This window comes from Polypterus senegalus, chromosome 2, assembly GCF_016835505.1.
Source record: "Polypterus senegalus isolate Bchr_013 chromosome 2, ASM1683550v1, whole genome shotgun sequence".
Classification (NCBI taxonomy): domain Eukaryota; kingdom Metazoa; phylum Chordata; class Cladistia; order Polypteriformes; family Polypteridae; genus Polypterus; species Polypterus senegalus.
The window spans coordinates 13,194,145-13,482,502 of record NC_053155.1 but is presented as its reverse complement, the minus strand read 5'-3'; the positions used below and the strand labels follow the sequence as shown (position 1 = coordinate 13,482,502).

At 39.4% G+C, this 288,358-nt stretch overlaps 5 protein-coding genes across 5 annotated transcripts; all 5 read right to left on the bottom strand.

Moving 5' to 3' along the window:
* Positions 1-1,755: 1,755 nt before the first annotated feature.
* LOC120524173 (olfactory receptor 5F1-like) lies at positions 1,756-5,403 on the bottom strand. The gene is made up of 2 exons (XM_039746053.1): positions 5,399-5,403; positions 1,756-2,734 (listed from the first exon to the last, which is right to left on the bottom strand). The coding sequence occupies exons 1-2, from the start codon at positions 5,401-5,403 to the stop codon at positions 1,756-1,758; spliced, it is 984 nt and encodes a 327-aa protein (XP_039601987.1).
* A 30,001-nt stretch (positions 5,404-35,404) lies between these two features.
* Positions 35,405-46,004, bottom strand: LOC120524171 (olfactory receptor 13G1-like). Its single transcript, XM_039746052.1, has 2 exons — positions 45,973-46,004; positions 35,405-36,383 (listed from the first exon to the last, which is right to left on the bottom strand). Exons 1-2 carry the CDS (start codon positions 46,002-46,004, stop codon positions 35,405-35,407), a joined length of 1,011 nt encoding a protein of 336 aa, XP_039601986.1.
* A 9,711-nt stretch (positions 46,005-55,715) lies between these two features.
* Positions 55,716-56,672, bottom strand: LOC120524170 (olfactory receptor 13G1-like). The gene has a single exon (XM_039746051.1). It carries the CDS (start codon positions 56,670-56,672, stop codon positions 55,716-55,718), a length of 957 nt encoding a protein of 318 aa, XP_039601985.1.
* Positions 56,673-77,573: 20,901 nt separating this feature from the next.
* LOC120524169 (olfactory receptor 9Q2-like) lies at positions 77,574-78,518 on the bottom strand. The gene has a single exon (XM_039746050.1). The coding sequence runs from the start codon at positions 78,516-78,518 to the stop codon at positions 77,574-77,576; it is 945 nt and encodes a 314-aa protein (XP_039601984.1).
* A 14,946-nt stretch (positions 78,519-93,464) lies between these two features.
* Positions 93,465-263,429, bottom strand: LOC120524168 (olfactory receptor 13G1-like). Its single transcript, XM_039746049.1, has 5 exons — positions 263,233-263,429; positions 239,204-239,521; positions 94,307-94,443; positions 94,023-94,219; positions 93,465-93,767 (listed from the first exon to the last, which is right to left on the bottom strand). Exons 1-5 carry the CDS (start codon positions 263,427-263,429, stop codon positions 93,465-93,467), a joined length of 1,152 nt encoding a protein of 383 aa, XP_039601983.1.
* Positions 263,430-288,358: the final 24,929 nt, after the last annotated feature.

The window sequence follows — 288,358 nt, the reverse complement described above, 5'->3', positions numbered from 1 at the left end:
ATCACGACTACAAGTTTCAGAAATGAAGCTTCTTTGCAGGGTGGCTGGGCTAACACTCCATGATAGGGGGAGAAGTTCAGTGTTTCAGGAGAGCTTGAGAGTAGAGTCACTGCTTCTCCAGATGGAGAGGAGCCCGTTGAGGCAGTTTGTGCATGTCTTAAAGATGCTTCTCCCCTAGAACTACTTCAGGCACGTCTCACTGGACAAAGACCTGGTAGCAGAACCAGGAAATGTTGGAGAGATTATATTCCTAAGCTGGCGTAGAAACACCTGGGAACGGCTTCCATTCACACTCACTTCAGCCTTGAGGATGACGGCATTACAGGTAGAGTCTTTCTGAAATAGACGCCCAATCCTATTATGTTGTGTTTCATACCTCTTTCTGTTTTTGAGCTATCCTTTACCAATTTTTTTTTTTCCTTTGGTAATCCAGAGACATGCAAATGTGGACAAATTCGTTGGCACCCCTCCACAAAAAAAAAAAAAAGAAGAACCCACAATTATCTCTGAAATATCTTAAAACTGAGAAAAGTAATTAGCACCCATCATTGCTCATTCTGTATTTAACCAAAATCAGACTTTAGCATTTTGATCCAATAGAATATCTCAAATAATAACACAAACGAAATGTCATGGACAAAAAAGATGGGACCCTTAACCTAATATTTTGTTTCAGAGCCTTCAGAGCTTGTTATCCCTGCACACAAGTGATTCATGGAGATCTCCATGAGACGTCTGTGCCTGTCCACAGGTCGTTTGGCCCACTCATCCTGAGCAAATTGCTCCAGCTAGGTCAGGATTGAAGGTTGTCTTCTCCAGACTGCATGTTTCAGTTCTTTCCATAGATGTTTGATGGGATTCAAATAGGGGATCCTAGAAGGCCACTTCTGAATAGTCCAATGTTCTATTCTTAGCCATTCTCAGGAGCTTTTAGCTTTGTGTTTTGGCTCCTTATCCTGTTGGAGGACCCATGGCCTGCTAGTGAGACTGAGCTTTCTGGCACTGGGCAGTACGTTTTAAGTCCATAAAATGTCTTGATGTTCTTGAGGTTTCATTGTTCCCTGCACAGACTCAAGGCACCTCATGACAGAGACAGATAGTATGGCAAGTAGCCCCAAAACATCACCGAGCCTCTTCCATGTTTCACAGTAGGTTTGATGTTCTGTTCTTTGAAAAATGTATTTTTTTATCTGTGGACATGGAAGTGATGTGATTTGCCAAAAAACTCCAGTTTTGTCTCATCTGTCCAAAGGACATTCTCCCAGAAGTCCTGTGGCTTGTCAATAAGCATTTCAGCAAATTCCAGTCTGGCTTTTTTATATTTTTCGTTCAATAGTGGAGTCCACCTGGGTCTTCTTCTGCTGGGCCCGATGTCACTCCAAAAGTGACGAATGGTGCGACCAGGCACTGATGGACTTGACCTGGGAGTTCAGCTTATATGTTGTCCTTGTTTTTTTTGTCTACCATTCTCAATATCCTTCAGCTCATTCTCCCTATAAACCCACGTGATGAGACAAACATTTTATGTATAACAACTTTCACTTGTTTTGACAAATATTTTTTAATTCTAATACATTAATTGTGTATTCCTGTATCACATAATTCATTTATTATGTAAACAATAAAAGATTATACATTCCAATGAAGTGCAGCTAGATGATATTTATCATTATCATAATATTGTGAATAATTATTTTTACAATTTTTAACTGATTTAAGTATTAAGTCCGGTCAACTGTCACTTCCTCTCTAAGTTTATGTACAGTTGTTTATTTCCAGAGTTGTTCTCTTCCCAGTGAAAAGTTTCTTTATTGCATTTTTCATTTCCTTGTTCCTAAAGCTGTAGATGATAGGATTGATCATTGGCGGGAGGATAGTAGCGACTACAAGCAGAGTGTTGTAGGTTTCGGTTGACAGCTCTAATCCAAATCCAGGAAGAATGAAAGCGATAATCAGGGGCACATAAAAAAGCAACACCACAAGCAGGTGTGTGACGAGGACATCGAAGACTTTCTTCTTGCTTTCAGCTGAGGAAATCTTAAGTGCCGCATGGGCAATCTTGCCATAAGAAATGAGGATTATTGTCAAAGTACCACAACCATTTATACTTGCGATTGTTGAAAGAAAACTTAAGTATTTAGGATTGTCATTGCAAGAAATGTGAACCATGTTGGCATAATCACAGAAACAGAAAGGTAGGACATTAGTACGACAAAAAGAAAGTTCACTGACGAATATCAAATATACAGTCATTGTCATGCCAGAGATAATGTTGGACACTAACATGCCTATCCACACAGTTCTACCCGTCACAAGCTGAGGGTATCTCAACGGGTAAATGACTGCGACGTAGCGGTCATACGCCATAAGAGTGAAGAGATAGACTTCTACTATCTCAAGATGAAAGACCAGGAACATCTGAACCAAGCAGGCACCATACGGTACCGGAGATGTGTCAAACATAAGAAGAGCCATCATTTTAGGGATGAGGTTAGTGTTGTGTAGCACATCTATAAGAGCAAGGATAGCAATGAAAAAAAACATGGGAGTGTGGAGCTGGTGGTTCAGGATAATTACCAGGAGGACCAAAAGGTTTCCAAAAAGTGTCGCCAGATAAACGATGGCCAAGGCAGCAACTGTAAAGCTTCTAATTTCTGGTCTGATTTCACAGTGCAGCACAAACTCCGACACAAAGACAGTTGCATTGCTCATCTCTGTTGCTTCCTTCTTTAAGCTATAACAATACAAAAAAAATATGAGAAATGCATTTTAGTTGCAGTATCTTGCACGGTAGAGGAGTTGTGATTGAATAATGCAAAAAAGTACATTATTTCTTGCTTCTATGTATATCCATAGAAGTAGAGTGTTGTACTGTGTTACACCTTGCCTGATGAAGGGGCCTTAGCTGACTCGAAAACTTGCATTTGTAATCTATGTAGTTAGCCAATAAAAGATGTCATTTCACCCTACTTTCTATTGCTTCTATGTATTGCATCAGGCATGTCCAAAATCCAGTCCATGGGCCAATCATGGCCTGAAATCGAGTTTTATATGTCCCGCGCCTTTTATCTCAAAATGTGTTATTTTTGGCCCGCATCCATAAACAGAATAAATAAATCATACCAATTCAACATGCAGTTTCTCTTTTTAACTCATCGTGGCGACACTTTATAACAGAGTCTGCCAACTGCCATAAAACCTCAAACAGAAAAAGACTGAATGATGGACCAATCACTGGACGCGTGATGCTGTGGGGCATGGGCAAGATTGAAGTTACAATATGTTTTCACTGAAAATGAAAACAACCGTGTCTGCCTAATTTTCCACAAGAATGTTGTTTTGTGTAAGGAATATAATGTGAAGAGACACTACGAGATAAAACATGCTAGTACATATGACAAACTATGCTAGTACATATGACAAACTATCAGAGATTGACCGTGCTGAAAAAGTGAAGCAACTTGAGGAGAGCTTAGCTGCCCAGAAGTGGTTCTTTACGTGGGTCCATGAGTCAAATGAAAAAAATCACCAAAGCTAGTGTAACGTAAGGTGTTATATTACGCCCAACCCGGCACAGACTGACACGGAGACACATATAAAAACACAAAAAGGCTGTTGTTTTTCTTCACCTGTGGGGCACAACTTCGCCGTGAACCCCACAGACACAACACATTCCCAATAAGCACAAGTACCCGCAACACTTCCTTCTGGAACCACCTCTCCTCCCGACAAGCTTCGTCCTCCTCCTCCCGACTCTGGCCAATGAGTGGTGGTTGCCGGCCCCTTTCATAGCCTGTGCTGGAAGTGCTCCAGGTGCTTGATCACCTGTTTCCAGATGCACTTTTGGGTGGGGCTGAAGACTCCTCCAGCCGGGCTCAGGAATCCATGCAGCACCCCCTGACGGTCACCCCAGATCCCAACCAGGCTGTGGAGGACTTCATCTCCCATGGAGCCCTGTGGGAAGCTGAAACACCCCTGTCAGTCGGTGAGGCTGCCACCAAGCGTAGTGGGGGAGGTATTGAGCAGTCCATGGTTGCTCCCCTGGAAAATCAACAGATGGGCACAATGGGACTCAAACATAAAAAATGCTGGCAGTCACCTCCAGTGTGCCCTCTGGTGGTCGTTCTGAGTGTCAACTGAATGATAACATGCATACAAGACCTTAAGATCACGCCCCCACCCTACCCAGAAGGGGGTGGTTTAGGGCTGATTTTACCCTACAGTGTTTTTAGTCGACCAATGAGAAACGTGTACCAAGTTTCATGAAAATCGTGATGCTGGCTCATACATACATACACACATTGACTTTTATATATATAGATACTGCATTGAGGATTTGTTCTGTTCTGCGTATTGTATTGTATTTACCCCCTTCTTTTTGACATCCAACCTACCTGGAAAGGGGTCTCTTTGTGAACTGCCTTTCCCAAGGTTTCTTCCATTTTTTCCCCTATAAGAGGTTTTTTCCTTGTCTTCTTAGAGAGTCAAGGCTGGGGGGCCTGTTAAAGCCCACTGCGGCACTTCTTGTGTGATTTTGTGCTACTATACAAAAATAAATTGTATTGTATTGTATTTAGTAGCCATTTTTTCTTTATTTTTCTTGGTTGAATTAAACGGGGACAACTCGGATAGCACCCCAACATTTATTCTTCGTTCTTACAGTCCTTTTACTTGACCACACATTTAACAAATATTGGCATTTAGAAATCAAAGTGACACTTGTCACCATCGTGAGAAATTATTAAATGCAGAATGATAGTGCTCTGACAAGACGTGGAAAGAGGCAGGCCACAAGGGCAAAATAATTACAGGTCAGTGAAGCGTAAATAAAACCAAGAAAATCAAGCCAAACCGATGTCTAAACCCAAAATGTTATCAAACTTAAAATCAGAACACAGTGGTAAGTTCATTAACAAGAACTTTGTCTTCATTCTGGATGGGGTGGTGGCTTTGTGGCTGGGAGGTTGCTGGTTCAAATCGTGTTACTGCCAGAAGAGATTCTACTCTGTTGGGCATTTAAACAAATTTTCTCCAGGGTGCTTTACAAAGCCTGACTCTATGTTCTGACACCCAAAGGAGTCATGCGAAAAGATAATTTCTTCTCAGAAATTAACAAAGTATAGAAAAATAAATTCCATAACCTGAAACAAAATTTAAATTAAAAGAGTCGTGGAATGCATTAAGTTAATGGCTTAGAAACCGCTACTGTAATGACGTCAGTCGGGGTTTGTCACCTAGTGACCTACGGTCATGTCTGTACGCAAAGTGACAGTGTCAGGGTAAATTAAAAGTTTTTTATTCTATCAAATTATATAATGGAAATAATTACATTTTTAAATCTGTATATTCAAAAATGTGAGAAATCGTTTTCAAAACCATAATTTCATAATTTACTTACCCCATGTGGTTTGCAGTGATTGCTGGGAAAATTTGTAATCTGAAGTTTTCTTGGGGAACAGAGATAAGAAACCGACCGACTCAATGGTAGTCAAAGGTGATTAGTGCTGGATTGCAGAAAACAAACATCCATGAAAAAAATCTGAGGTTACTCAGGTATACAGTACATGTCAAGTAATCCAGTCGAATTCTCACAACAGGCAAAATGCATGCATTTTTACTAAAATATTACTTTATGAATACTTCTGGAAAATCAGACCAGTGTGTGCAGAGGCAACACATTCACAATGGATCAAACTTTTGAATTGAAGACCCATCCCTCCTCCTCATTCAATGGTCAACAGTCCTGACTTCAATTCATTTTGAGTAACGTAAGATTTTTTCACAGATGTTTTGAACAAAACCATATGCCATTGTGAACAATGCACCAGGTCTTCTCTTTGACACACTGACACTGAGGACGTTCAGCCAATGAATAGTTCAGCAGAAGTTTGTGAAGAAATACGATTGGGGGTCCTTTATAACAACAGCAATACGTCAGTTTAGCACCTCACTGGGACTGCCAAGTCAGAAGTTCTCTTTCTTTTTAGTCATTCTGGTGTGTGTTCAGACCATAGAGAGTGTGTATATATTTATGTATGAATTTATTTAAAGAGCTGTTGTAAAAAGCCAGTTTTCATCCTGGGAACAAATAAAGTTCTATCTATCTTACTATTCATCTATCTATTATGTAGTGCCTTTCACATCCATCTATCTATTATATAGTGAATTTCACATCTATCTATCTATCTATCTATCTATCTATCTATCTATCTATCTATCTATCTATCTATCTATCTATCTATCTATCTATCAGAAAAACTTAGTTTTATAGCCACTTGAAACTGGGAAACTTTGATATACTTTCAGGTATCTGTCCCTGAGACATATTGTCACTGTAGTAAATTATAGTGTCAGAGAAATAGTGGATCAATGTAAACTGCAAAAAAATGGGATGGTGGGGCTGGTTTAATTTAATCTTCTTCTATAATATGGTACTGTGGCTGTCCGTTTGTCTGTCCAGGATTTTAAATCACCTGTAGCTCATAAACCGTTTGACCGATTGACCTGAAGTTTCATACACATATACTACGTAACATCTACTATCTGATTTTGGGGTGATGATTGACCTCAAAGGTTATTCTTATTGTTAATATTATACAGTTCACACATACATTTGGTTTGCGTCTGTAACAGACCGTGTACATTTATAGTACTGTACTTGTAAAAGTTACCGTTTTTTTTTTCAATTTTATTCTCTCACAATATAATACATACTACCACCCAGGGATCTGACGCTGTTAGTTTTTATTTGAAACTGGGAATAACTGTAGATGTGAGTGGTGTTTTGAGGCAATGGAACTGGACATTCTCTGATCTGGAGGGATAAAAGCTGACGCACAAACGCTGGTGAATCTGCCTTCATTGTATCTCACCGTCACTTTATTTTTTTTATTCAGTTTTATTGAGTGTTCCTGCTCACGCAGAATTAGTATGCACTTTATGGTTTATGATGTCAAAAAAAAAAAAAACAAACAGAGACATAGGTATATATGATATTTGGAATTATTCATTTTATGACAATTTATGAGGTCAGTTCATCGCTATATGTAATCATCAAATTCAAATGTTAACAGTTCACACACATGCAAAGACAGTCCTTCCTACATTTACGATGTGTGTACCTGTTGCAATACGCACACTTCTCTCTATGCTGTGGTTTTTATTACACACCTGAAAGAAAGAGACAATATATGTGACAATTTGAAGAAATCATTGTATGACCTGAATAGTACCAATCAGAAAACATCATTACATTAATGCAATATTATTTGAAAACGAACAGCGTCAGATCGGGTGTGAATTTATGCTGACGCTGTTATTTGGAGTCAGATCAGGTTCGGGGTGGTGTTAGAGTGTGATCGTCATTGAGAGAATAAAACTGAAAAAAGCTAACTTTTACAAGTATCATAAATTGTGTGTCCCATATATTTGTCTCTTTCTTTTTTTTCTCCGTGCTGCATTGACATTGTGCACCAGAAGGCGTGGGCTTATTCGGTGCAGCAGGATCAACGCACACATACTGTGCAAGGCATGCTCGAGGCCACTGAGAAAGGAAGAGTGTTCATGGCTCATATTGCACAGGAACTTCGTATTTGCATCTTACTAGAAAAGGTGATGGAAAAAGAAAAGGAGGATGCAACATCGACATCATAAACCGTAAGGTGCATACTAATTCAGCGTGAGCAGGAACACTCGATAAAAGTGAGTAATAAAAAATCATACGAAGAAGGCAGATTCACCAGAGTTTGTGTGTCAGCTTTTATCCCTCCAGATCAGAGAATGTCCAGTTCCGTTGCCTCAAAACGCCATTCACATCTACAGTTATTCCCAGTTTCAAATAAAAACTAACAGTGTCAGATCCCTAGTATGTATTGTGATCGTGACTGAGAGAATAAAAGTGAAAAAAAAAAGGTAACTTTTACAAGTACAGTCCTATAAATGTACATGGTCTGTTACAGACGGAAACCAAATGTATGTGTGTACTGTATAATATTAACAATAACAGCAGCTCACTACTGAAAACAATAAATATAGGAGACAGTGGGTATCGAACCGGTGGCCTCTTGATTACAAGTCAGCAAATCTTAACACTATGCCACAGAAGCTGTTGCATCATCCTTGAACCTTTTGTGAATGTGTTTATTTGATCTTTGTCTTCAGGCTTCACACATTCTATAGTTTATGCCTAAATTTTGTAACATTTATTACTAAAATATGAAAAAGTTTCTGTTTTAACAATGTGTTTACACAGATTACTGCAGAAACAGAACACACATGAAATGCATGTGTTCCAAATAACGATCTATTATTTCCACTGTAAAACTCCAGCACTTCACTCCCAGATAATCAAACAAGGCACGAGCTGGGAGAAGTTTATGAACGTTCTAAGTCAGTGGGGGGATGGAATGGCCGGCTGCTTGCTGCTTGGGCTCATTGACATATTTAGAAGACAAAAGACGCTGACGGAGAGGTGCAAACACATTTAAGGTGGGCCGGATTTACGAGTGTTCTCGTAGGCTCTGGTAATTCTAGTGTTAAGTGCCAGCTTACGTGAAAAATTAAAGAAAACATACTAAATAATTGCAACACAAAACACTGACTTAATCAGTTTTAACGCAAAATGATGCCAATGAAAGAAGAGTAGTCCTGAAGTCCTGCAATAGTCACCATTGACTCACATTCTATCAGGAACAGAAATGAGAATGTGTGGATGTATGGAGATATAAAAAAGGACAGAACAAAAAATAAGACAATCAGAGGTATAACAAACATGGGAGAGATATCAAAGAAAGTACAGATTGGAGTGGTGTGTACATGTGATGAGGAGAGAGGATGAATATGTAATGCTAGCAATCCCAGAGTCTTATTCTCGATGATTGATCATCTGCTAAACCAGGTAACTCAAAGGAATGCCTCCTAAGTACTTCCAGTAAAACCTGTGAGGCTATTGCTGTATTTTTCAATCAAAAAATTAATGATATTAGAAATAACATAGTATATCTCCTCAACATTAAGGATCCTCCTAAACCCCGGTACTCCATTATAAACAAATTAAACTCTTTCTCTAGGATATATTTACCTGATTTACATAAAATAATTTCTCAATTGAAACCTGTGGAAGACGAATGTTCTCTTCGTTCCCTTGTACTAATTCATGTCTGAGAAGTAAGCTTTACGAAACCAAGTAACAGCATGCTTTGTTTTAGCAAACAGAAAAATGTTTGTGCAAAGGACTCAAGGTCTGAGCATTCCACACATGAGTCTGCCTTATCAAGTTTTCCCTTAGCTTACATCTGAACGCCATAACAAAAGGGGCCAAGAAATCAAGTTTTACAAGGGACGTTAAAGGGGCTCAAGGTTTGTGTATAATAAATGTGTTGACTGTTACATTTTATAATGATATTAAATTACGCATTCTAGGGGTATAAAACTGGACCCCACCTAACAGACGGGGTTCAGAAGAGCCCTGACGCTGTCATGTATATTTGATTGTCTGCTTTTCTGAAACTCTTTTCACCGTGACTCTAAAAATAAAGCTGCTTTATAACCACACCTGCTGTTTGGTCTGAAACCTTCGTCCACAAACCCTCCACCTGTGTCCTTGACCCAATACCAACAATTTTTTTCAAAGAAGTATTGGGCGTGCTAATTCATAATATTCTTGACATAGTAAATTCGTCATTATATACGGGAGTCTTCCCAGACTGTCTTAAGACTGCTGTAGTTAAACCCCTACTTAAAAAAAATAATCTTGACCCCTCTGCTTTTGAAAATTTTAGACCCATCTCTAACCTGCCTTTCTTAAGTAAAGTTCTGGAGAAGGCAGTCATTATGCAGTTAAATAAACATGCTATTCTTGATAAGTTCCAGTCAGGATTTACAACAAATCACAGCACAGAAACTGCACTCGTTAAAGTAGTAAATGATTTGCGGGTAAATGCAGACAGAGGCCATTTATCTGTTCTCATCCTCTTAGATCTGAGTGCTGCATTTGACATCATTGATCACAATATTCTTAGAAATCGCCTAGTCAATGGGTTGGCCTCTCAGGCAGTGTCTTAAATTGGTTTGAATCCTACCTGACAGGGAGAAAATTCTTTGTTAGTTGTGGTAATTACAACTCAAAGTCACATGATATCCAATATGGTGTTCCACAAGGCTCTATCCTGGGTCCGCTGCTCTTCTCAATCTATATGCATCCGTTAGGTCAGATTATCTCGGGGCATAAGGTGAGTTACCACAGCTATGCTGATGACACACAGCTGTATTTATCAATAGCACCTGATGACCCCGATTCTCTTGATTCACTAACACAATGTCTGACTTGTATCTCAGAATGGATGAATAGTAACTTTCCCAAGCTAAATAAAGACAAAACTGAAATCTTAGTGATTGGCAATAATGGATACAATGAGGCTATTAGAAATAAACTGGATACATTAGGATTAAAAGTCAAGACGGAGGTAAAAAGCTTAGGGGTAATTGTTGACTGTAATCTGAATTTTAAATTACATATTAATCAGATCACTAGGACAGCATTTTTTCACTTAAGAGACATAGTTAAAGTTAGACCTCTTATATCACTGGAAGATGCTGAGAAATTAATTCACGCTTTTGTTTTCAGTCGACTAGATTACTGTAACGCACTCCTCTAAGGACTACCCAAAAAAGAAATAAATCGTTTGCAACGAGTGCAGAATGCAGCTGCTAGAATCCTAACTAGGAAAAGAAAGTCCGAGCACATTTCTCCAGTTTTGATGTCACTACACTGGTTACCTGTGTCATTCAGGATTGACTTCAAAATTCTGCTTATGGTTTATAAAGCCTTAAATAATCTCGCTCCATCTTATATATCGGAATGTCTGACACCCTATATTCCAAATCGTAACCTAAGATCCTCAAATGAGTGTCTCCTTAGAATTCCAAGAACAAAACTTAAAAGAAGTGGTGAGGCGGCCTTCTGCTGTTATGCACCTAAAATCTGGAATAGCCTGCCAATAGGAATTCGCCAGGCTAATACAGTAGAGCACTTTAAAACACTGCTGAAAACACATTACTTTAACATGGCTTTCTCATAACATCAGTGTAATTTAATCCTGATATTATGAGTTGAATATACAGAGTAACTATCCATGGTGGCTCTAAAATCTGTACTAACCCCTACTCTCTCTTCTGTTTCTTTTTCCGGTGTCCATCTACTCAAAGCACCATGATGTTCTAACAGTGATGGATTAAAAGCCAGAAGTCTGCATGACCATAATCATCAAGATTGTCCGTGAGAACCCTAAATACAAAGAGGACTATTTCATTTATGTTAGGTAGAATGCCCAAAGGGGACTGGGCGGTCTTGTGGCCTGGAACCCCTGCAGATTTTATTTTTTTCTCCAGCCGTCTGGAGTTTTTTTTTTTTTTTGTTTTTTCTGTCCTCCCTGGCCATCGGACGTTACTCTTTTTCTATGTTAACTAATGTTGTCTTATTTTAATTTCTTATTTTGTCTTTTATTTTTCTTCATTATGTAAAGCACTTTGAGCTAATTTTTTGTATGAAAATGTGTTATATAAATAAATGTTGTTGTTGTTGTTGTATGTAAACAAAAAAGAGATGGGAATGGAAGTACAGGGGAAGAGAAAGTGAGAGAGCCCAAAGCAGAAACAGAAGGATCAAGTAAAAGAAGATGTAAAGGAAAAGGGTCTGACGGAGGAGGAGGTGCAGGACCAAGCTGTTTGGAGGTTGATCGAGCACATTCACCCCATATGTGTCAATTTACAACCTGCTCAATGCAGACCAGGGTTACAGTTGGTGGCTGGAGCCATTCAGCTAGCTTATGGTGCAAGGCAGGAAGAAACCCTGGGCAGTGCACCAGTCCATTGCAGGGCTCAACCCCACACAGAGAAGTGGAAAAAGATGAAGAAGAAGAAGAAGACATTATCCTTGTGCTGTTCTAAGAATGCTTATTTTAATTCAGGAGGGCATATCACTCATTCAGGAAAGCCAGATCATCCAAGAGAAAACCCACCCAGAGATAGAGAAAATGTGCCCATTCTTCAAGGGCAACAAATGGGGTGCAGGACTGAAACCCAGAACACTGGATCTGAGAAGCAGCCGCACTAACCATTGTGCTTCTATGCTATCCTAATTGCCATTATAGAGTATTTATTGATATGACTCAATGATATGTGACAACATGTAACTTAAGAACTTAGACATTTTATGAAGCTGCTCCCAATCCTGGCATCATCTCTTAATTTTTCATACCCACTTAATCCAATACAGGGCTGCAGTGGATTGGCATTAATTACGGCAGCATTATAGAACTTAATCCTTATTCACTCTGACCCAGTCCAGATTTAACAAGAAGTGTAATGTGCAAGTACTGTATTTGGAATTCTTGAGGACCCTAGAAGAACTTGCAAAGTCCACACAGACAGGGACTGAGATTTGAACTCACTCTCCTGGAGTTGTAAAGCAGCGCTATAAATCAGTCTTTTCTTTGAGCACACTCCCAGCAAGAATCTTACAAAATACAGAACTGGTGAAGAATGAACAGAGCAAAAATTATAAAAATAAACAATAAACAAGCAGAGTATTTTTCAAAAATAATAAATTATTAGCTCAACCTCAGTTTTTGGAATTCTACGAGTTAGTGTTTAGCTTGTGACGTACCTTCAGAATGAAATCCTTTCAAAACGGCCAGGGCACTCTTCCTTCCAACGCTCGTTTAATTCAGATATCAGCTAACTAGTTCAACATACAAATAAAGCTTTGTTCATTTATTTTCCACAAATGTATTTGATCTCATTTTAAAATACTTAAGTCAGCACTTTAGCTTTGGCACGCTTTTTGAATTCTTCTGTTTAATTTACAAGTATGTTGCATTTATTTAACAATGGTGCTGATGATAAAACTTTTCCTACTTCCTAAAATTACAAACCTCATGTCAGGTTTATTTATCATGGAACGCTTTCTGTCCTTCCCTTTGGAAATCTTTACACAAACAGCAGAGGCATGAAGTCCTCAGGGATTAAAGCTGAAGCTCTCTGCAGAAATGATGGTTTAATAAAAGGCACACAAATCAACCAGTGCTTCACCATGAGGTATAACGGCAGTTGTCAAAGTGGATTAATTAGAAGAAGGCTCCCCAGACTAAACCAGCTCAGACTTATTAAGGTAAATTGGACCACTGTATTCAAGGTGGCTCTCAAGATCAGAATACATTATACATACATATTTTTTTTCAGCTCAAGCATGGAGTCCTAAGGGATCACACTTGCTGTTCTCTGCAGATTTCCACATCTAAAGCTGTTGCCAGCCTATACTTCAAAAAAATGCACGCAAATCCACAAGTGCTTCATGCCAATTAGAACTGGGTAGCCTAATTAAAGCAGCTCAGTGTTATCAGTGTCCACTGGGCTATCAAATCCAAGGCTGTGTACAAGATCAGAATACATCGTGGTTGTTTTTATGCATTTCCTTTTCTTTTTTAATATAAATGTGGAAGAGAGGTGAAAAAGAGAGTGCAGGCAGAGTGGAGAAGAGTATCAGGAGTGATTTGAGACAGACGGGTATCAGCAAGAGTGAACGGGAAGGTCTACAGGATGGTAGTGAGACCAGCTATGTGATATGGGTTGGAGACGGTGGCACAGGAGACAGAGCTGGAGGTGGCCAAGTTAAAGATGTTAAGATTGGCATTGGATGTGACGAGGATGGACAGGATTAGAGATGAGGACATTAGAGGGTCAGCTCAGGTTCAACGATGTGGAGACAAAGTCAAAGAGGTGAGATTGCTTGGTTTGGACATGTGCAGAGGAGAGATGCTGGGTATACTGAGAGAAGGGTGCTAAGGATAGAGCTGACAGGGAATAGGACAAGAGGAAGGACTAAGCAGAGGTTTATGGATGTGGTGTGAGAGGACATGCAGGTGATGGGCATGACAGAGCAAGATGACGAGGACAGGAAGAGATGGAAAAAGATGATCTGCTGTGGTAACCCCTAACAGGAGCAGTTGAAAGAAGAAGAATGACTCCAAACAGACTTCCTGAAAATTACAGTGAATTGGAGGCTGGAATTTAATTGACAGCCACGGGTTTAACATGAGAACTGACACATAGTTTTTTTTGAGTGATATAACTGTTGTACGAATAAGAGCACAAAAAAATCTATGAAACAAGAGGAGACCATTCAGTCCCACAAGCCCACTTCTTTAGCTAATCTGTCCCAATATCTCATCAGATACATCTTAAAGGTTGTCAAGGTTTCTGCATCAACTCCATGTCTCACTAGTTCCTCAAAGATTCAAACGTCTCTGTACATAAAGAAGTTCTTTGTGGCTTCAGCCCTAAATGTACTTCCTCTTAATTTCCACTGATGTCCTCGAATATGTGATTGACCATTAAGTTGAAAGAATTCAGATGGATCTACTTGATCAATCCATCTTAGGACTTTGAAGACCTGGATAGATCTGGGTATCAGCACTGATGTCCCGATTCAATTTCATTTCACAATTTCCCGATTCAATTCAAAAATTATTTTTATCTTAAATGAGATGAATTAGTGTGCACTGATATATTTGAAATGGTGGCTTTTTCAGAAATTATTAGAGAATGTTAAAATATAATGTGACAAATTTCAGGAACACTTTACTTCAAGGGTGTCTACATAGTGACTTCATAACATATGCATGAGCATGAAATGACATTTGAGAAGAAATACTTGATTAGTAATGAAGAGTTAACATTAGTATTTGAAACATATGGAACAAAAAAAACTTTTTTCACAGCACTGCACTCATTCAAAATTCACTATCATTTAACTAAAATATGTATCCCCACATCACACATATCTACTTTATAAAACACCTGTATCATCTTGCGAATAATATTATTATAAAATATTCAAATATTGGTTTTTAAATATTATTCAATAACCTATTTGTTTGTTATGAATCTCCATGTAGACACCCTTCAACTAAACTGTTAGTGAAATTTCTTCCCTTATTAGACATTTAAATTAATCTTGAATTAATCGAAATTAAAGATACAGCAGGAAGACTTGTGTCTTTGTATAATTCTACAAGTTACACATATCTTCAGTTGCTCATTTATAGCAGTCACGTTAATCAGTCACAAAGATGTGTCCTAACAGACAAAAAGGATGCATTTTAAATCAAGGATCTAAAGCTGATGTTTGTTAACAGTGTCATTGAATTCATGAAACATAAAAGAGCTGGCCATTGTGATTGATAATGCGGCTATTATGGAGCTACTTCAAGTTGGCTGCTTTGCGCACAAGCTTACTTTAGTATTACAGGATGCTCTGAAAATTCCAAGAACTGTCTGCTAGCCTTGCCAAGTGAGGTACATTGTAGGGTCTCATCTTTAGGGTCTCTTATCTTTACAAATAAAAACTGTTTTGCTGTTAATTAACTTCTTTTGAATTAATTTTTATTGACTTGGTTTTTAAGAACTGTTTCCCTGAATTTCTTCATTGTTCCTCTGAATTGCTTCATTTCTTTCCTTAAACAGAAATGAAATGTGAAGTTAATGAGCCAACAGAAGACCAACTAATTCAGCGCCTCAAACTCCAACCAGTTGATTAATGAGGTGCTGAGTCTTGTCATTAATTAAACTCGATCTTTAATTCCATGGCTTGTTGTTGCTCTCATTGTACATATGCAGACATTTCCGAAATTGTGGATTTTCTCTTTTCTAAGAGCATATTAGCATTCCTGAGAGCTTGACCTTTCTTGATATTCAGATGTATTATGGTCACAGTTTGCTGGTCCTGTTTTGGCTCATTTTGTATCTCATTATTGTTTGGCTGCTAACTACGGAAAATGAAACAATTGAGTCTTCAAGACCAAGTCAAATAAAATGAATTCAAAAGAAGTTAATTAGCAGCAAAAAACAGGTTACTAATTAAGAAAAGGATTAGAGTGAAAACGTGAAGCCACTGCGGCCCTCCAGGACTTGAGTTTGGCACCCCTGCCTTAACATATGCCTTAGGGCTATCTACTGGATCAGATGCCAAAAATGAAGATAAGCAAAAATCTGAATATAGCAATGGAGCAGGATAGAGTTTCACGAGATCGATCTTGAGACTTTAAGAATTGATATGGAATCATTTAAACGAAAAATAACAATTAATTTGATAATCGATATTTTTACCCAGGCTTTGTTTCTACACAGTCTCCTCTGCTTGAGACTAAACAGGTTTATTTTCTAAGTCTGCCTTAGTATGCCATGTTTATGTTAATATTGTTATTTTTTTCTTTGTTTTATCATAAATTTTACATCATTTCTATTTTTCGTAATTTATTATTTGGTCTGTATCTGCACAATCATGTTTTTTGATGTGAATGGAATTTTATGAGTGGTTTCCCAAGATATGGGGTCGCCAACACATCATTGCTGGAAAGCTACATTCCCTCTAAGCTGTAAAATTCTCACAGCACTTCTGCCATGTTGTTTGTTGCTTCATGGCAACATCCGATGCTTTATGGAGGACAATCCCCCCAATCGACAATTGTGTCAACTGCTACCCGGTTCTAAGTGGACAAATCTATTTTGAATCTGCACATGTTATTAAGATTTGTTCGGCAGGAGAAAGATTTAGAGGGAACTGAGTTAGGGAAAGCCCCCAACCCCATAGGAGAAAGGCTAGGAAGTGTAGTCCTTTGCTTTCATTGGATACACTTCGTTTGAGTGTTGTTGTTTGTATCATTATTTCTGTTTTATTCAGCTTTTTTATTCCTCTGTCTAAGGATTTTGATTAAGGTTTTGGTATTGGGCCTTGTTTGCTACTAGCAAAGCAGTTTACAATAATTCTTTCCATTTTTATTACATTTTGGAACATAGGCACAAAGCACTCAATTATTCAACTCAATATTTTCTATTGAGTGCAGTTATCTCAATTAAAACTATCCAAAATGTTTCCAAGGCAAGATTCAACCTATGAGCTCTAGCCTTGCTGGGCCATGTGTTTTGGACATGCTCCAAGTCAGCATCATTTTGGACAATAATCTTTGAATGCTTATCAGACAGGCTTGATGTTACAATCATTCCAAACCCATTAACAGTTGTGTTTGGTGGGCTCCCAGAAGGGCTAAAAGTGTAGAAGGACAAACAAATCGCAATTGCCTCATTTAGACTGCCCAGACGTCCTACTTTCCCCAGACAAGTCCTCTTTTTAAGACCTAAAAAATCATTCCAGCCGGGATTCTAAAATCATCCGGGATTTCATTCTACCTCAGCCTCAAACATTCTTACATTGGATTTGGGTTAGGTTTCCCTGGGGCTTTCCCAAACAAGTTTGTTACTTCGACCTCCTCCCACTCACTTTGACTCACTTTTTATAGCCTTACTGCATAAATGGAGTAGAAATAGGGGAGGAGTGAAGTAATAGTTTCAGAAAGGGAATTACCACCATTGGTCGGTCGCACTCATTAATCATGCCAACATTGGTCAGTCTACACCTCAATAGCTGTGTGTTGATTCAGTGAAGGGCATTCTGTGCATCCAGTACAATTTTAAACACATTAATTGCAAGAACTTTCATACCTACCTGATGAGTACTCATTGACTGTTATGAAAGATTAGTCTGCTGAAAAGTTTGCCCAACCACATCAGGAGGACTAAAAGTCTAGTGAAATGGCTGACTCTTTATTTTATCTTATTTTATTCTGTGGCCATTTAAGAAGTATTTTGAGGTATGCTATTTTGCTTATGCTTTTTTTAATTTTAGTTATTTTATTTTATTATTATTGCCTTATTTAGGGCCAAACATTGAACAAAAAGAAGGGCCAATAGTTATCTTCTGGAGGTATATTAAAAGCACCACACCACTGAAAATGGACTGAAGGCCACTGAAGCTCAGGACTGAATGCCAAGGAAATGGAAGTTTTGTTGTTGTTTTACACTTTATTTTAATCTTTGGCCATAAAAAGAAATATGACAAGTTATTTTTTAGGGCAAGATTCAGTAAAAAATTCAAAAACTCATATGATATTGATCAATATTGCTTATAGTGGTATTGATATTTTTGTTTCTACATTTTAGTCTTGTTAAAGGCCAATAAAGTTAATTATCATACTATAGTGCCACACGTACACATTAATGTGGCACAGAGCAGGGCATATAAAAAGTACAGCAAAATTTTAATTCTATTGACCAGGATTGTATATATTCATCGATTTGTATCAATGTCCAGGGGCATCATGTATAAACAGTGCGTACACACAAAAATGTTGCGTACACCCATTTCCACGCTTACATCACGATGTATAAAAACTAAAATTGGCCTGAAGTTTGCATTCTCACACCAGCTAAAACCATAGCGTACGCAAGTTTTTGGCTTGGTTTTGCAAACTGGCGGCACCCAGCATCAAAGCAGTGCTACTGTTCCTGTGTGGCTTCCCTTTATTTTTTAGATTCACAGACCCGGACACGGCTTTATCAAATACACTGACATTAACTGCATATTGTTTATTAATTTAAGACATCTGATTGCAATCAACCTGTAACCATATAATGGTGCACAGAATGGCCAAACTATTCCAAATATTATGTGTGTTTTAACCCACTGAATCTGAGTGTGGAATCACAGCTCTACAGCAACTGATCAGAAAGGCAGATGTATGGCAGATAGTGTCAAGAGTGGAGAGAATTGTTGGGGTACAGCATCTAGCACACGCTACCTCAGCCATGTGCACAGTCTATTTGAACTTCCCTCATATAGCAAACGCTTCGGAGCCTTTCCTGTACGAAACCTCGCGGTTCAGAAACAGAGCTCTAAACAGACTCAATCAGTCCATCATGTGCTCCTTGTAGAACTGTTTGTACCTATAAATACAATTACCTCACTCTAAACATGCATTACAGTTGTAATATTGCACAACCTGAGCCACTTTTACTTTCATATTGTATATTTTTTTTATTTTTCTATCATATTATTATTGTTGTTTTTGTTGTTATTTTACCATTTTAGGAAAATAAGTTTATGGAGGATTTGCATATTGAATCTCATTGTACCATATAGTAACAATAAAGTAATTCAATTTCATAGAAGAGAGAGAAAGAAAAGGAAGGACAGGGATTGGGGGTTAGTACGTTTGAAAGAGACAGCACTGCTGCAATAAATTACTTCACTGAATTTTGTTCACGGCGCAGACAGCATCTTGCGAGAAGCAGGAACAATCAAGAAGGGCCACCAGCTCTTCACTACCATTGCACCACTGTGGCCCCATGTTTAATACATGCTTTAATTCATTTCCTCATGAAAATATCAAGTATACGTCTCAGTACTTAAATTGTTCAGAGAGCTGTAATATCATGAATGTAATGGATTCTGTGTGCTGTTGGCATAAGAGAAAGCCCATTTAAGAAGCAAGTAGTGATTCACACACATAAAGTAAATAGAAGAACACACAGAATATGAAGCATTTAACATGCGACTTTAGCTACGATGAATTAAATGATTTAAAGATTACATTTATGGCGTTCTTCTTTAATGACAAAATAAAATACGTGATTAAAGTGGAAATTTCGAGATTAAAGTTGACATTTCAGAGCTTTTTTTTCCACTGTGTCCCTATTTTTTTTTTCTTTTCTCTGTACCGTAATAAGATTGCATATGACACTCAGGCAGTGGGCTACGACTCTCCTTTTCACGGCGACAACTTTTTAATTTCGGGCACTGTGCAACTTTCAGAACTTCAACTTTCGATCAAACTCCTTTTGTTGTTTATACAATTGCTTAAACCAACAAATAGTATGTTTTTCATTACCTCCACTTGGCATTCACTGATATTCTTCCTTTTCCCTGTGCTTTTGCCATTGTCTGTTCACAGAACGCTCAACTTAAGGGAATGTTTATATTGATTCGTATATTCAAAGAGTCATCATTCTGGAAGGAGTCTGGGAGGGGCGGTAGGCATGTGCACGAGTGATACATTTCACCCAGACTGGGATTTATGTCACAGAAGTGCGTGGACGTTGGCTTACGCACGGTTTTCTGCATCTGAATTTTTTGTGCATACGCACATTTCGACTTTTGTCTGTACGCCATGTTTTAGTGTTAATTCTACATACTGCATTATGCATGAGGCTCTAGGTCTTTATGGCGTTTATATTTGGCTCCCAGTAATAAAATTGAAAGTTAGGTAGTGTCATGCCCCTTTCTGCTTTAGGTCATTATAGAGTCACCATTTGGATGCAAGGATGTTTAGAATTCCAAATAAATGAGGTTATGATTGCAACTAATTTCTTAAAAAAAGATTTGTTAATGTATATGGGAATTGTTTGTAATAGGAAAAGAACCTTGGGAAGGATTTTCATCTTAACAATGTTGATTCTACCTGCTAATGTGAAATGGAAGAAGGACCATCTCTTCACATTTTGTTTAACTTTTTTCCATGCAGATAGCAAAATTATGTTGAAAAAGAGCTTTATATTTGCTTGTGATATTTACCTCATACGGTAGTGGAGGAATGAATGAGTTCAGCGAACTATAAGGTTACAATTCCCAGGTGGCCCAATCCCATGCAATCCTGTTGGGTTTTTTTTTATTTATTTTATTTTTATTAATTTTATTAAATCCATACAAAGCAATCGAGTTTTTACAAAAAGAAAAACTGAATTAAGAACAGATCGATCCCCACCCCTGAGAGAGAGCAAGCCAAACGGCGTGAAATTTAAGGCTTGTAAACATACCCAAATTACAATACAATACAATACAGTTTATTTTTGTATAGCCCAAAATCACACAGGAAGTGCCGCAATGGGCTTTAACAGGCCCTGCCTTTTGACAGCCCCCCAGCCTTGACTCTCTGAGAAGACAAGGAAAAACTCCCAATAAAAACCTTGTAGGAAAAATGGAAGAAACCTCGGAAAGGCAGTTCAAAGAGAGACCCCTTTCCAGGTAGGTTGGGCGTGCAGTAGGTGTCAAAAGTAGGGGGTCAATACAATACAATATACACAACAGAACAATTCCTTAAGACAGCATAATAAAAATTTTAGAATTACGGTTTAACAGTAGATGATATGACATAATTAGGTTTCGATATTTTTAGAGTCCTGGAGACCTCATCCATCTAGCTGCATCTCCATTTGGCCATGCCACGGCTGAAACATTGCTCCGATGAAAGGACCCTCTTTCCCATGATTCCTGTGATCCTCCATCAGGGATGACTTTACCATAGGCAGGCAAACAACTTGGCAGGTGGGCCGTGGCACCAATGGCCACATTTGGGTACCGAGAAAAGAAACAGAATAGGTGAGGGTTAGTATTCAAATATAATTATCATGTTACTTATGTTATAGTGCTAATGACTAACAACAGAGATGCAGTATGTACAGTTAATCAGCAGCTCTAGTCAGGATATGCTAAACTGAAGTAGTGAGTCTTCAGCCGGGATTTAAAGGCTGAGACCGAGGGGGCATCTCTTATGGAAGCAGGAAGACCATTCCACAGTTTAGGGGCCCTGTAACTAAAAAGCTCGACCTCCCACTGTTATTTTATTAATCCTTGGAATCCTAAGCAGACCGGCATCTTGAGATCTTAATGTGCTCAGGTTTGTAAGTCATGATAAGTTCAGACAAGTAAGCCGGACCTTGGCCGCTTAATGCTTTATATGTTAAAAGGAGGATTTTGAAATCTGCCCTAAATTTAACTGGGAGCCAGTGTAAAGATTTAAGAACTGGGGTTATGTGTTCATATTTTCTTGTTCTTGTAATAATTCTTGCAGCGGCATTTTGGATTAACTGGAGGCTGTATAGAGAACAGTTTGAACAGCCAGTGAACACCGCATTGCAGTAGTCAATCCTACTAGAGATAAATGCATGAATTAATTTCTCACAATCCTGTTTATTTAGAAAGCGCCTTAATTTCCTAATATTTTTAAGATGGAAAAAACAGGTTTTGGACGACTTTGTAATATGCGCTTTAAATGACATGCTAGAGTCAAAGATAACTCCTAGATTGCGGGCTGATTCAGTAAAATTAATTGGGATTCCAACTGAGTTAAATGACGACAAAATATTGCTGTGATCAGCGTCATTCCCTCCAACAATTAACATCTCTGTTTTATCTGTATTTAAAGACAAGTAGTTCTCATTCATCCATTCCTTTAATTCACTAACACAACTAATTAAAGACAACATCGGAGAAACTTCATTTGATTTAAATGAAAGGTATAACTGGGTGTCATCTGCATACGAGTGAAAATTAACATTATGTTTCCTAATGAGAGATCCCAGTGGAAGCATGTAAAGTGAAAACAGTAAAGGTCCCAGTACTGAGCCCTGCGGGACACCATATTCAACTTCTGTGTATAATGATGGAGTACTGTCAGCATATTTCTGTACATATTGGAATCGATTTGATAAATAAGAACTGAACCAAGCGAGCACGGGGCCTGTAAGTCCAACATCGTTTTCTAGCCTGTGCAGTAAAATAGAATGGTCAATGGTGTCAAACGCTGCACTTAAGTCCAACAACATAATTACAGTGGAATTTCCTTCATCAGAGGATATCAGAATGTCATTTACAACCCGTGTTAGTGCCGTTTCTGTACTATGACCAGTGCGAAAGCCAGACTGGAATTTCTCAAATAAATTGTAATGCATAAGGTGTGACTGAAGCTGACTGGCGACTACTTTCTCTAGTATTTTAGAGAGAAATGGTAAATTTGAAATAGGCCTATAGTTATTTAGTATGTGTGGGTCTAGGTCTGACTTTTTAAGTAAAGGTTTAATGACTGACACTTTTAGTGCATCAGGTACTGTGCCATGCAATAATGAACTATTGATAATGTTTAGAATAGGCGCTGCAAGAACATCCATTTTACTTATTACTAGTTTTGTTGGCACTGGATCTAGATAAATAAATAAATAAATAAATAAATAAATAAATTCTCGGTGCTTTATGAACTTATTTTAAAATATTACTGATTAGATCCTGCCATGTTTTGAAAAAAGTCTGTACAGATCCTCTAACTGAGTATTTGATTTTTTCCAATTTCAAATAATATAACACATCAGTTTCCCACTGACTTAAAGAGGAGAGTTTGGGTTCTTCCAGTTTATCAGAATAAGTCTGCGTGCCAAAGTGTAGTGAATGCAATCACAATTTGTTTGTCTTTCTCCACTTTAAGCCCTCTGGAAGAACCCCAAACACAGCTGTTAATGGGTTAGGAGGGATTGTGAGTCCAAGGCTGTCTGAAGGTAATTAAAAATTTTGTCCAGAATAATGTTAATTTGGTGCAGGACCAGAACATGTGACCTAGTGAGGCTGGGACTTGGTTGCAACGCTCGCAGGTTGGATCATGCCCTGGAAACATTTTGAGAGTTTTAGTCGAGACAGATGTGCTCGATATATAATTTTGAGTTGTATAATTGTATGCTTTGCATATGGAGCTCGAGTGAATTCTCTGCATTGCTACTTTCCACTCCTTTTCTGATATATTAATTGAGAGATCTTTTCCCAGTGTCCTCTTGGATCTTTGAAAGAAGGGATTGTAAAATGGTTTTATATATTGTAGAGATGCAATATTTTTTTCCAGCATGGATGAGGGTGCAAGATGAGGAAAATCTGGAAGGTTCTGTTTAACAAAGTTCCTGATTTGAAGATAGTGAAAGAAATGTGTAGCTGGAATGTTAAATTTGGAATGTAATTGTTCATAGGATGCAAAGACGTTGTCTATATAAAGATCTCTAAGCAAGTTAATTCCAAATTTTTCCAGATATTAAAACTGCATATGTTTGTGAAGGTTGAAAGAGGTGGTTCTCTTGCAGAGGTGCCACAGATAGAAGCTTCTCCGTCTTAAAATGCTTTCTACATTGGTTCCAGATTCTAAGTGAGTGGAGCACAATTGGGTTATTAGTGTATTGCCGATAACGTGTGTTTATTGGAGCACAGAGCAAGGAATACAAAGAAGTACTGCAGGATTTTACTTCTATTGCGGTCCAAGCCTGTGTATGTTCTTCTATTTGTGTCCAGGTTCTTATCGCCTGTATATTTGCTGCCCAGTAATAAAACTGGAAGTTAGGTAGAGCCATGCCGCCTTCTGCCTTTTGTCTTTGTAGGGTCGCTCTTTTGATGCGTGGATGTTTTGAATTCCAAATAAATGAGGTTATTGTTGAATCTAATTGCTTAAAGAATGATTTATTAATGTATATTGGGATGTTTTGAAATAAAAAGGAGCTTAGGAAGAATATTCATCTTAACAGTGTTAATTCTTCCAGCTAGTGTGAGATGAAGGGTTGACCATCTATGCAAGTCTTGTTTAATTTTTTCCATGCAGACGCGAAATTTTGTTGATAAAGAGCTTTATGTTTACTTGTGATGTTTACCCCGAGGTATTTAAACTGTTCTGCAATGATAAAAGGTAGGGTGTCTAATCTAATATTATATGCTTGAGAATTCACTGGAAAGAGTACACTTTTATTCAGATTAATTCTGAGACCAGAGATCTTTTGAAATTCTGTGAGTGCTGCTAAGACTGCAGGCACAGAATTTTCTGGGTCCGATATATACAGTACCATGTCATCTGCATATAATGAGATTTTCTGTTCCAGTCCTTCTCTGCTAATCCCCTTTATCTGATCAGTATTTCGACAATGTATTGCCAGTGGTTCAATGGCAATGCAAACAGCAGTGGTGACAAGGGCATCCTTGTCTAGTGCCACGCTCTAGTTTAAAGTAGTCTGAGCAAATGTTATTGATGCAAACTGAAGCTTCTGGGTTAGTATACAGTAATTTAATCCATGCACAAATGTTGGGCCAAACCCAAACTTCTCCAAATAGTAAAAGGTATTTCCATTCAATCATGTCGAATGCTTTTTCTGCATCCAATGATAATAATATTTCTGGGGTGTTTGATTTAGTTGGTGAGTATATTACATTAAACAGGCGTCGAAGATTTGAAGATAAGTGTCGCCCCTAATAAATCCAGTTTGGTCTTGTGATATTACGAGGGAGCACTTTCTCCATCCTTCTAGCTATGATTTTAGAGAGTATTTTAACGTCGTTATTCAGAAGTGAAATTGGTCTGTATGATGCACATTGTAATAAGTCCTTATTTTGTTTTGGAAAGACAGTGATTAGTGCTTGGCGAAAGGTTTGTGGAAGAGATTGGGTTGCTAATAGGAGGGAGCTAGCTGAGCGGAGAATTTCTTGTAAAACTCTGCAGGGTAGCCATCAGGGCCTGCTGCTTTTCCACCTTGGAGTGACTTTATAGCATCTAGTAATTCTGATAATGCCAGAGGTTTATCAAGTTCCTCCACACTAAAGCGTCTATTTGTGGTATCTGTAATGTATCCAGAAATGCATTAGATTGTGTATTGTCTTCTTTAAACTCAGTAGTATATAGGGATTTATAGTAGTCTCTGAAAGTGTGCATTATATTTTTGTGTTCATGATTTTATCTCCTCGTGTTAGTGATTACGAGATTGCGTTGCACACTTCTTGCTTGTGAATTTGTTGAGCTAAAAGCTTATTAGCTTTCTCCATGTTCATAATAATGATGTCTGGATTTGTAAATTAGTTGTTCAGTTTCTTTAGTTGTCAAGAGGTTTAATTCTGAATGTAGAGCCTGCCTCCTCTATGTAGAGTCTCGCTTGGTAGTCTGGCATGTTCTTCATCTATTTTAGTAATTTCGCTTTTATCTCTGCTACTTTCTTGGCTCGGATTTATTTCTGTGGGAAAGATATGAGATAATCTGTCCTCTTAAGAAGGCCTTAAGAGTTTCCCAGAGTATTCCTGCAGAGATCTCGGGGATGTATTTGTCTCTAGAAAGAATTTGATTTGTTTGGATATAAATTCAGTACAATTCTCGTCAGCTAATAGAAGCGGTTGAGCGCCATCTGCAGGGTGAGTGTATGGGGCTTAGTAATTTCAGCTCCAAGATCATAGGAGCATGGTCAGAAATAACAATAGCATCGTATTTACAAGATTTAATCTTAGGCAAGAAGTTATTGTCTATAAAGAAGTAATCAATCCTTGAGTAGCAATGATGTACTGGTGAGTAGAAAGAATATGTTCTTGAATTTGGGTTTAAAAGCCTCCAGGGATCTGATAAGTTGTGATCAGTTATAAACTTTGTAATTATCTTTGCGGTGTTAGATGCTTCCCCTGTGGAGGAAGTCCTATCTAAAAGTGGATTTAGAACACAATTAAAGTCCCCAGCCATTATAACTTTATGAGTGTTCAGATTGGGAATGGATGCAAATAAATTTTGTATAAATTCCTTATCATCAACATTAGGTGCATAAACATTTATCAAAATCATTTTACAGTTAGATAAGTCTCCCATGACCATTACATATCTCCCTTCAGGATCCAATACTACATCTGATGCTACAAATGGTACTGTTCTATGTATGAGAATTCCCACCTCTAGTTTTCTTTGTAAAACTAGAATGGAACATTTGGCCAGTCCAGTCTTTTGCAGCGGAACTGATCCTTGCTTAGTAAGTGGGTTTCCTGTAAAAATACTATTTTAGCATTTAGACCTGTTAGGTGAGAAGTACTTTCTTTCTCTTTAATTCGATTCAGGCCTTTAACATTCCCAGTTAACTGTCCCATCATGGAGACACTGATGTCATTTTATAGTCTTAACTGGAAGTGAGACAGCTTCGGTCTTAATTTCCTATTTACCCTAGAGTTGTCGCCATGCAGCTTATTATTACGTTGGTAGTTATAATTATAAAGATTGAGAGGATAGATTAGGTATAGATCAAGCCTGCTCTCTTTCTCTCCCCCCCTTAACCCCCACCCTCCCTTTTTGCCTCCCCAAGTGAGGCTAAAACCCACTTCACACAGTCCCAGTCCTCTGACATACCCAGAGACAGAGCACATCCAAAGCACAACAAGCCCCCATGCAGTGGCGCTTTAGGGTTTAAAGATAGGAGATAGATAGATAGATACTTTATTAATCCCAAGGGGAAATTCACATAATCCAGCAGCAGTATACTGATACAAAGAAACAATATTAAATTAAATAGTAATAAAAATTAAAAAAAGCAGACAATAACTTTGAGTAATAATAGATAGAGATAGAGACATATCTTACCAATATAGTCTTTTGATTTTTGCACTTAAAATATATATATAGTCTTCAGCAATTTTAGTGCATTAAGATGATACACCCAGATAATAAACCGGGGGATTGTGTTAAAAATGTGTCCAGAATAAGCATAACAAGTCTTAATGCAGTAGTAGCAATAACAATAAACCAAGGGTATGATATTGAACAGTCTGGTTTAGGGTAGAGATGAAATAATTAGAAAAGAAAAAAAAAAAAGAGAAAAAAGAATAATTAAGCACAATAAAACATAAACAGATAGCGCCCTAGTAATACTAAGTAATAATGAGAATATATGCTGATAAAAACCCATATTTTAAAACGAATAGATCAGACAATAGATTATTAATCCTTGCTTTATCATTAACCACCATGACTCACTTTTATGTATCAGAATAGTCCCGGGATCAGCTTTCTTAATTCCTTTTCTGCTTCTTCCTTGCTAGCGAAGACATAGAATTGACCCTGCCATTCCACTTTCAGTTTTACCGGATACAAGAGGCTGTATTTGACGCTGGCTTGCCATAACCGCTGTTTAATGTTGTAGAAGGCTGCGCGTTTAGTAGCTGTTGCTGGAGAGAAGTCAGGGAAGATACGAATGGGGTTATTTTCATATATCAATCAATCAATCAACATTTATTTATATAGCACATATTCATACAAAAAAAATGTAGCTCAAAGTGCTTTACAAAATGAATAGAAAAATAGAAGACACAATAAAAAATAAACATAAGTCAACATTAATTAACATATAATAAGAGTAAGGTCCGATGGCCAGGGTGGACAGAAAAAACAAAAAACTCCAAAGGCTGGAGAAAAAAATAAAATCTGTAGGGGTTCCAGACCAAGAGACCACCCAGTCCCCTCTGGGCAATCTACCTAACATTAGTCAAACAGTCCTCTTTGTATTTAGGGTTTTCATGGAAGGACTTGATGATGATGGTCACGTAGACTTCTGGCTTTCAGTCCATCAATGTTGGTGCATCATGATGCTTTGAGTAGGTGGTGGAGGCGCAGGCCGCCACCACAAAGAAACCGGAAAAAGAAACAGAAGAGAGAGTAGGGGTCAGTATGGATTTTGGACCCACTGTGAATAGTTTTTATGAAGAATTTAACATACAGAGTATCAGTATTAAGTTAAAGTGAAGTTATAAAAAGGCCATGTTAAAGTAATGTGTTTTCAGCAGTGTTTTAAAGTGCTCCACTGTATTAGCCTGGCGAATTCCTATTGGCAGGCTATTCCAGATCCTTGTTTCTGAGGAGTGCCATCACCTCTAGCTTAAATGATAATCGTTCAAAACTAACTATAAAAGATCTTGTTCGGGGTCTAACGGTGTTTGATCCGCGTACGCGGTAAGCCGCTGCTATCTCAGATTCTGCTTTAAAGTCGTCCCCGATTATTTTAGAAAAAAGTTCAGCTGCGAATTTCACAGGGTTTGAACTTTCTCAATTCTCAGGCAGACCATCAATTCTGACATTATACCTTCTACTCCCATCTTCCAAAGCAGCCAGTTTGTTTTTTGCATTCGGAGCTGACATTTACTGCTTTTTCCTCGGCACTGGCAGCTAAATTTTCGGCCAATCCGATTCGTGAATGTCTCCTTGAGATCCTCCAATTGATCAGTAAGTGTGCTCAGTTTAACCGAGTTTTCCTGAATGCGCTCTTCAATTTTACCCAGCACCTGTCGAAGCTCAAGTTGCACTTCTTGACACAGCCTTTCATTTGCCTGTTGGAATTCTTGTCGCAGCCTTTCATTTGCCTGTTTCAACTCCTGTCTCACCTCCTGTCTCATTTTTTCGCTTGCCCTTGCCCTTGCTTTTTCATTAGCCTTCTCGCTTTTCTTTATATCTTACGTGAGCTCAGCAAGTAACACCTTCAGTTCAGACAGTTCAATTGTGCCTCCTTGTACTGTAGATGAAGCAGCATACTTTGCTGTAGCCGGTGTCCCCGCTGCTCCCAGCTTGCGTAATTGCGTAATTGAAGCCGTGGACTTCAAGGCCCTTTCCAGTTTCAGGTGATCTTCTCCGATCGGCGAGCTATCCAGATCTGCACTCACGATCGCACCTTCGCTCCCCTTTTCGCTCTCAGCCGGCGACGATGTAGCGGACCGTGGTCCCGAGGAGTCTGTACTTTCGCCCATCTGATCCAGGTCTGTCTCTGAAAGGCCGTATCTTGAACTAGGGCTTGCTGATCGCAGCTTGGGTGTAGCTTTAGTTTTCGATTCTTTCAGACCCCCCTTCTTGTTGGCCATGTTTATATGTGCTTACATATACTGTAGCAGTCCCTCTCGGGTTGAATAAATACAGGATATCTCAGGATAATAAGCAAATAATATGAAAAATAACACTGCTGCTAGCGGAGCTCCACTTCAGACATCCATCTCTCGCATCGAAACGAGACCAAAACCCCAATCCCATGCAATCCTACATGTTCATTTTATGAAGGAGTGGCACAAATAGCATGAGGTGTTGGTGAGTAACTTCTAGGTTCCTAGGCTCCTGTTTTGGAAGATATAAATATTTTACATTATGGGTTCCTTTGAGTGATTGTAATAGTGTTTAACTTATCATTCTTTGTGTGTACTTATCATTCCGAAGTTCATTTTTTTGCTGCTGTTTTTGTATCAATTCTAATAATCCACCCGCATGTTTCTTTGTTGCAGGCTTACAGCCTAGTTTTGTTCTGTTAAATGAGTGCCACCTCCTGTCTTTCTAATTTCTTGGTCACTGGCCGCTGGGCTCACTGCTGCTCCCTACTTAAGGAGTCTTCGCACCCCTTCTGCAATTTTTCTGTCTTCCCACGTCCAGATTTAGCGGGCTCCAGACGCTGAACTTACCTGATGAGGGAGACTATCTGTTCCTAAACCGAAGAAGGATGACCAACAATGTCACTGCTTGATTGCTGGGTTTGTGTGTATTGAAGTGCCATCTCCAATTTGAATAAATACTGAGACTGTTCCTGTTTTCAGTACAATAAAGCTGATTTTTCTCGTAAAACCTGGACTCACCTTCTCTCTTGTGCAAGTCGGTGACCCCCACATCATAATATATACAAATATATTGTATACTGTTGATCTTTGATCTGGTGTGGGCTGAATCCAGCCATCAGGGTAGGCAGTCAAGCTGCCTGGGAGTGACCAATATCTGAACAGGCTAGTTGTTAGTCTGGCTTGCCTTACGGCTCTGTTTTGGCCTCGCACTGTTTTGGCATTTTTTGTGTGTGTGAATCATAACAATACTATACCGATAACTCACCAATCAAAAAACAGTACTCGTTGGAGCCTGTCCTTTCAAATTTAAAGGATAAAATGACAGTTTTCACGAGATGTATTTCATCTGGCATGCGGTGTGGTGTCTCTGAACAACTAGATTCACCTTAATAATAAGACAAATGTGTGTGTACTTCTGTAGAACACTGAATACGGTGAAGTTCACATTGATTACTTAGATAACAACCCATCTTAGACAAGTAGCATGACTAATAAATAAAGACACAAAAACATGAGTCATTTAATTATTTATGCTCATACGTATATTTTATTGTTTATTTTTCCATTTCACTATTCATTTACTTATGTGTGCATTTGTTCATTTTTAATGTATTTATTAAAATTTGTAAAGATTATTCCTCCATAGTTCAAGTTGTTAGGACCAATGAATTTCCAAAGCTTTTTGCAGAATCACCTAAACACAGTCCCGTTAACCTTTTTATGTGTTATTTTTTAAGGATTTAAAGAAAACTTTCAAAGAAAAGAAATCAATTTAAATCACATATTCTAAGGGTATAATTCTGTCTTGGAAAACAGTGGATTGCTCTTATTGGAGCAGTTCCAGTATCAGGGAATCTTGTTCATGGGTGACAGAAAAAGGGACTGTAAGATTGACAAGGGTACTTGAGCAGTGACAACTGTTCTGAGGGTGCTTTACTGGTAGTGGAGGTGTAGTGGGTGCCGAGTCTGAAGACAAAACTCTCTAGTGGTCAACCTACAGTGGATTCGGAAAAGAAACCCCCCCACACCACCTTTTCACATTTTGTTGCTTTGCAGATTGAAATGAAGACAGACACCAAAATATTTCCCCAGCTGTATTTATTCAATGCAACTTATAATAGAAAGATATAATAGCAACAGTTCAGAAAAAATAAATAAATAAAAATATCACTCAGATAGTTAAAGGATGACCCCCTTCTAAAAAATCCTTGTAAAGTAATCACCTTCTCCATTACACACTGAGCTAATTGTTTTCCTCCTGTGCTCAGCTGTAATCCTTGTGGTCAGTTTTGATATTCCTGGAGCCCTCCAATGCTTGGAAGTGCAACTGAAAGCAAACAATGAGCTATGGGTGGCAAGGCACCGTCACAAGATCTTAGAGATAAAGTTGCGGACAGACATGAGACAGGAGATGGATGCAAAAAAAAATCTCAAAGGCTTTATCAATCCCCAGGAGCCCACAGTAATGTCCATCATCAAGAAGTAGAAAGTGTTCTGGATCAGGAGGAAACTGGTAAAAGAGGCTACCAAGAGGCTTATGGAAACTTTCAACAAGTCACAGGAATTTCTGGCAAAGAGTGGTCATTGTGTGTGTGTGATAACAAAATCACAAATGCTCCACAAATGTGACTTGTATGGGAGGGATGCAAGAAACAAAAACACATTAAGACTCGATTGAGGTTTGCCAAAACACACCTTGAAGATTTTGAGGCCAAATGGCAAACATGTGTTACAGTCAGATGAGACCAGAAATTGAACTATTTGGCCACAATGTTAAATGATTTATCTGATGGAAAGCCAATACAGCTCACCATCCAAAGAACAAACCAGAAATACAGTAGAGCATGGAGGTGGTATCATCCTGTTTTGGGTGTTTCTCTTCATCAGGGACTGGGGCACTTGTCAAGATAGACAGAAAAACGGAGGGGGAAAAATATAATCAAATTATTGGGGAAAACCCGTTGTCCTCAACCAGAAAGTTGTCAGTGGAAAGATGGTTCACCATCCAATGTGACAATGACCCGAGGCACACAGCAAAAGTGACCACACAGTGGCTGAAGAAGAAGAAAGTGAATGTCCTCGTCAGAGCCCAGACTTAAACCCAATTGAAGATCTGTGGAATGATTTGAAAATTGTAGTCCTCCAATGGTCCTCAAATGGTTGCCATCCAATTTGACTGAACCTGAATTTTTCTATAAAGACGAGTGGGCAAATATTGCACACTTTAGATGCACAAAGTTGGTAGAGAAGAATCCAAACAGACTCAAGGCGGTAATCAAAGCAAAATCGGGTTCCACAAAGAACTGACACAGGGGAGATGATCCTTTAACCATCTCATTAATTCTGTTGTTTTTAATTTTTATGTTTTTTTAATCATTGCTATTATATGAGGTGTGACAATTTAATTCCCGGAATGGCTGCATAGTGTCACCCGTGACGTAATTGTATCGAAATCCCATTGTATCGTGTTTGAACATGTTTAAACTAATACAGTACATGCATAAATTGCAAGCTGATAGAGCCAGTTGTTAGTTAGCTATGGAGAAGGCAATAGATATCTGCATGTACACTTTGGCATAAAAATGAGTGATCGAAATTTAGAACAATGTATTAATATTAAATTTTCTGTGAAAATGGACAAATCCGCTACTGAAACGTTACAACTGGCATATGGTGAAGATGGTATGAAAAAGTCGAGCGTGTTTAAGTGGCATGAGTGGTTCAAGGATGGGTGAGAAGATATGACGGAACATACAATGGAAATCCCCGGGTTCACCATGCCCTAAAAAAGCATGCATGTTGCGCGCACAGTTTAAGGCGTGTTTCTTCAATTACAAGGGAATAGTCCACAAAGAATTTATTGAACAGGGACAAAAAATCCACCAGCAATGCTATTTAGAGATCCTGAAGAGATTACGAGATTCTGTTAGAAGAAAAAGACCCAAATTGTGGACTGACAAGTGGATCATTCATCATGACGATGCGCCAAGTCACACTGCACTCACTGTGAGAGACTTTCTGGCCAACAAAGCGATTACCCAATTAGATCGTCCTGCTTATTCACCTGACTTAGCTCCCTGTGATTTCTGGCAATTTCCAAAATTAAAAGCTGTGCTGAAAGAACGACTCTCTTCTAATATAACTGATATCCAACAGAATATGAGACAGCTGCTACATAGCATTCGGGAAAATGAGTTCCAGGCCTGCTTCCAGAAATGGGAATGCCATTTAAGTCAGCGTACAGGTATACAAGGGGAGTACTTTGAAGGTGAGAGCCACCAGTGTACAGGTCACCATGAATATTTTTTAAAGGTGCATTCCGGGAATGAAATTGTCACACCTTGTATCTGACACTTGGCTGTTATAAGTTGCATTGAGTAAATACAGCTAGAGAAATATTTTGTGTGTGTGTGTCTTCATTTCAGGCTCAAAAGTAACACGATGAGAATATTTTGAAGGGAATTGGGTTTTCTATACAAACTGTACAACCCTGCCCTCACCTATGGTCACAAGTTGTGGGTAATGACCAAAAGAAAGAGATCATGTGTACAAATTGCAGGGTGGCTTGGCTGAAACTTTATGATAGTATGAGAAGCTCAGCAATCAGGAGAGCCTGAGAGTAGATTCACTGCTCCTTCGGTGGTCTGGGCATGTTGTAAGGATGCTGCTTCCCAAGAACTACTCCAGGGCAGAGACCCTGAAGCAAACCTGGGCAATGCAGGAGAGATTATATCTCTGGGCTGGTGTGGGAACTTGTGGGAATTCCCCAGGAAGAGCTGGCATCTGTAACTGGAGAAAGGGAAGTCTGAACCAAGTTGCTTGAGCTACTGCCACTGTGACCCTCACTAGAAAAAGTGTTTGAGAAGATGAGATGAGATGTTGAGATATTCCTACAGGACTAACTTCAAAACTAACCTTTTACTCCATTATCTTTTCTAATGGCCATGATTCACACCCACTTTGGCCTTGTGGATGATGAAATACTGGCGGACTCCATTTGAAACAGTCATCCAGTCCTGTTATGTTTCTTATTGATTTCCTGTATTTGAGGTATCCTTTGATTATTTTTTTTTTCCTGACACATACGGACGTGAACAAATTTTTTGGTACCTCTCCACGCAAAAAGAGGAACCCACAATTGTCTCTGAAATAACTCGAAGCTAATAAATGAATTAGCATCACCATTGTTTATTTCATATCTAACAAAAACAAAGTTTTGACTCAAAAGAATATTTCAAATAATAACACAGACTAAAATTGCGTGGACCAAAGTGATTAGGATCCTTAACCTAATGTTTTATTATACATCTTTTAGAGTTTGTAATCACCACACAAAAGTGATTCCTTGAGCTCTCCATGAGACTTCTGAGACTGTCCACAGGCCGTTTGGCCTATTCATCCTGAGCAAATGGTTCAAGCCAGTGAGCTTCTCCAGATACAATGTTTGATGGGATTCTAATCAGGGCTCACAGAAGGCCACTTGTCCATAGACCAATGTTCTGTTCTTAGCCATTCTCAAGTGCTTTTACGTTGTGTGTATTTTGGCTCCTTATCCTGTTGGAGGATCCATGGCCTGCTACTGAGACCGAGCTTTCTGGTACTGGGCAGTACGTTTTGGTCCATAGAGTGTCTTGATGTTCTTAAAGTTTCATTGTTCCCTGCACAGACTCAAGGCACCTTATGACAGATGCAGCAAAGCAGCCCCAAAATATCATTGAGCCTCCTTGGTGTTGCACAGTAGGTTTGACGTTCTGTTCTTTGAAAAAATCATAATTTATCTGTGGACATGGAGCTGATGCGACTTGCCAAAAAGCTCCAGTGTTGTCTCGTCTGTCCAAAGGACATTCTCCCTGGAGCATTGTTGCTTGTCAATATGCATTTCAGCAAATTCCAGTCTGGCCTTTTTATGTTTTTTCGTTCAACAATGAAGTCTTCATCCACTGGGCCCGATGTCACTCCAAAAGTGACGGAGGGTGCAATCAGACACTGATGGACTTGACCTGGGAGTTCAGCTTATATATCTTTAGAAGTTTTCCTTTTTATTTGTCTACCATTCTCAATATTCTTCAGCTCATTCTACCTACAAACACATGTGACGAGACAAACATTTTATGTATAACAACTTTCACTTGTTTTGACAAATATTTAATTCTAATGTATTCATTGTTTATTCCTGTAGCACAAAATTAATTTATACAGTATAATAAAATATTACACATTTCAATGAGGTGCAATTACAGGATATTTATCATCATCACGATATTGGGAATGATTATTTTTTAAATTCTCAACTGATTTAAGTATTGTGTCAGATCGATTGTTATTTCCTCTCTAAGGTTATGTACGGTTGTTGATTTCCAGAGTCATTCTCTTTCCAGTGAAAATTTTCTTTATTGCATTTTTCATTTCCTTGTTCCTAAAGCTGTAGATGATGGGATTGATCATTGGCGGAAGGATAGTAGCGACTACAACCAGAGTGTTGTAGGCTTCGGTTGACAGCTTTACTCCTAATCCAGGAAGAATGAAAGCAGTCATCAGTGGTAAATAAAAAAGCAACACCACGAGCAGGTGTGTGACGAGGACATCAAAGACTTTCTTCTTGCTTTCAGCCGAGGAAATCTTAAGCGCTGCATGGGCGATCTTGCCATAAGATATGAGGATTATTATCAAAGTACCACAACCATTTGTAATTGCGTTTGTTGACAGAGAACTTAAATATTTAGTATTTTCATTGCAAGAAATGTGAACCATGGTGGCATAGTCACAGAAACAGTAAGGAAGGACATTAGTACGACAAAAAGAAAGTTCAGTGAAAAATTTTAAATTTTCTGTCATTTGCATGACAGCGATAATATTGCATGACAAAATGCCTGCCCACACAGTTCTGCCCGTCACAAGCTGAGGGTATCTCAACGGGTAAATGACAGCGATAAAGCGATCATACGCCATGAGAGTGAAGAGAAAGACTTCTACAATCTCAAGATAAAAGACCAGGAACATCTGAACCAAGCAGGCACCATATGGTATTGGAGAAGTGTCAAAGAGAAGAAGGGCCATCATTTTAGGGATGATATTAGTGTTGTTTAGCAAGTCTATAACAGCCAGGGCAAAAATGAAACAAAACATGGGAGTGTGGAGATGGTGGTCCAGGATTATTACTAATAGGACCAAAAAGTTTCCAAAAACGGTTGCCAGATAAACTATGGCCAAGGCAACAACTGTAATGCTTCTAATTTCAGAAGTGATTTCACAGTGCAGCACAAACTCAGACACAAAGACGGTCTCATTGCTCATCCCTGTAGGTTCCTTCTTTAAGCTGAAACATAAAAAAAAGTGATGAATGCTCTTTAGTTACAGTGTCTTGCACAGTAAAATAATTAGTGACTGAAAAATGTAAAGAAGGTCATTATTTGTTGATTTTATTTATTACATTTGCACACATGCATGTCTGTGGATCACTCTCTGAACTCATCTGAGGAACAGTGCATCACTTTTTCCACATTTTGTTATGTTACAGCCTTATTCCAAAATGGATTAAATTCATTTTTCACGCAACACACCATAATGACAAAGTACCAAATGTTTACTTGAGGTTTTTGCAAATTTATTAAAAATAAAAAAAATTGAGAAAGCACATGTACATAAGTATTCGCAGTCTTTGCCATGAAGCTCCAAATTGAGCTCAGGTGCTTCCTGTTTCTCCTGATCATCCTTGAGATGTTTAATTGGAGTCCACCTGTGGTCAATTCAGTTGATGTGATATGATTTGGAAAGGCACACACCGGTCTATAGAAGGTCTCACAGTTGACAGTTCATGTCAGAGCACAAACCAAGCATGAAGTCAAAGGAATTGTGTGTAGACCAGGATTGTCTCGAGGCACAAATCTGGGGCAGGTTACAGAAAAATTTATGCTGCTTTGAAGGTCCCAATGAGCACAGTGGCCTCCATCATCCGTAAGTGGAAGAAGTTTGAAACCACCAGGACTCTTCCTAGAGCTGGTCGGCCATCTAAACTGAGCGATCGGGGGAGAAGGGCCTTAGTCAGGGAGGTGACCAAGAACCCGATGGTCACTCTGTCAGAGCTCCAGAGGTGCTCTGTGGAGAGAGGAGAACCTTCCAGAAGGACAACCATCTCTGCAGCAATCCACCAATCAGGCCTGTATGGTAGAGTGGCTAGAAGGAAGCCACTCCTTAGTAAAAGGCACATGGCAGCCCACCTGGCGTTTGCCAAAAGGCACCTGAAGGACTCTCAGACCATGAGAAACAAAATTCTCTGGTCTGATGAGACAAAGATTGAACTCTTTGGTGTGAATGCCAGGCGTCACGTTTGGAGGAAACCAGGCACCGCTCATCACCAGGCCAATACCATCCCTACAGTGAAGCATGATGGTGGCAGCATCATGCTGTGGGGGGCAGGAACTGGGAGACCAGTCAGGATAAAGGGAAAGATGACTGCAGCAATGTACAGAGACATCCTGGATGAAAAGCTGCTCCATAGCGCTCTTGACCTCAGACTGGGGCGACGGTTCATCTTTCAGCAGGACAAGGACCCTAAGCACACAACCAAGATATCAAAGGAGTGGCTTCAGGACAACTCTGTGAATGTCCTTGAGTGGCCCAGCCAGAGCCCAGACTTGAATCCGATTGAACATCTCTGGATGAAGAGATCTTAAAATGGCTGTGCACCGACGCTTCCCATCCAACTTGATAGAGCTTGAGAGGTGCTGCAAAGAGGAATGGGCGAAACTGGCCAAGGAGAGGTGTGCCAAGCTTGTGGCATCATATTCAAAAAGACTTGAGGCTGTAATTAGTGCCAAAGGTGTATCAACAAAGTGTTGAGCAAAGACTGTGAATACTTATGTACATGTGCTTTCTCAGTTTTTTTATTTTTAATAAATTTGCAAAAACCTCGTAAACTTTTTTGTTCTGAAGAAAAAAGTGAATTTAATCCATTTTGGAATAAGGCTGTAACATAACAAAATGTGGACAAAGTGATGCGCTGTGAATACTTTCCGGATGTACTGTATGTACTATAACCCCGAGGCGAGAGGGGGTCCCTGCGCTAACCTCCCCCTCTTCTACTTTCTCTGCAGCACAGACGACTCCGCCCCTTCCGATCCCCTGCCTATAAATCCCGAAACCACCGAAGCAGGCATTCTTTGTTAAACAAAATACACCAAAGGACAGGACAGAGGTCCTGTTGGGTGATCAAAAGAAAACCAGACAATTAGCCTGATGGCTTTTCTTTTCATTTTGGACTTTTCTGTTACCCTTACACCCTTTATTTTCCTTGATTGGATTGAACGGGAATGACTGAGTTGGTGCCCCTACCTTTATTCCTGGGTCTTACAGTCCTACCACATATTTAACATATATTGTCATGCATAAATCAAAGTGAAATATGATACTTGTCACCATCTTGAGAAATTATTAAATGCAGAATTATATCGATCTGACAAGAGGTGGAAAATGGCAGGTCAAGAGGGAACAATAGGCTAGAAAAACAAGTGTAATTAAAACAATAAAATCAAACCAAAGAGATGTCTAAACCCAAAATGTTATCAAAATCAGAACACAGTGGAAAGTTCATTACCGAGGACTTTATCTTCATTCTGGATGGAGTAGTGGCACTGTGGATAAAGATGTGGGCTAGTATCTGGAAGGTTGCCAGTTCAAATCCTGTTACCACCGTGATCCTACCCCATTGGGCATTTGAGTGATGCCATTAACCTGAAATTTTCTCCAGGGCACTGTACTATGGCTGACCCCCAAAGGTCATGCAAAAACACAATTTCCCACAGGGATTATCAAAGTATATTATAAAAATCTATAACCTGAAACACAATTTTAATTAGATTAGTCAAACTTAGTCATGGAATGTATTAAGCCAGTGGCTCAGAAACTGCTGCCCTAATGGCGTTACTGGGCCTTGTCACCTAGCAATCTACTGTTACGTCTGTACACAAAATGACAGTGTCAGAGTAAGTTAAAAACAAACAATAATTAATGTTTATCACATCACATGATTAAATGGAAATAATTACATTTTTATAATCTGTAAATTAAAAAAATGTGGAAAATATTTCCGAAAACTAATGAGAAAAACTATCAGAAGCCAGAATTTTTTTTTTTTTCATAATTTTCTTACCCCATGTGTTTCATGGTGATGGCTGGGAAAAAATGTAATCTAATGTTTTCATGGGGAACAGAAATAAGTAAACCTCTGATTGAATGGTAGTCGAAGGTGACTAATGCTGGACCACAGAAAACAATATAAAAACATCAATGAAAAAAATCTCACGTTATTCGTTTCCACATGTTAAGTAATCTAGTCGTATTATCACAAGAAGAGAAATGAATGCATTTTAACTAAAATACCTGTTGAATGAATAAAGAACTTTTTAAAAATAAGAGTAGTCCGTGCATATGCAACACATTTGCAAAGGTATTGAGCTTCTGAATTGAAGACCCGCCTCTTCCCCTCATTCATTGGTCAAGAGACCTGTCTTCAATTCAATTTGAGCAAAGTGACATTTTTCCACAGATGTTTAAAATAAAACCAAGTGCCATTATGAACAATGCTGCAATATCCCCTCTTTGACACCAACACTGAAGACACACAGAACTGTGTGAAGAAATGCAGTGGGAACTCCTTTATACCATTACATTTATATAGCACCTTGCTTAGTCTTGGACTGACAAGTCAGAAGTTTTCTTTCTTTTTACTTATTCTGATGTGTGTTCAGACTATAGTGAATGTGTAAATATATATTTATTTATCTATCTATTTATATATTTATTGAGCTTCTGTTAAAAGCCAAATTTTTCCCTGAGGACAAACAATGTTCAGAAGCCATTATGAAGGCTAACAGAATTTTAGGTTATATAGCACCTTGATGTGTGGAGTACAAGTCCCAGGAGGTTCTGATCAACCTTTATAATGCACTGGTGAGGCCTCATCTGGAGCACGGTGTGCAGTTTTGTTCTCCAGGCTACAAAAAAGGACATAGCAGCACTAGAGACGGTCCAGAGAGGAGCAACTAGGCTGATTCAGGGCTACAGAAGATGAGTTATGAGGAAAGATTAAAAGAGCTGAGCCTTTACAGCTTAAGTAAAAATAAAATGAAGAGGAGACCTGACTGAAGTGTTTGAAATTATGAGGTGGAATTAGTCCAGTGGATCGAGACTGTTATTTTAAAATGAGTTCATCAAGAACACGTAGACACAGTTGGAAACTTGTTAAGGTTATTAGTACGTTTTTCTTTGCAGATAGGACCATAAACACTTGGAATAAGTGACCAAGTAAAGTGGTAGACAGTAGGACTTGAGGGACCTTGAAAACTCAACTTGATGTCTTCTTAGAAGAATTAAACGGATAGGACTGGCGCGCTTTATTGGGCTACATGGCCTGTTCTTGTGTAGACTGTCCTAATGTTCTAATCGCTTTCATTGTGGTTAAATGACATAAAACTAAAGTTGAGTGTTAAATCCCACCTGGCCATTATGGTTTTGTGTTGGGTCGGTACTACGATTTTGACTTCTGTATCAGTATCAGTTTTGAGCCTTACTGCTGATACCAAAACAATAACTTCCCCCTTGACTAGCCACTAGCAGTCCGCACACACGCAGCTCCATGCTTCATCACACAAACGAGCACCTCACTGCTCTGCCACACTCCATACATAATGACAAGGAATGTGAAGAGTGCGGATTTTCCCCTCAGAGTTTCCCATGTGTTAATATAAATATATAAAGATAGGACTAGGTGGGGGTCCCCTTTGGTGATTTGATCCTGATAAAATACATAAATTACATCAAAGAGTTTGGTGTTGGGACAGGGGGGCCTTAGCGGGTTTCTCCATGAAGTAATAATAATAATAAATGACTGAACATGAGGTGCTTGAAAGCAATGATTTACTTCTGCCGCAAAAATTAGTTAAAAATTTTTTTTCAGTACTTTTTCAGTACTAGTTGGAATAGACACCATGCATGGGCTGGCATCCTTGCCAGGATAGGTTTACAGCTGATCACCTGGCTAGGAGGCCAGGGTTAGGAAAAACCAGAAAGAAAGAAAGGATGTCCCCAGCCAGATATCTGTTTACACACGAGTCCTGGCCGAGACAGATTCATAATCCAATATAATGGTAGAAAGTGGAGAATTAAACTTCTCAGACTGTTTTCTTTCCCAATATAGTAAAGAGATGAACAGAGCATGCTGGTACCTGTAGTCCCATGGGGGCAGCCCTGCTGGGTTCTATGGGGTCCACCAGTAATCTCTACTTTCAGGGATTTCTGTTTGACCCGAAAGTGCTTCCAGAGGTCAGTGTCCTACCACCAGAAGTGCTCCCAGATCATAAAAGAAGCTACTCCACCTCATCCAGGCAATTTGGAGTTGGGTGCAGAGGACAGAAGGAGTGGAGGAGAAGAAAGAAAGAGAGAGAGAGAAAACAAATTGTATTGTGCTTGTGCTGCTCTTTCAAAGAAGACTTTGTAAGGTATTATAATTATAATAAACCTCGTATTTGCACCTGGAACTTGTCTGTGAGGCTGTGTCTGGTGTTTGGGGTCCTGCAACACCCCCTATTGGTTACACGGTATACCTTGCAACACTATTATGGGTATATATCAATTTTATTTTGTTACTCCAAGACCATGGGTGTATCGATATCTATCTATCTATCTATCTATCTATCTATCTATCTATCTATCTATTATATAGTGCCTTTCAAAAGTATCTATCTATCTATCTATCTATCTATCTATCTATCTATCTATCTATCTATCTATCTATCTATCTATCTATCTATCTATCTATCTATCTATCTATCTATCTATCTGTTGTTTACTGTGTTCCTGTAATCGTCATCATTGACTCACCTTCTTTCAGAAAGTTTGTTATCGCTGCTTTCCATGAAAACTTAATCTTAACATTTTTTCTTGGCCATCACTTCAAAGTATATAGGTTGAATAACAAATTGAAAATTATCATTTTTTTTATTGCCGTATTCCTTTAAAGCCTGTGGTGGGTTGGCACCCTGCCCAGGATTGGTTCCTGCCTTGTGCCCTGTGTTGGCTGGGATTGGCTCCAGCAGACCCCCGTGACCCTGTCTTTGGATTCAGCGGGTTGGAAAATGGATGGATGGATGGATTCCTTTAAAGCAGTAGTTCCCAAAGTGTGGGTCTCAATAAAGACCTGGGAGGTTTGCGACATGATTTCTGAAATAAACCAAAAATGGCCTTTTAAGGCATTTATTAAACCCTTACTATAAAAGAAGCATTACGTTCAAGTATGAACAGTCTTAAGCTGGGGCAAGGAGAAGGAATGAACGTTGCTGATAATGATTTTGCTAAATGAGTTGTGTTGCATACTGAAAAGTGAGTTGAATTATTGTTCGAGGTGAAAACATCTGTCCCAAAATTCGATTGCTATGCTGAACCCACCATGCTGGGATAAGGCTGGACAAGATGACTAGCAGCATTTGGGTTGTTCGCTGGTAGGCAAAAGACTAATTGTAAAAGATAAAGTATTGGAAATGACAAAACATCTGGGAGGACATTACTTTTCCACCAAGCGGGTCTTGATGTGCAGGATGTATTTTCAAATTTTGAATTACAACAGGGCATTAGCTGCATTAGCACTTACTTTGTGCCCCATCTGGCACAAAAGCAAGGTTAGACTGTTTGTTACATGGCTCAGGCAAGCAAGCTGAAGGCTGTGGTTTCGAGGGTGATTAAGACAATCAAATCAGAGAAGTGGTATTAAGCAAGTGCACTTGAGAATACGTATGGAGGAAGTTGCTAGAGGAGGGCTCTAGGCTTATGCTAACATAGTCACTTGAGATAGCAGCACAGTGTGAGCTCAGAATTTACCATATTAAACATAGCTAATAATAAAGTACCCATCCATCCCACTATATCCTAACTACAGGGTCCTGCTGGAACCAATCCCAGCCAACATAGGGTGCAAGCCAGGAAATAAACCCCAGGCAGGGTGCCAGCCTACCGCAGGGCACACACACACCAAGGACAATTTAGAATCACCAATCCACCTAACCTGCATGTCTTTGGACTGTGGGAGGAAACCCACGCAGACACGGGGAGAACATGCAAACTCCACGCAGGGCCACCGTGCCGCCCATAATAATGTACCGTTATTATTATCGTTATTATTATCTTCTGCTACATTGCTTATTTTTCTTTGCATTGTTTTATTGGAGACAATGTATTGTTTTGAGCTTGTCGGCCTCTTTTTCAACACCATATCATCAGCTCTATGTAAAATCACATTTTCTGCAATTGTATGTGGTTTATTGGCTTTTTCAATATGAAATGAAACTTGATAACTGGCTAGCAATGCTTTTTCATTAGGGGCATCAAGAAACGATGCAGCGATTAAAAATAATTAGCACACGCTTTCTTTCGCTTTCTTGAACATGAAGAACACAGTCAAACAAATTTCTGGCTAACAGGTGGCACCAGTGTTCCTATTATTTCATAACTATTTTACTGCCACTCAGCTGCTGTTTGATTGCGAATTTCCCACCTGCTCAATGCCGAATGGCAATGGATAGGGAGGGCAGCACTTCATTTCAGGGCTTAACCCTACAATAGAAGTGGAAAAAAGATGAGGAGGAAGTAGAAGAAGATGTTATATTTGTGTTTTTCTAAGAGTGCTTGTTTTATTTTAGGTGGGCATATTACTCATTCTGGAAAGCCAGAGCATCTGAAAGAAAACCCACCTAGACACGTAGAAAATGTGCCCACTCCTCACGGGGACCAAATGAGATGCAGGATTCAAACCCAGAACATTGTGCAGCAGCCGCACTAACCGTTGTGCTTCTATGCCATCCTAATTGCCAACAGTGTATGTATCGATATGAATCAATAATATGTGACAACATGCAACTTAAGTACTTAGCCTTTTTCTGGAGCTGCTCCCAATCCTGTCATGAGGCCGAGTGCTGCCCTTCACGCATGTGTGATTCTTCTGTTCATTTTTCAAACCCACTTATTCCAGTGGGTCACCATTTATTGTGCCAACATTATAGAACTCTAATCCTCAGTGGTTCACACACTCAGTCACACTCACCCAGTCTGGATTTAACAAGCAGTCTAATGTCTAAATATTTGGGATTTTGGAGGAGTCGCCGTATGGACATTAGAAGAACATGCAAACTCCACACAGACAGTGGCTGAGATTTGAACCCAATCTCCCTGAGTTGTAAAGCAGCCTCACAAATCAGTCTTTACTTTAAGCACACTCCTAGCAGGCACCTTACAATTAATAAAATCGGTGAAGAATGAATAGAGCAATAATCATAAAACTAAATGATAAACAAGCAGAGAACTTCTCAGAAATAATAAGTTATGCCTTCAACCTCAGTTTTAGAAACTCTACGAGTTAGTGTTTGGCTTGTGACGTACCTTGGGAATGAAATCCTTCCCAAAACAGCCAGGGCACTCTTCTTTCCAACGTTTAATTCAGATGTCGCCTGGAAGTAAAACTTTGTTCATTTACTTTCCACCTATGTCTTTGATCTCATCATTAAATAATTCAGTCAGCACTTTAGCTTCAGTACGCTTTGTGAATTCTCCTGTTTAAATTACACATACGTTGCATTTATTTGACAGTTTTGCCACCTCCTAAAATCAAAAGCCTCATCTCTGTCCTTCCCCTTTGGAGATCTTCACACAAACAGCACAGGCATGGAGTCCTAAGGGATCACGGCTGAAGCCCTCTGCAGGTTTCCACTTCTAAAGCTAGAATGTTGGCTAAAAAAAGACACTCGAATCCACCAGTGCTTCACCATGAGGTGCAAATGCAATTGTCAGACTGCGTTAATTAGAACACGACACCCCAGGCTAAACCAGGTAAACTGGGCCACCTTATCCAATGTGACTTTCAAGATCAGAATACATTATCTATTTCAGTGTCAAAAGTGCAGATTCATCAGAGTTTTCACAGACTCACAACTTGCCGCAGTGAAATAAAAACCTGGATCGAGCAGAACTCTTTAAAATTAAACTGCAACAAAACTGAACTCCTGTATATTGGCACTAAAGCGCTACTTAAGGAAATGAGCTCCGTCTCAGTCACTCTTGACGGTGATCTCATCACTTCTTCTGATGCAAGGAATCTTTTGATTCCTCCCTTTCTTATTCCGCCCATATAAACCACATTAGATAGATAGATAGATACCTGCCTTGTGCCCTGTGCTGGCTCAGATTGGCTCCAGCAGACCCCCATGACCCTGTGTTCGGATTCAGCGGTGTTAGAAAATGGATGGATGGATGGATAGATAGATACTTTATTAATCCCAAGGGGAAATTCATTAAGAAACTTTCTTACTTTCACCTCTGTTTCCATTAGGGGGCGATATAGCTCCCTACTTGGAATAAGTTCTTTTATAATTGCGGCGTTTCAAGTAACATGAACAATACAGAGATATAATATTAAAAGGTGATATCCATAGTGATACGGTGGTAAAAATCACATAAGAGAAAATAATTTAGCTTTCTTTACTGACGATTTAAACGGCATTACAGACGAGGAAGCCATAATAACAAGACAATACCAAGGTGAGATTTTGGTCTATACAGTCTGTCATTTTTTCGTCGCTGTGCTGGAAGGGTTTTCGGTACCAATGACAATATCACCCATCCGTCCATCCATTGGCTTCAAAATGTTTGGCTGCTGCCCAAGTATTTATATGCTGTCTTCTCCATGTGTAGGCCCTTCCTAGGTTTCCAAACAAGGAAAGGAAACGATTCAATCTCATCTCTAACATACAGGAATAGTACAATGCCTATTTTCGCAGTTGTCCCCTTCATTCTCTAAATGCTAGCTCATGCAAGTGAATTTATAAAATAATTTCTTGTACAGAGCACAGTGGCATTAAACTTACATTCTTGTTACAGCCTCCATCACATATCCCATGTTCGCTCATTCCTTTCCTTTTCTAACTCTGAGAAACTTGTCCCTGCTTTTATCACATCCCGCATCGATTATTTGTAACTTCGCTGCTGGCAGATGCCCTTCTTATCTTATACAGTTTTTTCAATTGCTTAGACACTAAAATTAAAACTTTCTCACAATTAACAAATCCTCATACTCAAGGAGCAAAACACGGCCTAGATTTGCACAACTGTAAGCACATTTTCAGCTTCACACTTTTGCAAAACATAACACACAGTGATTTGCAAAACACTAAACACACTTAACATACATTACACACAAAATCTACCATGAAGTCACTTCCTTGCAATACCAAAGCACTGACTGTCAAATTACCGCACCGACCAACCAATTGGTTCAACACAGTCATCAGGTGTGCAAATATGTGTTTGCTTAATTGTAGACACACCAATCAGGTGTTTAAGCACTTTAAAAAGGCAACAGGCAAGTTCAACCTGTCTTCAACAAAATGGACAGTGTCGGAAGAAGAGGAAAGTACGGATGAGAGGGGAATCGGAGAGAACAAGGTGGAGGAAGAGGCCAAGGTAGGGGAAGAGGAAGAGGAGAGGAAGACCTAGAGGAGGGGTAGGACATGCACAAAGAAGAAGACAACCAAATCTGTGTAACGAAATTTGTGCTACAATTGTGGACCATGTAATAAACCACGGGCTAACACTGAGGGAGGCTGGACTGAGAGTATAGCCTAACCTAAGCAGGAACACAGTGGCATCAATAGTTCGGACATTTCGTCAAGAGCACAGGTGAGAAACTTCTGTCAACAGAAAATCCATAGCTTACTGCATGTACTATATCAACTGTTTTGGTAGGTATTCATGTTTCATTTTACAGTAAGCTACATGTATTTTGTTTGCCCAACATAGGATTGAATGTCGAGAACACCAAGGAGGGAGGCGCCCTATATTCACACAGGAGCAAGAAAGAGAGATCATAAACCTCGTTTTGGCCAATAATGCAATCAGACTTCGAGAAATTCAAGCCCATATTGTCAATGATCACCAAATTTTCAATAATGTCCTACAGGTCTCTCTGTCAACAATAGGCCGTATCCTTAAAAAACATCAAGTTGTGATGAAACAATTGTATAAAGTGCCATTTGAAAGAAATTCAGACAGGGTGAAAGTCCTGCGGCATGAATATGTGGCGGTATGTTTTGACAGTCAAACAAATTTCTGGCTAACAGGTGGCACCAGTGTTCCTATTATTTCATAACTATTTTACTGCCACTCAGCTGCTGTTTGATTGCGAATTTCCCACCTGCTCAATGCCGAATGGCAATGGATAGGGAGGGCAGCACTTCATTTCAGGGCTTAACCCTACAATAGAAGTGGAAAAAAGATGAGGAGGAAGTAGAAGAAGATGTTATATTTGTGTTTTTCTAAGAGTGCTTGTTTTATTTTAGGTGGGCATATTACTCATTCTGGAAAGCCAGAGCATCTGAAAGAAAACCCACCTAGACACGTAGAAAATGTGCCCACTCCTCACGGGGACCAAATGAGATGCAGGATTCAAACCCAGAACATTGTGCAGCAGCCGCACTAACCGTTGTGCTTCTATGCCATCCTAATTGCCAACAGTGTATGTATCGATATGAATCAATAATATGTGACAACATGCAACTTAAGTACTTAGCCTTTTTCTGGAGCTGCTCCCAATCCTGTCATGAGGCCGAGTGCTGCCCTTCACGCATGTGTGATTCTTCTGTTCATTTTTCAAACCCACTTATTCCAGTGGGTCACCATTTATTGTGCCAACATTATAGAACTCTAATCCTCAGTGGTTCACACACTCAGTCACACTCACCCAGTCTGGATTTAACAAGCAGTCTAATGTCTAAATATTTGGGATTTTGGAGGAGTCAGCCAGTATGGACATTAGAAGAACATGCAAACTCCACACAGACAGTGGCTGAGATTTGAACCAATCTCCTGAGTTGTAAAGCAGCCTCACAAATCAGTCTTTACTTTAAGCACACTCCTAGCAGGCACCTTACAATTAATAAAATCGGTGAAGAATGAATAGAGCAATAATCATAAAACTAAATGATAAACAAGCAGAGAACTTCTCAGAAATAATAAGTTATGCCTTCAACCTCAGTTTTAGAAACTCTACGAGTTAGTGTTTGGCTTGTGACGTACCTTGGGAATGAAATCCTTCCCAAAACAGCCAGGGCACTCTTCTTTCCAACGTTTAATTCAGATGTCGCCTGGAAGTAAAACTTTGTTCATTTACTTTCCACCTATGTCTTTGATCTCATCATTAAATAATTCAGTCAGCACTTTAGCTTCAGTACGCTTTGTGAATTCTCCTGTTTAAATTACACATACGTTGCATTTATTTGACAGTTTTGCCACCTCCTAAAATCAAAAGCCTCATCTCTGTCCTTCCCCTTTGGAGATCTTCACACAAACAGCACAGGCATGGAGTCCTAAGGGATCACGGCTGAAGCCCTCTGCAGGTTTCCACTTCTAAAGCTAGAATGTTGGCTAAAAAGACACTGAATCCACCAGTGCTTCACCATGAGGTGCAAATGCAATTGTCAGACTGCTTAATTAGAACACGACACCCCAGGCTAAACCAGGTAAACTGGGCCACCTTATCCAATGTGACTTTCAAGATCAGAATACATTATCTATTTCAGTGTCAAAAGTGCAGATTCATCAGAGTTTTCACAGACTCACAACTTGCCGCAGTGAAATAAAACCTGGATCGAGCAGAACTCTTTAAAATTAAACTGCAACAAAACTGAACTCCTGTATATTGGCACTAAAGCGCTACTTAAGGAAATGAGCTCCGTCTCAGTCACTCTTGACGGTGATCTCATCACTTCTTCTGATGCAAGGAATCTTTTGATTCCTCCCTTTCTTATTCCCCATATAAACCACATTAGATAGATAGATAGATACCTGCCTTGTGCCCTGTGCTGGCTCAGATTGGCTCCAGCAGACCCCCATGACCCTGTGTTCGGATTCAGCGGTGTTAGAAAATGGATGGATGGATGGATAGATAGATACTTTATTAATCCCAAGGGGAAATTCATTAAGAAACTTTCTTAATTTCACCTCTGTTTCCATTAGGGGGCGATATAGCTCCCTACTTGGAATAAGTTCTTTTATAATTGCGGCGTTTCAAGTAACATTAACAATACAGAGATATGATATTAAAAGGTGATATCCATAGTGATACGGTGGTAAAAATCACATAAGAGAAAATAATTTAGCTTTCTTTACTGACGATTTAAACGGCATTACAGACGAGGAAGCCATAATAACAAGACAATACCAAGGTGAGATTTTGGTCTATACAGTCTGTCATTTTTTCGTCGCTGTGCTGGAAGGGTTTTCGGTACCAATGACAATATCACCCATCCGTCCATCCATTGGCTTCAAAATGTTTGGCTGCTGCCCAAGTATTTATATGCTGTCTTCTCCATGTGTAGGCCCTTCCTAGGTTTCCAAACAAGGAAAGGAAACGATTCAATCTCATCTCTAACATACAGGAATAGTACAATGCCTATTTTCGCAGTTGTCCCCTTCATTCTCTAAATGCTAGCTCATGCAAGTGAATTTATAAAATAATTTCTTGTACAGAGCACAGTGGCATTAAACTTACATTCTTGTTACAGCCTCCATCACATATCCCATGTTCGCTCATTCCTTTCCTTTTCTAACTCTGAGAAACTTGTCCCTGCTTTTATCACATCCCGCATCGATTATTTGTAACTTGCTGCTTTTTTTCAATTGCTTAGACACTAAATTCTCTGAATTTACTGTCTTCTTTATTTATTTATTTGGTTTGTACAATGCTATATACTGTATACCCTGCCGTTCTTTCTTATATTCTGTAAGTGCCTTGAGCATGAGAAAGGCGCTATATAAATAAAATGAATTATTATTATTATTATTATTATTATTATTATTTCTATTCAGGAAAACATTTGTATCCGATGTTACATATACCCTGCTGTTTTATTCTAAGACTCTGTGAAGCGCCTTGAGTATGGGAAAGGCACTATATAAATAAAATGTATTATTATTATTATTATTTATGGAGGATTTAATATACCTTTTTTTTTTTTTTAATTGGACTCCAAGGATTTTAAATGACTTTCTGAAAATCACACAGTGAATTGAAAACTGGAATTGATATTGTTTTTGTTATTTTCTTTACCTTTTTTGAGCCATTATAAATACAGTACATATTCATCATTACTTATTTTTGTTTATTGTTGTGTATATATATTAATTCGGTGTCATTGCAGAGGACTGCATTTAATTTAAAGTGCATAGCATTCGATTTTCTTGGCTTTGCTTACACTATAATAAAGAATTATTTTCTTCTTGAATATTTTCTTTGAATCAGTGTCTCCACTTTCCACTACTGGTCCATTCCGATACGTTACAGATGTCCAGAGTTTGAGTGTGTGCAGAGGTGGCAGTGCACCTAAGTATTATATGTATTGCTATTGCCTTTTTTAATCCTTTCTAAGGATTTTGATTAAGTATTTTGTATTGGGACTTCTGTCTTAGAAGCCAAGGGGTTTACAATAATCCTCTCCATTGCTTTTATGTATATTTTTGAAGTCCATTTGGACCAGTGTAGACCAAATCCAGACATCAGAGCAGACAGTCAAGCTGCCTAAAAGTGAGCCTTATCTGGATAGCCTAGTAGGCAGACTGGCTTGCTTTCCGGCTCTGTTTTGGAGGCCTCATACCATTTTGCCATTTTTTGTGTGTGCCAATTATAACAACAGTTTACCGATGACTCACCAATCAAAGAAGATCACCCACTAGAGTCCGTCATCTCAGCATTGGTGGATAAAAATGACAGTTTTCATTTCAAGACATATTTAAATAGATAGATAGATAGATAGATAGATAGATAGAGTGAAAGGCACTATATGATAGATAGATAGATAGATAGATAGATAGATAGATAGATAGATAGATAGATAGATAGATAGATAGATAGATAGATAGATAGATAGATAATGTGAAAGGCCCACTGGGGAACGCATTTTTTGTTGAGTTAGATCTTACACTTGTTTTTTACTAATTTTTGGGTGGTGAATCCAGAAATGACCCCAGTTTTTTGCTATCACATCCAGTTTTTACGATACAGGGTACCCTCCATTTTTGTCAAAAAACATGCAAATGTTACATACAATGAAAAAATAATTAAATAATAACATGAATGTACTGTTTGTTTAAATTTCTTTTGTTCATACAAAGGATTTATTGTTACTCTATGACATTTTTTTACAGTAAAACATTTGAAAATTAATCAGGTAAGCGGTTAAGGTAAAAATTTTCGCTTATAGCTTTTCCTGGAGTGTTCAGTGTTAGGACAATCCCGCCGGATGCTCCAACAATAGTCAGCCATCATATGTACATCCCATCTACCCTGATACCGTCCTTCCATGACCTTCAAATCTTGGTGGAATCGTTCACCTTGCTCATCATTGACTGCACTAAGATTTTCCGGGAAGTTAGAAAGATGGCTATGGAGAAAATGCACCTTGATGCGCATCTTGCAACCAAGCATTTTGTAGCTCTCCAAGATTCTTTCTATCAACAAGTGGCTCATGTAGAATGTTTGGTTCACCTGGTTTTAGGGTAGATCTTGGAGGCCAATTCCTTTCCACCCAATGCTTTCCATGAGCTCTGCTGTACCACATACACAGATAACAGGGATACTTGGTGTATCCGCATTGCTGACCAAGAAGGAAGCATACCATTTTAAGGTCAACACAGATGACCCAATTGTGATTGTGATATTGCAACAACTCAATGACTCTCTTTATGTCTGCATATTCATCACAAAGAGAAACTGAACGGCCAATTGGGACTGACCCAAATATATTGCCATTGTAAATGGAGGACACAATTTAAGCTCGAGTTAAGTTATAGATTGGAATTCCCAATTCCTCCATTAAACCATATATGTTATGGCAATACACAAAGTCACTGTCAGTTCTAAAGTACTGCAGAAATGCAATTTCTCTCATTCGAAAGTATGATACCTTGGTTCCTTTTTTAAGTAAGTTTTACTCACGCAGTCTTGATGCTAGGAGTTCTGAAGCCTTCTTTGATAGTCCCAAATCACTCAACTCATGCTGATCAAATCCCTTACGAACAGAGTCCTCTTCAATTTCAAACTCTTCATCATTGTTGTCACCTAGTTCATCACCATAATCATGTTCTTCAAGAGAGGGTAGTGTAATGAAAACCGGCACTGGGATTTCATCTGAATGACACACTGGGCGTACAGCCGATGGTAGACTAAAATACTCTATGTTACATTTATTTTTCTTGTTATATCCTGAAGTTTTCACAATACAAATGTAACGGTCACTGAAATGATCTCCTGGCTCTCGCCAAACCATAGGTATACCAAATGGCATCTTATCATGTGTTACCTTTGCTCACATCCGTAAACCCTCAACACACTGTTTGCACACCTTATGATGGGTCCAAGATTTATCTTGATCACCAAGTTTAACTTTGAAATATGCCAAATAGGCTTGCTCTACAAATGTGCTGATGTTTACCCTTTGACTGGGAATGGTGAAACTGCCACAGATATAACAAAATGAATCAGGGTTGTTTAGGCACGTACGACGAGAAACAGCAGTCAGACATGATCTGAAAGAAAGGAAATACGTGTGTAAGTAGAAACCGCTGACCACACTGTCTTGCGTATAAATGAATAGCCAATACAAATCCATGCTACAGTAATCGCACTAGTATAAGAGGTAGAGAAAAAAACTGACGTGATAGAAGAAAACTAACTGCACTTTCAGAATCAGCATACCTATTTTAGTTTAAATAAGCTTAAAAATTGAAGTCAACAAAAAATTTGTTCAAAATTGTTCACCAGTGAATAGATAGATAGATAGATAGATAGATAGATAGATAGATAGATAGATAGATAGATAGATGTGAAAGGCACTATATGATAGATAGATAGATAGATAGATAGATAGATAGATAGATAGATAGATAGATAGATAGATAGATAGATAGATAGATAGATAGATGTGAAAGGCACTATACACTGAAAAAAGTATAACATGGATGTTGTTCATTCAACGTAAATTTTCTCTTTCAAGCAACTTAAGATTAGTCATTTAGTGTTGCAGCTTGAAATATTTGGTTTCAGATCTCAATCAAAGTACAAAAAATGTTTGTACCAAATTAAGCTTTGGTGGAGGAAATACATGTAAAAATCCTATTTCATTTAACTTAATATTTTAGGTTGTTCATGTGCTGTGTTTGGGGGCCGTTTGTATATTCTTTTGGTCGAACTTTCCAGTTTGATGGCTTTCCAACTGCCAAAAAAGAAGAACAACTTAAAGAAGATTTTCTTCAGTAAAAAAAACAAGTGAATTGCACCCAATCACTCTAAATGATTTCCCTCAACTTTAAAATTGTGGGATCAATAAGCTAAAAAGAATTATTGGATCAGATTGAAAATATTAAGTATGAATCATCACATTTTTTTTTCAGTGTATAATAGATAGATAGATAGATGTGAAGGCACTATATAATGATAGATAGATAGATAGATAGATAGATAGATAGATAGATAGATAGATAGATAGATAGATAGTAGAAAGGCACTATATAGATAGATAGATAGATAGATAGATAGATAGATAGATAGATAGATAGATAGATAGATAGATAGATAGATAGATAGATAGATAGATAGATAGATAGATAGATAGATATCAATACACCCTTGGTCTTGGAGTTACAAAATAAAATTGATATATATCCATAACAGTGTTGCAAGGTTTACCGTGTAACCAGCAGGAGGCATTGTAGGACTAGCACTTCTCTAGCACTGCTATGTCCATTTTGGAGCCTGGAGACCAAAACTGCACACAGGACTCCCGATGAGGCCTCACCAGTGTGTTATAAAGGTTGAGCAGAACCTCCTGTGACTTGTACTCCATACACCAAGGCGATATATAACCTGACATTCGGTTAGCCTTCGTAATGGCTTCTGAACACTATCTGGCAGTTGATAGCTTAGAGTCCACTACGACTCCTAAATCCCTCAGATTTCGATTTTCCGACTGCTCATTGTGTATTCAAACCTCACATGTTTACTTCCTATGTGTAATACTTTACATTTACAGTAAAACCTTGGATTGCGAGAATCTTGGTCTGTGAGTGTTTTGCAAGACGAGCTAAAATTTTTAATAATTTTTAATTTGATAAACGAGCAGGGTCTTTCAATACAAGTAGTATGTACTGTATACGCTTTGTCTGCTGAGCGTCACGTGATCACAACTGAGCTGATGGTTCTTCTCTCTCTCCCCCGCTGCGGGATTGTGGGTAATTGTCTCCCATTCTCTGTCTCAGTCGGCGTGCTTCACTCATATAGTCAACATCCGTATGAGTGTATACTGTTCACCATAGCATTGTGACCACGTGTGAATATTGTAACGTGTGAGTCCTTGTCTTGCACCCCACAACACAAAGCTGAGTCTCAGTACTTTAGCAACACCAGCTTTATTCAGCTTGAAACAGGATTAACACCGTTATTTATTCAGGGCCAGGTTAGTGGCCAAGTAATACTGTGCCCTGCATTTATAATGTTCCTTGTATCACCCATCAACGGCAGGCACTTATAGCATGTCTGCGATATTTTCGGATTCACTTTTACAGCAAACTGTTACAGCGCTGGGAGCCTGCAGTTGCTTCGGAAAGCTCTTCTGCAAGTCATCCTGTTGGGTGGAATCCCAAAAGAATTTAGAAACCTTATAGTGCGAAAAGCCTTTTTTTATTTTGTGAACAAGTGTAGTGACTCTTTAGGGAAAAGCAACTGTCATTGGAGAGGTTCCTTGTTAAAGTCACAAAAAAAGAAGAAGATTCCAGTGAGCCAACAAATAGCAGGGATTCCATTATTTAGAGTGAAAGTCGTCCTACACAATAACCCTCCTCTCCTCTTTCTCGTCTCCCTCACACCAGCCACGATTCTTTTCAAAGGTAAAGTGCAGCTTAATTTGCTTTATGTATTTTTACTTTACATTTTGTATTAATCATTTTTATATGAATAGTTTTGGGTTGTGGAATGAATCTCCTGAGATTCCATTATTTCTTATGGGAAAATTCGCTTTGATATACGAGTGCTTTGGATTGCGAGCACATTTCCGGAACGAATTATGCTCGCAATCCAAGGTTCCACTGTACTTACATTAAATTGAATCTGTCACAAATCTGCCCAAGCCTGTATGCAGTCCAAGTCCCTCTGTAATGATTAAACAGATTCCAGATTATCTACCAGTTCACCTAGCTAGATATCATCTGCAAAATTAACTAGATTATTATTTATATTCTTATCCAAATCATTTCTGTATATTAGAAATAGCAGCGGCTCCATCACCTTATCATATTCTTTACTCGTGACTTATCTTACACTTTAATGTGATGAAGCAAAATGTAATTTTATGCATAACAACTTTCACATGTTTAGATGAATATTTAATTCTAATACATAAACGGTGCATTCTTTTTGCACAGAATTCGTGCAAGTATACAACAAAATAATATACAGTTTGATGAGGTGCAGTCACAGTATATTTATCATCATCATGATATTGTGAATGATTATTTTTAAAATCAAATCAATAAAGTCAGGTCGATTGTTATGTCCGCTCTAAGGTTACATTTGGTTGTCGATTTCTGGAGTCGTTCTCTTTCCTGTGAAAATTTTCTGTATTGCGTTTTTCATTTCCTTGTTCCTAAAGCTGTAGATGATGGGATTGATCATTGGCGGGAGGATAGTAGCAACTATAACCAGAGTGTTGTAGGCTTCGGTTGACAGCTTTACTCCTAATCCAGGTAGAATGAAAGCAGTCATCAGTGGTAAATAAAACAGCAACACCACGAGCAGGTGTGTGACGAGGACATCGAAGACCTTTTTCTTGCCTTCAGTCGATGAAATCTTAAGTGCCGCTTGGGCAATCTTTCCGTAAGAAATGATGGTCAGTATCAAGGTTCCAGAACCATATGTAACTGCAATTGTTGAGAGAAAGCTTAAGTATTTAGCATTGTCATTGCAAGAAACGTGAACCATGGTGGCATAGTCACAGAAACAGTAAGGTAGGACATTTGTGCGACAAAAGGAGAGTTCAGTGACAAATATCATATATACTGTCATTGGCATGCTTGAGATAATATTGCACACTAAGATGCCTGCCCACACAGTTCTACCTGTCACAAGCTGAGGGTATCTCAATGGGTAAATGACTGCGACATAGCGGTCGTATGCCATGAGAGTGAAGAGAAAGGCCTCTACAATCTCAAGATGAAAGACAAGAAACATCTGAACCAAGCAGGCACCATACGGCACTGGAGACGTGTCAAACAGAAGAAGAGCCATCATTTTAGGGATAAGGTTAGTGTTGTGTAGCAAGTCTATAACAGCCAGGGCACCAATGAAGAAAAACATGGGAGTTTGGAGATGACGGTCCAGGATTATTACCAGTAGGACCAAAAGGTTTCCAAAAACGGTCGCCAGATAAACGATGGCCAGGGCAACAACTGTAAAGCTTCTAATTTCTGGTCTGATTTCACAGTGCAGTACAAACTCTGACACAAGAATGGTCGCATTGCTCATCTCTGTAGGTTCCTTCTTTAAGCTGAAACAATAACAAAAAAAGAAAAAAACATGACAAATGCTTTTTACTTACAGTATCCTACATGTTAAAGTAGTTAGTGAGTGAGTAATGCAAAGAAGTGCATTGGTTGGTGATTTTATGTATTACATTAGTCACCTGTGTGTGTCTGTGGATCACTGTGGAGCCCTTTCTTATTTGCAATGGTGATGGACAGGTTGATAGACGAGATTAGACAGGAGTCCTCGTGGACTATGATGTTTGCGGATGACATTGTGATCTGTAGTGATAGTAGGGAGCAGGTTGAGGAGACCCAGGAGAGGTGGAGATATGCTCTGGAGAGGAGAGGAATGAAGGTCAATAGGAACAAGAAAGAATACATGCATGTGAATGAGAGGTAGGTCAGTGGAATGGATAAGAATGCAAGGAGTAGAGCTGGTGAAGGTGGATGAGTTTAAGTACTTGGGATCAACAGTACAGAGTAATTTGGATTGTGGAAGAGAGGTGAAGAAGAGAGTATAGGCAGGGTGGAGTGGATGGAGAAGAGTGTCAGGAGTGATTTGTGTATCAGCAAGAGTAAAAGGGAAGGTCTACAGGACGTAAGTGAGACCAGCTATGTTATATGGGCTGGAGACGGTGGCACTGACCAGAAAGCAGGAAGACAGAGCTGGAGGTGGCAGAGTTAAAGATGCTAAGATATGCATTGGGTGTGACAAGGATGGACAGGATTAGAAATGAGGACATTACAGGGTCAGCTCAAGTTGGACAGTTTGGAGACAAAGTCAGAGAGGCTTTGGTTTGCATTGGTTTGGACATGTGCAGAGGAGAGATGCTGGGTATATTGGGAGAAGGATGCTAAGGATAAATCTGGCAGGCAACAGAAAAAGTGCAAGGCCTAAGAGAAGGTTTATGGATGTGGTGAGAAAGGACAAGATGCAGAGGACAGAAAGATATGGAAGAAGATGATCCGCTGTGGTGACCCCTAACGGGAGCAGCCAAAAGATGAAGAAGAAGAAGACGTGTGTCTGTGGCTCACTCTCCAGGGTCATCTAAAGTATGTACTCCCACCCTCGGTCAGGTGGGGGCGCCAGCGCTAACATTTTTCCTTTTCTGCTTTGGAGAGGACCCCACCCTTTCCGATCCCCTGTCTATCAGTCCTGCAACTACCAAAAGTAGGCATTCTTTGTTAAACAGAACAGACCACAGGACAGGACAGAGCTCCTATCAGCTAATCAAAAGACAACCGAATACCTAGCCTGACGGCTTTTGCTTTAATGCTACACTTAGGCCCTTAGTGTCCCTAATTTTTCTTGGCTGGGTTAAATGGGGTGGCAGGTTGGCGCCCCAACATTTTTTCCTGGGTCTTGTAGTCATTTTACTCGAACGCACTTTTAACAAGTATTGTCATGCAGAAATCAAAGTGAAATATGATACTTGTCACCATCATGAGAAATTATTACATGTAAAATGGTAGTGTGGCACAGTGGGTAGCACTCCTGCCTCACAGTAAGGAGACCCGGGTTTGCTTCCCGGGTCTTCCCTGCGTGGAGTTTGCATGTTCTCCCCGTGTCTGCGTGGGTTTTCTCCCACAGTCCAAAGACATGCAGGTTAGGTGGATTGGCAATCCTAAATTGTCCCTAGTGCGTGCTTGGTGTGTGGGTGTGTGTGTGTGTGACCTGCGGTGGGCTGGTGCCCTGCCTGGGGGTTTGTTTCCTACCTTGCACCCTGTGTTTGCTGGGATTGGCTCCAAAAGACCACCATGACTCTGTAGTTAGGATATATCGGGTTCTATAATGGATGGATAGATGAAAATGGTAGTGTTCTGCCAAGAGCTGGAAAACAGCAGGTCACAAAAGTATAATAATAACAATAGGTCAGGATAACAAGCATAATTCAAATCAAGAAAATCAAATCAATCAAATCAGTCTAAACCCAAAATGTTACCATACTCTTAATCAGAACACCGTGGTACGTTCATTAACAAGGACTTTGTCTTCATTTTGGAGGGAGTGGTGGCTCTGTGGCTAAAGATCTGTGTAGGTATCTGGAAGGTCTTCGATTCAAATCCCATTACTTCCAGAACAGTTGGGCATCAAATCCTACTCTGTTGGGCCCTTAAGCAAGCCCTTTAATCTGAAATTTGTTTCAGGGGTGCTGCACAATGGCTGAAGCTGCACTCTGACCCACCAAGGTCATGCGAAAAGATAACTTCATGAAGATTAATAAAGTATATGAAATAAAATAAATCCTTTACCTGAAACACAATTTCAAACAGAATAGTCAAACTTGGTCATGGAATGTATTAAGTCATTCATTGGCTTAGAAACCTCTACCCTCATGATGTGGCTCGGGTTTTGTCAACCAGACGCCGTATAGTCATGTCTGTAAACAAAATGGCAGTGCCCATGACAGTGTCAGGATAAGTTAAAAACAAACAATAACTAATTTTTATTGCATCACATGATTTAATGGAAATAATTATATTTAAAAAAAATATGGAAAAATAGTTTTGAAAGCTAATGAGAAAAAAATATCAGAAGCCTGAAAAAACTGATATTTTTTATTTCATAATTTTCTTGTGGTTTGTAGTGATTGCTGGGAAAAAAATTCAGTTTAATGTTTTTATGGGGTACAATGGTAACCTTCTGATTGAATGGTAGTTGAAAGTGATTAATGCTGGACCGCAGCAAACAATACGAAAATGACCTTTAAAAACAACTCACACTGCTTGCGCCCACATGTCAAGTAATCCAGTCATATTCTCACAACAGGCATTTTTACTAAAATGTTGCTGAGTGAATACAGTACTTCTGGAAATTCAGAGCAAAACATACACAAGGGATCAAACTTCTGAATTGAAGACCCGCCTCTTCCCCTCATACATTGGTCAAGAGTCCTGTCTTCAATTCAATTCGAGTAACGTGACATTTTTCCACAAATGTTTTAAACAAAACGGAGTGCCATTATGAACATTTCTGCACATCTTCTCTCTGAAAAACTAACACTCAGGACGCTCAGCCAATGAATTATATTCAGCAGCAGAACGTGAAGAAACTCATCTGGGGGGCTCCATTATACCAACAGCACCTCACTGGGACTGCAACTGACAAATCAGATGTTTTCTTTCTTTTCAGTCATTTGTCTGTGTGTATACATATTTATTTATGTATTTATTTATTCGAAGAGTTTCTGTAATAAGCCAAATTTCCCTATTGGGACAACTAAAGTATCTATCTATCTATCTATCTATCTATCTATCTATCTATCTATCTATCTATCTATCTATCTATCTATCTATCTATCTATCTATCTATCTATCTATCTATCTATCATATTGTGCCTTTCATATCTATCTATCAGAGGTAGCCCCACAATGGAAAAATAGATGCAGAGATAACCACAAAATGCAGTGTGGATGGAACAATTGGAAGATGGTATCAGTAGTATTATTAGAATTAAGGAGAAGGAGAAATTGAAGGTTTTTAAGACAGTGGTAAGACCATCAAAGATGTATGAAACTGAGACATGGGCAGTAATGGAGAAGAAGTTAGATGTGGCAGAAATGAGAATGTTGAGATTGATGTGTGGAGATACAAAAAAGGACAGAATAAGAATAACAGAATGAGAAAACTAAAGGTGCAAAAAAAGTGGGAGAGATATCTAAGAAAGTACATCTAAGCAGGTTGAAGTAGTGTGGACACGTGATGAGGAGAGACAATGAATATGTGGGCAAAAAAGTGATGGGAATGGAAGTACAGTGAAGAGAAAACAAGTGAGGCGAAAGCAGAGGTGGATGGATAAAGTAAAAGAAGATCAGAAGGAAAAGGGTCTGGACTGGTGAGGAGGTGAAGGATTTTGCTCCAGTCTCCTTGCGTTGTAAAGCTGCCCCATAAATCAGTCTTTGCTTTGAGTACAGTCCCTGCAGGTACCTTACAAAGATAAAACTGGTGAAGAATGAACCAGGGTCATGGTGTGGAGTCTATCTCAGCTAGCATAGGGCATAAAGCACGAAGAAACCCTGGAAAGAGGCATCACTCCATCACAGGGTTCAACCCCACGTTGAAGTGGGAAAAGATGAAGAGGAAGAAAAAAGAATAGAAGAAGATGATATACTAAGAATGCTTATTTTAATTCAGGAGGGCAAACCCCACTCAGACATGGAGAAATATGCCTACTCCTCTTGGTCAACAAATCTGTGAAGCAGCCACACTAACCATTATGCTTCTATGCCAACCTAATTGCCATTAAAGTGTATGTATCGATTTTTATCAGCTATGGGTGACAACAAGCAGCTTAAGTACTTAGCCACTTTCTGAAGCTGTTCCTAATCCTGGCGTGAGGCCGAGTGCTGCCATTCATACTTGTAAATCTTCTGCTCATTTTTCAAAGCCACTTATTTCAATGGGTCGGCATTTAACGCGACAACATTATAGAATCTAATCCTCAATTGTTCATCACAAGACACACTGACACACACTCAGTTACACTGACCCAGTCTGGATTTAGCTAGTAGTCTAAAGTACAAACATTTGGGCTTTTGGAGGAGAGTCCATATGGACCTTGGAAGAACGTGCAAACTCCCCAAAGACAGTAACTGAGATTTGAACCCAATCTCCTTGAGTTGTAAAGCAGCCCCATACATCAGTGTTTGCTTTGAGCACAGTCCCCATAGGCACCTTACAAAAGATAAAATTAGTGAAGAATTAACAGAGCAATAAATGATAAAAATAAAGGAGAGAACATCAGAGAAATAAAAAGTTATGCCTTCAACTTCAGTTTTTGAAATTCTACAAGGTAGTGTTTAGCTTGTGACGTACCTTCAGAATGAAATCCTTCCAAAACGGCCAGGGCTCTCTTCCTTCCAACTTTTAAGTCAGATGCCACATAAGAAGTTCAACTTGTGAGTAAAGGTTTGTTCATCTTCTTTCTACATATTTATTTGATCTCATCATTAAATATTTTAGTGAGCACTTTAGCTTCAGTACGCTTTTTAAATTCTCCTGTTTAAGTTACGCGTATGTTGCACTTATTTAACACTGGTACTGATGATGAAAGTTTTGCCGCTTCTTAAAATCACAAGCCTCATGTGAGGTTTATATATTGTGGAAACTTTTTGACCTTCCCTTTGGAGATCTTTACACAAACAGCATAGGCATGGAGTCCTAAGGGATCACAGTAGCAACTCTCTGCAGATTTCCACTTCTAAAGCTGTTGCCAGACTAGAATGCTGTTTAAAAAAAGACACGCAAATGCACCAGTGCTTCATCATGGGGCGCAAACACAGTTCCTGAAATGCATTAATTAGAGCACAGCCCCCCAGAGTAAACCAGCTCAGATTTATTAAGGTAAATTGGGCCACCTTATTCAAAGTGACATTCAGGATCAGAATACATTATGGCCGTTTCCATCATTTTTTTCAAACTGGACTCCAAGGAGGATAAATGACTTTCTCATTTGACTTTTGACTTTCTGAATCGAAACCTGACACTAAATCATTAGCCACGGTCTGAACACTTGAGACAACTCATAATTTTTAGGTTCTGTAGCTGCCGATGCTACGTCAAGTGACCTCTGTGTCCTGTTGTTCTCATGAGAGGACAATCAGTTAGCCATCCTGACAGAACTAACCTTAAAAATCACGAATAGCCAAAGACAAGGTGTCAAAAGGTTGATTGTACAGAACAATAAATAATTTCTTGGCAAACTGCATGTTGTTAGTATATCATTACACTAAAAATGTTATCTTACGTCTTCAATTAAAAAACTCATAAAAAGCATACAGAGGGCTGCCCTTGCATGGCATAAAACCACTTCAGTCTTTAATTGTGTAAAGTCAACCAAATGTTACAATTTTGATTTCCATTTTATTATTTTTCTGATACTATTATTGCTGGCATACATATTTTATTCACCTGTTTTATCTAGTGCTGTAGTTCATTTTGGGCAAGCTCGAATGAAAGATATTAAAATAAACTAAAAAATATTTGACATCTCTTACTTTACATGTACCCTGAGTGTTTGTCTGATGCCTTACTTCAGTATCCTCATGTGTCTCAATCCATTCTACTTTTCCATAAAGTCTTATTCTCCGACTGCATCATTTCGAGGTGCGTTGCTTCCCTCCTGTCCACTTTTTTGACTACCAGTAATGCTAGCGGGCCCCCCATTACCTGCTGTGAAAATATCATTCATTTGTATTCTTGGGAATACTTCCCACAAAGTTCATCCCACACCTCTCCTCGTGTCCTTGTGTATGACAGCCTCCTTTGCTTAGTGCTTCCTGTGTCAATCTCGTTTGATCAAACAGTGACAGCAAAATTGACAAAATGTTAGGACTACAAAGCAGCCAGTATTTGAGAGTGACCAGAAGAGAGGGACATACAAAAACAGGCAAGGGGTGACAACTGAAAAGCAATAGCAAAGTTCTTTCTTTCTGTGGCACGATTCGAAAAGGCTTTTATTCGCAGCTCTAGAACAATACAATACAATAAAACATATTTACTTTTTTGCATAGTGCTTTTCTCAGTTAAAATACAAGTGCAGATTATGCTAATTACTAAATAACGAACTGGTACACATTGTCACACACATGCAATTGGGAGGCAGCTAAAGGGCCTGAGTAAGGGTAGTTCCATGCCAGACCAGGGGGAGGTGAGGTGCACTGACTCTCTCTCTCAATCATCTGCAGATCATCCACGGGAAATCCCACACGGTTCAGGTGCCATTGATGACCTCACTTCTGGTCCCACCCCCATTGATGCTCTCACTTCCGGCCATGGGCCCACGGAAGACGTCATTTCCAGTTCAGACCACACTGATGACGTCACTTCCTGTCGCAAACTTTAAAGCCGCCATCTTTACAACCTGAAGATCAGTTCTGTTTTGGACTCAGACCTGTGAACATCTCACAATCTAATTACCCATTCGCAGCCAGGGCAAAATATATGGGTGGCTGCCCCAAACCTTTTTTGATGTCTTTCGACTCTTATTGTGGCAATATATAAATGAAGATTTGTTAAAACTCACAAAGAACAAGATAGAAACTGATTAAATAGAAACCATCAATATCTTTTCATTAATTAATATAAAAGAAATTGTAAAAAGATTATCAAGATGAACACGAGAAAGTCAGAAATTAAGTCAGAGTTCTGGAGACCATGGCCAGCTGGCTGAATACCCACGCCAGGGTTTTCTGTAGTGGAGTCTGTGCTGGCTGCCCAACCTGATGAGAGAATCTATCTGTGATGACTTTTCAATATGCAGGAGACCAGCCCGATAGTAAAGCACCACATCCAGATACTCGATGAGAGGACAAAAAGAATAGAGGAGGGTTAGTAACAGTTTAAAATATTGCAACACTTGTATTTCTATACAAATGATTAACGTACAGAATTGCAGCATGCACATCTGATCAGCAGCTCTAGTCAGGGTATGCCAAATTAAAGTTGTGAGTCTTCAGGTGGGATTTAAAAGCTGAATAGAGAAGAATTGTCCTCTAATTGCTTCATGGTAAAATAAGGTTAATGACCTTCAGGGACACATTTATGACAACTATGCATACTCAGAATTACGCTGAACATACATTGCCCTAAAAAAATGGCCCAAAATAATATATATTTCCAAATACCTGCATAAAATATCTGAAAAATTATCAGATTTCTCAGAGGAACTAGACGCACACACAAACACTCAAATATTAGAGTTTTATTATATACATAAATATCCATGTCATTTTCATAATGTTCATTTTTATTAACATTTACATAGTGGTCAACAACAACAACATAATTTATTTCTATAGCACATTTTCATACCAATGCAGCTCAAAGTGCGCTACAACATGTCAAAAAAAAAGTTACATGAAATGAAAAATATATAAGAATAGGCAATAATATTAAATAGTAAGTAAAATGAAAAAGAAAGGTCAGATGGCTGGGAATTTCATTCATATGCCAAATGCCTTTGGGTTTTCGGCTTAAGAAGTATTGATGAAGGGTCTGTAGAAGCGGGCCTTTCATCCATTGGGCTGGCCCAAGCACGGGAATGGAAATGGGACAGCAAATGGATCCTAGATGAAACCATCAATATATTATGGAGTATATGAAATTGTTAGAACCTAAAATAATGTATTAATTTTTTGTTCTGTGTCTTAAAATATGTTTTTTGAATCCTGATCCCCCCCCCCCCCCCCCCCCCCCCCCCCCCCCCCCCCCCCCCCCCCCCCCCCCCCCCCCCCCCCCCCCCCCCCCCCCCCCCCCCCCCCCCCCCCCCCCCCCCCCCCCCCCCCCCCCCCCCCCCCCCCCCCCCCCCCCCCCCCCCCCCCCCTAAAAAAAAGGGGCTCTTTGAACTGCCTTTCCCAAAGTTTCTTCCATTTTTCCATACAAGGTTTTTGGGAGTTTTCCTTCTCTTCTCAGAGAGTCAAGGCTGGGGGCTATCAAGAGGCAGGGCCTGTTAAAGCCCATTGCGAGCACTTCTTGTGTGATTTTGGGCTATACAACAATAAATTGTATTGTATTGTATTGTATTAGCCTGAGCGTTATTTTCTCGGTCAGCTATTCCAGATGTTTTGTGCATAAGAGCAAAAGGCTGCCTCACCACTTCTTTTAAGCTTGGCTCTTGGAATTATAAGCAGACCACCATTAGAAGATCTAAGGTTACAGCTTGGGGTTTAGGGTGACAGGCATTCCAAAATATAGGATGGAGCACAAGATTATTTAAGTCTTTATAAGCCATTAGAAGCATTTTAAAGTCAAATCTAAATGACACGCATAACTAGTGTAACGATACTAAAACTGGTGAAGTGTGCTCAGATTACGATTATGGCTGCTACATTCTACACTAATTGCAATCGATTGATGTCTTTCTCAGGAAAGTGACCACGTTTGTTGAATCAATGACATAATGGTAGTTTATTTTTATAAAAAGTGTGGTGTCAGCTTATTGAGTTTATCACTTGGTGCATGAAAAGCTTCTTTGCATTTTATTTGTAGTTCAGCTCATGGGTTTTTGACGTTTGACTTCATTTTCAAGATTTCTCTTTTGGTTCCACCCTTTAAACTTGCCACTTGGCTTTATTTTGTTATTTCGTTTACAACCTTCTGCTATCTGACTATATGGCATTTATCATCTCCCAATCAGTTTGATTCTCACAAAGCACTGGCATCTATAGAATCTGGAGTGTACTCGAGTGACCAGGGTGATGGGCTGAAGATACAGATGCCCATGTTGTGGCAAAATATAAAAGCTATTAATTCCAATTGATGGCAAAGTCTCAGTCAGAGTGGTTCATTAAATTATCAGTAAGAACTAGGGCGGCTGTTTGATTAAAAATTTAATCGAGATTAACTACACATTTAAAGTTTTCAATCAACATTGAATGCATATTAATCGAAATTTTATTCTTTCATGCATATTAATGATTTTCTATAAAGTAGACATAAGTCTAATTACTTTCAAATAAAAAGTTTTAATAAACTCTTTCCTAGGCATGAGTTTTTGACTGACTGGTGTAAAACAAATTTACACCCCTTTTTTTTTTCTTAATTTTGGGGAGAATATAAGTAAAAAAAAAAATTTCCCCCCCTTTTAAAGGTTTGAAAATATAAAAGGGTTTTAAATTTGGGAAAAAAATTTTTTCTGGAGTTTTGGGTTTTCCCTTTTGAGAATATAAAAAAAAAAAGGGGGTTGGTTTTTTTGGACCTTTTAAATTTTGGTTTTCCCCTGGATTATATTCCTGGAGCCTTACGGACAAGGGGATAAATACGCTCAGAAATATTGATGTTTGACTTGGGGGGTCTTCAAAGGTGGGCCCAAATAAACCCTTTTAAAAAGTATTTTTCTGAAAAAAAGGCTTTAGTGTCAGTGCTGTGGTTGTTGTGTGTAAAAATGGTTTATATCATCAAAAGCAGACTTTAAAGTTTCATTTGATGGGTGGGGGGAATACATGGCAGATGGGCATGCAAAATTACTGTAACGTTTTTAAAACGCTGTTATGTCCCGGGACCGGTTCGTGTGTGCGTTAAGAGGCTAGGAGTTATCTTTGACTCTAGCATGTCATTTAAACAGCATATTACAAAGTTATAAATGTTGTGAAATTAAGGCGCTTTCTAAATAAACAGGATTGTGAGAATAATTAATGCATTTATTACTAGTAGAATTGACTACTGAAATTTTTCACTGATGTTCAAACTGTTATTTATACAGCCTCCGGTTAATCCAAAATGCTGCTGCAAAATTATTACAAGAACAAGTGTGCTAGGGGTGTGTATTGTGTTAATTATGAATATAGAGAGTAAATTGGCTATTATTGTAATAAAGTAAATATAAGCTGAGGGCAAACTCAGGCCCACTCGGAAGGCCAGAGTTGCCCGAAAGCCCCAAATTTAATCTTTAATTACCAATAAAGGGGCATTTCTGCTTTTTCTAAAAGAAAAAGGAAATATGAACACATAACTCCAGTTCTTTAAACCTCTTTGGGTCCCGGTTAAGTTTAGGCAGATTTTTAAAAAACCTTATTTTAACATATAAAGCATTAAATGGCCTAGGTCCAGCTTACTTGTCTGAACTTAACATGATTTAAACCAGGCACATTAAGATCTCAAGATGGGTCTGCTTATGATTCCCGGATTAATAAAATAACAGTGGGAAGTAGAGCTTTTAGTTACAGGGTCTCTAAATGGAATGGTCTCCTCTACTATAAGAGATGCCCTTGGTCTCTTGGCCTTTAAATTCAAATAAATTTAAATAAAATATCCAGCTGAAGACTCACTACTTCAGTTTAGCACACCCTGACTAGAGCTGCTGATTAACTGTACAGACTCACCTCTGTTGTTGGTCATTAGCACTAAAACAAGTAACATGATAGTTTTAATTTGATACTAACCCCCATCTATTCTGTTTTTCTCCCCGGTACTCAAATGTGGCACTTGGTGCCACGCCCAACCCCTGTTGTTTTCGCCCCCCTAAAGGGAAAGTCATCTCTGATGAGGATCGCAGGGAAACTGGGAAAGAAGGGGCCTTCTTCATCGCATTGGCTGGCCCAGCACCGTTTCCCGCTGTGGAATGGCCAAATGGGGAGGCAGCATAATGGATGCGGTCCAGGATTGTAAACAAATCAAAATCATATTATTGATGTCATCCATTGTTAAATTCTGTTACATACTTCTAAAAATGTTATATTTTATTGTATTGAGGATTTGTTCTTTTTCTGTGTATTGTATTAATTTGACCCCATTCTTTTTGGGCATCCACTGACGCCCAACCTACTTGGAAAGGGCCTTTTGAACTGCCTTTCCAAAGTTTCTTCCATTTTTCCATCAGGTTTTTTTTTGGGGGTTTTTCCCCTTTTCTTCTCAGAGAGTCAAGGCTGGGGCTATCAAGAGGGGAGGGCTTTAAAGCCATTGGCACTTTGTGATTTTGGGCTATACAACAATAATTTTATTGTATTGGCATTTAGCGACAACATTATAGAATCTAATCCTCAATTGTTCATCACAAGACACACTGACACACACTCAGTTACACTGACCCAGTCTGGATTTAGCTAGTAGTCTAAAGTACAAACATTTGGGCTTTTGGAGGAGAGTCCATATGGACCTTGGAAGAACGTGCAAACTCCCCAAAGACAGTAACTGAGATTTGAACCCAATCTCCTTGAGTTGTAAAGCAGCCCCATACATCAGTGTTTGCTTTGAGCACAGTCCCCATAGGCACCTTACAAAAGATAAAATTAGTGAAGAATTAACAGAGCAATAAATGATAAAAATAAAGGAGAGAACATCAGAGAAATAAAAAGTTATGCCTTCAACTTCAGTTTTTGAAATTCTACAAGGTAGTGTTTAGCTTGTGACGTACCTTCAGAATGAAATCCTTCCAAAACAGCCAGGGCTCTCTTCCTTCCAACTTTTAAGTCAGATGCCACATAAGAAGTTCAACTTGTGAGTAAAGGTTTGTTCATCTTCTTTCTACATATTTATTTGATCTCATCATTAAATATTTTAGTGAGCACTTTAGCTTCAGTACGCTTTTTAAATTCTCCTGTTTAAGTTACGCGTATGTTGCACTTATTTAACACTGGTACTGATGATGAAAGTTTTGCCGCTTCTTAAAATCACAAGCCTCATGTGAGGTTTATATATTGTGGAAACTTTTTGACCTTCCCTTTGGAGATCTTTACACAAACAGCATAGGCATGGAGTCCTAAGGGATCACAGTAGCAACTCTCTGCAGATTTCCACTTCTAAAGCTGTTGCCAGACTAGAATGCTGTTTAAAAAAAGACACGCAAATGCACCAGTGCTTCATCATGGGGCGCAAACACAGTTCCTGAAATGCATTAATTAGAGCACAGCCCCCCAGAGTAAACCAGCTCAGATTTATTAAGGTAAATTGGGCCACCTTATTCAAAGTGACATTCAGGATCAGAATACATTATGGCCGTTTCCATCATTTTTTTCAAACTGGACTCCAAGGAGGATAAATGACTTTCTCATTTGACTTTTGACTTTCTGAATCGAAACCTGACACTAAATCATTAGCCACGGTCTGAACACTTGAGACAACTCATAATTTTTAGGTTCTGTAGCTGCCGATGCTACGTCAAGTGACCTCTGTGTCCTGTTGTTCTCATGAGAGGACAATCAGTTAGCCATCCTGACAGAACTAACCTTAAAAATCACGAATAGCCAAAGACAAGGTGTCAAAAGGTTGATTGTACAGAACAATAAATAATTTCTTGGCAAACTGCATGTTGTTAGTATATCATTACACTAAAAATGTTATCTTACGTCTTCAATTAAAAACTCAGGAAAGCATACAGAGGGCTGCCCTTGCATGGCATAAAACCACTTCAGTCTTTAATTGTGTAAAGTCAACCAAATGTTACAATTTTGATTTCCATTTATTATTTTTCTGATACTATTATTGCTGGCATACATATTTTATTCACCTGTTTTATCTAGTGCTGTAGTTCATTTTGGGCAAGCTCGAATGAAAGATATTAAAATAAACTAAAAAATATTTGACATCTCTTACTTTACATGTACCCTGAGTGTTTGTCTGATGCCTTACTTCAGTATCCTCATGTGTCTCAATCCATTCTACTTTTCCATAAAGTCTTATTCTCCGACTGCATCATTTCGAGGTCGTTGCTCCCCTCCTGTCCACTTTTTTGACTACCAGTAATGCTAGAGGGCCCCCCATTACCTGCTGTGAAAATATCATTCATTTGTATTCTTGGGAATACTTCCCACAAAGTTCATCCCACACCTCTCCTCGTGTCCTTGTGTATGACAGCCTCCTTTGCTTAGTGCTTCCTGTGTCAATCTCGTTTGATCAAACAGTGACAGCAAAATTGACAAAATGTTAGGACTACAAAGCAGCCAGTATTTGAGAGTGACCAGAAGAGAGGGACATACAAAAACAGGCAAGGGGTGACAACTGAAAAGCAATAGCAAAGTTCTTTCTTTCTGTGGCACGATTCGAAAAGGCTTTTATTCGCAGCTCTAGAACAATACAATACAATAAAACATATTTACTTTTTTGCATAGTGCTTTTCTCAGTTAAAATACAAGTGCAGATTATGCTAATTACTAAATAACGAACTGGTACACATTGTCACACACATGCAATTGGGAGGCAGCTAAAGGGCCTGAGTAAGGGTAGTTCCATGCCAGACCAGGGGGAGGTGAGGTGCACTGACTCTCTCTCTCAATCATCTGCAGATCATCCACGGGAAATCCCACACGGTTCAGGTGCCATTGATGACCTCACTTCTGGTCCCACCCCATTGATGCTCTCACTTCCGGCCATGGGCCCACGGATGGCGTCATTTCCAGTTCAGACCACACTGATGACGTCACTTCCTGTCGCAAACTTTAAAGCCGCCATCTTTACAACCTGAAGATCAGTTCTGTTTTGGACTCAGACCTGTGAACATCTCACAAACTAATTTACCCATTTGCAGCCAGGGCAAAATATATGGGTGGCTGCCCCAAACCTTTTTTGATGTCTTTCGACTCTTATTGTGGCAATATATAAATGAAGATTTGTTAAAACTCACAAAGAACAAGATAGAAACTGATTAAATAGAAACCATCAATATCTTTTCATTAATTAATATAAAAGAAATTGTAAAAAGATTATCAAGATGAACACGAGAAAGTCAGAAATTAAGTCAGAGTTCTGGAGACCATGGCCAGCTGGCTGAATACCCGCCAGGGTTTTCTGTAGTGGAGTCTGTGCTGGCTGCCCAACCTGATGAGAGAATCTATCTGTGATGACTTTTCAATATGCAGGAGACCAGCCCGATAGTAAAGCACCACATCCAGATACTCGATGAGAGGACAAAAAGAATAGAGGAGGGTTAGTAACAGTTTAAAATATTGCAACACTTGTATTTCTATACAAATGATTAACGTACAGAATTGCAGCATGCACATCTGATCAGCAGCTCTAGTCAGGGTATGCCAAATTAAAGTTGTGAGTCTTCAGGTGGGATTTAAAAGCTGAATAGAGAAGAATTGTCCTCTAATTGCTTCATGGTAAAATAAGGTTAATGACCTTCAGGGACACATTTATGACAACTATGCATACTCAGAATTACGCTGAACATACATTGCCCTAAAAAAATGGCCCAAAATAATATATATTTCCAAATACCTGCATAAAATATCTGAAAAATTATCAGATTTCTCAGAGGAACTAGACGCACACACAAACACTCAAATATTAGAGTTTTATTATATACATAAATATCCATGTCATTTTCATAATGTTCATTTTTATTAACATTTACATAGTGGTCAACAACAACAACATAATTTATTTCTATAGCACATTTTCATACCAATGCAGCTCAAAGTGCGCTACAACATGTCAAAAAAAAAAGTTACATGAAATGAAAAATATATAAGAATAGGCAATAATATTAAATAGTAAGTAAAATGAAAAAGGAAAGGTCAGATGGCTGGGAGGATAGAAACAAAAACAAACAAAATAAAAACTCATTAGGCTTGAGAAAAAAACAAAATGTACAGGGATCCCAAGGCCAAAAGACCACCTGGCCAGCCCCCACCGGATATTCTATCTAACATAAATGCTCGTAAATCAGTCCTCTTGGTTTTCAGGCTTCACATGATAGTATGTGATGAAGTTGGTCTTGTAGACAGCTGGAAGACCCACCTTCAGTCCATAATCAGGTGTTAGTAGTGCGAATCACCACCAGAGAACAACCGGAAAAGACAGAAGAGAATATCGGTCGATTAGTACAAATGTTGATCCCTGAAGAATGTGATAATTCTATGCCTACTGTATATACTTTATCAGGAGTATAACTGAAATGTAGCTATGAAGAAACCATATTAAAATAATGAGTATTTAACCTTTTTTTAAATGATCCACAGTCTGTGTCTTTAAACACAAATAAAACAGAGATGTTAATTGTTGGAGGGAATGACGTTGATCACAGCAATATTAACTCAGTTGGAATCGATTAATTTTACTAAATCAGCCCAATCTAGCTAGGAGTTATCTTTGACTCTAGCATGTCATTTAAACAGCATATTACAAAGTTATAAATGTTGTGAAATTAAGGCGCTTTCTAAATAAACAGGATTGTGAGAAATTAATTAATGCATTTATTACTAGTAGAATTGACTACTGCAATGCGGCGTTCACTGGATGTTCAAACTGTTATTTATACAGCCTCCAGTTAATCCAAAATGCTGCTGCAAGAATTATTACAAGAACAAGTAGTGCTAGGGTGTTGTATTGTGTTAGCCATTATGAATATAGAGAAAAGCCAAGCAAAATGACGCCTATTATTGGCTAACTAAAAAGATTACAATATGTAAGCTTTCGAGGCAACTCAGGCCCCTACTTCAGGCAAAGGGGCCAGAGTTGCCTCGAAAGCTTACATATTGTAATCTTTAGTTAGCCAATAAAAGGCGTCATTTTGCTTGGCTTTTCTCTACAAGAACAAGGAAATATGAACACATAACTCCAGTTCTTAAAACCTTACATTGGCTCCCGGTTAAGTTTAGAGCAGATTTTAAAATCCTTATTTTAACATATAAAGCATTAAATGGCCTAGGTCCAGCTTACTTGTCTGAACTTAACATGATTTACAAACCAGAGCGCACATTAAGATCTCAAGATGCCAGTCTGCTTATGATTCCAAGGATTAATAAAATAACAGTGGGAGGTCGAGCTTTTAGTTACAGGGTCTCTAAACTGTGGAATGGTCTGCCTGCTACTATAAGAGATGCCCCTTCGGTCTCTTCGGCCTTTAAATTAAATAAATTAAATAAAATATCCAGCTGAAGACTCACTACTTCAGTTTAGCACACCCTGACTAGAGCTGCTGATTAACTGTACAGACTGCACCTCTGTTGTTGGTCATTAGCACTAAAACATAAGTAACATGATAGTTTTAATTTGATACTAACCCTCATCTATTCTGTTTCTCTTCCCGGTACTCAAATGTGGCACTTGGTGCCACGGCCCACCTGCCATGTTGTTTTGCCCGCCTAAGGTAAAGTCATCTCTGATGGAGGATCGCAGGAATCGTGGGAAAGAAGGGTCCTTTCATCGCATTGGCTGGCCCAGCACTGTTTCAGCTGTGGAATGGCCAAATGGGGGAGGCAGCATAATGTCCAGGATTGTAAACAAATCAAAATCATATTATGTGATGTCATCCATTGTTAAATTCTGTTACATACTTCTAAAAATGTTATATTTTTATTGTATTGAGGATTTGTTCTGTTCTGTGTATTGTATTAAATTTGACCCCATTCTTTTTGACATCCACTGCACGCCCAACCTACTTGGAAAGGGGTCTCTTTTTGAACTGCCTTTCCCAAAGTTTCTTCCATTTTTTCCATACAAGGTTTTTTTTGGGAGTTTTTCCTTCTCTTCTCAGAGAGTCAAGGCTGGGGGGCTATCAAGAGGCAGGGCCTGTTAAAGCCCATTGCGGCACTTCTTGTGTGATTTTGGGCTATACAACAATAAATTGTATTGTATTGTATTGTATTAGCCTGGCGTTATTTTCTCGGTCAGCTATTCCAGATGTTTTGTGCATAAGAGCAAAAGGCTGCCTCACCACTTCTTTTAAGCTTGGCTCTTGGAATTATAAGCAGACCACCATTAGAAGATCTAAGGTTACAGCTTGGGGTTTAGGGTGACAGGCATTCCAAAATATAGGATGGAGCACAAGATTATTTAAGTCTTTATAAGCCATTAGAAGCATTTTAAAGTCAAATCTAAATGACACGCATAACTAGTGTAACGATACTAAAACTGGTGAAGTGTGCTCAGATTACGATTATGGCTGCTACATTCTACACTAATTGCAATCGATTGATGTCTTTCTCAGGAAAGTGACCACGTTTGTTGAATCAATGACATAATGGTAGTTTATTTTTATAAAAAGTGTGGTGTCAGCTTATTGAGTTTATCACTTGGTGCATGAAAAGCTTCTTTGCATTTTATTTGTAGTTCAGCTCATGGGTTTTTGACGTTTGACTTCATTTTCAAGATTTCTCTTTTGGTTCCACCCTTTAAACTTGCCACTTGGCTTTATTTTGTTATTTCGTTTACAACCTTCTGCTATCTGACTATATGGCATTTATCATCTCCCAATCAGTTTGATTCTCACAAAAGCACTGGCATCTATAGAATCTGGAGTCGTACTCGAGTGACCAGGGTGATGGGCTGAGAGATACAGATGCCCATGTTGTGGCAAAATATAAAAGCTATTAATTCCAATTGATGGCAAAGTCTCAGTCAGAGTGGTTCATTAAATTATCAGTAAGAACTAGGGCGGCTGTTTGATTAAAAATTTAATCGAGATTAACTACACATTTAAAGTTTTAAATCAACATTGAATGCATATTAATCGAAATTTTATTCTTTCATGCATATTAATGATTTTCTATAAAGTAGACATAAGTCTAATTACTTTCAAATAAAAAAGTTTTAATAAACTCTTTCCTAGGCATGGTGACTGACTGGTGTCCTATCTGTGGTTTGTTCTGGTCTTGCATCCTTATAGTAGCTGGGATAGGCTCCAGCCCCCGGACCACAACCCCACCAGCCCATCTACCTGCCCACGTCCCTATTCAAGACTAAGTTGGGTACAAAATGACTGACTGACTTTCCTAGGCATGTTAAATTATTCCAGTTAGTTTGCTGAACAATTTTGTGTAGCAGAAATAAATTGAATAAAGTGGTGAAGCATGGATCAGTCAATAGAATAAAGTAAATATTTGTTTTATATGTTGAGCCCATCACAATGAAACAGTCTAACACATTGATCAGTTCTGTCAAAAATGATATGAAGATTAAAAATAACGCATTATTGCTTTTCTGACTATTTATTTAGCTAATTGCATAAAATGACCAGTTTATTTGTACTGTTCATTTGGGGGGTATTTTTTTATTAACAGCATATCCAGATACAGAAAGCAAACATCCACCATTTAATAACAACTTAATTTAATTTCTTACTACGTTACAAAATAAATAAATATGTAATATAGTTACGTATTATAAAAGGTAATGCTGTAATTACTGTTGTATTATTGTTTTTTAGTAATTTAGTAATATGCACCTCCTTTTTCCATCCTCAAAACAAACTCTAAAGATTTGTGGTAAGACCATTAAACTCTGCACCGCCATATCACACTATTTCAAAATCCAGTGCCCTCTATAATTTTTGGGGAGAAGAACCATTTTTTCTTGATTCCCCCTTCTGCTCCATAGTTTAAAACTACAAATCAAACAATTCAGACTTGGATATCTTAAATTGGGACAGCTTAGCTATTAGTTAAACAAACAGGCTTGATGGACTGAATGGTTTCCTCTCGTTTGTCAAATTTCTGATGTTCTAATGTGCACATTGCAGACTTCCATTTATGAGGATTTGCACACATTTTCGTCACACCATGCAGAAATGACAGAACCTTTTGAATAAATCAAGGAAAAATATGTTTTTGTCACACACATTATCTATAGCAAATAATTGGATTAAAACTAAACAGACACTTTGTCTGTTGGTTTCTGTTTCTCGATTGCACACAGCACACTCTTTTGTAATTGGTTGCCTGGTTGAGCCCTGCAAAGGACTGTGGTTTGCTTCTTGCCTTTTACCCACTGTTGCTGTGATGATCGCTGGCTCCCTGTGACCCCTAACCGCTGATTAAATTTGATCCTCAGATCATGCAGGCTCAAATACATTCCTACAACTTTCATGTGCATTCACCCAAGGGTGGTGGTGAGTTAAACTTCTAACATCATCTCCAGAGTGATACAGAAGGCTTTTAACCAGATAAAAACTCTGTGTAACCTCTACCGGTATGTCACGTGCAAAACTTGTCACAAAAGAGTGCTTGATCAGTCCTGTGAGAACATTAAAGGAGCTAATTAATCAAGAGCCCAAACTCCACTGAACTCATCTAATTGTATCTGTGTCCAACTTACTGCAATCTACAGTATTGTGAACCTCATGAAAACTGATGACTTTTTCAACATATTTGAACGGGCAACTATTAGATCTTCATGCAAACAGTGTCTACATGTAAAAGTTAGCAACATAATAAATGACACCTACAACTGACATGGTGTATTCTTTCATAAAATTCAGATTTGTCACTTGGAAAAAGTAAATGTACTCCTACCCTACGTTTATCAGCATGTCAGATCCATCAAATTACAGTCAGGTGTTCCGAGTGAGATGCCAATGATCAGAACCTCCTTGTGGAGTAGGCAGGTGGACCTGTCCGTCTTATTTAAAGTGCAGGTATCGAGGGTTTGGTGTTCTCTCTGCTGTTGATGTGTGTGGTGTCGTCATGTCAAGATCTAAAGAGCTCTGTAAGGCCCTCAGAAAGGAGGTTGTGGATGCTTAGGAGTCTGACAAGGGATTTCCAAAGCTTGCAAGAGGATTTGAAATCAATCATTCCACCGTGGCATAAGTTTCAAATGACTGTTAATTTGTCTAGGATGAGCTGGCCCAAGAGATGACCATTCTAAAAGAAGTCTTTAAGAACCACAAAATTTAATTGTGGGATATGCTGGTAGCTTTAGAAACAGTGCACTCATCTATAATCTGATGTGCATATGTGACAATATGTAAAAATATTTGAAACCACATAAAGAGATGACAGAAGACATTCAAAACATGTATTTTTTATTTTATTTTACCCACTACATTAATATTATACATGATTGTAATAAATAAATAGAGATAAGGTGCACATGATTGATAAATAGAAGCTGAAATAACCGTATAGTAGATGTTCAGCTCCAGTTTTTTGTGGATGTTCTCCACTTTGTGAGCATAAAATGTTTAGAAAATGGGCAGATGAATATAAAACAAAGGGTGGTACAAAAGGCAGGGTTACCATCTCACATTGCTTGACTCAAGTTCTGGTGGAAGTTCCGTTTGTTAGACATTAGTAAGTCCTCCAAATGTTGGCAGTTTGGCCTAGAGGCAGGCACATTGGTTTTAAAATAATAGAACCTTGCGGCAATGGGAGACTGCGGTGGGCTGGCGCCCTGTCCAGGGTTTGTTTCCTGACTTGCACCCTGTGTTGCCTGGGATTGACTCCAGCAGACCCCTGTGATCCTGTAGTTAGGATATAGCGGGTTGGATGATGGATGAAAGGATGGATATTGGGAGAATTGTGATGAGAACAGACCATTCAGACCAGCAAGGACTTCCATCTGATTAACCTTGGGTTTCGAAAAACAACATCATGTTGGGAATAGGAAAGTCTCTTAAATCTGTCTCTCCACCGCACTGCTCCATCATTTATTTCACGTGTCTATGATTCTTTGTGTGAAGATCCTTAACAAGTTCCCCATGACCATGTTAGTGTACTTCTCACCAATCTCTCCCGTTACCAAACCTCATTCATTTCTGGTAACGTTTTTCACTCCTGTTAAAAGTCTGTGAATGCTGTTTTTTATCTCCTTGTTTCTGAAGCTGTATATTATGGGATTAAACATCGGAGGAACGATATTGCCAATGATCACCATGGTATTGTAGGCCTCAGCAGACAGCATCACTCCAGTTCCTGTCAATATGTAGGATGTCACAAGTGGAATATTGAAAAGTCCCACCACCAGTAGATGTGTAATGAGGGTGTTAAAAACTTTTCTCTTCCCTTCAGCAGATGAGATCTTAAGAGCGGCGTAAGCAATCCTGAAATAGGAAAGTAGAATTAAAGCAAATGGACAAACCCCAAAAACAATGGATGTGGTGGACACCATTACTAAGTATTTGGTTTCTTCATTGCAGGAAATTTTAACTGTCGTGATGTAGTCGCAGAAACAATAATTCAGAATATTGGTGTTGCAGAAAGAAAGTTCAGTCACAAAAAGCACATACGGCACAAGGAAAAGCGCCATACTGAAGTGTAGCAGCATCACAGCCATCCACGCCGTTTTATTGGTGATAAGTGAAGGATATCGAAGAGGGTGGACAACAGCCACGTAGCGGTCACACGCCATTAGAGCCAAGAGGAGGGATTCGACAGCCTCCAAATAATATACCAAGAGCATCTGAAATAAACAAAGTCCATAGGAGGTAGCTGTCGAGTCCAAGAGAACGGCGACAATTTGTGGAATGATGTTGGTGCTGCTCAGCAGGTCAATTACTGCCAGAGTGGCAATACAGATGTACATGGGCGTCTGCAATCGATGATTCGTGCCGATGATGAGGATGACCAGGAGGTTCCCAAAGAGCGTCACCAGGTAGACCATCACTAGAACTGGAGTCGTGTAGCTCTTCTGCTGAGTGTCGATTGCACAGTGCAGCACAAACTCTGATATGGACACCCACGTGTAGTTCATGCCCCGATTTGCACTTCTGGGTACATGAAAAAAAGAGAGAGATAAAATATTGGCTGGGTTTGCTTGTGTTACTGTTATTTTCTGTGACTTGCTTTTTAATGAAACCAAACTTCTTCTTTTAATTCAAATCAAACACAATTCAAAGTATTTACCGTATTTTTCACTCCTTAAGACACACCTGACCATAAGACACACCTAGTTTTAGAAGAGGAAAACAAGAAAAAAAAATATTCTGAACCAAATGGTGTACTAATATATTTAAGAAAATATAGCAGAATAATATTTCAACCATGTAAAGTCAACAGCGGTATTAAGAACCATCATCACTGTCATCAACAAATCAGGAAAGACTTTAAGGTTTACGCACTCTTCTAGTTTTCTGGAAATCCCTAGAACTCCTCATCACTAGTGTCAGAATTTATGAAGCTCAGTTGCTCACAATCACTTTGCAGGAGCACGTACCTATCATCACGCAGCATAACTTGTCCAAAGCCACCAAAGGGACAAAGCACGTTTGGACCAATGCTCCCTGAAGTTATATCGCCTATTTGTAATGCCACAAAGCCCTTCACCTTATCTTTTGTTGTGGGTTTCCACTTTGAAAAACGAGAATGCGGTGCAAGCGCAGCCTGCGATTCAAAAAATTGCTCTGCATACCTGTTTGTCTTGTCTGACAGTAGCTGAAAGGCCGCCTCAGGATAGAACATCCTGAAGTAGTCCAGTGGCTGTACTCTGTCATGTCCAACAGCAAGCCATGCTGTCTTGTGAAGTCCGGTAGCCAGTTTGGCTCCCAAGGATCAATGTCTGGGTATTCCTCCCACACAAACCTTGCAGTAGGTGCATCGGCTGTGCGAATGTGCTCAGCTGGGGTGGCATTGGCTGGTGTCTTATCAGCTGATGCCAGTTCCTCACTCTCTCGCTCGATCTCTTGATCTCTCTCAACAAAATCAGATTCTGAAAAATCAGAGTCCGACTCAGTGATAATGCGCAAAACATCGTCTGCTGAGTATTTTGTTTTCTGCACTCACTTCGCTCCCTCGTGAGATGTTGATGCCATCTTGCCTTTGTTTACATGTGTTTACATTTCATAACTCATGCACACGCAAGGATTAGATGGGGAGTCAATGAGTCTAACATTTGTCCAAGCAGAGAGGGAGTGCCTGTAACGTAGCAGAGAGGTTTGTCGCCAATAACAGCTGATTGTCGCTTTCTACCCCTGGATGTTGACTTTTGTCAGGTAACACACATCACGGTCTGTGACGCAGTATTTGCTCCATAAGACTCACAGACATTTCCACCCTTCTTTTGGGGAAAAAAAAGGTGCATGTTATGGAGCGAAAAATACGGTATTCTTTTGACAATTGAAGTTTTCGTAGAATTAACGAGTCCAAAACACATGAGACAAACTAGGTGGAACTTTATTAAACTAGGTAATGTAGATTCAGCTAAATGGTTACAGAGGGACTGGAACTGCAAACAGGCTTGGGCAGATGTGTGGATGATGATAATGTAAGTAAATGTCAGATATGACATCAGACTCAGAATTCATTTTATTGGCCAGGTACACTAGTGTGTGTGTCTTGCTCGTATTGGTGCAACATACCAGGACACCGCATAATACAAAGGACAAATACAAGAAGAAAAAATATAAAATGATAAAATATAATGCGGCATACAAGGGCAATGCAAAAAAAATAAAGAGATAGTAAGAATAAAATATCCAGGTAGTCCAGTGTGTAGGTCTACATAGACACTGAACAGAAGCTCATTCCATGTGTCTATAATTCTCTATGTGAAGAAAAACGTCCTAATGTTTGTGCAAAATGTATCCTTAAGTTTCCAATGGTGTCATTTTAAAGTCCTTGTCTTGATCCACTGGAATAATTCCCTTCATAATTTTAAACACTTCAGTCATGTCTCCTCTTAATTTTCTTTTGTTTAAACTGTATTGACTTAGCTCTTTCAATCTTTCCTCATAATTCATCCTCTATAGCCCTGGAATCAGCCTATTCATTCTTCGCTGGACTTTTTCTAGCATTTCTATGTCCTTTCATGTTTGTGATGCACCATCTGTTAAAATGAAAAATGTAATGCATTTTATTACTGAATACATTCCAATAGATGGCACACAGCAAATGATAACACACAGAGGTCTACATTGATTATTTAGATTTCAGCCCCTCTTAGTCGGGTAGCACAGTTAGTTGTGTTATAAGTTAAAATCAGCCATGCCTTAATTAATCATTTGCTTTTGTTTCCAGTGAGATTCCAGGACCATATTAGCTGATAAAGAACTTGCTGACATTAATTTCTTAATAATCAATGAAAAGGAGTGCAATAAAACAATTAAGAAGTAAAAAACAAATTGGTGAATGAGGAGTAAAAATATCCCAACTAAATGAAAGAGAGGTGGAAATGGAAGTCCAAAAAGATGTAAGAAGGGCAGGACAAAAACATGAAAAAAGGAACCAGATGCTTTAAGAGAGCATAAATTACAAACTGGGTCAGAGGATAAAACCCACGCAACCCAGCTGTATAAATCTTCTGGACAATTTTATATCGAATAAACGGGTGTGTAGAAATTTGGAAGCAATTTTGGATCTCTTTAAGGAGCGAATCACGATGTGACTGTCCAAGTCAGCTCTGCGCTCCCTGATTGCTTCCAGGAACCGATAACTTACCCGAGGATGAGCCGGGCAAATGAGGACACATACAGTCGGCAATGGGTTGGTGCAAAGTGTCGGGTGCATTTATTACAAAAAAAAAGTCCAAAGTGTTTGAAACTGCAGTGCAAGTTTTGTTCATAATAAATAAATAATCCATGATAAACATAAAAACAGGTGAACTGGTGGAGGTTAAAATACAAATAACTATATGGCATAAAAACGATGTTAAAATCCAAGATAGTATCTACCCTTCTAAATTCCATGAGCCCCTCCACTTACCCCAGATGGGATCTCAGCAGCCAGAGGAGACGTCATCCAATAGGCACATTCAACCCTCAAATGGCTCGGGTCCCATGCCACACTGAGCCTTGTTCTTTCGACGACCACAGACACTTCTCTACCTTATGCAAAACGACTGGTGGAGCAGTCAGTCACTCCTCCAAGCCACAATCACCCAGCAGGAGTGACCCTTGCCCCTCAAGTACTGGCCGTACACTTCTAAAGGGGCTGTCTTCCCGACATCCTGCTTCCATTCCATTGTATGGGGTCCTCATTGATCATTTCCTCGATGTTTCTTTTCTTTCTTTTTATTGTGAATGAAGCACATGACTGACACACTTGCATTCATGCGTCAATACCCCAATTAATCTCGGAGCTGTCAGTGAACACTCACATGTACACCTGCTCCCATTCGAAGCCAGCATGCTCTGACACTCATGATTATTTATTAAAATCGCACTTCGCCACGGCATCTCTTATCACACCTGGTTCAAAGCAGAAGAGGGGTACAGATCTGACTCCAACGTAACTAAATTAGCAAGAGGCTTTTTGCCTTCATCACGGAGATGTGTGTACGGCACATGTACTGGTTAGAATTAAGAGATCACAGAATAAAAAGATCTTCAGATCCCCAGTGTTTGAATACTTCTGATTGCTCGATGCAACTGGAAAATTAAATTTGTGTGCCACAAGTCTAATACTGTACATTCAGTTTTTACAACTTATTTCCATAATGTCTTTAAAGTGCTTTCTAGTACATTCTTATTGATAATGTTACACATTTAAGCTAATAATCAAAATTGTATGTACATTTAATAATTGATACACCTTGCTACACCTTGATCTTTTACCAGATGTGACTGTGTTGTCGTTATCTCAGTAATCCATGTCATAAAAACATTGACGTATATCGGGATTGTCATAGGTAGATTGTACTTCTGTTTTAAGTGAATCAAGAGAATACTAATACACGTTCGAATAATTCATTATATTGCTCTTTTACGTTCCTTGAAATTTACAAGAAAGAAAAAAAAAAAGTCACCTTACCTTCACGGCGTCTTCAAATGATTGTCTCACAACTTCAGGGTCTAATTCTGTTTTATGATCTCCTCACAAATCTTAAATGTCAAGACATTGTGCGTCTCTTACTCTTTTTGAAAATTTGCAATTGATCACTGTTATTAAAATGTATTGATTTATTTGAATTTCCCTTCTAGAAAATGTGTGGTAACTATACTTCTGCAGAGAAATAACCATGTCAGCAAAATCTGTGTTAGCAGTTCTAGTGCCAGTGTCACTTTACGCCCCTAGAATTAGTCCAATTAGTTGAGTGGGAATGAAGAGTCCAAAGATAATGATGAGATCTCCGCCGCTCCTCTTCTATTTAAATGATTTTCTTAGGTGGCTTTACATGTGCCGACGAGGGAAATTGAAGTCAGGAATAAATACACTGGGGCCGGGAGCCTGCTTCTGTGTTCAGTCCTCTGTAGACTGCCGTGATAATTAGTGTCACAAATGGACAAGAAGCACACTTTATACATAATATAACCCGGAATGTGTATGGTAAAGTTAATAAATTAAATAACTAAAGAATTCCAATCTTTTATTTACACAGGAAATAAATCTTATTTTTCATTGAAGGCATTCAGATTTGATCAGATTGGATACACTTTATTCATCCCATGTGCAAATTCAGCTGCATAAATCAGCAGAAACATAAAAAAAAACAAGAATACAGACTCATAGGACAAATACAACAGCTAGTCGCTCAATCAATCAATCAATGAGTAAATAGATAAATAAAAATAAGTACATTGGGTGGAATCGTTGAATTGACTGATAGCAGTGGGCAAAAAAGACCCTGGAATAAGCCTGTGGCTAAAAGTGCTCTAAAAGAGCACCTCCTAGAGGGGATGGAAGGAATTTTTCATGATGGAATCCAATTTTGCCACCATCCCTTTATTCAACAATAGCTTCCAGCGTGTCCAGTGCATTAATAAACCTGGCTTTCCTGATAAGTTTGTTCAGGCTTTGTGCTTCTGCTGAGCTCAGGTTGCAACAACACAGAACACCACAGTGGCTACTATGGACTGATAGAACATTTCCAGCAGCTTTCTGCACAAATGAAAAAACCTGAGTCTCCTTAGCAAGTCTAGTCTGCTTTCTTGTAAAGCACCACTATGTTGTTAGACCAGTCCAGTTTTCTGGTAGTTCTGCACCACTTCCACATCTTCCCTTAAACGGCAACTGGTCTCAGAGGCTTCTTGGCACGTCATTGGCAGTCCACCACCAAGTCTTTTGTCTTGCTGATTGTTGAGTTGCAGGTTGTTAATCCTGCACCACAAGTCTTCCACGACTTTTCTGTACTCTGACCCATCTCCATTAATAATGCAGCCTATGATGGATGAGTCATCTCAGAATTTCTGTAGATGGCAAGCGCTGGTATTATGCTAGAAGTCTGTTGTATGGAGGGTGGACATGAAGGGAGACAGGACAATTCCCTGAGGAGCTCCAGTATTATACACCACCATTTCTGACACACACTTCCTGAGCCTCACAAACTGCTGTCTGTTGGTCAGGTAGTCCACGATCCAGGAGACAGTGGGGGCATCAAGATTCAAAACCTTGAGCTTTTTCCCCAGTCGATGTGACAGAATGGCATTGGAAAAACCAAAGAACATGATCCTGAACCTTTTGTTGTGCACACTTGTTTTCTTCCACCTTTCTGATCACAACTTTTACCTCACTCTGTCAGTCAGTCAGTCATTCTCCAACCTGCTATATCCTAACACAGGGTCACCGGGGTCAGCTGGAGCCAATCCCAGGCAGCACAGGGCGCAAGGCAGGAACAAACCCTGGGCTGACACCCACACACCAGGGACAATTTAGGATCGGCAATGCACCTAACCTGCATGCCTTTGGACTGCGAGAGGAAACCCAAGCAGACACGGGTACAACATGCAAATTCCACAAAGGGAGGACCTGGGATGTGATCACAGGTCTCCTTACTGCGAGGCAGAAGCCCTATCACTGCACCACCATGCTGCCTACCTTATTCAGCATTTCATTAATCTGCGCCACCATTACTAATTCTGCTGCTCTGCTCCATGAAATCCAAATGTAACATTTAGGGATGGCACAAATGCATGTCCAGATATTGTGAAATGACATCTTGCTACCACCCCAGTCACCTTCTACTTTTCCATTGCTCATTTTCATGATCCTCCTCTAAGTCTGCTCTAATTGGAGGCTTGTAAAGGCATTGCTCTGATTTCTTGGACCAGTACACTGCAGAGTGTGCGAGCTGTGCTGCTGTTTCTCAGCCAGATGACTCCATGGCTCAGTCCATTGTGTCCTTCTCCTGCCTTGTTGTTTTGCCACCCCAGTTTCATTGGCAGTCTTGTGCCTTCCTGCTTCTCCCACCTTTGAATGGTCAGCCTTTCTATGCTGTCTGTTGTCTCTTGCTTGTTTAATTGCCCTTTTCATTCTGCAGTTTGGTTGTCCATTTCCTCCAATAGCGGTTCTCTTTCTTACTGAAAGAGCGTTAAAGCAGATGCAAGGAGCTGGGACAGGGCGGAGGTGGGTAGAGTAGCCAAAAATTGTACTCAAGTAAGAGTAGCGTTACTTCAAAATAATATCACTCAAGAAGAAGTAGAAGTAAAAAGTAGTCATCCAAAAAATTACTCAAGTAAGAGTAAAAAAGTATTTTGTGAAAAGACTACTCAAGTACTGAGTAACTGTTTGATCATAATAAATGATTGATTTTTTAGAAATGTAATAAGACAGACAAAAATATAAAATAATGTGCACATTCTGCTATTTCCAAATAACAAAATAAAAAATGAGTAAAAATAAATAACATTTTAACAAAATAAAGATGCAGAAATAACACAAAGTTCCAAATCTCAGTTTTTCACAACAAAGCTTTTGAAGCCGATACCTACAGTAGGTAGCATGTATGTTTGAACAGTGCAAAATACTGACAGTGACGAGATATGCTGTACACTGACAGTATAATACTGTATACAGTGGGATGCAAAAGTTTGGGCAACCTTGTTAATAGTCATTATTTTCCTGTATAAATCGTTGGTTGTTACGATAAAAAAGTTAAATATATCATATAGTAGACACACACAGTGATATTTGAGAAGTGAAATGAAGTTTATTGGATTTACAGAAAGTGTGCAATAATTGTTCAAACAAAATCAGGCAGGTGCATAAATTTGGGCACCGTTGTCATTTTATTGATTCCAAAACTTTTAGAACTAATTATTGGAACTCAAATTGGCTTGGTAAGCTCAGTGACCCCTGACCTACATACACAGGTGAATCCTATAATGAGAAAGAGTATTTAAGGGGGTCAATTGTAAGTTTCCCTCCTCCTTTAATTTTCTCTGAAGAGTAGCAACATGGGGGTCACAAAACAACTCTCAAATGACCTGAAGACAAAGATTGTTCACCATCATGGTTTAGGGGAAGGATACAGAAAGCTGTCCCAGAGATTTAAGCTGTCTGTTTCCACAGTTAGGAACATATTGAGGAAATGGAAGACCACAGGCTCAGTTCAAGTTAAGGCTCGAAGTGGCAGACCAAGAAAGATTTCGGATAGACAGAAGTGACGAATGGTGAGAACAGTCAGAGTCAACCCACAGACCAGCACCAAAGACCTACAACATCATCTTGCAGCAGATGGAGTCACTGTGCATCGTTCAACCATTCGGCGCACTTTACACAAGGAGATGCTGTATGCGCAGAGTGATGCAGAGGAAGCCTTTTCTCCGCCCACAGCACAAACAGAGCCGCTTGAGGTCTACTCAAGCACATTTGGACAAGCCAGCTTCATTTTGGAATAAGGTGCTGTGGACTGATGAAACTAAAATTGAGTTATTTGGGCATAACAAGGGCGTTATGCATGGAGGAAAAAGAACACAGCATTCCAAGAAAAACACCTGCTACCTACAGTAAAATATGGTGGTGGTTCCATCATGCTGTGGGGCTGTGTGGCCAGTGCAGGGACTGGGAATCTTGTCAAAGTTGAGGGACGCATGGATTCCACTCAGTATCAGCAGATTCTGGAGACCAATGTCCAGGAATCAGTGACAAAGCTGAAGCTGCGCCGGGGCTGGATCTTTCAACAAGACAACGACCGAAACACTGCTCAAAATCCACTAAGGCATTCATGCAGAGGAACAAGTACAACGTTCTGGAATGGCCATCTCAGTCCCCAGACCTGAATATAATTGAAAATCTGTGGTGTGAGTTAAAGAGAGCTGTCCATGCTCGGAAGCCATCAAACCTGAATGAACTAGAGATGTTTTGTAAAGAGGAATGGTCCAAAATACCTTCAACCACAATCCAGACTCTCATTGGAACCTACAGGAAGCGTTTAGAGGCTGTAATTTCTGCAAAAGGCGGATCTACTAAATATTGATTTCATTTCTTTTTTGTGGTGCCCAAATTTATGCACCTGCCTGATTTTGTTTGAACAATTATTGCACACTTTCTGTAAATCCAATAAACTTCATTTCACTTCTCAAATATCACTGTGTGTGTCTCCTATATGATATATTTAACTGACATTTTTTATCGTAACAACCAACGATTTATACAGGAAAATAATGACTATTAACAAGGTTGCCCAAACTTTTGCATCCCACTGTATGACCTCCAAATAGCACAGCTGATAGAAAATAACATTAGAACAAGGTAGCTTGTGTGCGTACAAGAAGTCTAACTTAACCATGACTGTCTGTGTCTGTGCATGTTTGGTTAAAACGCGCTTGTTCTTCACTCAGTGAAGTGATGGTTTAGCTTCAGCAGGAGATGGCTCTCAAGGTTCCTGCAGTGAAGCTGTGACAGTTTAGCAGTAAACAGGAGCCCCGCATGACTAAAAAACTTCTCACAGGCTGCAGACACAGGAAGTTTGTGTGTGGTCATGTGACTGCATGGGATTAGTGAAACGGAGTCATGTGATTATTGATGCTACGTCTGATTGGTGAGACGGAGTCATGTGATTATTGCTGCTATGTCTGAATGATGAAAGAGTCATGCAGTAGATCCACTGGCGACTTCTCTCCGACTAAAATAGAGCGTATATAATGTGTAAATGGAAAAAAGTAACGAGTCGAGTGTTGCCCGATGTAGCGGAGTAAGAGTAGCGTTTCTTATTCACAAATGTACTCAAGTAAAAGTAAAAAGTATGGTGCAGTAAAACTACACGTAGAAGTACAATTTTTTTAAAAAGTTACTCAAGTACATGTAATGTAGTAAATGTAACTCGTTACTACCCACCTCTGGACAGGGAGGCCAGGAGCACAGACTATACTGATGTATGATGTGTGACAACTGGTTTTGAAAAATAAAATGCTGAAATGACAAGAGGAGTTTCTTCTGATGTCAATGGTATGACTTTTAGCGAATTTATTCATCCACAGATTTCCTCTCTTATTCAATACAGAGTCACAGGGCAGAATGTGTGTGCGGGGGGTGGTCAATTTAGGAACTCAACAAATATGGGACACCAATCCATCACAATGGATATTTACTCAACCCTGGACCAATTTAGAGTTATCAATCAACACAATGTTCTGACTGTGCAGCTGGCTTTGTCAAGGTGGGAGTAGGCTTGGGGGAGTAGGTGAGAACACATAGATGTGTGCAGATAAATAACTTCATGTGGATATATAAGCCTGAAACAATTGTCACAAACTTGACCACAAGTCATAGCAAGGTTTGGAGCAGCCACCCATATAATTGGTATCATGGCTGCAACATCGTAAAAATGTTACACAGCACTGATGTGCAGAAAACCGAGTCCAAAACAGAACTGAGGGAATAGAGAAAAGGTGGATGCTTTTAAAGGGGAAGACAGGAAGTGAGGTCAAAGAGGTTGGGCTCATAAGGGTCTTCAGCCATAGGCTCGAGCCCGGACGTGACATCAAATGGGCCTGAGCTGACAAGGTCTTCTTCCATAGGCTCAGACCAGGAAGTGATGTCAAGAGAGCCAGGTGGAATCTCCCGTGAATGAACTGCAGGAAAGGGAGAAAAAGAGTCAGTGCACTCTGCCACATCCCGGTCTGACTTGGAATTGCCCTTACTCAAGCCCTTTAGCTGCCTCCCATACGCACATGTGTGACACAACAAAAGAGCTTTCTTTAATCACGTACATGATAAGGACACCAAACATTCCAGTGAAAGGGGAAGACAAGTGGAAGGCAGCTCTGAGGTTTAGCACTTTCTTTAGCTGTTGCTTTTTATATGAGCAGTGGCTAATACTACCCATCCATTTAATAATAACATAATAATACTGACTGCTCTTTTAATCTTTGGCCAAGTCTGATGTTTTCCATGCTTTTTATAATTCTGATTTTGGGGACTGTTGTAGTTTGTTATGCCAAACCAGGTCATTTTCTAACAGTGCTTAATCCTGAACAGGGTCATGGGAGGCTGGAGTCTATCCCAGTATATATAGGGTGCAAGGCATAAATGATCAGTGGAAACTCACAAAGACACAGCGAGAACATGCAAATTCCACAAAGGGTGGACCCAGAATGTGAACCCTGGTCTCCTACTACTGTGCCACCCAGACTTGGTGCCACTGCTCTAATGCCAAGTTGTTTGCCTGCCTGTGCAAAAGTCATCTCAGGTAATGGAGCACTGGAAGCATCGAATCAGAGGGACCTTTCATCTGATTGGCCAGTCCAGCACTGACTTAGTTGTAGAATGGCCAAAGTGGGGGTAGCTCATTGGCCAAGGTATCCAGGACTCTGACTGTGCCTGGTTTGTCTGATTTCTTTTCCATAGTCTGGCTGATGTTCTACAATGAGCTGATGGACAGATGTTGTTGTTTTCAATTGTGTTAATTCATTTCTACTTCTTTATTGATGTATTTGAACAAATTATCCTCAAATGTTATAGTTCTTTATTTAGTGAGTGCTATAATCTATTCTTGCATTTTGCCTTGAGAGTTGTTGCGGTGCTCTCTGCCTTGTGACAGATTGGAGCACTGTTGTGCCCTTGAACCCTCAGACTAGACGCCAGACACCAGATAAAAGTCCAAATACTTGTTTTATTTAGACAAATAAGTGCACAAAGCACCCTCCACTCCACTATACTCATAAATCACAATCAATCAATACAATAAACCAATGCTCCACTCCCAGACGCGTTGCCACCCTGCCACCCTGCCACCCAGCTCAGCTCAAAATCTGGGATCTCCCACAGTCCTTTTATAGTCCATGACCCGGAAGTGCTTCTGAACCCGCAGTCCATGTGACCTCCTAGCACTTCCGGGTCAGATGAAAACTCCTCTTCTTCAACCCGGAAGCACGTCATTCTCTTTGTCCATGTGACTAGGATGCACTTCCGGGATGTAGTCAAAAACAACGTTGTTCCTCCCTGCAGCGCCTTCTAGGGGGTCCCGTGGTATCCAGCAGGGCTGCATATAAAAACTCCATTGTCCATAATTCCCTGCTGGCATTCGGGCACCTCCATGCTGCAGGGAGGGCTCCACCTGGCGGCCTGAGGGTATTGGCCGGGATGAATGGCCGGCCATATACCACAGCCTGCACTTGGTTGGGCACACTGTGAAGACCAAACTATTTTGTATTGTTGTGTTGTATTCCTGAGGTGGCCATGATAGACCGGCCATCAAGCACTATGACAAGGATGACTTGTGTTCTGTTTTGTGTTTTGTATTTACCTCCATTTTTTGACACCCATTGCATGCCAAACCAACCTGGGAGGGGGTCTCTCTCTTTCTCTGTTTCTCTGAATTGCCCTTCCCTAGATTTCTTCCATTTTTTTCCTATAAGGTTTTTTTGGAAGATTTTTTCTTGCCTTCTTAGGGAGTCAAAGAAGGGGTTGTCAAAAAAACAGGCCTGTTAAGGCCCATTGAGGCATTCAATGTGTGATTTTGGGCTATACAAGAAATACACTCACCTAAAGGATTATTAGGAACACCTGTTCAATTTCATTGATGCAATTACCTAATCAACCAATCACATGGCAGTTGCTTCAATGCATTTAGGGGTGTGGTCCTGGTCAAGACAATCTCCTGAACTCCAAACTGAATGTCAGAATGGGAAAGAAAGGTGATTTGAGCAATTTTGAGCGTGGCATGGTTGTTGGTGCCAGACGGGCCGGTCTGAGTATTTCACAATCTGCTCAGTTACTGGGATTTTCACGCACAACCATTTCTAGGGTTTACAAAGAATGGTGTGAAAAGGGAAAAACATCCAGTATGCGGCAGTCCTGTGGGCGAAAATGCCTTGTTGGTGCTAGAGGTCAGAGGAGAATGGGCCGACTGATTCAAGCTGATAGAAGAGCAACTTTGACTTAAATAACCATTCGTTACAACCGATGTATGCAGCAAAGCATTTGTGAAGCCACAACACGCACAACCTTGAGGCGGATGGGCTACAACAGCAGAAGACCCCACCGGGTACCACTCATCTCCACTACAAATAGGAAAAAGAGGCTACAATTTGCACAAGCTCACCAAAATTGGACAGTTGAAGACTGGAAAAATGTTGCCTGGTCTGATGAGTCTCGATTTCTGTTGAGACATTCAAATGGTAGAGTCAGAATTTGGCGTAAACAGAATGAGAACATGGATCCATCAGGCCTTGTTACCACTGTGCAGGCTGCTGGTGGTGGTGTAATGGTGTGGGGGATGTTTTCTTGGCACACTTTAGGCACCTTAGTGCCAATTGGACATCGTTTAAATGCCACGGGCTACCTGAGCATTGTTTCTGACCATGTCCATCCCTTCATGACCTCCATGTACCCATCCTCTGATGGCTACTTCCAGCAGGATAATGCACCATGTCACAAAGCTCGAATCATTTCAAATTGGTTTCTTGAACATGACAATGAGTTCACTGTACTAAAATGGCCCCCACAGTCACCAGATCGCAACCCAATAGAGCATCTTTGGGATGTGGTGGAACGGGAGCTTTGTGCCCTGGATGTGCATCCCACAAATCTCCATCAACTGCAAGATGCTATCCTATCAATATGGGCCAACATTTCTAAAGAATGTTTTCAGCACCTTGTTGAATCAATGCCACATAGAATTAAGGCAGTTCTGAAGGTGAAAGGGGGTCAAACACCGTAATAGTATGGTGGTCCTAATAATCCTTTAGGTGAGTGTACATTGCTGTTGTTGTTATTCTCACCTTGGGATCACATATTGCTCCATGTCTTAGTGACCAACTACCTTTGTAATCTCTCCCTTTATCCTTATGGCAGCTTTTCCTCACCTTTTTCTCTGCCCCTCCTATATACTGTAATATCCCTTTTCTAGGTTGGAGAAATAAACTGCACAAATGAGTGGCTGCAGCAAACAAAAGGGATTTATTGCTCTTCTATGTTAGCTGAACATTTGAAAGAACATGAAAGAGAAACAACAACTATTTACAATTCTCCCATTGTTTCGGCCATGGGAGACACCTTCGCTTTACGCTTTTATTCTTTCTGGGGTACACTCTTCCTCCTGCCTCCTGTTTTAAAGGCATGACAGTCCCCTGGACGTTCACATGTTGCAGCATTTTAAACCCGCATGGTGGACTCCAAAAAATCTGTTGCCACATGCATACACCAACAAGCTAGTACTTTTTTCCTTTTTTTTTTAAAATTCCCACTCCCAGCATCCCATTTGCTGCTTTAAATGAGAATGACAGATGGAGCTCCTCTGTGCCCACCCCACTCCACAGCACTGTGATCAGCCCCATTTGCTATGAATTTTGGAACCCCCCGCCTCAGGGTGGTCTGTCGAATCATTACAATATGTCACCTGCGTTTCCTTTTCTGTTGCATACCTGATGAAGGCTTTACAGCCGAAATGTCGAGTCTTTCACCTTCTCAGCATTGAAATAACCTTTAATGACATTTTTTATCTTTTTAAACATTGTGGTGTTGCACATATAGCATGTAAGTGTGTAGGATTTATAAAAAAAATGGCTGCTCTGCGTAATGCTGGGCAGTTGTACAAGGTAGCATGGCTTTTGTTAGTAAACGCTTCTTCTTATTAATATCTGCATATGTTAGTTGCTAGTATTTAAGTAACTAATTTAATGTACTGTATATTCCAAGTGCCAAAGAAAGATTTCATTGTTCAGGTAACACTGGAGCACTGAGGGGATTGAGGGTTTTGCACCATATTTACAGCCAAAATGAACCATTTATTTTTGAACATTTAACTTTATGGTTTAATCCCTGTGCATTCTGGCCACAATAAAATTACCGTATATACTCACATATAAATCGAGTCTTGAAACCTGAAAAATCAACCATAGACCCGACTTATATGCCTGTTCAAAAATATGACACTTAATTTTTTTTTTTACAGCTTCTTGCCTCCTCCAGTCTCACATCAGTTTCTCAGATGGATTGAATTTTGTTGCCAATTTCTTTCGCTACTTCAATAAAGTTTAACTTAAAACCAGATTCATATTTTCTTCTGATCGAACGATCCATCGTAGATAAGGGATGCTCTTACGATAAAGGTGTATGAGGGTGTGAGATACAAAAGACACAAAAAAGTGCAAACGTCACTCCAGAATACTTTGGGTATTACCGTGTGGTCATGTAGGCACAATACATAGAAAACAAAGGCAGTGTGCTCCATGGTTACTCTCTCAGGTGGGCATTAGCATATCATAATCTCTTGGACCAATAGCGTGAGTTTACCTCATTCAAATTATACGACCGACATTATAAAATACCGGAAATTATAAGATAAAAACAGAACTTATCCGTGAATATATACGGTAAATTTGTCTTCTCTTTCAGAATAATGTGATGAGTGAAATTTTATTTTATGCAGGCATTCTACATATGAAACCATCACAGACACTCACTTGTTATAATGAATAATAAAATCTAAAACTTTATGTGTTGAGTAGAGAATTTATAAGTCATGCATATAACATGCATATGACTTTCCAGACTTGTTCCTGTCTATGAGTTTATTGTTCAAAGCTTCATTTCCTCTCCCAGTTCATTTATGGTTCTTGATTTCTGGAGTCGTTCTTTTCCCCATGAAAAGTTTCTTTATTGCATTTTTCATTTCCTTGTTCCTAAAACTGTAGATGATGGGATTGATCATCGGGGGTACAATAGTAGCGACTATAATCAAAGCGTTGTAGGCTTCAGTTGACAGCTTCACTCCTAATCCAGGTAAAATGAAAGCAGTCAGCAACGGCAAATAGAAGAGTAACACCACGAGCAGGTGGGTGATGAGCACGTCGAAGACCTTCCCCTTGCCTTCAGATGATGAAATCTTGAGTGCTGCGTAGGCAATCTTGCCATAAGAAAAGAAGATTATTGCCAAAGTTACAGAACCATATGTGGTTGCGATTGTTGAGAGAAAACTTAAGTATTTAGGATTTTCTGTGCAAGAAATGTGAACCATAGTGGCATAGTCACAGAAGCAATAAGGTATGACATTCGTGTGACAAAAAGAAAGTTCATGAACAAATACCATATATACTGTCATTGGAATGCCTGACAGAATATTGCATAATAAGATGCCTGCCCATACAGTTCTGCCATTTACAAGTTGAGGGTATCTTAATGGGTGGATAACAGCAATATAGCGGTCACACGCCATGAGAGTGAAGAGAACGGCTTCTACTAACTCTAGATGAAAGACCAGGAACATCTGAATCAAGCAGGCACCGAATGGTACTGGAGGATTGTTGAACAGGAGAAGACCCATCATTTTAGGGATGAGGTTAGTGTTGTGTAACAAGTCTATAACAGCCAGGGAACTGATGAGAAAAAACATGGGAGTTTGGAGATGGTGGTCCAGGATTATTACCAGGAGGACCAAAAGGTTACCAAAAAGAGTCACCAGATAAATGATGGCCAGGGTGACAACTGTGAAGCTTCGAATCTCTGAAGTGATTTCACAGTGTAGCAGAAATTCAGATGCAAAGATGGTTGTATTGTGCATCGCTGTAGATTTCTTCTTTAATCTGAAACAATGAATAAAGAACAGTAAAGGATTTTTAGTAACAGTGTCTTGCTTCTGGTGATATATATCCATGACATACCTGTGGAAGCATGGGGATGTTTAGGAGAGATGGCAGTGGAGTTTTTAACCAGATTGTTTATTGCAATTTTGGAAAGTGAGAGGATGCCTGAGGAGTGGAGAAGAAGTGTAGTGGTGCTGATATTTAAGAATAAGGGGGATGTGCAGGATTGTAGTAACTACAGGGGGATAAAACTGATGAGCCACAGCATGAAGTTAGGGTAAAGAGTAGTGGAAGCTTGGCTAAGAAGTGAGTTGATGATTAGTGAGCAGCAGGATGGTTTCATGCCAAGAAAGAGCACCACAGATGCAATGTTTGCTCTGAGGATGTTGATGGAGAAGTTTAGAGAAGACCAGAAGGAGCTGCATTGCGTCTTTGTGGACCTGGAGAAAGCAAATGACAGGGTGACAAGAGAGAAGCTGTGGTATTATATGAGGAAGTCGGGAGTGGCAGAGAAGTACATAAGAGTTGTACAGAATATGTATGAGGGAAGTGTGACAGTGGTGAGGTCTGCGGTAGGAGTGACTGATGCATTCGAGGTGGAGGTGGGATTACATCAGGGATCGTCTCTGAGCCCTTTCTTCTTTGCAATGGTGATGGACAGGTTGAATGCCGGGATTAGACAGGAGTCCCTGTGGACTATGATGTTTGCTGATGACATTGTGATCTGTAGCGATAGTAGGGAGCAGGTTGAGGAGATATGAGAGGAGAGGAGAGGAATGAAGGTCAGTAAGAACAAGACAGAATACATGTGTGTAAATGAGATGGAGGTCAGTGAAATGGTGAGGATACAGGGGGTAGAGATGGTAAAGGTGGATGAGTAACAGTACAGAGTAACGGAGAGTGTGGAAGAGAGGTGAAAAATTGAGTGCAGGCAGGGTGGAATGGGTGCAGGAGAGTGGCAGGAGTGATTTGTGACAGACGGGTATCAGCAAGAGTGAAAGGGAAGGTCTACAGGATGGTAGTGAGACCAGCTATGTTATGGTTCTGACCAGAATGCAGGAGACAGAGCTGGAGGTGGCAGAGTTAAAGATGCTTAGATTTGCATTGGGGGTGACGAGGATGGACAGGATTAGAAATGAGGACATTAGAGGGTGAGCTCAAGTTAGACAGTTGAGGGACAAAGTCAGAGAGGCGAGATTGTGTTGGTTTGGACATGTGCAGAGGAGAGATACTGTGTATATTGGGTGAAGGGTGTGAAGGATGGAGCTACCAGGCAAAGGTAAAAGAGGAAGATCTAAGAGAAGGTTTATGGATGTGGTGATGGGTGTGGCACAGCAAGATGATGAGAACAGGAAGATATGGAAAAAGTTGATCCACTGTGGAAACTTCTAATGGGAGCAGCTGAAAGAAGAAGAAGAAATAACAGTGTCTTACATGGTAAGGAGATTAGCAGAGGCCATGTTTCTACTAGATTATTAATATAATGAAACACAGAACAGCATTTGGAATTTTGTTATTACATTTAACAAATATGATCATGCCAAAATCAAATTAAAACATGAGATAAGTCTTCATCTACATAAATAATTACATGCAGCACTGCAGTGCACCTGGTAGGCTTGCTAAGCACTTAGAGTCAGCAATTTGCTTTGGCAACACTTAAAAGGCTCACATGAGTGCAAATGAACACACAAGTATTACATTCATTGCTTCTTAGGTGTGTCCTTCTCTTGAACAGTTAATTGGAAAAGCAGCTTTGTTAAACGAATGGCTAGATATCAAAACAACATGTGTTAGAACATAAGAACATAAAGAATCTGACAAGTGAGAGGAGGCCATTCAGCCCATCAGGTTTGTTTGTTTAGCTAATAGTTAACTTGTCCCAATATCTCCTCCAGATTCCTCTTAAAGATTGCCAAGGTTTTTGCTTCAGCAACATGACTCGGTAGTTTTACCAGACCTGCACACAGTACCTCCAGATGTGGTCTCACTAGTGCATCATATAGTCTGATCATAACATCCCTTAATTCAAATACAAGTTTTTTTTACTATATAATCTAATGTCTTGTTTGCTTTTTTTATTGTTTCTGCACATTGCTTAGATGATGAGAACATTTTCTTAACATAAACCCCTAAATCTTTTTCAGAGGTTGCTCCCTATAGATCAGCGTTTCCCATTTTGTATTGATACTGGACATTTGTCTACATGTAACACTTTACACTTTTCTATATTGAACCACATTTTCCAAATGTTCTCCCAGTTCTGAAGCTTGCCCATATCTTGTTGAATTGTCTGTGTCTGCCATTCCTGCAATTTTAGTATCAACTGTGAAATTCAGAAGTTTATCATCTAACCAAAACCTGTCATTAATATAAATCAGAAAATGTAATGGCATTAGGACAGAGCCTTGAGGGATGTCACTAATGATCTTATTCTACATGAAGCATTCTCCTGTTACCTGTAGTTGTTATCGCCTGATGTTTAACACGCTTGAACTCCAGTTTTGCATGTTACCTGTGATGTCAACTGCCTATAGTTTCAGAATTAATCTTTGTGGTGAAAAAGAGTCAAAGGCTTTTTGAAATTCTAAGTAAATTGTGTTGTATGCTTTCTTTTGTGAACTATGGAAATCGTCTATTGGAAAAAAAAGGTTTGGCAGGATATTCCTACTCCTAAACGCATATTGGCATTTATTTGGTAAATAATTTTCATTGACTTTTGTAATGTATCTGTCTTATAACAGTTTATCATATTAGTGTATATAATGTCACAAACATGTGCTTGGAAGGCAGTCAAAGGGCTCATATCAGGGTATTGGAAAGTCGGATCGAGGGTTGGTGGTGAGTAATAATGTCTGTTCTTCTCTTCCCACAGACCCTCCGAGGAGAAAAACCAGCTGAACACATCACTTCCTACTCTGCTCTTGACCTCACTTCCAGCAACCACTGATGACCTCACTCCACTTCCTGTCCTGAAAACATGCCCTTCCTGCCCTCCACTATAAATTCAGTCAATAAGCTCAGTCATTCAGCCAATATAAATGGTATACGACACAGTCCTAAGAGACAGCTTGTTTTTTGCATTGATGTACAGTATATGGGATGAATCCCCAACTCTTTTGATTTGTTTTGTGTCTTCCTACAATAGATTCTTATTATAGTTTCCCAAATTTTTTATGGCACAGAAGTAAGTCTTATTAGTCTGTAATAATCAAGATTTACTTGAAAATGGGAGTCACATTTGCAACTTTCCAGTCCTCCAGCACTTATCCTTTCTCTGCTCAAATATGCCTACCAAGGGTTTGTACTTGATGTCTTTCGTTTACTAATACAAATGGTAAAATTCCGTCTGTTCTGAGAGTTTCATTAGTCTTCAATGTATCAAGAGTAGGAAACAAATCTGAATATTTTGTTTTTAACTCTTTCAGGCCCGATGTTGACTTTTATCAAAATTCAGGAGTAGAGGACGGTAATCAGCTGTAAACTGCAACGAAACTCACCCTTATGTTTTAGTTCGACTCTCTTTGCTAGAAGGAAAGTTCCATAACTTTGTTGATTGAATCTCAAATGCATACGCATGCTTGAGTAGCAAACAACCTCCAAAATGGCACCAACATCTGGCGATAGACCAAAGCAAATGTGCAAAGCAAAATACTCCAGGGATGTTTTATGTAATTTTGTTGAACAGGATTCTGACTTATCGGTCTCGGAATTTGATGCAAGTGATCTGGTGATGGATATCAAAAACAACAGTCAGGTACCAGCATCATCTCGATCGGTCCCCAGCTGATCGTGGTGCTAAACACTTTCATGTAGCTGATGCGCCTACAACGGTGTTTTCCTGGGAAGACCACCATTTATGATGACAAGAGGTACAAACCATATTGCGTCACACTGCCCCTCACCTGCTGTGCAAAGAAAGCCAGGCAGCTGGCTCACCATGCATTACTGCTGACCATGGAGGTGACCCTGCGCAGCCACTGCCACCAGAGATGCCAAACAAGCGTCAACAGCAGCAACAGCACATAGGAACAGATGTTTTATGTTGACTTATGTGTGAAACCATTGCTTTGTGTGCGTTTCAGAAAATTGAGTTTTTTGGAAAAAATATTCAGCCATCAAAGAGTTAATCTAGGAACTTGGAGTTTCTTTTTACTTCTGTGCGAGGATTTTAATTTGTTTCTTTCATTGCAAATACTTTGGTGAAATATTTGTTTGTTTCATTTGCTATTTCCTTTTTATTTCCAACGATTTCTCCATTTGTGTCTCTGAGTTTCTTAAATTCATTTTTATTGTGTTTTTTACTAGAGTAGTACTTACAAATTTGCTTTCTGCTTGTTTTAGCTTCACTAGAAAACTTTTTTCAGTTTCTCTTTTTACCTTTCAAACACATTTTAATCTCTTGTTGTAGCACCCAATATCCCTCTAAGTTGAAATCAGAATTATTTGGTGGTTCCTTAAATTTTCTTGCAGCATAATCTTTTCAGTTTAAATTTTTTTTTAAAATAATATTCTCTATTTCACAAATTATTTGAATTTGAGCATCATATTACTTATACAATCCATTATTTTTTGCTTTATATTTAATTAATTTAGAACACTTTACAGGGGCCTGTACAGCATGGTATTTCAAGTCCTAAAAAATTTATAGTGCAAAAACAGCTTAAAAAAAAATAGAATTTGCTCAAAAAATAAAACCTGATGTAAACAAATGACACGTGGAAAAGTAGCGAGAGGAGAGAGGATTAGGTACATACCATCGAAGCCCCCTCCCCTTGTTTGTAGGTGGTCCCTTGGAGACATTTGGGAGTGATACAATGAGTAAATGCCGTCACACAAAAGGGTGCCTGGAGATTTTGCTACGTTGCAAATGGGTACTGGATGGAAGAAAAACATGGAGGACGGGGGTTGAAAAATAGCCCAAAATACTGTGTTGTTTTCTTAAAAAGTAGCCCAAAAAAACTGCAACCCATTTTTTCAAGCGGACGGCGATCGAAAATTATCCAATCAGGCTGGAAAATTGTGGACCTGGCAACACTGCTGTACAGAAATGCAATTATTCCAAAAAAGATTAGAGGATCTTAATGATGTTTTACAAGTATAATAAAGCTGAACCAAAGTAAAATCCTGGTTACACGGTATGTGAGTTATGAAATTTTGTGTGCATATTACGACTGATAGACAAAGAGATTGACAATTGGTGCTGGTGAGGGGGGTTCACAAAGCCCAAATCGCATTACTATCCTAAAGTAGTTCACCTAACAGTAATACATGTGGCATATTGTTTAGGTTTGGCGCTACTTGCAGTGACAGCCACAGTCCATGTTAGTGATTCAATGTAAACAATGGAAGGGAAAGTGGGATGGGGAACCAGCAGAGAATAACACATCGCTCAAAAATGATGACATCTACTTTCACAAAATTGTGTGCTGACATTATTGTTCATGCAATTTAAAATATTGTTTTCATGGACTTTCAAGAATTTTATTAAGGAGTCGAAAGGGCAATCTAGACGAGAACAGGCCACTCAGCACAACAATGCTCACCAATCTCATCTACTTACCATATATGCTCGCGTTTAAGGTCTCCCGTGGATAAGTCTGGGCTTGATTTTACCGTATAATTTCTGGTACAAGCAGTCCCCGGTTACGTACGAGATAGGGACTGTAGGTTTGTTCTTAAGTTGAATTTGTATGTAAGTTGGAACAGGTATGTTATTTTAATAATTGCTATTGTTGACTGACTGTAACCAAGTGCTCTGCCAATGAATGATGGAGTTTCACCTCTCTCTGACCTTTTTATTATTTCTACTTTATTTTCCATGGTGATGGTTTTTCTCTTCTTTACTGTATCACCAGCACTTGAATCAGATTTGTGTTTCAGAGACATTCTTGAAGGGTGAAGACAAAAGGTTAAGATGAGCTCTTCTGCACAGCACTGTACACGCTATCACAGCAGGAAGGCACCCATCGTCAATACGTCTGATGTAATGACGAGAGACAACTTCCTGCTATGTGCGTAACAGTACATGTAGGCTTGCTATTGAGAATGAATGGGGGCAGCGAGGGGCAGTTCACCACACGCCCACCATACAGTCACCTCCACTTGCATACAGTATGCTGCCTGCAGCGTCTGCCCACCGAGACAGGGCGTGGCCAAAGGCGGGTAGTGAATCGCCAACCACCACCCCATTCAACAGGCAGCCACCTGAGGCACACTACGATGCTGCCCCCCACCACCCCATTCACCCTCAATGGCCTCCGTTCTGCCTCATCCAGGTCACCGCTTGCAGCATCGGCAGCTGCCCACTGAGAATGAATGGGGCAGCCGGGTACTCCATCCAGTCAGGAGCAGTAGCTGTGGCAGCATGGTGGGCGGGCTGCAGATCGTCCCATCAAGCCTCCGTCCTGCACACGAGCGGAAGCTGCGGCCCTGGTGACTATGGACCCCAGGTCACCTCTTGCCGCACACTCAGCCACCCACTGAGAATGAATGGGGTGTGGCACCCACTGCCCCATTCATCAACAGGATCCACCCGAGGGACACTACACTGCATGAGCAGCAGCCTCTGTCCAGCCACCACTTGCAGTGACCCCTGCGTTGCATCCCCCAGACTGATGAAGGAGCAGCTGCGGCCCCGTTCGTAAGTCATCTGTTGGATGTCCGTAACTCAGGGACTACCTGTATTCTATAATGTTGGTCTTTTAAGTTGAATGCAGAAAAATGATGCTATTGGTCCAAGAGATTACGATATGCTAATGGCCACCTGAGAGAGTAATCATTGAGCACACTGCATTTTTTTTTCTATGTATTGTGCCTGTGTGACTACTCGGTAACACCCAAATTATTCCGAAGTGATGTTTGCACTGATTTGTGTTTTTTATATCTCACATCTTCATACACCTTTATCGTAAGAGCATCTCTTATCTACAATGGAGCCTTCAATCAGAAGAAAATATGAAGCTGGTTTTAAATTATAAGTCGTTGAAGTGACAAAAGAAATTGGTAACTGCACTGCTGCAACAAAATTTGATGTGTCTGAGAAACTGATGTGAGACTGGAGGAGGCAAGAAGATGTAAAGAAAAAATCAAATCAAGTGTCGTATTTTTGAATGTGCATATGAGTCGGGGTCCAATTTTATGATTTTTCGGTTCACCAACAAAACCGCGACAGACAAATGAGCGCCAACAAACCCGTTTACTAGTTTTCAACAAATGCGCGCCGACAAAATTGCAAGAGAGGCCAAGAGAGTGGGACGCGTACGTGCGCATTATGTACACATTATGTGCTAGGTTATAACTATTATAACTGCTGATGGCATGCCGCGAACAAATAACTCAGTCGAGGGTTGGCATAACGCGGCGTATACAAAGCGGAATTACCAGCAGTCCGGCAGCCAGCAAGTCTAAATACGCTCAACTATCAAGACGTCTTGCTGCAATCCTTCCTACATATGCAGGGCGTGATCTTAAGGACTATCTGCGTGCTGTGCTAATGACATGCCGCATCTCATAATATTGACTTCTAAAATAAACATTATTATATATGCTTTACACTACTAATTCATATTTAATGAAACTTTCGCGATTTTGTCTGCACGATTTTGACGCCGCGTTGTAATCGGCGCTATTTTGTCGTACTCATATGTCTATCGCGCAAATGTCGGGTCACAGATTTTTCTGGTTTCAAGACCCGACTTATACTCAAGTATATATGGTACTTCTAAAAAAACAGCAAGTCGAGTTTTAAAAGTCCTCAAAGTCTACTGTCTACCACACTACTTGGGGACTTATTCCATGTTTATGTGGTTCTCTGTGTGAAATAAAAATTCCTAACGTTTGTGGAGATTACCCTTAACACATTTCCAACGGTGTCCCCGTGTTCTTGACGAATTCATTTTAAAGTCACCGTCTTGATCAACTGGACTAATTCCCTTCATAATGTTAAACACTTCAGTCAGGTTTCCTCTTCATCTTCTTTTGTTTAAACGGTAAAGGCTCAGCTCTTTTAATCTTTCCTAATAACTCATACCCTGTAGCCCCCGAATCAGCCTAGTTCCTCTTCTCTGGACATTATCTTTCACTGCTTTGTCCTTTGTATAACCTGGAGACCAAAACTGCACACAGAACTCCAGATGAGGCCTCACCAGTGTGTTACTTTCAAAGTAGCTGAGTGAATGTTCATGAAATTTTGCACGTCTATTGCAGTTAATCCAAATTAATAAGTAAAGTTTTACCAGGAATAGGGGTTCACCACAAAGAGCATTAGCTTTGCCAGCTTACATGCTGTATCAGTGTTTCAGTTAGTCCACAAGCAATGCACTTTATTAAAGTTGGAATACCAGAGTAGACTAGGATTTACAAAAGAGTAGTGTCATGGTGCCAATTCAGCAAGGGTTACCACAATTACAGAATCCAAACACACACAAAACTAACAAACTCTCAACTCACAAGAGCAAAGACTTTAATAGAGAGGTACAGGAGATGATAGGAGGAACAACCAGCAATGACAAAAGGGTCATCATTTTAGAATCACGGAAATGTTTACTTTCTTATCTTAACCCATTATTACACTGTAAATTACCCATGCAAAAATGGGTACATCAGCTACTATTCCATAAAAAAATGTAACTAACAAGTGGCACCACTTCAATCTGGCACAGGACCTTTATGTTTAGATTCCCTTTAGATATGAGCCCATGTAAATAAATCCAGACTTCAAATATCATATCCTTGTTTAAGAGGCAATACAGGGAGGAGTCCTCAGTTTGGTTCCATTACTCGGTCATTTTTTAATCTGGAGTTTGCACATGCTGCTCTTGTTTTTTCTCTGGGAACGCCATATTTCGTTCTTTATCTCACAGACGTGCAGATCTGGTTAATTACCGACTGTGTGTTTGTGTCTGTGGCTTCTGTGCTGCAGTGGAAACTTATCTAGAGGTACGTCCTAGGATTAAGTACTTCTTGTGCACAATGTTGCCATCATAGTCTCTGGACTGCACACAATCAGAACTGCATCAACTGGTGTCAAGGAATTTTTTTATGTATTAATATTTGTATATTATTATTTAGATATGTTAATATATTATTATTTGTATGAGCCCACGTTTGCAAATTGTGTTTCTGATTGCAAAGCTAATTTTGCCTTTCCCATGAGGGAGTGAAAAATTGACTTCCTTTACCTGCAAAGTACATTGTTTAGAATCTAGAGGACAGGATGGGCAGAAATCTGCTGTTATCTTTAGCTCTGCAGTTTTGGAGGTTAAAAGTTAAAGCAAAATATATAAACTGCTAAAAAAATCTTAAAGGGGCACGTTGAAACACATCAGATCTCAACAGGAATAAAAATCCTGCTGGCTATCGCTACTGATATGGACAGATATGGTGATATGTGAGGAACGAAAATATGGAAATGTAAATGATGAACCGACAGAGAGAGTTCTGAATTCAAAGACACCCCAAAAATCAAAGGGAAAAAAGTATACATTGGCAGGCAGACAGGCAAGTCCATTTTGACAAAATTTTATTGCAGCAACTCCAAATCATACTCAGTAGTTTGTATGATGCCTGACAATGAAATAATGAAACGTTGGATGGTGTCCTGGGGGATCTTTTTTAAGTAGGCTTTTAATACTTTAAGGTGGTAATATTACATATTCATGAAAGGCAGATTACTTCAGCAAAAATTCATGCCGATGTGTACAGAATGTGCGCACTCCACATGGAAAATGATTAGCTACTTTAGTTTAACCAGGACACTGGATATGTGTGGCAGCAGATTAATAATAATAATAATAATGACAGATGAATTACATTGCTTTTTGGAAAATGGACAAGGTGATCATTGTGTCCACTGCTCTGTCCTCTGTCGGAATATATAAAGTCATTCCTGATTATATATAATGTCAAAGCCTGATTATATAAAGTCAGCATCGGAATATAAAAAGTCAGCGTTGGAGTATACTATAAAATCATTCCCTAATATATAAAGTCAAAATTTGAATATATAAAGTTGGTTTTGGAATATATAAAACCATTCCCGAATATATAAAATTACGACAATTCACAAATGAAATGGTCTAATTCCATCAAATATTCTCTAATTTCCGTGCTTGTCATTTCACTCGTGCTAGTAAAAGGTAAACTTCGACAGAAGCCGCTCAGAGTCGATTGGGCTTGTGAGGGTCATCCAAAAATGCACCCATACAAAAAGAATAAATAAATATAGTGTTCAAAATGCCAGGCATATACATCATTTTGAATACATTAACTGAACGGTGTTTTTTTTTTTTATATTTTTCTGAAGAAGGTTTTGTTAACTTATTTCATTACATTGTATTAGGAACTCATTGAGTTTACTAAAAATGTGCCTTAGTCGTTTCAATCAATATCAATATAATCTGACTTTTAATTTATATATTCAGGAATGAGTATATATATTTTCAGACGCTGACTTTATATAATCAAGAATGACTTTATATATTCAAGTTTTGACTTTACATACTGCGGTGGGCTGGTGCCCTGCCCGGGGGTTTGTTTCCTGCCTTGTGCCCTGTGTTGGCTGAGATTGGCTCCGGCAGACCCCCGTGACCCTGTAGTTAGGATATAGCAGGTTGGATAATGGATGGATTGATGGACTTTATATATTCCAACACTGACTTTATATATTCAGGAATGACTTTATATATTTGGGAATGATTTTATATATTCCGACACTGATTTTATATATTCTGAAAATAATTGTAATTGCCTGTTTGGCACCCCATATTATATATATAAGATTATTAGGTGTACTAAAACGAGCCCCCAAAAAAATATTTTTTCATTAGAAAATAAACAGGCTCTAATTCAAAAACTGGTTAAAGCAAAAACCTATAGCCACTGCGGACCACCAGGACTGTAACTGAGTACCCCTGCCCTGGAAGAATGTACACTCCTTCTGATTTTAAACCAGTCTAAAGCAGCCCTACAAATCACACAATCTTTACACCCAATAGAAACCCTATGAAGAAAAGTAATGAAGAACGAATAAAAAGAAATCCTTCTCAGGAGTAATCAATCAGGAACTCACCTTCGGAATCTTAAGATTCTTTAATGGTTAATCTTTGCTGTACCTTCAAAACAAGATCTTTATAAAATGGACACAGCACAGCACTCTTCCTTCAGACTTTTCGTAATCTCAGATGTTATTTGACAAGTGACAAATGTGAATAATAAAGTTTTGTTCATCTGCTGTCCACATATTCATCTGAGGTTGTGTTGTAGATAGAAAACAAGGCTGCCATAAACCTTTTTAAGTTGCACATATGCATTTATTTATGATTTGTACTAATGATAATCATGTCATGTTTGTTTATATCTTGTGGCGGCTTTCCCTTTGGAGATCTCGACACAAACATTATAATCATGGACTCCCAGAAGGCTGCAGCTGCTGCTCCCTGTAGACTTTCACATTTCAGAACTAAACAAAATGGCAGACAAATCCACAGGTGCAGCCCTGTGAGCTGCAAACCAAATTGTCAAAATGCAGTTATGAGTATTGGCTACCCAGAGCAAAGCAGGTCACTTTCGTCTTCGGCAATCCGTCATGATTCACAAGATCTGTAAATATTGCGGTTTCCAAATATTTTTTAAAAGTGGAATTCAGAATTAAAGACCCACTCATAATCACACAGAGAAACAGAGAGCCACAAGTTTAAGATCTGCTGCCTGAGCCACTACATCACACTCTGCTCAAAGTTCTGGCATCCCGCTTGGAACATGAAATAGAGATATCCCACAATGCCCTATGACTGACTAATGTCCTGACCAAGGTTGACCCCTACCCAGATAGCAGTTCCCCTTCTCCATTGTTAATTCTTGACAATTTTCCACCTTTGAGTGAAATTTTATTTAATGTAGTATGCATACTTAAAAAACTCGTAGACCATCACTTGTTATGAGGAATGTTAAAATGTAACAGATTGTGTGTTCCTTCATAAATCATATACATCATATCCACCCGAGTAAAAAGACAAGTTTCTGTGTGTCCAGCCGGTTGCTGTGTCTTTGTCATTCCAACAGTTGATGCATTATCTTGTTGTAGGATGAAATGCTGTCCACTGAGTTTGGAGACATTTACTGGAACTCAAGCAGATCAGATGTTTCTCCACACCTCAGAGTTCATTGTACTACTGCCATCAGCAGTTCTGTCATCCGTGATGAAAAATGGGCCAGGACCTGTGACAGCCTTACATCCCCAAGCCATAACACCCCCAGCACCGCCATGTTTAACAGATGAAGTGGTCTGCTTTGGATCTTGGCCAGTTTCTTTTTTTGCCATCTCTCTGATGAGGTCCATCTTTGTCTCATCTGTCTACAAGACCTTTCTCCAGAGTTATGCAGTTTCTTTAAGTCCCTATTTCATAAACTGTCATCTGGCCATCCTGTTTTTGTGGTTGGCATCTTGCGGTGTGTCCTCTGTGTTTCAGTCTTCCTGCTGATAGTCGTCTCTGACACGCACACACATCGGCTCCCTGAAGACTGTTTCTGATCTGTCAGACAGGCGTTTGGGGGCTTTTTCTTGACCACAGTGAGGATTCTTCTGTCCTCAGCAGTGGAGGTCTTCCTTGGCCTACCAGTCCCTTTGCGATTACTGAGCCCACCAGTGTGTTCTTTCTTCTTCATGATTTCCCAGACAGGTGATTCCAGTCATCCTAAGGTCTTACCAATGTCTTGTTGTTCAGCCTCATAGTGACTTTCATTGGCTCAGCTCTTGTTCTCATGTTGAACAATGGCAACTACAGACTCCAAAGTGTAGAAGAAAGCTGAGGTATCTAATGAAGCAATGAAACCCACCTGAGGAATTACAAACAACTGGAACACCAATCATCCCAAACATTATGGTGCCCCAAAATGGGGCGACCGTGTACTTGTAGTACTGGGAGGCCAAAATGTCTGTAATGACCCTTAAATGGAAGTCTGCAATGTGCTGAATTGTTTGATTTGCAATTTTAAACTGTGGAGCAGAGGGGGAAATCAAGGAAAATGGGTCTTTATCCCAAACATTATGGAGAAAACTGCAAGCAAAGAAATTAAAAAAGGGTAATTAATCAAACTGAGTGTGTGGTGTCATGGACATATTAAAATGCCATATTAAAAATACTCCCTTTTAATATCCAGTCCTGGAATAATAGTTAAGGGCTCTGATCAACACATATTATGTATCCTACTTTGATTAATGCTTCCAATACAGTACAGCCATGAATGATGTAAGGATGATGGACAGGGGAATGGGGGATTGCAGCTCCTTTAAATTGAGAACTCAAAGCACAACAGTTTATTGAAGACCTAAGGCCTTGAATCTATCGATGTACTATCATAAAAGACCTCTTATTTGATAAGTGTCTAATGTGGCTCTTTTTTCCTTCCACAGGGCACACACACACACACACACACACACAGACACACACACTTCTAAAACTGGAACTGACAATCCGTTTGAGATACCATTGAGGATGTGTGAGGAGAGCTGGAATACCACAATGCCGGGAAAATATGAAAATTGCACTCAAGTGTTGGGGTTCCAAGCCAGCATGCTGGATTAGTGAGGGTGCAGTAATCCATTTCTGCCCATAACAGGATATAATCACACTGAAAGTGTAAAATCAACAATTAACACAAATCACATAAAAATAGACAAATATACCAATGAAAATGTCTTCAAACGGTTGGTGGAATAGTTCAGATGTTAGGATCAGCAGCGTCCAAAAGGCTTTTTGCCCAGTCTTTCATTTCTTGTTGGTTAAGGTCTTCAGAGACACCTTTCAAAGAAATTCTCATGACAGTTTCTTTCAGCATTGACCACCAACTAACCAGCATGTGCCTACAGCCCAACCCCAACTCATCCCCAAAATTTGCATATTGGAATATGCAAATCAATATAAATAGCCCCTTCTGGTCAGTGTTTGTTAAAAGACAATGGAAAAAACATGTGCAAAAATGAAGAATTTAAACAAATGTGAAACTTAGGCCCTGCCCCATGAAGTGTAGGCAAGAAAAAAAAAGAACTATTTGGTGGCTTTAATCTCAAAATTTCCACTTTAGTCTTGTAGTTTATTTTGTCATTAAAGTAGAACATCATAAACTTCATCTTAAAATCTTTTAATTTACTAGTTTCTCAAATACAATTGTAACTAAAGTAGCACATTGAATGCTTTGTATTCTAAGTTTTCCCCGACCCAGTCACTAATCCCTTTGTGCTTCTTAAACGGGCTTTCTCTTACACCGACAGGAGCGTACAGGCAGTGATTGCCACACAGAATACGTTGTATTCATGATATTACAGCTCTCTCAACATTTTACAATACTAAGATGTATACTTGATATCATTTACATGATGAAATGCAATAAAGAATGAATTGCACATGTGGGGGCACGGTGGTGCAGCAGTAGAGATGGTTGGTGCCTCATCCATGGATTGTTCCTGCATGGCGTTTGCTGGGAATTTTTCCTGGAGATGTTAGTGTGATTGATGGTTTGCACATCAAGATCATTACCCCAGCATCATTGCATACATATGTGAATCTCAAGTGATATCACAGTATCAACACACAGGTGGTCACGGATGCAATTGTACTATAACAGCCTGCTTTGGTGATTGACACATTGAAACATCACACAGATAAGTTGAGCTCTGCATTCCATGAGCCCCTCAAATAATCTTGCTATACTTTATAAGCCAGGGAAGGTTCAAAAGGGCAAGGGAAGACTCCTGGGGCACTGGATAAACAGGGCCTCCCTCAAAATAAGTCACAGAGAGAGGCATGGCATGCAACTCTAGAACCCTGGAAGAATGAACCAACTTCAGAAACAGCTCATAAAAAGCTATGAAATGATTAAATGTTTGAGTAACTGTTATTAGATAGCTAGATAGATAGATAGATAGATAGATAGATAGATAGATAGATAGATAGATAGATAGATAGATGAAAGGCACTATATAATGATAATAGATAGATAGATAGATAGATAGATAGATGAAAGGCACTATATAATAATAATAGATAGATAGATAGATAGATAGATAGATAGATAGATAGATAGATAGATGAAAGGCACTATATAATAATAATAGATAGATAGATAGATAGATAGATAGATAGATAGATAGATAGATAGATAGATAGATTGAAAGGCACTATATAATAGATAGAAAGATATATGTGAAAGGTACTATATAACAAACCTCTTTAAATAAATAAATGCATAAATGGATAGATAAATAAATATATATACACACACATATTATGGTCAGAAAACATACTAAAATGTATAAAAAGAAAGAACACTTCTGACTTGACAGTCCCAGTAAGGCACTATACAGGCATATTGCTGTTGTTATAAGGGACCCACTGTCCTGTTTCTTGACACACTTCTGCTGAATAATTCTTGGGCTTAAACTCTTCAGTGTGAAAGTGTCACAGAAAAGATTTGCAGCATTGTTCATAATGGAACTTAGTTTTGTCTTCATTGTCTCCTTCACTGCTACCTCCAGCAGTGTCCCATAACTGAGCCTTCCTTCTTAATCAACATCTTGAAATGGTGGGCATCTGTTTATGTGATGTTCCTGGATCAGCACACTTTGCTGGCTATCACAAAGTTTTAGAACATGTAAAGGATTCCACTACCACCATTAAAGGAGTGTAGTCTTCCATGCCACCAAGTGTAGAGGCTCTTTAGTTCATGAAAGGTAATGATCAGTTCCCTGATTTTGCTGAGTTCAAAATTCAGACAATTCCTTCAGCACCAAGAAACAAAGTTCTCTCAAACATCTATACTCTGTTTCATCTCCCTCATCAATACATAAGAGCAGATTTATCAGAAAATGTTTGCAAGTGGCATGAATTAGTGTTATATTTATAGTCAGGTGTGCAGAGTGAGGAGAATAGAAGTCAGGACTGTTCCTTGTGGGTCTCCAGTGTTGTTCAGACTCTTAGCACAGACACAGTCCATGAGCCGCACAAACTGTGGCGTGCCTTACAGATAATCCATTATCCACGACACCACAGCCTCATCCACCTGCATACCTCTGAGTTTACCTCTCAACAGTGATGGCTGGATGGTGTTGAAGGTACTGGAGAAACTGAAAAATATAATCCTCACAGTGCTGCCAGCTTTGTCCAGATGAGGGTAAGCCTTGAGGAGTACACCGATAATTGCATCTTCCACTCCAATCTTTTTTTCCAATGGACAAACTAAAGTGGGCCTAGGTGGTCTACCACAAGAGGACTCGTACAGTCCAGGACCTGCCTCTCAAATGACTTCATGATGTGAGAAGTAAGCACCACTGGTCTGTAGTCATGAGGTGAAAATGGTGCCTGCCTGTTTTCAAGCAGAATCAATGCAGAATGTTTTCTCAAGCAGCAGGACATTCTGGAGCCTTAGAGACAGACTGAACAGGTGACAGAGGACTCCACATGATGGTCAGCACAGGCCTTAAGAACTCAAGGACTGAATCCATCTTGTTTTATAGCTTTTTCTGTACGTACCCTCCTCAGTTGTCTTCTCACTCGGTCATCGGTTATGGACAGCCCATACTGCTGATCAAAGGTGGACTCATCATCACTAGCCATTCCAGTTTTGTAGGTTATTAGTTTTTGTAACATTTTGTTTGCTATTTTGGAGCTGCCATCGTTAGATCAAATGCACTTGTTTAAAACGTTCCTTCAGCAAATCACTTCCTCAAATGAGCTGCATACTCACAAAACTTTACAAATTACTATTTCAAACTGTTCTTGCTAAATGAGTCTTTAGGAAAGACTTCTTTGCTCTTGTCTTTTCACCACGATGTGGTTCTCTCATTTTGGCTTTATGCTCTTTCTTTTTCATCGACCAGTATTGAACCTTTTCCGCTTTCTCCTGGCCGACTTCCAAACACATTCTGCTTGCAGACATTATGATTAGGCTCACTGGGGAAAATGCTGGTGATTATTAATGTTCAATAAACAAGCCCTCACTGGACTGAACCGTGACACAGCTTGTGCCTCAGTCCTTCCATCTCGGTGCTCAGTTCAACATGATTGGAATGGGGTGTTTCTGTCTTCCATGCACTTTGCTGACCAGAGTTGCAGCAGGCTCGGACTGAAAGAATTACCAGAATAATGAAAGAGCAATTTTAGTGTTGAACAGACACCATCTTATTGTGTAGTACTCATGAAAAGTGCCTGTTCTGCATGATGCTGGTCCACAGTACAAGATGGCATGGCCTTTGTTAGCAGACTGCTAAATCTAATATGATTCTTTTTTTCTAGTTATGATATACATACCTGTATACAATACTTTTAAATATTTTAAATAAAATAATCATAGCATTTTCTATAGATAATTTATTACAACTTATTTCCTAATACCAAAGAAAGATTTTCATTGTTCAGGCACAAAATATCTATATATATAATTCACTAAGGCAAGACAACCATGGAAAGCTTGCCGGAAGGGGCGTGGACTCACTAAGCCGCCAACAAGTAAGACACCTATGGCGCACGCAGAAGGAGGCACGCCCACCAACTCCTGGCACCTCCGAACCACGTTGACTGTTCATAGAGGCATGTTTCTGGCGGAGGTGAATCGCCATATGCAGCGTGTTAAACAGTTTGCAAGGGGTATCCTATGGGATCCTCAAAACAATCCTTTACAACTGAGATTAAAACACAATTAAGTAAGCAGTGTTTAAAAAACGAGTTTTCAGTTACAACGCACGACCGCATTCACCATAGCAAACTGTTTTACTGTGTTGGTTCGTTCCGTGCATCGTTACAAGGTTGCTTTTCTTGCTGATTTATTACATTACCGATTTTTCAAATGTTAATTTTCTCCCTGTGCTTAAAAATCATTAAAAAACCGGCCTGATTATGCGGCGTATGGTACGCTGCGGGTTGGCTAGTATATATAATTCACTAAGGCAAGACACCGATGGAAAGGCAAGACAACCATGGAAAACACGCCGGAAGGGGTGTGGATTCACTAAGCTGCCGACAAGTAAGACACCTATGGCGCACGCAGGGAGGAGCCACGCCCACCAACTCCAAGACCATTGGATACAACAACAATTCGCAGAGCCACGCCCACCAATTCGGACGCGACAGCACAGAAAGAACAGCGTCATTTATATTTGTCTTTCGTAGAAGCCTCATGTACTTCCAAGCCACCTTGACTGTTCATAGAGGCATGTTTCTCGCGGTGTTGAGTCGCCATATGCAGCGTGTAAAACGGTTTGCGAGGGGTATCCCCTGGAATCCTTAAAACAATCCTTTACAACTGAGGTTAAAACATAATGAAGTAAGCAGTCTTTAAAAACTGACTTTTTGGTTACGACACACAACCTCGTGCACCATAGCAAACTGTTTTACATGCTACATACAGCAATTTGACAAACATGCATCTTCTTCACTTACGGACAATTATATGTTGCTCTCTTCAGAGTTCCATCTTTTCATTCACTTTCTGTTGTATCCTCAAACCCTCCCTTTTTAGACAACTGTGTCTTTCCAGAAGTGTTCAACCATCAATAAATAATTATGCAGCGTTTGTTATGCCGCGGGTTCACTATTGTGTTGTATTTTGCTCTCTCCAGAGTTCCATCTTTTTATTCACTTACTGTTGTATTCTCACACCAACCCATTTTAGACAACCGTGTCTTTCCAGAAGTGTTTAGCATTCAATAAATAATTATGCATGAGATTGAGCGTGTGTCTAGGCGTGGGCAAGACATTGAACTCCATTCGGGCTGCAAACCGTGGAATTCCCACTAAGTGCGACTCATATGCTCCCACTGGTTGCATCCCTACCCTTTGTACACACCCCGCTCCCACCTCGCTACTACCGTGGTCGGGTGTCTTGGTGGATTATATATAGAAAGGCAGTCAAAACCGCACAGAGCAATGAAACGTCTACGTGAGTCACAGGTGGTTCTGGACTGTGCAAAGACGACAACGACTCAAGTGACGAGTTGGAGGTGGGCACATGAGTGGGCAGTGCATACTGAACAAGAAATCAGCAGACTAGCATGATGGAGGGAGCTGAATGGACGTCCTTCTCTCCTCCCGTTCCACACTCCACCACTGAGTGCTGTGCACCCCCATCCCTCCTTCTGGCAGGAGAAGGCGTGAAGGCGGTCAGCCAGTTTTCAGCCACGGACGATTGTGTGTTGGTTCATTCCGTGCATTGTTACAATGTTGATTTTCTTGCTGATTTATTACATTACCGATTTTTCAAATGTTAATTTTCTCCCTGTGCTTAAAAATCATTAAAAAACCGGCCTGATTATGCGGCGTATGGTACGCCGTGGGTTGGCTAGTAAATTATAATACTCTAGAAAGTTGATTCTGTTCATCTGGACATAGTTTTCTTTCCGAGTTAGATACATTACATCAATCATCCAAGTGACTTCCTCAGTCTCAGTTGACTGCAGGTTTCTCCAACCTTTGCATAATGACCGAAACTAGCACCATTGACTAACAATGGGCCGTGTGATCAATGCTATGCAAATGAAGGACAACCGCTGCCTAAGAGAAAACCTTTGGTGATCCCTTATGTGTCAGGAGTATCAGAACAGCTGAGATGCATTTTTTCAATCTCTCAGGTCTCGGTGGCTTTCAAACCCCAAAACACGCTACAGCAAAAATTGGTCCACCCCAAGGATCAGGTGCCCCAGCACAGACAGAGTAATATAGTTTACGCAGTTAAGTGCCAAGAGGATTGCTGTGAACTATACATTGGGGAAACCAAACAACCACTTGCGAAGCAGATGGCACAACACAGAAGAGCTACCTCTTCAGGCTAGGACTCCGCAGTCTATTTACACCTACAGGACAGTGGTCACTCTCAGTGATGAAGATGTGCACATCCTGGACAGGGAGGAACGTTGGTTTGAGCGAGGAGTCAAGGAGACCATTTATGTGAAAAAGGAATGACCATCTCTGAACCGAAAAGGGGGCCTAAGAGTACATCTTTCACCATTTTACAATGTTGTAATTGCAGCCATTCCCCAACTCTCTATGAATAGTAATCATGGCCATTGATCAGTGGACAATTTGCATATCATTGATCACATGGCGCATTATTGTTTAATGGTGCTAGTTTAGGTCATTATGCAAAGGTACTGCTTATAAGTTTGGAAAAACCTGCAGTCAACTGAGACTAAGGAAGTCACTTGGATGAGTGATGTAACGTATCTCCCTGGAAAAGAACTATGTCCAGATGAACAGAATCAACTTTTTAGAATTTCCTTACCTGGATTATTGATCATCCATCGAGACATAAATTATGATAGCTTAGTTGAACTTTTGCTCTTGTATAGAAAAAGGCACATGACTTATGAATTCTCATCTTCCAATTCATGTGGTTAGGATTCTTAGGCTCTTTAGTTAGTTATTAAGGTTCTTGTGCCTGCAGTGCTCACAGCTAGTTTAGTCTACACTGGTTTAACCCTAACAAGCAGTTTGTGCATGTGTGAGATAATGCTCTGAACTTTCTTACGGGAATTAAGAAGAAACTTATAACAGCTAGAACTTCTCCTTCACAAGGTTATTACAGTACCTTTCAGTTTCTTCTTCTTCCTTTTCATCTTTTCCTACTTCTGTGTTGGGTTGATGTTCTTTATTAACCCTTTCCAAAGAGTTCAATCCCACATTTCCTCCAGTCATATCCTTTGCATTCAGATCTTCTTTTACTTTATCCATTCACCTCCAGTTTGACCTCCCTCACTTTCTCTTCCCATGTACTTTCACTCCTATTACTCTGTTTCCCACATATTCATTGTCTCTCCTTATCACATGTTCATATCACTTCAACCTACTTTCCTGTACTTTGTTAGATATCTCTCCCACTTTTGTTGTACCTTGGATTGTCTCATTTGTCATTCTGTCCTTTTTTGTAACTCCACACATCCATCTCAACATTCTCATTTCTGCCACATCCAATTTCCTCTCCTACTGTGCTCCCTTTACTGTCCGTGTCTCAGCTCCACACATCATTGCTGGTTTTGTCACTGTCTTAAAAATCTCAAGTTTAATCATCGCCTTAATTCTTCAATCACACAATACTCCCCATACTTTCTTTTAATTGTTCCATCCACATTGCACTGAATGGGTTATCTTTGCTTTTAATTTCCCTGGTGCTACACAACACAATGTCATCAGCAATTAGCCTGCACTGGGGGATTAGTCCTTTATCCCATGACTCAACACATCAATAATCAGATCAAAGAAGTAAGGATTTAAAGGAGATCCCTGGTGCAGACCTCCTCTAACTGCGATCTTGCCTGTTTCCACAACACTGCTTTCAATCAGAGTCCTCACTCCCTTTTACATATCCTGGGCAATCCTCAGATACTTCTCTGGTCTTCCTTTCTCTCTGATGTGCCTCCAGACCTCTTGATATGGCAATCTATCATAAGCCTTCTCCAAATCAATAAACATCACATGCAAACTTTTCTGTTTATCTCAGTGTTTCTCTATCTGTCTCAATGCCAGGACTGCATCAGTTGTTCCTCCTCCTGGTACAAAATCAAACCACTCCTCCTCCATGGTCTCTTCCCTTCTCTCTATAACTCTTTCCCAAAGTTTCATTGTGTGTGTGACATCAGTTCTGTCCCTCTAAACATTCCAGGGATTATCGCCATTCTCTTTATAAATGGGTACAATCATGTTGTTCCACCACTCCTCTGGTATTCTCTCCTATTCAAAGATCATCTTCATTAGATCCCATGACACATCTACTCGCTCTTCTCCTAAACTCTGTCTTTGAGACACATGGAGATCACCAGAGTTCCCCCTTGGAGAATCACTACTGATTGTCAGAGCAAAGTAATGAAGATTGCTTAAACAACCCACAGTGACCCACCATGACACACTTCACAAACCATAGGTGGTCTATGTCCATATACAGTGGAACCTCTAGATACGATCACCTCTGTATACGAGAAATTCAAGATAAGAGGAAAGTATGAGCGAAAAATTCAGATCTAAATACGAGCCACGAGCCAGGCTGTGGTTATGCGTGACGTGTTTCCCGATCCGCCTTGACTCAGGGATTCACCCAAGCTGGCACTACCAGCCCGTCAGCTCACTCAGTGTTCCTTGTTCTCCCGTAGCGTGAGGATCTACGCGTTTGTGCGCTTGTCATTTCATTGTTTCGCTGAGGGGATAGAGAGAGAGAGAGAGAGAGAGAGAGAGAGAGAGGCGCACGTGAGCGAGATAAGAAGAGAGAGAGGCACACGCGAGCGAGATAAGGAGAGAGAGAGGCGTGCGCGAGCGAGCGAGTGAGAGAGATAAGGAGAGAGAGAGAGAGAGACGCGTGCACGAGCGAGAGAGATGCGCACGAGAGAGAAGAACCATCAGCTCAGTTATGCTCACATGATGCTCAGCAGACAAAGTGTATCCGTACTACTTGTATTGCAAGACATCGCTCGTTTTATCACGTCAAAATTAATGAAAAAATTTAGCTCGTCTTGCAAAACACTCGTAAACCAAGTTACTTGCAAGGTTCCACTTGTATATATTATTTATCAGTGTTATTTGTTAGGAAAATTGATTTTTATGTTGATATTTTTGGGGGTGCGGAACGGATTAACTGGATTTCCATTATTTTCAATGGGGAAGTTTGTTCTAGATACAAGAAATTTGCTATACAAGCTCAGTGCTGGAACGAATTAAACACATATCTCGAGGTTCCATTGTAATACAACACTGAATTGCAACCTAAAAGTGACAGCCCATTTTCTTTTGTAACCAATAGTTTAAGAAACTCTGCACTCTGGCTCAAACTCAAGAGTCCTCAAAATCAAAGTAGGTGTGCTTATGGTCTTGTTCTTTCCCTGGTCGGCTTTCTCAGACTTGTGGAGGCACACTTTTCTTTCTTTGTTCAAGCTGTTCTCTTTCTTTCGCTTGGTTGCACCTTCTAGTTGTGGGCACAAATGTGGTTTTCTCTGTTTGGCCTGTGCTGATCAGTCAGGTACCATTGTAGGCAAACTGGATTTTACCTACGATCTCATTTGCTCTCGTGCAATTGTTTTCTTTAACAAGGTTTAGGCCTGGGAACCCTTCATCTAAATCAACACAGGCAAGTCTTCCTCCCTTCCAGTCTTCCAGTCAATGCCCTTCTAAGTAAAAGGGATTGCTCCAGCCTTTGTTACAACCTCACCTGACAGGATATGGGGAGCTTGTTTTGGACAGCAAAAGTTACAGTAATGTTGAGAGCCGTGAGCTTGATAGAATGATCACAGAGTTGGGGTTTGTAAGGGTTTATGAAGGAAAGAATAGAAATAATGCCATTGGCTTCTTGGGTAAACATAAGCCCATGGTTTTTTGTTTGACTACTAGAGCAACATTTTGCCCATTAAGGCCACCATTCGTTGAGTTATTTCCCTTTTGCTTGATCTTGGGAATTTAGATGGTACCTCTGGGGTATTACTTGGTGATTGATCATTTTATCAGATAAGGTGTAAAGGCCTAGTCAAGAAAAAATATTAAAAGTGTCTGAAAGCAGGTACACAAGCCAAAGACTTATGTTTCAAGCAAAGTGTTTCACCACAGTAAATGTAGCAAAATAGATGATGCCAGTTCATGCTAATATGTTATAAGAGAAAGTTTATTGTATGCAGGAAAAGTACAGTACATATAACACACTGAATATTGAAATCTAACTAACAGATTGTGCATTAATGAAACAGAGAATTTCTAAATAATGCATATAATGTAATAAAAGTTGATGAGGTTCAGTAATATTCATCATCACCATGGTATTTTGCAAATGTTTTCCTGTTTATTAGCTTAATTTCGAATTCACATTTGGTTCAACTTTAACTCTAAAAGCTTCATTTCCTTTCTGACGTCATTTATGTTCGTCGATTCCTGGAGTTGTTCTTATCCCTGTGAATAGCTTCTTTATTGCATTTTTCATTTCCTTGTTCCTAAAGCTGTAGATAATAGGATTGATCATTGGGGGCACAATAGTACCGATTATAACCAAAGTGTTGAAGGCTTCGGTTGACAGCTTTATTCCTACTCCAGGTAAAATGAAAGCAGTAAGCAACGGCAAATAGAAGAGTAATACCACAAGCAGGTGTGTGACGAGCACGTCGAAGATCTTTCCCTTGCCTTCTGCTGATGAAATCTTAAGTGCCGCATGGCCAATCCTGGCATAAGAAAAGAGGGTTATTGCCAAAGTTCCAAAACCAAGTGTGGTTGTGCTTGTAGAGAGAAAACTTAAGTATTTAGAATTTTCAGTGCAAGAAATCATAACCATATTTGCAAAGTCACAGAAGCAAAAAGGCAGGACATTAGTGCGACAAAAAGAAAGTTCATGGACAAATATCAAATATGCCGTCATTGGCATGCCGGAGAGAATGTTGCATAATATGACACCTGCCCACACAGTTCTGCCATTTACAAGTTGAGGGTATCTCAATGGGAGAATAACAGCGATATAGCGGTCATACGCCATAACAGTGAAGAGAAAGGATTCCACTATTTGAAGATGAAAGACCAGGAACATCTGAACCAAGCAGGCGCCAAAAGGTATTGGAGAAGTATCGAACAGGAGAAGAGCCATCATTTTAGGGATCAAGTTAGTGTTGTGTAGCAAGTCTAACACAGCCAGGGTACCAATCAAAAAAAACATGGGGGTTTGGAGATGGTGGTCTAGGATTATTACTAGTAGGACCAAGGTGTTTCCAACAAGGGTCACCAGATAAACGATGGCCAGAGCGACAACAGTAAAGTTTCGAATTTCCGATGTGACTTCACAGTGCAGCACAAATTCTGACACAAAGACGGTTGCATTGCGCATCGCTGTAGTTTGCATCTTTAACCTGAAACAATAAAAACAAAGAAAGGTGAATATTCATTAGCTGCAGTGTCTTGTATGGTAAGGGAATTAGCACAGCACATGTTTCTACCAGACGATTAGTCTAATGAAATATAGAGTACATTAGTTGGAATTGTTTCATTACATTTAAGAAATGATCCTGATGATTGCTGGGATTGGGCGCCAGCTTCCCCATAAAATTTACTCTGAATAAGACGGTTCAGAAAATGAATGAGTGGATGGCGGATCCCACTGAAATCAAACTGAAACATGGCACTAGTCTACTGTACATCTACTGACATAATGACATGCAGGGTGTTTGTGTATCTGGTAGGCTTTGTGAGCCTGAGTATTGCTGATTATTCCTGAGAATTGCTTAAATTGTTTCTTGGGTGTGTGTGATGTCCTGGGTGCCTGCATTATTGGCATCACCCATTTTCCAGGGTATCAATAGTCACAACCATGGATTCACTAGGGGAATGAGGACACAAACAACAAGGTGCATAGTGCTTTTATTCACAAACAAACTGTGTCCAAGAAAGCGAAGTGCAATTCTTCACACACATTAACCATAAGAACACTCAGCGTGAAGGCTAAAATTGATCATTAAAAAAAGTTCATATAAATACGATAAACCCCCAAGAATAAAACAAAGCCAGAATCAGATTCTCTGTCTTTTGTGTTCTTGAACTCCACTATACCTCTAACTTTCTCCTCCCCTGCTTATACTCATTCCCAGCAGGGCTGACATGCCAGCAAACATAGTCAACCATTTTCGGCCTCTGTCTCAGCCACCTCAGTCCGTACCCTCTGGAACGCTCAGAGCCTGACTCTATTGCCCCGCAAATAAGATGATAATAATAATAATTTATTAATAATAATAATGATAATTAAATAATAAGTAAGATGATCCATGGAACTCTAAGTGCTCCTAGTGCTCAACAAATGTGATCTGCCACTGGATCTCCATTTTTCGAGATCCCTCATGGGACAACCCAACTGCCTCCTCTCTTCTACTCTGCACTTAACCAATCACTCGCATTTTCTTCTTTTCTTCTCTCCTTTCCTTGGTCTCATTCTTTTCTCCCTTTCTCTCCTACTCAGGCCCTTTTCATCCCTTGTGAGTGTTGGTGCTTGCATTAAGAACCTACAGACGTTTGATGGGGAATGCCTGTGCGGATCACATTCTCACGTGAACGAGCAATAAGCCAGTTTCCCCATGAAACACTCTGTAGCTTATAGCTGTAAAGCCTGAACTGCATTCTTTTTAAAAGCGTGCATTGCCACGAACCCCTGAGTCGCTTCATGATATTGTGTGTCCCATGAGGGATACTTGGAAAAGCAGCTTCACAAAATGAATAGACAGATCTCAAAACAATGTGTTCTTGATCTCATAGAGTACTAGCTGTCCCCTGCAGTTGCGCACACGTAGTAGTGAAACAGAAAAAACTTTAAAAATCAATAGATGTTGGCACTGTATCTGATTGTGTTCAGGTCTGACGGGAGAGCGTCCCCCACGTGGGGAGAAAAGCACATGGCCGTGATATCTCTTGCAATGAGCAGGTACCCTATAAAACACACGTAGCTCTGATCTCTCAAAAATGTCAAACGTTACTCCTTAACAATCTCCATATAATAATGTCTGCTGAACAAACAGGCATTGCTAACTAAGTGGAGAAAAAATACGCTGGCGTGTGAGTGAGGGTTCACGCGAATAAATCAGTACTGCAAGCAAACTATGATACTTAGCGCAATGAGTTATATATAGACGTACCATTGTTGCTACTTTATTAGGAGTGTTTGCAACCATAGCCCCTTGTATATGGCCAGGCAAACAGATATTAACTCACTATTGAATTCTTCTTTCAAAAATTATTTGTTTGTGAAATATGAAGTAAAGTTCTAAAGATCATCCAGAAGTAACAATGACTTTGCTTATTGGTAAAGTCCATGAATAACCTGGAAGGGTTTTGTCTCAAGAACAATAGCTTGGGCTGACCTCTAGAAGATCCCCCAAGCAAAATTTTCTTATCAGAACAACATATGACACCATCTCAATCCCAGCTAATGTAACACGAAGGTTTGGTTCAGAGGAGAACTTTGACCTTTGTAATGCACGTCATACAAACTTAGAAAATGCCATTTGGACAGAGGAGGCAAACTTGGAGCTTTTTCACAGGTCATATATGCTCTATGTACACAGATATAAAAAATGAAGCTTTCAAACAAAAGATCACCAAGGCTACTGTGAAACATGGAGGAAGCTTGGTTATGTTTTGGGAATGCTTTGCTGGGTCTGGCATAGGGGGCCTTGAGACTGTGAAGCAAACAATGAAATCTCAAGACGATCATGTTTTTCTGGAATGAAATATACCACCCAGTGTCAGATATGCCTCAGTCACAAGTCATGGATCCTCCAACAGGATAATGACCCAAAGTGCACAGCTGAAAGCATTCAAGAATGACTAAGAGCATTGGATTATTCTGAAGTGGCCTTCTAGGAGCCCTGACTTGAACTGCATTGAACATATAAGGAAAGAACTGAAATATGTAGTCTGGAGAAGACCCCTGCAAACCTGACAAAGCTGAAGCAGTTTGCACAGGAAGTGCTGGCCAAATGACCTGTGGACAGGTGCAGAGTCCAATAATATTTCAGTTCTGATATTAATTTTAGTTTTTATTTTATTTGATAAAATTAATTTTTTATTTCTTTCTAATTTGCAATGGAGTCTACAATTTTTAGTTAAATTTAGTTCTGTGTTTAAAATTTTAGTTTTTATTTTATTAAGTTCTGGTCTTTTTATATAATATTAGTAGTAGGCCCACACTCATTTCAATGCAAGTTATGTTTCAGTCAACAAAATACACTCATAGTTCATAATGTCGTTAAACACAGCTTGACTATCGATGAGCAAACAGATGACATGGCCTAATGAGTGTAGTCGGCAAGATCAAATGTTTCAACCCAAGACACCAGTCTGTGCAAACACGTTGCTGTTAAGCTTTAAACAAGCACGCATTTCGAAAGATTTGTTCATGCTGCAATAACATCCATTGCACAGATAGCCACACAGTGAAAATATTTGCTTGACGAGCGCCTGTAATGCAGGTGAACAGACAAGGGCCTCGGCACTATGAGGGGCACCAGCAAGACTGTGTGTAAATGATTTCTACTGCCAGTATTGAAGTAGTGACGTGTAGTGTCTTTTGAATGTGTGTGAATTTCCCCTTGGGATTAATAAAGTATCTATCTATCTATCTAGTGAGGTTCGTGACGCACTGACTCCTTCAGAATCAGATTTACAAATACAGTATATGAACCCATTTCTTAATCACTATTCGATTGGCAGCTTGCATATTGACTACTAGTTATGTTTAATATCTCGTCAGCATTCTTTACACACATATTTGGTTAAGAAAGAGCGTTACATTTATAGCGGCGAGAGAGGGGAGAGAGCGCATTTGCTCCTCACCCTCCATATGTTCTAAATTTGCTGTTGCAATTTCACAATTCCTACTCATTCAATACAAATTAAAGTATAAAGTGGTGCACAAAAAACGGATTTCAATTTTGACCTTAGTTGAAATATTTAGTTGTTTTTAAAAGATTTTAACTCTTATGTTTTAATCAATTTTAATACAGACTGTTCAACAAAAGGATAACAAGAAAAGCAAACGAATATTTTATTTAAGGTCAACATTTAGTCTTTAAATATTGGATTTTTTTTCTTAGTCTGATCCCATTTTTTATAAAATTGAAAACCGTTTATGGTCTTATCTTTATTTGTAAATTAAGTCCATGCGCCTATCCTTCTCCACGAAAATCTCCGTCACTTTCTTGTAAAAGTCCTCCTTGTTTTCCTTTAGTTTTAAAAGTCTTAATCTTCCATTTTGAAGTTGGAAGAAAAAATTAAAATAAACGGACCACTGCAGTGCACTTGACTTTCTGATGTTGCTAACTTATTGCCGCGTCTGCAGACAACAGCAGCAACGAGCACTCATTGGGCTCACATCCAGCCTCTCCAGTGAGGCACGGTATTGTTTGCCTTACCTTGTGCCTTTTCACTTTTATGTCCGATCAGCAAGACTAAATATGGCACACACATACATTAAAGATATTAGCCAGACTGTGGAAAGTCAGGGTGTATAATAAACGTGTCTGCAAACATTATATTGGCAACACACAGAGAGGCAGCAACAGGCATGTGCCAATTGCATGCATCAACCCCGTGTGTGAGGGATAGTGCAGTCCAAGATGAAGGCCTGCTCGCCGCTGATGCACCTTGTGTTTCACCCTTGTATTTGATCAGGAAATGCACAAATTCAGCGATTTTGACAGCAAAAAAGATAAAAAAAAAATACTGGGATCATACAGAAAACAAATTTATAGCACAGGCCAGTGGACACATTTATTTTATGTTATCGTTACTAGTTTTTTTTTAACTTTTCATGCCTCCCCCGATCACACGTCCCTGTATTGAAGTGCAGTCCTGGTGCCAGAGAAGTACTGGATGTCCAATAAGTACTGATCCAGTTGGTCCTGCACTGAAACTCTGAGACTCTTTTCTTCTTCTTGCACACTACATTTGATTTTAATATCATCTACGCTGTAATTAAAGTATTTCCACACATTACTTTCTTGCTTTCTACCCGCAAACTTCTGTGAACAACTCACCATCGACAACCATACGTGCTTACTTCAACCCAATGAACCAAATGTGCTCAATAAACAAACAACAGTCCTTTACGGAAGTTGCACCATGTGACTATAGTAAGCCCAAGGTACAAGATCACCGCATAGTGAACAGCGCAACTTAACTGAACGCTCAGGGCGACTGAACCGGATTGAATGAAGATGCTATTGCTGTTTTTTTCGTTTTTACTCAATTTTTGTTCTCATTTTAGTTTGTTCACATATCACTAATTTTTATTTTTATTAGTTTTAGTTTCTCTGTTTGCCTTAATTTCAGTTCTGGTTCTTGTAAAACAAAAAACAATATTTATAGTTCTAATTCTCATTTTCGTTATGAAAATATCACTGGTGCAGGTATCTCATGGAGAGCTCCAGAAATTGCTGTTTTACAGGGATTGCAAACTCTAAAGATTGTGCAACAAAATATTAGGTTAATGGTCCCATCATGTTTGTCCATGTCATTTTCATTTGTGTTATTATTTAAATGTTCCGTTGAATCAAAACTCTAAAGCAAAGTCTGATTTTTGTTAAATACAGAATAAACAATGATGGATAATAATTACTTTTGTCAGTTTCACATTAACCAACAGTTGTTGGTTCTTCTATATTTTCTCGAGGGGCACCACCAAAGTTGTCCATGTCTGATAGATAAGAGGAAATTTAGACTTAACAGAACCTCAAAAAGTAATGTGATAAACAATAATGGTGTCCCATGTGATCACTGGATTGAAACAAGCATGATTGTCAGTGATTTTCCTCCTTGGTGAACTGAACGTGATCATCAGAATTGGAGTTGGGGAGGAGGTCCAGGATCAGTCGTGATCCAATTTCAATGCTGCTGCTGTGAATTGTGGGTGATTGCCCGAGAGGTTGTTTTGTCCGGGGTTGGTCACGGCCCACAGCTCATAGCACACCGACACTGACTTACTAATTCTAATACAGACTCATATTGCATATTTATCTTTTACATAAGATCTTTCATGGTGAAAAAGAAGAAAACTCAATTTTTTAACTAATTTTATATAGTGAACACCATTCCAAAGTCCTTTAATGCTCACATCAGTCTAAATGTGCTGGGGACTAAAATGATAACTTGGCGATTTACTGTGTCACGAGATCTCCTGTATAATCATAATATATTTATTCGTAAAACCCACTAGCTCTTGTATGAGGCTTCACCTGGAAGAATGATAAAGTGTACAGTACATTATATGCATGAAATAAACAAAATCTGACTCTGATGACCTCACCACTGCAGTAGACATGTATTTTTTAGTATTACTTAGCATATAGTACAAAATTTTATTATGAAACTAAGTGTAGTATTTAGAGAATCTGAAGTAAATTTGAAGAAAAGAACAATTTGTAGAACCGCAATAATTATTATCTATAATAGTTCAGTAATAATATAAAAAATGTTACAGAGCAGACCAAATATGGATTACTAAACACTCTAGCGTGGCGAAGCGGCTTCAGAGGCAAATGTGGAGGGTAGGTGATCCCGCATCCACGTATGCCTTGCGGGACTGACCTATTCCCTTATCAGCGCTGGGGCCATGGCTGCCTCCCACAGAGTTTCAAAAGGGAACTGAGATGCGAAGATAAGAAAAAAAAAAAAGAAAATGGAGGCTAACAACAGAACTGTGAGAGAGAGCAGTATCAGGTGCCTGAACCTGTTTCAGGAAGAACAGGAAGAGTGATCAGTAGCCCCTTGCAGGAACGAGTGATCGGGGCTCCATGGGGTAGATCATTCCTCACTAAATTAAGGGAGGAGAGGGTATGATGGTGGGTGGAGCCTGCCCCTCTGTATCTCCCATAATCCCTGTTGTGGGGCATCTTATAAATGTTGTCTTTATGCAAACCCTAAATTACTTGAAAACCAAAAAATAAGGTGTATAATTAGACCAAGAGATAAAACCAGATCCTCCACCCGGTGCACCTGTAATAGCAACTTAATTCAAATTAAAACAAGAAATATATCACCAGTTCAGAAATATCTATGCAGTTGCAAATGCTGCTTATTAAACATTCCCTTTCTTGGAAGTAAACCTGCTTTGCTAAATGATATTTTACTAAGTACAAAAGCTGATCTGTGTCTTCTCACTGAAACATGGCTTAGTAAATCTGACACACTTCCATTAGATGAGGCGTCACCAGGTGGATATATGGCCTTGAAATAATTCATTATGGCAAAATGCAATACATTTCTAAAAATTTAGGTGAATTCACATCCTTTGAGGCACTCATGTTAAGTATTAAAACAGATTCCAGCATAACTACAGTGCGAGTTTACAGATTACCAGGGCCATATTCATTGTTCATGACAGAATTTGCCATTTTTTTTTATCTAATTTGGCTATAAATTATGATCATCTAGTGTTGATGGGGGATTTGAATGAACATATTGACATGGAAACTGACATTTTTAGCAAACGTGTTACTTATTTATTAGGATTTTGTCAGATTTTGAACTTAAAAACCCTGTGATTTAATTATAACTCACAGGGTTGAAATTCAAAATTTACATTTTGCTCCATTAAATGAAAATATTTCTAATCACTACTTAAATATGCTTGTTTTTTTTTTTTCCCTTACCAATGCACTCACAGATGAAAACAAAGACACTGTGACATCTCGATTGTAATTCTCATTTAAAATGTAGATATTTTGAGTTAGTCAAGTGTAATCATTGAAAACAATTTAGATCAGGTAACATCAAATTATAATATGACTTTGTGAGCGGCTTTGGACACAGTGGCTCCCCTAAAACAACAGCGACCAAAGCACATAGAAACCCACCCTGGTTTAATGAGAACACTTTTAAATTAGTGTGTCGAAAACTGGAGTGTAGATGAAGAACAACAAAGATGCGGGTCTTTTGAATTGCATGTTCAGAGAGTGTTAAAAATATAAAAAAGCTCAACGCCTGCTCAGACTACTATTCTAAAATAATAGATAATAAGAATAATCCTTGTGTACTGTTTAGAATTTAACAGATGGAAACTCTGAGCTACAGTGCAAAATACCAACAAACATTAGCAGTCCTACTTTATGTACACTTTAATGTGGAAACTGATACTTTTAGCAAATGTTTTACTTATTTGTTAAATTCAGTAGGATTTTGAAAGATTATCAATGGTCCAACTCATAATCATAACCACAACTTAGATTTAATTATAACTCACCTGGTTGAAATTAAAAATTTAAATATTATTCCATTAAATTATTTCTGATCATTACATAGACAAAGACAGTGTGACATCTCGATTGCTTCAAAATTTATAGATATTTTGAATAAATCATGTGTAATGGTGGGAAACAATTGAGATCGGCTAAAATCAAATTATAATAAGACCTTGAGAGAGGCTTTAGACGCAGTGGCTCCACTTAAAATAAACGTGATTAAAGTACATAGAAACTCACCCTAGTTTAATGAGAGCACTCAGGCTCTCAAATTAGATGGACAGAGAGTGTTAAAGAGTACAAAAAAGCTTGTTCATACTACTATTCTAAAATAATAGATAATAATAATCCTCATATACTGTTTAGAATGTAGCTAATTTAACAAATGGGAATTCAGAGCTACAGTGCAACACACAAACAGACATTAGCAGTTCAGAATTTATGAATGTCTTTAGTGAGAAAATCAAAACTATAAGATCTCAGATCACAGCATCACTGTGCAAACCTCATACTAGCTTGTCTGACCCTACCTCACCTTGCATTCGACACTTTAGAAATTTTAACCTTGTAAGAGAACAAGAAGTCTTAACTTTAATTTCTAAAATGAAACCTACACCTTGCTCCCTAGACCCAGTGCCAACAAAAATAGTTAAAAGCACAATGGATGTTCTTGCAGCACCTATTCTTAACATTATCAATAGCTTGTTATTGTATAGCACAGTACCTGATGCACTAAAAGTGTCATTCATTAAAACAATACTTAAATAGTTAGAACTAGACCCACATACACTTAATAATTATAGACCCATTTCAAATTTACCCTTTTTATTTGAAATACTTGAAGAAGGTGACACCAATTAGCTTCAGTCCCACCTTACACATCACAATTTATTTGAGAAAGAAGCTGCACTCATGTGTTACAAACGACATTCTGCTATCCTCTGATGATGGAAATTTCATTGTAATTATGTTGTTAGACTTAAGCCCAGAATTTGATACCAGTAACCATTCTATTTTATTACACAGGATGAAAACTGACATTGGGCTTGCCTGGTTTAGTTCTTATTTATCAAATCATTACCAGTATGTACAGAAATGTGCTGGCAGTACTCCGACATTATACACAGAAGTTAAATATGGTGTCCCGCAGGGCTCAGTACTGGGAACTTTACTGTTTTTACTTACATGCTTCCACTGGGATCTCTCATTAGAAAACATCATGTTAATTTTCACTCATACGCAGATGACACCAAGTTATACCTTTCTTTTAGACTAAATGACGTTTCTCCAATGTTGTGCTAGTGAATTAAAGAAATGGATGGATGAGAACTACTTGTCTTTATACACCGATAAACAGAGATGTTAATTATTGGAGTGAATGATGCTGATCATAACAATATTTTGTCATTATCAAACTCACTTGGAATCGCCATCAGTTTTAATGAATCAGCCTGCAATCTAGACATTGTCTTTCACACTAGCATGTCATTTAAAGCACACATTACAAAACTACCCAAAACATGTTTTTTCTGTCTTAAAAATGTTGGAAAATGAAGTTATTTTCTAAATATGCTAGATAGTGAGAAATTAATTCATTTATTTCTAGTAGGAATGACAACTGCAATGCAGTGTTCACAGGATGTTCAAATTGTTCTTTATACAGCTTTCAGTTAATCCAAAATGCTGCTTACAAGAATTTGTACAAGAATTACAAAACACGAACACATAACTCCAGTTCTTAAATCCTTACATCTGCTTCCAGTTAAGTTTAGGGCAGATTTCAAAATCCTCCTTTTAACATATCAAGCCTTAAATGGCTGAGGCCCTGCTTATTATCTAAATTTATCATTACTTACAAACCTGAATGCATGTTAAGAGCTCAAGGTGCTGGTCTGCTTATGATTCCAAGGATTAATAAAATAACAGCGGGAGGTCGAACTTTTAGTTACAGGTCCCCAAAGTTATGGAATGGACTGCTTGCTATTATAAGAGGTGCCCCTTCAGTATCAGATTTTAAATCCATGTTGAACACTCACTATTTCAGTTTAGCACACCCTGGCTAAAGCTGCTGATTAACTGTGCTTACCACATCTCTGTTTTAGTCATTAGTACTAAAACATAAGTAATATAACAGTTATATATAAACTGTTACTTATGCTCACCTATTCTGTTTCTCTTCTCAGTATCCTCATGTGGCGCAAGCTCTAATTTAAGTTGTTTGCCGCCCGTGGAAAGTCTTCTCTCATAAAGGACAACTGGAATCATCTGGTAGAAGGGTCCTCTCATTTGATTGGCCAGCCCAATACTGACTCAGCTGTGGAATGGCCAATAGGGGGTAGGTAGGTTGTTGGCCGAGTTCTCCAGGACTCTGAACAAATCTGTGTCATCATATGTGAGAGTTCTGTATTTAATGAGTGATATAATTTATTCTTATAATTTGCACTATTACTGTTGTACTATTATATAGTAATGTTGTATTGTATTCCTGAGGTGGCCTTGATGGACTGGCCATCAAGCTCTGTGAAGAGGATTACTTGTGTTCTGTTCTGTGTATTGTGTTGTATTCACCTCATTTGTCACACCCTTTGCACACCCAACGTACCTGGAAGGGGGTTTCTCTCTGAATTGCCTTTCCCAATATGTCTGCCTTGTTTTCCCTACAAGGGTAGTTTTCTGTTGTCTTCTTAGGGAGTCAAGCATGGGGGGTGGGGAGGTATCCAAAAACAGGGCCTGTTAAAGCCCACTGTGGTAGTCCTTGTGAAATTTTGGGCTATACAAGAAATAAGTTGTTGTAGTTGTTCTTAAGGATCCAGAAGATGATAAGAGTGCATGGCGAAGACAGGAGGACAGCTGGCTCTTAGTGGTCTGGCGGACCCCAACGGAGGCAGCTAAGACGGGAGTCGGAAGTGAGGACCATAGCCGTTGGTGTGTCCGCGAGCTGAGCAATCTATTAGGTGAGCTGAGGAGACAAGAGAGTGGAAATGGTGTCGGGTTCAGGTGGAAGGATGAAGAAAAGAGGGGATTTTACTATTGTGTGTTATTATTCTAGTTTTATTATTGAATTCTTTGTTGAATTTTAAATCACATATTTTATGGATTTTTCATTTGGTTAATGAAAATTGTTTGCACTGCACTTTCGGACACTTTATTTCTTTTTGTTGTAATAAAAGGTGGAGTGGTGGCTCCGAGGCTAGTGATCTGCACTGGTAATCAGAAGGTTGCCGGTTCGAATCCCGTAAATGCCAAAAGGGACTCTGCTCTGTTGGGCCCTTCAGCATGGCCCTTAACCTGCAATTGCCGAGCACCTTGAGTAGTGAGAAAAGCGCTTTATAAATGCAAGGTATTATTATTATTAAAAGCACTAGTTGCTTGGCTGACTGTGCGTGCCCCTGTTTGCTCAGCTCATCCTCCTCAGGTATTTTATCTGTGGTTTTATACTCAAAAGGCTCCCGGGAAGTGACAAAGAAGTGTGGAAGTACAGTAAACAGAAAAAATGCCATAGACAACTGGGCATAGTCAGTAATGAGTGAATGGTTTAGCATAGAGCAGGGGTGTCGAACTCCTGGCCTGGAGGGCCACATTGGCTGCAGCTTTTCATTCTAACTCTTTTCCTAATCAGTAAATAGTTTTCATTGCTAATTAACTCCTTTTCCATTCATTGTAATCACCCTGTTTTTTTATGGATTCAGCCCTCTGAACTGATTCATTTCTTCATTAGATGGCAGCCAAACAGAAATGAGATGTGAAACGAGTCAACAGATGAGCAACTAAATCAGGGCTTTAAACTTCAGCCAATTTCACTCCAACCAGTTACTTAATCAGAAGCCGATTCTTGCAGTTAATTAAAGCCAGTTACTGAATATCGTGACTTGTTGCTGCTGTTGATTTTCTGTTTTTTCTAAGACCTCCGTCAAGATGATTGGTGAACTGAGCAGACCACCATGACAGAAACCTTCACCTTGTTTAGTGTCATATTATTGTTTGGCTGCTCATTTTGCAAAAAGAAACAACTAAGGGGTCTGAGTCACGTCAATTAAAACAAAGGCAAAACCAGTGAATCAGCAACAAAAACGGCTCAATAATTAAGAAGAACGTTAGAACAGCGTTTCTTAACCTTTAAGTATTTGCGACCCGAGTTTTCATAACAGTTTTAATCGCGCCCCCTCTAACATTTTTTTGAAATGTAGATGCATATTTTAGTATTTTATTATACCTACTTAACTTTTATCGACATTTATCTAACTCTATATTTATTGTTCTAGTATCAGAATGTAGTTTAAGTTAATTTGTTTTGGTTTCAACAGATTTTTTTTCATATTTTTGATTCTTATTTTCTTTTTTTCACATCTTCGTGCCCCCCTTTTTATTACTTCGAGCCCACCTAGGGTGGCCTGCCCCACAGGTTGAGAACCACTGTGTTAGAATGAAAACCTGTAGCCTCTGCAGTATTGGACACCCATGGCATAGAGATAATTACTGGTATGTGTTTGCTGTACTTGTAGGTGGGCTTATTTTAATTTTAAATAATACTTATTCAGGAAAATCAGATTAGCCCAGTAAAAATCCATGTACACATGAAATAACATACACGGGCAACAAACAGCCACAAGATTTAAACCCGGGCACCGGACCTGTGGGGCAGCAACACTAACCACTGTGTGCCTTGCCACCCTCAAATCAGTAATATGTGAAAACGTGCAAATGATGTCTTCCATTTACTGAAGCTGCTCTTTCAATTGTGAGGTTGCAGAGACCTGAAGCAAAACCATTGTCCCCCCCGTGCTCATGCAGATCATATGGCGGATTTTCCTACCTGCTTAGTCCAATGAACGTTGCGGTTGGTAAACGTGTACAGCGGCAGCATTATAGGTACAGTTCTTCAGTGGTTCATCCCTGGTCTCACTCGCAGCCATCTGATACTTCCAGTCTAATTTGGAGTTTGCATCAACCTACTGTGCACAAGTTTGGGATGAGAGAGAAGAACCAAGATGAGCCATAAAAAGGACTGAGCAAACTACACAGACATTGACTTCAGTGAGATATGACCCTCATCTCCTGTAAAGCAGCCCTACAAATCACACTGTCACACACTCCCAACCTTACAAAGAAATAAAAAGAACAATGAGGAAGCAGCATACTTTTCATAAGTGATAAATTATAAACTCACCTTTGGTACCTTAAGATTCTTTTATGTTTGGTATTCGTCATACATTCAAAATAAGATCCTCCCAAAATGGACAGAGCACTCTTCCTTCTGACTTTTCTTTACCTCAGATGTTACCTGACAAGCCACATGTATGAGTAACGTTTTGTTCATCTGCTGGTCACATGTTTATGTAATGTTTGTGTCTTATATTGAAAACATAGATTTGTTTAATCTTTTAGTTCTTATGTTGTCAGTATTGGTACTAATGATAAAAGTAAAATCACCAGCCCTCTTTGATATTTATATGTCTTAGGAGTTTTTTATATTTCCCTTTGGAGATCTCCTCACAAACATCATGGGGTCCTAGGAGACTGGAGACTGGCTGCTGCTCTCTGTAGATTTTCTCTGGTAGACTTTAGACTAAAAAAAGCCGTCAATCCACCAGTGACCCTCTGTGAGGTGCAAATGAAATCGTCCAAATGAGTATTGGGTACCCAGAGCAACAAAGCTCATTTGTGTCACTGCTAATCCATGGTGGTTCACAAAGTATGTAAACATTGTGGTTGTTTGCGTATCACTTTTAAAATTGCAGTCAGATTGTGATACCGGCTTACAATCACACAGTGAAACAGACAGGCACAGGTTTAACAACTAATACCTGAGCCGTTACATCAGCTTAATGAACAAAGCTAATGCCCTGACCCAATTTGTTTTTGTTAGATTTTCCATCCCACTGCCACCTTCTTCCAATGACCAGTCCCACCACACCATCAATAGTACATCAGCAACTAATGCCACATCAACTGCAATGGCCAGTTACAAGTCCACTTCTGACCATCAGTGTGGCCTGTCCATAGCTGAAGGAGACAACTGAGGAAGTTACACACAGGAAAAGCTGTAGGACCAGATGGAGTCAGTCCTCGAGTTCTTAAGGTCACTGCTGAGTAACTTTTTGGGGTCTTCTGTCACGTGTTCAGTCTGTCGCTAGCATACTGCAAGACTTGTTGTTCCAAAGAAGATAGGCAATTCTTCACCTAATGTCTCATCTCACATCATGAAGACCTTTGAGAGAGTGGTCCTGGTTTATATGAGTCCACTTGTGGTAGACCACTTGGACTCACTGTACATTGTCTAATGGAAAAAGATTGGAGTGGATGGTCAAATTACCTATCTGCTCCACAAGGCTTATTCTCACCTGGACAAAGCTGGCTGCACTGTGAGAATGATGTTTTTTGATTTCTCCACCACCTTCATTACCATCCAGCCATCCCTGTTAAACTCAAGAGATATGCAGATGGGTGAGCCTGTGGGGTCCTGATGATGGACTATCTGTCAGGTGGACCGCAGTTTGTGAGACTCAACGATTGTTTGAGCAACACTGGAGCACCACAAGGAACAGGCCTGTCTGCTTTACTCTTCACTCTGAACACCTCAGACTAGAAACAGAACAGCAGAGCAGGCTCTTCTTCCTTAGGAGACTGTGTCCCTTTAATGTAGGAATCTTCTACAACTCTGTGATGGGCAGTGTGGTGTGCTGGGCTGGTAACTTCACTTGAAGAAGCTAATTAAAAGGGCAGGTTGAGTTATGGGACACCTTCTGGACCCCCTTGGAGGACATAACAAAGGATAGAATTTAAACAAACCTGAATGTCATTATTAACAATGCTGCACTTCCTCTCTCTGACACACCAAAACTGACGACTTTCAGCCAACAAATTACTCGGCAGAAGTGTGACATGAAACACGATGGGGGCTCCTTTATACCAACAGCAAAACGTCACTATAGCACCTCACTGGGACTGGGGCTGCCGAGAAGTTTTCCTTTCCTTCTTTTTAAATTTTTCTTCCCATTTAATCATTCTGGTGTGTGTATAAATATATTTATCTATTTATTTATTTCTTTAAAGAACATCTATAAAAAGCCATATTTCCTTCTAGAGACAATTAAAGTTCTGTCTATCTATATAACTTTCTTCAGTGAATGAAATGAATTGATTTCTGAGCATGTGTGACAATGCGGGTCGTACTCCATGCTCCAATCTCTCCTTTGGGAACCTTTTGAACCCAACACCGTCAGTAATGTAACTGGATGAGCTGGACAATAAGGAAACCAAAGAAGCAAGGGAAAAGGTGCAAAGTGCAGAAGTGCTTTAATTACAAACAAATTAAACCAAAATCAGTGTCCAAAACAGTGCTGCTCTCCAAAGTGTTCAAATAAATAATCCATAAAAAGATCAAAATCCCAAAGGTTTAAAACAAGGCTAAAATGAGATTAAAATCCTGTAGCAGACATTTGGGGTCACAGCAGCCAAGCACAGGTCCTTCAGTCTGTCCAGCTCACCCAAAGCTTGCTTAGTGGTCCTCACACTATCGACCCCACCAGCATCTGCCAGACTGATCGGGGTCAGTTGTCCTCCTGTCTTCCTTATCACACTCGTAGTCGTCCTTCAGATCCCTTGGGCAGACTCCTCCACAATCGAACCCCCTCTCCCAGCACTCATTGGGTGCAATCCATCCCTCGAGTGCCATGGGACCCCTGACCGCGCTGACCTCTCTCAACAACTAGATGGCTTGCTTACTCATTCACTCTCACTGCCCCAATGCTCTCCAAAACTTTCTTCTATCTCCTCTTTCCTTTCTGTTCCCATCCTCTTTGTGCTGGCCTGTTCTTATATGGCTCTGTGGGCACAGTGCGCCAATCAGGCACCGCAGGAGGCCGATTAAGCAATTGAGAATGATCGCACCCTCATGTGCAGGTGTGAACGCCCCAATTACTCCATCAACTCCCCGCTGCTGTATGATCACCCCCACGGAGACTGACAAGGCAAATGGACTATTTAAAATCTCTCTTTTGAAGCCGTGGACCCACTATACCACAGCATGAAAATTAAATTTGAATGTGAGCAAATGGTCCTCCAGACCATTTGAAGGAGCAGCTACATTTTAACACTGGCAGATAATCGATTGATCACAATACTAAGAACAATGAAAGTAAATCCTGGAGCAAACCAATCCCTCTTAACAATGCCAATTGTACTACCCTTTGAAACTTGTGTAGGCCACTGCGCCAATTTAGCTATCCGGCTATGCAGTGAGGAGGGGGCTGCTGGTTTTCCATCAGAGGATATCCAAGAGCCACTTGTGGGTGGGGAACATCCTGCCCTGATCCCTGAAGCCTTTTCATCAGATGGGGCAGATTCTTGAATGGTCAATAAAACAGACTTATCTACTACCCTGGTACTTTGAAACTCTATTTTAGGAGCTGCTACAAGAATGTGGTCCATCTGTTGAACCACCTGCCAAGTATACAGCAGCATCTGCTTTAACATTTCCTAGAGAGACAGGATCTGCCAAACTGGAATGTGCCTGACATTTTAGAAGGGCAACTTGAGAATTCAGAAGCAAAGAGACAAGCAAAAAATTGAAGAGGCGGCCATGTTTGATCTTTACTCCTGATGAAGTCAGGAATCCTCTTTATTTCCATACTATCCCAAGCCCATGCACCAGTACATAGGCATAGAGTAAGTACATAGGCATCAGGAAAGCTCTGGTAAAAGCAAGGAGCTTCACAACTTGTCCTGAATAGGGTGATGAGAGACCACCTGTTTCAATAGTTTGCAAATAAAGACAAGATCCATCATCAAACAAAGTCATGTCTGTATTGGGCATTAGAAACATGAGAAATATGACAAATGAGAGGAGACCATTCAGTCCATTAAGCTTGTTTGTTTAGCTCATAGCTAAGCTGTCCCAACATCTCATCCAAATGTTTCTTAAAGGTTGTCAGGTTTTCTGCTACCATTCCATGCCTTGGTAGTTTGTTCCGGAGTCCCACAATGCATTGAGTAAAGAAGTGCTTCCTGGTTTCAGTCCTAAATGCACTTCCTGTTAATTTCCACTGATGTCCTTGAGTATGTGATTCACTCTTAAGCTGAAAGAAGGTTGCTGGATCTCCTTTATCCATGCCTTTGAGGATTGGGAAGACCTGGATTAGGTCTCTGCACAGTCCCCTGTGGTCGAGATTAAACAGGTTTAATTTTCTGAGTCTGTCACAGTAGGATGTATTCTTAAATCCTGGTTTGCACTTGGATGTTTTTCTTGGCACAGCTTCAAGTGCTGCTATATCTTTCTTGCACTGAGGAGACCAGAACCACACACAGTACTCCAGATGTGGTCTTACTAGTGCAGTTTATAGTTTGACCATAGCGTCCCTTGGCCTAAATATAACAGTTTTTATGATTTCCCCTAACATTTTATTTGCCTTTTTATTTGCTTGTGCACATTGCTTAGATGTTGAAAATGTTGTGTCAATATAAACCCCTAAATCTTTCTCAGTGGTTGCTTCCTGGAGTTTAGTGTCTCCCATCTTGTATTTATAACTGATGTTCCTTTTGCCCACATGTGGCACTTTGAACTTTCCTATATTAAACTGCATTTTCCAGGTATTTGCCCAGTTCTGAAGGTTGTTCTGCTCTTTTTGAATTTTTTGCTGTCTTTTCATTGTCTGCCATACCTTCAATTTCAGTGTCATCTGCAAATTTCACAAGTTAACTAACTATTCCAAAATCAATATTATTAATATAAATCAGAAAATGTAATGGTCCAAGGACAAACCCCTGAGGGACTCCACTGATGACTTCGCTACACATGAATTATTCTCCTCTTCACTGTACTCTTTGTCTTGTTTCAACCAACTGAGGTCCAGTTTCATAGCTTACGTGTGATACTTACAACTTCTAGCTTCAGAATTAATCTTTGGTGTGGGATGACTGAGTCAAAGTCTTTTTGAAAGTCTTCCAAATCCACCTGGGCCTTGGTGCAAAGTTCTATCACCAGTGCACAGTTGTGACTTTATCCATTTGGAGTAACTAGAAGCTATGGCTGCATCTGGATTCATTAAGACAATCTCATACTTGGTGAAACATGAAGTGGAGAGATATATGTGTGACTTTTGTAGTCACAACAAACGTGACATTGTGTGGTGCACATAGTGTAACAGGTGAGCTTTGAAGTAAAGGCTTGGCACAGGCTGTAGTGATTGCACTCAAACAGGATGGCAGGGCACTTGGCACAGGGTCTTGCTGCTTGGAGAAGTAGACTATTACTCTGAGCCTATTGCTCTGAGGAATAGATAGATAGATAGAAGTGAAAGACATTATATAATAGATAGATAGATGAAAAATTAAGACTTTACAGGAGCTCAAACTTCTCACTAGGATGATAGGAAAGCTACTACTGTTAATTAGCAGGTGTGCAAGTGAGAGTAAGATGTGATCAGAGCTACCTGGACATTTCGTTACCGAATCATTGGTGAACACGAGTTTTCCAACTCATAATGGCTCATTCACAAATCACATGAGTCAAGACTCATGAGTCAGGCGGTTCTTAGGCATGCACTTTAAACATCCAGCAGTGGCACCGAAATGAAAGATGATAATGACATCACACAGGACACACATGGGGCATCATGCATAACGCCATGTGTAGAATTCACAATAAAACATGGTGCACGGACAACGATAGAAGTGTGCCTACACATGCACTTCCCCTTTATACATTCCAATGAATGTGAAATTTAACGCAAGTGCCTACAGCCCCACGCCGACTCAGAATTTTGTTTATTTGAATGTGCAAATGAATATAAATGGCCCCTTCTCTTCAATGTTTTGTTAAAAGACAATGGCAAAAATGTGGAAAAAAGAATTTCAGCTCATGTGAAGTGGATGCAAGGAAAAACATAGTATTTGTTGGGTTAAGCAGTGGTACAAGCAAGAAAAGGAAAGTGATGGAGACAGTCAAAAGATCAAGTTCAGAAAGTCACACAGTGCCTGAAATAAAAAAGAAGTGGTCAGATATCAAAAGTCAAGCCTACCGTCTGTTTATTCCGTTTCAGACAATATTATAAAAGCTGACCCCCATGTAAAGGATATGATGGTGCTACTGTGCCCAGCACATCTTCAGGCACTGACAGTGCACAAATCTCTGCTTCAGAAACTGCTGGGTGACCATCTGGCTGTGAGCTGACAGATGATGTTCTGAGTCACAAAATGCAATAGTGGAGGTTGTAAGAGATGTGGCCAATGATCTAAGGAGTAGAAGGTCTGTACTCTGTGATATTGACCGCCTCTCTTTACATTCTGCTAATTACATTCAAACAAAGTTGTAACCCTGTCTAATTTGGCTGATCATTTGGTGGGTCAAGGTCAGGTTCATCATACTGCATCTTTTCAGATACGGGCAAGTCACGATTGTGTGCCACATTATGCAGCACACTACATGCTTGCACAATGCAACACATTTTCTGTGGACTGTAGAGCAGCACATTAATGGAATGGAAATGATTTCTATTTACATAAGTAAATTCATATTCAGAAGGCACCTTTATAGTGTAGAGTCAGCACCAAGTGCCACAATGGATCAATTCTCTGCTGTTTACGTGGCTCTTTGAGGCAACTTGCTATCCTTAAAATGACTGCTTGCCTTTTGCCACACTAGTTGGAAAAAGCATGTGTGGCTGTTCAGAGCTTCCGTTTTATAGGCTCTCCAGCTATAGATGATATAATGCCAGCTCATTCTTTTGGTGATTCATCCCTGGTTAATGTAACTTGTCCAGCGCTGTTGCAATAGCAATGTGCATGCAGTTGATCAATCAGATTACATTTGGAAAACTGGACATCACTGTGAATTACTCTTTGATGTTTCACAGTTCAACCACAGTGTAAGGAAATCATATCTATCTGAATGACAAGCGAATAATACCATCCTTTACAGCTGGCATGGTGTGACTCAGTGACAAAATACCTGATCAGTCAGCAAGTTCATATTGAAAAGCTCCTGTTGTTAAAAACCTGAGCGTGGACAGAACTTGCAAAGGAGCAGGTAGAGCACAAAACCTCAAAGTCTGCCTTTGTAAAGATGGCACCAGTTCAGCATACAGCACAAAGATCTTGGAATTCACTCATAACTCAGCTTGTGCCTCAGTACTTCCATCTTGGTGCTCAGTTCAACATGATCAAATACAAAGACTGTTTCCTTTTGTTTTAGCCTGCTTTACCCTCTGTCTTCCATGCTCTTTGCTGACCAGAGCTTCAGCAGGGTGGCATTGATGGAATTATCAGCATAGTGAAAGTCATTTTAGTGTTGAACAGGCACCATCTTATTGTAGTACTCATGAAAAGTGCCTGTTTTGTATGATGCTGGTCCACAGTACAAGGTGGCACACCTTTTGTTAGCAGACTGCAAAATCTAATATGATTTGTTTTTTCTAATTATGATAAACATATACTGCATGATACCATTTTCTATATATAATTTATTACAATTTATTTCCTAATACCAAAGAAAGATTTCATTGTTCAAGCAGCACTGATCACTGATTTTGTTACTATATATAAATAGGCATTATCAAACAACACAAAATACAAATTATGATAGTTTAGCTGAACTTTTTCTCTTGCATAGAAAAGGCACACGACTTAACCCAGTCACAGGGAATGCACAAACCAGGGTGTTTCTTTGTGCCGGTCCCAAGCCTGGAAAAAAAATGGGGAGGGCTACGTCAGGAAGGACACCCGGTGTAAACTTGTGCCAAATCAATATGCGGACAACAACTCAAATTTCCATACTGGACTGGTGGAGCCCCGGGTTAACAACGACTGCCACCAGTACTGTTAGCCAACAGGGTGCTGGCAGAAATTGGACTACTGTTGGCCGAAGAAGAAGAAGGAGAAGAAGAGGGGGGAGATGTGTCCGGAGGCAGGAGGAGAGGAGGAAAGTAAAGAGAGTGGAACTGAGGGTAAGAACTTTGAATTTTGGCAGTATGATTGGTAAGGGGGAAGAGTTAGCAGATATGATTGAGAGAAGGAAGGTTGATATATTGTGTGTGCAAGAGACTAAATGGAAGGGGAGTAAGGCCAGGTGGATCTGAAGTGGATTCAAATTGTTCTATCATGGTGTGGATGGGAGGAGAAATGGGGTAGGAGTTATTCTGAAGGAACAGTATGTCAAGAGTGTTTTGGAGGGAAAAGAGTGTCAGACAGAGTAATGATAGGAAGCTGGAAATTGGATGTGTGATGATGAATGTTGTTAGTGCTTATGCACCACAAGTTGGGTGTGCAATGGGTGAGAAATATGATTTTTGGAGTGAGTTGGATGAAGTGATGAACAGTGTACCCAAGGGATAGAAAGTGGTGATTGGAGCGGAATTGAATGGGCATGTTGGTGAAGGGAACAGTGGAGACGAGGAGGTGATGGGTAGGTATGGTGTCAAGGAGAAGAATGAAGAAGGTCAGATAGTGGATTTTAACAAAAGGATGGACATGGCTGTGGTGAATACGTATTTTAAGAAGAGGGAGGAACATAGGGTTACGTACAAGAGTGGAGGAAGATGCACACGGGTAGATGACATCCTATGCAGAAAAGTTGATCTGAAGGAGATTGAAGACTGCAAAGTGGTGGCAGGGGAAAGTGTAGTTAAGCAGCATCGGATGGTGGTCTGTAGGATGACATTGGAAATCAAGAAGAGGAAGAGAGTGAAGGCAGAGCCAAGGATCAAATGATGGAAATTTGAAAAGGAAGACTGCAAGGTTTAGTTTAGGTAGGTGGTGAGACAGGCACTGGATGGCAGTGAAGAATTACCAGACAGCTGGGAAACTACAGCAGATGTAGTAAGGGTGACAGCAAGAAGGGTGTTTGGCGTGACATCTGGAAAGAGGAAGGAGGAAAAGGAAACCTGGTGGTGGAATGAGGAAATACAGGAGAGTATGCAGAGGTAGAGGATGGCAAAGAAGAAGTGGAATAGTCAGAGAGATGCAGAAAGTAGACAAGAGTACAAGGAGATAAGGTGCAAGGTTAAGAGAGAAGTGGCGAAGGCTAAAGAAAAGGCGTATGATGAGTTGTATGACAGGTTGGACACTAAGAAGGGAGAAAAGGACCTGTACCGATTAGGGTTAGAGGGGCCGAGCTGGGAAATGTGCAGCAGTTTAGGGTGATAAAGGATAAAGATGGAAATGTACTCACAAGCGAGGAGAGCGTGTTGAGCAAATGGAAAGAGTACTTTGAGAGGCTGATGAATGAAGAGAATGAGAGAGAGAAGAGATTGGATGATGTGGAGATAGTGAATCAGGAAGTGCAACAGATTAGCAATGAGGAAGTAAAGACAGCTATGAAGAGAATGAAAAATGGAAAAGCCGTTCGTCCAGATGACATACCTATAGAAGCATGGAGGTGTTTAGGCGAGAAGAAAGAATAAGAATAAGGGGGATGTGCAGGAGTGCAGTAACTAAAGGGGAATAAAATTGATGAGCCACAGCATTAAGTTATGGGAAAGAGTAGTGGAAGCTAGGTTAAGAAGTGAGGTGATGATTAGTGAGCAGCAGAATGATTTCAAGCCAAGAAAGAGCACCATAGATGCAATGTTTGCTCTGAGGATGTTGATGGAGAAGTTTAGAGAAGGCCAGAAGGAGTTGTATTGCGTCTTTGTGGACCTGGAGAAAGCATATGACAGGGTGCCTCGAGAGTAGTTGTGGTATTGGATGAGGAAGTTGGGAGTGGCAGAGAAGTATGTAGCAGTTGTATAGGATAAGTACAAGGGAAGTGTGACAGTGGCGAGGTTTGCAGTAGGAGTGATGGATGCATTTAAGTTGGAGGTGGGATTACATCAGGGATCGGCTCTGAGCACTTTCTTGTTTGCAGTGGTGATGGACAGGTTGACAGACGAGATTAGACAGGAGTCCTCATGGACTATGATGTTTGCTAATGACATTGTGATCTGTAGCAATAGTAGGGAGCAGGTTGAGGAGACCCTGGATAGGTGGAGATATGCTCTAGAGAGGACAGGAATGAAGGTCAGTTGGAACAAGACAGAATACATGTGTGTAAATGAGAGGGAGGTCAGTGGAATGGTGAGGATGCAGGGAGTAGAGTTGGGGAAGGTGGATGAGTTTAAATACTTGGGATGAACAGAACAGAGTAATGGGGATTGTGGAAGAGAGTGCAGGCGAGTGTCAGATGGTAGTGACCAGCTATGTTATATGGGTTGGAGACGAAGGCACTGACAAGAAAGCAGGGGACAGAGCTGGAGGTGGCAGAGTTAAAGATGCCAAGATTAGCATTGGATGTGACGAGGATGAACAGGATTAGAAATGAGGACATTAGAGGGTCAGCTCAAGTTGGACGGTTGTGAGACAAAGTCAAAGAGGCGAGATTGCATTGGTTTGGACATGTGCAGTGGAGAGATGCTGGGTATATTGGGAGAAGGATGCTAAGGATAGAGCTGCCAGGGAAGTGGAAAAGAGGAAGGCCTAAGCGAAGGTTTATGGATGTGGTGAGAGAGGACATGAAGGTGATGGGTGTAACAGAACAAGATGCATAGGACAGAAAGATATGGAAGAAGATGATCCGCTGTGGCGACCCGTAACGGGAGCAGCCGAAAGACAAAGAAGAAGAGAAAAAGGCACACAACTTATAACTTCTGATCTTCCAATGCATGTGCTTTAGATGCCAAGGTTCTTTAGTTAATTATTAAGGTTCAAGTGCCTGCACTGTGAAGTTGGCATTATTTTGCTCACAGCTTGTCTACACTGGTTTAACCCCAAGAGACATTTGTTCGTGTTTGAGATACTACTTTGCAATTTCTTACTGGATTAAGGAAGAAACTTACAATAGCTGGAACTTCTCCTTCACAAGGTTATTACCTTTCAGTTACATTTTTTTCTTCTTCTTTTTCTTGATCTTTTCCTGCTTCTATGTGGGGTTGATATTCTTAATTAACTTTCTCCAATCTACTCAATCCTCCCTCAGTCCTACTTTCTCTTCCCCGTTACTTCCATTCCTATCACACTTTTTCCCACATATTTATTGTCTCTCCTTATCACATGTGCATGTCACTTCAACCTACTTTCCTGTACTTTGTTAGATATCTCTCCAACTTTTGTTGTACCTCTGATTGCCTCATTTGTTATTCTGTCCTCTTTTGTAACTCCACACATTCATCATCAACATTCTCATTTCTGAAAAATCCAACTTCCTTTCCTGTTGTGCTGTCTCAACTATCTATGCCTCAGCGCCGTACATTATTGTTGGTCTTACCACTATCTTAAAAACATCAACCTTAACCTTTGCCTTAATTCTTTGATAACACAATACTCCCCATATCTTCTTCTAATTGTTCCATTCACACTGCACTATATGAGTTGCCTCTGATTTTAATTTTCCTGCTGCAACACAATACTATGTCATCTACAAAAAGCCTGCACCAGGGTGACTGGTCTTTTATATAGTGACTTAACACATCCATAACCAGATCAAATCCCTGCAGACCTTCTCTAACCAGGATCCTGTCTGTTACCCCAATACTACTTTTAAACAAAGTCCTTACTCGCTCATACATATCCTGAAAAATCCTCAAATATATCTATGGTCTTCCTTTCTCACTCAGATTTTATACTTTATACTTCACGCGATGTGACGCATGCTCCAGTGGACGCTCCTGCTACGCAATCGTTTTACTGTCTATACTTGCGTGCGTACTTTATGTATCTTTGGAAGAATGCACCAGGTGGCAGTGTGAGATATCATCATGGTGGAAACAGGTTCTGGCTTCGCTATGTTGTGAATTGCCTGGAACACCCATTAAATTCCAATGAAACCTTACCGTAATATCTCTGAGAAGATTGTTTAAAGGTTAAATCCATCAATCCAGGGATGTGTCCATTCCAGCAAGCATTGGGCATGAGGCAGAAACAATCCCTAGATGGGGCATCAGCTCACTGCAAGGTGAATACAAGCACTCACTTACACACTGGTATCATTTTAGTGTCACCAAATCATGCATATCTTTGGAAGGAAACCGGAGCACACTGTGTAAACCCAGCAGGAAAACATGTAAACTCCAGGCAGGGAATGCCAGCGACGTGACTCCATGCAAGACAGTAGCGCTACTGCTCCGCCACCGTGTCACCTCCACATGTGTAATTATTTACAGTATGCATTATTTAAGTGAAATTAATGATTTATTTGTAAAACGTAACATACATACTTAAATGCATTTCACCATGAAAGTGATATCAAGTATAAATTTAAGCATTCTAACTGTGCAGAGAGTTGTAATATCATACATTTAATATGTTCTGTGTGGTGATTTATTGCTGTTTGCTGCTCCTGTCAGGTCAGGAAGAAACCCCCAAAAACAGGGCAGAAAAGATTGTATGTGAGACTTTTAAAATGTATTATGTCATTATGATTGGGAATACACGATGCTTGAATATGAAAGCACGATGAATGCATCTGTATGTCAGCATTTTGCTTTACCACATTGAACCATTCATCAAATATCGAAGCTCACACATCGATCCCGAATAGCAGCCTTCTGTCACTTGGAAACTTAAAGCGACGGTGATTCAGCTGAATCACGGAAAGTGCCGAAGCACCTAAAAAAACGGCAAAGATGACTTCAACACTTAATGTAAGTTCTATCTGCTCTCTGCCCATCGAGGGCACGTTTATATGTTGTGTGTCCTGCAGTATGTACAGCTCAGGTTTTCCGGCCGACAGTGCAGATAGCTTCACCTGCCAAAAATGTTTAGTTAATTTAGAGTTGGTCGGGAAAATACGCGAATTGGAGGACCGCGTTAGGAATCTGATAGCGATTAGGCAAACCGAAAATTGGATCGACTCGGTTTGTTTAGACAATTCGGCTACTTCTGATTTGGCTTCAGTCTCTCCAGGTCCCACTGTAGTCAGTGCGAGGCCGAAATCAGCAGCACCAATTCAGCCACAGGGCGAGTGGGTAACAGTAAGACGGGGGTCTAAGAATCCAAAATTTAGTCCCCCAGCACCCAGGTCACCAATTCGGACCCAGAACAGGTTCTCAGCTCTCTGCAGCGCGCCTGTGGAAACTGAGAATAATAAAGTGCTCATAATTGGCGATTCCATAGTGCGGAATGTTAGAATTCCAAACTATGTTAAACCAGCAGTTAATGTTAAGTGCCTTGCAGGGGCCAAGATTTCTGGCATAAAGGCCGCATTGGACCGTGTTGCCGACGATGAAGTATCTACCTTATTGCTGCATGTCGGCACTAATGATATTTATTTACAGCAATCTGAGGTATTAAAGCGGAACTTCATCTCTCTATGCACCAAAGCTAAAACAAAATGTCGGAATTTAATTGTATCTGGTCCCTTACCAAGATTATATAGAGGGATGTGATTTATAGCAGATTGCATTCCTTTCACTGCTGGCTAGAAACCTGGTGTGCAAATAAAAGCATAGCATTTGTGAACAATTGGGATGATTTTTGGGAAAGGCCTGGATTTTTCAGAAGAGATGGTCTTCATCCTAACTGGAGGGATCTTATGTATTATCCCAAAATATGGCAGCAAAACTGCCTGGTTGACTGATTAGAGCACCATCCAGGCCGCAGTCATGTGATCTTAAATCACAGGCTGTTCTTTATCCCACCTGTTATTTTCCTGAAGCTGTTACCCATAATCCCTGTTGTGGGGCATCCAGTAAATTTAGTCTTGATACAAACCATAAATTAATTGATAACCAAAAATAAGGTGTATAATTAGACCAAGGGATAAAACCAGACACTCCACCAGGGGCATCTGTAATAGAAATTTAATTCAAATTAAAACAAAAAATATATCAGCAGTTCAGAAAGAACCATGCAGTTTTAAATGCTGTTTATTGAACATTCGCTCTCTTGGCACTAAAGCTGTTTTGGTAAATGATATATATTAAGTACAAAATCTGATCTGTGTCTTCTTACTGAAACCTGGCTTAGTAAATGTGACACTGTTCCCTAGCTGAGGCGTCACCAGATGGATACTCGTTCCTTCATAAGTCTAGAGATTCTGGTCGAGGAGGAGGCCTTGGAATAATTCATTGTAACAAAATGCAAATCACTCCTAAAAATTTAGGCAACTTTACATCCTTTGAGGCATTCATTTTAAATATTAAAACAGATTCCAACACAATTATAGTGCTAGTCTACAGACCACCAGGGCCATATTCATTGTTCATGACTGAATTTAGCAACCTTCTGTCTGATTTGGCTATAAATTATGATCACGTAGTTCTGATGGGGATTTTAATGTACACATTGATGTGGAAACTGACACTTTTAGCAAATGTTTTACTTATTTGTTAAATTCAGTAGGATTTTGTCAGATTGTCAAAGGTCCAACTCATAATCATAACCATACATTAGATTTAATTATAACTTACAAAGTTGAAATTCAAAATTTAAATATTACTCCATTAAATGTAGTTATTTCCGATCACTTCTTAATTACATTTGATTTAGTTCTGCCCATGCCACACTCGCAGATTAAAACAAAGACAGTGCGACATCTAGATTGTAATTCTGCTTCAAAATTTATAGATACCTTGAGTAAGTCGAGTGTAATTGTGGAAAACCATTTAGATCAGTTAACATCAAATGTAAACGTGGAAAACAATTTAGATCAGCTAATATCACATTATAATGTGACCTTGAGAGATGCTCTGGACACAGTGGCTCCCCTAAAACAAAAGTGATCAAAGCACATAGAAACTCTCCCTGGTTTAATGAAAATACTCGAGCTCTTAAATTAGAGTGTCGAAAACTGGAGCGCAGATGGAGAACAACAAAGCTACATGTCTTTCAAATTGCATGGACAGAGAGTGTAATAAATATAAAAAGCCCTCTTTAAAGCTCGCTCAGAATACTATTCTACATTAATAGATAGCAATAATAAAAATCCTAGGGTACTTTTAGAGCAGTGGCTAAATTAACAAATGGGAATTCAGATCAACAGTGCAAAATACCAACAGATATTAGCAGTACAGACTTTATGAACTTCTTCAATGAGAAAATTAAAAATATAAGATCCCAGATCTCAGCATCACAGTACAAACCAAATACTAGCTTAGCAGACCCTCGCACATTGCATTCAGCACTTTAATAATTTTAATCCTGTAACTCACCAGGAAGTCTTAACTTTAATTACTAAAATGAAGCCCACTACTTGTTCCCTAGATCCAGTGCCAACAAAACTAGTAAAAGTGCAATGGATGTTCTTGCAGCCTATTCTAACATTATCAATAGTTCATTACTGCATGGCACAGTACCTGATGCACTAAAAGTGTCAGTCATTAAACCTTTACTTAAAAAGTCAGACCTAGACCCACACATACTAAATAACTATAGGCCTATTTCAAATTTACCATTTCTCTCTAAAATACTAGAAAAGTAGTCGCCAGTCAGCTTCAGTCACACCTCACGCATTACAATTTATTTGAGAAATTCCAGTCTGGCTTTCGCACTGGTCATAGTACAGAAACGGCACTAACACGGGTTGTAAATGACATTCTGATATCCTCTGATGAAGGAAATTCCACTGTAATTATGTTGTTGGACTTAAGTGCAGCATTTGACACCATTGACCATTCTATTTTACTGCACAGGCTAGAAAACGATGTTGGGCTTACAGGCCCGTGCTCGCTTGGTTCAGTTCTTATTTATCAAATCGATTCCAGTATGTACAGAAATGTGCAGACAGTACTCCATACACAGAAGTTCAATATGGTGTCCGCAGGGCTCAGTACTGGGACCTTTACTGTTTTCACTTTACATGCTTCCACTGGGATCTCTCATTAGGAAACATAATGTTAATTTTCACTGTATGCAGATGACACCCAGTTATACCTTTCATTTAAATCAAATGAAGTTTCTCCGATGTTGTCTTTAATTAGTTGTGTTAGTGAATTAAAGGAATGGATGAATGAGAACTACTTGTCTTTAAATACAGATAAAACAGAGATGTTAATTGTTGGAGGGAATGACGCTGATCACAGCAATATTTTGTCGTCATTTAACTCAGTTGGAATCCCAATTAATTTTACTGAATCAGCCCGCAATCTAGGAGTTATCTTTGACTCTAGCATGTCATTTAAAGCATATTACAAAGTCGTCCAAAACATGTTTTTCCATCTTAAAAATGTTAGGAAATTAAGGCCTTTCTAAATAAACAGGATTGTGAGAAATTAATTCATGCATTTATCTCTAGTAGGATTGACTACTGCAATGTGTTCACTGGCTGTTCAAACTGTTCTCTATACAGCCTCCAGTTAATCCAAAATGCGCTGCAAGAATTATTACAAGAACAAGAAAATATGAACACATAACCCCAGTTCTTAAATCTTTACACTGGCTCCCAGTTAAGTTTAGGGCAGATTTCAAAATCCTCCTTTTAACATATAAAGCATTAAATGGCCAAGGTCCGCTTACTTGTCTGAACTTATCATGACTTACAAACCTGAGCGCACATTAAGATCTCAAGATGCCGGTCTGCTTAGGATTCCAAGGATTAATAAAATAACAGTGGGAGGTCGAGCTTTTAGTTACAGGGCCCCTAAACTGTGGAATGGTCTTCCTGCTTCCATAAGAGATGCCCCTTCAGTCTCAGCCTTTAAATCCCGGCTGAAGACTCACTACTTCAGTTTAGCATATCCTGACTAGAGCTGCTGATTAACTGTACATACTGCATCTCTGTTGTTAGTCATTAGCACTATAACATAAGTAACATGATAATTATATTTGAATACTAACCCTCACCTATTCTGTTTCTTTCTCGGTACCCAAATGTGGCATTGGTGCCACGGCCCACCTGCCAAGTTGTTTGCCTACCTATGGTAAAGTCATCCCTGATGGAGGATCACAGGAGTCATGGGAAAGAGGGGTCCTTTCATCGGAGCAACGTTTCAGCCGTGGCATGGCCAAATGGGGAGGCAGCTAGATGGATGAGGTCTCCAGGACTCTAAAAATATCCAAACCTAATTATGTCATATCATCTACTGTTAAACCGTACTTCTAAAATTTTTATTATTATGCTGTCTTAAGGAATTGTTCTGTTCTGTATATTGTATTGTATTGACCCCTAATTTTGACACCCACTGCACGCCCAACCTACCTGGAAAGGGGTCTCTCTTTGAACTGCCTTTCCCGAGGTTTCTTCCATTTTTCCCTACAAGGTTTTTATTGGGAGTTTTTCCTTGTCTTCTCAGAGAGTCAAGGCTGGGGGCTGTCAAAAGGCAGGGCCTGTTAAAGCCCATTGAGGCACTTCCTGTGTGATTTTGGGCTATACAAAAATAAACTGTATTGTATTGTATTGTACTTGTATATAGTAAACAGAGACTCTAACATCACATTTCATCTTTGATCACACTGCGCCCCCCAAATATTTGCTGGTACTGCAACACGCGCACATTAATTTCTGAGGACCTGCTCAGAGGATGCGTCAAATGAACGCTGGGGACGCGTGGCAGCCATGATGCGTGCGAGTACGCGTTCTGAGCGTGAAGTATAAACGAGCCCTTAATGTGCCAATCTATCCTAAGCCTTCTCCAAACCAATAAACACCACATGCAAACTTTTCTGTTTTTCTCAATGCTTCTCTACCATCTGTCTCAATGCAAAGGCTGCATCAGTTGTTCATCCTTATGACATAAAACCAAACTATTCATCCCCATGGTGGTCTCTTCCCTAAGTCTTCTCTCTATAACTCTTTCCCAAAGTTTCATTGTTGTGACATCAGCTTTATCCCTCGATACATTCCAGTGATTATCACCTTTCTCCTTATAAATGGGTACAATCATGCTGTTCCTCCACTCCTCTGGTATTCTCTCCTTTTCCTAGGTCATCAACATTAGATCCCACAACACATCTACTCCATCTTCTCCTAAACTCTTTCACACTTCTACTGATATTTCATTTTTTCCGGTTGCCTTCCTATTCTTCATTGTTTTCAGTGCCACCTTTACTTCCTCCTTTCTTATTCTTGCTACTAGCCCTTGGAGTTTCTTCATTCAACAGCTTTTCAAAGTACCTCTTCCATCTTTTCTTGACCCTGTTATGCTAACTCAAGACCACACTTTGGTCAACTTTCATCTGCTTTGTCTGACTAACATCCTTTCCATCCTTGTTTCTAGTCTTTGCTATTTTAAACATCCTTCCCTTGCCCTCTGTCTTTAATTTTTCAAACACCTCCTCTAAAGCCTGTCCCTTTGCTCTTGCCACTGACCTTTGTCCTGTTTGTCTATTTCTTAGCCTTTATCGCATCCTGCACCACTCTGTTCCACCACCATGTCTTTATGTCCTCAGATAGGATGGGATCCCTCCTGTTTACCTACCCAACACCTCTTCACCTATTCTCAGTACAACTTTTCTGTTCTTCTCCCACCATTCCTCCATACTCTGAAATGACTGCACTACATTTGAATGTTTCTCCCTAAACCTGTTCTTAAGTCCTACCTCTTCTCATTTCCACCACTTTCTCTGGTTTTATTCTCCTGCTGATTCTGATCGTCCAGTCCATCACCACCAGCTTTTGCTGCACTCTCAAACTTTCCCCATTTATGACCTAAAATTTCTTTAACCTTTCGATTTTAGTGGCATCAATACTGTAATTCATTAGATCAGGGTTTCTTAAATTTTTCTTTTTCATGACACAATCTTGCCCTTCTTAGTGTCTTTGAGACACATGAAGATTGCCAGAGTTCCCCCTCGGAGAATCACTGCTGATTGTCAGAGTGGAGTGATGAAGATTGCTCAAACAGCCCACAGTGACCACCGAGACACACTTTGGCAACCATATATGGGCCATTTCCATTTAATACAACAGTGCTTTGTGACCTTTCATGGTCATCTAAAGGTGACAACCCATTTTCTATTCTGACCAATAGTTTAGGAAACTATACATTAGGTGGCTTTATCCTAAGTTACAATTAAGACTCCTCAGAATCAAAGTAGGTGTGCTTATGGACTTGTTCTTTTCCTGGTCATCTTTCTCCGACATGTGGTGGTGTGCCTTTCTTTCTTTGTTTAAGCTGTTCTTTTTCTTTGTCTTAGTCACACCTTCTGGTTGTCACCACTGCATTTTTCTCTGCTAGACCACTTCTGATCAGTCAGGTACCATTGTTAGCAAGTCGAGCTTGTGGATTTCACCTACGGTCTTGTACACTTGCTTTCTTTAACAAGGTGTAGGCCTTTGGCCCCCTCATCCAACTCAATAGACAGAAGTCTTTCACTCTTCCATTCTTGTACTCGATGCAAGTAAAATTAATTGCTCCAACATTAGTTATGACCACACCCCGCTGACTATGGGGGTCTTCTTTTGGACAGCAAAAGTTATGACCAAATTGAAAGTGGTGAGCTAAATAGAACAAGAACAGATTTGGGGTTTGCACAAGTTTATTAAGGAAGGAAAAAGCTTGGCTAAACATAAACTTATAGGTTTTGGTTGACTACTGGAGCAACGTTTTGTCCATCGCATTATGGCCCTTGCTTGATCTTGGGAATTTAGATGGTATGTCAAATAGCCATCTCTGGAGTGTCACTTGGTGAGTAATCATTTATTAGATAAGGTGCAAAAGGCCCAGTCAAGAAAAAGCTGATATTAAGAGTGTCTGGATGTGGACACTCAGACCAAAGACTTGTTTTCTAAGAAAGGTGTCTCACCACAGTAGATGCAGCACAATAGATAATGCCAGTTCGTCCTAATATGTAATGAAAGTACAGTACATATAAAACAATCACAAACATTCACATGTTATAATGAATATTGAAATCTAACTAATACATTGTGTATTAATGAAAGTGAGAATTTCTAAATAATGCATATAATGTATTAAAAGTTGATGAGGTTCAGTAATATTCATCATCACCATGATTTTGCAAATGTGTTCCTGTTTATAAAACTTCATTTCAGATTCACATTTGATTAAACTTTTCCTCTAAAAGCTTCATTTCCTTTCTGACGTAATTTATGGTCGTTGATTCCTGGAGTCGTTCTTTTCCCCATGAATAGTTTCTTTATCGTATTTTTCATTTCCTTGTTCCTAAAGCTGTAGATGATGGGATTGATCATCGGGGGCACAATAGTACCGATTATAACCAAAGCGTTGTAGGATTCAGTTGACAGCTTCACTCCTAATCCAGGTAAAATGAAAGCAGACAGCAATGGTAAATAGAAGAGTAACACCACGAGCAGGTGTGTGACGAGGACATCGAAGACCTTTCCTTTGCCTTCAGATGATGAAATCTTGAGTGCCGCATGGGCAATCCTGCCATAAGAAAAGAGGGTTATTGCCAATGTCCCAAAACCAAGTGTGGTTGCGGTTGTTGAGAGAAAATGTAAATATTTAGAGTTGTCAGTGCAAGAAATCAGAACCATACTGGCAAAGTCACAGAAGCAATAAGGTAGGACATTAGTGCGACAAAAAGAAAGTTCATGGACAAATACCAAATATACCGTCATTGGCATGCCAGAGAGAACGTTGCATAATAAGACGCCTGCCCAAACAGTTCTGCCATTTACAAGTTGAGGGTATCTCAATGGGTGAATAACAGCGATATAGCGGTCATATGCCATAACAGTAAAGAGAAAGGATTCTACTATTTCAAGATGAAAGACCAGAAACATCTGAGCCAAGCAGGCACCAAAGGGTACCGGAGAAGTGTCTAACAGGAGAAGAGCCATCATTTTAGGGATCAAGTTAGTGTTGTGTAGCAAGTCTATAACAGCCAGGGTACCGATCAAAAAAAACATGGGGGTTTGGAGATGGTGGTCTAGGATTATTACCAGAAGGACCAAAAGGTTTCCAACAAGGGTCACCAAATAAACGATGGCCAGGGCGACAACAGTAAAGCTTCGAATTTCTGATGTGACTTCACAGTGCAGCACAAATTCTGACACAAAGACGGTTGTATTGCGCATCACTGTAGATTGCATCTTTAATCTGAAACAGTAAAAGCAAAGAAAGGTGAATATTCAATAGCTGTAGTATCTTGAATTAGCACAGCACATGTTTCTACTAGATATTTTGTGTAATGAAATATAGAGTATAGCATTAACTGGAATTATTCATTACATTTAACAAAAATTCCAAATGATTGCTGGGATGGGCATCAGCTTCCCATAACCTTGCACTGAAATAGCCAGTTCAGAAAATGAATGGGTGGATGGCTGATCGTACTGAAATCAAATTGAAACATGACACTGAAGTAATAACATGTATGGTGGTTGGGTATCTGGTAGTCTTTTTGAGTCTGAGTATTGCTGAGTATTCCTGAATATTGTGTATATTGTTTCTTCGGTGTATGTGATGCCCCAGTTGCCTTCCTCCTTGGCATCACCCATTTGCCAAGGTATCTATTTTCATAACTATGGTGAAGAAGAAATCTCGGGAAGAAGAGGCAGCTAGTTGGTAGCCTCATGGAGGAGTGAGTGATCACCATTCCATGGGGTGGATCTTTCTTCACTGAATTCAGGGAGGGGTGGATATGATGATGGATGGAGTCTGCTCTCCACATCTGCCATAATCCCTGTTGTCGGGTGCCTGAACCCGTTTCAGGAACATGAGGTAGAGTGGTCAGTAGCCCTTCACAGGAGGAAGCGATTAGGGCTACGTGGGATATATTATTCCTCTTTGAATTAAGGGAGAAATGGATATGATGGTGGGTGGAGCCCAGCCTTCCACATCTGCCATAATAATAACAGGAAGAAGAAGTTTCAGGAAGAAGAGGCAGATGGTCGATAGCCCTGTGGAGGAGCGAGTGATTGGGGCTCCATGGGGTAGACCATTCCTCACTGAATTAAAGGGAGAAGTGGGTATGACGATGGATGGAGTCTGCTCACCACATCTACCATAATCCCTGTTGTCGGGTGCCTGAACCCATTTCAGGAACATGAGGTAGAGTGGTCAGTAGCCCTTCACAGCAGGGAGCGATTGGGGCTACGTGGGATATATTATTCCTCTCTGAATTAAGGGAGAAATGGATATGATGGTGGGTGGAGCCAAGCCTTCCACACCTGCCATAATAATAACAGGAAGAAGTTGTTTCAGGAAGAAGAGGCAGGTGGTCGATAGCCCCGTGGAGGAGCGAGTGATCAGGGCTCCATGGGGCACCTGTAATAGCAACTTAATGCAAATTAAGACAAACAATATACAATATACAATAGTTCGGAAATAATCATTCAGTTTAAAATACTGCCTATTAAATATTTTCTCTCTTGGAAGTAAAGCTGTTTTTAATAAATATTATACAGTATTAAGTACAAAAAGCTGATTTGTGTCTTCTCACTGAAACCTGGCTTAGTAAAACTGACGCTATTCCATTAGTTGAGGCGTCACCAGATGGATACACAGTCCTTCTTAACTCTAGAGATTCTAGACAAGGAGGTGGCCTTGGAATAATTCATTGTGACAAAATGTAAACTGCTTCTAAAAATTTAGGCGATTTCACACCTTTTGAGGCACTCATTTAACATATTAAAACAGATTCCAGCACAATTGTAGTGCTAGTCTACAGAGCACCAGGGCAATATTCATTGTTCATGATTGAATTTGGAAACCTTTTATCTGATTTGGCCATAAATTATGATCGTGTAGTGTTGATGGGGGATTTTAATGAACACGGTGAAGTGGAAACTGACACTTTTAGTAAACATTTTACTTATTTGTTACATTTATTAGAATTTTGTCACATTGTGAACTGAAAATCACAACCACACATTACATTTAATTATAACTCACAGAGCTGAAATTCAAAGTTTACATTTTGCTCTATTAAATGAAATTATTTCTAATCACTACTTAAGTATGTTGGATTTTTTTTTTTGCCCTTACCAATGCAATCACTGATTAAAACAAAGACACTGTGACACCCGATTGTAATTCTTCTTTAAAATTTATAAAAATTTTGAATTTTTTTTTTGTTTAGAAAACAATTTAGATCAGGTAACATCAAATTGTAATATGACATTGAGAGTGAGACCTAATATTGCATTATAATGTGACCTTGAGAGATGCTCTGGACACAGTAGCTCCCCTTCAAACAAAAGCAATCAAAGCACATAGAAAGCCACCCTGGTTTAATGAGAACACTCGAGCTTTTAAATTAGTGTGTCGAAAACTGGAGTGTAGATGAAGAACAACAAAGCTGCAGGTCTTTTAAATTGCATGGATAGAGAGTGTTAAAAATTTAAAATCTCAAAGCCTGCTCAGACTACTACTATTCTAAAATAATAATAATAATAATAATAATAATAATCCTTGTGTATTGTTTAGAATTTAACAGAAGTACAGTGCAAAATACCAACAAACATTAGCAGTACATACTTTATGAACTAATTGAAATTGTAAGATTGCAGATCTCAGCATCACAGTACAAACCTCATTCTAGCTTAGCAAACCCTGTCTCACCTTGAATACAACAGTTTAGAAATTTTCACCCTGTAACAGAACAAGAAGTTTAGTTTCTAAAATGAAACTTACTACTTGTTCACTAAATCCAGTACAACAAAACTTGGAAAAAGTGCAATGGATGTCCTTGCATTACCTATTTATAGCATTACCAATTTGTCACTTATTGCATGCAGCACTAAAAATACTGGTCATGAAAACGTCAATTAAAAAATCAAACCTAGAACCACACGTGAATACTTAATAATTATAGACCCATTTCAAATTTACCCTTTCTAAAATACTTGAAAAAGTAGTCGCCAAGCAGCTTCAGTTTCACCTTACACATCACAATTTATCTGAGGTGTGGCTTCCAAACTGGTCATAATACAGAAACGGCACTAACGTGTTATAAATGACATTCAGTTATCCTCTGATGAAGGAAATTCCACTGTAATTATGTTGTTAAACTTAAGCACTGCATTTGACACCATTGACCATTCTATTTTACTACACAGACTGAAAAACGACATTGGGCATATAGGCACTGTGCTGGTCTGTTTAGATCTTATTTAAGAAATCGATTCCAGTATGTACAGAAATGCATTGACAGTACTCCATTATTATACACAGAAGTAAATTATGGTGTTCCATAGGGCTCAGTACGCAGACCTTTACTGTTTTTACTTTACATACCTCAACTGGGATCTATCATAAGAAAATATAACATTAATTTTCACTTGTACGCAGATAACTCCCACTTATACCTTTCTTTTAGACCAGATGACGTTCGATGTTGTCCTTAATTAGATATTGAAGATGTCCATGAGGATCGATGGGCGTCCCGACCCAGATGGAGGTGGATACTTTACCCAGCCAAAATACCATAACAGAAGGATTGGTTAAATGGGGCAATACCCAGATATCTTATGATTCCCATCCTGCCTAGGATACCAGCAAGTGAGGATGGCAAGGAGAAGTTCATCCCCTACTATACTAGGTGGCTGTATCCCTTATATAGAGTCCCAGTCTGGATACCTGCAGAACTGCATGGGAGTTGGATTCTGGAAGTGCAGCCATGTAGGGATCCTGGGGGCATGCTAGAGGGCACTGATGGGGGAGGATCTCCCTGGCTTTCTTATGACTTGTAAGAACTTCCAACTGGAAGTACTTATGGGTCCAACTTAAAAGGTGCCAAGGAGATAGAGTCGGGAAGCAGTGAGAAGAAAGAGAAGAGAGAAGGAAGCATTGTTTTAGTTTTTGGCGGTGTCCATTGTATGTATTGAGTTGTGTGGATTAAAAATCCAGTTTATTAAACCTGAAGTTGTGTCTGGAGTGTGGGGGCTTGCTAGCACCCCCAACTGGTTACAGTGTGTTAGTGAGTTATAGGAATGAATGGATAAGAACTACTTGACTTTGAACTCAAGCTAAACAGTAATGTTAATTATTGAAGGGAATGATGCAATATTTTGTTTGGAATCACCAGCAGTTTGACTGAATCAGCCCACAGGCGTTATCTTTGACACTGCATGTCATTTACATTGCACATCACCAAAACATATGCTTTCCATCTTAAAAAAGTTCATAAATTAAGCCGTTTTCTAATTATACTGAGAAAATAATTAGTATATTTATTTATTTTGACTACTGCAAAGTGTTATTCACTAGCTGTTTAAACTGTTGTTTATACAGCCTCCAGTTAATCCAAAATGCTGCTGCAAGAATTATTACAAGAACAAGAAAATACGAACACATAACTCCAGTTCTTAAATCCTTACACTGGCTCCTGGTTAAGTTTAGGGCAAATTTCAAAATCCTCCTTTTAACATATAAAGTTTGAAATGGCCAAGGTCCAGCTTACTTATCTGAACTTATCATATCGTACAAACCAGAATGCACATTTACATCTCAAGCAGCCGGTCTGCTTAGGATACCAAAGATTAATAAAATAACATTGGGTGGTCGAGCTTTTAGTTACAGGCCCCCAAAATCTGTGGAATGGACTGTCTGCAACTGTAAGAGGTGCCCCTTCAGTCTCAGCTTTTAAATCAGGCTGAAGACTCACTACTTCAATTAGTACACCCTGACTAGAGCTGCTGATAAGCTGGGCAAACTACATCTGTGTGGTTAGTCATTCGTGCTAAAATATAAGTAATATGATATTTATAAACTGTTACTAATGCTCGCCTACTCTGTTTCTCTGCTCCACTGCTCTGCTGCTATGTTGTTTGCCTGCCCATGTGAAAGTCATCTCAGATAAAGGAGCACTGGAATCAAAGGGTAGAAGGACCCTTTCATTTGATTGGCTGGCCCTGCACACTCAGCTGTGGAATGGCCGGTATCTTTAAATGTGATAGTTCTATATTTAGTGAGTGATATAATCTGTTCTTGCGTTTTGCCTTGTAGGATTGCATTTCTGAGGTGACCATGATAGATTGGCCATCTAGATCTGTGAAGAGGATTACTTGTGTTCTGTTGTCTGTATTGTATTTCCCCCATTTTTTAACATCCATTGCCCACCCAACCTACCTGGAAAGGGGCCTCTCTCTGAATTGCCTTTCCCAAGATTTCTTCCATTTTTTTTCATAGCTGGATGTGCAAACTCTACACAGACATTGCCTTCAGTGAGATTTGAACCCCATCTCCTGTAAAGCAGCCCTACAAATCACATAATCACACAACAAAGCACACCATCACACACCAACCTTACAAAGAAGTGCAAGGAAGGATGAATACTTTTTAGTAAAGTAATAAATTATGAACTCACCTTTGGATTCTTAGGATTCTTTAACCTAACATTTAGTATTGTGACGTACTTTCAAAACAAGATCCTCCCAAAATGGACACCGCACTCTTCCTTGTGACTTTTCTTTACCTCGGTTGGTACCTGACAGGCCACACATCTGACTAAAGCTTTGTTCATCTGCTGGTCACATATTTATCTGATGTAATGTCTTACACTGAAAATGAGGCTTCATTAAACCGTTTAATTCTTCTCTTTCTGAGTATTTAGTATTTGTGATTGAAGTAGAGTTACCAACCCTCTTTTATATTTATATATCTTAGGAGCTTTCTGTATTTCCCTTTGGAGATCTCGTTACAAACATCATGGGATTCTAGGAGACTGGAGACCGGCTGCTGCAATTTAGACTAAAAAAAGTCGTCAATCCACAAGTGTCCCCCCGTGAGGTGCAAATCGTCCAAATGAGTACTGGGTACCCAGAGCAACACAGCTCATTTGTATCCATGGTGGTGGAGTCACATTAAGAGACAACATGAAACAGACAGTCACAGGTTTAACATCTAATACCAGAGCCATTACATCAGCTTGAAAAATCAACATTTTTGAGAAATTAGTGGTCAAAGCTGACACCCTGAACCAATTTTTTAATAGATTTTCCCACCCACTGACACAATCTTTCAATGAGGAGTTCCCCCACACCATCGCTACTTCATCAAATACTCTGAAACCACATCAACAGGAAGGGCCAGTCATGAGTCCACCTCTAACCATCAGAGTGGACTTTCCATAACTGAAGACCAAGTAAGGAGACTACTGAGGAAGCTACATAAAGTATCTCTCTATCTATCTACACCAGATGGAGTCAGGTCCTGAGTTCTTAAGGCCTGTTCTAACCATCTTTTTCGTCTCCTCTGTCACCTGTTCAGCCTGTCGCTATCATCCAGCAAGACTTCCAGCATTGTTCTTGTTCCCAAGAAGGCAGGCGCCTCGTCACCTAATCACTACAGATCAGTAGCACATGTGTTTCACAATAGGAAGACCTTTGAGAGAGTGGTCCTGGACTATATGAGTCCTCTTATGGTAGACAACCTGGACCAACTGCAGTTTGCCTATCGAGCAAAGACTGGAGTGGAGGATGCAATGATCTGTCTGGTCCACAAGGCTTATTTTCACCTGGACAAAGCTGGCAGCACTGAGGATGATGTGTTTTGATTTCTTCAGTGCCTTCAGTATCATCCAGCCATCCCTGTTAAACTCAGAGATCTGCAGGTGGATGAGCCTGTGGGGTCCTAATAATGGACTATCTGTCTGGCAGAATGCAGTTTGTGAGACTCAAGGACTGTGTGAACAACACTGGAGCACCACCCAGTCTGTATACCTTAGACTAGAAATAGAACAGCAGGTCAGGTCACTTGAAATTCTCAGAAAATTCTGCACTTATGGAGGGTATTGAAAAAGGGGATGAGACAAAGAAGAGGAGTCAGTGGAGAACTTTGTTTCTTGCTGCACCTTAACATCAGCAAAACCAAGCAACTGCTTTGTTGACTTTCACTGAAAGCAAAGAGAAGGGAGTGGATGTGGAGATGGTCCACTTCTACAAGTACTTGGGTGTCCAAATCAGTGACAGGTTGGATGGGTTTGGGAACACAGAGGAGCTGCATAGGAAAGGGCACAGTAGACTCTTCTTCCTTAGAAAGACTGCATTCCTTTAATGTGAGTACCGACATCCATCATATCTTCTTCAGCTCTCTGATTAGGCCCACCAAATCAACAAGCTATTAAAAGGGCAGGCTAAGTTATGGGATGCACTCAGGATCCCCTAGAGGTTGAAACTGAATGCCATTATGAACAATGCTGCATATCCTCTCTCTAACACACTGACACTGAGGACTTTCCGCCAACAAATAATTCAGCAGAAGTGCATCAGGAAATGTGACGGGGGTGCCTTTATACCAATGGCAATATGTCTGTAAAGCACATCACTGGTACTGGAACTGCCAAGGCAGAAGTTTTCTTCACTTTCTTCCATACTAGTCATTCTGGTGTTTGTTCAGACCATAATATGCACGTATACATTATTTATTTATCAATTTTTTTATTTGAAGAGCTCTGTAAAAAGCCAGATTTCCCTCTGGGGACAAGTAGACTATCTATCTATCTATCTATCTATCTATCTATCTATCTATCTATCTATCTATTGTGGAAGTAACCCCTGAGGAAGACAGGAATAGTTCAATCAATCAGTCTTTATTCAGTCACAGATGAGTACATGGACTCCACATTGCAAGGCAGAAGAGCAAAGTTCCCCTGTTTCAATTGGCTTTTAATATCCTTCCTCCATCCCCTTCCCCTTACTTATCAATAAGCACAATATGTTTATCTAAGCATTTCATCTTACATTGTGCAAATAAGCTAACCTTTTCTATTTTGTGTACATTGCAAAAGGGGCCTCTAAAAAGGAAAAGTCTTTCCTGTGTCTAACAGATGAGTTCCATAAAAAGAAAAGGTCCTTGGTCAGCTTACTGCACCCTGCCTTATGACAAATGCCTTTATGAATAACCTGCTGCTATATCAAAAACGGCTTTTAACCGTTAGTAACTTGCAAGCAGTTAAATTTTGTTTCACACTATCTATCTACTATCTATCTCTGGACAGCCACTTGGCGAATGGTCATTTTATCAGATAAAGTACAAAGGCCCAGTCAATATAAACCTGCCGTTCAGAGTGTCTGGTAGCAGCTATATAGGCCAAGGACTTGTGTTCCTGGTAAGGTGTTTCACAACAGTAGATGTAGAAAAATCGACAACGACAGTCTGTTTTACATTGTGATGAGTGAAAGTTTATTTAATGCATGAAATGTACAGTACATTTAAAATAATCGCAAACATACGCTTATTGTAATGATATTTAACTAACAGATTGTTGATTAATGGAGCAACACATTTTAAAATACAGGGTGAGTCAAAATTATGTTAACACTAATGGATTATTTTTATCTCAATCACACATTTCTAGATCGATGGATAGGTTGTGGTGAACCATTGCCATGTCCTCCACACTCCCCTTGATTTGACACCCTGTGATTTCTGTTTATGGGATATGGTGAAGGAGTGGAAAGTTCATTATATCAGTGACCTGAAGGACAGAAAACAGAATGTGGTATCATTTATTCCATGTGAAATGTATGTCCAGGCTTTAAATGCTCATTGGTTTTGTGTGCTGAACATAATGGCGAACAGCTTGAGACATTCCTGTAAATCATCTTGAACATATTAAGTATGTTTTGTGAATAAATTGTTTCCGCAATTCAAGTAACATAATTTTTGACTCACCCTGAAATGTGTATAATGTAATAAAATTTGAAGATCTTTAGTAATAGTCCTCTCCACAATGTGTGTTCCTGTTCGTGAGCTCATTTTAAACTTCACATTCGATTCAACTACCCCTTCCTCTCTCACGGCATTTATGGCTGTTGAGTTGTTCTCTTCCCAGTGAAAAGTTTCTTTATTGCATTTTTCATTTCCATGTTCCTAAAACTGTAGATGATGGGATTGATCATTGGGGGGACAATAGTAGAGATAGTAATCATAGTGTTGTAGGTTTCGGTTAACAGGTTTATTCCTATTCCGGGTAAAATTAAAGCTGTCAGCAATGGCAAATAGTAGAGCAATACCACAAGCAGGTGTGTGACGACCACGTCGAAGACCTTTCCCTTGCCTTCAGATGATGAAATCTTCAGGGCTGCGTGGGCAATCTTGCCATACGAAAAGAGGATTATTGCCAAAGTTCCCAAACCAATTGTGGTGGCATTTGTTGACAGAAAACCTAAGTATTTAGCTTTTTCATTGCAAGAAATATGAACCATAGTGCCATAATCGCAGAAACAAATAGGTAGGACATTAGTGTGACAAAAAGAAAGTTCAGGGAGAAATATCATATATACTGTCATTGGCATGCCAGAGAGAATGTTGCATAATAAGATTCCTGCCCACACGGTTCGGCCATTTACGAGTTGAGGGTATCTCAATGGGTGAATCACAGCAATATAGCGGTCACACGCCATAAGAGCTAAAAGAAAGCATTCTACTATCTGAAGATGATAGACGAGGAACATCTGAACCACGCAGGTGCCATATGGTACAGGAGAAGTGTCAAAGAGAAGAAGAGCCATCATTTTAGGGATGAGGTTAGTGTTGTTTAGCAAGTCGATAACAGACAGGGTAGCAATAAAAACAAACATTGGACTATGGAGTTGGTGGTTTAGGATTATTACCAGGAGGACCAAAGTGTTTCCAACAATGGTCACCAGATAAATGATAGCCAAGGCAACAACTGTAAAGCTTTGAATTTGTGATGTAACTTCACAGTGCAGCACAAACTCTGACACAAAGATGGTTTCATTGCGCATCGCTGTAGATTCCATCTTTAACCTGAAACAATAAAAAGAAAGAATGGTGAATGTTGGTAGTTGCAGTGCCGTGTGTGGTAAGGGAATCAGCACAGCATGTTTCTCCCAGATGATTAGTATAATGAGATATAGAGTACAGCAGTAGTTGGAATTGTTTTGTTACACTTAACAAATGTTTCTGATGAGTCCTGGGATGGGGAAAGCTTCCCCATGGCCCTGTTTTAAATGAGCAGGTTTAGAAATTGGTTGGATGGTTTAAAGGACAGATGGATGGTCATGCAGAAATCAAACTAACTCAAGATTAGACTACATCTTCTGAAATAATAACTTGAAGCACAGTCCTGCACCACAAAGCACTTTGAGTTTGGTATTCTATATGGTGTTTCCTTTGGCAATTCATAAATGACCAGTATGAGTGGAAGTGAGCACCTGAGTATTGCGCTCAATGCTTCGTGGGTGTGTAGGATACCCTGGGTGCCCACAGCTTTGGCATCACCGACTTCCTGGGACATTGAGGATGGACTAAGACAATGAGGACAGAAACAACAAGGTCGGTACAAAAGTGCAAAATGCTGCCATTCGCAAACAAACTGTGTCAGAAAAAATGAAACACAATTTTTCAAATAAATAATCTAGTGCTTATGTTTAAAATAAAAAAAAATTTACAATAAATACGATATTAGCAAAGAATGAAATACAGTCAGAATCGGGAACCTTATCTTCTCTGTCCTCCATCTCCAGTGTGTCTCTTTAACTTTTATTATACCTACTTACCGTCCTCAGCTGGGGTGAGAATCCAGTGAATGAAGTCAACCCTTGTAGGCCATCGTCCCAGCCACATTGGCCAGAACCCGCTAAGATGTCCAAAGCCTGACTCTGTTGTACTGTTAAACCAAACCACGGTTCAATGGCATCTATAGGATGATCTTTGCAGCCCTCAGCTGTTCCTGCTCTTGGTGCTCAACAGGAGTGACCTGTCTCTGGAGTACTGTTCCTCTCACTCCCTAACAATACAACAACATCAACATTTATTTCTATAGCATGTTTTCATACAAACAATGTAGCTGAAAGTGCTTTACAAGATGAAATAAAAAGGAAGTTAATATAAAACATAAACAAACAAGATTAGGCAATAGCATTATACAGTGTGTAACAAAGGAAAAGGAAAGGTCGGATGTCCAGGAGGACAGAAAAAAAAACTCCAGTTAGGCTCGAGAAAAAAAAAAACAAAATCTGCAGGGGCTCCAAGGCCAAAAGACCCCACTGGGCATTCTACCTAACACAGATGTCCTAAATTAGACCTCATGGTTTTCAAGCTTTACATGGAAGACTTTGATGATGATGGTCATGTAGACATATGGGGCACCCACCATTCAATCCATAAATACAGGGGGAAGCATGGTGCATTGATCAGCTGTTGGTGGCATAGATTGCCACCGCAGAAGGACCAGAAAAGACAGAAGAGAATATTAGAGGTAAGTTTGGATTGCAGAACCCAGAGGAGAATGATAATTCAATGCCCATACAGTCTACAAAAAGAAATTTTAAAATCATTGGTTTTTCACAATTTTTTAATTACTCTACAGTATTAGCCTAGATAATTTCTATTGGTAAAATATTCCAAATTTTAAGTGCATAACTGCAAAAGGTTGCCTCAACACTTCATTTAAGGTAGGCTCTTGGAATTATAAGCAGAACTTCAGTTGAAGATCTAAAGTAAGACTAGGAGTTTAAGAGAAGAAGAAATCCAAAATATAGGACAGAACGAGATTATTTAAGGCTTTACAAACCATCCCCACCCACAATTACAGCAGCCCAGGTGAGCAGAGAGCTGAGGAGACTTCGTGCCAGCAAAGCAGCGGGTCCAGATGGTGTATCGCCACGACTGCTGAAGTCCTGTGCGTTAGAACTGGGGAGTCCTCTACAGCGCATCTCCAACCTGAGCCTGGAACAGAGGAGAGTCCCAAGGCTTTGGAAAACATCTTGTATCACCCCAGTCCCAAAGGTAACACGTCCTAGTGAGCTGAATGACTTCCGGCCTGTTGCTCTGACGTCACATGTGATGAAGACCATGGAGCGGCTGCTGCTTCACCACCTGAGGCCAAAGCTCCGCCACGCCCTCGACCCTCTGCAGTTCACATACCAGGAGAAGGTGGAAGAGGAGGATGCCATCATCTTTATGCTACACCGATCTCTCTCCCACCTGGACAGAGGCAGTGGTGCTGTAAGAATTATGTTTTTGGACTTCTCTAGCGCCTTCAACACCATCCAACCTCAGCTCCTTAGGGACAAGCTGACTGAGATGGGAGTAGATTCATACCTGGTGGGATGGATCGTTGACTATCTTAGACAAACCTCAGTATGTGCGTTTCGGGAATTGCAGGTCTGACATTGTGGTCAGCAGCACAGGAGGGCCGCAGGGGACTGGACTTTCTCCGGTCCTGTTCAGCCAACATACATTGGACTTCCAATACAACTCGGAGTCCTGCCATGTGTAAAAGTTCACTGACGACACTGCTATCATGGGCTGCATCAGGAGTGGGCCGCAGGAGGATTATAGGAACCTAATCAAGGATTTTGTAAAATGGTGCGGCTCAAAACACCTACACCTGAACACCAGAAAAAGCAAGGAGCTGATGGTGGATTTTAGGAGGACCAGGACCCTCATGGATCCCGTGATCATCAGAGGTGACTGTGCAGTGGGTGCAGACCTATAAATACCTGGGAGTGCAGTTGGATGACAAATTGGACTGGACTACCAATACTGATGCTCTGTGTAAGAAAGCTCAGAGCCAACTATACTTTCTTAGAAGGTTGGCGTCCTTCAACATCAATGAGATGCTGCAGATGTTCTACCAGACGGTTGTGGCGCCGTCTTCTACGCGGTGGTGTGCTGGGGAGGCAGCATAAAGAAGAAGGATGTCTCACACCTGTACAAACTTGTTAAGAAGGCAGGCTCTATTGTTGGAATAAAGCTGGACAGTATAACATTTGTAGCAGAGCGGCGGGAGCTTAGCAAACTACTATCTAGTATTTCAAAATCAAGTCTAAATCACATGGGTAACCAATGTAACGATGCTAAGACTGGTGTGATGTGCTCAGATTTTCTTGGTCTAGTTAAGATTCTTGTTGCTGCATGCTGCGCTAACTGTAACCGATTGATGTCTTTCTTAGGTAGTCCTGTTAGGAGTGCATTACAGTGATCTAGTTGACTAAAAACAAAAGCGTGAATTAATTTGTCAGTGCTTTGTAAAGTTATAAGAGGTCTGACTTTTGCTATATTCCTTTAGTGAAAAAAATGTAGTTCTAGTAATCTGATTAGTATGTGATATGTGATCTCTGTCTCAATATTTTACACAATCCCTATGTTGACATTGCATTAGTGCAGGAAAGTCACTTCACGACGACTAACAAAACTAGATATTACCGGATAACTGCTTCCCTGTCTGCTTCTACTGAAATCTTTGGAGTACTTATTCTCAATTGAAAGAATGTACAGGTGAAGGTTACTGCAGTGGGTAGAGATAATAAGGGCCATTGTTGTTACATACAGTATGCACAGAGTTTGAAGAATAAAAAATTATGTTTATAAGCATTTATGCACCCACTCAGTATCAAGGGTCTTTCCTACCTAGACTACGCTCCCAGTTGGCTCAATGGAGGATCCTGGAATCCTGAGGGAGGCTACAAAAGGCTGTTTCCAAGACTGTTCCATTTCTTTTTAATCATGTCTTAAATGCTGAAAAAATAACAACAGTGATGAAATTGATTCCTGGCTTTCTTGCCCTCACTTACTAGATAAAAAAATTAAATTGCAACTATTAGGGCTCAGATAAATTTAGTCTTCTTACAAGAACTAGTATTTCAGCTCCATCAGACTAGGGCTTGCTATTATGCCTCTTTGGCTAAGCCCAGTAACTTCCAGGCCCTCTGTACTATCAGGACTGAGTCTGGCCCCACTCGCCTCATCTTTTCTAGATTCACTGAATTTGCCCCATCTTTCAGATATGGAGAAGCTAAGGGAAAATCTGGGCACTACGAATAAAGGCAAAGCCTCAGGCATTGATGGCTTACCACCTGGTTTCATTTGGGAACAGCTTTCCCTACCTCTTTAACAAATGATGAATGCTGGCACAATATCTGAATCTAACAATCAACACCACAGTCATCACAATTTAATTAAAACAAGGCAAAGACCCTCCTGATGATAGAATAACAGACTTTTATCTCTTTCTATATATAAAATACAACATCTGTCTATCTGTCCGCTTTTCACGAGAGAACTACTAAACCGCTTTGAAATGATGTCAATGTATGTATGTATGACATTGATTAATTGAACTCCACACTTCTACCACTTACCTGTTCTACTAGTTACCCCACATTTGCCCTCACTACTAACTGATTCTAGTATTTAGGTAGTCAGGGAAAAACATCCCATTGTCCTTTCAATCGCAGCTGGCCACTGTAACAATGAATATTGTCCCTAGCAGCAATTTTGTCAGCTCCATTATTCCATTGCCTCCTTTTTCCTTTTGGTCAGAGATTCTTTCTCTACTCTCCAATTTTATCTGGAATGGTACAAGATCGAGATGGAAGCATTGTGTTCTAATTCGAGGTTGGTGTAACATGAGGGAGTGTCATTGGCTGATTTAGGATTGAATCACGGATAGATTAAAATGTAGCTAACTTCCCCAAAAAATCCTTTTTAATTCTAGGTTGTAATGCAACAAAACAGGACAAATGAGGATGAACACTTTTGCAAGAAACCGTATGTGTTGTCTATGCGTAGGTAGGCTTGTTTTATGTTAGGCAGTAATGTGACTTATTCAGGGAAAACAGATGGGCCCAGAAAAAAACCCAAACACACGAATACACTGCAAACAATGCATATGCAAACACTAGGAAAAAAAATTATAAAGAAATCTGCTAATGGGGTAAACAAAATTTACTTCACAAGATCTCTTAAAATAAGCTAAATATACAAATGTCAACCAATTAATCTTACAATAAGGAGAACAAGACTAAATGACTTAATACAGAAACTTTTCACTTGCTGAGATTTTATCTTTTACAGTGTATACCATGCACACTCCTCCTGGGCACCAGACCTGTGGGGCAATAGCACTAATCACTGTGCTGTCTTGCCACCCTAAAATCAGTAATATGTGACAACATGCAAATGAAGTCCTGAACCTGATCTTTCAGTTGTGAGGTCCCAGAGAACCAGAGAAAAACTGATGCAGATCATATTTTGGTTTTTCAGACCTGCTTAGTTCAATTCGGGTGTCAGCAGGTAGATGTGTACAGTGGCAGCATTATAGGCACAGTTCCTTAATAGTTCATCTCAGGTCTCACTCACACCCATCTGATAGTTCCACTCTAATTTGGAGTTTGCCTCAAAGTTATTAAAGTTTTTACTTTTAATATTAATTTTTATTATTATATTCTTTCTGACCTTACTTGTAAATTCAATTTAGTTTTAGTTTTCCTTCACTGTGTATTCTTAGTTTTAATTTAGTGTTTATTTTACAAAGACATTTCGATTTTATATATATATTAGTTTCAGATTTAGTTTTAGTAATTAGGGTACAGTTAAAGAGCTACTATAGACTTTAGTTTTTGTATCTCAATGAGACAGAACTGTACACTTTACTGGTTTTGATATGAGTTTAATGTTAGTGGAAACTTACTACACAACACATTTTAATATTTGTTTTTTTTTTTGCCTAATAAAAACAAGCATAGTTAAAACCAAGTACTGACTGAACAATTTATCATTTTATAAAATCATCAATTTTATAATTTTTAAAATCTGCACTACCTGTTTGCATTCTTTTCCTTTTATTGCCCAGAATGGGCCAATTTGTAATGAAATTTAGGTGAATTTTAAGGTGAGGGTTTTTTTACTCTAAATGTCTACAGCTCACAACATATCCTGTGCCAAGACAATGTGCGTATAATGAATGCCTTCAACATTGCATTTAAAAATCTCAAATACTGGGATTTGTTATTTTCTGTAAGCCATACTGATCTCTGATTTCATCTCAGGCACAAACAATTTATAGACAGAATTTTGCCACATGCAGGCTTGAAAAGATATCAAAAACTAGAAAATAGAATCTACTATGTTCTGACAGGTGTGACCATGAAAATTACAGGGGTGTATGAAGAACAAGGCTCTTAAGCTTGAAACAGTGTGCAGACCCCAGTTCAGTGGAGGCGTTGCCAACTCAGGAATTTTACAATGTTTGTATTGCTTTGTTGTTAAACAACATTTTTAAAGCAAAAGTGATTGATCAGCAACAATATGATGACCTTGTCAGTCTCTCGATCAGTGCTGTTTTATTTTAAAAAGTCGGGAGTGGTCTCCTCTAGACTTTCTCACGTACTCGGATATGGGGATGGATATTTGAGGAGCAAACCACAAGACAATGATTATATTATGTACATTAAAGAAGCATCAACAACAAATCAAATCAAATTAATATTACATTAAATATTTATTATAAAAGTAAAGTTGAGTAAATCAGACTCTGCAGCTGCATGAATAAAAAAATAATTAAGTATGTGTTCGGGTAAAGTACCACTTCTGGTTGATGGATTTGGCCCAAAAGTTAATACAAATCTACAATTCTGGTGTAACAAACGCATACCAAATTTCATCCATCTATCTAGTTACGTTTGTCAGTTATCGTGTTTACACACACACACACAGACATAGTAAAAAAAAAAAAGGTATTTTCAGACTTGCGGAGGTTGAAAGGGTCAAAATCTTGAGGTTGAATTTTTTTTCATAATTACTATACTTTCTCTAATACTTTGTGTGCAAAGTGGCAGGTGAATTACTGTCAACAAAATGCAGGCACCTGAGACATAAACTGAAACATTACTCACTCGTGATTTTTCTGTCCATACAGTAAAGTTTTTGTTGACCTGCATGTTCCAATTTCAGGCATATGAATTACATCTTGATATACAAGAAGTGCAAAGAAAGGCAACGCATAAATTGCTTTCTTTTCCACAGGCTTTACTCACATACTCAGCTCGCTCTATCACTGCAAATGCTTTGTGAACAGCTGCCCTCCATCACCAGCTGCCGTACACTGAATGAATATGTGTGTGCGGCTCGTGGTGGATGGTTTTCAGTTTTAGAGTTAAAAGTTATGTGTTAACGACTAACAGCTAAGATATTCATTCAAAAACTAAAATTATTTTTAGCAACTTATTATTTTGTTTCAGTTAGTCATTCCAACTACTTTAATAGTTTTAGTTTTTTATTTCGATTTTGTTATTTTATTTCAGTTTATGAAAATGTTTTTTTAATAAGAGTTTCAGTTTTGATCTTAGTTTTCGTAAACTATAATAAGCTTGGTTTGCATCAACCTAATGTGCACATGTTTGAATTACCAAGATGAGGCATAAAAGAATGAGTGACCTCTGTGGGATTTGAGTCCCATCTCCTGTAAAGCAGCCCTATAAATAACATAATCCTGACTTGGAGCAGACTTCCAAAAAAATACAGTGAAGAATAAACAAGCTGAACATTTTTCAAAAGTAATCAATTATGAACTCACCTTTGGATTCTTAGGATTCTTTAACCTAATGTTTAGCGTTTGTCGTACCTTCCAAAACGGACACTGCTCTCTTCCTTCTGACTTCTCTTTACTCCAGATGTTACCTGACAGGCCACACATATGAGTAAAGCTTTGTTCTTCTACTATTCATATATTTATCTGCTGTTGTGCCTTATATTGAAAACAAGGCTGCTTTAAACTTTTTAATGCTTCTCTTTATTATCTGTACTGATGACTAAAGTAAAATCACCATCCTTGCCTTATATTTATATGTTATGGAAGCTTTCTCTATTTCCCTTTGGAGATCTCTCCACAAACATGGAGTCCTAGGAGACTGGAGATTGGCTGCTGCTCTCTGTAGATTTTCCCATTTTGAAACTGGTGCTGAACTAGAATTAAAACTAAAAATAGTCAGACAAGTCCACAAGTGCTCCCCTGAGAGGTGCAAAGGAGCTCATTTACATCATTGGTGGTGGCTCACAAAGTCTGTAAATATTGTGCTTGTTTGTATGTCTCTTTTAAAACTGGAGTCAGATTAAGAGACCGGCTGATAATCACACAGTGAAACAGACAGCCACAGGTTTTAAATCAACTGCTTGCATCATTACACCTCATTCTGCTTATAGCCAGAACATGAAAAAGAGATATCCCAGAATGCCTTGTGTCCGACTAGTATCTTGTCCAAGGTTGACCCCCAATAAGTGGTGATATTTTATTTTTTATGTTAACTGTAATTTATACTGGTACCATTGTGCTTATAAAGTAGATTAAAGAAAGCATTTAGTCCCCTTCACTTTCTTCACACTTTTTTGTGATTTCATTTTAAACGGCTGAATTTGCCATTTTTGCCTGTCAATCAATACGCAATAAACCATAATGACAAAGTGAAAATATGTGTTCAGAAAGGCTTGCAAATTTATTAAAAATCAAAAACTTACATCTCTCATTTATCTAAGTATACAATATACAATTCCTTTTATTTTTGCATAGTAGCCCAAAATCATACAAGCAGTGCCTCAATGGGCTTTAACAGGCCCCCCAGTCTCGACTTTCTAAGAAGACAAGAAAAAACTCCCCCCCCCCAAAAAATGGAGGAAAACTTGGGAAAGGCATTTCAGAGAGAGACCCCTTTCCAGGTAGGGTGGGTGTGCAGAGGGTGTCAAATAAAGGGGGTCAATAGAACACAATACACAGAACAGAACACAAGTAATCATCTATACAATATAATAGTGCAATGGAAATGATACAAGTACAGAGCAGAATTCAACAGTAGATGATATTCCATAATAAGATTTGGATTTGTTCAGAATACCTTCAGTGTCCTCCATAATGTTAGGGACAAACTCACATTTTTCCTTGATTTCTCCCTCTGCTCTACAAATCAAATGTGACAAATCAAACAATTCATATGTTATTAACACTTTTAGGGTGCATGTTGACGCAACAGGTTGACGGCACATAACTAAAGTCGACATTCAGGAGAAGAGGGTGAAGATAAAACTAATTGTTATGTTTTAGGTAGACCCTCTTTGCTAGGAGGACTGTTAGACCCATTGACTTCTAATCTCTGCATGCATGTGAGTAGCGTAGAGTAAAAAACATCTAGAATGGCATCAACATCGGGCGTGAATGCAAAGTGATTGCACTAAGCAAAATACGCCATGCATATTATTTATTTATTTATTTATTTAGTACTATTGCTGAATAGGAATCTGACTTATCAAACTCCGATTTTGATTCAAGTTTTATGGAGAACGAAAATAAAAGTCAGGTACCCGCATCAGGGGCTGTCTTAACAGCAGTTTAAGCCCCCGGGCAAAGCAGTGCACTGGGGCTCCTAACCACACAACCAGTCACAGAAATAAAAATGTAAATGGTTGATGAAACTAAACATATATTTATTGTATTGGTACTTCCAACAAAATCAGTGTTTAAACATTAAAAAACATTCTTTACAGGAAAGATGAGTCAACACAAACGTTTGAATAATATGACCTGAGCCTCGAAAAACACAAATATTTCAGCATATAAATGATACTCAATTGGTAAACCATACAGATGGAGATGGCACAGATTGTTTTTACCTCATTGAACAGATTGTATTGTTCTTATCGAGCCATCTTGGCGCTGCACCCACTTCTATGGAGAGGAGCCACAGTACTAAATCATGTCTATTATACACAATGTCTAATTATCAAGTCAAGTTGGGGAGCATGCACTGATGCAGTGCATTGCTGCACCCACTACATGATGAACCAAATAGGGATCCCAGTTGGCAACCCCCTAAGTCCAGTCCCAACCTCTGGAAATGACCCTCTATCTACCACAGCCAGGTGTTGCGTGGATGACCCCTTGGCCTGGTCCAGCCACTTGGGTCCCCAACAATGAGGATCTTACGAGCCAGATTACCCTCGGGTGAAATGCGCCACATGGCCGTTGTGCCGTAACTGACGCTCCATCACAGTGCAGGTCATGTGCCTCATTCGGGACTCCATGAGCAACACAAAGTCAAACCAACGGTACCCAAGGATTTTCCGAAGAGACACAGTACCAAAGGAGTCCAGTCTTCACCTCAGGTCACTGGATAGCATCCATGTCTCGCAACCATATAGCAAGACAGGAAGCACCAGGACTCTAAAGACTTGGACATCCGTCCTTTTGTATAGATATCGGAAGCGTCACACACCTGTTTCCAGCGACTTCATGACCCCCCATGCTCTCCCAATTGATTGCTGTATGCTGGAAGGATAGATGGATAGAATAATTAAACACGTACTATGAAGATATATCAATGTTCCTTAAAAGTTTTGAAGAATCGTCGTTGTAAGTTTACAGATGGCTTAACGTCTATTACAGAGCTGATTGTGTGGCGATTGGGTATTTGGAGAAAGAAAAGTAAGGACAGGAATTAGAGGTTAGTACGTTTGAAAGAGACAGTACCGCCACCGTGTTCCCATGTTTAATAACATGCTTTCATACCTATCATCATGAAAAAGATATCACGTATACATCTCAGTATTTTAATTATTCAGACAGCTGTAATATCATGAATGTAATGGATTCTGTGTCCTGTCAGAGGAAGAGAAAGCCGGTTTAAGAACCACGCAGTGATTCACACACAGAGCACAAAAAAGATCAAATACAAAACAAAGCATTTAACGTGTTACTTTAGTTACGATGGGATTTGAGAAACTAGTAAATTAAATGATTTTAAGATGAAGTTTATAATGTTTTATTTTAACGACAAAATAAACTACGTGATTAAAGTGGAAATTTCGAGATTAATGTTGACATTTCCTGCTTTTTTCCCAATGTGTGCCTATTTTTTTTCTCTGTACCCTAATAAGCTTTCATACGACACTCAGATGATGGGCTGCGACTCGCCATTTCACGGCGACTTGGATATGTGACAACTTCTTTTTTTTTCGGATACCGTGCGACTTTGTGAACTTGAGCTTTCGAGTTTCTCCGACACTCTGTCACTTGATCAACTTCCTTTTGTTGATTATACCGTTTAAACCAACAAATAGTAAGTTTTTGCCTCCACTTGGTTTTCTTATATTTTCCCCTGTGCTTTTCCCATTGTCTTTTCACAGAAGGCTGAGCTTAAGGGCTATTTATATTGATTTCCATATCCATAGAGGCGTAATTCTGGGAGGAGTTGGGGCGGAACAGGCGCGTGCACGAGCGTTACTTTTCACGCTGACAGAGATTTATGTAGTGGAAGAACGTGGAAGTTGGAGTACACACAGATTCCTGCATTTGGATTTTTCTGTGCATAAGCACATTTCGGCTTTTGTGCTTACGTCATGTTATAGTGCGAATTCTACGCATGGCGTTATGCATGAGGTTCCAGAGTTGCCATTGAGCCATGCGTTGCGACTCCTCTCGATGATATTCAAGGTGCCCTGCGAGATAAAACATCTTCTTCTGGGAACACTAGTAACACCAACACAACCCTCAGCAACCTTCATATTTTTTTGCCTTTGTAATTGATTCTGTTCATTGCTTAGTTGATGAGAATATGTCAACATAAACCCCTAAATCCTTTTCAGATGTTGCTTCTCATCTCTAGAATTTGAAATTAAAGTTTATTTTGCCTACGTGTAGCACTTTGCACTTTTCTACATTAAACTGCATTTTCTAGGTGATCACCCAATTCTGAAGGTTTTGCTGCCTCCTCAGTGTCTGGCATTCGTGTCATCTGTGAATTTTTAAAAGTGTACAAACTATGCCGGAATGAATGTCATTAATATAATTCAGAAAAAGTAACGGTCCAAGGACAGACCCCTGACGGACTCCACTGATGACCTTACTCCACGTGTAGCATTCTTCTCTTTTCCGTACTTTTTTTCTCTTGATGGTTAACTAGCTAGATTCAGTTTTGTGATTAGTTACCTCTGATGCCTACAGCTTCTAGTTTCAGAATTGATCTTTGGTGTGGGATAACTGAGTTAAAGGCATTTTGAAAGTCTTCCAAATCCACCTTGGCCTTGGTGTGAAGTTCTTTCACCAGTGCACAGATGTGTCCATCATGTAGAGTAGTCAGCTAGAAGCTGAGATGGGTTGACAATTCCATATCTCTGAATAGTTAAGTTTGGATTCAGTAAGAGAATCTCATAGTTGGTGACACATGAAGTGAAGAAATGTTGTGTGGCTAAAAGATGTGACATTGTGTGCTGCAAAAAGTGTAGCAGGTGAGGTGTGAAGTATAAGCTAAGAGGTTTCCATTGCTAAGGAGGCCGCAGCGATTGTTCTCAAACAGGATGACAGGACACTTGGCACAGGGTCTTACTACTTGGAGAAGTGGACCATTACTGCTCTGAGCCTTTATTCTGTTCTGTGTTAGGACTAGGAGACAAACCCCATGCCTCTCTTCAGAAACAAGATAGAATGCCAAATTGTAATTGAGCAAAACACAAAGCTGTAGCAAATGTAAGCTGCTGTTTCAATGTAATAATGCCTTGGAAAGCTTCTTCATTCCATTCATTCAAACTCTAACTTCAATAATGAAGTGTAATATACACATACATTTTCTGTCATTTCACTTAGAACCTTCACACAACTTATCAAACAACAACATTCATTGTTCCAATCAAATAGCCATCCAGCAGCCATTGAACTTGCTTTATGGATAAGTTGAATATTTTTCAAGTCAGTTATTTCCTCACGAACAAAGTATATGTGCATTTGAAATATAAAATTGTGTTCTAATGTTAGACAATTTCTTTAAATTTTAAAAAATATCTTGGTTGCACTGGTGCCTTACAATGGAGGCTATGGAGTATGGAGGAAAAGCTTAATAACTTATAGATAGATAGATAGATAGATAGATAGATAGATAGATAGATAGATAGATAGATAGATAGATAGATAGATAGATAGATAGATAGATAGATAGAAATTAAGACTTTACTGTAGCTGAATAAATATATTAAACAAAAACTGACCAAATATGCACAGGAGTGTCTGGCTTGGAAAATAAGAAAGCTGGTGCTGGTAATTAGCAGGTTTGCAGGTTGGAGGAAGAGGTGATCACATCTGCCCAGTTGTGCCACAGGTGTTTGTTTAAAGACATTTAATATTAGAATAGAGCAGGTCCAGCATGCTGTGTCTACAAACAGAACATGTCACCTACTGACAGAAGTTTGTTCCTCTCAAAGTTCCAGTAGTTAAAGTCACTAGTATTCCAGGGTCAGAATGATTCATCTTTAAAGCACTGATAACGTAATTAACTATTTCTATTACATCTTAACCATTCTATGAAGGGAATAGAAGAGCACATGATAAGCGACAGCCGTCCCTCACATACCTAAGAGGATCCCTGATGGTGATCTATAGATCTGCATGCGTGACAATTTATCTTCTTATATAATACACTACTGTGTCTGTCTGCTCGTCTGTCCAGGATTTTAAATCACCTGTAGCTTGCAATCCATTTGACCTATTGACCTGAAATCTAATACACATACACTACATGACCTCTACTGTCCGCTTTCTGGGTGATGATTTTTATTACTCTTTTTATTTTTATTTTATTTTATTGTAGAATCAATTCGCGGCAGCTTGCAGCTATTTTTTTTCTAATACAGCCCTAAACAAAGTACTGAACAACACAAAACATAGAGCACAAAAATGTTTCTTATTTTGTTATGCACACTATTACAGTTGCATTATTCTTCCCTAAATGTTAGGGAAGAATAATGTTATTAAGCCTTTAAAAGACAATGAACATAAATATGGAATACATGGTCTTACAACATATTTAGCCTTTATCTCATTATTGTGCAACAGTTACCTAAAACACTTCATGCTGGATCCGTATGGCACTTCCCCTTTCAGCCCATACAGACATTTCCTTATTTCTCATTCCATTTTCTTTGCCTGACTGTTTATGTCTTGCTAGATATGTAAACCTGTATATTCGGAAGACAGATGATCAATGGGCAACAACATCACATACTGTATTTGTTATGGTCCTGAGGAACCTTATGTATTGCGGTGTTACACTTCTGAACCACAATGCACCATGTAGGCTTAAATATTATTCACCCCTTACCCAACCATCTGCACTGTAACTTTACACTCAGTAATGTTTCCCAACTATGGGAAATTTTACCTGGACTTGAGGACCTTGCTTCCATAGATGATGCCAATTCTGGTGCTGGCTCTACTGACGTCCGTTCCGTTTCCTGCCCTGATGACATCACTTCCCCTGCACAGCTTTAAAACTGCCATATTTTCCTATCTTGATTGTTCTATCGTTGGACTGAAGTCTGTTGAGATCTGTTCTGTGAAACCAACCTTTCAATTGTGGCAGCCTAATTCACGTATATGGGTGGCTGCCCTCAAACCTTTTCCTGTGTCTGTCCAGTCATTTCACAGTGTTCAGAATGCTTATCAATGTTTAAAGGGTGTTGTGGCACTTTTTATCATATGTAATTTCTTACATAACAGTTCACCAGAAACTCCCACAGCCATCCCGTTACAGAAGAGAAAGGGCAGCCTGAGTAATGGCGCCTACCTTATATCCAGTTTCAGAATGGGTCAGGGGAATGGGAGTCACCCTTCCATCTGCCATATCAATACCTTTCAGCCAAAAAATCTGTGAAGATGGTGGCCATGAGGACAGGGACACTCTAGAACTTTATGGCTTTGGACATGTTCCTTGCTAGTCAAGGTGGGACTTGTGCCGCTGTCGGGGCAAAGTGCTGTACTTATATCCCTGACTCATCTGCCCAACCGGTCATCATCAGCTAACCATAAGGTTAAGTGCCTCACCAACACCTCTTCCAGCAGCAACCCAAGCTTTTCCAAGATGCTCTTCCATCCATGTACTGGCTGGGCACCTGAACTTGTTTAGCTTTTGGTGGTTGACCTGCTCTGAAGTGCATGGGGTATGGCTGCTGGCTGACGACTGATCACTGATAGGTGCAGAGGCCCAGTCAAGATAAACTTGATATTAACACTAGAATCGATGAAGCCTATGAAAAAAATTGTAATCCCGGCCCACCTTAAATCCCTTCGCACCTCTACCATCAGCATCTTTTGTTTTGTAAATGTGTCGACCAGCGCAAGCAGCAAGCAGCCTCCTATCTCAAACCCGATGGAGCTCAGCTTGTGCAAAAAGTTCTCCCAGCTCAAGCCAAGGCTCCTTATCTGTATGTGAGGTTCCTGGAGTTATAGAGGGTAAATAATATAATATATCTTTATTTGGAATACATGCATTTCATGTGTGTTCCGTTTCTATATAGATCTTGGTAAGTGTAGGATGAAAGGAAATGCTGCTAATTGAGAGGTGTGAAGGAATTTAAGGTGACCCGGGATTACAAGTTTTTTTCATACGCTTCAGGGATTCTAATGTTAAGAGTGTCTGGTAGGGGCTAAATGAGCCAAGGACTTGTGCTCCAGTCAAGGTGTTTCACAACAGTACACATAGAAAAATCGACAATGCCAGTCTGTTTTACATTGTGATGAGTGAAAGTTTATTTAATGCAGGAAATGTACAGTACATATAAAATAATCACAAACATACACTTATTGCAATGATATCTAACTAACAGATTGTTGATTAATTTTAAAATACAGGCTGAGTCAAAATTATGTTAACACTAATGGATTATTTTTATCTCGACCACACCTTTCTGGGTTGATAGATAGGTCGTGGTGGACCATTGCCATGTTCTCCACACTCCCCTTGATTTGACACCCTGCAATTTCTGGTTATGGGGTATGGTGAAGGAGTGGAAAGTTCGTGATATGTGTGTCCGGACTTTAAATGATACTGCTGCTTGTTAGTTTTTGTGTATTGAACATGATGGCGAACAGGTTAAGACACTCCTGTAAATCATTTTGCACATACTGTATGAAGTCTGTTTTCTGAATGAATTGCTTCCGCCATTCAAGTGTTAACATAATTTTGACTCACCCTGTAATGCCTATAATGTAATAAAATGTGTTGATCTTTAGTAATAGTCCTCACCACGATGGGATGTTCCTGTTCATTAGCTCATTTCGAAATTCTTTTTCAATTCAACTGCCCCTTGCTTTCCGACGTCATTTATGGTTGTTGATTTCCAGAGTTGTTCTCTTCCACGTGAAAAGTTTCTTTATTGCATTTTTCATTTCCATGTTCCTAAAACTGTAGATGATGGGATTGATCATCGGGGGTACAATAGTAGAGATGATTATCAAGGCGTTGTAGGCTTCGGTTGACAGCTTTACTCCTATTCCAGGTAAAATTAAAGCTGTCAGCAACGGCAAATAGAAGAGCAACACCACAAGCAGGTGTGTGATGACCACATCCAAGACCTTTCCCTTGCCTTCAGATGATGAAATCTTTAGCGCTGCGTGGGCAATCTTACCATAAGAAAAGAGGATTATTACCAAAGTTCCAAAACCAAGTGTGGTTGCGCTTGTTGACAGAAAACCTAAGTATTTAGCATTTTCATTGCAAGAAATATGAACCATAGTGCCATAATCGCAAAAACAATAAGGTAGGACATTAGTGCGACAAAAGGAAAGTTCAGTGACAAATATCATATATACTGTCATTGGCATGCCAGAGAGAACGTTGCATAATAAGATTCCTGCCCACACGGTTCGGCCATTTACAAGTTGAGGGTATCTCAATGGGTAAATCACAGCAACATAGCGGTCACACGCCATAAGAGCTAAAAGAAAGGATTCTACTATCTCAAGATGAAAGACTACGAACATCTGAAGCACGCAGGTGCCATATGGTACCGGAGAAGTGTCAAAGAGAAGAAGAGCCATCATTTTTGGGATCAGGTTAGTGTTGTTTAGCAAGTCGATAACAGCCAGGGTAGCAATAAAAACAAACATGGGGGTTTGGAGTTGGTGTTCCAGGATTACTGCCAGTAGCACCAAAATGTTTCCAACAATGGTCATCAGATAAATGATAGCCAGGGCAACAACGGTAAAGATTCGAATTTGTGATGTGACTTCACAGTGCAGCACAAACTCAGACACAAAGACGGTGGCATTACGCATCGCTGTAGATTCCATCTTTAATCTGAAACAATAAAAAGAAAGAATGGTGAATGTTTGTAGTTACAGTGACTTGTATGGTTAGGGAATCAGCAAAACAAATTTATCCCAGATGATTAGTGTAATAAAATATAGATTATAGCATTAATTGGAATCGCTTGAATCCTGGGATGGGGACCAGATTCTCCAGGGCCCTGTTTTGAATGAGCAGGTTTAGAAATTGGATGGATGGTAATGCAGAAATCAAACTGAAACTCAAAACTAGTCTACATCGTTTGAAATAATGACTTGAAGCACTGTCCTGCACCACAAAGCAATTGGAGTCTGGCATTCTGTATGGAGTTTTCTTTGGCAATACATAAATAACCAGTATGTGTGGAAGTGAGCACCTGAGTATTGTATTCATTGCTTCATGGGTGTGGGAGATGCCCTGAGTGCCCACAGCTTTGGTGTTAACTGTGAAATGCAGTTCTTCAAATAAATAATCTAGTGCTTATGTTAAAATCAGTCAGAATTGGGAACACTGTCTTCTCTGTCCTCGATCTCCAGTTTGTCAATGGAATGCCTCCAAAATACTTCCACTGAAACTTGTGAGGCTATTGCTGTATTTTTCAATCAAAAAATTAATGATATTGGAAATAATATGGTATATCTCCCCAACACTGCGGATCCTCTTAAGCCCCAGTACTCCATTATAAACAAATTAAATTCTTTCACCAGGATAGATTTACCTGATTTATATAAAATAATTTCTCAACTGAGACCCTCCACCTGCGTCCTTGACCCAATACCAGCAAGTTTTTTCAAAGAAGTATCAGGCATGCTAATTGATATTATTCTTGACATAGTAAACTCGTTATTAGATGCGGGGGTTTTCCCAGACTGTCTTAAGACTGCTGTAGTTAAATCCCCACTCAAGAAAAATAATCTCAACTCCTCTGCTTTTGAAAATTTTAGACCCATTTCTAACCTGTCTTTCTTAAGTAAAATTCAAGAGAAGACAGCCATTATGCAGCTAAATGACCACTTCAATAAACATGCTATTCTTGATAAGTTTCAGTCGGATTTCAGAACAAATCACAGTACGGAAACTGCATGACTTGTGGGTAAATGCAGACAGAGGCCATTTATCTGTTCTCATCCTCTTAGATCTGAGTGCCGCATTTGATACCATTGATCACAATATTTTTAGAAATTTCCTTAGTCAATGGTGGGCCTCTCTGGCAGTGTCTTAAATTGGTTTGAATCCTACCTGGCAGGTAGAAAATTCTTTTTAAGTTGTGGTAATTATAACTCAAAGACACATGATATTCTATATGGTGTTCCACAAGGCTCTATCTTGGGTCCGCTGCTCTTTTCGATCTACATGCTTCCATTAGGTCAGATTATCTCGGGGCATAATGTAAGCAACCACAGCTATGCTGATGACACACAGCTGTATTTATTAATAGCACCTGATGACCCAGACTCTGTTGTTTCACTAACACAATGTCTTACTTGTGTTTGTAAATGGATGAATAGTAATTTTCTCAGGCTAAATAAAGAGAAAACTGAAATTTTAGTGATTGGCAATAATGGATATAATGAGGTTATTAGAAATAACCTTGATGCATTAGGATTAAAAGTCAAGACGGAGGTATAGAATTTAGGGGTAACTATTGACTCTGACCTGAATTTTAAATCGCATATTAATCAGATCACTAGGACAGCATTTTTTCACTTAAACATAGCAAAAGTTAGACCTCATATATCATTGAAAGATTCTGAGAAATGAGTTCAAACTTTTGTTTTCGACTACATTATTGTAACGCACTCCTCTCTGGACCACCCAAAAAAGACATCAATCGATTACGAGTGCAGAATGCAGCTACTAGAATACTAACTAGGAAAAGAAAATCCGAACATATTTCTCCAGTTTTGATGTCACTACACTGGTTACCTGTGTCATTTAGAATTGACTTTAAAATACTGCTTATGGTTTATAAAGTCTTAAATAATCTCGCTCCATCTTATATATTCGAATGTCTGACCTTATGTTCCAAATCGTAACCTTAGATCTTTAAATGAGTGTCTGCTTAGAGTTCCAAGAGCTAAACTTAAAATGAAGTGGTGAGGTGGCCTTCTGCTGTTATGCACCTAAAATCTGGAATAGCTTGTCATAGGAATTCGCTAATTCAGGAAAACAGGCTAATAAAGTGGAGCACTTTAAAACACTGCTGAAAACATATTACTTTAACATGGCCTTCTCATAACTTCATCTTAGTTTAATCCTGATGCTCTGTATATTCAATTCATTATAGTAACTATTCATGGTGGCTCCAAAATCCGTACAAACCCCTACTGTCTCTTCTGTTCTTTTTCCATTGTTCTGTGGTGGCAATCTGCGCCACCACCACCTAATCAAAGCACCATGATGTTCCTACATTGATGGATTAAAGGCCAAAAGTCCACGTGACCGTCATCATCAAGTCCATGAGAACCCTGAATACAATGACTGATTGGAGGTCATTTATGTTAGGTAGAATGCCCAGAGTGGGCTGGGGGGGCGGTCTCATGGCCTGGAACCCCTGCAGATTTTATTTTTTCTCCAGCCGTCTGGAGTTTTTTTTTTGTTTTTTCTGTTCTCCCTGGCCATCAGACCTTATATTCTACAGTGGAGTGAAAAACTATTTGCCCCCTTCCTGATTTCTTATTCCTTTGCATGTTTGTCACACAAAATGTTTCTGATCATCAAACACATTTAACCATTAGTCAAATATAACACAAGTAAACACAAAATACAGTTTTTAAATGATGGTTTTTATTATTTAGGGAGAAAAAAAATCCAAACCTACATGGCCCTGTGTGAAAAAGTAATTGCCCCCTTGTTCAAAAATAACCTAACTGTGGTGTATCACACCTGAGTTCAATTTCCGTAGCCACCCCCAGGCCTGATTACTGCCACACCTGTTTCAATCAAGAAAGCACTTAAATAGGAGCTGCCTGACACAGAGAAGTAGACCAAAGCACCTCAAAAGCTAGACATCATGCCAAGATCCAAAGAAATTCAGGAACAAATGAGAACAGAAGTAATTGAGATCTATCAGTCTGGTAAAGGTTATAAAGCCATTTCTAAAGCTTTGGGACTCCAGCGAACCACAGTGAGAGCCATTATCCACAAATGGCAAAAACATGGAACAGTGGTGAACCTTCCCAGGAGTGGCTGGCTGACCAAAATTACCCCAAGAGCGCAGAGACGACTCATCTGAGAGGTCACAAAAGACCCCAGGACAACGTCTAAAGAACTGCAGACCTCACTTGCCTCAATTAAGGTCAGTGTTCACGACTCCACCATAAGAAAGAGACTGGGCAAAACGGCCTGCATGGCAGATTTCCAAGACGCAAACCACTGTTAAGCAAAAAGAACATTAGGGCTCGTCTCAATTTTGCTAAGAAACATCTCAATGATTGCCAAGACTTTTGGGAAAATACCTTGTGGACTGATGAGACAAAAGTTGAACTTTTGGAAGGCAAATGTCCCGTTACATCTGGCGTAAAAGGAACACAGCATTTCAGAAAAAGAACATCATACCAACAGTAAAATATGGTGGTGGTAGTGTGATGGTCTGGGGTTGTTTTGCTGCTTCAGGACCTGGAAGGCTTGCTGTGATAGATGGAACCATGAATTCTACTGTCTACCAAAAATCCTGAAGGAGAATGTCCGGCCATCTGTTCGTCAACTCAAGCTGAAGCGATCTTGGGTGCTGCAACAGGACAATGACCCAAAACACACCAGCAAATCCACCTCTGAATGGCTGAAGAAAAACAAAATGAAGACTTTGGAGTGGCCCAGTCAAAGTCCTGACCTGAATCCAATTGAGATGCTATGGCATGACCTTAAAAAGGCGGTTCATGCTAGAAAACCCTCAAATAAAGCTGAATTACAACAATTCTGCAAAGATGAGTGGGCCAAAATTCCTCCAGAGCGCTGTAAAAGACTCATTGCAAGTTATCGCAAACGCTTGATTGCAGTTATTGCTGCTAAGGGTGGCCCAACCAGTTATTAGGTTCAGGAGGCAATTACTTTTTCACACAGGGCCATGTAGGTTTGGATTTTTTTTTCTCCCTAAATAATAAAAACAATCATTTGAAAACTGCATTTTGTGTTTACTTGTGTTATATTTGACTAATGGTTAAATGTGTTTGAAGATCAGAAACATTTTGTGTGACAAACATGCAAAAGAATAAGAAATCAGGAAGGGGGCAAATAGTTTTTCACACCACTGTATGTTAATTAGTGTTGTCTTATTTTAATTCTTAATATGTCTTTTTTCTCTTTCTTCATCATGTAAAGCATAAATCATGTTGACATTGTCAAGACTTTGAGCTGCATTATTTGTATGAAAATGTGCTATATAAATAAATGTTGTTGTTGTTCTTGTTGTCTCTTTCATTTTTACCTCCCCTACTGGACTGAGAATCCAGTGAATGAAGTCAATCCTTGTAGGCCATCATCCCAGCCACTATGATGCCCAAAGCCTGACTCTATTGTCCTAGCCACCCACCCACCATTTATAGGCATCTATAGGGTGATCATTACAGCCCTCAGCCGCTCGTGCTCTTAGTGCTCAACAGGAGTGACCTGCCTCTGGTGTGCTGTTCCTCTCACTGCCTCACAACAAGAACAACAGCAGTATTTATTTCTATAGCATTTTTCCATACAAACAATGCAGCTCAAAGTCTTGACAATGTCAACATGTCGACATGCATTGAGTTGTTGCCATGTGATTGGCTGATTAGATATTTGCATTAGCAAGTAGTTCAACAGGCGTATTTAATAAAATGGCCAGCAAAAGTTTTTTCCTGGTGTAATGAGTTGAAAGAAGAACAAACAAAAAGGACAAGACCAAAAGTATGACCATACTGACTAAGAACAGTTAATCAACGACAACAGCATTCATTTCTATAGCATGTTTTCACACAAATAATGTAATGCTTTACATGATGAAATAAAAAGGAAGTTTATATAAAATATAAATGGACAAGATTAGGCAATAACATTATACAGTGTTTAAAAAACAAAAATGAAAAGGAAGCACAGAAAAAACAAAACAAAAAAAAAACTCCAGTTAGGCTGCAGAACAAAAAAAAAACAAAACAAAACAAAACAAAAGGCAGGCTGGCCAGTCCTCAGTGGGCATTCTACCTAACATACTGTAGATGTTCTAAAACAGTCCTCATGGTTTTTAGAATTTGATGATGATAGGTCATGTGAACATGTGGACATACAGGACACCCCTCATTCAATCCATAAACACAGGGGGCAGCATGATGCCTTGATCAGGTGGTGGTGGAGCAAGAGAAGAACGAGAAAAGATACCGGAGAACAGTAGAGATTAGTATGGATTGCAGAACCCAAAGGAAAGTGACAATTTGATGCCAATATGGTTTAACAGAAAAGCTATAATAATGGGTTTTTGACAGTTTTTAAAATTGTTCTATAGTATAAGCCTGGTGAATTTCTTTTGGTAAAGCATTCTACATTTTATGTGCATAACAGCAAAAGGCTGCCTCTCCACTTATATTAAATGTTGGCTCTTGGAATTATAAACAGGCCTTCATTTGAAGATCTGAGGTTACGACTTGGAGTGTAAGGGGACAGACATTACAAAATATAGGGTGGAGTTAGATTATTTAAGGCTTTATAAACCATTAATAATATTTTAAAGTCAATTCTAAATCACACGGATAACCAATGTAACGACACTAAGACTGGTGTGATGTGCTCAGATTTTCTTTTCCGAGTTAAGATTCTTGTTGTTGCATTCTGCACTAACTGTGACTGATTGATGTCTCTCTTAGGTGGTCCTGTTAGGAGTGCATTACAGCAATCTAGTTGACTAAAAACAAAAGCTTGAATTCATTTTTCAGTGTCTTGTAAAGTTACGAGGTCTAACTTTTGCTATCTTCCTTACATGAAAAAATGCAGTCCTTGATTAACGCGATTAATTAATCCATTGATATTGCCGCGTTATGCAAAACCGCACTAATTAAATATAAAAACTAATTGGAAAAATATAATTGATCCATCATTTAAAATGTGGAAAATCTGCATGGAAGAAGTACTCGTATTTTTGTGTATAAAATGAAAGTCAAAATGCAAACAAAATCTTTATTAATTAAAACTAACATCATGTTTTAGAAAAGAATTTATGGATGGATGTTTGGACTGTTTGTTCTTTCTTCTGGCTCTCGTAGATGTGTCTGTAACAAGCAATTTGACTTTCTAAATTGCGCCAGACGAGCACACTTCTGCCAACATCAGGATCCATTTCAATAATTTGATGTTTAAGGGTTTCAAAAGTAGACAACATTGCATTAAATTGTTTCAATATTAAGAGATCTTCCATTTCAATCATAATCGGAGTTCTATTACACAATGATTACATGCTTGCAGTCTTTGTTGTCAATTTTCCTTGGTCACGGTAGGTATCTGCCGTTGCTGAAATTGTCCTGATAAGACGAGTTCCCTGCCAATGTTGGCTTTTGTTTCACCACAATCGTATCTTTTAATTATCTCAAGTTTCACATCTAAAGTAATAAGCTTTCTTCTCTTCTTTTCACTTTCACTTCACGATGAGGACTCACGCTTTTGCTTGTTTATGTTTCGAAAGGGCAAGTGCTTAAAAGAAAGGATAAAAAAGTGAACAGCTGGCGAAAATATGCAACGAAAGCGTCCACTCTCTGTGGTGACTGTTGACAACTGAATTGGTGACTCATGACTCTGTGAGAGTTCGAATGCCTATTATGGCCTCTGGGCTGGGCGTAGGGGGTGCATGACACCTGCACATTCAGTCGCAACCTCTCGTTTCCAATTTTGCGCAATTTAAAAAAAATGCGCTAATCAAATTTATAGCCACGGTATTCAAGGGGCTTTCTCATTCAAAATAAGAGTATTATTCAAAACCCGCGCTTAATAAAACTGCGTTAAACAAGGGATACCTGTAATCTTGTTAATATGTCAATGTCTATTAAAAAGTAGTTAGTTTTATCTCCACCTTCGAAAAAACTAGAAGATAAAGTACCAACTGTTAGGGCTAAGCTAAATTTACTCTTCTTACAACAGTCAGAATTTCTGCTCCATTGGCCTATTGGGCTAAGCTCAGTAAGTACCTGGCCCTCTGTACTATCAGGACTGAGACTGGCTCCAAACAAATTCCCAGTTTTTCAATTACTACTCACACAGTACCCGTGCCCAAAGAGTCCCCACCGCCCCACAACCAGGTTCCCTCATCTTTTCTAGAGTCATTGAATTTGGCCCATCTTTCAGATAAGGAAAGATCACGCCTAGGTGCTTCTGTTACTCTGGAGGAGCTAAGGGAAAATTGGGCACTACAAATAAAGGCAAAGCCCCAGACATTGATGGCTTTCCGTCTGAGTTCATTTAAGCCTTTTGGGTTTTCTCTGCCTCTTTACCAAATGGTGAACGCAGCCATTTTTTCACAGTATCTGAAGCCATTTTTTCACAGTATCTGAATCCAACAGTCAACACAAAAGTCATCACTCTCTAATTAAAACACAACAAAGACCCTACCCAACATCAGAATAACAGACTTTTATCTTTAATTTATTCAGTTATCAGATAATGTGCCAACCATCTGACAGACACATTAACAGACATCTTCAAATTTTCTCAGATGCAGGCATTCACTCTCGAGCACTTCAAAACCACCACCATTCTACTTATGCCAAAGAAGTCCTCTGTGTCTTGCTTCAGTGATTATCATCCCAAAACTCTATTATCTACCATCATTAAGGGCTACAAGAGGCTAGTCTTGGGCCACTTCAGTACCGGACCTCCTACATCCCATGACCCTCTCCAGTTTACCTTTCAGCCAGACTGTTCTACTGAAGATACCATATCATTTAGTCTTCATCTGGCCCTGTCTCATCTAGACAAAACAGTCTTACTCTGAATGAATGCCTCTGTGTTGGAAAGACCATTTTCAATACCATCATGTTAAATACTGATTCCCCTCTCAGGCCACTTCTGTTCACCCTGCTGACTCACAAGTGTAGGGGTGCATGCAGTTCTAACACCATTATTAAGTTTGCAGATGATGCAACGGTGGTGGGTCTTATCAGCAATGGAGATGAGTCAGCTTACAAAATGAAGATGTGATTGGTAGACTGGTGCAAGTGCAATCACCTGTCTCTTAATGTGGACTAGACAAAAAACATGATTGCTGATTTCAGGAAGGCCCATCATCTCCACACCCCACTGCCCATCAAGGACCCTGTAGTGGAATTGGTCAAGAGCACCAAATTCCTTGGTGTGCATCTGACCGCTGACCTTACTTAGTCAATTAACCTCCAATCTAATCCACCTTCATAGATAACATCGCAGCAACATCTTCATTTCCTTCTCCGGCTGAAGAAAGAAGGCTACCTCCCCCATTTTCACCACATTCTACAAGTGGCACCATCGAGAGCATTCTGACCAACTGCATTACTGTGTGGTTTGAGAACTGCAGCGCCTCTGACCGTACGTTAATACAACAGATAGTGCAGACTGCAGAAAAGATCATTGGGACCTCCCTGCCCTTCATTAAATAAATCTTTGTGTGGCATCCACACAGACTATAGCAGTATGATGGACTGCTCCAACCCCTTCCATGGTCTCATGGTCCCACTTCGACCTGGCAGATGATTCTCTAGCATCTGAACCAGTTCTGCCACAGCTTCTACCTCTTGGCTCTAAACTCTGTACTGCCCCCCACCCTCAGATCTGCTCCTAGTAGTTTATTTATATGGAGTACATTTGTTACACTTGTTAATACGCCTGTTTTTTATTATTAGTTATTGTTATTTATTTATTACTTTCTATTTCTAATTACAACTGTCTATTCACTTATTTATTTATTTATATGTATAGTATAGTTTTTTTATCTGTCTTGCACTTCTCCTGTGTTTATGTATATGTCGCACTGTGGTCTTGGAGAAAGTTATTTTATGCCACTGTATACTGCAATGCGGAGTATTGATGGTATGAAAATAAAGACACTTGAGCTGATTTGAAAGTCTTTGCTAAAGACCTAGCATGCAAACTTAAATCCATAAACTGATTTACCCTGATGAGACTGGTTTTATTGGTTCCTCCAAGTAGACTCATCAGAGCCATAAACTGGGCATTTTTCATGGGCAGTTACTGGACAAAATGGGACTTAGTACCGAGTTTGTGAGCATGATTAAAACATTACAGTCTCTTGGCTGTGTTGTTCATAAAAGCAGAGATATTGTCTTCTTTCCTTATTAGTCCTTATTAGAAAAGGGTACAGACAAGGCAGTCCACTCTCCCCTATTCTTTTTCATTTATCTTTAGAGCCACTGGCTGAGGCCATTCATGCATCTACATTACTTATCTACATTTCATTACATAACACTTATCACAGAATTTCACTTTTTGCTGATGACATCCTCCTATATCTAGGAGTTGCTCCAAAAGACCCCCCAGACATTTTTCAAATCCTTTGAAATTATATCAGTGTATGAAATTAATTAATTAAACTCCACACTTCTACCACTTAACACCTCTTCCTCCGTCTCACATTTGCCCCACTACTAACTGATTCAAGTATTTAGGTATTGGAACTTACTTTTTCATATATGAAATTACTATTTCATTAATTACCAACAGGTCCTCATTTCGGTGAGGATCAAACATTCCAATGTCCTTTCAGACGTGGCTGGCCAATGTAACAATGAATATTCAATGAATAGTCCTCAGAGGCAATTTTAGTCAGCTCCATAATTCCATTGCTTCCTCTTTCCTTTTGGGCGCAGGTTCTTTCTCTGCTCTCCAATTATATCTGGAATGGCACAAGACCCCGATGGAAGCATGGTGTTCTAATCCGAGAGTGGTGTAACATGAGGGAATGTCATTGACTGATTTAGGATCGTATCACTGATAGACATGTTGTGTAAATCATATGGTTCTAACCCCCCAAAACCCCTTTTTAATTCCAGGTTGTGATACAACAAAACAGGACAAACACCAGTAAGGATAAATACTTTTTCAAGGCACCGTATGTGTTGTCTATGCGTAGGTAAGCTTGTTTTATTTTAGGTAGTAATGTGACTAATTTAGGGAAAACAAATGAGCTCAGCAAAAACCCATACAGACACAGATGCACTGCAAACAGTGCATATGCAAATAGTAGGAAAAAAATTTACAAAGAAATCTGCTAATGGGGTAAACAAAATGTACTTCACAAGATCTCTTAAAATAAGCTAAATATAATCTTAAATGTAAATATATATAACAATAATTTAATACATCTTACAATAAGGAGAACATGACTAAATGGCTTAATACAGAAACTTTTCACTTGCTCAGATTTTATCTTTTGCAGTGTATACCATGCATATTCCTCCTGGGCATCGTACCTGTGGGGCAGTGGCACTAACCACTGTGCTGTCTTGACACCCTAAAATCAGTAATATGTGACAACGTGCAAATGAAGTCCTGAACCTGCTCTTTCAGTTGTGAGGTTCCAGAGAACCAAAGCAAGACTGTTGACCACCACCATATTCATGCAGATCATATGATGGTTTTTCAGACCTGCTTAGTTCAATTCGGGTGTCAACAGGTAGATGTGTACAGTGTCAGCATTTATAGGCACAGTTCTATAATGGTTCATCTCAGGTCTCACTCACACCCATCTTATAGTCCCACTCTAATTTGCAGTTTGCAGTGCATCAAACCAACGTGCACATGTTTGGGATGAGTGTGAATAACCAAGATGAGGCATAAAAGAATATGAGACTTTTGTGAGATTTGAGTCCCATCTCCTGTAAAGCAGCCCTACAAATGACATAATCCTGACTTCCAGAGAAATACAGTGATGAATGAACAAGTTGAATACTTTTCACAAGTAATCAATTATGAACTCACCTTCAGATTCTTAGGATTCTTTAGCCTAATGTTTAGCGTTTGTCGTACCTTCCAAAATGGACACTGCTCTCTTCCTTCTGACTTCTCTTTTCCCCAGATGTTACCTCACAGGCCACACATATGACTAAAGCTTTGATATTCTATTGTTCATAAATGTATCTGATGACGTGCCTTATATTGAAAACAAAGCAGCATTACATTTTTTAATGCTTCTCTTTATTGTCTGTACTGATGACAAAAGTAAAATTACCATCCTTCTATTATATTTATATGTTATGGAAGCTTTCTCTGTTTCCCTTTGGAGATCTCTTCACAAACATGGAGTCCTAGGAGACTGGGGATTCACTGCTGCTCTGTGTATATTTTCCCATTTTGAAACAGGTGCTGGACTAGAATTAAAACTAAAAAAAGTTAGACAAGTCCACAAGTGCTCCCCTGAGAGGTGCAAATGAAATCGTCAAAATGCATTCACAGAGCAAAGGAGCTCATTTACATCATTGGTGGTGGCTCACAAATTCTGTAAATATTATGCTTGTTTGTATGTCTCTTTTAAAACTGGAGTCAGATTAAGAGACCAGCTGATAATCACACAGTGAGACAGACAGCCACAGGTTGAAAATCTACTGCCTGCACCAATACATCTCATTCTGCTTATAGCCTTGAACAGGAAATAGAGATAACCCAGAATGCCTTGTGACCGACTAGTATCTTATCCAAGGTTGACCCCCTCCCAGACAGGAGTTTCCCTCTTCCATTGTCAAGTGGTGATATTTCATTTTTTATGTTAACAGTAATTTATACTGTTACCATTGTGCTTATACAGTGAATTAAAGATAGCATTCAGTCCCCTTCACTTTCTGCACACTTTATTGTGATTTAATTTTAAACAAATTCATTTGTCATTTTTGCCTGTCAAGCAACACACAATAAACCATAATGACAAAGTGAAAATATGTTTTCAGAACGGTTTGCAAATTTATTAAAAATTGAAAACTGAAAACTCTCATTTATCTAAGTATAAAATATACAATACCATTTATTTTTATATAGTAGCCCAAAATCACACATTAAGTGCCTCAATGGGCTTTAACAGGCCCTGCCTTTTGACAGCCCCCCAGCCTCGAATCTATAAGAAGACAAGGAAAAACTCCCCCCCAAAAAAATGGAAGAAACCTTGGGAAAGGCAGTTCAGAGAGAGACCCCTTTCCAGGTAAGTTGGGTGTGCAGTGGGTGTCAAATAAAGGGGGCCAATACAATGAGCAGAACAGAGCACAAGTCATCCTCAATACAATATAATAGTGCAATAGAAATATTAGAAGTACAGAGCAGAATTCAACAGTAGATGATATCAAATAATATAATTTGGATTTTGTCAGAATATCTTCAGTGTCCTCCATAATGTTTGGGACGAAGTCACATTTTTCCTTGATTTCTCCCTCTGCTCCACAAATCAAACAAATTATATGTTGTTAACACTTTTAGCGTGGATGTTGACTTTTGTCGACACAATAGGTTGAGAGCACATGACTAAACTCGACATTCAGGGGAAGAGGGTGAAAAAAAAGCTTTACACGTTGATAAAACCCATCATCCCTCTTTGCTTGGAGGACTGTTAGACCCATTGACTTGACATCTAATCCCTGCGTCCGTGTAGGTAGTGTAGAGTAAAAACATCTAGAATGGCATCGACATCGGGCGCAAGTGCAAAGTGATTGCACTTAGCAAAATGCGCCATGCATATTATTTATTTATTTATTGCCGAATAAGAATCTGACTTATCAAACTTCGATTTTGATGCAAGTTTAATGGAGAACGAAAATAAAGTCAGGTAAATGCATCAGGGGCTGTCTTAATAGCATTATAGGCCCCCGGGCAAAGCAGTGCACTGGGGCTCTTACCTACACAAACACTCACAGGGATTAAAATGTAAAAGGTCGTTAAAATTAAACATATATTTATTGCATTGGTAAACATTAAAAAACATGTTGTACATCAAAGATGAACCAACACAAATGTTTGAATAATTTAACATCAGCCTTGAAATGCTCAGCAAATTTCAGCATATAAATGATACTCAATTGGTAAACCGTACAGATGGAGATGGCACAGATTTTGTTTTTGCCTCATTAAGCAGATTGTATTGTTCTTATCGAGCCATCTTGGCACTGTACTCACTTCTATGGAGAGGAGCCACAGTACTAAATCATCTTTATTTTTACACAATATGTCTAATTATAGACTGATAAATATCTAAAATCTTTTAAATGACTTTGCAGCCCTTCCTAGCTTTATTCAAACCAACAATTCTTGATGGTAAATCTTTTAAGGCCTCTTTTGTGCACAGCATGCTTCATGTTTAGGGCTGCCAACAGTCCTCATTTTTCCAGAGTCCTCATTTTAAAGGCACCATGGACTGTCCAGGAGGAATTTATAAAATATTTAAAATGTCCGGAACTTTGGCTCCTTAAATATGAAAATCTCCTTGTCCTTATCATTGCTAAAAATCGAAAGCCGTACACTAATCAGCATTTGCGGAAATGGTGCGCACTTTTTTCCCAGAATCTTCATCTCCATTCCGATAGTAAACAAAGCAGATATTGACGAGAGTAGTCGATGTCTGTCCAACTTGGCTTTTTCGCTTCTTTTGAATTCAGCTTTAAATTCTTAGCTAGTAGACAGCTCATTATAAATGCTGTTCCTTTCCTTAAATATTTGTAATCCTAATTCACCTAAGTAAGTGAATTTATTCAAAATTGAAATTACAATTTCACGTTTTCTATGTGAGATCTCATTTTTGATTCTCCTTTCATATGCTTGGTTAAACAAGAAATTTCAAACATCCAGGTACAGTCTGTCGAATTTAATTGTAAGTACTGCTTTGTAATATGTTAATGGAAAATATTGTTAATACCACCCATTGCTCCAAAATGGATTTATAATTGTAAATGAACGAGTCAACTATTAAAGTTTCAGTTAAAAAAAAAAATCACACATTTATTCTGTCATATAAATGCAATATCTTTTTAGTTATCGGTTGATCAAGTAATAACGTCTTCAAATAATTTAATGATATTTTCATAACTTTTCATTTACATAAATTCAGGAATGCCCATTATATTATGCCCAGTAGTTCACAGCAAGGTTATTATAGTTAATGAAAACTAAAATCAAAACCGAAACTAATATTAAAAAAACATTTTTGCAAACTGAAATAAAATAATTAACTAAACCGAAATGAAAAAACTAAAATTAAATGAAACTATTAAAGAAGTTGGAAAGATTAACTGAAATAAAATAATCTACTAAACAATAATTTTAGTTTTCGCTTTTAAGTGTATGTTCTTGCTTTTAGTTTTTAACCCTTATAACTTTTAACTCTAAAACTGAAATTCATCCACCATGAGCCGCCCACACATTTTCATCCAGTGAACGGTAGTTGGTGAAGGAGGACGGCTGTTCACACAGCATTTGCAAAGACAGAATGAGCTGAATATGTGAAATTAGCGTGTGGAATAGAAAGCAATTTACATGCCGCCTTTCATTGCACTTGTATTTCAAGATGTAATTCAAACGCCTGAAATCGGAATGTGCTGGTCAACAAAAACTTTACTGTATAAACAGAAAAATCACAAGTGAGTAACATTTCAGTTTATTTCTAAAGGTGCCTGCATTTTGTTGACATTAATTCACCTGCCACTTTGAACACAAAGTTTACGAAGTATTTGAGAAAGTATATTAATCATGAACAAAAATTTCGACCTCGAGATTTTAATGAATCTTGACGTCCGAAAATACCTCTTTTTTTTAACTATATATGTGTGTGTGTAAATACGATAACTCAAAAACACAGCTAAATAGATGGATAAAGTTTGGCATGTGATTGTTACACCACAATTGTAGATCTGTATTAACTTTTGTTGATGCTTCTTTACTGTACTTACATAATATAATCATTGTCTTGTGGTTTGCTCCTCAAATATCCATCCCCATATCTGAGTACATGAGAAAGTCTAGAGGAGACCACTCCCGATTTTTGAAAATAAAATGGCACTGATCGAGAGACTGACAAGGTCATCATACAAGATCAGCATATTGTTTCTGACCAATTACTTTTGCTTTAAAAACGTCATTTAACAATGAAGTGATACAAACCTTGTGAAATTCCAGAGTTGGCAACGTCTCTACTGAACTACAGGTAAGTAGGGGAAGAGAGTCTCCCAAGTGATAAAAAGCTAAACATACTAATGTGTTGTTGTATTTAAGGTATATTTACTAATTTCTCTTTTTTTAGTTAATATTCACAGCTCAAAATACCTGATATTATGAAAATAATCCAGTAGCAGAATTATGTTTTAAAATATCTGTCCCCATTTTTTCACTGTTTCTCTACTCTGTCAAAATAGATAGTTGAAATATCATATTCTTTTTGTTCTGAACATCAGCCATATCATACATATTGCATACCAGGGATTTTTCCTGCCTTGCATCCAAACCTGCTGGGGTAGGCTCCAGGTTTCCTTTGATCCTGCTCTGGATAAACAGGTTTAGATAATGTATATATTGCTCTTAATCTCAGTTTGTGCCTGTCCATACTCTTATTAACTGCTCTTCCTCTGCTCATTATGGGTTTACTGTTCTTATTGTGGGCTATTCAAGTCTCATTACCCCTAACCTTGACACTATATGCTTGTTTTTTTTTTTTTTTGTTTCCCTCAATACAGCTAGGTGGGGTCTGCACACTGATTCAAGCCTAAGAGCCTTGTTCTTCCTAGGCACCCTGTGATTTTCATGGTCACACCTGTCAGAACACAGTAGATTCTGTTTTCTAATTTTTGATATCTTTTCAGGCCTGCAGGTGGGAAAATTCTGTCTATAAATTGTTTGTGCCTGAGAGGGAATCAGAGATCAATATGGCTGGTAGAAAATAACAAAGCCCAGTATTTGAGATTTTTGAATGCAATGTTTAAAGCTATTCATTATAAACACATTGTCGTTGGAGCAGGATATGTTGTTTGCTGTAGACATTTAGAGTAAGAAACCCTCACATCTTAAAATTTACCTAAATTTCAATACAAATTGGCCCATTCTGGGCAATACAAGGAAAAGGAAAAAAGTGCCAACAGTCAGCGCAGATTTGTTCAGCACAAATGACATAGAAAATATTTTTAAAATTACAAAATTGTGTAAAATTGTTCATATTTAGTACCTGGTTTTGAAAACAAATAGTAAACTGTGTTGTGTTGTGTAGTAAAGTTCCACTAACGTTAAAGTCATATCCAAACCCGTTAAGTGGACAGTTCTTGATAATAATAATTTTTTATTTATTTGTCACATGCATAGTTATACAGGACAACACGCAGTGAAATGCATCTTTTTGCATACCCCTTGGGGTCAGAGCACAGGGTCAGCCATTGTACAGCGCCCCTGGAGCAATTGAAGGTTAAGGGCCAGCAGAATAGCATCTGTTTTGGCAGTGACGGTGATTTGAACCGGCAACCTTCAGAATGCCACCACAGATCCTTAGCCTCAGAGCCACCACTCTGCCCCAAAATTAAATAAACCTTTGAGAGATGGCTTTCTGACAGATTAGGGATCGAACTCGAACCCCTGTGTCTCCCGATCGCCACTTCTACCGCTTCGCCAAAGCAGTGCGGTAGTCTGTGTAGTAGTTCTGTGTTCTGTGTCATTGTGACACAAAAACTAAACTCCATAGTAGCTCTTTAGCCGCACCATAATTACTAAAACGAAAACTGAAACTAATATATATAAAAAATAGAAATGTCTCTGTAATATAAAAACTAAATTAAAACTAAAAATACACAATGAAGGAAAACTAAAACTAAGCTGAATTTCCGAATAAGGTCAGAAAATATATAGAAATAAAAACTAATATAAAAAGGCTAAACTATAATAATCTTGGGTGTTACTAATGCATTTTATATTTTGAGCATAACGTCTCATGGTTCAAATATAAAAGTTTTTATGATATCCCCTAACATTTTATTTGCCTTTTTATTTGCTTGTGCACATTGCTTAGATGTTGAAAATGTTGTGTCAATATAAACCCCTAAATCTTTCTCAGAGGGTTGCTTCCTGTAGCTCAGTGTTTCCCATCTTGTATTTATAATTAATGTTCCTTTTGCCCACATGTAGCACTCTGAACTTTCCTGTTAAAGTGCATTCTCAATGTATTTGCCCAATTCTTAAAGGTTGTTCCGCTCTTTTTGAATTTTTTGCTGCCTCCTCAATGTCTGCCATCCCTCCAGTTTTAGTGTTATCTGTGAATTTCACAAGTGTTCTAACTGTACCAGAAGCAATATTATTAATATAAATCAGAAAATGTAATGGTCCAAGGACTGACCCCTGAGGGCCTCCACTAATTACCTTAATCCATGTGGTGCCTTCTCCTCTTTTCCGTACTCTTTTTCTCCTTCTAGTTTACTATCTAGAGATTCAGTTTTGTGATTAGTTACCTCTGGTGCCTATAGCTTCTAGTTTCAGAATGAATCTTTGGTGTGGGATGACTGAATCAAAGTCTTTCAAATCCACCTTGGCTTTAATGCAAAGTTCTATCACCAGTGCACAGTTGTGACTTTATCTGTTTGGATCAACTAGAAGCTATGGATGTATCTGGATTCATTAAGACAATCTCATACTTGATGAGACATGAAGTGAAGAGATGTTGTGCGGCTTTTGTAGTCACAACAAATGTGACATTGTGTGCTCCAAGTAGTGTAACAGGTGGGCTTTGAAGTAAAGGCTTGGCATAGGCTGCAGTGATTGCACTCAAACAGGATGGCAGGGCACATTGTTAAAGAAATGCTTCTTGACTTCATTCCTAAATGCACTTTCCATTAATTTCAACTGATGTCCTTGAGTACATTATTCACCATTAAGCCAAAAGTATGATGCTGGATCTACATTAACTATGCCTTTGATGATTTTAAATACCTATATTATCTCCCCATTCTGTATCCTCTGCTTAAGACTAAACAGGTTTAATTGTCTGAGTCTGTCACAGTAGTGCACTTGGTTGCTCTCCTTTGCACAGCTTCAAGTGCTGCTATGTCTGTCTTATTCTGTGGTGACCAGAACTGCACACAGTACTACAGATGTGGACTTACTACTGCATTATATAATTTGATAATATAATGTCCACTTGACTCAAATTTTAACAGTTTTTATGATGTAACATTACTTTGTTTTCCTTTGTAATTGCTGTTGTGTATTGCTTAGTCGATAAAAAATATGTCAACATAAACCCCTAAATCCTATTCAGATGCTGCTTCTCATCTCTAGTATTTTTAATTGATGTTCATTTTGTCTATATGTAGCACTTTGCACATTTCTACATTAAACTCCATTTTCTAGGTGATTGCCCAATTCTGAAGGTTTTGCTGCCTCCTCAGTGTCTGCTGTCCCCCCAATTTTAGAGTCATCTGTGAATTTTAAAAGTGCACTAACTATGCCAGAATGACATTCATTAATATACTTCAGAAAAAGTAATGGTCCAAGGACAGACCCATGAGGGACTCAACTGATGACCTTACTCCATGTGGAGGATTCTTCTGTTTTTCTTACTCTTTTTCTGCTGGTTAAGTAAGTAGAGATCCAGTTTTGTCATTAGTTACCTCTGATGCCTACAGCTTCTAGTTTCAAAATTAATCTTTGATGTGGGACGACTGAGTCAAAGGATTTTTGAAAGTCTTCCAACATGGCCATGGTGTGAAGTTCTATCACCAGTGCACAGGCATGGCTTCTCCATCATGTGGAAGCTAGAAGCTGCGCTGGGTTGGCAGTAAGAGAATCTCATAGTTGGTGGCACATGAAGTGGAGAGATGTTGGGTGGCTAAATGATGTGACATTGCGTACTCCAAATACTGTAGCAGGTGAGGTCTGAAGTATAAGCTAAAAGGTTTCCACAGCCAAATAGGCCGCAGCGATTGTTCTCAAACAGGATGGCAGGACACATGGCACAGGGTCTTACTACTTGGAGAAGTGGACCATTACTGCTCTGAGCCTTTATTCTGTTCTGTGTTAGGACTAGGAGACAAAACCCACACCTCTTATCAGAAACAAGACAGAAAATCCAAATTGAAATTTAGCAAAACTCAAAGCTGAAGCAAATGCAGGCTATTGTTCCAATGTAATAATGTCTTGGAAAGCTTCTTCATTCAATTCATTCAAGCTGTAACTTCCATAATGTATACACATTATTTTTCTGCCATTTCAAAAACTTAGACCCTTCACGCAACTTATCAGACTAAAACGTTCATTGTTCCAATCAAATAGCCATCCAGTGGTCACTGAACATTCTTCACTTGCTTTATGGATAAGTTCAGCATTTTCAGTCAAAGTTATTTCCTCACAAACAAGGTATATGTGCATTGGATATGTAAAAAGTGCTTTCTATAAATTTGAAAAAATATCTTGCTTGCACTGATGCCTTATAATGGAGGCTATAGGGCATGGGGGAAAAGCTTAAAACTGAGATAGATAGATAGATAGATAGATAGATAGATAGATAGATAGATAGATAGATAGATAGATAGATAGATAGATAGATAGATAGATAGATAGATAGATAGGGGGAGATTAAGACTTTACCGTAGCTGAAAAAATATATTAAGCAACAGCCGTCCAAATACGCACAAGGGTGTCTGACTTGGACAAGAAGAAAGCTTCTGCTGTTAATTGGCAGGTTTGCAGGCTAGAGAAAGACGTGATCATCTCTGCCCCGTTGTGCCACAGGTGTATGTTGAAAGACATGAATAGAGCAGGTCCAGCATGTTGTGTCTACAAACGAAACATGACGCATACTGACAGAAGTTTCTTCCTCCCAAAGTTCCCCTGGAGAAAGTCACCAGTATTCCAGTGTCAGAATGGATCATCATTAGAGTGTTGGTAGTAGAGTGAACCTTTTCTGTTACATCTTAACCGTGCTGTGAAGGGAATAGGAGAGCACATGATTAGAGACAGCAGCCCCTCACATACCTAAGAGGAGCCCTGATGGTGATCCAGAGATGCATGACAATTTACGTTTATATATATATATCCTGTTGTACCATATTTCTCTTGTCTTAATATTTCCACCATGGCTACTGAAGGGGTATATATACAGGTTCTGGTTCAAGTATGCCCTGCATTTCTAAAAGAGAATGCAATACCAGGCAGCTGGCTCCCTCTGCTGGACACACAAGGTAGGTCTCCCCGCTAGCATCAATGCTGTAGTGGTTTGTCAACAAGATCTGGAATAGGCCAAAGATTTTTATAGCGGCCTAATCACGTGGTTGAAACAAATTTGTGACAGAAGGTCGAGGTTCTGGAAGGGGATCTTTAACCTGCTGATATAAGGATGTGAGAGTTTTGCTTCTTATTACTCAATATTAAAGGATCTCATCTGCTACTATGCTTAGCATTCCTGAATCTTACAATGGTGGTGAAAAGGCTTCCCTCTCACCCTGATGGTGTTTATCTCCATTCTTTTCACAAGAGCAGCGAAGTGGCTGATGCCTGCTCAAAGGTATTTGTTGTACCGGCAATTAACGATAAAATGTCCTGTGTCCGCTATCAGACTAGACAAAGGCAGGACCGTAGCAAAAGACAGCTTTTTCACAGCGCTTTCACTGACTAAAATACTGCTGCACTCTGCTTGGCACCATAAAGTAAAATGGGACTTCCACCTGCAGCTAATGTTACTTTAGTACGGGAGCAATTCGCCACACTAGTGTTTATATCTGATGGTGTATGTGCCCAAAAAAAGAAGTCTAACCGCATTCTCGTAACATTGCTCGCATACTGAAGTGTCAGCATGGCACTGATAGACCTAAACACTAGCCTGAGGATTCGCTTGTGTACTGAAGAGTCTCTTCTTTGTCAGCATGCCCTTGTCTAGTTGTGACTTTACGCTATAGGAAGATAAGTAAATAAATGAACGCAGATGGGTAAATAACATTTGATGTGGCTTTTATATAAGTAACATATATATGACCATTGCAAAACATTATCACAAACAAAACTTTGCACGATACCTTGGTTAGCTCAGCATGCCTTGCTCATCCTCTGTTATTGCACATCTTTACTTGAAAACAGCAGTGCCAGATGGGGGCGAACGTGAATGCGACTGAGAGCATAAAACTGAATAAGAAGAAAAAACATTAACCTTTACAAGTACCATAAATTTACACCAGCTGTTACAGACTCAAATCAAATGTATGTTTTTATTGTATGATAGTAACAATAAGAGCAGCTCACTACTAAAAACAGAAATTGGGGGAAGAGGCCAGGATTGAACCCACAACCTTTTAATTCTGAGTCAGCAGTTCTTACCACTGCACCACCCAAGTAGTCATGTCACTATTGTACCATAACCCGATTTCTTTTTCTTTAGTCATATTCTTGAATAAAAGCACACTTGTTTTGATAATTGTGTACCTTTTGTGAAAGTGCTTATTTGATATTTGGACTTCAGTCTTCACACATTATACACTTCATGTCAAAATGTTGTCGTTAGTACTATAGCATGCAAAAATTTCTGTTTTAGCTATGTGTTCAACATTTCTTGCATTTCTCACATTTCCTGTCATCCTACATTTACCTCTGATTGTTGTAGACACAGAATGCACATGAAATGCATCTGTTCCAAATAACGATATATTATTTACCCTCTACAATTCAAGGCACCTCACACCCAGATAAACAAGACTTGAGGTGAGAGAGCTTTTTGTCGTTTCTGCAGCTGTGAGGGGAAGGGACAGCAGGCTGCTTGCTGCTTGCGCTGATCAACACATTTACAACACAAAAGACGCTGACGGAGAGGTACGGAGAAAGAATAGGTGGGCCGGGATTACAAGATTTTTTTGTAGGCTTCAGGGATTCTAGTGTTAAGAGTGTCTGGTAGTGGCTACACAAGCCAAGGACTTGTGTTCCAGTCAAGGTGTTTCACAACAGTAGACACAGAAAAATCGACAATGCCTGTCTGTCTTACATTATGATGAGTGAAAGTTTATTTTATGCAGGGAATGTACAGTACATATAAAACAATCACAAACATCCACGTGTTATAATGAATATTGGAATCTAACTAACAGATTGTTGATTAATGGAGTCATGAATTTCTAAATCATGCCTATAACGTAATAAAGTTTGATGCGGTTGAGTAATAGTCCTCGTCACAGTGAGGCGTTCCTGTTCATGAATTCATTTTGAAATTCACATTCAATTCAACTGCCCCTTCCTTTCTGACATCATTTATGGTTGCTGATTACCAGAGTTGTTCTCTTCCCAGTGAAGAGTTTCTTTATTGCATTTTTCATTTCCTTGTTCCTAAAACTGTAGATAATGGGATTGATCATTGGTGGGACAATAGTAGCGATGATAATCAAAGCGTTGTAGGCTTCGGTTGACAATTTTACTCCTACTCCGGGTAAAATGAAAGCTGTCAGCAATGGCACAAAAAAAAGTAACACGACAAGCAGGTGGGTGATGAGTACATCGAAGACCTTTCCTTTGCCTTCAGATGATGAAATCTTAAGCGCCGCATGGGCAATCTTGCCATAAGAAAAGAAGATTATGGCCAAAGTTCCAAAACCAGTTGTCGTTGCACTTCTTGAGAGAAAAGTTAAGTATTTAGCATCATCAGTGCAAGAAACACGAACCATAGTGCCATAATCACAGAAGCAATAAGGTAGGACATTTGTGCGGCAAAAAGAGAGTTCAGTGACAAATGTCATATATACTGTCATTGGCATGCCAGAGAGAACATTGCATAATAAGATGCCTGCCCACACGGTTCTTCCATTTACAAGTTGAGGGTATCTCAATGGGTATATCACTGCGATATAGCGGTCACACGCCATAAGAGTGAAGAGAAAGGATTCTACTAACTCAAGATGAAAGACCAGGAACATCTGAACCAAGCAGGCACTGTACGGTACCGGAGAAGTATCAAAGAGAAGAAGAGCCATCATTTTAGGGATCAAGTTAGTGTTGTGTAGCAAGTCTATAACAGCCAGGGTACCAATCAAAAGAAACATGGGAGTTTGAAGATGGTGATCCAAGATTATTACCAGTAGGACCAAAAGGTTTCCAACAATTGTCACGAGATAAACGATGGCCAAGGCGACAACTGTAAAGCTTCGAATTTGTGATGTGACTTCACAGTGCAGCACAAACTCTGACACAAAAACGGTTGCATTGTGCATCGCTGTAGATTCCATCTTTAATCTGAAACAATAAAAAGAAAGAATGGTGAAAATTCCATAGTTACAGTGTCTTGTATGGTAAGGGAATTAGCACAGCACATGTTTCTACTGGACGATTAGTCTAATGAAATATAGACTACAGCATTATTTGGAATTGTTTCATTACATTTAACAAATATTACTGATGATTGCTGGGAAATTGAAGCATGAGAAGAGTCTACATCTACAGAAATAGTGATATGCAGGGTGGTTGTGTACCAGGTAGACTTCCTGAGTCTGAGTATTGCTGAGTATTGCTTATATTGTTTCCTGGGTGTGTGTGATGCCTCAGGTGCCCGCATCTTTCACATCAACCACTTCCCAGGGTATTGAACGTTGTAACCGAGGTTGGATTAAGAGAATGAGGACACAGACAAGAAGGTCGGAGCAAAAATGCAAAGTGTTTATATTCACAAACAAACTATGTCCTAGAAAGTGAAGTACCATTTCTCAAATAAATAATCCATAACAACCAGTGCAGGTGAAGGTTAAAATTGATCAATATAGAATTTACAATAAATAGGACAAAAGCCAAGAAGAAAACGCAGTCAGAATCAGGTTCCCTTTCTCTGTGCGCTCAATCTCCAATATGCCTCACTCACTTTCACCTCCCCTTGCTTGTCCCTTTACTATTCCTCACCAGGGTTGAGATGCCAGCAAATGCAGCCAACCATTTTTTGCATTCAAACCAGTTTCCTCAGCCTGGTGCCCCGCTGGAATACTCAGAGCCTAACACCGTTGTCCCACAACCATCCATAAATGTTCGTAGGACAATCCTTGGCGCTCTCAGTCCTTTTTACTCCTAGCACTTGATAGGAGTGACCTACCCCTGGATCACTATTTCTGTCACTCCCTCACAAGACAACCCAACTCCTCTGTCTCTTTTCCTCTGCACCTTCACTGGCATGGGGATGTAATGATCGCTACGGGACTCTGCCTGGTTGCTAGGATCTGCCCACCTGGTGCAAGCTCATAAATTGCAGTTAAGCAGCATGCGCTGCTTTGTCCAAGATGCAGACAAGATAAGATTGCCGGGGCGGAAAATGCACCAGAGATTCTCACATTAAAAGAAGGCTCTAGGAGTCAGAGGATAGGCAAACAGAGCATGGGAAAGGCACTATATAAATAAAATGTATTATTATTATTAATTCGATTTTTTGCAATAATCAATAACGTGGACTCAATCCAATTAAGCCAAACTGAGTTGAGCCCCGAACAAGCCAAAGGTTACAATTTACAGTATATAATCATTTCTAATCACTTCGAGCTCGCTTAAAACAGCTCTTTCACTGTTTATCCCGGGTCCCTACTCCAGCTGGCCTCTTCCAGGCCCGTTCAAAATCCACAAATATTTCTCGTAACTTGTCACTCATTATAATAAAAAAAAATAATAATATATTTTATTTATATAGCACCTTTCTCGTGCTCAAGGCACTTTACAAAGTTTAAGAAAGAACGGCAGATTATACAGTATACTGTATAGCATTGTACTAAACCAGATAAATAAATAAAGAAGAGTAAGATAATAAATTCAGAGAAAAGCCTAACAGACAACATAATTGATGGTCACACACACACACACACACACACATACAGGTTACATGAGCATCTTGACAGAGAGGTAAACTGAAAGAAGGGGAATTAAGTCAAGTAGGTTTGATGGTTTTCAAGAAAGGGCAGAGCCGACTTTACCTATTGAGGATGTCTGTAGGAAGATGCTGACTATGTTCTATCACTCTGTGGTAGAGTGTGGTGTTTTTTGCAGCTGTTTGTTGGGGCAGTGGGCTGAAGACAGCTGAGGCCAACAGGCTGAACAAACTGATTAAAAAGGCAGGCTCTGTCTTGGGTTTCAGACTGGAGAACCTGGCGGAGGTGTCTGAGAGGAGACAGGCTGAAAAAGATTCTCGGTATCATGGACAACCCCTCTCACCCCATGCATGCCTCCTTGATGGGTCATCGGAGCACACATAGCAAAAGACTCATTGCCTCCAAGTGTAGAGCCGAACGCCACAGGAAATCTTTTCTACCTGTGGCAATAAGACTATATAATTCTTCCTCATTCTGTAGATGATCCTTCCCATCATCACATGCTGGTATCTCATTTTTTTTATAGCATAAACACTAGCCACTTTTCATTACCACTTGCGCTAATAATCTGTAATTTATTATATCTGTTATAGTTTTTGTTATAGTTGTTTGTTGCTTTGCACAAATAAGTTATATAGTTATTATACAAGCTATTAGTTATAGCTATAGTTATTTGATATTTTGTTGAGAGTTATGTTGTTATTCTGTTTATTTAGTTATTCTGTTTGCACTATTATTACTGATCTTTTTAACTCTTTATTACCTTATCTTTATTCCTCTTGTTGCACTGAGCATGTATATGAGAAAAGAATTTCCCTCGGATAAATAAAGTTCTTATCTATCTATCTATCTATCTATCTATCTATCTATTATATAGTGCCTTACATATCTATCTATCTATCTATCTATCTATCTATCTATCTATCTATCTATCTATCTGTCTATCTATTTATCTAGAACTAAAAGCCTTCCTGAACGGATGAGTTTTGAGTTGTTTTTAAAAGAATTCATGGAGTCAGCTGACCTGATTAATTTCGGTAGGTGTGGAAGACGAATGTTCTCTTCGTTCCCTTGTACTAATTCATGTCTGAGAAGTAAGCTTTACAAAACCATGTAATAGCATGCTTTGTTTTAGCAAACAGAAAAATGTTTGTGCAAAGGACTCAAGGTCTGAGCATTCCACACATGAGTCTGCCTTATCAAGTTTTCCCTTAGCTTACATCTGAACACCATAACAAAAGGAGCCAAGAAATCAAGTTGCACAAGGGGCGTTGAAGGGGCTAAAGGTTTGTGTATAATAAATGTGTTGACTGTTACATTTTATAATGATATTAAATTACGCATTCTAGGGGTATAAAACTGGACCCCACCCAACAGACGGGGTTCAGAAGAGCCCTGACTCTGTCATGTATATTTGATTGTCTGCTTTTCTGAAACTCTTCTCACCGTGACTCTGAAAATAAAGCTGCTTTGTAACCGCACCTGCTGTCGGGTCTGAGATTTCGTCCACATAGGTCATTCCAGAGTCTGGGCACTCGCTATACAGCTGAAGGCCCTTCTGTCACCCATGGAGTGAAGATTAGTGTGGGGCACAACCAGATTGCCAGAATCAGAGGACCTTAGTGAGTGGGAAGACAGGCACATAGTGATGGAGAAGGTCACTGATATAGTTTGGCATGAGGTCGTTTAAGGCTTTGTAGGTTATTAGTAGGATTTTATATTCGATTCTGTAAGACACAGGGACCCAATGAACACGAAGCAGGATGGGTGTGATGTGCTCGCTGCTGCTGGTTTGTGTCAGGACTCTTGCAGCCGAGTTTTGAATAAGCTGGAGCTGTGATATAAAATTAGAAGGGGCACTTGCCAGCAGCGAGTTACAATAATCGATGTGGGATGTGATACAAGCAGGGACAAGTTTCTCAGCATTAGAAAAGGAGAGAAACGAGCAAACACGGGATATGTTACGGAGGTGAAAGTAAGAATGTTTCTTAATGTGATTTATGTGGGCGGAATAAGAAAGGGAGGAATCAAAAATGACACCAAGATTCTTTGCAGTAGAGGCAGGTCTGATGAGATCACTGCCATGATGGACTGGGAAGGAGCTCATTTTATTAAGTTGCACTTTAGTCCAAATCTGCAGGAGTTCAGTTTTGTTGCAATTTAATTTTAAAGAGTTCTGTTCCATCCAGGGTTTAATTTCACTGAGGCAAGTTGTGAGCTGAGAAAGCTCTGATGAAGTTCCACTTTTGACATTGAAATAGAGTTGAGTATCATCTGCATAAAAATGATAACCCAGTCCAACATTACAAATAATATGGCATATAAAGCATATAAATATAGAAAAGCTTCCCTTATTTCCTAACCGGCCCTCAACCTGCAGAAGCTTCCCTTCTCTGACCTCGGGCTGGCTCTATTCATCATTCTCCCCCATCTCTGTCCTTTTGGGTTATTAAATATTGGTGGTTTCTCTATGAGCTCAATTAAAAAAGAAATATGGCATGTGCTTTTATTTAACTATTTGCTTGACATACCTTAAGGTTTAATGCTAATGAAAATTCAAAAAATCTGTTTATGCTAATACATAACTTTTTATTTTATATAAGATAAGAGAAGATAAGTGTAAGATTAGTACACATATGCTTTTAGAAAGTTGTTTTTGGGTATTGTGGAATTGACTCTGGCCCTTTTTTTAGACTCAGTCTTTGTACTGTGACTCAGAGCACTCAGAAACAGCAAAAATTTGGGGCTTCCATGCTGAAGCCAAAAAACAGGCCAGCATTCTACCTAGCCTGGCTAGAGAAGGCTTATCTGCTTGCAGCCTGAGTGGCACTTTGGGTTTAAAAGGTTTAAAAACAGTTAAGTATCCCAGTGTTTCAAAGTGTCTCTGAAGGGAAGATGAAAAACCGTTGAAAAAGCATTGGTTTGAGCAAAGAATAGCTCTCTAAGAATCTTTGCAAATACATAAGTTTATTAACAAGAAAATATCACAAGGCCGAAAAAAAGGGGCAAAAGGAATCGCTAAGAAATCCAATCCTGAAGTGTAATCCAGAAACAACTGGAAAAAAAAATCAGAAAACCAGAAAACAAACTCACTTAAGTCTTCCTAAAAGCACATTTAATGAACTGCAAGGGACTCACTCTTCCTGCTTGCCTTTAAAGGTTGGGGGCGGTTCCTTGCAGTGAGGTTTGGTTGCTCCGCCTCTTGGGAGAGAGCATATAAGAACAAAAATGTGCACATTGAGACTAAATAATCAAGAAGTAAAATAAAATAAAACTTTTCCTAGAATACATTGGCAGACAAATAATAGCAATAAATAACAATATTCAAATAATCAAAAATGAACAAAAAAGAGAAAAAACAAGAATTGGAATGCAAGACAAACACAATATTTTATGTTAGAGTTTTTGCTCTGGATATATAGATAAAGTTTGCTCAGCAATTCCTTGAAGTTCTTTCATGATAATAATTACCTTTAAGCCCCCAGGTTTGGAAAAAAAAAAAACAATTGCATTCCAAGTTTTCATAAAAAAAAAACAACTTTTTTTTTTCCATTTCTGAAAGACACGTACATCACCAGGTCAACTGCTTTTAACATCCAAGCAGTGTTATCAAACGCAAAGTGCTAGCAGTCAACTCGGGGTGGTCGGTTTGGGAAAAGTATGGGCGGTGGGTGTCTGATCTGCAAATCTTTCAGCATGTTTTACATCTACTGGCTCAAAAGAAACGTTCTTTGCAGCCCTCAATTACTGATTAATTTACTCTTTCTTATTTACCTTGCGTATTTTCCTATTTTACACCTGCAATAGCAGGACTGGTGAACAGCCTGGGAGGGTACAGTCCCAGTAACAATGGCTTGGGCTGACCTTTAGAAGATCCCCAACGCAAAACTATGCTTCCTTAACAGAGCAACATATGACACCCTCCCAAGCCCAACCAGTGTAAATCGATGGTTTGGCCTTTGACCCTTGTCATGCAGCTAATGCAAACCTTTGTCATCTTATCCTGTGTGGCAGTAAGATCAACTTTCTCCTGGGTCGATAAAAATGGTGGCACACCCAGGTGCTATGGAAGCTGGTGGGACATACAGAGCCCATGAAAGTCCAGGCAATGAAAAGTCTTGATGCTGTATAAAGCAGCTCATCCACTTTAAACAGATGTGCCATTGTAATCAGCACAAAAAATGACATCTGTCCTGGCCCAAGGGAAAGACTGAGTCATGTAAACAGACATAGGTATGTAGCTAAGGTCCTATTGTGAGATTATGATCACCTCACTGAGTCCTGAAATTGTCATAAGGTCGATAATTGAGAAGCACATACTACTGGGCAGGAAATGAGAATCACAAATTAGCTAGTGGGGGGTTAGCTGCTCTGGATTTGTGAGCTTTACAGTAAAGCACATCATTAAAGACCTTGGGGTGACTGCCTCAAATGCTACAATAGACAATAAAAAATCTTGCTCAGAAGGCTGAGAAGAGCTGGAGGACACAAAATACCAGATAGCTAGTCAAGGAGGTTCTCTGAGGATCTAAATTCATCGGCAGGGAGTGGCATTGAGACATCCCAGTCCATTACTCTATCATCCTGAGATGCAGCAAGCACAGGTGGGTCCACGTTCTCTGCCCTGGGTAATTCTTAAGAGTTAGCTGACGTCTCACCAGGTTCACAATTATAGTAAAACTGCTAGGGATTCTTTGGGTTGGTTTTTGTCCTGAACACCACACACAGCTAGTCCACACATATTCATGATTTTTTGTAGCAGGTCATTACCTCATCTGCTAGACAGCAGTAGAACACTGTCCCGAGTATTACTCAAATTTAACCCTGTAAAGCAGATCGTTAACATGTCACCCCGAGTTTGAGTTTGGTTGACACTTAACTACAAAGAATTCTGATCTTCAGTCAAACCAACAAAGTCAAAAATTTTAAAAAGTCAACTCTGGAACCGTTATGTACAATTTTGGATGGGTGCCTAGAATTCAAGGTGGAGTCTATCCTGACAGCACAGCCTGGACGCTCCATGACACGGTCCGCTCAAGCACACAGCCGCACTCACACTGGGAGCTGACAACTTCAAGATGACTGTTAAATTAACACACTTGAGAATATGGCAGAAAAACCAGCGTACAGAATAATGCAGAAAAGGCTTAGAGAAGGCAACACAGAAATGCCAAGTGGGCAAAATAAATAATAAAGGAATGGTTTTAGCATCGAGCTAATTACATGTAAGTGGGCTTATTTTATTTTATATTGCTTATTCAGGAAAAACAGATTATCCCTGCAAAAATCAATGCAGGCAAAATGCAATATGTGCACTCATCACGGGCAACAAACAGCCACAGGCACTAGAGCTGTGGGCAGCAGCACTAACCACTGGCCTGTCTTGCCACCCTCAAATCAGTAATGCAAATGTTGCCCTCCATTTTCTGAACCTGCTCTTTCAGTAATGAGGTTGCAGAGACCCAAAGCCAAACCATTGCCTCCCCATGCTCATGCAGGTCATATAGTGTTGTTTCTCGTACCTGCTTATTCCAGTACAGGTAGCAGCAGGTAGACATGTACAGCGGCACCATAATAGACACAGCGTCTCAATGGGTCGTCCCGGGTCTCACTCTCACCCCTCTGATAGTTTCAACTCTAATTTGGAGTTTGCATCAACCTATTGTGCTCATGTTTGGGATGAGAGAGAACAACCAAGACGACCCATGGGCAGATGTGTGACCTCAGTTAGATTTGAGCCCCATCTCCTATACATTTTAAAAAGTCAACTTACAAACCGTTATGTACAATTTTAGATGGGTGCCCAGAATTCATAGTACCATAAGTTGATATTTTTTTAAGCCCTATTAGGTGGAGCCTATCCTGACAGCACAGCCTGGAAGCTCACAAATTAGACATATATAAAAATGAAAGACCACTGTGTATGTGTGTATAGAACAGTCTGCTCTGCTCACGCTCAATCACGGCCACTAGATGGCACATGCATGCACTTTTAAATTATTTTGCCACTTGCTATGAAAGACTCATGTACAGAAAACGGCAACGGGCAACAATGACATCATGCTAATAACACAGATGGAGAGACACAACGTCGAAAAAAAGCAAACTCCTTGCTCAACAGTGAGATTTGACCCCCATCTCCTATAAAGCAGCCCTACAAATCACATAATCACACACTCTGTCCCTTGCAAAGAAATGCAATGAAGAATGAAAAAGCTGAATATTTTTTAGAAGTCATAAATTATGAGATCACCTTTGGGTTCTTAGGATTCCCTAATTTAATGTTTAGTACCTTCAAAACGAGACTCTTCCAAAACGGGCACAGCTCTCTTCCTTCTGACTTTCTTCACCTCAGACAGTCCACATATATGACTAAAGCTTTGTTCACGTATGATGCCGTGTCTTATTTTGAAAACCAGCCTTCATCAAACTCTTCTCTTTATGTATACGTATTATTTGTACTGATGATAAACATAAAATCACCAGCTCTCTTTTATATTTACATGTCGTAGAAGCTTTCTGTATTTTCCTCTAGAGATCTTGTCACAAACATCATATGGCATGGAGTCTTAGGAGACAGGAGACCAGTTGCTGTTCTCTGTAGACTGTCTAGAATAGAAATTAGACAAAACAAAGAGGCAGACAAGTCCACAAGGGCTTCCCTGTAAGGTGCTGATGAGGTCATCGAAACGCATTCATGGGTAAAGGCGCGCCACAGCAGTGCAGCTCATTAGTATCGTTGGAGGTCCATGGTGGTTCTCAAAAATCTGTAGATATTGTGCTTGTCTGCATGTCACTATTCAAAACTGTAGTCAGATGAACAGACAGTGAAACAGACAGGCAAAAGTTTAAAATCTACTGCCTGAGCCATTACATCAGCTTGAAAAATGGACCAATTTGCTAAGTTAGGGTAGAAAGCTAACACCCTGAACCAATTTCTTTAATAGATTTCCCTCCCTCTGACACCTTCTTACAAAAAGAAAAGTCCCACCCACACCATCTCTACTACATCATCATCACCTCTTACCATACCCACTGGAATGGCCCATCATGCATTCACCTTTGACCATCAGTGTGGCCTGTCCATAACCTGAAGACCAAGTAAAGAGACAACTAAACTGCGGGACAGGATGGAGTCAGTCCTCGAGATCTTAAGGCCTGTGTTGACCAACTTTGTGGCACCCTCTTTCAGCTGTTCAGTCTGTCCCTATCATCCAGCAAAACATTCTGCATTGTTCCTGATCCAAAGAAGGCAGGTGACTCTTCATCTGATGGCTGCAGACCAGTGGCATTTACATCTCACATCATGACTGGTCCTAGACTATATGAGTCCTGTTGTGGTAGACCACCTGGACCCACCGCAGGGATACAAAAAAGAATGTAGTGGAGAATGCAATTATCTCTCTGCTCTACAAGGCTGGGCAAAGCTGGCAGCTCTGTGAGATTGATATTTTTTGATTTCTCCAGCACCATCAACACCATCCTGCCATCTCTGTTAAGGGGTAAAATCAGAGATATGCAGGTAGATCACAGTTTGAGAAGCTCAAGGACTTTGTGAGCACCATTGGAGGACCACAAGGAACAGGCCCGTCTCTTGTTGTCTTTACTCTGTACACCTCAGACTATAAATTTAACAGCAGTTCATGTCACTTGTAGAAATTCTGCACTTATAGGGTCTGTTGATAAAGGGGATGAGACAGAGGAGAAAAGACAGGTGGAGAAAGTGGTGCAAAGAGAACTGTCTGCAACTTAACATCAGCAAAGCCATGGAACTGCTTATTGACTAACACACCAAACAACCTTTATGTATGGTAACTATTCAGGTAGTGGATGCAGAGGAGGTCCACTACTACAAGTACTTGGGGATCCACATCAATGACAGGTTGTACTGGTCTAGGAACACAGAGAAGCTATTGAAGAAAGGGCAGAGCAGGCTCTTTTTTCTTAGAAGTCTGTGTTCCTTTAACATGAGAAGTGACATCCTTGGCAACTTCTATAACTCTGTAGGGGACAGTGTGGTGGGCTGGGTTGGTAACATCACAACAAGATAGGCCCACCAAATCAACAAGCTATTAAATGGTTACTCTAAGTTATGAGATGCACTCAGGACCCCCTGGAGGTCGAAACTGAATGCCATTATGAACAATGCTGCATATTCTCTCTCTAACACACTGACACTGATGACATTCAGCCAACAAATTATTCAGCAGAAGTGCGTCAGGAAACGTGACGGAGGCTCCTTTATACTATCAAGTCCGTGTATGCAATACAGTATTTATTTCTTTATTTGAAGAGATTCTGTAAAAAGCCAAGTTTCCCTCTGAGGACAAATAGAGTATCTATCTATCTATCTATCTATCTATCTATCTATCTATCTATCTATCTATCTATCTATCTATCTATCTATCTATCTCCATGCCCCATAGACTCCATTGTATGCGCTTCACTTTAGAACAAAATTTTGCCTAGCAAATGCATATACACCATATTTGTGATGAAATAACTATGACTTTAAAAATACCTGTTGGTGTTAGGGGTGTCATATCACGTGTCGATGATCAGAAAGAGGGGGAAGTTCCAAAAGAACCCTCATTCAGAGATAAATATATTCTTTTATAAATTGATAGATAAAAACCAGCCACAGAGGATGCATAAACCAGTGGGCTTCTTCATGGCATTCCCAAGCCTGGATGAATATCATTGTTAAGTTTAAGGTCAACATTAAGTGCTTTCTGAAATTAAAAAAAAAAACAAACAAATGAATCGATGAAGCCAAACCACAACTGGCCAAAATGAAGCATAATTTTTGTTTTAGCTGGTATAGACGCTGTTTTTCAGAATGTGATAAGAAGGGAACAGGAGGGGTGCTTTTCAGTGAGTAAAAGTATTTAGGAACTTTTGTTTTTTAATTGAGAGACATTTATTTAAACTTAATGTATGCCAAAGCTGTGCTAATTTTAGGCTTTGAGTCTAATCTGATAGTCTGAGCTTATCTCTTGGGAACTGCAGGTCTGACATTGTAGTCAGCAACACAGGGGCGCCGCAGGGGACTGTACTTACTCCGGTCCTGTTCAATCTATATACTGTACATCAGACTTCCAATATGACTTGGAGTCCTGTCACGTGCAAAAGTTCGCTGATGACACTGCTATCGTGGGCTGCATCAGGAGTGGGCAGGAGGAGGAGTACAGGAAGCTAATCAAAGACTTTGTTAAATGGTGCGACTCAAACCACTTACACCTTAACACCAGCAAGACCAAGGAGCTGGTGGTGGATTTTAGGAGGCCCAGGCCCCTCATGGACCCTGTGATCATCAGAAGTGACTGTGCAGAGGGTACAGACCAATAAATACTGTATCTGGGAGTGCAGCTAGATGATAAATTAGAATGGACTGCCAATACTGATGCTCTATGTAAGAAAGTTCAGAGCCGACTATACTTTCTTAGAAGGTTAGTGTCCTTCAACATCTGCAATAAGATGCTGCAGATGTTCTACCAAACCATTGTGGCGAGTGCCCTCTTCTACGCGGTGGTGTGCTGGGGAGGCAGCATAAAGATGAAAGACGCCTCACGCCTGGACAAACTTGTTAAGAAGGCAGGCTCTATTGTAGGAGTAAAGTTGGACAGTTTAACATCTGTGGCAGAGCAACGGGCATTAAGCAAATTCCTGTCAATCATGAAGAATCCACTGCATTCACTGAACAGTGTCATTTCCAGGCAGAGGAGTAGCCTCAGTGACAGACTTTTGTCACTGTCCTGCTCCACTGACAGACTGAGGAGATCGTTCCTCCCCCACACTATGAGACTCTTCAATTCCATCCGGGGGAGTAAATGCTAACTTTACTCAAAGTTAGTGTCTGCTTTTACATGCATTTTTTATTACTATTTAATTTAATATTGTTTTTTGTATCAGTATACTGCTGCTGGACTATGTGAATTTCCCCTAGGGATCTATCTATCTATCTATCTATCTATCTATCTATCTATCTATCTATCTATCTATCTATCTATCTATCTATTATATAGTGCTTTACATATCTATCTATCTAATCTAGAGTAGAGATTTTTAGAGGTTTTCAGATGTGAATAACAATTGTAACATTACCAAATACTACTGTAATATGGAGTTCTCCTGCAATGTTTTACACACCAGTGCCACCAAGAAAAGCATGTAGCATGTCCAACAGTAATCAACTCAAATTAACCAGTAATTTTATCCACTTACAAAAGAAATGCAAATATTGTATACAGAAAAGAACTTAGTTAGTTACATAGTAATTCTGATACATTCAGTTAACCAATGGCACAATAACTGAGGTGAGGCCCATTTACTTAGAAATTTCCAGATGAAAGCTCTCTAGCACAGCTAATTATTTAACCTTAAACTGCCACATATCTGGGATGTTAATGCACCACCGGACGCCAGATACTTTTTTTGCTGCACTTTTTAATTAAATGTCGCAATTCACCAAGAAAAAGTGAAATTTTAATGGAACACATTTTATTCATGCAAGGAGCATCACAATTACTGCAACACTGGTCATTTTACACACTGCCAATAAACTGTAAAAACTATAAAAAAAAAATAAAGCGGTACCTCGGTATATGTCCTTAATCTGTTCCAGATCCTTTGACTTAAACCAAACAGGACGCATACCAAATTAATTTTTTCCATAAGAAATAAAGGGAAAATAATTAATCTGTTCCCATGAAAAAAAAATCCTATTGCTATTGTCATATTATACATTGATGGGGTTGTATAAAATAATTTAAACACTGATAATACTAAAATAAATAAATACAAAAACATTTAGTTGAAATAAATGCAAATTTAACCTCACTTTACTTTTTAATAACGTCTTTGTTTTTCACAATCGTAGATACCGTCGTTCTCGGCATAAGGGAGACCCAAATAAGGGTAGTGTAGTGTTTTCTAGATTGAAGTAGCGACACACTCAGAATAACATTTTGAATGCTGTTTATTTTGAACCATGTTTAACCAACTCTCCATACGAGGTGTGGCAGAAAAGTAATGAGACTGATTTTTTATTTACCAAAGTTTTTATTTTTTTCAAACATCAATGTTATCCCCTTCAAAGTAGTTCCCTTGGACAGCTACACACCGATGGAGACGTTGTTCCCACTGTTGGTAGCAGCGCTGGAAGTCTACAACTGGTATGGTCTTCAGGTTACACTCTTTTGGATGTTTTCTAAAGTCCCGAAATGACATCCTTTGAGGACATTTTTCAGTTTAGGAAAAAGGAAAAAGTCACACGGACTGAGGTCAGGTGAATAAGGGGGCTGGGGAACCACAGGAATGCCTTTTGAGGTCAAAAATTCTGTTATGGAGAGGGCAGTTTTTCGGCACCATTTTGGCACAGACCTTTCGCATGTGCAAATGTTCAGTCAAAATTTGATGAACGGTAAATCTGTTCAAATTTAATTGTTCACTCAACATTCTTAATGTTAAACGACGGTCTGATCTTACAAGAGTGTTCACACGTTCGATGTTTTCATTGGTTTTCAAAGTTGAAGTCCTCCCTGAACGCTGTTCATCTTCAACGTGTTTTCTGCCTTCCAAAAATTATTTGTGCCAGCGAAAAACTTGAGCTCGGGATAAAGAATGTTTCCCATAGGCCTGTTTTAACTTTTCAAACATCAAACTTGCCGTTTAATGGCACAATGTTGCTCCAAATTCCGCTGTTCCATTTTGCGTGACGCACAACCAAAAATACAACTTCGCTAATAGCAGTCACAAAAATCACGTAGTTAATGGAAGGAGTTGAAACTCGCACTGAGCTATGGGAGGGTACTGATACACGTGCTCTATCAAGGACAACAGCGCAGCGTTGCCAGATCGCTTGCAGTGTTGCCAGTCTCATTACTTTTCTGCCACACCTCGTACAGCGTGCCTTTTAAACCACACCTCTCCCTCCAGAAGTCATATGTCTCAAAAGACGCAGACCATAGCAATCAACACCCAAACATAAAGCAATAGACAAAAGCATCATTGAACAATCATATACAACAGGTAGCACACAGGTTGTTCACTGAATGCTAGTAACTGCCGTACTGACGCTCGTAGGCAGTCGTGGCTTTATCTCGAGCGAGAGGTAAACAACGGTAGCACGCAAGTCGTATTCCAAACTAAGGTCGTAGTAAAGCAAAATTTTTCATGCCCAAACAGGATGTATACCAAGTTGGACTTATTCCAAAGCGGACGTATACCAAGGTATCACTGTACTGCAATAATCTCTTATTATATGTACAAGGTGACGCCATTAATGAAATTCAGTAAATCACCAAGCCAACTGCTAGCTGCACACAAACACACAGAGACCAACGCTGATGCTGGCAGGCTAGTCCAGGAGACAGTGATGCTGATTCGCTAGAGGGATTCAGTGGTCATGAGCTGGCTATTCAATGAATGTACGGCACAAACTGATCAGCTCCGTCGTGCTGGTAAATTGCACTGAGATCTGACTAAAGCCGGTTGTAGTGTTCAATAAATGTACATTGCCGAATATACATTATTTGGCTGCTGCGTTATAAGAAATTGCATTGGGAACCGACTACAGCCAGTTCCGGCGGTTTAAGGGTTAAATTAAAAAAAAAAAAAAAAATAGAAAAACACCAATCTCGTGGACTCCAAACTTTGCAGTGGATCTGTGTTTCACCTTCCCGCTGGGATGCCCATACAGTGAAAAGATGTATATAATTTATGAATGAGGCCCAGAAGTCAGCAAAACTCTACATTTAGTGTAATAACTTTCTCTTTCTTAGTTGTAATTTGAGTGTGGCGATTGACTCTTCTTCATCAAATAACCCAAAAATGCATCCTGCAAAACACCAGATAATACAATTTATTTATTGAATGATATATACAACTATTTATGAAAATATATATATGTATATATACAGTATATATATATATATATATATATATATATATATATATATATATATATATATACTGTATGTGTGTGTGTATGATATATATAAATGAAGGGCAATATCAAACAACATGTAACATAAAATTGATTGCTGAATATTTTCCCTTTTATAGAAAAAGGCACTTAGCTTATGAATTCTGATTGTCGTAGTCAAATTGCTTTGCATAACTGTTGTTAGGATCATGCCCCATGTTTCTTGGGAAGTGGTCTTTGGTGGCTGTGACCTCGAGATCATCAGCGTGACAGGATAAAAGGACATTGTGTCCACCAAGCTTTATCCGATCTGCGGGTAAATCCTTTAAAACCCCAAAAAAACTGTCTTGACTATTTATCTTCATCTTGCTTCAGTTTGATTCTTGCCTGATTTTTGCTTGTCGTCTGGGTTTCAGATACTTTGTTTTGTCCCTCATGAGTGTGTAGGGGACAGCTGAAGGGCTCTAGTGACTGCAGTTCTACCGCTGCTGCAGGGATTGGCTCTGTGCCCTAAAGTAAGGCCTTTCTCTCTTCCTTCCTTTACAGATTGTTTGATTGATGGCTACAACACCTCTGACGTCACTTCCCGTTACCATTCACCTGGCCTGTCAGATAGGCCAAAAACGCCATCTTGGAACAGTTCTATTTTTAACTTGTGTCTGCGGAGACGGCTCCGCAATAATTGAATGATTTTTATTTTATTTTGCTGCAACCAATTCTACAAGGTGGACAGTGTTGCAACCCAACTGATTATCATTGTCATCTCTTTCTGTTACAGTTTATATTTCATTTGCTTTGTTTGGCCTTTTGCATGATTCTCTGGTTTGACTCAGGAAATTAGTTATCTGTTTCCTGCCAAGCCAGTACACTGATCTTTTAATTAATGTTGGTTAAGACAGATAAGTTCTTTAGTTAGTTATTACATTTTCATTTATTTGTTCACAGCCAGTCTACACTGGTTTACCCCCCATAATCAGTTTGTTTCTGCACAAGATGCTGCTCTGCACTTTCTAAATGGATTTAGGAAGAAACGTATAACAGCTAGACTATCTCCTTCACAAGCTTATTATGCTTCAGTTACAGTGACACCAACACAGTAATACATTAGCTCAGGATTTCTTCTTGTTTCACGTGACCCAATCTTACCCCTCTTATTGGAGAATCGCAACCGATCATGGCAATTACTTAAGCAACTAACTACACACTTTGCAAACCATACACGGCCCATTCTCATAAACTCTGCATTAGCTGGCTTTCTTCTAACTACTAAGTTACGATTAAAAGTGCTTGAAATCAAAATATGTGGATGCCTTTCCTAGTCAGCTGTCTCCGACAGGCGGAGAATGTTTAAGTATGCTTTGCTTTCTTCTTCCTTCCTTCTTCCTTCTCTTTACCTTGTTTTCATGTTCTGGTTGTGGGCAGTAGTGCAGGTTTTGTATTTGAGGTTTTTAGTAGCAAAGTTATTCCTGCTGGGAAACTGGTGATCAGTCAGCTCCCATCGTTAGCAAGGTGAACATCTGAATTTTACTTATGGTCTAGCTCTTGCTCGTACACTTGTTTTCCTTAACAAAGTTTGGGCTTCTTTTCCTCCTTCTCATTAAACTCAATTCAGACAAGCCTTCCACCTTTCTCATCCTGCACTGGAACATTTCAGTATGAAAGGGATCGCTCCAAACCTTGTTAAGACCACACCCTGTAGGTTATAGGGTCCTGCTTTGGAACAGTGAGCTTGAGAGAATAAGCACAGACATCACATGAGCCCATACTTTATGGTTGACTATAAATTTTCTACCGTCAGGGCTGCCAATGGTCAAGTTATTGCCCTGTCCATAAGGTTGGGATTACATCTCTGGACAGCCATTTGGCGATTGGTCATTTTATCAGATAAGGTACAGAGGCCCAGTCAAGACAAACCTGCCATTAAGTGTTTCTGGTAGCAGCTACACAGGCCAAGGACATGTGTTCCTGGTAAGTTGTTTTACAACAGTAGATGTAGAAAAATCGATAATGCCAGTCTGTTTTACATTGTAATGAGTGGAAGTTTATTTAATGCAGGAAATATACAGTACATATAAAATAATCACAAACATCCACTTATTGTAATGATATTTAACTAACAGATTGTTGATTAATGGAGCAGAGAATTTTAAAATACAGGGTGAGACAAAATGATGTTAACACTAATGAATTATGTTGATCACAACCACACCTTTCCAGGTCCGTGGATAGGTTGTGGTGGACCATTGCCATGTCCTCCACTCTCCCCTTGATTTGACATCCTGTAGTTTCTGGTTATGGGGTATGATGAAGGAGTGGAAAGTTCATCATATCAGTGACCTGATGGAAAGAATATGGACTGTGGTATCATCTATTGAGTGAGAAATGTTTGCCCGGGCTTTAAATGGTACTGTTGCTCATTGGTTTTTGTGTGTTGAACATGATGGTGAACAGGTTGAGACATTCCTATAAATCATTTTGCACATATGAAGTATGTTTTGTGAATAAATTGTTTCCACCATTTAATTGTTAACATAATTTTGACTCACCCTGTAATGTCTATAATATAATAAAATTTGATGATCTTTAGTAATAGTCCTCACCACAATGAGGTGTTCCTGTTCATGAGCTCATTTTGAAATTCACATTCAATTCAACTGCCCTTTCCTTTCCCACAGCATTTATGGTTGTTGAAATGTTCTCTTCCCAGTGAAAAGTTTCTTTATTGCATTTTTCATTTCCATGTTCCTAAAACTGTAGATGATGGGATTGATCATCGGGGGGACAATAGCAGAGATAGTTATCAAGGTGTTGTAGGCTTCGGTTGACAGGTTTACTCCTATTCTGGGTAAAATAAAAGCTATCATCAATGGCAAATAGAAGAGCAACACCACAAGCAGGTGTGTGATAAGCACATCGAAGACCTTTCCCTTGCTTTCAGATGATGAAATCTTCAGGGCTGCATGGGCAATCTTGCCATACGAAAAGAGGATTATTGCCAAAGTTCCAAAACCAATTGTGGTTGAGCTTGTTGACAGAAGACCTAAGTATTTAGCATTTTCATTGCAAGAAACAAGAACCATAGTGCCATAATCGCAGAAACAAATAGGTAGGACATTAGTGCGACAAAAATAAAGTTCAGCGAGAAATATCATATATACTGTCATTGGCATGCCACAGAGAATGTTGCATAATAAGATTCCTGCCCACACGGTTCGACCATTTACAAGCTGAGGGTATCTCAATGGGTGAATCACAGCGATATAGCGGTCACACGCCATAAGAGCTAAAAGAAAGCATTCAACTATCTCAAGATGAAAGATCACATACATCTGAAGCACGCAGGCACCATATGGTACTGGAGAAGTGTCAAAGAGAAGAAGAGCCATCATTTTAGGGATGACATTAGTGTTGTTTAGCAAGTCTATAACTGCCAGGGTAGCAATCAAAACAAACATGGGAGTGTGGAGTTGGTGATTCAGGATTATTACCAGGAGGACCAAAATGTTTCCAACAAGTGTCACCAGATAAATAATGGCCAAGGCAACTACTGTAAAGCTTCGAATTTGTGATGTGACCTCACAGTGCAGCACAAACTCCGACACAAAGATGGTTGCATTGCGCATCGCTGTAGATTCCATCTTTAACCTGAAACAATAAAAAGGAAGAATGGTGAATGTTTGTAGTTGCAGTGTCGTGTGTGGTAAGGGAGTCAGCACAGCATGTTTCTCTCAGATGATTAGTGGAATGAAGTATAGAGTACAGCATTAGTTGGAATTGTTTCGTTACACTTAACAAATGTTTCTGATGATTGGAAGTGAGTAGCTGAGTATTGCGTTTGTTGCTTCACGGGTGTGTGGAATACCCTGGGTGCCCACAGCTTTGGCATCACCTGCTTCCTGGCAAATCGAGGATGGACTAGGACAATGAGGACAGACACAACAAAGCCGGTGCAAAAGTGCAAAATGCTTTCATTCGCAAACAGTTTCTGAAAAAGTGAAATGCAATTTTTCAAATAAATAATCTAGTGCTTATGTTTAAAATCAAACAAAAAATAAGTTACAATAAATACAATACTAGCAAAGAAAGAAACACAGTCAGAATCGGGAACCGTATCTTCTCTGTCCTCCATCTCCAGTGTGTCTCTTTAACTTTTATTATACCTACTTACCGTCCTCAGCTGGGGTGAGAATCCAGTGAATGAAGTCAACCCTTGTAGGCCATCGTCCAAGCCACATTGGCCAGAACCCGCTAAGATGTCCAAACACTGACTCTGTTGTACCGTTCAACCAAACCACGGTTCAATGGCATCTATAGGATGATCATTGCAGCCCTCAGCCGCTCCTGCTGTTGCTGCTCAACAGGAGTGACCTGTCTCTGGAGTACTGTTCCTCTCACTCCCTAACAACACAACAACAACAACATTTATTTTTATAGCACATTGTTATACAAATAATGTAGCTCAAAGTGCTTTACAAGATGAAATTAAAAGGAAGTTAATATAAAACAAAGATTAGGCAATAGCATTATACAGTGTGTAACAAAGGAAAAGGAAAGGTTGGATGACCAGGAGTACAGAAAAAACAAGCAAACAAAGAAACTCCAGTTAGGCTCGAGAAAAAAAAAACAAAATCTACAGGGGTTCCAAGGCTAATGGACCCCACTGGGCATTCTACCTGACATAGATGTCCTAAATTAGTCCTCATGGTGTTCAGTCTTTACATGGAAGACTTTGACGATGATAGGTCATTTGAACTTACGGGATACCCACCATTCAATCCATAAACACAGTGGGTAGCATGGTGGATTGATCAGGTGTTGGTGGCATAGATTGCCACCAGAGAAGGACCAGAAAAGACAGCAGAGCATAGTAGAGATTAGTATGGATTGCAGAACCCAGAGGAGAGTGATAATTCAATGCAAATGTATTCTAGAAAAAGCCATTTTAAAATGATTGGTTTTTAACTTTTTTTATATTGTTCTAAAGTATTAGCCTAGAGAATTTCTATTGGTAAAGTATTCCAAACTTTAGGAGGCAAAAGGTTGCAACAACACTTATTTAAAAGTAGGCTCTTGGATATTATAAGGAGACCTTCAGTTGAAGATCTAAGGTTGTGAGGACGGAGTGAGATTATTTAAGGCTTTACAAACCATTAATAGTATTTCAAAGTCAAGTCTAAATCACATAGGTAACCAATGTAATGACGCTAAGACTGGTGTGATGTGCTCAGATATTCTTTGTCTAGTTAAGATTCTTGTTGCTGCATGCTGCACTAACTGTAACCAATTGATGTCTTTCCTAAGTAGTCCTGTTAGGGGTGCATTACAGTAATCTAGTTGGCTAAAAACAAAAGTGTAAATTAATTTGTCGGTGTTTTGTAAAATTATAAGAGGTTTGACTTTTGCTATATTCCTTTAGTGAAAAAACGCAGTCCTAGTAATCTGATTAATATGTGATATGTGATCTCTGTCTCAATATTTTACACAATCCCTATGTTGACATTGGTTTAGTGCAGGAAACTCACTTCATGGCGATCAAATTTAGATGCTGCCAGACTAGATATTACCGGATCACTGCTTCCCTGTCTGCTTCTACTGAAATCTTTGGAGTACTTATTCTCATTAGAAAGAATGTACAGGTGAAGGTTGCTGCAGTGGGTTGTGATTATAAGAGCCATTGTTCTTACAGTATGCACAGAGTTTGAAGAATGGAAAATTATGTTTATAAGCATGTATGCACCCACTCAGTATCAAGGGTCTTTCCTACCTAGACTACGCTCCCAGTTGGCTCAGTGGAGGATCCTGGTATCTTGAGGGAGGCTACTAAAAGCTGTTTCAAAGACTGTTCCATGTCTTTTTAATCACATGTTAAATTCTGAAAAAATAAAAACATTGCTGAAATTGATTCCCGGCTTTCTTGCCCCCACTTACTAGATACAAAAAATAAAATTGCAACTGTTAGGGCTGAGATAAATTCAGTCTTCTTACAAGAACCAGTATTTCAGCTCCATCAGACTAGGGTGTGCTATTATGCCTCTGTGGCTAAGCCCAGCAAGTTCCAGTCTGTCAATACTATCAGGACTGCGTCTGACTCAATTACTAATGAGCCCAAACATATTCCTAGTTTTTCAAATACTACTCAGATTAAGTGACTGTTACTAAATCCCCCAGTGTCTCCAGATCTTTTCTAGATTCACTGAATTTGCCCCATCTTTCAGATATGGAGGAGGTAAAAGAAAAACTGGGCACTACAAATAAAGGCAAAGCCCCAGGCATTAATGGCTTTCCACCTGGTTTCATTTAAGCCTTTCGGGAACAGCTTTCCCTACCTCTTTACCAAATGATAAATGCTGCGATTTCTTCAAAGTATCTGAATCTCACAGTCCACACCACAGTCATCACATTTTAATTGAAATAAGGCAAAGACCCTTGCGATGATAGAATAACAGGCTTTAATCTCTCTCTCTCTCTCTCCATATATATATATATATATATAAAATCCAACATCTGTCTGTCTGTCTGTCTGCTTGTCACGAGAGGACTACTTAACAGATTTTAAATGATGTCAGTGTATGAAATTAATTCATTGATCTCCACACTTAATACCTCCTCCTGTTCTACTAGTTACCCCATATTTGCCCACATTAGTAACCGATTCAAGTAATTAGGTATTTTAGTTAGGGTCAAACATCCCATTGTCTTTTCAGTCGTAGCTGGCCACTGTAACAATGAATATTGTCCCCAGAGGCAATTTTGTCAGTGCCATGATTCCATTGCCCCCTCTTTCCTTTTTGTTTGAGGTTCTTTCTCTGCTCTCCAATTTTATCTGGAATGCCACAAGACCCAGATGGAAGCATGGTGTTCTAATCTGAGATTGGTGTAACATGAGGGAGTGTCATTGACTGATTTAGGAATGAATCACTGGTAGATTAAAATGGAGCTAACCTCCAAAAAATCCTTTTTAATTCCAAGTTGTAATACAACAAAACAGGACAAACACCAAAGAGGATGAATACTTTTTTAAGGCATCGTATGTGCTGTCTATGCGTAGGTAGGCTTGTTTTATTTTAGATAGTAATGTGACTTATTCAGGGAAAACAGATGAGTCCAGCAAAAACACATACAAGACATGAATACACTGCAAACAATCCATACACAAACACTAGCAAAAAAAAATTACAAAGAAATCTGCTAATGGGGTAAACAATATTTACTTGACAAGATTTCTAAAAATAAGCTAAATATAATCTTAAACAGAAATGTCTTCATGATTCCAATAAATCTTACAATAAGGAGAACAAGATTGAATGGTTTAATGCAGAAACTTTTCACTTGTTCAGGTTTTATTTTTTGCAGTGTATACCATGCACACTCCTCTTGGGCACCGGACCTGTGGGGCAGTAGCACTGACCACTGTGCTGTCTTGCCACCCTAAAATCAGTAATATGTGACAACGTGCAAATGAAGTCCTTAACCTGCTCTTTCAGTTGTGAGGTTCCAGAGAACCAGAGAAAAACTGATGCAGATCATATTTTGGTTTTTCAGACCTGTTTAGTTCAATTCGGGTGTCAGCAGGTAGACGTGTACAGCAGTAGTATTTATAGCTACAGTTCCTTAATGGTTCATCCCAGTTTAGTTTTAGTTTTCCTTCACTGTGTATTTTTAGTTGTAATTTAGTTTTTATTTTACAAAGACCCTTCTACTTTATATATTTATATATATTAGTTTCAGTTTAAGTTTTATAATTATGGTACTGTTAAAGACCTACTATGGAGTTTAGTGTTTGTGTCACAATGAGGCAGAACTGTTTGGATATAATATGAGTTTAAAGTTAGTGGAAGCTTACTACACTACACAACACAGTTTACTATTTGGCTTGTTTTTTGTCTGATAAAAACAAGCATAATCAAAACCAGGTATAATTTAAAAAATATTTTCTATGTCATTTGTACTGAACAAATCTGCGCTGACTGTTGGCATTTTTTCACTTTTCCTTTTATTGCCCAGAATTGGCCATTTTGTAATGATATTTAGGTGAATTTAAGGTGTGAGAGGTTTTAACTCTAAATGTCTACAGCCTACAACATACCCTGCTCCAAGACAATGTGCGTATAATGAATGCCTTCAACAATTCATTCAAAAGTCTCAAATATTCGGCTTTGTTATTTTCTGCCAGCCATATTGATCTCTGATTCCATCTCAGGTACAAACAATTAATAGACAAAATTTTGTCACCTGCAGGCATGAAAAGATATCAAAAATTATAAAACAGAATCTATTGTATTCCGACAGGTGTGACCATGAAAATCACAGTGGTTTAGGAAGAACAAGGCTCTTAAGCTTGAATCAGTGTGGAGACCCCACATAGCTGTATTGAGGGAAACAAAGAAAACAAGCATGTAGTGTGAAAGTTAGGTGCAGTGAGACTTGAATAGCCCACCCATAAGAACAGTAAACCCATAATGAGCAGAGCATGAGTAGGTAATAAGAGCATGGACAGGAACAAAATGACAGATACAGCATCTGAGATTAAGAACAATATATACATTATCTAAACCTGTTTAACCAGAGCAGGATCACAGAAAATCTGGAGTCTACATCAGCAAGTTTGGATGCAAGGCAGGAAAAATCCCTGGTATGCAATATGTATGATATGGCTGATGTTAAGACCAAAAAATATATATTTCTGTTTTGAGAGAGAAACATTGAAAAAATGGGGACAGATATTTTAAAACATAATTCTACTATTGGATTAGTTTCATAATATCAGGTATTTTGAGCTGTGAATATTAACTAAAAAAGAGTAATTAATAAATATAGCATAAATACAAAAACATATTAGTATGTTTAGCTTTTCATCACTTGGCACACTCTCTTCTCCTACCTACCTGTAGTACAGTAGAAATGTTACCAACTTGGAAATTTCACAAGGTTTGTATCGCTTCATTGTTAAACAACGTTTTTAAAGCAAAACTGATTGGTCAGCAACAATATGCTAATCTTGTATGATGACCTTGTCAGTCTCTCGATCAGTGCCATTTTATTTTCAAAAATTAGGAGTGGTCTCCTCTAGACTTTCTCGTGTACTCGGATATGCTGATGGATATTTGAGGACCAAACTGCAAGACAATGATTATATTATGTACAGTAAAGAACCATCAACAACAAATCAAATCAAATTTATAATACATTGAACATTTATAATAAAACTGAAGTTGAATAAATCGGACTCTGCAGCTGCATGAATAAAAAAAATAATCAAGTATGTATTCAGGTAAAGTACCACTTCCGGTTGATGGATTTAGCTCAAAAAGTTTTGTTGACCAGCACATTCCAATTTCAGGCGTTTGAATTATATTTTGATATACAACAAGTGCAAAGAAAGATACCATAAATCGCTTTCTTTTCCACAGGCTGTACTCACATATTCAGCTTGCTCTGTCATCGCAAATGATGTGTGAAAAGCTGCCCTCCATCACCAGCTGTCGTTCACTGTGCGGCTCGTGGTGAAAGACTTTCAGTTATAGAGATAGAAGTTATAAGGGTTAACAAGTAACAGCAAGAATATTCATTCAAAAACGAACACTAAAATTATTTTTAGTAAATTATTTTATTTCACCTAGTCTTTCCAGCTACTTTAATAGTTTCATTCATTTCGGTTTTGTTAATTATTTTTTTTTTAGTTTACGACTATTATTTTTTAATAAGAGTTTCAGGTTTGATTTTAGTTTTTGTTAAGTATAATAACCTTGGTTTGCATCAACCTAATGCGTACAAATTTGGGACGAGAGTGAATAACCTAGATAAAGCATAAAAGAATGAGAGACCCCTATGAGATTTGAGTCCCATCTCCTGTAAAGCAGCCCTACAAATGACATAATCCTGACTTGGAGCAAACTTACAAAGAAATACAGTGATGAATGAACAAACCAAACACTTTTCATAAGTAATCAGTTATGAACTCACCTTTGGATTCTTAGGATTCTTTACCCTAAAGCTTTGTGTTTGTCATATCTTCCAAAACGGACACTGCTCTCTTCCTTCTGACTTCTCTTTACCCCAGATGTTACCTGACAGGCCACACATATGAGTAAAGCTTTGTTCTTTTACTATTCATATATTTATCTGCTGTTGTGCCTTATATTGAAAACAAGGCTGCTTTATACTTTTTAACGCTTCTCTTTATTATCTGTACTGATGACAAAAGTAAAATCACCACCCTTCCCTTGTATTTATCTGTTATGGAAGATTTCTCTATTTCCCTTTGGAGATCTCTCCACAAACATGGAGTCCTAGGAGACAGGAGATCGACTTCTGCTCAGTGTAAGTTTTCCCATTTTGAAACTGGTGCTGGAGTAATAAAACTAAAAACAGTCCCTGAGAGGTGCAAATAAAATTGTCAAAATGCATTCACAGAGCAAAGCAGCTCAATTACATCATTGATGGTGGTTCAAAAATTCTGTAAATATTGTGATTGTTTGTATGTCTCTTTTAAAACTGGAGTCAGATTAAGAGACCGGCTGATAATCACACAGTGAAACAGACAGCCACAGGTTGAAAATCTACTGCCTGCACCAATACATCTCATTCTGCTTATAGCCAGAACATGAAATAGAGATATCCCAGAATGCCTTGTGACCGACTAGTATCTTGTCCATGGTGGACCCCCACCCAGACAGGAGTTTCAAGTGTCAAGTGGTGATATTTCATTTTTTTTGTTAACAGTAATTTATACTGGTACTATTGTACTTATACACTAGATTAAAGAAAGCATTTAGTCCCCTTCACTTTCTGCACACTTTACTGTGTTTTAATTTTAAACGAATGAATTTGCATTTTTGCCTGTCAATCAATACGCAATAAACCGTAATGACAAAGTGAAAATATATTTTTAAAAAGGATTGCAAATTTTTAAAAATCGCATTGGCGATTCTAAATTGTCCCCAGTGTGCTCTTGGTGTGTGTATGCCCTGCTGTGGGCTGGCACCCTGACCAGGGTTTGTTTCCTGCCTGGCACCCTGTGTTGGCTGGGATTGGCTCCAGCAGACCCCCGTGACCCTGTAGTTAGGATATAGCAGGTTGAATAATGGATGGATGGAATATAATAGTTAGACCTCTTAACTTTACAAGACACTGAAAAATGAATTCACGCTTTTGTTTTTAGTCAACTAGATTGCTGTAATGCACTTATAACAGGACCACCTAAGAAAGACATCAGTCGGTCACAGTTAGCGCAGAATGCAACAACAAGAATCTTAACTAGAAAAAGAAAATCTAAACACATCACACCAGTCTTAGTGTCGTTACATCGGTTACTCGTGTCATTTAGAATTGACCTTAAAATATTACTAATGGTTTCTAAAGCCTTAAATAATCTTGCTCCATCCTATATTTTGAAATGTCTGTCCCCTTACACTCTAAGTCGTAACCTCAGATCTTCAAATGAAGTTCTGTTTATAATTCCAAGAGCCAACATTTAAAATAAGTGGTGAGGTGGCATTTTGCCGCCACCACCACCTGATCAAGACACCATGCTGCCCCCTGTGTTTATGGATTGAATGCGGGGGTGTCCCGTATGTCCACATGACCTATCATCATCACATGAGGACTGTTTTAGAATATCTACAGTATGTTAGGTAGAATGCCCACTGGGGACTGGCCAGGCGGTCTTTTGTTTTGTTTTGGGTTTCTTTCTCGAACCTCACTGGAGTTTTTTTTTTTGTTTGTTTGTTTTTTCTGTGCTTCCTTTCATTTCTCTTTCTTAAACTTAAACTTTAATAATTCTGTATAATTTTAATGTTATTGCCTAATCTTGTCTGTTTATATTTTATATAAACTTTCTTTTTATTTCATCTTGTAAAGCACTACATTATTTGTGTGAAAACATGTTATAGAAATGAATGCTGTTGTCATTGATTAACTATTCTTTGTCAGCATGGTCATAATTTTGGTCTTGACCTTTTTGTTTGTTCATCTTTCAATTACACCAGTAAAATACTTTCACTGGCCACTTTATTAGGTACGTCTGTTAAACTGCTTGCTAATGCCAATATCTAATCAGTCAATCACATGGCAGCAACTCAATGCATGACAACATGTAGACATTGTCAAGACTTTCAGCTGCATTGTTTGTATGAAAACGTGCTATAGAAATAAATGCTGCTGTTGTTCTTGTTGTGGGGCAGCGAGAGGAACAGCACACCAGAGGGAGGTCACTCCTTTTGAGCACTAAGCAGGAGTGGCTGAGGGCTGCAATGATCACCCTTTAGATGCCTATAAATGGTGGGTGGATGGCTGGGACAATACAGTCAGGCTCTAGGCATCATAGTGCTTGGGATGATGGCCTACAAGGATTGACTTCATTCACTGGATTCTCAGTCCAGCAGGGGAGGTAAAAATGAAAGAGACAAACTGGAGATCGAAGACAGAGAGGACAGTTTTCCCGATTCTGACTGATTTTTAACATAAGCACTAGATTACTTATTTGAAGAATTACATTTCATAGTTAAAGCCAAAGTTGTGGGCACTCAGGGCATCTCCCACACCCGTGAAGCAATGAATGCAATTCTCAGGTGCTCACTTCCACTCATACTGGTTATTTATGTGTTGACAAAGAAAACTCCATACAGAATACCAGACTCCAAGTGCTTTGTGGTGCAGGACAGTGCTTCAAGTCATTGTTTCAAACGATGTAGACTAGTCTCGAGTTTCAGTTTGATTTCTGCATGACCATCCATCCAATTTCTAAACCAGCTCATTCAAAACAGGGCCCTGGAGAATCTAGTCCCCATCCCAGGATTCAAGCAATTCCAGTTAATGCTATAATCTATTTTTTATTACACTAATCATCTGGGAGAAACTTGCTGTGCTGATTCCCTTACCATACAAGTCACTGTAACTACAAATATTCACCATTCTTTCTTTTATTGTTTCAGATTAAAGATGGAATCTACAGCGATGCACAATGCCACCATCTTTGTGTCTGAGTCACAAATTCAAAGTTTTACTGTTGTAGCCCTGGCTATCTTTTATCTGTTGACCACTGTTGGAAACATTTTGGTGCTACTGGTAATAATCCTGGACCACCAACTCCGGTACCAACATCCCAGAGTTGAAGCTGTTCTGAATGGGCTAAAATTCCTCCAAGGCGGTGTGCAGGAATGATCAAAAGTTACCGGAAACATTTAGTTGCCGTTATTGCTGCAAAGGGGGGTTACACCAGATACTGAAAGCAAAGTTTCACATACTTTTGCCACTCACATACAGTATATGTAATATTCGATCATTTTCCTCAATAAATAAATGACCAAGTATAATATTTTTGTCTCATTTGTTTAACTGGTTTCTCTTTATCTACTTTTAGGACTTGAGTGAAATTCTGATGATGTTTTAGGTCATATTTATGCAGAAATATAGAAAATTCTAAAGGGTTCACAAACTTTCAAGCACAACTGTAAGTACAGCACTATGCCCCGACAGCGGCACAAGTCAAACCTTGACTAGCAAGGAGCCAGAAAGTTCTAGAGTGTCCCTGTCCTCATGGCCAAAATTGAAAGGTTGGTTGCAGAGAACCAGTCTCAACAGACTTCAGTCCAACGATAGAACAATCACAATAGGTTTTAAAGCCGGGCAGGAGAAGTGATGTCATCGGGGCAGGAACCGGAAGGGACATCAGTGGGGCTGGAACCAGAAGTGGTGTCATCAACCGGAAGTAAGGTCCTCGAGTCCAGGTAAAATTTCCCATGGTTGGGAAACATTAGTGACTGTAAGGTTACTGTGCAGATGGTTGGGTAAGGGGTGAGTAACATTTAAACCTACATGGTGCATTGTGGTTCAGAAGTGTAACACCACAATACATAAGGTTCCTTCAATCAATTAATCAACATTTATTTATATAGCACATATTCATACAAAAAAATGTAGCTCAAAGTGCTTTACAAAATGAATAGAAAAATAGAAGACACAATAAAAGATAAACATAAGTCAACATTAATTAACATAGAATAAGAGTAAGGTCCGATGGCCAGGGTGGACAGAAAAAAAAAAAAACTCCAAAGGCTGGAGAAAAAAATAAAATCTGTAGGGGTTCCAGACCACGAGACCGCCCAGTCCCCTCTGGACAATCTACCTAACATAAATCAAACAGTCCTCTATGTATTTAGGGTTTTCATTGAAGGACCTGATGATGATGGTCACGTAGACTTCTGGCTATCAGTCCATCAATGTTGGTGCATCATGATGCTTTGAGTAGGTAGTGGTGGCGCAGGCCGCCACCACAAAGAAACCGGAAAAAGAAACAGAAGAGAGAGTAGGGGTCAGTATGGATTTTGGAGGCACTGTGAATAGTTATTATGAAGAATTGAACATACAGAGTATCAGGATTAAGTTAAATTGAAGTTATAGAAAGGCCATGTTAAAGTAATGTGTTTTCAGCAGTGTTTTAAAGTGCTCTACTGTATTTGCCTGATGAATTCCTATTGGCAGGCTATTCAAGATTTTGGGTGCATAACAGCAGAAGGCCGCCTCACCACTTCTTTTAAGTTTAGCTTTTGGAATTCTAAGGAGACACTCATTTGCAGATCTAAGGTTACAATTTGGAATATAGCGCGTCAGACATTCCGATATATAAGATGGAGCGAGATTATTTAAGACTTTATAAACCATAAGCAGTATTTTAAAGTCAATCCTGAATAACACAGGCAACCAGTGTAGTGACAACCTCCTTGGAACCATAACAAATATAGCATACTAGCCATTTGCGGCCAACTATGTTGCGGGTGTGAAAGTTGTCTGTGAAGGGCTCCCTGTTTAAACGTGGCTGCCAGTCGTGAACTGGGCCCTTAGTCGCACAGCATTATGATTTTTTATAAGGGAAACAAAATTACAAAAGAAACCCCTTGGATATTGATTCAATAGAAACGGCCTACTCGGAATCACTGTCCGAATCATAAATATGTGGTGGTGCAGGAGCATTTCTGCTTCTGTCTGTCCATAGTCCATTTCGTTTTCACGATGCTATCATTTCCTCTCACGATGTCTTCTCAACCTTTCTCCAATCTCGCAGGTTGCTTTGTAGCAATCCAAAGAGTAAGGCAATAGGGGGACACATAGGTATCCAGGCTCTTTAAAGCATAAATAGGGATCACTTCACTGACATGTGAGCAAGCCACGGTACAACTGTGAGACACGCAGCACTCGCCGGCTACAACGTAACAATAATAATTTCCGGAACGTGCTGTTACATTGTCATTCATTTTACCCACTGTCTTTCTTTCGTTCATATGTTACGTAGGCATGTAACTTTTATCTTCGGCAATCTCATTCTCTAACCAGGCCTCAGGAGCTAACCAGCGTAACACTGTCCACCACCCCTTTCGTTATTCCGGCACATTGTTGACATCCGTGAGTAACAACAACATACTAAACTGGAAGGTGGTCTATGCATGTGTGGAATTCACGGACAAACAAAGATCAAGATCTAAAATGAAGATCTCTTTAGTTAATTTAAAGCACAACAATTTGTTTAATTTGAATGTCTGAGCTTTGAGGTGTGACTGGAGTACTACAGTCTTCAGTAGTATAAGCCTGGAGGAGATTCTTAATGCAGTGCCTATGTTTTAGCTGTCTCTCTACTGCCATCTAGTGCTTCTTCTAATTCATTTGCGGACAAACAAAGATCAAGATCCAAATGAAGATTATATATAGAGATGATATTGTTGCCCATTGATCATTTGTCTTCCGATTATACAGGTTTACATATCTAGCAAGACGTAAACAGTCAGGCATGGAAAACTGAATGAGAAATAAGGGAATGTCTGTATGGGCTTAAAGGGGAGTGCCATACGGATCCAGCATGAAGTGTTAAAGGTAACTTTCGCCCAATAATGAGATAAGGGTAAATATGTTCTAAGACCATGTATTCCATGTGCATGCTCATGGTCTTTTAAAGGCTAAATAAATATGCCTGGATCTAAGGTAACATTTAGGGAGGAATAATGCAAATGTAATATTATGCATAACAAAATAAGAAACATTTTTTTGTTTTGTGTTGTTCAGTACTCTGCTCTGGGCTGTATTGGAAAAAGACTAGCTACAGTACTGTATATTAGATTAATAGTACCATCAATGAAGGTACATTAAAATATAACATTCTAAAATACCTGGGGTATCCCCAACAAAACTACAGGCCTTTCACCACATGGACAGACCCATGTTGCAACAGGCTTCTTCACCAGGATTCAGGAATGCTAAACACAGTAGCAGATGAAATCCTTTAATATTGAGTAATATGCAGCAAAACTCTCACATTCTTATATCAGCAGGTTAAAAATGCCCTTCCAGAACCTCGACCTTCTGTCACACATTTGCTCCAACCAGGTGATCGGGCTTTTATTAAAGTCTTCAAAAGGAAGCATAGCCTGGCCCTGAGGTGGAACGGCCCATTCCAGATCTTGTTGACGAACCACTACAGCATTGATTCTAGAGAGGAGACCTAGCTTGTGTGTCCAGCAGAGGGAGCCAGCTCCCTGGTAATGTGTTCTCTTTTAGCAAATGCAGGGCATACTTGTACCTGTATATATAACCCTTCAGTAACCATGGCGGAAATATAAGACGAGAAATAAGGTACAACAGGATATATATAAATACCAGTAATGTTGTACTGCACGCTAAAGTGCAGTGAATACACTTGACTTTTCATGCTCTTTCTCTGTACATTTAGCATTTGTTTGCTCAGAGGTTGATGCTCTTGGTGCTTGCTGAGCAGTTCTTCTTTTCTCCACTCTAGCAGCCCGCTTCTTTTCTTCTTCTGTTGGCATCTTTTTGCATTAAAATTGATTGTCAGTGTTTGTGTTACAATTACTTAGTACGTTTTCCTTAATGTGTCACTTAAGCTGGTACTTAAGTGTTCAATCTGCCTCAAGAATGATTTAAGATATGAACAGGTAGGAGAAGTGACGGCAAAGGTGGTAGGGATGAGAACAGCGCCCGTACATATGCGTCGCACGGCCACCCTGCTGCATGCTGCCAAGTGTTGATTCTACAATAAAATAAAATAAAAAGAGTAATAAAAATCATCACCCGGAATCAGGCAGTAGAGGTCAGGTAGTATACAGTTAGGTCCATAAATATTTGGACAGAGACAACTTTTTTCTAATTTTGGTTCTGTACATTACCACAATGAATTTTAAATAAGACAACTCAGATGCAGTTGAAATGCAGACTTTCAGCTTTAATTCAGTGGGTGAACAAAATGATTGCATAAAAATGTGAGGCAACTAAAGCATTTTTTGAACACAATCCCTTCATTTCAGGGGCTCAAAACTGGACAATTGACTCAAAGGCTATTGAATGGGCAGGTGTGTTCAAGTCCATCGTTCTGTCTTATCAATTAAGCAGATAAAAGGCCTGGAGTTGATCTGAGGTGTGGTGCTCGCATGTGGAAGATTTTGCTGTGAACAGACAACATGCGGTCAAAGGAGCTCTCCATGCAGGTGAAAGAAGCCATCCTTAAGCTGCAAAAACAGAAAAAACCCATCTGAGAAATTGCTACAATATTACGAGTGGCAAAATATACAGTTTGGTACATCCTGAGAAAGAAAGCAAGCACTGGTGAACTCAGCAACGCAAAACGACCTGAATGTCCATGGAAGACAACAGTGGTGGTTGATCGCAGAATCATTTCCACGGTGGAGTCAGGCAGTGTGATGGCTTGGGCGTGCATGGCTGCCAGTGGCACTGGGACACTAGTGTTTATTTATGATGTGACACAGGACAGAAGCAGCCAAATGAATTCTGAGGTGTTCAGAGACATACTGTCTGCTCAAATCCAGCTACTGTAAATGCAGTCAAATTGATTGGGCGGCGTTTCATGATACAGATGGACAATGACCAAAAACATACAGCCAAAGCCACCCAGTAGTTTATTAAAGCAAAGAAGTGGGAAATTCTTGAATGACCAAGTCAGTCACCTGATCTTAACCCAACTGAGCAGGCAATTCACTTGTTGAAGACTAAACTTCAGACAGAAAGGCTCACAAACAAACAGCAACTGAAAGTAAAGCCGCTGCAGTAAAGGCCTGGCAGAGCATTAAAAAGGAGGAAACCCAGCATCTGGTGATGTGCATGAGTTCAAGACTTCAGGCTGTCATTGTCAGCAAAGGGTTTTCAACCAAGTATTAGAAATGAACATTTTATTTCCAGTTATTTAATTTGTCCAATTACTTTTGAACCCCTGAAATAAATGGATTATGTTAAAAAAATACTTTAGTTCCCTCACATTTTTATGCAATATTTCTGTTCAAGCCACCGAATTAAAGCTGAAAGTCTGCACTTCAACTGCTTCTGAGATGTTTCATTTAAAATTTATTGTGGTAATGTACAGAACCAAAATTAGAAAAAAGTTGTCTCTGTCCAAATATTTATGGACCTAACTGTATTTATTGAATGATATATACAAATATATATGCATATATGTGTGTGGTATATACATGAAGGGCAATATCAAACATAAAATTATGATTGCTGAACCTTTTCCCTTTTATAGGAAAAGGCACATAACTTATGAATTCTGATTGTCCTAGTCAAATTGCTTAGTTTCTTGTCAGATGCCATTTTACATAACTGTTGTTAGGGTCATGCTCCATGTTTCTAGGGAAGTGTTCTTTGGTGGTCGTGACCTCAATCATCAGCATGACAGGATAAAAGGTCATTGTGTCCACCATGCTTTATCCTATCTGCGGATAAATCATGTAAAACCTCCAAAAAACATTTTTGGCAATAGATCTTCATCTTCTTGATTTTGACTTCTTGAATGATTTTTGTCTGTCATCTGGGTTTCATATACTTTGTTTTGTAACTCATGAGTGTGTAGGGGACAACTGAAGGGCTCTAGCTCTAGTTGGCTCTGTGCCCTAAAGTAAGGCCTTTCTCTCTTCCTTCCTTTGCAGATTAGTTGATTGATGGCTACAACAGCTCTGACATCACTTCCAGTTACCATCCACCTGGACCAGCCTCTTCCTGTCAGAAAGGCCAAAAATGCCATCTTGGGACAGTTCTGTTTTGAACTTGTGTGAATGTTTTTTATTTTAATTTTGCTGCAACCAATTATACAAGGTAGACAGTGATTGTCGTGGTCGTCTCTTTCTCTTACAGTTTATATTTCATTTGCTTTGTTTGGCCTTTTGCAAAATTCTTGGGTTTTTCTCATAAAATTAGTTATCTGTTTCCTGCCAAGCTAGTACACCTCTTTTAATTCATGTGGTTAAGACAGATAAGTTCTTTAGTTAGTTATTACATTTTCATTTGTTTGTTCACAGCCAGTCTACACTGGTTTACCACCCATAATCAGTTTGTTTCTGCGCAAGATGTTGCTCTTCACTTAAATGGATTTTGGAAGAAACGTATAACAGCTATACTGTCTTGTTCATGATCTTATTATGCTTCAGTTACAGTGACACCAACACATTAATACATTAGCTCAGGCTTTCTTCTTCTATCACATGACCCAATCTTATCCCTCTTATTTTCTTCTTGGAGAATCGCCACCAATCATGGCGATTACTTAAACAACTAGCTACACACTTTGGAAACCATATGTGGGCCATTCCCATAAACTCTGCATTAGCTAGCTTTCTTCTAGCTACTAAGTTACGATTAAAAGTGCTTGGAATCAGAATATGGCTTTCCTAGTCAGCTGTCTCCGACATGCGGAGGATGTTTAAGAATGCTTTTCTTTCTTCTTCCTTCCCTCCTTCTTCCTTCTCTTTACCTTGTTTTCATGTTCTGGTTGTGGGCAGTAGTGCAGGTTTTGTATTTGAGGTTTTTACTAGCAAAGTTATTCCTGCTGGGAAACTGGTGATCAGTCAGCTCCCATCATTAGCAAGGTGAACATCTGAATTTTACTTATGGTCTAGCTCTTGCTCGTGCACTTGTTTTCCTTAACAAAGTTTTGGCTTCTTTTCCTCCTTCTCATCCAACTCAATTCAGACAAGCCTTCCATCTTTCTTATCCTGCATTGGAACATTTCGGAGTGAAAGGGATCGCTCCAACCCTTGTTAAGACCACACCCTGTAGGTTACAGGGTCCTGCTTTGGAACAGTGAGCTTGAGAGAATAAGCACGAGTTTGAGGTTTGCAAGGGTTTTTAATAGAAAGAATAGACATCTTGCCAACGGTTTTATAAAGTCACATGAGCCCATACTTTATGGTTGACTATTAATTTTCTACCGTCAGGGCTGCCAATGGTCGAGTTATGGCCCTTTGCATAAGGTTGGGAATACAAATGCTTCCTCAAAGAGCCATCTCTGGACAGCCATTTGGCGATTGGTCATTTTAGCAGATAAGGTACAGAGGCCCAGTCAAGATAAACCTGCCGTTAAGAGTGTCTGGTAGCAGCTACATAGGCTAAGGACTTGTGTTCCTGGTAAGGTGTTTTACAACAATAAAAAAATCGACAATGCCAGTCTGTTTTAGATTGTAATGAGTGGAAGTTTATTTAATGCAGGAAATATACAGTACATATAAAATAATCACAAACATCCACTTATTGTAATGATATTTAACTAACAGATTGTTGATAAATGGAGCAGAGAATTTTAAAATACAGGGTGAGACAAAATGTTGTTAACACTAATAGATACTTTTTATCACAACCACAACTTTCTGGGTCGATGGATAGGTTGTGGTGGACCACTGCCATGTCCTCCACACTGCTCTTGATTTGACACCCTGTGGTTTCTGGTTACGGGGTATGGTGAAGGAGCGGAAAGTTCATGAAATCAATGAACTGAAGGACAGAACATGGACTATTCCATGTGAAATGTGTGTCCGGTGCTTTATATGGTACTGTTGCTCGTTTTGTTTTGTGTGTTGAACAAGATGGCAAACAGGTTGAGACATTCCTGTAAATCATTTTGCGAATAAATTGTTTCTGCCATTCAAGTGTTAACATAATTTTGACTCACCCTGTAATGCCTATAATGTAATAAAATATGAAAATCTTCAGTAATAATCCTCACCACAATGAGGTGTTTCTGTTCATGAGCTCATTTTGAAATTCACATTCAATTTAACTGCCCCTTCCTGTCCCAAAGAATTTATGGTTGTTGAATTATTCTCTTCCCAGTGAAAAGTTTTTTTATTGCATTTTTCATTTCCATGTTCCTAAAACTGTAGATGATGGGATTGATCATTGGGGGGACAATAGTAGAAATAATAATCATAGTGTTGTAGGTTTCGGTTAACAGGTTTATTCCTATTCCGGGTAAAATTAAAGCTGTCAGCATTGGCAAATAGAAGAGCAACACCACGAGCAGGTGTGTGACGACCACGTCGAAGACCTTTCCCTTGCCTTCAGATGATGAAATCTTCAGGGCTGCGTAGGCAATCTTGCCATATGAAAAGAGGATTATTGCCAAAGTTCCCAAACCAATTGTGGTTGCACTTGTTGACAGGAAACCTAAGTATTTAGCATTTTCATTGCAAGAAGCATGAACCATAGTGGCATAATCACAGAAACAATTAGGTAGGACATTAGTGCGACAAAATGAAAGTTCAGGGACAAATATCATATATACTGTCATTGGCACGCCACAGAGAATGTTGCATAATAAGATTGCTGCCCACACGGTTCGGCCATTTACAAGCTGAGGGTATCTCAATGGGTGAATCACAGCGATATAGCGGTCACACGCCATAAGACCTAAAAGAAAGCATTCAACTATCTCAAGATGAAAGACCACGTACATCTGAAGCACGCAGGCGCCGTATGGTACTGGAGAAGTGTCAAAGAGAAGAAGAGCCATCATTTTAGGGATGAGGTTAGTGTTGTTTAGCAAGTCTATAACAGCCAGGATAGCAATCAAAACAAACATGGGAGTGTGGAGTTGGTGGTTCAGGATTATTACCAGAAGGACCAAAGTGTTTCCAACAAGGGTCACCAGATAAATGATGGCCAAGGCAACAACTGTAAAGCTTCGAATTTGTGATGTGACCTCACAGTGCAGCACAAACTCCGACACAAAGATGGTTGCATTGCGCATCGCTGTAGATTCCATCTTTAACCTGAAACAATAAAAGGAAAGAATGGTGAATGTTTGTAGTTGCAGTGTCGTGTGTGGTAAGGGAGTCAGCACAGCATGTTTCTCCCAGATGATTATTATAATGAGATATAGAGTACAGCATTAGTTGGAATTGTTTCGTTACACTTAACAAATGTTTCTGATGAGTGCTGGGATGGGGACTGGTTTCCCCATGGCCCTTTTTTGAATGAGCAGGTTTAGAAATTGGATGGATGGATTAAAGGACAGATGGATGGTCATGTAGAAATCAAAGCACTTGATGTTTGATATTCTATATGGAGTTCCCTTGGGTAATTTAAAAACAACCAGTATGAGTCAAAGTGAGCAGCTGAGTATTGCGTTTATTACTTTGCGGGTGTGTGGAATACCTTGGGTGCCCACAGCTTTGGCATCACCCACTTCTTGGGAAATCGGGGATGGACTAGGTAGGATAATGAAGACAGACACAACAAAGCCGGTACAAAATTGTAAAATGCTTTGATTTAAAAATGAGTTGTTCAGTTTCTTTGGTTCCTAAGAGGTTGAGCTCTGAATGCAGAGCCAGCCTTTTCCTATGAAGAGCCTCACTTGGCATGTTCTTGATCTATTCTAGTAATTTCGCTGGTTAGCTCAGATACCTTCTTGGTTTCTAATTTATTTATGTGAAAAATATATGAAATAATCTGTCCTCTTAAGAAGGCCTTTAGAGTTTCCCAGAGTAATCCTACAGAGACCTCTGAGGAGGTTTTTGTCTCTAGAAAGAATCTGTTTGAATGAATGTTGTTTTGATATAAATTCCGTGCAGTTCTCGTCTGCTAATAGAAGGTTAAGACGGCATCTGCGAAATGAGTATGTGGGGCATAATGATTTTAGCTCCAAGATCAAAGGAGCATGGTCAGCAATAACAATAGCGTTGTACTTGCAAGATTTCATCGTAGGCAAGAAATTATTATGTATAAAAAAATCAATTCTTCAGTAGCAATGATGCGCTGATGAGTAGAAGGAATATGCTCTTGAGTTTGGGTTTAGAAACCTCCAGGGGTCTGATAAGTTGTGGTCAGTTACAAACTGTGTAACTGTCTTTGCAGTGTTAGATGTCATAACCCTGTGACAGGAGGCTAATCTAAGAGTGGATTTAAAACACAATTAAAGTCCCCAGCCATTATAATTTTATGAGTGTTCAAATTGGGAATGGATGAAAATAAATTTTGCATGAATTCCCTATCATCAGAATTGAGTGCATAAACATTTATCACATGACAATCACATATCTCCCCTTCAGGATCAGATTCTATCTATCTATCTATCTATCTATCTACTACATCTGATGCCACAAATGAGACTGTTCTATGTATTAGAATTCCCACACTTCTAATTTTCTTTGTAAAACTGGAATGGAACATTTGGCCAGTCCAGTCTTTTTGCAGCCAGAACTGATCCTAGCTTAGTAAGTGGGTCTCCTGTAAAAATACTATTTTAGCATTCAGACCTGTGAGAGGTGAGAGAATACTTTTTTTCTCTTTAATTCTTGATTTAGACCTTTGATATTCCAGCTCACAAAGTTAACTGTCCCATCATGGAGACATTGATTCTGAATTTTTAATGTCATTTTGTAGTCTTAACTGGAAGTGAGAAACCTTTAACCTTAATTTCCAATTTTCCCATGAGTTATTGCCATGCAGACTATTGTTACGTTGGCAATTATAATTAAAAGGATTAAAAAGATAAATTAGATATAGCTTGCTCTTTTTGTCTCCCCTTATCCCCCACATTTTGCCTCCCCATGTGAGGCTGAACCCCACTTCACAAAGTCCCAGTCCTGTGACATACCAAGAGACAGAGCACGTCCAAAACAAAACAAACCCCCCAACTGCGACGTTAAAGGATTAAAAACTAGAGATATCTATTGGCGATAAAGTCTAAATACTATAACCACAAAATATAATTTCCAACAGTCTTGAAATATTAAGGTAGTAAACCCAGGGAATGGTGTTAAAAAGTGGCCCTGGATAAGCATAGTAAGCCTTAATGCAATAATAGCAATAAAAATAAACCAAGGGTTTGATGTTAAAGTCTCGTTTAGAATAGTAAAAAAAGAAAAAAAAACTACCTTAATTTCTTCCACACATGCGCATATAAATGTAATTAAAACATAAACAGAAAGTGACCGAGAAGAGAAAAGGATGTATAATTATGGTACCAGTATCATTGCAAGCGACTTAGACAGCAGGTAATATCTTCTTGCCATGCCATGACACAATGAGACTCACTATAATATTTCAAAAAAGTGTCAGGATCAGCATTCTTAACTCTTTTTCTGCTTCCTCCGAGATGGAGAAGATGTAATATTTGTCTTGAATATCTACTTTCGGTATGGAAGGACACAAGAGGCTTTATCTGATATCGGCTTTCCGTAACCGCTGTTTAATATTGTAAAAAATGGCACATTTAGCAGCTGATTAGGGTAAGAAATCAGGGAAAATATTAAAGTGGTTATTTTTAAATATAATCCCTTGTATCTGTCTGAGAAGTGCCATTACATTAAGCTTAAATTATAATCTCTCAAAGCAAATAGAGTCCTAGGTTTAAAGGTATTTGATCCATGTATGCGATAAGCTGCCCCTATCTCGGTATTTGATTTAAAGTCCTCTCCAATTATTTTTTGAGAATAGTTCAGCTACGAGATTCACCAGGTTTGGACTTTCATGATTCTCATGTAGACCTTCGATTCTAATATTATTCCTTCTGCATCCATCTTCCAGAGCCGCAAGGCTGTCTCTCATTTTTTTTCATTCAGAATTCGCAGCTGTAGCTTTTCCATTAGTTTGGACAGATCGTTTCAGCTTTCATGCTCCGCAGGTGAAGTGGCAATCCTCGTTACAGCCGATGCTTCCGGCCTGCAAGGAGTAGATGAAAGCGTGGACTGCAAGGCCATTTCCAGTTTCAAGTGATCTTCTGGAATCGGCGAGCTATCGTGACCTGCATCACTTGCACCTTCGCTTCCATTTTTGCTCTGGACTGGAGAAGATGCAGTGGAGCGGGGTCCTGGGAAGTCTGTGCTTTTGCCTGCCTGTTCCAAGTCAATCTCTGAAAGGCCGTACCTTGCACTTGGACTTGATGTCTGTCTAGACTTGGATGTAGCTTTAGGTTTCTTTTCTGTTTCTTTCTGAGACCCTTTTTTATTACTCATGTTTATATACTGTAGTAGAAACTCCTTGGGTTGGGTAAATACAGGATACCTTGGGATATTTAGAAATAAGAGAAAAAATAGAGCTTCTCTTCAGATGTCCATTTCCTGTAATGGATGAGACCAATGTTTTTTAAATCAAGACATTATTACTATGAACAAGAGAGAAAGCTAATAAGCACTTAACTCAACAAATCCACAAGCAAGCAGTTCGCAATGCAATCCCAGCAGTCACCAACATGAACAGAGATAAAATCATTGACCATAAAAATATAATTCACACATTTAGAGACTACTATAAATCCTTATATTCTACTGAGTTTAAAGAAGACATGACACAATCTAATGCATTCCTAGATGCATTACAGATACCACAAATAGATACTCTTAATGGAGAGGAATTGGATAAACCTCTGGCGCTTTCAGAATCACTAGATGCTATAAAGTCATTTCAGAGTGGGAAAGCAGCAGGCCCTGATGGATACCCTGTCGAATTTTATAAGAAATTCTCTACTCAGCTAGCTCCCCTCTTATTAACAACATTTACAGAAGCTAGGGACAATCAAATTCTACCTCAAACTTTTTTCCAAGCATTAATCACCATCTTTCCTAAACAAAATAAGGACTTATTACAATGTTCATCATACAGACCAATTTCACTTCTGAATAATGATGTTAAGATACTCTCCAAAGTCCTAGCTAGAAGGATGGAGAAAGTGCTGCCTTTGGTAATATCACAAGATCAAACTGGATTTATTAAAGGCTGACACTTAGCTTCTAATCTTTGACGCCCGTTTAATGTAATATATTCACCTGCAAAGTCAAACACCCCAGAGATATTATTATCGTTGGATGCAGAAAAAGCATTTGATATTATTGAATGGTACTGACATTTCACTACATTAGAGAAATTTGTGTTTGCCACTAACATTCATGCATGGATCAAACTACTGTATACCAATCCATAAGCTTCAGTTTGTATTAAAAACATTAATTCAGACTACTTTAAACTAGAACGTGGTACCAGACCAGGATGCCCCCTGTCACCACTACTTTTTGCAATCGCCATTGAGCCACTGGCGGTTCACTGTCGAAATGCTTATCAGATAACGGGGATTATCAGAGAAGGACTTAAACAGAAAGTTTCTCTATATGCAGATGATATGGTAATGTATATATCAGAAAATACTATGCCTGCAGTCTTAACAGCACTTACAGAATTTTAAAAGATCTCTTCCCAGTGAATTCTCAAGCATACAATATTAGATTGGACACCTTCCCTTTTATCATTGCAGATCAGTTTAAATACCTAGGGGTAAATATCACAAGTAAACATAAAGCTCTTCATCAACAAAAGTTTGCCGTCTGTATGGAAAAAATTGCATAGATGGTCAACCGTTCATCTCACTGTAGCTGGAAGAATTAACGTTGTTAAGATGAATATCCTTCCTAAGCTTTTCTTTTTATTGCAAAACATTCCAATATAATACATCAATAAATATTTTTTTAAGCAATTAGAATCAACCATAACCTCATTTATTTGGAACATAAAACATCCACGTATCTAAAGAGTGACCTTACAAAGATCTAAGGCAGAAGGTGGCATGGCTCTTCCTAACTTTGTTTTATTACTGGGGAGCAAAGATACAAGCTATAAAAACCTGGACAGAAATAGATGAACATACAAAGGCTTGGTCAGCAGTAGAAATAAAATCCTTCAGTACTTCTTTATATTCCCTGCTTTGTGCCCCTATAAATGCAAGTTATCACCAATATACTAATAACCCGATTGTGCTTCAGTCACTTAGAATATTGAATCAATGTAGGTTCTCTGTATGAGAACCAACTTTTTCAGCTTTTTAATATCTTGAAAACATTTGCGATTAAATTACTTAGAAATCTTTATATTGACATCATCTTTGCATCCCATGAACAATTACATTCCAAATTTAACTTCCCAGCAACAAATTTCTTTCACTATCTTCAAATTAGAAAGTTTGTTAAACAGAACCTGCCCGATTTTCCTCATCTCCCACCTTCCTCTATGCTGGAAAAAAAAAATGCTCAGTTTCGAGGAATCAGACAACATTTTTGCAATATTTAAAATTATTTTACGGTCCCTACCTTTCAAAGATCCAAGAGGACAGTGGAAAAAGGATCTCTCACTCAACATATCAGAAAAGGAGTGGAAGATAGCAATGCAGAGAATTCCTAGCACATCTGTCTGGGTTAAAACTGCCCAAAATGTTTCCAGGGCAAGATCCAACCTGCGAACGCTGCAGTCAAGTTCCAGCCTCACTGGGTCACATGTTTTGGGCCTGCACCAAATTAACATCATTCTGGACCAAAATGTTTAAGTGCCTTTCAGATAGCCTCTGTGTCACAATCCCTCCTAATCCACTAACAGCTGTGTTTGGTGTATTCCCAGATGGGCTTAAAGTGGAGAAGGACAAACAAACTGTGATTGCCTTTACTACACTATTGGCACGTAGACTTATCTTGCTAAACTGGAAGAATCCTAGCTCTCCTCTTTTAAGTCAGTGGGTAAGTGATGTTTTATATTATTTGAAATTGTAAAAAATCAAATTCTCGCTTCGAGGATCTGTGCAGAACTTTTTCAAAACCTGCCAGGATCTAATCAATAATATTTTAAAATAAGCTCTTAAAGCACTGAGGAAATAGATTCTCTTCTCATTTCTTTTTCTTGTCCATTTATCTTTATCCACTTATTAAACTCATCAATTTATTTATTTTTACTAGCTTTAAGTTTTACTTCATTGACCGTGCTGTCTTTCTCAGGGGGTGGGGATTGATTTGTTTTCAATCCTATTTTTTGTAAAAATGAATCTGTTTGTATGGAATGATTCCAATAAAATCAATAAAATAAAAAAAAGTGCAAAATACTTACATTTGCAAACAGTGTCCGAAAAAGTGAAACACAACTCAAATAAATAATCAAGTGCTTATGTTTAAAATCGAACAAAAAATAGGTTACAGTAAATACGATATTAGCCAAGAATGAAACAGAATCGGGACCCTTATCTTCTCTCTCCTCTTTCTCCAGTTTGTCTTTCTCACTTTTACTGTCCCTACTTACCATCCTCAGCTGGGTTGAGAATCCAATGAATGAAGTCAACCCTTGTAGGCCATTGTCCCAGCCACATTGGCCAGAACCCGCTAAGATGTCCAAACACTGACTCTGTTGTACCATTCAACCAACCCACGGTTCAATGGCATCTATAGGATGATCGTTGCAGCCCTCAGCCACTCCTGCTCTTGGTGCTCAACAGGAGTGACCTGCCTCTGGAGTACTGTTCCTCTCACTCCCTAACAACACAACAACAACAACATTTATTTTGATAATACTTTTTTATCAAACAATGTAGCTCAAAGTGCTTTACAATATGAAATAAAAAGGAAGTTAATATAAAACATAAACAAACAAGATTAGGCAATAGCATTATACAGTGTGTAACAAAGGAAAAGGAAAGGTTGGATGGACAGAAGGACAGAAAAAACAAGCAAACAAAGAAACTCCAGTTAGGCTGGAGAAAATAACAAAATCTGCAGGGGTTCCAAGGCCAAAACACCCCACTGGGCATTCTACCTGACATAGATGTCGTAAATTAGTCCTCATGGTCTCCAAGCTTTACATGGAAGACTTTGATGGTGATGGACATGTAGACATATGGGACACCCACCATTCAATCCATAAACACAGGGTGCAGCATGGTACATTGATCAGGTGTTGGTGGCGTAGATTGCCACCACAGAAGGACCAGAAAAGACAGCAGAGAAAATTAGAGATAAGTATGGATTGCAGAAGCCAGAGGAGAATGATAGTTCAATGTTCATATAATCTAGAAAAATCCATTTTAAAATTATTGGTTTTTATCAATTTGTTTTGATTGTTCTACAGTGTTAGCCTAGAGAAGTTCTATTGATAAAGTATTCCAAATTTTAGGTGCATAACAGCAAAAGGTCGCCTCAACACTTCTTTTAAGGTAGGCTCTTGAAATTATAAGCAGACCATCAGTTGAAGATCTAAGGTTACAACTTGGAGTTTAAGGGAACAACCCTTCCAAAATATAGGACAGAGTGAGATTATTTAAGGCTTTTCAAACCATTAGTAGTATTTCAAAGTCAAATCTAAATCACATGGGTAACCAATGTAACAACAGTAAGACTGGTGTGATGTGCTCAGATTTTCTTTGTCTAGTTAAGACTCTTGTTGCTGCATTCTGCACTAACTGTAACTGATTGATGTCTTTCTTAGGTAGTCCTGTTAGGAGTGCATTACTGTAATCTAGTCGACTAAAAGCAAAAGCATGAATGTATTTTTCAGTATTTTGTAAAGTTATAAGAGGTTTAACTTTTGCTATATCCCTTTAGTAAAAAAAAATGCAGTCCTAGCATGGTTATTATAGTTAATCTATACTAATAAAAGGCAAAGCCCTCACTCACTCACTCACTGACTCACTCATCACTCATCACTAATTCTCCAACTTCCTGTGCAGGTAGAAGGCTGTAATTTGGCAGGCTTATTCCTTACAGCATTTTTACAAAAGTTAAGCAGGTTTCATTTTGAAATTCTACACATAACGGTCATAACAATCGATAACGATTGACAACATCCGCCATGTTGAACTTTCTTAATTATGGCCCCATCTTCACGAAATTTGGTAGGCGGCTTCCCTGCGCTAAACCAAACTGATGTACGTACTTATTTCGATGGTATGATGCCACTGTCGGCCGCCATATTGAACTTTTCAACGTCACTAATTCTCCAACTTCCCGTGTAGGTAGAAGGCTGAAATTTGGCAGGCTCATTCCTTACAGGTTACTTACAAAAGTTAAACAGGTTTCATTTCGAAATTCTACGCGTAACAGTCATAACGGTCAACAATGTCCGCCATGTTGAACTTTCTTATTTATGGCCCCATCTTCACGAAATTTGGTAGGCGGCTTCCCTCCACTAACGGAAACCAATGTACGTACTTCTTTCGGTGGTATGACGCCACTGTCAGCCGCCATATTGAACTTTCCAACGTCACTAATTCTCCAACTTCCCGTGTAGGTAAAAGGCTGAAATTTGGCAGGCTCATTCCTTACAGCTTACTTACAAAAGTTAAGCAGGTTTCATTTCGAAATTCTACACGTAACAGTCATAATGGTCGACAACGTCCGCCATGTTGAACTTTCTTATTTAAGGCCCCATCTTCACGAAATTTGGTAGGCGGCTTCCCTGCGCTAGCCGAAACCAATGTACGTACTTATTTCGGTGGTATGACGCCACTGTCAGCCGCCATATTGAACTTTCCAACGTCACTAATTCTCCAACTTCCCGTGTAGGTAGAAGGCTGAAATTTGGAAGGCTCATTCCTTACAGCTTACTTACAAAAGTCAAGCAGGTTCCATTTCAAAATTCTACGCGTAATGGTCATAACGGTCGACAACGTCCGGCATGTTTAACTTTCTTATTTATGGCCCCTTCTTCATGAAATTTGATAGGCGGCTTCCCTGCGCTAACCGAAACCAATGTACATACTTATTTCGGCGGTATGATGCCACTGTCGGCCGCCATATTGAACTTTTCAAAAGTCTTTGTTACTTATCGGCCCATCTTCAAGAAATTTGGTACGCGGGTTCCCAACGCTAACTGAATCCTACTTATGTACATATATACGTCCATAGCCTGCAGCTCGGTCACCGTGTGAGGCAGCATTGGGTCCCCCATCCCCACGCTTCCCACGTTGTTGGCTGTCTGCCTATATAAGGTCATCCGTCACTCTGGTCTCTACATTCCCTTCCTTGCTTCGCCACCGGATTCACATCTCCCTACTGATAACTACAGCCTTTTTATTTAATTCACGGCTTCTCCGCTGTTTTATTGTTCGTTTATTACGATTATAGTTATTGTGTGAATATTTTAGACTTACTTTACATTGCTCAGGTACCCATTTCCTTTATCATTCCAACCGTACCCCTATTAACATGTCTATCGAGGTGATCACCATCGATCAAAGAACTGTCACTTACTGAGTGGTTTCCATGCCCGGAGATGGCACCTACCTTTTCCATTCTCTTTGTTACATATTGCACGGCCATATCAGGCTCACTCTTGATATCCATTGTGTCTTATGCATTGAATGACTGGACAGGTTCAAGGTGTGGACTGATGACGGTACAGGAGATAATTAGACTACACAGGAGCACTATAAGAGTGAATTGCTTAAGCCCTTCACCTAGGGATCTGCATGTGAGTTGATGGCTGCCGTTGAATTGTTCGGTTGTCGCTTTCAAGTGTACTGAAATGGCCAAATATTCTACACCTTTCGACAACCGCCAATGCCTCTTAAACATCTTAGATTCACAGGTGACGATTTGAGTAGTGGACACTTTGATGTTTATGGAAGTTTAAACTCTCAAAAGCTGGATGTGAAGTTATCGATGAAACTGGTTGTATACTTACAACGCTTGACAGATGCCGAATGTCTCTTCAACACAAGTCCTGCAAATACTGTCGTAATTGAAACAAACCATGAAACTCAAACCGATTATGACAGCAGCAATCCAAGCTGTGAGATTTGAAACAAGATTACTGTTCACATGGCCAACTGTACGTTGCATGCTCAAGAGTAAGCTCAGCGCACAGCCTGGTCATATTACAACCGGAGGGCCGAACTCACAATGTGGTATACAAAAAGATCCTTAACAAATAATTATTGGTATATTTTCCCTCTGTTTAAAAAGGTTTAATTTTCTTCTTAATAAAAATTTTAATGCAGAACTTCGCATTCATAAAAACATTTTCGTAAACTAAAATAAAATAGTTAACAAAACTGGAATGAAAACCTAAAACTAAATGAAACTACTAAAGTATTTGGAAAGACTAACTGAAATAAAATAAAGTTTACTAAAAATAGTTTTAGTTTTAGTTGCTGAATGAATATTCTTGCTGTTAGATTATAAACCCTGCCTGAATGCCTGCATTTTTTTGACACTAATTCTCCTGCAACTTTGCACACAAAGTATACGAAGTATAGAGAACGTATAGTAACCCTGACAAAAATTGACCTTGAGGTTTTGATGAATTTTGACGTTTTAGACATCCCCGAGTCCAAAAATATCTTTTTTTGTTGGAACTATGTATGGATGTGTTTGTAAACACCATAACTCAAAAACGCAATAGATGAATGAAATTTTGCACGTGGTTGTTAAACCAAAATTGTAGATTTCTATTAACCTTTGGGCCAAATCCATCAACCAGAAGTGATACTTTACCTGAACAAATACTCAATTATTTTTTTATTCATGCAGCTGCAGAGTCTGATTTGCTCAACTTTTATAATAAATATTCAATGTGTTATTAATTTGATTTGATTTGTTGTTAATGCTTCTTTAATGTACTTAATATAGTCATTGTTTTGTGGTTTTCTCCTCAAATATCAATCTCCATATTCGAGTACACAAGAAGGTCCAGGGGAGACCACTCCCGATTTTTGAAAATAAAACAGCACTGACCGAGAGACTGACAAGGTCATCATATAAGATCAGCGTATTGTTGCTGACCAATCACTTTTGCTTTAAAAATATTGTTTAATAACGACGAGATACAAACCTTGTAAAATTCCTGAGATGGCAACGTCTCTACTGAACTATAGGTAGGTAGGCGAAAAGAGTCTGCCAAGTGATGAAAAGCTAAACATACTAATGTGTTTTTGTATTTATGCCATATTTATTATTTCTCTTTTTTAGTTAATATTCACAGCTCAAAATACCTTATTAAAATAATCCAGTAGCAGAATTATATTTTAAAATATCTGTCCCCATTTTTTCAATGTTTCTCAGCTCTATCAAAATAGATAGATGAAATATCATATTTTTTTGTTCTTAACATCAGCCATATCATACATATTGCATAAGAGTGATTTTTTCTGCCTTGTATCCAAACCTGCTTGGTAGGCTCCAGGTTTACTTTGATCCTGCTCTGGATGAACAGGTTTAGATAATGTATTTATTGTTCTTAATCTTAGATGCTGTCTCTGTCATTTTGTGCCTGTCCACACTTATTACCTGCTCTTCCTCTGCTCATCATGGGTTTCAATACTGAAAAACCTGCTACCGATCTGTCTAATTTCAGTAATTTTCGTCCTATTTCTAATCTACCCTTAATTTCCAAAATTCTTGAAAAAATAGTGGCTATTTAACTTCATTCTCATTTATCTCAAAATAATCTGTATGAACAGTTCCAGTCTGGTTTTCATCCCCTCCACAGTACAGAAACGGCACTTGTTAAAATTACTAACAACCTCCTTATGGCTGCTGATTCTGGTTTAATTCCTATTCTCATCCTCCTTGATCTGAGTGCAGTCTTTGAGACTATTTGTCACACTACTCTTCTTATCTTTTATTCTTATCTTATCTTTGATTGGCATTACCCACACTCCACTAGATTGGTTCAGATCCTACCTCTCAGGCCGCACTCAGTTTGTTCAGCTTAAAACTCTCACATCTCAACCCACTGCTATTACTTCAGATGGGCTCTGTCCTGGGGCCCCTCCTTTTTATTATTTACCTCCTTCCTCTTGGCAATATCTTTCATGAATATAACATTAGCTTCCACTGTTATGCTGATGACACCCAGCTCTATCTCACTAGCAAACCTACTGCTTCCTTTCCATCCTCCTCACTTACTAATTGCATAGCAGAAATCAAATCCTGGTTTACTTCAGATTTTCTTAAATTAAATAACAAGTGACAAAACTGAGGTTCTCCTCATTGGTACAAAATCAACATTATCCAAAAAATGATCATTTTTCATTTCTTATTGATAATTCCTATGTCTCCCCTTACCCACAGGTGTCTTCCTTGACAGTACTTTATCCTTTCAGTCCAACATCAGGAACATCTACCGGTCTGCATATTTCCACCTGTGTAACATTAATTGCATTCATCCGTCCCTCACTCCCCATATCACTGCTATCCTTGTTCATAGCCTTGTCAATTCTCATCCGGATTATTGCAATTCCCTTTTCTTTGGTCTTTCTTGCAAATCAATTTATAAGCTTAAACTGGTCCAGAATTCAGCTGCCCACATCATTACTAGAACCCCCTCTGTTCACCATATCACTCCCATTTTGCAGCAGCTTCATTGGCTTCCAGTTCAGTTCCGAAATCAATTAAAAATTCTCCTACTAACTTTTAAGGCTATCCACAACCTTGCCCCTCCATATGTGTCTTACCTCCTCCATGTTGCCATTCCCTCTCTGTACCCTTAGATCCTCTTCCTCCATCCACTTGACTGCCCCCTTCGTCTGTCTTAACACTATGAGGAGCACAACATTCAGTCGCTCTGCTCCCCAGCTTTAGAACTCACTACCACCTGAGCTTCGAAATATTGAATCATTTTCACTTTTCAAATCTAAACTTAAAACTCATTTCTTTAAGACTGCTTTTTCTCTTTGATTACAATTGCTGTCTGATTTTAATTTTTGTATTTAACTTTTGTTTATAATCTGTGTTTTGCCTATTGTTCGGTGTCTTTGAGTGTTCAGAAAGGTGCCTACAAATAAATAAAATGTATTATTATTATTATTATTATTATGGTGGGCTATTCAAGTCTCACTGCCCCTAACCTTGACACTACATGCTTGTGTTTCTTTGTTTCCCTCAATACAGCTAGGTCGGGTCTGCACACTGATTCAAGCCTAAGAGCCTTGTTCTTCCTAAGCCCCCTGTGATTTTCATGGTCACACCTGTCAGAACACAGTAGATTCTGTTTTCTAATTTTTTACATCTTTTCAGGCCTGCAGGTGGCAAAATTCTATCTATAAATTGTTTGTGCCTGAGAGGGAATCAGAGATCAATATGGCTGGCAGAAAATAATGAAGCCCAGTATTTGAGATTTTTGAATGCAATGTTGAAGACATTCATTATAAGCACATTGTCGTTGGAGCAGGATATGTTGTGTGCTGTAGACATTTAGAGTAAAAAACCCTCACACCTTAAAATTCACATAAATGTCATTACAAACTGGCACATTCTGTGCAATAAAAGGAAAAAAGTGCCAACAGTCAGCACAGATTTGTTCAGCACAAATGACATGAAAAATATTTTAAAAAATTATAAAATTGTGTAAAATTGTTCATAGTCAGTACCTGGTTTTGATTATGCTTGTTTTTAATCAGACAAAAACAAAACCAAATAGTAAAATTTGTTGTGTAGTGTAGTAAGCTTCCACTAACATTAAACTCATATTATATCCAAACCCGTTAAGTGCACAGTTTTGTCTTAATGTGACACAAAATATAAACTGCATAGTAGCTTTTTAACCGTACCATAATTACTAAAACTAAATCAGAAACTAATAAAATAGAAATATCTTTGTAAAATAAAAACTACATTAAAACTAAAAAAAAAATTAAATCTTAACTGAATTTTCAAATAAGGTCAGAAAAAATATAGAAATAAAAACTAATATAAAAAGGCTAAACTATAAAAACCTTGAGTCCTAGTAATCTGATTAATATTATGTGATATTTGATCTCGGCCTCAATATTTTACACAATCCCTATATTGACATTGCTTTAGTGCAGGAAACTCACCTTACAGCGATCAACATTAGACACTGCCAAACTAGATATTATTACCGGATCACTGCTTCCCTGTCTGCTTCTACTAAAATCTTTGGTTTACTTATTCTCATTAGAAAGAATGTACAGGTGAAGGTTACTGCAGTGGGTGGTGATGATAAGGGCCATTGTTGGTACCTACAGTATGCACAGAGTTTCCATCCATCCATTTCCCAACCCGCTGAATCCGAACACAGGGTCACGGGGGTCTGCTGGAGCCAATCCCAGCCAACACAGGACACAAGGCAGGAACCAATCCCAGGCAGGGTGCCAACCCACCGCAAGACACATACAAACACACCAAGCACACACGAGGGCCAATTTAGAATCACCAATCCACCTAACCTGCATTTCTTTGGACCGTGGGAGGAAACCGGAGCGCCCGGAGGAAACCCACGCAGACACGGGGAGAACATGCAAACTCCACGCAGGGAGGATGTTTATAAGCATTTATGCACCTACTCAGTATCAAGGGTCTTTCCTACCTCCTATAGGAGTTTCTCACTGACTCTGCTCCTTTGACATGTGGAATGCCGCAGGGCTCGGTTCTTGGACCTGGACATTTCTGTTTATATATTCTTCTCCTATCACAGATTCTTAACTTTTAACTTAACTTTTAAGGACATCTTGTGTCATCTCTATGCAGATGACTTACAGCTTTATTTTTCATTTAAGCCTAACTAAATTAATACTTTGGTCACTTTGGTTGATTGTCTGTCTCAGGTTAACGACTGGCTCAGCAGTAATTACCTGCAGTTGAATTCAGGGAAAACTGAGGTAGTAATTGTTGCTCCTCCTGTTCTTCATTCTGAGATCAGTTTAAAATGATCTTCTGTCTCTCCTGTTATTAAGTCGAGTCTACGTAACCTTGGGGTTATTTTTGACCAGTCCCTGACACTTGATGAATATGTAAGGTCAGTCAGCCGCTCATGTTTCTTTCATTTAAGAAATCTCTCAAAACTAAGAAATTTTTCAAAATCAGAATTGGAGATGCTTGTTCATTCTGTTATTTCCTCACGGCATGATTACTGTAATGCTCTCTATATGGGTTTGAGCAAGTCCTCTCTCTCATGTCTTCAGTTAGTCCAAAATGCAGCTGCCAGGCTCCTAACACGCGCTAGCTAGCTGGAGTGATCATATCCCCCCCATTTTGCACACACTGCACTGGCTCCCAGTGTTATGTAGAATTCATTTTAAAGTTTTGGTACTTACTTTCAGAGCTTTGCATGGACAAGCTCCCGAGTACCTAACCAGCCTGCTCCAACGCCATACAGCTTGTCGGACTCTCAGATCTGGGCAACAGGGCCTTCTCGTTGTCCTACGCACTCGGCTAAAAACCCGTAGGGGTCGTGCCTTTCAGTATGTGGCACCAAGACTATGGAATAGCCTTATGGTCTGCATGGAGTTGAGTCTGTTGATTCTTTTAAAAAACAACTGAAAACATTTCTTTTTAAACTGGCTTTTAATCAGCCCTGAATAGTTCCATTTTGTTTATTTATTGTTTTTATTGATTTTGTTTATGTTTTGTTTTAACTGTCGTATTTATACTGTATGTGCATTTCAGCGCCCTGTGACCTTTTGTCTGTGATGGGCACTATATAAATAACCTACTACTACTACTAATACCTAGACTACTCTCCCAGTTGGCTCAGTAGAGGATCCTGAAATCCTGAGGGAGGCTACAAAAGGCTGTTTCCAATACTGTTCCATTTCTTTTTAATCACATCTTTAGGTGTTCTCATGGTGTTGAGACGGCCCTCCTTATAGTTTTCAATGACATCTCTCTTATTACTGACTCAGGTGGCGCTGCAGTCCTTGTCCTCCTTGACCTGTCTGCTGCCTTTGACACTGTTGACCATGAGATATTGCTGTTGCGGCTTGAACATCTTGTTGGGCTTAAAGGGGCTGCTCTTAACTGGTTCAAGTCATATTTACTGTAACTGGTAGACACTTTTCAGTGACTTTAAATTCCTCTTTTTCGTCTACTTCTCTTAAATGTGGTGTTCCACTTTGGCTCCTATTTTACTCTTTATATACCTTCACCCTATTGTAGCGATTTTTAGGAAATTTAACATTTCTTTTCACTGCTATGTGGATGATACTCAGGTTTATATTCCCATCTACAACTCTGCAATAAATGAACTGCACAACTGTCTTTCTGACCTAAGATCCTGGATGGCTAATAATTTTCTTGATCTGAATCAAAATAAAACAGAGGTGCTTATAGTGGGTCCATCAGCTAAAGCTCTTTCTCTGTCTTTTGCAAACCTCACGTACGTAATCTTGGTGTTATTTTTGACAGTAGCCTCTCTTTTGAGAAACAAGTTAATTCTGTAGTCAAGAGTTGCTTTTTCCAGCTTCGTCTATTAGGTAAGATCAAGCCTTTTTTATCTTCTAGGGAGCTTGAGAAAGCTTCTCATGCTTTTATCTTTTCTCGCCTCAATTACTGCAACTCGCTGTATTCTGGGATTAGCAAATCCCAGATATGCAGGTTACAGTTGGTCCAGAATGCTGCCGCTTGCTTTCTGGTTGGGGCAAGAATGTCTGACTCTGTTTCTCCAATATTAGCTTCTTTACACTGGCTGCCTGTCAGTTTTCAAATTGATTTTAAAATCTTGTTGCTACTTTTTAAATCGTTACATGGGCTTGCTCCTGCCTATTTATCCGAATTGTGTGTTTTACACCAGCCATCCAGAGTGCTTAGATCTTCTGGTCAGTTGTCTCTTGTTGTCCCTCATACCAAGTGTAAAATTAAGGGGGGCAGACAGGGCTTGTGCAGCTGCTGCTTCTCACCTGTGGAACTCTTTACCTCATCACATAAAGGAGTCGTCTACAATTGAACTGTTCAAAACAAGAATAAAGACTCATTTCTGTTCACTCATTTCAATTCCGTGACCTTCAGTAATACTGATGGTTTCATCACTGTGATTATGTAACATTACTTCTGTTTATTATTTATTTTATTTATGTTCATTTATTTTATTTCTATTTATGTTATTTATGTTAATTGCATGTTTTTTCTTTTATTCTATTATTGTAAACCACTTTGGCCACAGAATTCCTATGTTGTTTTAAATGTGCTATCTACAGTGGGATGCAAAAGTTTGGGCAACCTTGTTAATAGTCATTATTTTCCTGTATAAATCGTTGGTTGGTACGATAAAAAATGTCAGTTAAATATATCATATAGGAGACACACACAGTGATATTTGAGAAGTGAAATGAAGTTTATTGGATTTACAGAAAGTGTGCAATAATTGTTCAAACAAAATCAGGCAGGTGCATAAATTTGGGCACCGTTGTCATTTTATTGATTCCCAAACTTTTAGAACTAATTATTGGAACTCAAATTGGCTTGGTAAGCTCAGTGACCCCTGACCTACATACACAGGTGACTCCTATAATGGGAAAGAGTATTTAAGGGGGTCAATTGTAAGTTTCCCTCCTCCTTTAATTTTCTCTGAAGAGTAGCAACATGGGGGTCACAAAACAACTCTCAAATAACCTGAAGACAAAGATTGTTCACCATCATGGTTTAGGGAAGGATACAGAAAGCTGTCCCAGAGATTTAAGCTGTCTGTTTCCACAGTTAGGAACATATTGAGGAAATGGAAGACCACAGGCTCAGTTCAAGTTAAGGCTCGAAGTGGCAGACCAAGAAAGATTTCGGATAGACAGAAGCGACGAATGGTGAGAACAGTCAGAGTCAACCCACAGACCAGCACTAAAGACCTACAACATCATCTTGCAGCAGATGGAGTCACTGTGCATCGTTCAACCATTCGCGCACTTTACACAAGGAGATGCTGTATGCGAGAGTGATGCAGAGGAAGCCTTTTCTCAGCTCACAGCACAAACAGAGCCGCTTGAGGTCTGCTCAAGCACATTTGGACAAGCCAGCTTCATTTTGGAATAAGGTGCTGTGGACTGATGAAACTAAAATGGAGTTATTTGGGCATAACAAGGGACGTTATGCATGGAGGAAAAAGAACACAGCATTCCAAGAAAAACACCTGCTACCTACAGTAAAATATGGTGGTGGTTCCATCATGCTGTGTGGCCAGTGCAGAGACTGGGAATCTTGTCAAAGTTGAGGGATGCGTGGATTCCACTCAGTATCAGCAGATTCTGGAGACCAATGTCCAGGAGTCAGTGACAAAGCTGAAGCTGCGCCGGGGCTGGATCTTTCAACAAGACAACGACCCGAAACACTGCTCAAAATCCACTAAGGCATTCATGCAGAGGAACAAGTACAAGTAATGGCCATCTCAGTCCCCAGACCTGAATATAATTGAAAATCTGTGGTGTGAGTTAAAGAGAGCTGTCCATGCTCGGAAGCCATCAAACCTGAATGAACTAGAGATGTTTTGTAAAGAGGAATGGTCCAAAATACCTTCAACCACAATCCAGACTCTCATTGGAACCTACAGGAAGCGTTTAGAGGCTGGAATTTCTGCAAAAGGTGGTGCCCAAATTTATGCACCTGCCTGATTTTGTTTGAACAATTATTGCACACTTTCTGTAAATCCAATAAACTTCATTTCACTTCTCAAATATCACTGTGTGTGTCTCCTATATGATATATTTAACTGACATTTTTTATTGTAACAACCAACGATTTATACAGGAAAATAATGACTATTAACAAGGTTGCCCAAACTTTTGCATCCCACTGTAAATACATTTGACATTGACATCTTAAATGCTGAAAAAATGAAAGCATTGCTGAACTTGATTCCCAGCTTTCTCGCCCCCACTTGCTAGATAAAAAAATAAAATTGCAACTGTTAGGGCTCAGATAAGTTCAGTATGATGGGCTTCTCCCACCACTTCCATGGTCTTATGGTCCCACTTCCATCTGGCAGACAGTTTTCTAGCACACAGCTTCTGTCTCTTGGTTGTCTGGAGTTTAAACTCTGTACTGCCTCCACCCTCTGATCTGCTCCTAGCAGTTTATTTATTTTTAGTATATTTGTTACACTTGTTAATACGGCTGTATTTTATTGTTAATAATTTTATTTCATTTTTTACTTTCTATTTCAAATTATTACTGTCTATTCACTTACTTATTATTTATGTATTTATCTTTATAGTATATATTTTTTTTACCTGTCTTGTACTTCTCCTGTGTTTACGTATATGTCGCACCGCAGTCCTGGAGAAAGTTATTTTATGCCACCGTATGCTGCAATGTGGTGTATGGATGGTATGAAAATAAAGACACTTGAGCTGACTTGAAACTCTTTGCTAAAGTCCTAGCATGCAGACTTCAATCTGTTATCCATAAACTGATTCACTCTGATGAGACTGGCTTTAATTGCTCCTGCTTTGCTTCAGATAATCCAAGTAAACTCCTTGGATGCTGAAAAGGCATTCAGATGATTAAAGTGGACATGGGAAAAAATGGGATTTAGTGAGCATGATTAAAACATTATAATCTATAATCTCTCAACTGTGTTGTTCACAAATGCAGAGATATCGTCTTCTAACCTTATTAGGAAAGGGTCCAGACAAGGCTGCCCATTCTCTCCTATTCTTTTTCATTTATCTTTAGAGCCACTAGCTGAAGCCATTCATACATCTACATTACTTACATTTCATTACATGACGCTTATCACAGAATTTCACTTTGTGCTGATGTCATCCTCCTATACATAGGGATTGCTCCAAAAGATCTCCTAAACATTTTAGCTCTTTTCAAATCCTTTGAAATGATGTCAATGTATGAAATTAATTAATTGAACTCCACACTTCTACCACTTAATGCCTCCTCCTGTTCTAGTAGTTACCCCACATTTGTCCTCACTACTAACCGATTCAAGTATTTAGGTATTTCGGTCAGGGTCTAACATCCCATTGTCCTTTCAGTCGTGGCTGGCCACTGTAACAATCAATATTGTCACCAGAGGCAATTTTGTCAGCTCCATGATTCCATTGCCTCCACTTTCCTTTTGGTTTGAGGTTCTTTCTCTGCTCTCCGATTTTATCTGGAATGCCACAAGACTCAAATGGAAACATGGTGTTCTAATCGAGATCGGTGTAACATGAGGGAGTGTCATTGATTGATTTAGGAATGAATTACTGGTAGATTAAAATGGAGCTAAACTCCCCAAAAATCCTTTTTAATTCCAGGTTGTAATACAACAAAACAGGACATACACCAGTGAGGATGAATACTTTTGCAAGGCACCATATGTGTTGTCTATGCGTAGGTAGGCTTGTTTTATTTTAGATAGTAATGTGACATATTCAGGGAAAACAGATGAGCCCAGTAAAAACCCATACAGACACGGATGCACTGCAAACAATGCATATGCAAACACTATGAAAAAAAAATAATAATTAGAAAGAAATCTGCTAATGGGGTAAACAAAATTGACTTCACAAGATTTTCTAAAATAAGCTAAATATAATGTTTAATACACATGTCTTCATAATTCAATAAATCTTACAATAAGGAGAACAAGATTGAATGGTTTAATGCAGAAACGTTTCACTTGCTCACATTTTATTTTTTGCAGTGTATACCATGCACACTCCTTCTGGGCACTGGATCTGTGGGGCAGTAGCACTGACCACTATGCTGTCTTGCCACCCTAAAATCAGTAGTATGTGATAACGTGCAAATGAAGTCCTGAACCTGCTCTTTCAGTTGTGAGGTTCCAGAAAACCAAAGCAAAACTTTTGCCCCCCACCATATTTATGCGGATCATATGGTGGATTTTCAGACCTGCTTAGTTTAATTCGGGTGTCAGCAGGTAGACGTGTACAGTGGCAGCATTTATAGGCACAGTTCTATAATGGTTCATCTCAGGTCTCACTCACACCCATCTTATAGTCCCACTCTAATTTGGAGTTTGCATTGCATCAAACCAACGTGCACATGTTTGAATAACCAAGATGAGGCATAAAAGAATGAGAGACCTCTGTGAGATTTGAGTCCCATCTCCTGTAAAGCAGCCCTACAAATGACATAATCCTGACTTGGAGCAAACTTACAAAGAAATACAATGAAGAATGAACAAGCTGAACACTTTCACAAGTAATCAATTATGAACTCACCTTCAGATTCTTAGGATTCTTTAACTTAATGCTTAGTGTTTGTCATATCTTCCAAAACGGACACTGCTCTCTTCCTTCTGACTTCTCTTTACTCCAGATGTTACCTGACAGGCCACACATATGAGTAAAGCTTTGTTCTTCTACTATTCATATATTTATCTGCTGTTGTGCCTTATGTTGAAAACAAGGCTGCTTTAAACTTTTTAATGCTTCTCTTTATTATCTGTACTGATGACAAAAGTAAAATCACCACCCTTCCCTTATATTTACATGTTATGGAAGCTTTCTCTATTTCCCTTTGGAGATCTCTCCACAAACATGGAGTCCTAGGAGACTGGAGATTGGCTGCTGCTCTCTGTAGATTTTCCCATTTTGAAACTGGTGCTCAACTAAAATTAAAACTAAAAATAGTTAGACAAATCCACAAGTGCTCCCCTGTGAGGTGCAAATTAAATCGTCAAAATGCATTTGCAGAGCAAAGCAGCTCATTTACATCATTAGTGGTGGCTCACAAATTTTGTAAATATTGTGCTTGTTTATATGTGTCTTTTAAAACTGGAGTCAGATTAAGAGACCGGCTGATAATCACACAGAGAAACAGACAGCCACAGGTTTAAAATAAACTGCCTGCGCCATTACATCTCATTCTGCTTATAGCCAGAACATGAAATAGAGATGTCCCAGAATGCCTTGTGACCGACTAGTATCTTGTCCATGGTGGACCCCCACCCAGACAGGAGTTTCCCTCATTCATTGTCAAGTGGTGATATTTCATTTTTTATGTTAACAGTAATTTATTCTGGTACTGTTGTGCTTATACAGTAGATTAAAGAAAGCATTTAGTCCCCTTCACTTTCTGCACACTTTCTTGTGATTTCATTTTAAATGAATGAATTTGTCAGTTTTTCCCATCAATCAACACACAATAATCCATAATGATAAAGTGAAAATATATTCTCAGAAAGGTCTGAAAATTTATTAAAAATCAAAAACTGAAATCTCTCAGTCATCTTCAGTGCACTCCATAATATTAGTTACAAAGACACATTTTTCCTTGATTTTTAAAGTGTTATGTTTTTGTTCAATTTTTTTGCTCAAATCGCCTTATATTATAAGGGGACAATTCCCTAACTCTTTTTTGAGTCTCTTTGTCGATTTAGTCTCCCACAATTGGCAGCAATGAGATTTAAGAAGCACTGCCAGTAGCTGCAGGTCAGATCTGCACAGCATTCAGTAGAACGTTTAGACCCTCCTTCCTTACAGAACTGCTTCAGCTCTGCCATATTGGTTGGATGTCTGGTGTGAACGTCTCTCCTGAGGTTCTTTCACATCATCTCTATTAGGTCCGGGCTCTGACTGGCTGGATTTTCATTTTTTTGAAGTTATTCTGCAGTATATTTTGCTGATTACAGCTATTGACCTGCTGTATCTACCAACTTCTACTGAACTTCAGCTGATGGACAGCCACCCTGGCCTTATCCTATAGATACCTTGATAATTCATTTGCTTCTTGATGATGGTAATCTATGCAGATCCGGAGTCAGAAAGTCAAGACTCTCCATCCACCATACTTTGCTGCTTTCATGTTTGGTATGCGGTGCCTTTTTATGCCATATGTACTTCTCTACATTCTTCCTGGGCATTTCAACATTAGTTTCATCAGTCCATAAAACATTTTTTTCCAGTAATGCTGTGGAGTGTCAGGATGGTCTTTGACAAAGCTTCAGACATGCAGTGATGTGTCTCTGGAGAGAGTAGAGGATTCCTCCTTGGTGGTATCCTGTCATGGACACCACGCCTGTGCAAAGGTTTGCGTATGGTAGACTCATGTATAGAAATGTTCACCTGTTCCAATGAATCCTTCAAACCTTTAATGGTTACTCATTGTTTCCTGTTTTTACCTAATTGAGCAGATTGTATTGTTCTATCGAGCTATCTTGCCGCTTCACCCACTTCTATGGAGAGGAGCCACAGTACTAAATCATGTCTATTTATACTGTGATCGAAAAGAAAGTCACAAATACAAAATAAAGATTTGGGGACCATCGCCGTATATTGTCGTGCAGACAATATTGAAAAAATGCAGTGATTCAAAGTCCTGAAAGTACAATGAACAACATTACTGAAACAAAATGGCGGTTTTATAGAACAAAAAACAGGTGACTGGAAATGGTTGGCAAAATGGTGACGTGGCAACAGGAACCGGAAGTGAGGTGGTTTTGTGGGTGCCGGAAGTGACGTCATCAATATTGGCCCGAAGTGACGTCATCGCGGCCATTTTGAAAAACCAGAAGTTGTGGGATTAATTCAGGAGCTTGTCGGGGGGACTCAGGAGCTGCCCCACGTGTCTGTTGGGTTCGGCGAGAGAACCGTTCTGATCGTCCCGATTTGCAAGCCGCCCAATGATGCTCCGCGATTTTTATAAAAGAGTCCATGTCTTCGTAAGTGTGTTTGCATACTTGCTGGGCTATGTGTTCGGGGAGGGCATGAACAAAGGTCTCACACGCTAGTATTTCGGCCATCTTATGAGAGTCATTGACGTCGGGCCATAGCCAACGACAGACCTTTCCCTAGGCTTCAAAGCCCTGGGTTCTCAGTGGCCTTTCAGGGTCAAATTGCCACTCCCTCCACTCTCTTGCCTGCTGCTCCGGAGATACGCCGTAGTGTTTATAGACCTCTAGTTTGAGAGCATCATAATCAGCAGCCTGCTCCTCAGTTAAATCATAATAGGCCCTCTGCGCCGTTCCCTTCAGGTAGGGAGCCAGTTGGTACGCCCACTTCAACCTCGGCCATGTGTTCCGCTTAGCGGTACGTTCAAAGATCAAAAAATACGTTTCGATGTCACCAGATTCAGTAAGAGTAGTCAAAGCAATGGGTGGTGACCTAGCGACCTCCATCCGTATCCTAGCTGTCGAACGAGCCTCTGATTCTGCAAACTGAGTCCTGGTCTCCCCCATCTGAATTTTCAGGGTCTGTAAATCTCCCATGATCGTGAAGAGAACGGTATTCAAGTCTTGTTCTTCTGACATCTTGAACAATTAATCCTGTCGGCTACGCCTATTGTGATCGAAAAGAAAGTCACAAATACAAAATAAAGATTTGGGGACCGTCGCTGTATATTGTTGGCAGACAATATTGAAAAAATGCAGTGATTCAAAGTCCTGAAAGTACAGTACAATGAACAATTTGCTGAAACAAAATGGCGGTTTTATAGAACAAAAAACAGGTGAAATGTTGGAAATGGTTGGCAAAATGGTGATGTGGCAACAGGAACCGGAAGTGAGGTGATTTGTGGGTTCCGGAAGTGACGTCATCAATATTGGCCGGAAGTGACGTCATCGCGGCCATTTTGAAAACCCAGAAGTTGTGGGATTAATTCTCCTCGTTGTTTCCTGCTGGCAAAAGAGAGTTCAGGTAAGTACCACGTGACATCCCCTTATCTCGCGATGTTTAACTCACCTTTAGGCTCTTTGACTGCCTTCTAAATGTACATGTGTGACAATACTCAGTTTGTCTAATTATAGACTGATAAATATCTAATATCTTTGAAATTACTTTGTAGCCCTTTCCAGTTTTATTGTAAATAAATTAATAGAAAATCTTTTAAGGCCTCATTTGTGTACAGCATGCTTCATATCTAGGGCTACCAACTGTCCTCATTTTTCTTGACATGTCCTCATTTTTTACGTGCCATGGACTGTCCGGAAGGAATTTATAAAATATTTAAAATGTCTGGAACTTTGGCTGCTAAAATATGAAAATCTCCTTATCCTTATCATTGGTAAAAATCGAAAGCCGTACACCAATCAGCATTTGTGGAAGTGGTGCGCACACTTTTTTCCCCAGAATCTTCACTTCCATTCCAGTAGTAAACAAAGCAGATATTGTCAAAAATAGTCGATGTCTGTCCAACTTAGCTTTTTCACTTCGTTTTTTGAATTCAGCTTTATCTTCTTGGCAAGTATACAGTTCAGTACAAAACATGTTCCTTTCCTTAATTATTTGTAATCCTAATTCACCGTAACTAAGTGAATTTATTCAAAATCGAAATTACAATTTCACGTTTTCTATATGGGAGCTCATTTTCGATTCTTCTTTCAGATGCTTGGTTAAACAAGAACTTTCAAACATCCAGATACAGTCCATTGTATTTAAGTGCGAGTAAGTACTGCTTTGTAATATTTTAGTGGAAAATATTGTTAATACCACCCATTGTTCTAAAAGATTTATAATTGTAAATGAATGAGTCAAAGTTTTAAAGTTTCAGTTATATAAAAAAATCCAACATTTATTCTGTCATATAAATGCAATATCTTTTTGGTTATCAAGTAATAAATCACTGCGGTGGGCTGGCGCCCTGCCCGGGGTTTGTTTCCTGCTTTGCGTCCTGTGTTGGCAGGGATTGGCTCCAGCATACCCCCGTGACCCTGTAGTTAGGATATAGCGGGTTGGATAATGGATAGATGGAAACAAACCCCGGGCAGGGCGCCAGCCCACCACAGGGCAGACACACACACACACACACCAAGCACACACACTAGGGACAATTTAGAATCGCCAATGCACCTAACCTGTATGTCTTTAGACTGACAGAGAGGAAACCGGTGTACCCGAAGGAAACCCACGCAGACATGGGGAGAATAGATAAATATAAATAAACTAAATTTATAAAAAGTAAAATTATTAAAATTTCACAAGAAGTGAATTTACCATGTGTAAACATGACATGTACACGTTACACATTACGCCAGTTAAGGTATCTGTGGTATATCTGGTCCACAGCTCGTGTCAAAGGCCACTTTTTTTAAACATAAATAATCGGCGCACTCGTGGCTTAGCGAGAGGGCGTGGTAGTGTGGCGGAAGTGGTTCCCGGTTGAATTCGTGATGCGGGAGAATCTCACTTAAGTGCACTTTTGAAAAGTCGTCCGCATCTGTAATTGTTCCGGGGAGTTGCTGATTGCCACAGCTGATCCACATCCCTGTGATATATAGAAGTGCGAGGCGGCTAGTAGGGGGAGGAAAGAGAAAAGAAAGATGGAGGTTGCAGGGAGGAAGGCAGGAAGCAGCAAGGAGAAAGCCGGTGTGTGAGAGACAGAGAGAAGGAGAGCGAGCGAGCAAGCAAGCGTAGGCTTGCGCTGTATACAAGCAGCTGGGAGAGGCGAACCCGAGTGGGGTGTTTGGCCAGCACCCAATTGCTGACGGTAGTGGTCGCTCCTGCTGAGTGCTGGTTTAGAGCAGGAGTGACCAGGAGAAGGTTGGCTCGCTACAGCGAAGGCAGTGGGAGTCTGGGACTTGGATTAGAAGCCCCAGTGTGAGCGTCCTGCTCACTGGGGAGCCCAAGTCTCGGTCTGAGTGAGCAGAACCGGAGCCAGGAATCGGAAAGCCACCAGATCAGATCTGCGAAGAAGGTCAGCTGCAGGTAGGGTGACTGCCCTCTTGTGAAGCCCAATGGGAGAAGCAGGGGAGCCGCCAGGTAAAAAGAAGGCACCAGGCTTTGTTTTTAAAGAGACTGTTTCCAGCCATTGTTTTAACTTCGTCGTTGTTTTAAAGGTTTGTTTTTTTTTCTATTGGATTTTAACCTCCACTTCAGAACTGTTTTATTGGATTATTTGTGTTGGTTTTAATAAAAGCACTTGGCACTTTTGCACCATCCCCTTGCTTTGTTGTGCCTCACTGTCCAGCTCATCAGTGACATTACCGACGGCATTGGGTTCAGGGCTTCCAGAAGCTGAATGGGAGTGTGGTATAGCGGGTCCACAGCGTTCTCAGTAAGGGCCTATTTTAAATAAATAATCACCGCCCTCGCGGCGGATTAGCGAGGGGGCGTTGGGCCATAGCAAGCCACGGTCAGGTTCTGTGATGTGGGCGTTTCTCACCGAGTGCACAGGTGAGGAACTGCCCACATCCGTGATTATTCCCGTGGCAAATTTGTTACAGCTGCAATGGCCACTTGCATTATAAAAAAAGAAGCGCGAGTCAGTTAAGAGGAGATCAGAGGTAAGAGAAAAAGGGAGAACAGAAGTAAAGAAACAGAGGTTGGGAGAAGGAAGCAGGTGAGCAAATCGGTGCAGGAAGAAGCGGGCGAGTGCTCGCAAGCAGCTGAAGGCAGCCTGGGTGTTTGGCCAACACTTGGGAGAAGTGGTTGTGGTCACCCCGCAGAAGTTTGTTTTGAAGGGCGGGAGTGACCGGGTAGGTGCAGGACTCTCGGCAGACGGTAGACATGAGAACCTTGGCCGTTAAGGGATTCCCAAGTCGCTGTCCGGAGGAGCCGACCGGAGCCAAGGATCGGTGAGGCAACTGACAGCAGTAGCAGGTGTAAAGAAGGTCAGCTGCAGAGAGAGAGAGCGTCTCCCTTGTTGCGGGGCTCTGATGGGTGCAGCAGGTGAGACGCTAACAGAAAAGAAGCACCGGACTTGTTGTTGTTGTTTGTTTTTTTTAAAGACTGCTTCCTATTTATTTGAACGTTTTAACCTTCGATTTTAAAGGATTGTGTTTTTTCTATTGTTTTAACCTCCACGTTGGTTTTTATGGATTATTTATTTAATGAAGAATTTGGAGCACTGCACTTTATATGGAACACTGTTTTTGATTTGATTGTTTCTTTTAATAAAAGCAGTGTTGCACGTTTTACCATCCCCTTGCTTACTTGTTGCCTCCACTGACTAGCTCACTCGGTGACATTATCGACGGTGTTGGGTTCAAGGGCTCCCAAACAGCAATGGGAGTGTGGAGCCAGAACCCACATCGTCATAGGGAGCATTGAGTGGAACCCGCATCGTCACCCTATCCAAATAAGAATGGAAGGAATGAAGTCTGTTAATTAAGAGGCTTGACGTATTCAAAGTATTTAATGGGTTATTAGTTTGCCAGTGACTGTGATTGTGGCCATCATATCATACTTATAGTGATAAACTGCTACTAAAAGTGTGTATCATTTATAAGACAGTATAAAAACGTATTATGGCATCCTAGCGAAAAGTCCTCATTTTTTGACCCAATTGTCCTCATTTCAAGAGAAAGAGAGTTGGCAGGCCTATTAATGTCTACAGATGCTTCATATAAACAAGTCAAGTTGGGGACCATGCACTGGTACAGTGCATTGCCACACCCACCACATGACAAAACGTCTCGGGATCCCGGTTGGAAACCCCCCAGGCAGATACGCGGTCCAGTCCCACCCTCCAGAAATGACCCTCTATCTGCCGCAGCCAGGTGTTACGTGGGCGACCCCTTGGCCCGGTCCAGTCACTCAGGACTTTACGAGCCAGATCTCCCTCAGGGAAACGTGCCACATGGCCGTAGTGCCATAACTGACGCTTCCTCACAATGCAGGTCATGTGCCTCATTAGGGACTTAATGAGCAACACAAAGTCAAACCAATGGCACCCAAGGATTTTCCGGAGAGACACAGTGCCAAAGGAGTCCAGTCTTCACCTCAGGTCACTGGATAGCGTCCATGTCTTGCAACCATATAGCAAGACAGGAAGCACCAGGACCCTAAAGACTTGGACTTTCGTTCTTTTGCATAGAAATCAGGAGCGCCACACTTCACTTTCTAGCGACCTCATGACTCATATAAACAGCAAACTCTAAATGTTTGAGATTTCTATTGGTCAAAGTATTCTTAAACCACACCTCCTCTCTCGTTTGATTGACCAAACTCCAGGTTTGCCAACTCCGGACTCCAGTTAACTTTTGTTGAAGTCAACAGACAAAATTTACAAGGAAAACCATAATAATTTGTGCATTATTAGTTAAATCAGATTGTGTTTGTTTCTTATTGTAACTGAGATGAAGGTCAGGCCATATTTTAAGAGATCTTTTAAGAGAAAATGTATTCAAAAAAGTGGATATTTCTAAAGGGGGTCACTTATTTTTTTCTCTCCACTGTACTTGCACACATGCTATGCTAGACACATAACAAAGTGTGAACGTGTCAACTTCACAAACACATTGAATGAGCTTCTGCTATGCCACCTATCACCCGTCTAGGAGTTACAAAGTCAAAAATGGGGTATAGCCATAGTCTACCAAGTGAAATTTAATACTGTGATTCTCTAGGTGCCTGCAACCCTGGCATTTTCCATCTAACAGACATCAATAGTCTAGAAAATGAGTACACAAAGAATAAGTTATGGTGTAATGTGCACAGTGATTTTTATTTCAACAAACAGACAATGTCCAAAGTGAGGTGTAACTTAATAAAGTCTTCAATAAATATTCAATAAAATAGTGAGGTACAGAAGATAAAACCAATAAATAAGTTGAAAAACAAGGAATCAAACCACATTCAGGATGTACTTCTTTCAATATGTCTCCAGTGCTCCAATCTATAGTCTCCCATAGGACTGAAAAATCAAAAAAGAGATCTCCTTAATATCTTTTTGTTTTCACTACGACAACAATCAGAAAGATCACAATTCTCCAATTTTTCTCCTGAAAAAAAACAAAAAAACTCGGGTATACTCACAAGGGTCTTCTTTTACGTTTCAGATGAGATCTCAGTTAAGTCATACAATGGGCTAAGATCTTTCAAGGTGTACAGGGAGATCCAAAAGAGGCCCCAAATATTCTGTTGTAACTCCTGTTAGGATGAAGAAATCTGAACCAAAAAAAATATGTTATACACCTTGACCTATGTGTAATCGATTGCATTACATGCAATGCTGGAAGTGGTTTCCGTTTTCTGCCAGACACATTTTGATGCGGCGCTCCATGATTCTGAACGTATCAGCAAGCCTCTCGGAAGGAATAACAACAATTTCACGTTGGATGTTTTCCTTCAAATCTTCCACAGTGTGAGGCTTGTTCTGATAGACTATTCCTTTGATCAGACCCCAAAGGAAGAAGTCCGGTGGTGTCAGATCCACTGACCGTGGTGGCCTTATCCCCATTTGAAATGACCCTGTTGTTGAAGAAGGACTCAATTTCTGACATGCTCCTTGCAGATGTGTGACATGTTGCTCCATCTTGTTGGAAGTAACCTTTCGTTAACTCACAATCATCCAGTTGATTCTGACATCACTTAAACAAATTGGTTACCTAATAGGTTCGCACTATGAAGACGTGCTGCTCAATACTTAACACCACCATCCTGATGAGAAGTCGAGTAACTGAGTGAAGGGGTATGGGCGGTAGGCACCCAGTAGTTGCAAACGGATGCTAAACGTCATGACGGCTGTCCGGCGCCTAGCTCAGCGCTCTGACGCAGGGTCATCCCGACTTGTTCGAAGCTCCATATACTGAGGAGCACATTGCATGTAGTATTGTTCAGATTGCTTCATCCTAGCGAGAGTTATTACAGAAAATTCGGGGCCTCTTTCGAGCGACTCTCCCTGTATATGCTCAGTAATATATGTTGAAATGTATGGACAGTAGTAATAAAACATTTTACTTTGATTGCATAACTGTAGTCCTTGCTTTTGAATAATACTATTAGTTTCTCTAATTTACATTTCTGTGCTCCAGTTAGATAACACCCATTCTGGAAGAAAAAGGTAGGCAGTATGGCATAGTGGTTAACACTTTGGGCCTCAAACAAAGAGGTTGTGTGTTCAAATCCCACTACTGACACCTGTGTGACCACAAGAAAGTCACTTCACCCACCTGTGCTCCAAATAGCAAAGCAAAAGAAATGTAACCTATCATCTCTCAAATGTTGTAGGTCACCTGGAAAATGAGATAAAGATTAGAAAGAGGTCTCACCAAATGTACCATGCTTTTCAAACCAAATTCTCGATTTTGACTCCTTTTACGTCACTTGTAGCTCATATCTCCTTTTTGTCTAAAAGGAATTTTAGGAGGAACATCCGTGGCAATGTTGAATCGTAAACAAAACATAAATGAGAATCTCTGTGAAGTGTCATGAGCCAATAAAGATCAACCTTTGAGAAATTTTCATATGGGCTCCTCTGCTTACCCACATGGGTCTATGACAAATGATTTTGGGGGAATTCATAACAAAAAGGTACAAAATATTACAAAAGACAGAATCCACTCTGCTACTAATACAGGTGTATTAAACGATCTGACGAGCCTCAATGAGGGATGGATGTGCATTTGTGCAAGTAACAAGCAATCAGCCAATTCTCCTCACTAAGTTTGACGTGGCCGCACAGCTTTCTTCCTGTACACCTACACTCCCAAGGTCAGAGGTGCACTAATCTGTTAATAACACCTGGATTTGCTCTGACACACCATGGACCTCAGTCACGCACCACCAGAAACATTTCATTTTAATCTCTATGATTTTTAGCTACACTGAAAACAAATAAACTTGACGCATCTTACAGATTAATGCATTGAACGAAAATGTATTTTATGTTGAACGTGAACTTAAAAACATGAGACCTTCACTTGCTACAATGAATATTGAAATCTAACAAAACAGATTATACATTCTTCTAGCAGAAAATTCATAAATCATGTACACAATGTAATAGCATAAATTGAAGTACAGTAATAATTCTCATCACCATGACCTTTTAAATATTCTTATGTCTCCAAGTTCATTTATAAAATTCACATTGGATTCAACTCCTCTTCTTAAAGCTTTCAAAGTCATTTATGGTTGTTGATTTCCAGGGTCGTTCTCTTCCCCATGAAAAGTTTCTTTATTGCATTTTTCATTTCCTTATTCCTAAAACTATAGATAATGGGATTCATCATCGGGGGGACAATAGTAGCGACTATAATCAATGCGTTGTAGGCTTCGGTTGACAGCTTTACTCCTATTCCGGGTAAAATGAAAGCAGTCAGCAACGGCAAATAGAAGAGTAACACCACGAGCAGATGAGTGGCAAGCACATCAAAGACCTTCCCCTTGCCTTCGGCCGATGAAATCTTAAGGGCCGCGTAGGCAATCTTGCCGTAAGAGAGGATGATTAGAATTAAAGTTACACAGCCGCATGTGATCGCAATTGTTGAGAGAAAACTTAAGTATTTAGTGTTTTTAGTGCAAGAAATGAGAACCATAGTGGCATAGTCACAGAAACAATAAGGTAGGACATTAGTGCGGCAAAAAGAAAGTTCATGGACGAATACCACATACACTGTCATTGGCATGCCAGAGAGAATATTAGATAATAAGATGCCTGCCCACACAGTCCTGCCATTTACAAGCTGAGGGTACCTCAACGGGTAAATAACTGCGATGTAGCGGTCATATGCCATTAGAGTGAAGAGCAGGGATTCTACAAACTCTAAATGAAAGACCAGGAACATCTGAACCAAGCAGGCATCGTATGGTACCGGAGATGTGTCGAACAGAAGAAGTGCCATCATTTTAGGGATGAGATTAGTGTTGTGTAGTACATCTATAACAGCCAGGGTCCCAATCAAAAAAAACATGGGGGTTTGGAGATGGTGGTCCAGGATTATTACCAATATGACCAAAATGTTAGCAAAAAGGGTCGCCACATAAACGATAGCCAGGGCGACAACAGTAAAGTTTCGAATTTCTGAAGTGACTTCACAGTGCAGCACAAACCCAGACACAAAGATGGTGGCATTGCGCATCTCTGTAGATTCCATCTTTAATCTGAAACAATAGAAAAAAAGTCAGAATTAGTTTAAGCTGCCCTAATTCAGGGTGTTCATAACAAATGTAATGATTTACTTCATGAAGCAGAAGTACATGACAAACAAAAATATATTTGAAATTTTAAAAGGTGTGCTTCAATTTAAATGCTTAAATTCTAAATATTCTTGATTGTGATGGAAATTTGTGATTTTTCACCCTCCGATTGAGGTTGATAGAAGGTTAGACTACTAGGAAAGGATCAACAATCAAAGCTCAAATCATATTTGCAATCCTTGATCGTCTAAAAATTGTTTATAATGATATCCCACATGCTTATGTTTGAAATTTTTCTTTTTTAACCTTCTGGAAGTAACTCTTATATGGCTAGGACCATTGGTAAAGAATTAAATATCAAAAATATGATCATATTTATAACACCCAGTACACCTGTCTAACCTGGAAAGAATAATTGATTCATATAATTAATGCTGATATCTCTCTATATATAAAAGCCAACGTCTGTCTGTCTGTATGTCTGTGCGCTATGTATCATAATTCGCTTGCTGTACCGATTTATTTGTACGAAACTGAGAGACACGGCCTGATTTTGTTTGAACAATTATTGCACACTTTCTGTAAATCCAATAAACTTCATTTCACTTCTCAAATATCACTGTGTGTGTCTCCTATATGATATATTTAACTGACATTTTTTATCGTAACAACCAATGATTTATACAGGAAAATAATGACTATTAACAAGGTTGCCCAAACTTTTGCATCCCACTGTAACATGTAAAGTGCTCTGCAATTGTTGTCTATGCTGTGAAATAAAGTCTTAAATTCTGACTGCCTTTCTGAAGATGCTGTTCATTTTTTCTGAAGATTTCTCCACAACAACAGCTCCCCAAATACCCGACACAACAGACACAGACAGAAGTGTGGCACAAAACAAGACTTTTTATTTAGCAGCTCCTTGTGGGAAAAGCTTCCAAATAGTCGTTTCCCACCTGCCCAAGTACAGTCCCAAAGAACAACATAGCAATATGCACAGCACACAGTACTTTGTCTTTCTTCTCTCTCTGCATCTCTCTCTTTTCCTTCTGCCTCTACTCCTCCCGGCAAGCTTTGTCCACTTCCTTCTGACTCTGGCTCCACGACTGGAGTGAGGCAACGCCTTTTATATTGCACCTGGAAATGCCCCTGGGGTCCAGTGATCTCCTTCTGGGTATACAACCAGGTGTGGTGGTAGCCTGGCAGAGAATGGCTCAGCCATTTCCCATATGCCTCCTGGTGGTGGCCAAATAGAATAAAAGGTGCTGCCTGCCTCGCAGAGACGAGTCCGAGTTGGGTGGAAGGTGGACAAAGCTTGCTGGAAGGAGCGGAGGAGGCAGTGACCATGAGAGAGAGAAAGATGTAAAAGAGTTGTGCTGCACTTGTGCATACTTGTGTTTGTGGCAGTGTTGGGGGAAATGCTTGTTGTAAGAAGAGTTTCCCCCAATAAAAGGCTCTTTGTATTTTAACACTAGAATTACCAGAGCCTACAAAAAAACTCGTAGATCCGGCCCACCTTAAATCCCATCTCACCTCTCTGCCAGCCTCCTTTGTCATCTAAATGTCTTGATAAAGACAAACTGCAAGCAGCCGGCTATTCGATCCCCCCACCGACTTAGAACATACACGAACTTCTTCCAGCTCATGCCTTGATTGATTATCTGGGAGTGAAGTGGAGTGAAAATAATAGATCGTTATTTGGAATACATGCATTTCATGTGTGTTCCGTTTCTACAGTAATCTGTGTAAACACATTGTTAAAACTTTTTCATTGTTTAGTAATAAATGTTACAAAATGTAGGCATAAACTATAGAATGTGTGAAGCATGAAGTCCAAACATGAAATAAACACTTTAACAAAAGGTTTAAGAATGATACAACAGCTTCCATGGCTTAGTGGTAAGAGGGCAGTAGGCTTGCTGCGCTTCAAAATTCCAAGTTAAATTCCCCGTTGGGGAAAAAGTGCCATTTTTTTTTTTCTTTTAAACCTCAAACGGACATAAAATTTATAAATTGGTATGCACTGTCAGTTAATGAGATTGTTATATTTTCATGTGGGATGCTCCTTTTAAAATATTTTTTAACAATTGAGACTGCAATTAACATGAACAAGTGTCCTTATAACTGTTATTTTTAAGATCCATAACACACAGACAGACAGGGTACTGCATAATAGAGAGACAGACAGGCAGAGAAGTCACTAGATATATAAATAGACAGGGAAGGCACATGTACTGAAAGAAAAAAAGATCAACAGGTGCAGTGATCCTACTGCACAACGCATATGTACATCCCTACCCCCCCGATCTGACTCTAAGTAACAGCGCTTACACTTGGTTTGCGTGTGTACTTGCACTATTGGAGGGGGTGTTAGAGTGCGTGAGCTTATTCAGTGCAGCAGTTGATCTTTTTTTTCTTTCAGTACATGTGCCTTCCCTGTTATATATATATATAGTATCTAGTGACTTTCTCTGCCTGTCTGTCTCGCTATATAAAATAATTCCCGATTATATATAATATCAAAGTCTGATTATATAAAGTCAGTGTCGGAATATATAAAACTATTCCCGGATATAAAATTCCCGTGCTTGTTATTTCACTCGTACTAGTGAAAGGTAAACTTTGACAGAAGCCACTCAGAGTCTATCAGGCTTGTGAGGTTCATCCAAAAATGCACCTATACAAATAGAATAAATAAATATAGTGTTCAAAATGCCGGGCCAACACATCATTTTGAATGAATTAACTGAACAGTGAAAAAAATATTTTTCTGTTGATGTTTTTATTAACTTATTCCATTACGTTGTATTAGGAACTCATTGAGTTTACTAAAAATGTGCCTGAGTCATTTCAATCAATATCAATATAAGCTGACTTTAAATATATACATTCAGGAATGAGGTTATATATTCTGACGCTGACTTTATATATTCGGTAATGACTTTATATATTCTAACTTGGACTTTATATATTCAGGAATGACTTTATATATTCTGAAAATCATTGTAATTGCCTGTTTGGCACCCCATAGGCACTGTATAATAGATATATAAAAAAACAGCTAAGGGGATAGATATATAGAGAGATACAAAGGATAGGCACTATATGATAGGCAGACAGGGAAGCTGCTATATAATAATAAAATTACTGTTATTACTATATAGATAGACAGGGAGTTCAGGCAGGCAGGCAGAGCGGCGAAGGTTAAAAAGAAAATAAAAAAATCATTTTCTCCCCAGCGGGGAATCGAACTCTGGTCTCTAAGGCACAGCAGGCCTATTGCATTCAGCGTCATCAAATCCTAACAGTACGCCACAGAAGTTGTTGTATTGTTCTTGAACCTTTAAAGTATTTATTTGATGTTTGGACTTCAGGCTTCACACATTCTATAGTTTATGCCTACATTTTGTCATTTATTACTAAAATATGAAAAAGTTTCTGTTTTAACAATGTGTTTACACAGATTACTGTAGAAACGGAACACACACGAAATGCATGTGTTCCAAATAACGATCTATTATTTCCACTCTAAAACTCCAATTCACTCCCAGATAATCAATCAAGGCATGAGCTGGAAGAAGTTCATGTACGTTTTAAGTCAGTGAGGGATAGAATAGCCGGCTGCTTGCAGCTTGTCTTTATCGGCACATTTAGATGACAAAAGACGTTGGCCGGATCGGTGTGAATGGATTTAAGAAGAAATTTAAGGTGGGACGGATCTACAAGTTTTTTCGTAGGCTCTGGTAATTCTAGTGTTAAACTTGTGTCCAGTGTCTGTCTGTATTGGGTTCGGGGAGCTGGGGCACCCCCTGGTGTCCACAGTATCATTTTGAAGGGCAGATCTTATTCGTCTCAATATGTATATATATATATATATATATATATATATATATATATATATATATATATATATATATATATATATATAGCTTATAAATAAATGATAAGGTACATCAAAATTGCAAGTCTTTACAAAAAATAAAAATAAGTTAAGAGAAACTAAAATTCTGAGATGTAAAAAGGGCACTGTGACGGATTCAGCGGGTTGGAGAATGGATGGATGGATGGATGGATGGATGAATAATAATAATAATAATAATAATAACATGTTATTTCTATAGCACTTTTCCAATGCTAAAGTTGTATGCAGTTGAATCAGGACCTTCAAGAAAGCCATGGGCTTTCTGGTCTGTGATGCAGCAATTGAGCTGTCTTTGAGGGAAGAAAGTAAAATATTGTGCTGTTGTATCAGGGTATATGATATGACATTTTAACATCAAAACACTTTAATTATAGCAGTAAACACTTTTTTTTCAGTTTTTAAAATGTTGCATTATTGTTTAGTGTCACTGGTGGGACCACAACATTAGGGCTGAGTTTAAAGAGTTAATTTAGTTAGTCCGTGACGTACCTTCAAAACGAGATCCTTCCAAAATGTACAGCGCACTCTTCCTTCTGCGGTTCCTTTAGCTCAGAAGTTAGCTGGCAGGCGACACATTTAATTGAAGCATCGGTCATCTGCTCTGTGCGTCTTTATCTGATGTTAAGTCTTCCACTCAAAAAGAGGCTGCAGAAACTCTCTTTATTCTCCTCTTTGAGGTACACGTACAGTAAGTCGCGTTTATTTTGCACTTGGACTGATGATGACAGTAAAATCACCAGCCTTCCCTTATATTTATATGTCATGAAAACTTTCTTGTGGTCCCTTTGGAGTTCTCACCTCAAACATCATAAACATGGAGTCCTGGGAGGCTCTCTTTTTCTCTGTAGATTTTCACATTTTAAAAAAACAAAGAAGTCCACCAATGCTCCCCTTTGAGATGCACATGAAATCATCAAAATGGAGTTATGAGAACTGACTGTCGAGAGCACAGCAGGTCACTTTTATCATCAGCAATTCTGTGGTGGTCCATAAGCTCTGTATGTCTGTAAGTGGGCTCAGACGAGATTCAGACCCTTTCGCTTTCTGCACACTTTATGAGCTGTAGATTTCATTTTAAATTCATTCCTTTGCCTTTTGTTACCCATGAATAACCCATAATAACAAAGTGAAAACGTGTGTTCAGAAGGGTTGGCAAATTTATTAAAAATCTCTTGTTCATTTAAGTATTCAGACACTTAATTTGGTACTTTGTAGCAGCCCCTTCAGCAGCAATCCCAGCTTCAAGTTTTTTAGGTTACGTCTCTACAAGCTTTGTATACCTGGATTGGGGCAGTTTATCCCACTTTTCCTGGCAGATCACCTGAAGCTCCATCAGATTGGATGAGAGGCATCTGTAAAGTGCCATCTTTAGTTCTCTCCACACACGTTCTATGGGCCACTCCAGCATTGTCTTGGCTGTATGCCTCTTGTTATTGAATCATCACCAAGTCCAGTACATTCCAGTAGATGGCACATCACAAACATTAATAACGCTTTTGCAAATCCAATATCAAATAGCATATAACAGAGATAATAAAATAAAACATAAGATAATAATAATAAAATGCATTTTTACAAATGCACCATCTGTTAGAATGACTAATACATACCTCTCTGTTATATGCCATTGCATATGGGGTTCGTAAAGGTAATGTTAATCTTTGTGATGTGCCCTCTGTTGGAATGACAAATGCAATGAATTTTATTAAAAAAATACATTCCAGTGAATGACACATCACAAACATTTATAATAATGAAATTAATTCTAGAAATGTTTGTGATGTGCCACCTTTTGGAATGACAAGTCCAATGCTTGTGCCTTTGTTTAAATGCCATTTGATCTGTGATTGGTAAAAGCAGTTTAAATGTTTGTGATACGCCATCTGTTGGAATGACAAATGCAGTGCTTTTTTTTACTACATGCATTACAAAATACATTCCACTAGATGGCACATCACAAACATTTATACCGGTTTTACAAATCCCATATCAAATAGCATGTAACAGAGATAATAAAATAAAATATAAGATAACAATAATAATAAAATGTGTTTTATTATTGCAAATGTTTGTGATGCACCATCTGTTTGAATGACAAATACAATATATATCTCTCTGTTACATGCCATTTCATATGGGATTTGTAAAGGTAATGTTAATCTACTGTATGTGATGTGCCCTCTGTTGGAATGACAAATGCAATGCATTGTATTACTACAAATGTGTGTGATACTCCATCTTTTGGAATGACAAATGCAATGCATTTTATTATTGCATGCATTACAAAATACATTCCAGTAAATGGCACATCACAGACATTTGTAATAATAACATGCATTTCTACAACTGTTTGTGATGTGCCACCTGTTGGAATGACAAGTCTAATGCTTGTGTCTCTGTTATATGCCATTTGATATGTGATTGGTAAAAGCAGTTTAAATGTTTGTGATACACCATCTGTTGGAATGACAAATGCAATATATATCTCTCTGTTACATGCCATTTCATATGGGATTTGTAAAGGTAATGTTAATCTATGTGATGTGCCCTCTGTTGGAATGACAAATGCAATGCATTGTATTATTGTATGCATTACAAAATACATCCCAGTAAATGGCACATCACAGACATTTGTAATAATAGCATGCATTTCTAAAACTGTTTGTGATGTGCCACCTGTTGGAATGACAAGTCCAATGCTTGTGTCTCTGTTATATGCCATTTGATACAGTATGTGATTGGTAAAAGCAGTTTAAACGTTTGTGATACACCATCTGTTGGAAGGACAAATGTGATGCATTTTACTACTACATGCATTGCAAAATATGTTCCAGTAGATGGTGCCCTGAAAACGTTAACGTTGGTTACTTAGATTTTATTCCATCTCAGATGGGTAGCACTGCTTGTAATAACATATAATGAGGGGTGCTAATATTCATCATGATTTTGCAAATATTTTCATGTCTATGAGTTCATTTTAAAATGTACAGTTATTTCATCTGCTCTTCTAAAAACTAAATTTCCTTTCTGATTTCATTTCTGGAGTCGTTTTCTTCCCAGTAAAAAGTTTCTTGATTGCATTTTTCATTTCTGTGTTCCTGAAACTGTAAATAATAGGATTCATCATTGGCGGGAGGACAGTAGCGACTATAACCAAAGCATTGTAGGCTTCAGTTGACAACTTTATTCCTAATCCAGGCAAAATGTAAGCGATTGTCAATGGCAGATAAAAAAGTAGCATCACCAACAAGTGTGTGAAGAGCACATTAAAGACCTTTTTCTTGCCTTCAGCTGATGAAATCTTGAGGGCCGCATGGGCAATCTTGCCATAAGAAAAGACAATTATTGTCAAAGTTCCAGAGCCGAAAGTGCTGGCAATTGAGAGAAAACTTAAGTATTTAGAACTATCAGTGCAAGAAACACGGACCATAGTGGCATAGTCACAGAAGCAATAAGGTAGGACATTAGTGTGACAAAAAGAAAGCTCGGTGACAAATGTCATATACACTGTCATATTCATGCCAGAGAGAACGTTGCACAATAAGATGCCTGCGCACACAGACCTGCCATTTACAAGCTGAGGGTATCTCAATGGGTAAATAACAGCAACATAGCGGTCACACGCCATAAGAGCAAAGAGGAAGGCTTCTACTATCTCAAGATGAAAGACCAGGAACATCTGAACCAAGCAGGCACCGTATGGCACCGGAGATGTGTCAAAAAGAAGAAGAGCCATCATTTTGGGGATGAGGTTAGTGTTGTGTAGCAAGTCTATAACAGCCAGGGTCCCGATAAAAAAAAACATGGGAGTTTGGAGATGGTGGTCCAGGATTATTACCAGTAGGACCAAGAAGTTACCGAAAAGGGTCACCAGATAAATGATGGCCAGGGCGACAACAGTAAAGCTTCTAATTTCTGAAGTGATTGCACAGTGCAGCATAAACTCAGACACAAAGACGGTCGCATTGTTCATCCCTGATGGTCCTTTTCTTAACCTGAAAGAAAAAAAGAAAAGAAGACTGATTTAATTTTTGTATTAACAGGATCTGGTACAATAAGGGAATTAGCGGCTGTCATGTTTCTTAAAGTTGATTAGTGAAAAAAAAGAAAATTTGTTAAGTTTTTTATTTAAATAAATGTAATAATTGTTGTAATGCAAAAATCAAACTGAAGCATGACGCTTATCGATGGCAAGAGAATTAATTTGAATGCCGTAAGGCTGTGGCGGATGGGAAACGCTCAGACTCTCACCAGCTCTAACTTGGTAATTTACAGTATTTATTTTAAATTGGGGGTGTCATAGAAACATGTTGGCTGGCATCCCGACTGGGATGAATGGGTACATTATCTGGCTGGGAGGTCTCGATAATGGAAGGGTGGAATGGGTTTGCCCTCTGAGGCCATGCATTTCCCCCAGTATAATAGATGGCAACAACTCTTTTGTGGGTCTGCTAATTTGTAGTGGAGTGGAAGGTTTAGGGAGGTTCCACCTGACCTGAAGTGCTTCCTAGATGCAGTGTGGTGGCACCGTAAGTGCTCCCTGATCGGATATAAAGGAGACTGCTCTGAGTCGGAGAGGGGAGAGGAACTGGCTCACACTTGCCTGGGAGGAGTGGAGGAATAAGAGAGAAGAGAGAACCTTGTTGTAAGGTATTTTGGTCAATAAGCCAGTTTTATGTGAACCAAGGAGTTTTGTCTGTGCATTTGTGTCTGGAGTTTAGGGTCCTACAATGTCCCCTAGTGGTCACAGGGGACATCAGGAATGCACCCACCCTTGCCTCGACACACACACTCTCACATGCAGAAACAAGCAATACAGCGGCTCAAATGAATACAAAATAAAGAGTTTATTAACTCTGTGAATCCTGCCCTCTACTTGTTTAACTACTATAGCCCTATAACCCCAGCCTCCCCAGCAGTTTTCAACCATTTTGAAAATTGTGTTTATTATTGTATACTAGCCAACCCGCAGCGTACCATACGCTGCATAATCAGGCCGGTTTTTTAATAATTTTTAAGCACAGGGAGAAAATTAACATTTGAAAAATCGGTAATGTAATAAATCACCACGAAAAGCAACATTGTAACAATGCACGGAACGAACCAACACACAATCATCCGTGCGGCGCTTGGGCGCGGAGGGTGGAACGGGAGGAGAGGAGTAGGACGTCCATTCCGCTCCCTCCGTCATGCTAGTCTGCTGATTTCTCGCTCAGTAAGCACTGCCTGCTCATGTGCCCACCTCCAACTTGTCACTCGAGTCGTTGTCATCTTTGCACAGTCCAGATACACCTGTGGCTCACGTAGACTTTTCATTGCTCTGTGCAGTTTTGGCTGCCTTTCTATATACACTGCTCACAAAAATTAAAGGAACACTTTTTTTATTGGGCCTGGCATGAAATCAATTAAACCTGTCTGATAATTTTCTGGTTGGTTAAGCAGCTGTGGTCATTGTTAATCACTTTCAGCTGTATTGGTGTTCATGGACTTAACGACAGGTGCACTAAAGTGGCAACAATTAGAAAACCCTCAAAACAGGACTGGTTTTACATGTGGAGGTCATTTCAAGTTTCTCCCTCTTGATCTTTTTTGGCTGGTTTTCCACTCGTGCTAGTTTTGGCTTGAGTAATAATCTCTACTGGCAGTATGAGGCGATTCCTTAACCCTACAGAAGTTGCACAGGTTGTCCAACTTCTCCAGGATGGCACATCCACACGTGCTGCAGCAAGAAGGTTTAATGTGTCTCCCAGCACAATCTCCACAACATGGAGGAGATTTCAGGAGACTGGCTGTTATTCTCGGAGAGCTGGACAGGGCCGTAGAAGGTCCTCAACCCATCAGCAGGCCCGATACCTGCTCCTTTGTGCAAGGCGGAACAGGCTGAGCACTGCTCGTGCCCTACAGAATGACCTCCAGAGGGCCACTGGTGTGAATGTCTCTACCCAAACAATCAGAAACAGACTTCATGAAGATGGCCTAAGGGCCCGATGTCCTGTAGTGGGCCCTGTGCACACTGCCCAGCACCGTGGAGCTCGACTGGCATTTGCTCAAGAACACTAGAATTGGCAAGTCCGCCACTGGCTCCCTGTACAGGCGAGAGCAGGTTCACCCTGAGCAGCTGTGATAGACGTGAAAGAGTCTGGAGAAGACAAGGAGAACGATATGCTGCCTGCAATGTCGTTCAACATGACAGGTTTGGTGGTGGGTCAGTGATGGTCTGGGGAGGCATATCCATGGAGGGACGCACAGACATCTACTGCGTAGGAAATGGTGCTCTGACTGCCATAAGGTATCGAGATGTATGTGAGCAGTGTATAATCCACCAAGACACCCGACCACGGTAGTAGCGAGGTGGGAGGGGGAAGTGTACAAAGTGCAGGAGCATCTAAGAAGACGTATGTTTGTTGTATTGCTGTATGTAGCATATAAAACAGTTTGCTATCGTGTTGTTTTTAAAGATTGCTTATTTCATTGTGTTTTAACCTCAGTTGTAAAGGAATGTTTTAAGGATCCCATGGGATACCCCTCGCAAACCGTTTTACACGCTGCATATGGCGATTCACCTCCGCGAGAAACACGCCTCTATGAACAGTCAACGTGGCTCAGAGTAGCATGTGGCCTCTATGACAGACGAATATAAATGACGCCGTTTTTTCTGTGTCGTCGCATCCGAATTGGTGGGCGTGGCTCTGCGAGTCGTCGTCATATCCAATGGTCTTGGAGTTGGTGGGCGTGGCTCCTTCCTGCGTGCGCCATAGGTGTCTTACTTGTCGGCGGCTTAGTGAATCCATGCCCCTTCCGCCGTGCTTTCCATGGTGTCTTGCCTTAGTGAATTATATTTATAGATGATGATAAGCCACAATGTTACAAGAACAGACTGATACTACTATCATCAATGTAACACTATACTAAGTACTCAGTTGTAATTATTATTCCCCAATTTATATACAGTACTTAGAGTGTAACAATTTATTACCAATACAAATACAAGTGTACTTATATAGTTACCTGTATCTGTACTTTAGAAATGTAATAAAAACAACAGGATATTATGTAACAGATGTTCCAGGATCTGGTGAATTTTAACAGAGTGATAACTACTTAGGTTAACAATGATATTTCAAAATCTACTTTAAAAAGTGAAAGCACCTTTGTGGAATGGTTAATTATAAAAATATGAATTCTTTTTTCCTCAAAGTGCTTTTCATATTGAGTGGGGAGCCACTTCAGTCACCACTAACATGTAGCACGCACCTGGATGACGATGGCAGCCATTTTTGCACCAGTACGCTCACCACACATTACCTGTTAGGTGTTGATGAGATAAGAGATAGTTAACCAATTAGGGACAAGAGGGCCAGAATGACCAGGCCGTGATGGGTAACTTAGCCAGGACATTAGGGTTCACCCCTTTTTAAGACAGAGAGTCAGGGACCTCAGTTTTACATCTCATCTGAAGGGCGCTAGACGTATCAAAAGTAAGGTAAGTGAGTTGGAGTTGTATGTAGCAGAGCATAATTATGATATTATAGCAATAACGGAAACCTGGCTAAATAACAAAGATGGGGATGAGTGTAATATAGAGGGATACACATTTTTTTAGTAAGGATAGGCAGAGCAGAAAAGGAGGTGGGGTTGGTGTTTATGCCAAACAGAATTTGCAAGTGGATAACCTCAGAGCAGTAACAGGGACTACTAAGGAGGTGCTGAGGGATTTGGAAATTGTAGAGGGAGAAGTGCTGCTCAGATTAAATAAAATGAAATCAAACAAATCACCAGGACCAGATAATATTTACCCTCGAGTTCTTAAGGAGGCTAGTGAGTACAGATATAAACACTTGTCACATATTTTAGGAAGTCACTGCGCACTGGAGAGATTCTGAAGGACTGGAAAATGGCAAATATCATCCCATTATATAAAAAGGGTGACAGGGCAGATCCAAGCAACTATAAGCCAGTAAGCTTAAAATGCATCACAGGAAAATTATTGGAAGAAATTATTAAGGATAAGATTGAGCAACACATGGCAAGGACATAAGTTATTAGGAACAGTCAGCTTGGGGTCAGAAGAGGGAGGTCGTGTTTTACTAACATGTTGGAATTCTATGAGTCGACAACAAAAGAATCAAAGTGGAGCAGATTAGATTATTAATCTGGGTTTTCAGAAAGCATTTGATAAGCTGCCACATGAGAGGGTGGGCATCAAATTAAAAGAAGTGGGAGTTCAGGGTGATGTTTTTAGATGGGTGGTTGCAGAATTGGCTCAGACAGAGGGAGCAGAGGGTGATGGTGCGAGGAACCTCATCAGAACTGGCTGATGTTAAGAGTGGTGACCAGCAGGGGGCAGTGCTGGGGCTGCTGCTATTGTTCCATCTATCCATTATCCAACCCGCTGTATCTTAACACAGTGTCATGGGGGTCTGCTGCAGCCAATTCCTGCCAACACAGGGCACCAGGCAGGAACAAACCCCAGGCAGGGCACAAGCCCACCGCAGGCTGCTATTGTCAATAAATATAAATGGTTTAGATAGGAATATAAGTAACAAACTGGTTAAGTTTGCAAATGATACCAAGATAGGTGGATTAGCAGATAATTTGAAATCCTTTATATCATTACAGAAGGACTTGAATAGCATACAGACTTGGGTAGATTTGTGGCAGATGAAATTTTATGTCAGTAAATGTAAAGTAATACACGTAGGAAGTAAAAATGTTAGTTTTGAATACACAATGGAAGGTCTGAAAATCGAGAATCCATCTTACGAGAAGGATTTAGGGGTTGTAGTGGACTTGACACTATCAACTGCCAGACAGTGTTCAGAAGCCATTAAAAAGGCTAACAGAATGTTAGGTTATATAGCACCTTGATGTGTGGAGTACAAGTCACAGGAGGTTCTGCCCAGGGCCGTCTTAACACATGGGCACTCTGGGCAGTTGCCCGGGAGTACCCATGAACATAGAGGCCCTGTTTTATCTTGGTAGAGTAATATATATATTGCTCTACTGTCCCCTATTGTATTATTAATATGTAGCCTTAGAATACCTAATCTCACAGACTTACCACTGTATATAACTTCTCCCCACCTTCCCTTCTATATCTATAACCTCAGGCAATTAGATGTAGTAAAAAGACAAGCAGGAGTTAAGTTACACATAAAATAATGTATTACTGATAATATTCATAAATAACAAAATGTAAAGTACATTTGAATATTGGCAACCATACAACCTGATCAAATGGTGATGTGTAATTCAGGTGGCACACAGACTTGCAGTTACTTAAAATGTCTCTAGTTAAGGCATCATTGGTGCTCAGCTTTCAGCCGCATGTCTGTTCAATATGGCTGCTGAGCTGTGCTCTTCATTGTGTTGTCTTCATCCTCACAGGTTAGCAAGAGAGATGCTTCTTCATCATATGTGAGTCAGTCAGAGAAATGCTTCTTCATATGTGGGTCAGTCAGAGAGAGAGAATGTGGTTGAGCAAGTACATTTATAGATGTTCTCTCCAATTTCTAGAACCAATAGGACATCATGGTACTTAAAGGCCTCTGAGACAAGCCAATTCCAAACAGCCATATCTCAGACCAATGGGAGCAATAGTACATTTAACACCTCAACCCCCCAAGACCATATGTTAAGCTAACCTGGCTTTGTGTGGGAGATCAAACTGGTTTAAGACACATCCCCCCAAATCCTGTCATAAAATTACAAAGAGACAGTCGTAAAAAGGGGGATGGGGGAAGGCAAACATGAATACCTCTCACCACTTGGTTTGCCTAAATTATAAATAAAGACATACAAAACATTTATCAAGTTATATGTAAAATCTTACATCACAACAGGCCCCATACTAATATATGTATGTTGTGACTTGCTGAGTGGTTATGTTGGTAGAGGGCCCCAGTGCACTGCTTTTTCAGGGGGCCTGTAATGCTGTTAAGATGGCTCTGGTTCTGCTCAATCTTTATAACACACTGAGTTCATGAAGGACACAGTTGGAAACTTCTTACGGGTAAATTTTGCACAAACATTAGGAGGTTTTTCCTCACACAGAGGACCACAGACAAATGGAAAATGTGACCAAGTAGTTTGGTAAACAGCAGAACTTAACGTACCTTCAGAACTTGACTTAATGTTTTTTTGGAGGAATGTAGTGTATAGGACTTGTTGGGTCGAATGGCCTGCTCTCGTCTAGACTGTTCTAATGCTTTTTGTCAGTAATAAGTGCCAATATGCAAATCAATTACTCATCCAATTTGTGAACCTGCTTTTTCAGTTGTGAAAGCCAACAGAGTGCTGCCCTACAATCCCCCTTCACATTCAATACAGTGCAGCAGTGGGCAGGCACATATTATGGCAGGCAGCATTACAGGACACAGTCCTGGAGGGTTCATCACAAGACCCACTTAGGCTTACTTGGTTATATTAATCCTGTCTAATGTGCAAATATTTAGGACATGAGAGATTAATCAATATGGACCATAAAAGACTATGAGAACTCCACAGAGTCAAGTGATTAATCTTAATTTGAACCACATCTCCTGGAGCTGTAAGGCAGTAGCACTAAGCAGTGTACTAGGGACTCCATTCTCGGAGGGGTTTCTCCATTCCCAATAATTCGGGAATCCTGCATGTCTTTCCCAAGAATCCCGGGGATGACATAGTGCACAGACATCTCACATGTGAACGGTTTTAGAATGACCGACACTTATTTTTAATAAAACTACTGCAATATGTTGACACCAATAAAAGACTAACCTTATCTACAAGCAGTTTGTGCTGTCATATAAGTACATGTATCTAGTTCAGGGGTTCCCACACTTTTTCGGTGGTTCATTTATTTGACAGCATGTGTAATTACATTCATGGCATTCGTAGTCTGAATCACAATCTGATTGTATGGGTGCATGTGGGATGACCAGTGTGTTATTAGAAAATAGATCTCAGACTGGATGTCAATCAAGTGGCATATGCCATAGAGAGGATATATGATAGACTAATGTTTAAAAAAATTTTTTTTTTGAATGCAACGTGATCTACCTGATCAGATACCGATACACTTGTTCTAAACAACGTACGCACTTGCCGTTGCTCTGAAACACCGCCATTTCAGCTTTTACTGATGCATCCAGTTTCTTGTCATCATTCTGTGATGGCAAGTTTCTTGGCACAGATAATGTGGATGCAACAGACTGACGCATTGCAACTTCAAGTTGCTGTTCAAAGCTGTTGTCTGACAGATGTCAATGAAATCTGCCCTGTCCTGGCATTCGTGAGCTGCAGAGTGCAGACTCCTCCCAGTCCACTGAGCCAGGAGACTGACTGCTGCTGCTCTTTGACTGAATCAATCTGCAACAAACTACACCGTGGACCAAAAAACCATGCCACTTAATTATTTTCAACTATAATTCTATTATTTCTTGATCGATTTTTACACTTTTACATGCTATATACTGTATGCGAGCTTGGCCGTTCCCAGTTTCCCGAGAATTACAGCACTTTAATTCCTGGGAATGAAAATGTTCGGGAATCCCGGGCTCCCGGGAATGGATTCCCTACAGTGTACCATCGTATAAATCAGTTAGTCTTTACATGAAGCGTTCATTTTAAACTGATGAAGAATGAACAAAGTGAGCACAAGTGATAACTCTTAAGCCCTATTTGGGTGGGATTTGTTTTTACATCAGGAGGTGGGGAAAACTAATAATTATTGGAGGACCTCCATCATTTTCAAGCCCTTTTCAGACAGGATTAGTTTTATGTTATGTCACTGGTTTACTGGCAGTGCTCTACTCTGTACCTGCATTTACACTTTCCATATAGTTATTGTATGCACACTGACAGTTCAGACCATATTAGCAACAGGGTGGACAGCCTCTACTCACCTGCTGTTCTTATATTAATTGTGGGCGTCAGCGCATCAACGGACCACCAAGAAGATATAACACAACCCACCCCAGTTATTCATTGTGCACAACAAGAAGTACACCTGCAGTTCTTTCCACCTCAAGCACTGAGTAAAGAAATTAATACCAGATAACCTCTGTATCTTTAATCCCACTTGAATCGTTCAAATGATAATATTTTACTCACATATCGATTTGCACAAGACTCATTTAACTCATTTTTTTCAGATCTTTTACAGAAGGTTAAAGTCTCCATAATTTTTACTGAGATTTGAACATGAGGTCTGTGAAATGTTATTGAGATGAGTGATTCAGATGGAACAAAAATTACAGAAGTCCTCCGGTAAAAATTACGATGCATCACTTCCAGCTGTAAAACTAATCCCGTCAGAATGGAGCTTAAGAAAAATGAAATATAGGTAAAATCTTCTTCTTTTTTCGGCTGCTCCCATTAGGGGACACCACAGCGGATCATCTTCTTCCGTCTCTTCCTGTCTTCGTCATCTTGCTCTGTCACCCCCATCACCTGCATGTCTTCTCTCACCACATCTAT

Excerpts from the sequence above, each read along its gene's own strand:
- LOC120524168 (XM_039746049.1), bottom strand. The coding sequence starts at position 263,429 with ATGTCAGAAGAACAAGACTTGAATACCGTTCTCTTCACGATCATGGGA. Across the intron at positions 94,220-94,306 it reads TTATCTGGTGACTCTTTTTG|ACTTGTTACACAACACTAAC; the intron begins GTAACCTTTTGG and ends TGGCTGTTATAG. Across the intron at positions 93,768-94,022 it reads CATTAAGATACCCTCAACTT|ATTGCCTACGCAGCACTCAA; the intron begins GTAAATGGCAGA and ends TCTTATGGCAAG.
- LOC120524169 (XM_039746050.1), bottom strand. The coding sequence starts at position 78,518 with ATGAACTACACGTGGGTGTCCATATCAGAGTTTGTGCTGCACTGTGCA.
- LOC120524170 (XM_039746051.1), bottom strand. The coding sequence starts at position 56,672 with ATGAGCAATGCGACCATTCTTGTGTCAGAGTTTGTACTGCACTGTGAA.
- LOC120524171 (XM_039746052.1), bottom strand. The coding sequence starts at position 46,004 with ATGGGATATGTGATGGAGGCTGTAACAAGAAT. Across the intron at positions 36,384-45,972 it reads ATGGAGGCTGTAACAAGAAT|CTTAAAGAAGGAACCTACAG; the intron begins GTAAGTTTAATG and ends TTTATGTTTCAG.